The 288,358-nt window shown below is 36.6% G+C and overlaps 2 protein-coding genes across 6 annotated transcripts in view; both read left to right on the top strand.

The window, feature by feature from the left end:
• The first annotated feature begins 60,716 nt into the window (after nucleotides 1–60,716).
• Nucleotides 60,717–181,748, top strand: LOC149808204 (tyrosine-protein kinase yes-like). Of its 4 annotated transcripts, XM_089974645.1 has the most exons (12): nucleotides 60,717–60,836; nucleotides 83,882–84,167; nucleotides 106,729–106,828; nucleotides 111,166–111,180; nucleotides 132,025–132,138; nucleotides 141,937–142,040; nucleotides 147,654–147,803; nucleotides 151,043–151,207; nucleotides 156,418–156,677; nucleotides 159,740–159,893; nucleotides 165,119–165,250; nucleotides 171,905–181,748. In XM_089974645.1, the coding sequence occupies exons 2-12, from the start codon at nucleotides 83,990–83,992 to the stop codon at nucleotides 172,111–172,113; spliced, it is 1,581 nt and encodes a 526-aa protein (XP_089830771.1). In that variant the 5' UTR covers nucleotides 60,717–60,836; nucleotides 83,882–83,989; the 3' UTR covers nucleotides 172,114–181,748. The 4 variants fall into 4 exon arrangements, with proteins under 4 accessions (XP_089830771.1, XP_089830788.1, XP_089830780.1 ...); XM_089974662.1 differs by lacking the exon at nucleotides 111,166–111,180; XM_089974654.1 differs by lacking the exons at nucleotides 60,717–60,836; nucleotides 83,882–84,167 and adding an exon at nucleotides 93,610–94,022.
• A 43,061-nt stretch (nucleotides 181,749–224,809) lies between these two features.
• Nucleotides 224,810–288,358, top strand: part of LOC149808203 (tyrosine-protein kinase Yes-like) — a 103,906-nt gene continuing 40,357 nt past the window's right edge. The window contains exons 1-7 of one of the 2 annotated variants that reach the window (XM_089974636.1): nucleotides 224,810–225,061; nucleotides 225,371–225,572; nucleotides 232,952–233,051; nucleotides 243,045–243,164; nucleotides 244,896–244,999; nucleotides 247,821–247,970; nucleotides 254,771–254,935. In XM_089974636.1, the coding sequence (XP_089830762.1) occupies nucleotides 225,398–225,572; nucleotides 232,952–233,051; nucleotides 243,045–243,164; nucleotides 244,896–244,999; nucleotides 247,821–247,970; nucleotides 254,771–254,935 (814 nt within the window). In that variant the 5' untranslated portion in view covers nucleotides 224,810–225,061; nucleotides 225,371–225,397. Of the gene's footprint in view, nucleotides 225,062–225,187; nucleotides 225,573–232,951; nucleotides 233,052–243,044; nucleotides 243,165–244,895; nucleotides 245,000–247,820; nucleotides 247,971–254,770; nucleotides 254,936–288,358 lie in introns of those variants that run through there. The other variant, XM_089974627.1, reaches the window with a different exon arrangement.

The following is a 288,358-nucleotide window of genomic DNA, read 5'->3' as shown; positions in this document are numbered from 1 at the left end:
AACTTGTGACTCCCGAGGAGCTTGTAGCTTTTCTCTGACAGAATCACGGACTGGAATATATTTTTTTAATTGCTTCTAGTCGCTCTCGAGCTAATCTAGCTGTATGAGATTCCAACGTTGGGGCCATTATTTGATATAATTTGATTTAATTATAGCAGTATGAGATTCCAACGCTGGGGCCATTATTTGATATAATTTGATTTAATTATAGCAGCAGAGGGGGTGCGACCTCAGATAAGCGTCAAGGCAGTAAAACGCGCGCGTATACTTTTAAAAAACACTAACGCGAAAAAGTAACCCCCAGAACTACACTCTTGGATAAACTCTCGGAAAGTTAGAGGCTTCGGTTTCACGTTATCGGCGTAATTTTTTCATTTTCGTAAAAGCCTTAGTTTTCCAAAATGGACCTTCTAAAATGAGGTGGGTACACCCTCTCTGCTGCTGAAATTCTTAGCGTCAATATATACAATACACAACATTTATAACTAATAGTATTTTTAAAAATCCTTTTGCAATGCAAATTAACACAGTTTACAGTCTCATGAAATATATACGTTTCCGCATTCGAATTAATTTTTTTTTACAAAGACTGGGATAACTCTGCTTTGATCAAATACCATCAAAATGTGTGTATCCATTTCACAAACGAAAAAGATTAACCTTACTATTACCTAGTGCTTCGCGTAAACAAATTTAGTCAAATTTATGACAGTACTGCATAAAAGTAAAGTAATGTTTTTATTTCTTCAAACCTTCAATACTTCATGTTTAACTTTCTCCAGATCGATCATGATCATTTAGTTTACCTACCGCCATTGTCTCGTGGGTCGGTGGTTCTTTCTAGGGTTTTCCCGGGTTCTTCCTCCACCATTAATACTGGCCGCCATGTATAGCCTATCGTGTGCTGAAAAATGGCGTTAAACCCTACAACAACAACAACAACAACAACAACCTACCGCCATTGCATAATCAGATTGTCTGGCGTTACCATTGTCGTGCCAATGACCTCTGCCACGGGAAAACCAAGTGTACTTTGTTTATCAAGATGTACAATATGGTAAGTGTCCTAATCGTTGGCGTACATTGTACGATCAATAATAAGTTTGTCATTTGTTTTCAGGAATTAAGTGTGAGTGCCCTCCGTAACCTCATTAGGAAAGAAAATCAAGATATTTCTTTTCTTGCACACTATCTGTTAAGTCTTCGGAAACCCCCTATAAATGACGGATGATCAATTGCTTCACTGGCTAGACCGATAAATCTGTCGCAAAGATACTTTTATTGTGATAAACACCATCAGAATAAACAGATCGTTATCGGGACATATTTGTTGGTTTATTCACATGTTTAGTGGGCATACAGTTAGTATCCTTATAGCGACTGACTTTAACAATTATATCTAGACAAGATTGCTTGTCATCAGATGGAAATCTATTGGCACGCCCTATATCTATTGTGTTGGTATGCGGAAGTATGAGTGTCTCATTGACGAATGACCTGATAATGTGCTCTCTTTTTCTCGCTTCCCAATGTTTATTGGAAGGGCTTTTAAGGCCACAAGAACAATAGTGTTTCGTCGAGATTCCGCTTCAGGCTTATCTAATATTTTTCTCCAACAAATCTGCCTTTTACTTCAATGAATCATTTTAACAATAAAATTTTCAAGTTTTCAATCACCGTTTACAAATTTGAAATTTTCAATATCTTTAAGTTTTCAATCACCGTTTTTAAGCTTAACAATAAACATTAGCAGGTCACTGCATTTTGCATACATCTGGTAGACATCGGCTCTAAGACACAAAGTGATGCAAAGTTTAAATTATTGTTCAGTTCTTCGAATATAGTTGCACGTTACTGATATATACAGTTGCATGTGTCTCAATGACATTTATTGTTTATTATTTTGTGATTATTGTGACATATGTTATTTTATGACATGTTTCAAATGGACCATAATTTCCAAACATATTCTCTGGTTTATATCAGTCCCGTCATCTACCTCTAAATGACCTTATATTAACATTATACCCTTGTCTGTTCCTAACTGTTAACGAATGAATCCTAATTAAAACTCAATTCATGCCCCAAGCAGAACAGATTCTACCCCAGTCAACAACTTGTTGCGGAACCAGTCAATACATCAGTTTTAATGTTTATGTGTCACGCATACCGTGAATGAAAGCAATTTGACTACATACTACAGACAGATTACTCTTCAAACGTTTGCATCATTACCGTCCGGCAACAGTATGCCGGTATTCAAATTTACAAATGATGACCATGACACCTACACAAAATCCGTTTCGCATACGTTGTTCTTATCCATGTATACATGTTAAAACATTTCCTCGTTTTTCATGGACATGCATAATGCATAATCAAAAATACGTCATCAGCAACACTGTGAAATAAACTCTGATACACCGACGAAAGTGCTTTTTTATCAGTTGAGCTTATGGAAAGAAACTTTGACTGGCTTATTCAAGAAGCATGGCAATTGATGCAGGGTCAGTTTTTATGAGAAACTTTTACTCGGGTTAGCAACGATTCGTTAAGCATGTTTTTACATGTTTTGTAGAAACAATAAATTCGTATTGCAGGCAGACATGGCTGAAAAGTAACTTTGCTGATATTCGCTAGTTGCTTGCGACGATGGTTACAATCACACGATTTTACTACACCAGTCTTTAAGTCATAAAAGAGCAATAACTCCAACAAAAATCACAGGAGGACAGTGTTTGGTAGCTAAAGCATTCTGTTATACTCCACACTGAGATGCAAGTAAGAAGGAGAATGACTCTTACGAAAATGTTGTATCAGATTTATTCGGCAATACACCCACTTTCAGGTGATGACCCTAACATTTACCAAATTTCACGTTGATCCATTAAATATGTGCGTTTATAAGATTGTGTCAGACACTGCACTGAGCTACAAATAAAAAGGGTAATAACTCTTACAAAAAGTATTATATCAAAGTGATTTGATAATATACCTCTCTTCAGGTGGAGATCATGAAACTGACCAAGTTTTGTAGCAACCCTTGCTGCAGGACTAGTTGAGCACGGACTTAATTAGGTTACGATAAAAGGGCAATAACTCTTTAAAAAAATGCAGGAGCAACTCCATTTGTCGAGATGTAGGAATTCAGACGATAATCACAGCATTTACCAAATTTCATGGCGGCTATGAAAACATGATAATAGTTGCATTCAGAAGATTTTAAGATTTAAAAAAAATTATTCAGTGAATTAGCCTAAAAAACAATAGGGCCATAACACGACCATTTACTACGTTTGATGTTAATCCAAACAAACCAACATACTAGTTACACCAACATTAGATAATTATTTTATTCCTCATATGTAAAAAATAATTTCAAAAAAATTAACATATGCAAATTATTTTCTTATATTTATTTTATGTATGTTAAAGATAGGAATACATGCTCAAATTGCTTGCTACGTCTCTTGGCTGTGTACGTCCGTTCGTCCCGAGAAACCTGTTAGCAATATTTTACACAAACCAATCAGTGAAGAGGAATGGAATTTCGTTAGCGTATTTCTGTCCATATGTAGAAAATCCGGATACATATTTGGACCATTAACTGAGTTTTCTATATTCTACACATTTTTTTTAACTGTTTGAATTTATACAGTTTCGAACGAAAACGTTGTTATCAGGATGAAAGGAGAACTAATTGACATAGATATATATACAGTTTGGTGGACATGTTATATGTAAATTACCGGGTACATTTTTCAGCCATTATATGACTTCTGTATTTTATTTTACAGATTTGTGTACTTTAAACTTTCTGACAATAATTTGGATCAATACATGGTCCTAGTCCAGTCTTAGTTCATGGAGAAACATCTAAAACTGAGATGGTTATTTGTAGTGTCCCATAGGGTACAGTCCTGGGCCTATAATTGTTCTTACTTAAAATTACTGACATAGCTGACAACGTTACATATAGTATCCATTTATAATTGAAGATAGTTAGCATTCATGCAGATGTGTAATAATTCCTCATGACTCAATTCAATTTTTAAAAAGATCTTGACACTCTAAGCGAGCCCAGAAACCACAATAATTTGCAAAATGTTTGGATCGCATTCAACATAAAATTAGGGAATTAAATCCGTGTAAGTACATCATCAAAATTAAATTTAGAAAAAAGAACGTTTAGATTCTGTTATTTTTTTAAATTTTAGCTTTTGTTTTTTACATTTGGAAAATACCAAAGACATCAATAAGTAACGGACAGGGAATAACATCAAAAGCCTTTTGTATTGATAGGGCGGGGGAGTGGTGGCATCCTTAAAGCTCTAGACAGTGTCTATATCCACAAATAAAGTGATGCATATAAATGTGCCATAATTGATCAAACACTACTCAAAGATATTAGATTTGAGAGAGAACGTACATCAGAAATCTCTCTCTCTCTCTCTCACACACACACAAACACACACACACACACACACACACACTTAAAACATGGCACGTACTGCAAACCATCTGTCGAATATCCATATAGTCCACAATACCGCACCGTCGAGGTCATCATAAAGCCTACCATTTAACACATAAGCACCAAACTCACAATACACGTCTGCATATGATTTACCCTTATTATATTTCCAGTTTTTACTGGGTTTAGGTAATGAATATGATTCACCAAAGTCTATACCATCTATTAAAAGATCCACAATAATCTAAAGGATACACTCGATAGAACCTTTAACCCTTGTTTTGAAATCACCTGACAGAAAGAAAGTCCATTCCCTTCAGTGATCGAATACCCAGTAGGTATGATTCTACATTTTAACGCCGGGATTTTTTTCTCTCTGTAGTTTATAGGAAAAAACTGAAGTGAAATGTATGCAAAACATATAATATTTTGATCTTTTAAAAACATTTCCCTCAAAATACAAAGCAGCACAGTTCTTAAACTCATAAAATATGTGCCTTGCCGCATTCAAGTTAAACATAATGTATTAAAAGAAAAAGAAACTGATACTTCAGCTATATTTACTTCTTCTCAAAAGTTTTGTTCTTACGCTATTAAAATGTATTTATCCATTTAATACATAACACAATTTCACGTCAATACTCTTCATGTTTAGCAACCAATAATGTCAAATTTAAAACAATTCTAAAGACAAGCAATGAAATGTTTATTTTTTTCTTCAAACTTTGAATTCTCCAGTCGATCATAGAATGTTTATATTTTTCAAATAATTGTTTCGTTTTGAGTGACCGATGTGCTTCGAACATCCTCCTGTTTATAGCGCTAACTCACTCTCGTTTCCGCTCTGTCCACCGTTACCAGACCTGACTTAATCAGAATCATCCAGTTTACCAAAGGCGCTTGCATAAAATCAGATTGCTTTGGATTGTCGCTGCCATACAGACAACGTCATCCTTAATCTCTATCGCGGATAAAACCCTGTGCAAAGCCACGCGTTCAGTGCCTGCCAAGGGGTAGACTATACGTCGTGTCCTCACCACGGACGTACGCTACATAATTCAACGAGATTCTCTTGATTCTCATTAAGTGAGAATCGAAGTAATTAATTTTCTTTCTTGTTCCTTGTGTAAAGTCCCCCGAAGCCCCTGTTTTTGACTTATGATTAAGCACTTTATGGACTGTACCCATAAATCTGTTCTGATAACGATACTTTTAATGTGATGAACGACCATCTGAACAAAAATATTGTTGTCGGGACAGATTTGTCGGGCTAATCACCAGTACAAACAAATTGTTATGGGGGTATATTTATCTGTCTAATCATCAGTATAAACATATTGTTATCGGGACAGATTTATAGGTCTAATTATCAGTATAAACATAATGTTATCGGGACAGATTTATAGGTCTAATCAGATATTTCCTCGAGCACATTCCACTTGACCTTGCAGTGATTAAATTTAACTATCAGACAGCACTATGTGGCCACACTCTTTATCAAATGTGTCAGTCAGCATGCGGTTGATCTAGTGTGTCCTGGACACTTGACCTGACCTTGCACAAACTCTCAGCGTTCATTGGAATGGCCTTGGAGGCAATAAAACTAGATTGTTTCGTCGATATTGTGCATACAGTTTATATAATTGGTCTTCCAAGCTCTTAGTATCGTCATTTAGCTCTAACTAGTCTCAGTGTGCTTGGTCAGGGCTGTAATGTGTCCACCATGTCGGTTGGGGCTGTCATGTTCCCACCATGGTCGGGCTGTAATGTGTCCACCATGTCAGTCGGGGCTGAAATGTGTTCACCATGTCGGTCGGGGATGTAATGTGTCCACTACATCGGTTGGGGCTGTAATGTGTCCACCATGTCGGTCGGGCTGTAACGTGTCCACCATGTCGGCATGGGTTGTAATGTGCCCATCATGTCGGTCGGGCTGTAATGTGTCACCATGTCGGTCGGGGCTGTAATGTGTCCACCAATAAAGTGTCCGTTTCAGTACTGCATTTAAGGTAGACGAAGACAATTGTATCGGGTTACTTGTATTCATGTGGAAAGGAGATGAATCACTTTTACCGCCATTATTATATCATTTTTTCATGTTTTATTTCTTCATAATTTTGTTAAAACATTATTTTACTTCTTTTGACGAAAATCTTGTTCGCACGATTAAAGAAAACTCAACTGAGATATATGAAACTAGGTAAGCAAATATTTATGCATATGACCAGGATAGATATAATGCTATTACATACATAGTTTTTCAAATGTATTCATTTGAAACGTTTTGGAATTTGAATTATTTGAAACATTTAATATACATGCACTCACTCACACACACACACACACACACACACACACACACACACACACACACACACTGTCACGTTGCTCAGCTCCAGTTCGTAAGTCGTGCATAAACTAAGGTATTATTACAAACCATGTTTTGATGTCTAAACACAGCCGCAGGCTAGAGTTATTCTCTTACGCAAAGGCTACCGTGACCAGAGAGAAAGAGAATACCCGACATCTTGAATAATAATAATAATAATAATAATAAAGAGGACTTTGTATAGCGCCTAATCTTTAGAAGCTCTTAGCGCTTTACAACATTAGACAACACCTAAAACATAAAAAACATATATAATGATATGATTACAAGAAACAAACACCATGAAATTAGAAAACATACAAAAACATGCTGAAAATATTTAACGTAGGAGACGTTATTAGGTCTTTAAGTTTGTTCTTGCAGTCGAAATAAGTGAGTTTTAAGAGAACTCATGAATAGGATCACTGTGTCTTTGTGTCTAAGTTCAGTGGGCAATTCATTCCACGTTGTTGGGCCCTAATATGCAAAAGAACGTTGTCCATATGACTTCGTTTCATAGTGGGAATAATGAGTATACGATTGTCAGAAGAGGAGCGTAAGTATCTTGCTGGTGTGTACACATGGGTGAGGTCGGATAGGTATGTTGGACTGGAGTCCGTCAGTGAAACGTAGCACAGAGAACAAATGTGTTTGATTCTGGATCGAATGGATAGACAGTGTATGGTACAGAGCAGCGGGGAGGTGTGCTCTGATCGTGGTACTCTAAGTATGATCCGAGCAGCTGTGTTTTGAACTTTTTGAAGTTTCTGGAGTAGATATTGAGATGAACCAGACAGAATTGAGTTACAATAGTCCAGTCTTGAAAGTACTAATGAACACACAAGTGTTTTAGTGGCATCAACTGAAAGATATTTGCGAACTGAGCTGATGCGTCTCAGCTCAAGATATGCAACCTTGCATATGTTCATGACATGTTGGTGCAATGTGAGAGTACTGTCCAGAGTAACACCTAGGTTTCGTACTGATTGTGTGAATTTAATGTTGGTGTTGCTGATATTTATTGTTTGAGGTAAAGGATATGAATGGGAAAGTCTTTATGTTGTGATCAGAATGGCCTCAGTTTTATCATCATTCATCTGCAGTATGTTACATGTCATCCATGATTTCACATCAGAAATGCACCTCTCGGCACAGGCGTTGGATCGCGCTACTTCCCACCTATGTTTTACAGCTTAGTCCGAAGAAGCCACTCGTAATTTGGCGGTAAAACTTAGAGAGGAGATTCAAGGAAAGACAAAACTTCGTCAAGGAATCTTTTTGGGAGACAGAACTTCCGGTTCATTTAAGTTTCATGTCTCTAATAGGGTAGATACGGAAGTCAGACTAGCAGAGCAGTCGGAGTCGACAAGTCTATTCGGTGGAGAGAGTCGAGGAGGAGGAGGAAAGGAGTCGAGGAGAAGAAAGTAGGGAAGGAAGAGTATAGAGAAGTCGAGGAAAAGAAAGAATTTGGAGAAAGTGTGGAGGAAGAGGTGAAGGAATTGGAGGATTAGGAGAGAAGAATACATAGATGAGTAGAATACAAGGACCGGTGGAAAGCTATCTCACACTACTAATCAAATGAAACAATAGGCTGTCAGAGGGTTGAGCAGAAGGAGAGTACTGGGGAAATTTTAATCATTTTGACTATTGAATTCTCATTAAATTGTTATTCATTGAATTTCACGTTTTTGTATATTCAATCATTTATTCGTCCGCATTGCTGACTGGGGGCTCTGAGCTTTATATCTGTCTTTCATTAATTTAACTTCCAACCAAATTCGAGCCTGGGTGTGACTTCTATAATAATTTAAATATAATATTGGGAGCAACCCACTCCAACAATAACAAACCTACCACAGTGGCGGCATAACAACCCCTCACGTCACGCACAAACTTTATTTTGTTATATATTTTTTGGTATTTCTTGACATAGCCTTCGTCTATGACAAAAACGTTGTTAGCACGATAAAACAAGAACTACTTACTGAAAAAATGAAAAATTATTGATATGCATATTTATATGGATGTTATGGTAGACAGTTAGCACTTTTTATTTTTTGGGACTGGGATCTTTAGGATCAGTAGATCGGCCTACTGAGGGCCAACAGTCATGGATGGGTTGAGCGGGTGGCATACGTGTTGTACAAAACTTAATTTATAGTTCGCAACTTATTTTACGTTATATTCTGAATACTTTATGGTCCTAAGCTAAGTAATACAAAGAAGCAAAACCAAGAACTTTTATAAAATTTAGCAAAAAATTTAATTCTCTAAGTTATAAAATTAAAATTTAAGAGGAACTTACGTGATTATAAATTAAATCCGAAATAAGTCTAAAAGTTTTATCACAAATCCAAAAGAATAGAGTGTTCCAAAAGAATTCAGGGTCCTGTCTGTGCTGATGTACCAACATCCTCGAGGTATCACATCGGTATTGACCAGAACTCCTTCGAATAAATTCACAATAGTCTCGAAATGTTACTTTAGTCCAGTCTTATGAGCACTTTGCTTTGTTATTCCAATGAATAATGCAATGAAACGAATCCTCTCAAATTATATCAAAAGATAACATTAAATGCATCTGCAGAACGATTTTAAACATGAACATTGGAAATGTGAATTAATTGTCCACATCTCTGTCCTTATACACACCCTACGACTGTACGGTGAAATATTTTCCTACTCGATGTATGTCGCACTACCTCCCATGTGACATATATCACAATACGTCCCGACATGGCAACAGAACCCATCTGACTTAATCGTCCAGTGAGAAATTACCCCAAGCTTGTACACAAATTCATTATTAAGACTGAAATTAAGACTTATAAACACCTATTTATAACTCATTGCAATCTACACTCATGCAGCAAACGTTAAAGACTCATTATAGATATACATAACACCTCCCCGTGTAAAGAAAAATAAATATGTATACAATAAAGCTTTCTTTACATATTAGTAGAACATACATATGCATATATAATACAAACTTATTCAGGAAGATGTCTTATGAATGAAGCAAAATATATACAACATATTATAGCAATACAGTACGTGAAAGTGCATCTGCATTCATGCTATCTTTTCCCTTTATGTGTCTGCAAGATAAAGCTCTGTCTTAGCAATCTCTGATTTTTGCTTTCCATTTTGTTGATGAAAATAAACGGGGTTCGATCACTGAATACAATAATTGGCGATTCAGCTGAAATGAATACACTGCGAAATGTTGCATAGCCAATGTCAAATCTAAACATTCCTTCTCGATTGTGGAATAATTTCTTATATTTTATTTTTAGAAAAATAGCACACTGGATGATCTACGCTACCAACTCTCAAATCACTTGCATCAACAGATAATTTAAATGATTGGTCGAAGTCTTTAGCTGAATGAACTGATGACACTCTTAAGTATGGCCTTTAACTTATCACAAGCGCGTTAAAAATGTTCAGACCAATGCAGCATTCTTTTCTTAATGAATACACTGGTTAGGTGTTCAGCTATTATGTACAAATGTGTGAAACGTAGAAATCCTATCAGTCACTAAGAAAGTACGCCTTCGGCGCATTTTAAGTCTTATCATTATGATTACTATTACTAATTGTCAACACATACGTAAACATATATTTATCACATAGTCGGTACACTTTGCATATAGTGTGTGCAGTTTCATATTTTTGATATTATAACATGTGAACATATCACTTTATGTGATTCTATTTGGTCCAAACAAGCCCATGACATTATTGTGCAGTATTTTCTTTACTGATTGGCTGTGATCGTGCGAATTTTTTTAAACCCCACCTTCTGGAATGAGTCAATGAACATTTGGGCTGCCAGTTGTTTTTTTTTTGTTCGATTCGCAAAAGGAATTGGGGAAAACATGGTCTCATCTGTCTTAATATGGCCAAATTACCACCGCAGGGTTTGTATGTCATGTATAACAAATCATAACATGAAAAATGGCTAAAACTCCAAGACAACAACACCAACGACAAGTAAAACTAAGGGTATTGCTCAGCTCATAGCGAACGTATAACTTGGGGTTGGAGGTGGGGGGTGGGTGGGTGGGTAAACCTGAAACAGAATCCACCCTATGTACAAGATTGGATTAAATGTTAATAAACGGAAGTAAATAAACTGACGTCTATTCACAGAAAAACGTGGACATAAACTGATCCCCAAACTGATAGAAATTTGTCCAAACACTGCATATTTACGCGGTAAATATGTGATGCAGTTCCGACTCAAAATTAAATTTGTTTACATATTCTGTAGTCTGCTGTTCCAAAGTCAAATACTGCAAATATCTGGTCACAAATACATTACAGTAACAATGGGGACTTCTGCATCCAGGAAACCTTCTTTCAAATGAATATTGCAACAATATAATGTTTGGTTGTGAAAGTGACAGGTTACGTAAACATTGACCGTCTACTGCATTCTAACAGGTACTGAATACAAATATGTGACATCACGAGCAGTGTTGAAAATTATTTTGTCTGTGTAAAATGTCATGTTTATTCGGAAGGACGCTTGTTCTTTGACTTTTATACATTGTAAGAAAAAATATGATCTACTTATAAACGTTAATACTCTTTCAACTTTGTTTGGGACTATTTTTTACTCACAAGAAATGAAAGGTGCAACGTCGGTCAGAATGAACGAAATTATTCGTTCTTTCTATCTAAATAATTTCCACTGAAATAAAAACTATGTGATAAAAAGAATCTCAAATGAGAAAGGATTTAATATTAAATTTATGAAACTCGTTGAATAATGTCCAGGCTAGCAAAAGCTGGACATTATACAACTCGTTTCATCAATTCAATATTAAATCATTACGCATTTGAGGTCCTATATTTATTAATCCTGTGTCATAATATACTCAAGTCACGTAGCCCAGACTGAACTAAAGATATTCTGTACACATTACAGCCATGAATAACAATTATAAAAGTTAGATAAAATCATGTACCAGGAGTTACAAAACTATATAAATATACATAAGTCAAAACGTTCCTTGCGTAGTCGTTCAAGTGCTTATAGAACAAGTGACGTCACAGTACAACTAAACACGTGGTCAGAAAGTCATAGTTACAAGGTAATTGATAAAGAATACAGAACTTTACGGTGTAATGCAGATTTTCAATATAAAAATTGCAGAATGCATTAAAATGAAGCTTTAATTAATGTTTTCATCAGCCAAAGAACCATCATCATGCATTCGACAAATAACCATCATCATGCATTCGACAAATAACCATCACCATGCATTCGACTATCCATCATCATGCATTCGACAAATAACCATCATCATGCATTCGACTATCCATCACCATGCATTCGACAAATAACCATCATCATGCATTCGACAAATAACCGTCATCATGCATTCGACAAATAACCATCATCATGCATTCGACAAATAACCATCATCATGCATTCGACTATCCATCATCATGCATTCGACAAATAACCATCATCATGCATTCGACTATCCATCACCATGCATTAGACAAATAACAATCATCATGCATTCCACAAATAACCATCATCATGCATTCGACAAATAACCGTAATGTAATTATCTGTTTTTCTGCCCACTACTTACACATCGAGATCACCAGTCATGTGACCGGGTGATTTAGTTCTCCATGTTATATAAATTAAGTTATTGTATTGTTCCTATTGTTTTAGTACCGCAGGAAGCTTATCCAGTTCTAAACTACATTTAACATTGTTTTCTTACTGTGACAAGTATTTCCAGTAACTGATAGTACGTCTTGTTAAAAGAGAGGTGCATTTTGTTTTATTATTTTTTCTTCTAATGAAATTCCAAGTGAAACTGAACTTTCTACAGCATATGAACTAGTACGCCAAAGCACCACACACACCCCCACCATGTTCTTCATCTAAAGCGGCTGTACATGTTGTACTGATATGCAACAACAACACAGGAAGGAACATGGTCGAGATGATAGTAACAACCGCGATTACTGAAATACTGTTTTCAACTCCAAGAAAGCAAATCCTCAAAATACCGCAAAATTAAAACAGCAAGAAACGCTCTATGTATTAGTGTTAAAAGAAATACAAATTACGAGCAAGCTTTTGCGAGGCCAGGGGTGGCCGAGTGGTCTTCTAAAGGGCTTGCCTCTACCAATCATTGCCATCTCACTTCTGTCCACGTGGGTTCGAGTATCAGGCTTGGTCAGTGTGGGTATGTGAGAGCTTGCCAGTAGTTTCCCGTGGGTTGCTAGTTTTTTTGGGGGATTTTCCCGGGTTCTTTCTCCACCAGCTATACAGGCAGCCATATATAGCCTATCGTTAAACGCCAAACAAAACAACAACAACAACAACAGCAAAGATGTTGTGCTGATTCTTAAATCATTCGTCAAAACGAGCATCAGTTAAAGTTCTATTCTCATCTAATTCCCCGTAAATGTGAATGTTTTTGACCTCAAAAACTCCAGCTCAAAACATCGACCTACTTTAAGTTTGATGAAAGTAACCATAAAATCACAGAATCATCCAGCTCGTGGTCACTAGTGTATTAAAGTTAAATTTAAATTATGTTTGTTTTCCTGTGATTTTTTGGGGTACTTTTTTGTTGCTGAATTTAGCTTGCGTAGGAGTTTCTTGTTCAAAACCTGATATCATGTGTGTGTGCGTGTGTTGGTAATAGTTTGTGAAAATTGCTGAAGATAAATCAATTAATTTAATTTATTTCCTTCATATAAGATGCTTATGCATAGATCAGCAATCTCAATGAAATTCTCAACGTAACATTCGTACCTTGGTTGCTAGTTAGATGTTTGTAGCATACTGTCGGTATTAGGAAACCTTTAAAACCAATAATACAAAATATTTTAAATAAAATTATAGTCAAATTATCAAAATTAATTTTAGGTCATCGCTGCTGGCAAGGTAAGTAATGGAAGATATAATTATTAGTTGATGTTTATTTCTGTGTTTTACCATTATAGTTGATTTTCCCCAAACCATCTTAACCGTGCAAACGTTCTTGAACTAGTCTCACCATATCGGGGAGATAAATAAAATTGGGCTATTTTAATGTTCATCCCTTTTCAATTTGAAAACATATATGATTGTACTATTATGGCAGAAATTTTGTATTTCTTCATTAACGTCATATATTTCTCATCAACCCTTTCATTCTTGTTGCGAACTGTTTTACTAAATTAGGAGCTTATTTTAGGCGAAGCGTCTCTACGACGGGGTAAGCAGTTCCACGTAGGGTATGAAAGAGATTTTGAAGACTCTATATCTTCAGGGTATATTTTGGGAATATATGTTAGATTCATTTCCTCAAAACGAATCGCAATTTATCTCGGCATTAGAACCACAGTGCCCGTCGTCCGTGCGCAGTGTCATCTGAGATTATTATTAATATATCCCTACATCATATCTGTATAATGTTGAATACTTCTATTCTTGTATTAACTGGCTTTCCTCAAGCTGGCTTCATTGGGTTTTTTTTCTGGCTCGGCTTGCTTGCTCTGGGTGGGTTAGCTGGCTTTCCTCAAGCTGGCTTCATTGTTTTTTTCTTCTTTCTGGCTCGGCTGGCTTGCTCTGGGTGGGTTAGCTGGCTTTCCTCAAGCTGGCTTCATTGTTTTTTTTTCTGGCTCGGCTTTCTTGCTCTGAGTGGGTTAGCTGGGTTTCCTCAAGCTGGCTTCATTGTTTGTTTGTTTTTTTCTGGCTTGGTTGGCTTGCTCTGGGTGGGTTAGCTGGTTTTACTCAAGCTGGCTTCATTGTTGATTTTTTTCTGACTTAGCTGGCTTGCTCTGGGTGGGTTAGCTGGCTTTACTCTAGCTGGCTTTATTGGTTGTTTTTTTTTCTGGCTTGGCTGGCTTGCTTTTTGTGGGTTAGCTGGCTTTCCTCAAGCTGGCTTCATTGTTTGCTTTCTTCTGGCTTGGCTGGCTTGCTCTGGGTGGGTTTGCTGGCTTTACTCTAGCTGGCTTCGTTGTTTGTTTTTTTTCTGGCTCGGCTGGCTTGCTCTGGGTGGGTTAGCTGGCTTTACTCTAGCTGGCTCAGATGGAATAGCTGGCTTAATTTGCTTTACCCTGGTTGGCTCATATACATGTAAGACTAGAAAAAGACAACCATGCACAAACACAATTATCTCTTGCAGCCGACACATTTGCTTTTAAATTCTCTAAATTTATTTAAAGCATATGACTACGATAACAATGAAATATCCGGGATATGATTTTCTCTTACACAGATTTACATAATATAACAGATGTCGTTACGGCTCATCATTTTCTAGGTCAATACAAATATCTTTCAGTATCATCAACAAGCTGAAATAAACTAGTTGAAACATAATAAAGTTAAAGGGTTGAGTTTCTTTAGAAACAGCCATGTAAAGTTTCGCAAACATAACCGTTTTACTGTTGTATATGTTTGTCTTGTCTATGTTTGTTATTTGCCTTTGATAAAGAAGCATTAAAGCGCTCAGACTAGCTAGATACTAGTTTCGCGCTGTTCGTTGTCAGTTTATTGCATTCATATATATATATATATATATATATATATATATATATATGATTTGCACTGTTTGTTAGTTTGTTATATTTATTATATGCATTGGGTTATGTAAGAATGTAATTTGTAGCAGACCTTGTCGAAAATCAAGTTCATTGTCCACCTGACCAGAATCTTTTTTTCTTCTAAAAACAAGTAATATGTAGCTAACAATTTCTCTGTGAATTGGGTTTATTATTAGTATCATTATCAATAGAAGTAAATATATTTATTTTGGCTTGAGTCAAAGACATTGTATTTACTACGTTCTTTATTAAAATTTTAGCAACAGACCTTCTGATTATGGCAAAGATATTTATAGAAATTAACTTTTGGCCCTCATCCGGGTTATTTTTTTCTTAGTTTTTTATGTAATGTTGTTCACTGGAACATTATTTATTCCTGTGATAACATCTGGACAGAAATTGTTTATACTGTTGTATTCAGATTTTGATTTTGGGTGAAATTATTTATTATTTTCTTAAGATACAAAGTGCTCAATAAAATTCTTGGAAAGAGATTTCAACTGGGAATTATGATGAAATCAAACAAGGAAACCTTGAATTATATTACTGTGATTCAACAAAAGACTGTTGGCACATCGGTACAAATCAGGTCATTGGTAGATTAATACATTAGAGAATGACATGCCACTACAGGCACATCAACACCTTTAGCGTTAGAAATTATTTGGAAAACCACTAATATTTATTCAGAACTTTATTCATTAGGACTTGTACTAGTAATTCTAGGATTATATGGGATTTATTTTGCAATACTGTAAGTTTTTTGTTTTAATTTTTCACTTTGTATTCCAGGGAAATATTTATATGTTCAATTCTACAAAGCTTGCTGCTTCTCACTCATTTTTATTACTTATTTTAAGACCATAGAGTAGTAATATCAGCAATTCCAATGTTTTGGGTAATATTGAGTAGTATAACTGTAATATCAAGTGCAGTATTAATGAGTAGTATAACTGTAATATCAATACCAGTAGTAATTAGTAGTATTACTGTAATATCAATACCATTATAATGAGTAGTATTACTGTAATATCAATACCAGTAGTAATTAGTAGTATTACTGTAATATCAATACCATTATAATGAGTAGTATTACTGTAATATCAATACCATTATAATGAGTAGTATTACTGTAATATCAATACCATTATAATGAGTAGCACTACTGTAATATCAGTACCATTATAATGAGTAGTATTACTGTAATATCAATACCAGTATATTGAGTAGTATTACTGTAATATCAATTGCAGTATTAATGAGCAGTATAACTGTAATATCAATTCCAGTAGTAATTAGTAGTATATAATGAGTAGTATTACTGTAATATCAATGCCATTATAATGAATAGTATTACTGTAATATCAGTACCATTATATTGAGTAGTATAACTGTAATATAAATACCAGTAATAATGAGTAGTATAACTGTAATATCAATGTCATTATAATCAGTAGTATTACTGTAATATCGATGTCATTATAATGTGTAGTATTACTGTAATATCAATACCATTATAATGAGTAGTATTACTGTAATATCAGTACCATTATAATGAGTAGTATTACTGTAATATCAATACCATTATAATGAGTAGCACTACTGTAATATCAGTACCATTATAATGAGTAGTATTACTGTAATATCAATACCAGTAGTAATTAGTAGTATTACTGTAATATCAATACCATTATAACGAGTAGTATTACTGTAATATCAATACCAGTAGTAATTAGTAGTATTACTGTAATATCAATACCATTATAATGAGTAGTATTACTGTAATATCAATACCATTATAATGAGTAGTATTACTGTAATATCAATACCATTATAATGAGTAGCACTACTGTAATATCAGTACCATTATAATGAGTAGTATTACTGTAATATCAATACCAGTAGTAATTAGTAGTATTACTGTAATATCAATACCATTATAATGAGTAGTATTACTGTAATATCAATACCATTATAATGAGTAGTATTACTGTAATATCAATACCATTATAATGAGTAGTATTACTGTAATATCAATACCATTATAATGAGTAGCACTACTGCAATATCAGTACCATTATAATGAGTAGTATTACTGTAATATCAATACCAGTATATTGAGTAGTATTACTGTAATATCAATTCCAGTAGTAATTAGTAGTATATAATGAGTAGTATTACTGTAATATCAATGCCATTATAATGAATAGTATTACTGTAATATCAGTACCATTATATTGAGTAGTATAACTGTAATATGAATACCAGTATATTGAGTAGTATAACTGTAATATCAATACCAGTAGTAATTAGTAGTATTACTGTAATATCAATACCATTATAATGAGTAGTATTACTGTAATATCAGTACCATTATAATGAGTAGTATTACTGTAATATCAATACCATTATAATGAGTAGCACTACTGTAATATCAGTACCATTATAATGAGTAGTATTACTGTAATATCAATACCAGTAGTAATTAGTAGTATTACTGTAATATCAATACCATTATAACGAGTAGTATAACTGTAAAATCAATTGCAGTATTAATGAGTAGTATAACTGTAATATCAATACCAGTAGTAATTAGTAGTATTACTGTAATATCAATACCATTATAATCAGTAGTATTACTGTAATATCAGTACCATTATATTGAGTAGTATAACTGTAATGTCAATTGCAGTATTAACGAGTAGTATAACTGTAATATCAATACCATTATAATGAGTAGTATTACTGTAATATCAGTACCATTATAACGAGTAGTAATACTGTAATATCAATACCATTATAATGAGTAGTATTACTGTAATATCAAAACCATTATAATGAGTAGTATTACTGTAATATCAATGCCAGTAGTAATTAGTAGTATATAATGAGTAGTATTACTGTAATATCAGTACCATTATGATGAGTAGTATTACTGTAATATCAATACCATTATGATGAGTAGTATTACTGTAATATCAGTACCATTATGATGAGTAGTATTACTGTAATATCAGTACCATTATAATGAGTGGTATTACTGTAATATCAGTACCATTATAATGAGTAGTATTACTGTAATATCAATACCATTATAATGAGAAGTATTACTGTAATATCAATACCATTATAATGAGTAGTATTACTGTAATATCAATACCATTATAATGAGTAGTATTACTGTAATATCAGTACCATTATAATGAGTTGTATTACTGTAATATCAGTACCATTAGAATGAGTAGTATTACTGTAATATCAATACCATTATAATGAGTAGTATTACTGTAATATCAATACCATTATAATGAGTAGTATTACTGTAATATCAGTACCATTATAATGAGTTGTATTACTGTAATATCAGTACCATTAGAATGAGTAGTATTACTGTAATATCAATACCATTATAATGAGTAGTATTACTGTAATATCAATACCATTATAATGAGTAGTATTACTGTAATATCAATACCATTATAATGAGTAGTATTACTGTAATATCAATACCATTATAACGAGTAGTAATACTGTAATATCAATACCATTATAATGAGTAGTATTACTGTAATATCAAAACCATTATAATGAGTAGTATTACTGTAATATCAATGCCAGTAGTAATTAGTAGTATATAATGAGTAGTATTACTGTAATATCAGTACCATTATGATGAGTAGTATTACTGTAATATCAATACCATTATGATGAGTAGTATTACTGTAATATCAGTACCATTATGATGAGTAGTATTACTGTAATATCAGTACCATTATAATGAGTGGTATTACTGTAATATCAGTACCATTATAATGAGTAGTATTACTGTAATATCAATACCATTATAATGAGAAGTATTACTGTAATATCAATACCATTATAATGAGTAGTATTACTGTAATATCAATACCATTATAATGAGTAGTATTACTGTAATATCAGTACCATTATAATGAGTTGTATTACTGTAATATCAGTACCATTAGAATGAGTAGTATTACTGTAATATCAATACCATTATAATGAGTAGTATTACTGTAATATCAATACCATTATAATGAGTAGTATTACTGTAATATCAGTACCATTATAATGAGTTGTATTACTGTAATATCAGTACCATTAGAATGAGTAGTATTACTGTAATATCAATACCATTATAATGAGTAGTATTACTGTAATATCAATACCATTATAATGAGTAGTATTACTGTAATATCAATACCATTATAATGAGTAGTATTACTGTAATATCAGTACCATTATAATGAGTAGTATTACTGTAATATCAATACCATTATAATGAGTAGTATTACTGTAATATCAGTACCATTATAACGAGCAGTATAACTGTAATATCAATGTCATTATAATGAGTAGTATTACTGTAATATCAATACCAGTAGTAATGAGTAGTATAACTGTAATATCAATGTCATTATAATCAGTAGTATTACTGTAATAGCAATGTCATTATAATGAGTAGTATTACTGTAATAACAATGTCATTATGATGAGTAGTATTACTGTAATATCAGTACCATTATGATGAGTAGTATTACTGTAATATCAGTACCATTATAATGAGTAGTATTACTGTTATATCAGTACCATTACACTGAGTAGTATTACTGTAACATCAGTACCATTATAATGAGTAGTATTACTGTAATATCAATACCATTACAATGAGTAGTATTACTGTAATATCAGTACCATTATAATGAGTAGTATTACTGTAATATCAATACCATTATAATGAGTAGTATTACTGTAATAGCAATGTCATTATAATGAGTAGTATTACTGTAATAACAATGTCATTATAATGAGTAGTATTACTGTAATAACAATGTCATTATAATGAGTAGTATTACTGTAATATCAGTACCATTATAATGAGTAGTATAACTGTAATATCAATGTCATTATAATCAGTAGTATTACTGTAATAGCAATGTCATTATAATGAGTAGTATTACTGTAATAACAATGTCATTATAATGAGTAGTATTACTGTAATATCAGTACCATTATAATGAGTAGTATTACTGTAATATCAGTACCATTACAATGAGTAGTATTACTGTAATATCAATACCATTACAATGAGCAGTATTACTGTATTATCAGTACCATTATAATGAGTAGTATAACTGTAATATCAATTGCAGTATTAATGAGTTGTATAACTGTAATATCAATACCAGTAGTAATTAGTAGTATTACTGTAATATCAATACCATTATAATCAGTAGTATTACTGTAATATCAGTACCATTATATTGAGTAGTATAACTGTAATGTCAATTGCAGTATTAACGAGTAGTATAACTGTAATATCAATACCATTATAATGAGTAGTATTACTGTAATATCAGTACCATTATAACGAGTATTAATACTGTAATATCAATACCATTATAATGAGTAGTATTACTGTAATATCAGTACCATTATGATGAGTAGTATTACTGTAAGATCAGTACCATTATAATGAGTTGTATTACTGTAATATCAGTACCATTAGAATGAGTAGTATTACTGTAATATCAATACCATTATAATGAGTAGTATTACTGTAATATCAATACCATTATAATGAGTAGTATTACTGTAATATCAATACCATTATAATGAGTAGTATTACTGTAATATCAATACCATTATAATGAGTAGTATTACTGTAATATCAATACCATTATAATGAGTAGTATTACTGTAATATCAGTACCATTATAATGAGTAGTATTACTGTAATATCAATACCATTATAATGAGTAGTATTACTGTAATATCAGTACCATTATAACGAGCAGTATAACTGTAATATCAATGTCATTATAATGAGTAGTATTACTGTAATATCAATACCAGTAGTAATGAGTAGTATAACTGTAATATCAATGTCATTATAATCAGTAGTATTACTGTAATAGCAATGTCATTATAATGAGTAGTATTACTGTAATAACAATGTCATTATGATGAGTAGTATTACTGTAATATCGGTACCATTATGATGAGTAGTATTACTGTAATATCAGTACCATTATAATGAGTAGTATTACTGTTATATCAGTACCATTACACTGAGTAGTATTACTGTAACATCAGTACCATTATAATGAGTAGTATTACTTTTATATCAGTACCATTACAATGAGTAGTATTACTGTAATATCAATACCATTACAATGAGCAGTATTACTGTATTATCAGTACCATTATAATGAGTAGTATTACTGTTATATCAGTACCATTACACTGAGTAGTATTACTGTAACATCAGTACCATTATAATGAGCAGTATTACTGTAATATCAGTACCATTATAATGAGTAGCATTACTCTAATATCAGTACCATTATAATGAGTTGTATTACTGTAATATCAGTACCGTTAGAATGAGTAGTATTACTGTAATATCAATACCATTATAATGAGTAGTATTACTGTAATATCAGTATCATTATAATGAGTAGTATTACTGTAATATCAATACCATTATAATGAGTAGTATTACTGTAATATCAGTACCATTATAACGAGCAGTATAACTGTAATATCAATGTCATTATAATGAGTAGTATTACTGTAATATCAATACCAGTAGTAATGAGTAGTATAACTGTAATATCAATGTCATTATAATCAGTAGTATTACTGTAATAGCAATGTCATTATAATGAGTAGTATTACTGTAATAACAATGTCATTATAATGAGTAGTATTACTGTAATATCAATGTCATTATAATGAGTAGTATTATTGTAATATCAGTACCATTATAATGAGTAGTATAACTGTAATATCAACATCAATAAATAGTGCCGTAAAAGTGAAGGATAAATAATAAAAAATAATTTTCAATCACCAACTTTGAAGGGATTATTGATATATGTAAAATGCAGGTTCGATAGTGAATAAAAAACAACAACATAAAATTGTTTGAAGAAACAAAAAGATTCAAGATATGATACAGCTATATAGAACCTTAGCAATTTTGTACAAGCTTAATGGCTATGAGTAAAATCGGACTTTGTTTTATATATCATGGTATTATAATGGAAGTGTTTTATATATCATGGCATTATAATGGAAGTGTTATATATATCATGGTATTATAATGGAAGTGTTTTATGTATCATGGTATTATAATGGAACTGTTTTATGTATCATGGTATTAGAATGGAAGTGTTTTATGTATCATGGTATTATAATGGAAGTGTTATATATATCATGGTATTATAATGGAAGTGTTATATATATCATGGTATTATAATGGAAGTGTTTTATATATTATGGTATTATAATGGAAGTGTTATATATATCATGTTATTATAATGGAAGACTTTTATATATCATGGTATTATAATGCAAGTAATCAATTTTGATGTTAGACGATTAATGATAATCAAGCGAGACATGCCATGTTGTAAGAACTATTTCATAGTATAGAAGAGGAAACAGATCAAGAACTCCTCCTATAATTATCGCAAAGAAGATGTTATTTCTATAGAAGTATTTGATGGCAAAGCAAACAAAAAAAATCAAGTTTGTTAATATAAAAATGGACAATACTAATGTGAATAGCATTAAAGAATACTTTATCTGAGTGACAATACATTTTGTAATTACATATATTTAACTATCTCAGTCTTAGTATGATTGGCTGAAACTCGATGTTTTGTACTTTTGACTGGATTGGGTAACAAAGACATACGCCATATTTCCGACAAGCATTGTTTTGGTGATATTGACAACAATGCTTTATTAAATAGATACAAGGAAGCAACACAAATTAACACATTGCGAGATGCGATTCAAGTTGAGTAATAAGAAAAACACATGCGGTACAATTTTGGGGCAAATTACAGAAACGGTTTCAAAACCAAAACAAAATGAGATAAAAGAAACTATAAAGAAATGTTTGATTGCAACAATAAGATAAAATAAATGTTTGGAAGATAACTTCAAGAACAGCTATTGAAACAAAAATCAAAACAAATACTATCAAATTCAACTGATGGAAGTGGGATCAAAATTATATATTTTTATATTAAATATTAAAATATCCACAATGAGAAATTATTTAATCATATTTAGGTTTATTATATAGTTGCCACAAGTTAAACCCAATATAAAAATAAAAGCTGATAAACAAGTTGGCTATGCAAAACCATTATACTAGGATCAAATGCACGTGTACCGACAACACCTTACTGCAAACGAGATCTCACTAACATGGAGAATCAGGGGCCCCGAGTGGCCTAGAGTGCTCACCGTTACGGTTCATTGCCATCTCACCTCTGTCTGCGTGGGTTCCATTCTCAGGTTCGGCCAGTGTGGGTATGTGAGAAAGTTTGCCAGTAGCTTCACGTGGGTCGGTGGTTCTTTTCTGGGGTTTGGGGTTCTTCCTCCACCATTTACCCTGGTCGCTATGTAAAGCATATATTGTGCGGAAAAATGGCGTTAAACCCCACAACAACAACAACAACGTGTAGAGTCATAACAAATGTGACCGAGCAAATTGGCTTCCAATTCATATCTTTGTTGCATTTTAAGTATTTGTTGAAATCAAAAACAAGTTATTTACAGTGTATGTATGTATGTATGTATGTATGATATTAAGTAGAAACGATATATGGATTACAAATAATTATATTTAATATACAAATATAAGACGCCATACATTTAACTTAGATCGAGATTTACACAACATCACAAAGAAAGTCTGTAAACCCCCCCCCCCCAAACAAAACATCAGCAAGTTGTTCTTAGACTTGAGGTGCCATAATTAGATGGCAGTGATATATTGAGGTTAACAGAAACACAAATAAAACATTTTATGAAAGAAACAACAACAATAACAACAACTATTATTTGTTGTTGTTGTTATTGTTGTTGTTATTATTATTATTATTATTATTATTATAACAACAAAATTACTGTCTTGATTTAAATTATTCACGTGCAGTTAAAAGAAGATGACCGTATTAGTCCATTGTTTGCCTGTTTAGCATGGGGATTGTTTCATATACTTGTTTTGTAGAAAATTAACATTACCAGGGACTCGTAGTGAATGTATTAAAATCGCTTCTGTTTCCCATTTGTAATGATCCCAAAAATGATACTATTGAATAGATGTATTCATGGCATGCATCTATGTGATTTTATTATAACATATGTGATACAAAGCTAAATACCAAATCATTTTAGAAGAAAAATAACGGTTGTTTTAACAAGCTGTTCAACTGTGGGGCTTATTATGGACACATTTACAATTATTAGGTACATTTGGAGTAATGTCTAATGCGAATATAAAAACTGAACGGACCTAGGTCATACTGGTAATATAACATACAGGAAATAATTATGAGTTTTCCATCTTTTTATCACGAAAAGAAGACACATGTTTTTTCATATGCAAATGATATAAATGAATATAACGACTCCACGTGTATACAATATACATGTCCAAATAAAATGAAGAAAACACGTCAATGTACGTCCAGGCATAATTGCTGCCTGTCATTGAACTGACAATGAGTGCATTTATGGGTATCCCTCAGACGAGAAAGTATCATCAAACCAGGGCAATCACACCAAACAGCTCTCCTCGCCCAAAGCAAGAATTAATTAACCCTACCATCGACTGTAGCAGATATGTATCCTATCAAGGTCATATCAATGTCTGGACGATCACAGTTATAGTCAATGCGATGATTTTAAAAACAGTATTACTCGCAGATCCCCAGCCAAGATACAAATTCGCAGATTAATAATAAACCTAACGTCATGTAAAACAGTTATAAATTGATAAATTTACAAATCTCTCAAATGAAAAGGAGAACTTAGTGTCCTTGTACGAATCTGTTTTACCCGTCAGAGTTAGCAGTCTCATCCAACCCAAATAAAAGACTTGTCGTAAAGAAATCTACAAAACAAGGTAAAAGTGCTAAAACATGCGTCAAACATTGTTATGCCCTATATTTATTTGTGAACGGAGATATTTTGAAATAGAAGACATTTTGTTATTATATAGATTTGCATTAGTAAGAACACCAGTGACTCCGACGTGTAAAGATATTGGGGAGTCCACTTCAAACTAACTTAAATTTGCAGAATGTAAAACTGACAAGAATAACATAATCACAATGAATTAAAAGGAGCTATTACAACTCTATGGCCTTAAGCTAAGGAATAGATAAGAGCAAAAAGCAACAAGTTTCGTAAAATTCAATAAATAACTGATTTTCTTAGAATACAATGTGAAAATTTTAAAGAACTCACATTATTGTGAACTAAATCCAAAATAGTACTCAAAGTTTTATTACAAGTTCCAATTGAATTCCTGTGGTATTCCAAATAAGTTCCAATATTTGAAAGTGTGGGTGTGCCTATAGTCTCAAATGTTCTAATGCGCAAGTAGCCTGGATTGTGACGATGTGCTAAGAATCTTTTGATGTATCACAATAATATAATCCAAATCTGAATTCACTATAATTCCAAATCAATGTTTCTGTAAAATAATTTTATCTGAGCACTCTGAATTTCCAGTGAATAATAATTTGAATAAATATTTCCACCCAAATGAAATACTAAACACAACAATAATACTGATTCTGATAAAGATGCTGATGCAAGAATGAGTAGTTTCTCAAGTAAACAGCATCATATAAAATCTGAAACACAAAAGTAGAATCAGGATGATGGTCTAAAAATCATTTCTAGAAGATTCTAAGTTGTCAACAGATAAAATTTGTTGCTAAAAGTATAATAAAAAATGGTTAACATCGGGTAGGCCAGGTTTTTCATGGGGGAATTCCAATATCCTAGACTTAGATTTAAGATAAACATGTTTACATTAGTAATGATCTGAATATTTAGTCAGCACTCATAGAGGAAAGTTTAGCTTGTATCATGTTGTTTATAAAATCAATGTCCCTATTCCAGTACAGAGTAAACTTAATTTTGGACTAAGGTCAATTACAAATTAGAAATATTCATAACATATTATCATAAATACTAGCCAACCAATAATACAAATTAAACATACATAACAATGAAAATAGATGAAGCTTACAGACTTATTTCAGTTGAGAAATGAGAAAAACTATAAACTAGAAATGAAAAGCACTACCTTCAAATCTTCTCTTGAAAAACTACGGTGCTCGTAGTTAGGACTATAATCACGATGATCATGGCCAAGACTGCAACCATGATGATCATGCATGCTCAAAACTGCAACCAGGATGATCATGGCCAAGACCACAACCAGGATGATCATGACCAAGACTGCAACCAGGATAATCATGGCCAAGACTGCAACCATGATGATCATGCATGGTCAAAACTGCAACCATGATGATCATGGGCAAGACTGCAACCACGATGTCATGACCAAGACTGCAACAACGATGATCATGGTCAAGACTGCAACCACGATGTCATGGCCAAGAATGCAACCACGATGTCATGACCAAGACTGCAACAACGATGATCATGGCTAGGACTGCAACCAGGATGATCATGGCCAAGACTGCAACCAGGATGATCATGGTCAAGACTGCAACCACGATGATCATGGCCAAGACTACAACCACGATGTCATGGCCAAGAATGCAACCACGATGTCATGGCCAAGAATGCAACCACGATGTCATGACCAAGACTGCAACAACGATGATCATGGCTAGGACTGCAACCAGGATGATCATGGCCAAGACTGCAACCAGGATGATCATGGTCAAGACTGCAACCACGATGATCATGGCCAAGACTACAACCACGATGTCATGGCCAAGAATGCAACCACGATGTCATGGCCAAGAATGCAACCACGATGTCATGACCAAGACTGCAACAACGATGATCATGGCTAGGACTGCAACCAGGATGATCATGGCCAAGACTGCAACCAGGATGATCATGGTCAAGAATGCAACCACGATGATCATGGCCAAGACTACAACCACGATGTCATGGCCAAGAATGCAACCACGATGTAATGGCCAAGACTGCAACCACGATGTCATGGCCAAGACTACAACCAGGATGATCATGGCCACGAATGCAACCACGATGTCATGGCCAAGACTACAACCAGGATGATCACGGCCAAGACTGCAACCACGATGATCATAATTAAGATGATAGGCATGATAGCTTTGGCATCTGTGACTCAAAAAGAAATCACAGAGAATGGTAATCAGCTGTAACCATTGTACGGGTAGTGCATACTGATTAGAAATTATGCTAGGTCAAATATCACTGATGACTATTGAAATATTAGTGGAGTATACGTTTGCTTGCTTACTGATGCCTATATAAATATTACTGGAGTATATATGTGCTTGATTACTTATGACTATTTCGATGGTACTGGATTATACGTTCACTTGCTTGCTGATGACTGTTGAAATATTAGTGGTGTATACGTTCACTTACTGATGACTATTTCAATATTACTGGAGTATATATGTGCTTGATTACTTATGACTTTTTCGATGGTACTGGAGTATATGTTCACTTACTTACTGATGACTGTTGCAATATTACTGGAGTATACGTTTACTTGCTTACTTATGACTATTTCAATATTACTGGAGTATATATGTGCTTGATTACTTATGACTATTTCAATATTACTGGAGTATACGTTTACTTGTTTACTGATGACTGTTGGAATATTAGTGGAGTATAAAATAGTTTTCCCATTCTTACGTGGAATATCAGAGGAATCATGTCCTTTGCATTGTGTGACAGTAATTTACTTGATCCATTACAGTATAATATGGCCGTGAAATGTCAACTGCGGATGAGATATATCATGTATTTGCTAGACATTTGTCAAATATGTGCATTCACTTTAGAGGCATTTTTGTATATCATATACAAACTGACGAGTTTTGTATTGATAAACATTTTAAGCAAAATGTAATTATCGAACAATAGGCTATGTCATAAAGTATATAAAGAACATGAACGCCCCGGGCGTTAATGGTATTCAAATGAATATTTACGTTACAGTGGGAAAAATATTGACATTTTTTTCTAAGATCAGACTCACCATAAAACATGTCATATCCTATATGTACGCGTTGAAGGTTTCATGGGTTTGTTAATTTCATCTTCAACAGAAGCAGTCGCTGTTACGCTCAGTACAAAACGATCGATAACTATATTTCGTTATTATAATGGTTTTTAATCATGGATACTTCTTTGAAGTTGATCTATAACACCCTGAACATTTACATAACGCACACAACAATTATTCGCTGACCCCAGAAGCGATGTCGGTGCCTCGCACGCAGTTGTCTTCGTATAAGTGCTCGCTGATGACTCCGAACGTAATCACACTTTATCTGCCAAGAACCAAGTCGTAGGACCAAACTCACCTACGTATTACACGTGCGAAGCTTCCAGCTGTATCTGCGATTGTGTATGCGTGGAACGAAGATTCATCAAATGCTTGAATTTCGCCAGTACGTTCGGATGGCACCCTATATTCAGATGAACATGATTCTGAGAACTTAGGCTACCAACGATTCTGAGGACTACTTTTTCAAGCTCATAAACAATTCTGTATTTGGAAAACCACAGAGAACCTGTAAAAAAAAATCGTCCGTGATAGCTAACAAGACAAACTGCGAAGGCTCACTGCTGAAGCAGACTTTGAATCTCAAAAGATCTTTTATGGTGGGCTTGATGCTGTTAACAGAAGAAAAAACCCATCACAAAACCAATCTGTGTTGGTTCGTCCGTGTTGAACTTCTAGAAGCTAATCATGTACGAACTGTACTATGACAAGATCAACCCGTTTTAACAGGATCGGGTCAAGATGTTTTAGACAGACACTGACTCACTGCTGATGTACATCACAATCAAAGATGCGGATATGGCATAACTATGGTTGGTCAATGAATTTGATACCAGCGATTATCCGAAAGACCATCCGTTGTTTAGTAACGCCAATAAAAGATTGCTGGAAAATTAATAAAACAAATGCTCGGGTAAACCAGTCGAGGAGTATGTGATACTGTGGCCTAAAATATACTCGATTGTACTAGAACCACACGCATCTGGAAGTAAAAGGAGCGCAAAAGTAGTCTCATGAGATATTGTGCAGAAATATCTAAAACACGAAATGTACTTGGAATGTCTTCGAGACCGACGTGAATTCTTGCATACGGCAAATATGAAATGTCACAAACATCACATGGTTACTTACCGATGCAATAAAGTTTGTCCCAGGTTGATACCAAGCCATAGTTACTCCTCGACGAAATTACCACTAACGCTTTTGGCCATCATACTGCTGTGAATCAACTTACGGCTGCCATGTCCACTGGTGCATCCACGTGATAAAACAGATCTTGGTGGCAGTTCCGCATTTGCTAGACAACTTGCAATTCCTCTCACACAAATGTTTGGCTGGGAAGCATTGCTGCTTGCTCACTGATAGGTCCCAATCGATAACGTTTTGGTTATTCTGGAGTACCATTGAGTTCAGAAATCGTAAAGGCATCGACGGACCTTATCTTGTCAGTAACACGACGTTGTCCACCTTCTAACTCTCCAGGTGCGTACAAATACCGGACAAACTTGTCTCCGAGTGGTTGTAACGGTGCTGTCACTGTGATCATTTTCTGAGTAAATGTACTAGTCTTTGTCAAACCACATTCGCTGGTTTTAATCCAATCGTGCATGTGACCTCATTGTTTAGTGCTGCTATGACTAATGGAAGAGGGGCCCCGAGTGGCCGAGTGGTCTAAAGCGCTCTCCGTTACGGATCACTGCCATCTCACTTCTGTCTGCGTGGGTTCGAGTTCAAGGCTCGGCTAACGTTGGTACGTGGGAAAGTCTGCCAGTAGCTTCTCGTGGGTCGGTGGTTCTTCCCTGGCTTTTCCAGGTTTCTTCCTCCACCAGTTTTACTGGCCGCCATGTATAGCCTATCTTGTGCTGAAAAATGGCGTTAAACCCTAGAACAACAAAGAACAACTAATGGAAGATGCTGTACCCATTCATATGATCGATCTGCAATCCTAGATCGCTTAGGGTTCATTAACAATTCCTACGTTTACCTCGAATAACCATTCCGCGAGTGTGCGATTACATCGTTCCAGAAAAGCTTGGTCACGATGAATGTTGACATGTCAAACACGAACTGTCACACAGTGTTTGGTCAACAACGCAGGAACAGATCCAAGATATTATTTACCGGGATTGACTTGTTATAATCCTGACTTTAGCTGCACATGATATTTGTATCTGCATGCAACATCAACAATGGTTAATGCATATATGTAGGTGCGCAATAGCCCTTGTTGATCCCTGACACAGTATGTATCCATATTTATTGTTATCAATATAATTTACTTTTAATTTTAGTGACAGCCCCGAGTGCAATTCTGGCCTCCATGCCTCCTTTGACGACCCACCTTGCGATTCGTTCTCTAGCACAAGATCAAGCATCACATTCAAGTCACGAATTAGATCTACGTAGGCACGTTGTCGTGCACGGATATCGTGTGATGCCTTTAAAGGAACGTTATGTCAGTATTACGCAGCGTCTACATCATTAACTGGTGTTTCCATGGTTAGTTGTTAGAATCGATTCGTATGTGAAGCCAGCAGTACTTGTATCCAGGTATATGTTTTTCACCGATATATTTATTCCATGGTGTCCCGGTAATTTTAATAATGCATCCACGATTTCGCCGCCGACTTTTTTTTTGTTGCCGAAACTTTCACCGATAAAGCTGGAATGTTTAATAAACGTGAACTTCTTTGCCACACATCCAGCACAAGTTTCAGCAATCGATGCTTCTACATAAAGTGTTTGAACTCGAGTTGGATTTGCCGTTTATGTTTTAGGGCAAGATTGCACACAATATGAAGACATGATTGTATTATATACTGTATTATTCGATGGCATCACGAAATGAAATTCGCAGACTCTTTCGAGAGAATTTTTCGGTCATTGACTTCTCCGTTCAGGCAAAACCCAAATCTTCAAAATATGTTGATGGAATTGGATATCCCGTACTTCCAATCTCAGTTCGTTAACTGATCAATGGTCCTGCTGGATCAGGAAAAAATCAATTGTTGTAAAATATGATTTTACGATGGCTGATGTTAAATCGATTGTACGTGATTGCGCCATCGCCTGATGACCAGCCGTGTTATGTTTAAAAGATTTTAAGAAAATACTGAGCGACAGAGCGTCATCTTCCACCATCGATTTCTTTTCCACCTTCGATTACGTGCCTACCATTGACGATTTGGATGCAAAAGATTACAATCTTGTTGTGTACGACGATATGATGCTTGAGTATCAAGTCAGTCCAACACAAATATTTTCACGAGTCCGGTACAAAAGAAAGACGTGATTTATTTGACTCAACAATATATCTACCTAAACTGATTCGTGTCACCTGTAAAGTACGGATAAGATTTTGTGTCATTGACGCGCATGGTCTTGAGAGTATTCATTGGACTTGGTTGCCACCGACCACGCGAGGGATGAATTTCGTGAAATGTTTGAACGGATCACTAAGGATACATATAGTTTTCACACCATTGGGTTAATGGAACTTGCAGGAGTAAATATGGTGCGGGTTTGGACACTGATGCATCAATTTAACGATCATAAATCTTATATGAAATATCTGTCAGCGATGTCGTATAAGAGTATGAGAAAGTACGCCGTAAAGCCGCTTCAGAACACAACAGGAACTGATTCGTAATGTTATTGCAGGTCGAAAAGGTGTCAAACGTACTTTATAGTCTTGAAAGACTGCACAAAATGACCCCCCCCCCCAGGGGTTTTTGAACAAACCGTTGAAAGACAAATTAATCTAATGAGGAAATAGATGATAGAAGATATTAAAAAGGCAACAACAGCGCAAACGGGAACCAAAAGAAAGGTCCAGCTTGCTAGACGCACCAAGAAGCAACTGCAGCGACTATTACGCACTTTCCAATGGTGATAGCTGAAGTCCAAGAAGATGTTGCAGACGGTGATAGATGAAGTCCAAGAAGATGTTGAAGAGGGTGATAGCTAAAGTCCAAGAAGATGCTGTAGAGGCGCTTATGCATCTTCCACAAGAAAAACCACCTAAATAAAAATCGAGGTTAAAAGAACCAAAAGAATTTTTTTTAAAGGACCAACACAGCAGATAATGTTTGACGATCCAAAACGGTTTGTTTCTTTGGTACCCAACGAAAAGCAACGAACTTAGCATATGTTGGTAAATTTAAAAAAAAACGAATATATATAAGTAAATCAACTAACAGAGTATATGTTGGATTTTGTGTTTTTGGATTTTTAACGTAGCTTTAGCAATTTTTCGGTCACATGGCTATGATGTCTGCAATGTGGCAGCTTGTAGTGATGTCTATCACGGGGCATCATGCCGCAGACATGTAGCATGATGTCCCACACAGTCACATTATCCTGACACCAGGCCGACCAGTCTTAACACTAACCTCTTAATGCTGAGAGCCAAGCGAGTCAGCTGTTAGTACCATTTTTGTAAGTCTTTTGGCATGACTCGGCCGGGAATCGAACCCACGACCCCCGCATCTGAGGCGGACACTCTAACCACTAGGCGTAGTATATGTTGGTAAGTTAACCAACCGAGTGTATGTTGGTAAATCAACTAACCGGGTATACATTGGTACATAAACCAATCGAGTATGTATTGATAAATCAGCTAACCGAGTAAATGTTGATAACTCAATTAACCGGGTATATTTTGGTAAATCATCTAACCGAGTATATGTTGGTAAATCAACTAACCGAGCATATGTTGGTAAATCAACTACCAGCGAATAAGGAATCGTGTTTACATTTAAATGAACTGCCCTATGTGGGTATACAATGAGTGGACTGGACAATACACATTAAACAGCAGCGATCTTGTGCGGCCTGATTTTAAAAAGCTTGTTAACCTCAATCGAATCATTTCCGAGGGAAAGACTGAGCTATATGTAAATAAGTTTCTACAAAACATTTGGAAGTGATATAACCGAAATTTATGGTCGAAAACCTGAAACAAATAGATGTGCCAGCTGAGGAAGCATATCTGTTGCATTCAGAAGAGAAATAGCCCAAATACACTCTCATGCGAATATCATGCTGTAGTATATAATACGATTAAAGAAATATAAAACAAGGTGATGGCCTTGGTAGATTTGTGACCCAAACGACCTCGCCGATCGATTGGAAACTCTCATGGGATCAATTCGTGCTGGCAACAACGTACCAGAAGTCACCAATGAGGCTACATCGATTTGTCAGCGACTGGTTACCATTGACATCATGGAAAGAAAACATATCGCGTGTTGATGAATTAACATACTGAAGATATCAGTAACGTATATTGCTTTAATGTATATCTATATTTTTTGTAACTCCCAATACATAATTTGTATATAGTTTTTGTAATTTGTATTTATGGCGGTAGATTGTTCAAATTATCTTTAGTTAGATTTTTCCTCAGCGACGGTCTGTTAAGAGCGTGAAATTACATTGGATCCATTAATAAAAGCTTATCAATGTGTTGACAAATACGAACAATAATATTAATCATAAAATTTAATGACAACTTGGGTTATTTATTTTTTTATTGGATGATTTGGTTTGGACAGTTGGTTGGGCTAGGTCACGTGAATAGGCAAGTTCGAGATAAACTGGGTCGACGCTTTTTTGACAACGCCGCGATTCTTGGCGGACCAGTACATTTCCGGTTTTGAAATTTATCAGAACTTTTCATTCATTTGGAGTTTCATAGAACTTTATCTTGATTATTTTGGATTCACTTCATAATACTGTAAATTCCTGTCACATTTTCATTTAATAACTTTGATAATTACATTATTTGTGAAGTTTGACAAAACTGTTAGATTTTTCTTCTTTCTGTTAATTACTTTATGACCATAGATTCGTAACAATCACTACGACACCGATGATGAGTTCTGAAATGATGGAGATGGTGCGTGTGCTTCGCAAAATATATGATGTGATGCAACAGGTTCTTGTAAATACAACCCAGAGCGTTAGCTCAATGATCACAATCTCATCAATTAAACCAGAAATCGGTGTGACGTTTACAGCACGTTACCGCTGGTAAATCCCGCACATTCTAGGTCGGACTTGCGACGCTGCTAGTACAAGTGTCCTAATATCCGACCACAACTTTCCGATGGTCTGCTGCAAAGAATACATTTGTGGTTTCAGTATGGCTCCAGATTGAATACTCTCGAACTTTCTGCTGTTGCGTACGAGTTTAGAATCAATCATTAAAGAGATTTGTTGAAGAATCACATTGGTGACCGGCAAACACTCTAAAATTTCTATACGTGTAAACTTCTACACATGCAAATGAGTCCACACTCAACTTTGTCATTTCAATCGAGTTAGCACCATACGCGGTTGACATTGCGCGGTCGTCCATAAAATAAATTTTAGGTTGGCGTGACAACATTTAAGATGATAAACAATTTTTACATGTGGGATATCATATCGCCCTTGACATTGTAAAAAATTACCTCAACAACGCAGGTCAGTTTGACCTGTGAAGCTGTCTCTGCTAGTTATGAAAGCAGGTCTGAGACGACAGGTTGAGTTGTCCAGGGTTATATGATGTTTGGTTTTTTACTAACCTTGGAATCAGGTAATTTGATATCTATTGCGCCCGCGGAACAGGTGCATCTTTCGTGTCATATTAATTGTTTGAGAGATTTTCGTTTTACCCTTGTCGACCAGGAAGGGGACGATGTTGATATTCGAGGTGAAACACTTTAACGTTACAACTGTACATAGAGATCGATCTGACATTTAATATCATGATAGTCACAAATAGGCATGTAAGACCTGTGCGTGTTGTTAGCGAGAGAAACCCGTTTCGCGACATTACGGAATTGGCCCAGGTGATGTTGTTCGGGGATAATTTACAGGCGCACCAAAGGTACTCAGGGCTTTGCGTCGCACACTTTACTATTCGCTAAACAAATTGCAAGGAGAGTTGCCGATAATCAAAAAGTGATGCTGTGGATCGGATGAAACATTTTGGATCGCAGGCGGTTTAATCGATTCGAAATGGATTACGTCGATTAGTGACTCGAGCATCAAAGGCTCCAGTTGCATTACCATCAACAGAGATAAAGCCAACTGTGATTGGTAACATTATTCATAATGTCACTAGGTAACAATTATAAGCTATTTGGCAATGAGAAGTAGATTTGGACGGCAAACCTTCACGCAAGGGTATTAGCCAAGATGAATAATGCATAAACAATGTCACAGTTCAAAGATATCTTGAATTTTAATCGGCACGCATATGTTGGTGAATCGAAGCAAAATAGACTTTCAGTATTACTCATGCCCAGTCAGAGACTCCAATCAATTAAAAAAAGAATTACAAGTACAGGACACGTCTATGTTTTTCCTTCAATGTGAGGCATTCTTGTAAATTGATGAAAACCTTATACAGACTGACGATAGCAAGTATCCTGCCAATATCACAGCTGCAGTTGTACACATCGGAATCATGTTGTTGACAGTGCACGTTATTCCATTAATGGAAAGGAAATCGAATCAAGTCTTGACAACATCGACGCAGAAATAACTATTCATGGACTCGCAGATACAGCGATTATTACTCGAGAACAGCTGGCCAAACAATGATGTTTGTCAAATATATCTCTGATAATGCGGATCCTCAACGGTGTACAATTTAGGCGACCTAAATCACACACCAACCCTACTAATTGATGCAGATGTACAAGCTGTATTTGTAGGCGTTAACGACACTCTTAATGATGGCTTTTCTCAGTGTCAGGCATATAGCTTGGTGGAGATCATTACGACTTTCGTTTGCAATTTCCCTCATTCACATATCTGAGTTTTATGGAGATGTTTGCAAGGTTATTTATGGAGCTAAACGCACAGTCACATTAATACGTAAGAACTACCCCGACGGTGCAGTTTGGTCTGATGGAGGTGCCGCTGATGATAAAGTTGTATTAGAACCATTAACATTGTGGATGCTTATGATAACCCCTTTACTGACTACAGAATCACTTATGTTATCGTTTATGCAGTCGGGAACCACGTCAACGCTGTCGTTTTCCGCTCATACCGCAGACGCTAAACCACCATCCACTATACAGGGGCAGTTTACATGGGAGATAAGTATTCACCATGGTCTTAATGCACCAAAACACGTGTTGGTAGCGTTTCAACTGAGAAATCTAGGTGATAGGCAAACCCATATTAAAATGATATTTGACAGTTTAGAAAGGACCGAGGTTTCATTACAGCTAGATGGTCATCAGGAACCTTTTGAAGAAATTAACATGTATATCACAGTTTATGTTTGTATATGGATCGGCAGCAAAACATTGACACTGGTTTGCAGATTTATCAACATTTCTGACTCTGTCCGATATATTGCTTTTCACAGGAATACATGGAGTTATTTAGTCAATTCGTTGTTGACATGTATTTTCATATACATGTCGGTGATGCTGGTGGTGGTTATCGGTGTTAAGCTGTGTAACAGAAAGAATTTTGAAAGATGATTTCTGCACCATAACTGAGGACATATTGTCGGTAGCCTGCGAAGGGAGTAATGCTCTTGTAGGGGGCAGGCATAATTGATTTTTAATAAGAATCCTTTGGGATAACGGTCGGACCGATGGAGAGGCGATGTGAATTGGGGGCGTGGGTAAGTAGCGGGGAAACGACAACGTGGAGACAATCCAGAGATAATTTTTGCCATTTGAAATAAGTGTCACAATAAAGGTTTGTCCAGAACTAATTATTCATAAAAGCGGAATAGGCAAGAGTATTCTAATTTCGATGGGCGTGTTCATATTTTGCGGTTAAGTAATGTTAATCCCGATTGGCTAAGCTAAACGAAGGACGTGTGTTTCCCAGAAGAAATTCAATGTTTTAAATAATTTCCCTCTCGAAATCAAAGTTTCTATGGGAAGCCAGGAAGTAGACTCCGGGAAATAACAAGTATGTCTCGTTATAAATTTTCCAAGGGACGGGTGTCTGGATGATTGAGGGACACTGACCTTAAAGTTACAAAGAGAGAGTCAGCTTCATAGAAAAGGGAGCCAGTCTCAGACGACAAAAGGTACTGTCTCAGTCGCATATACTAAAAATGCATTGATATAAAGTTGCTATGTTTTGTTGCATTTACTCGTTTTAAATTCATACATCAATTTTCCTTGAGTTCGGAAGTTAACTGTTTGCATTCATTTGTCTTGAAGGTTATATGACTCAGGTATCCCAAAAATGACATACAATATTTCCTTGACATGAATTTGTGCGAATTCACTTGTTTATATGTAATACGAATCGCTTATTCTAGGAATTTCATACGTTACTTTAATACTAACTGAGCAAATTGTGTGGATTCATCTGTCTTCAGTGAAGTGAATCATGTAGGCTGGAACTGATATTACTATGCCTGGAAATGTTATGCCAGTGAATTACTGGTTAGCAAATATTGTAATTAAGACAAGAAGTGAATTTTATTAATCTGTGTAATTAAGCTGTGATTGTTTTTAATTGAGAAATCAATGCATGCCGACCTACTTACTCCAGTTAGTGATTTGTACCCCACAGTAGGGCGTAGTAAGGTTTATTGTGTCCAGGTTATGTCATAGTCCCGTTAGGAATGTGACCAGCTGCTAGAAAAAGATATTAATTTTATGATGATAGGGTCGTATGTATCAGCTGTCAGGTTGCAAACTGGACACTATTAGCCTTAGTTTATGCTGAATTACGATAAGACTATGTCAGACGTAACAACAGATGGAATAATGTTCGATCCCAGAAGTAAGAAATTCTGACAAAAAATATTTAGGTTGCGAATTTATGTATTTATTTAAAGAGGAAATAGCTCATTATATGTGCACAATGCAGTGGGAAAAGAGAGCAGACAACCAAGTTACGGTTGATGACCCCAATGATACTGAAGAGATAGCGAGAAGAGGAAAAGGAACACTGCGACTCTGACCTGTCACCAACGCTGAATTTGGAAGGACCGGAAGCATCCAGGTTGTGCAGGCATTCTGAGCAAACTAGCTCACGCATTCACTCGATTTCATGATGAAATTTTTTATCGGTTTAACAGAACGGTTGATTGCATTTCTTATATATTTTGCAGATTTATTTCTAAGAGAACGTTTATCATTCAGATGTCATGTTCAATTTCGTTTTGTTTAAGTAATTGCTTTAATTGTTATATTTTTCATACGGGGGCTTACTTTGTTCTGTTCCATATCTCAGCTCAGATCTCTGTTACTCCATCCCTTGATTTCATATTCATGTTATTATTGACTCGATCCGTTAAATAACACCGTGGTCGGCCATGTCCTGCCTAATAACAATAAGCAAACCAAACTACCACCACGTAACAAATAGACTCTAACATGCTTTGATACTTTTTGAAAAGTCTGTTGCTGAAGGGTGCTGGTAGCCAAATGAGGGTCATTGATGCACCTTTAGGAAATACATAACACTCATAATTAAACATAGTACGTATCTAAATAGTGAAAGTCAACCTGTGAAGATAAAAAACTCAGTTAAAACAAATTGTGGGGGTCACATTAAAACTTTCTTCGCCAAAACTGACTGGATACGTCTCTGTGTGGTTGACCATAACACAACTCATTCAGCTTATTGCGATCAGACAAAACAATACCTCAGTGACATTAAAATTATTCGTGTTAGAGGTGATATAGATGCAAAAGACTGGTGGAATATTTCCATTCCTTGCAGCGATTCAAGCTTTGTTAGCAGCAGCGTCTGTATCAGTTGAAAAAGCTGTGGCGTTAGGGGATATCGGAACTGTATCAGTAATGGCGCCGAAAAGGTGGGAGGAGGCCGTATAAAAAGGAAGAGGCCTTCGATTACCAGGAAAAGGTCTTCGAACACCATCGGGCAGAGGTTTTGGATTACCCGGTTGCAGAAGACCACTGACCAATCTTGATTTACTCGCAATGGCAAAATCAGTCAACAGATGAAGTTATTAATTACAAACCAGGCAGGGTAAACAAGCTCTGTTGGATGGTTCATATGCGGTTATCTTGTTGTTGAAGCTTTGCGTGTTCTTGAGCGTTCAACAACAACGCAAACAATTATTGATTTCACATCAACGCATGTTAAATACCATGCAAATGTTATCAACGTTCACGGATGCTACTCAGTTCGACGTGGTGTTGATGTGGATCTAAACAGATTTGCCACTAAAGCAGATTTGTCTGAGTTTACCAGTCGTGTTGGTGCTGGTGTTGATGCAGGTGAGCTTGTGATTTTTGAAGATCAAAATAGAAAACTTAAAATATCTAATACTGACATTCAAGATATTATTGCCAGTCTCAAAGGCAACTTCGTAGTAAAGAACCTGGCTGAGCTCACTGACAACGGTGAAATCAGAGACTCTGGTTGTCGGTTGCGCTTATCAAAAAGCTGTGTAGATATAGCTAATAATGCAATAAGACAACAGTTGGATGAACAGATTGCTAAAGTGTCCGCAGCACCACGTGTAGTAACTTCGTGGACCTAAATTGTGGGAAAATTAATCAAAGAAGGAGAGGAAAAAGCGGACTCCTTGATCTAAGAAAATGGATGACTTATTTTAGGTTCTACGGATGATGGCTTTAAGCGAAAAGTCACCTCTTAAAGGCGAGCGAGTCTGGATCATATTTGTTTATCATTACTGGAAGAAAAGGTTCTTGGGGTCGAATGGCAGTGTTGATAAATGATAAGCGGCATCTTGGCTTGAATTTTGTACCACCAATATCACGTATTACAAAACAAAACGACGGAAAATTATCAGCATCATCAGTTCCAGGAGATGAAATTCAGTTCGAAGCATTCAACATCTATTCTGAAGGATTTTTAATCGTCTTTGGTGTTTGTATTTAAAATAAAATTATCCTTTTATTTAAGTAATAGATTCTGACTGTGGTGATAACTTTGCAGAATTTTCTGACGGGATGTTTGATCCGATGACAGAGGATGCCCCCACACTTTTCAATGAATATTTGCTTCAAAACGGTGTTACCAGACCCTCGTATAAACTGAGATGTAATCTTGTTAGGGGTCAAATAGAAATTGACTGTTTGGGCCACTAATATGTACCACTACCAACTCGAGGCCAGCTTGGAGTATTCGCATTAGCTCGTGAAAATACCCGGTCTCTGACTGCGCCACCAGGTGCTAAATCACTGCGGCTTGTTTCAACAATAGCGAAGTGGTATTCACCGATGTGTACAGCCCGGTTACGTTAACCAATAAATATGTTGCATAAAAACTGACTCGATTAGGATAAAAATGCCTCAACTGTTATTCAACAAGGACGCACTTGTTCGGGTAACAGTAATTGGACAAAGACGATCGTTAGATGCAATAGATGCATGGGTAATCAGTTCGTTTTTAAATGAAAAGGGTGTAAACCACCAGAACGCACAATCACCGGATATGTAAGTGTTCTCCAACATGTTTTCTATAATTGTATGATAATTGTACCAGTGAAAAGGGGCCTTGCGCCTGGACGTGACGGGTTCTGCATGTCTTGTAATTGTACTACGCGACTGTATTATTAATAAAATAAATATGATAGACCGTCAATGTTACCAAAGTGTAAAAATAATTGAAGCGGAAAAATAGCTAAGAGATAAATTTACCGAGAGAACCGCGTTAATAGCAAAATACAAACGCGCGTATTTGGTGGTAAACGCTATCTGTAGTCTTGTCACAGTAACAACTATTGGTCTAGGTGTGGATGGGATCATGGCTACGACAGCCATCGTAAGTGTACCAATCGGAATTATTGTCGGGGCTATATTGATAGTAACTAGCAAATTAATTTCGATGCGATTGCAATCAGGAGTACGTGTCTATTCAGAACTGCTTCCAGCGGCACAAAGCAGTCTCACCACGATCAGTAAGCTGTATTCAGTAGCAATTGAAGATAAAATAATTAGCTTCACCGAGTTCGAGATTGTGCTCGCGGAGACGGAAAATCACCGACAACTCAGAGTACAAATAAACAATCGCGTGGTTGCGGATTTACAGATAAGAAAAGTCGAGTGAAACAATCTTCACTTTCATGGATGCTTAAGCATCCACTGGTTGCGTATTGTATGTCGCTTGCTTGCCAGATCAAGAGGGATTGAGGCTGTGCCTGAGATTCAGGACCCAAAGGGGAAAGAGACAAAAAAGCTCAATCTGACTCTACTTCATGAAACAGCAAGTTATGTCAGAAAATAATTAAAGGTGGCGGAGAACGATTCATTGTTCTAGTAGAAAGGTAGAGGTAGGTAGTCGGTTAGATGGGTGGTTGGGTAGATAAATAGGTAGGTAGGTTGGGATGAAGGGTGGAGGAACTGCAAATAGGTAGCACATCTGTCACTTATATACAGCAAACTAAATATTCGAAAAACTTGATGTATCCTAACCCATATAATGTTTCTTGCAAGCTTTTTTAAGACACATCGTAAACTTTATAGAATTTTACAAGATAGCTTATAAATTTTACACGATAGCTGATACAGTTTGTAAGCTCTCTTACGTAGTTCAGCTATCGTATCTTGTTCATAAAATATCTTAAACGTTTTAGACGGTCAGTAGTAAGGTGGGCCACTATACGTACAATGGAAATTAGCATTACGGAGACCCCTGGGCCACTATACGTACAATGGAAATTTAACATGGCGAAAAATCGTGGGTCAATATACGTACAAGGGGATTTAACATGGCGAAAAATCGTGGGTTAATATACGTACAAGGGGAATTAACATGGGAAAAAAATTGTGGGCCGATATACGTACAAGGGGAATTTAACATGGGGGAATAGAGTTTGGGGATTGTTTAGGGACAAAGGGGAATTGAATATGGGATTTTTTTTTTAAAACTTTTTTAAAAAAAAAGGGGTAGGCAATGGAAAGGCTATCTCTTTTCGAGAAATATGGCTGGCCCTGAAAAGGGCCTTTGGGTTTATGTTAATGTATTCATTAACATAAATGGTACCGCATTGGTCTTCTTCTTGTCCTTAGGCTACGTCTCACTGTTGGTCCGTAAATCAGCACTCTTTTCAGGCATCCTTGTCTTTCAACGTAGATCCTACGTATCCACAGGCTGGTGTTTGTCCTGTGGACAACGGTCCACTTGGATCGGACATACATGAGCATGTCCGTCCGGAACATCATGGAAGACACAAGCGTAGAAGATTGCACATCGGTCCACATCTTGAAGCGACGAGAACAAGTGAATCAATGCAGTGAACTGCGCTTATTTATAGGTACAGGAAGGATTGAAACGGATTGAATTCATTCACCAATCCGAACACGCGTTACAAAATTCAGTCAGCTCGCATCCAATCCGAAGAGAGCAGTCTGTGACGTCACGTGGTCTATATAGATTCGTTAGCGCTTGTGTGCAGTCAATCTATGCGACAGTGATTCAACATGACGGAAACTCAGAAAACGATCCATTGGGGTGCACCAGCAGGGGAGACTGCCCAAGGGAACCCGGACTTACTTTCAGAAGAGGTACATTGGGATTTTGTGGATTTTCTTACCTCGCAAGAATTTGTTCCGGAACCTTCGTTACCTTCTTTATTACCGCAAGTGGAGAATTTTAGACAGAGACAGAAAGAAGAATTGGAGAAATTTATGCAACGACAAAAGGAAGCGGAACAAGCTTTTCTCCTACAGCAACAGCAACAGCAACAAGAAGAGGTAAGAAAAAAACAACAGCAACAACAGCAAGAAGAAGTAGCAGCAAAGAAACAAGAGGGTGAAAATCAAACGGCTACGGTACTGTTGGACATTTTAGCGGAGTTAAGAAGTCTGAAACAAATGTATCAGACTTCTTTATCACGACCGAAGAGAATACGACCTTCCCGAGCTAAACAAGCCAACCCTGTGACCAAGCCTGTCGTACCACCCTTAGTGATTTCAACCCAATCATCAGAAGTAGGCCTTGGCCGTGGCAAAGGCTTAGGGCAGTTAAAGTTGATTGGTTAAACTCACCCCTACACCAAAATAAAAAGGCCCTTTTCAGGGCCACCCACATTTCTCGAAAAGAAATACAATTTCAATTTGCCAATAACTCAAAAATAAACCCCACCCATTTTACCCTTATAGTACGTGTCTGTGTATGAGTGCGTGAGTGTAGCTTCTTATTTGAAAATCAAAACTCAAAGACACTTACCTTATATCATTCATGTATTCTTTCATCCATTTTTTTACAATCCAATTCACAATTCACCACAGAACACTTTAATTAAAAGTTCATTGACTTCTTCTTTCTCCTTGTTTAGTCTCTCTGTTTTTTGAATTTCTTCACCGTTTTTTCCTCATTTTCCTCCCTTCTTCTTTTCTTCTCCTGTTTCTTTGCTTCTTTTAAATAGAATTGTCTTCTTTCTTCCTCTTCTTCCTCTGAAGAATCCCTCTCTTCTTCCGAAGAATCCCTCTCTTCTTCTGAAGAATCCTTCTTTTCTTCTGACTCCTCTTGTTTCTTTTTTGGGCAATCTGGAGACCAATGTCCTTTTTCTTTACAATAATAACAGCTATCTTGACTTTTGTCTCTTTTAGTCCCTGTTTTTGTTCTTTTTTGACGGTCTGGACACTCTGAAGACCAATGCCCTTTCTCCTGACAGATATAGCAAGTATCTTGACTTTTATCTCGAAAGGAAGGAGAGTAGTCCGTCGGCTGGTCTGAAGAGAATTTTCTAATGATCCCTCGCAAAACTCTGACGAAACGTTCCATCTGGGTAGTCTCTTCCATCGTTGTGCTCGGCTTGAGAGTGAAATGAATAGTGAAAGGACAAGACACACACCCTTTTTATATACGCTGGTTTGCCAAGACTATAAATTAGTCTGTGGTGTTTAAACTTGAGTCATTTGACGTTTTGCACTCAAGATGAAACGATCCCATTCATTCGAGAAGAAAGAAGAAGAAGAAAGTAAGAGGCAGAAACGTGATCTATCGACTCGTACCAGGGCTGAAATCTTGGCACAAATTCATGCCAGTGATTTTGAAGAGGACATGAGTGAACCAGAATCCGAACCCTCTAAACCAAGTTCACCACCCTTAGTCAACCCTGAAAAGTACTATTCCATTCGAGAGACGGAAAAGCGCTCCTCTAGAAAATTTAGAACCACGGCTTACACCTACACGGTGAAGTTTAAAGATTTCAAGGCCGACGTACCCTTGGAGAAAGCAGAAGGGTTTATGACCGAGATGTGGGATTCTTTGCTCACCGCTCTCAAGCGACAATGTCAACCCAAAGAAGACGATCGCTTGACACTATCCATAGATCACGACGGTTTGAAATCCCCTGTTTGGATCGAGTTTAGCAGACCTGCAGAACTAACCCCTTCCAAAATCATGGACAAGATTCAACACGTACAACAATCTAATGACCAGTTTGACATCACCGATGGTAAAGCCACACTGAAAATGGCCCACGTCTCTCTTCCTCAAGGGACAGGACGCAAAAAGATGTTATTGGTGAACGAGCTTCGCAGCATTAAGCGTAGTCTTGTCCAAATTCACAATCCTCATGACCAGATGTGTTTAGCCCGTGCCATCGTGGTGGGACGAACCTATGCCAACAAGAACGACACGACAGAATGGAAAAGAACCTGGAACACTATTCAACGATCCGATCGAGCCAAACAACGAAACGAAGCAGAACTCCTGTTGCAACAAGCTGGCCTGTCCAAAGACACACCCTGTGGCATTCCTGAGATGCAAAAATTGCAAGATGCCCTTGCTCCACGCTACACCTTGAAAGTGCACCCTCAAGAAATGCGCGGGTCTCTGTTGTTTCGAGGCCAAGACTTTAAGGACGGAAAATACATTCATGTTTATCATCACGATGACCATTTCGATACCATTACCAGTATCACTGGATTCCTGGGATACAGATATTACTGTGAGAAATGTGACTATGGTTATAATAATCGAGAGTAACACAAGCATTGTGGATGGAAATGCCCAGGATGTTTGGCCTCTCCACCCTGTCTGAGCGAAGAACCAGTGCCTTGTTCGACTTGTCTGCGCACGTTTGTCAGCCCTACCTGTTACCAACAACATTTGAAAACACAAGGTTCACAGAAGAAATGTGCTTGTCAACTCCTGAGATTGTGCCCTACGTGTAGACAAGGCATACGTACCAACAATGCCAAGGCACACGTATGTCGAGGAAAGAAAAAATGTCACATTTGTCACCATATCGTGGACTTGGAACACGAATGTTACGTGCAAATATACCAACCCCCACCAGAGAAAGAGGACGGTCACAAGAAGAAAGGCAATTTCATCTTTTTCGATTTCGAATGCATGCAAGAGACCGGCATTCACATTCCTAATTTCTGCGTGGCTCATCGAGCGTGCGAGAAGTGCATTCAAGAACCTATCTTCAGTCATTGCCCTCACTGCAGCAAGATTCCTGGAGGACGTGAAAAAATCTTTCGGGGACCAAACACGTTAGCCGATTTTGCCCAATGGGTCTTAGACCCCGTCGACAAGACGTGGAGCCAAGAGGACATCGAACGTTACGGAGATTGTCATCGTCATGCCACGGTGATGGCTCACAATTTCTCCGGATACGATGGACAGTTTCTTTTGAGGTACTATGCGGAACAAGGCACCGAACGTCCTAAAGTGACTTTGAACGGAGCCAAAATCATTTTCATGCAAGTGGGACAAGTACAGTTTAAAGATTCGATGAGTTACTTGGCCATGCCTTTGAGCCGAATGCCTACAACGTTTGGAATGACAGAAATGGCTAAAGGGTACTTTCCACACTTTTTCAATACGGAAGCCAATCCACATGCTGTTCTACCCCATTTGCCTGAGGCTCACTATTACGACCCGGACAACATGCGTACCGAACAACGAGAAGCTTTCTACGCTTGGTACCAAGCTCACGCCTCGGACCCTTTCGACTTTCAGGAAGAAATGCTAAAGTACTGTCGTTCCGACGTGGACATTTTACGACGTTGCTGTGGAAAATTTCGAGAACTGTTCATGGAACACGGAGGGGTCGATCCTTTGAAAGAAGCTTGCACCATTGCCAAAGCGTGTTCCTTAGTGTACCGCCAACGATTCATGCCTGAAAACACCGTGGCTGTCATCAGTCCTCAAACGACCCACTATGTCAAGCGTCAATACTCGGTCAAAGCCCTACGTTGGTTACATTACTTGTGCGACAAGGAAGACAAATGGATTCAGCATGCCCGCAACGGAGGAGGCGAAAAGACCATCGGAACGTATTCGGTAGATGGCTGGGACTTAGAAAACCCCAAGATCGTGTACGAGTTTAACGGTTGCTTATTTCACGGATGTCCCGTCTGCTACCCTGACCGTGACAGTAAAAATCAGTTTTTACAACGGACCATGGAAGACCTGTACCAGGACACTTGTCAGCGACGCCTAAAGCTAGAACAGCAAGGATACCAAGTGGTGGAAATGTGGGAACACGAGTACGATCACCGTATGAAAACCGATCCCGAGTTTAAACGCCTCGTGGAAAGTTACCAGTTCATGGACCCGCTGAACCCGAGGGATAGTTTGTACGGAGGAAGGACCAATGCCACCTGTTTGCTGTACCAAGCCGACGAAGAGAAAGGAGAAGAAATCAAATACTTGGACGTGTGTTCGCTGTATCATTACGTGTGCAAATATTGTCGCTTTCCTGTAGGGCACCCGCAATTGTTCACGGAACACATCGACCTGAAAAACATTCGACAATACGAAGGCTTGATCAAGTGTAAAGTTTTGCCTCCCACGAACCTATACCATCCCGTCTTACCTCACCATTGTCAAGGCAAACTGATGTTTCCCTTGTGCCGTACTTGTGCCGAAACGTGCAACCAGGACCAACCTTGCCATCACAGCCAGGAAGAACGTGCCTTGACGGGAACCTGGGTCAGCGTGGAATTGTTCAAAGCTCTGGACATGGGATACCAACTGTTAGAAGTGTACGAAATTTGCCACTTTCCCAAGACACAACAGTACCACAAGGGTGACCCTACTCAGAAAGGCATTTTCGCCGACTACGTGGATGCCTTTTTGAAACTGAAACAAGAAGCCAGCGGCTATCCTTCCTGGTGTCACACTCCCGAAGACCAAATACAATTCAAAGAGAAATACTATGCACAAGAAGGCATCTCTTTAGACCACATCGAAAAAAACGAAGGCAGGCGATCGTTTGCCAAAGTGATGTTAAATTGCTTGTGGGGTAAAATGGCACAACGACCGTGTTTACCCAAGACGGAATATTTGACAGAACCTTCCCGCTACTTCCAGATGATTCACGACAAAACCAAATACATGAAACACGTGGACGTCGTTCGAGAGGATTTGATCTTGGTCAATTACGAAGAAGATCTGGACTTTGTACAAGACGACCCTTTTGGAAATGTCATCATTGCGGCTTACGTGACAGCTCATGCTCGCTTAAAATTGTACGAAGCTTTAGAACTGTTAGAAGAACGCGTCCTGTACTTTGACACGGACAGTTGCATTTACATCCATCACCCGATTCAACAGCACCCTGACATCGAAGGAGACCGTTTAGGAGCCTGGACAGCCGAGCATCCCGACGACAAGATTCTAAGTTTCGTCAGTGGTGGTCCCAAAAATTACGGCTACGAATACCGGGACAAACAAGGAGAAGTGCACACGACGTGCAAAGTGAAAGGACTGACTCTGAATCATCGTACCAGTCGAGTGGTCAACTTTGGGGTATTGAAAGAAGCCTTGCAATCGGGAGAGGATGGAAACTTTAAAGTGACCACCTATCAACCGAACAAGATTGTACGTTTACCCACTCACCACATCGTCAGTCGACCCTTTGAAAAAGTCTATCAAATTGTATACCAGAAGCGAGTGCGACTTCCCAATCACTTCACCTTACCGTACGGTCACGTCGGTATTGGTCTGTATATAAAAAGGAACCCTAGGCAAGATCGATAGTTCATTGTTCATTGAAGTAACTTACCATGTCGTTGACGAAGAAGAAACCAGATTGGTTAGGAGTCAAATGTTGGACATCACCGAGACCAGGGTTTTGAGGCTTGGACACAAGAGGTGGCCCAGTATCCACGAGAGTTATTCAAGGAAAAAAGTTACTTTTCAAACTGTGTTAGTGACGGTGCCAGAAGAACCCGTCACCCAGGACAGGACTGTCGTGGACATCCCTGAAAGACCCTTTCGGGAGGACACTTGTGTGACCTTACCCCTACTATAGAACTGGTTAGAACTTTACCCAAAACATGTTGTACAGACACTTGTGTTTATTCCACGTTCATGGTTATCATGTGCCTTTTATTCTTGTACTTAAGCCTTTGGCTTTTATGTATTTTTTGTCTTTCGTATTCATGTTTGAAAAAAACATTCAATAAACGTGTTCTGAAAAAGTATATAAACTCTTGTCTTGTTTGTTTTTCGTGTCACAAGTGACATTTCTCACACCATGGCTACCTCTGCTGTCTCTGCTCCCTCTTCCTCTACTGTCAAAGTCATCGACGAACACTTAGATCGTGCCAGTTGGGAGGCTTTGTATCTTCGCCATCCCTTTAACATGCTCATTGCTGGACCTAGCGGTTCAGGCAAAACCGAATTCGTCAAACGTTTGATCGAACATAAACATCATTTGATCGATCGACCCCCTCAACGAATCGTGTGGTGTTACAAAGAGTGGCAATCTTGCGAGAAAGTCAAGGCGATTCCATCGTGTTTGTGGAAGGCATTCCTAAAGAAGACGACGGCATCGTCTCTGACTCCCGTCTAACCCATTTGGTCATTTTTGACGACATGTTAGGAGAAGACGAAGAAGAAATTAAACTGTGGTTCACGCGCAAAGGGCATCACCGTAATGCCAGTGTCGTTTACATCACCCAAAATTTGTTTCAACAAAGTAAAGCCCATCGCACCATCAGTCTCAATGCGCATTACGTGGTCTTGTTTAAAAGCCCTCGAGATAAATCGCAAGTGCAAGTCTTAGCCAAACAGTTAGGAACGCCTTGGCTGACTCAGGCGTACGACGATGCCACTCAAACGCCACACGCCTATTTACTCGTCGATTTGAAACCTACGACTCCCGAGGATTTGCGATTTCGTACCCACTTGTTTCACCACTGGTGCCAAGACGGAGGGCCTGTCCTGTACACGTCTCCGTCCTCGACTTCATCTCACTCCCCATAAAAAATCTATAAAAACCTCAGACACTTTTTCGTCTGTCTCACTCTCAGTGCGAACATGACGTCCCTTCAGTCGCATCTTCCCGTCAAATTGATTCGTGCCTTGTATGGCATCAGTCGAGATAAAGATCCACAAACACGAGCTCGTGTCTTAGAAGCTAGTCTCAAAGAAGTCTTACGATGGTTCACGGTGACAGCACGTCAATTATTCCAAGGAATCATTCAGATTCCTCATCAAACCAAACGCTTTTTCGATCGAAACAAAGTCGCTTTGGTCCAACTGACCGATCCCCGCATCGACACTCAAACCAAAAAACAAATCATTTTGAAACCTGGAGGGAGCGGTACTCTAGGAGGGGTCATCATTCGCTCACTCTTAAGATGGGATCCTAATGCCCCCAAAGTTATCCCCAAGACAAAAGTCCAAGGAAGCCCCAAGAAGAAAAAGACCAGGTCCCCAAGGAGAACTTCTCCAGTGGCAGGACCCTCCTCTGACCAGACACCACCACCACCCCGGAAAAAGAAAAGAAGCCCCCAGAAAAAGAAAAGTCCACAGAAAACTAGTCGCAAGAGAGGCACTTCGGCCAGGACGCAACCTTACACTCGCAAACCACGACCTGCCACGGCGGTGACTGCGTCTCCGGCAGCTTCACGTTTGTCCACTTCTCCGTTAATGACACCCAGAACTGAAGAGTACTTGGAGACGTTGATCACACCAAGAACTTCTCCGTTGATGACCCCCAAAAGAACTTCCCCAGTGGCAGGACCTTCCAATTTAGTGGCAGTGGCTGCTGCTCACAAAGTACCTTCTCCCAAAATCAAAGTTCAAGAAAGATCGGGCATGTTACAAAGTTTGCTGGATTTGTCCAAGCAAGAACTGGCTCGATTTAGTCCGTTACGTACCCCTGCACGACGTGTCATGCCTGTGCTCAAACTAATACGACGTAAAGACAATCAGTGGCGACGCGTTCCAGTATAAAAAAGGCCTGTGACCAAGTCGGGTATCAGTGTTTTTTTGGTGCTCCTGAAGACTCAAAGATGTCACCCTCCAGAAAACCCCAAGGAAAGAAAAGGAAAGGACTGCCACCACGTTTAGCCAAACATGGGGACATGTTATCTGTCCTGTCCAAAGCTTCTCCACCCCTACGAAAAAAACTCATTCAAACAGCCTCCAAAGAGGTCATCGATACCGTGTGCGAATGTTGTTTGAACGTTTTGAAAGGCACGATCCCTTTGTCCAAACACCAGAAACAATGCTTAGGCAAACATCGTCACGTTCTTCGCCAAATGGTTCAAAAGAAAATTCCCATTCGTCAAAAAAAGAAGATGTTAGTGCAACGTGGAGGTATTTTACCTCTCTTGTTAGGCCCCATACTGAAAGGAGTCTTGGGAACCATGTTGGGAGGACTGGTGGGAGCAAGATAAAAAGGCCTCGAAAGTTCCAAGATCTCAGAATCGACCCCTGACAACCCCATGGAAGGACGAAAACTAGCTTTAGTACCTTACAAACGATGGATGGAATACCATCGGTGGCAAGAACAACACACCCCGCATTTACCTCCCAATCCCCATTTGAGCGAGATGTCCCAGTTACAACACGAATTGCAGTCCTTGATGGATCGCCAAGATTTGTCCGAAACAGAAAAATCGCAAAAGTACGGTCAACTCTTGCAACGACTGCAACTCTTTCACCAGAAAGCTTTAGACGAAACACCTCTACCCACTCTGAAAGATTTTAAGACCTTGATGAAAAGTCCAGCACCATCACCATCACCAGTACCAGTACCAGTACCACCAGTACCCGTGACCAAGACAGAAAAAGGAGAAGAAGAGGAAGGGTTTCAAACTCCACCAGAAAAAGTACGCAAGTTAACAACACCACCTACCTCCAGAATTGGATGGATTAAAAAGATGATGGCCACCCCTTCTTCCTCACAAGAGAAAAAGAAAGTGAAGACAGAAGTGAAGACAGAAGTGAAACAAGAACAGATATCCCCCGCTCAGACATCCTTCTCCTCTTCGACACCTATTGCTGGCCGCACACGCAAAGCATTGCAATCCAAGAAAATACCTCAAGAGAAAAAGAGTAGCATCCTTCAAGAGTGGGTGTCTTATTAACACACCAACCAACACAAAAAAAATGGAAAAAGTCTTAGCCAGCATTTACTACGATCCCTCCCATCCTGCAGGTTACGCAGGAGTTCAGAAATTGTATCGTGCTGCCAAAACGCGACTGAAAAGTCTCCGTTTACCTCAAGTGCAACGATGGTTACAAGAACAAGCTACCTACACTTTACACAAACCCATTCGACGCAAGTTTGCCAGAAGTCGCACCCGAGTGGAAGGCATCGATCATCAATGGCAAGCCGATTTAGCCGATGTCTCTCATTTGGCCAGCTACAATCGTGGCTACAAATATTTGTTTTGTGTCATCGACGTCTTTTCCAAATTTGCCTGGGTCGTGCCCTTGACTTCCAAATCGAGCAGCGAGTTAGTGCGAGCCCTGCAACGGGTGTTGAAACAAAGCGGTCGTCACCCTCTTCGATGGCAAACGGACAAAGGCACCGAATTTCTGAACCAAGCTTTCCAAAAAGAATTAAAGAAACGTGACATTCATTTTTTTACCACCGAGAATCCCGAAACCAAAGCCAACATCGTGGAACGTTTTCAACGCACTTTGAAAGAACGCATGTGGAAATATTTTACGCATCACCACACTCTGAAGTACATCGACATCTTACCGCACCTGGTGCAAGCGTACAACCAATCTTACCATCGAAGCATCGGACGTGCCCCGCAAGACCTGACTCCCGACAACGAAGTGTTGGTGTTTGAGCGTCTGTTTGGTACGTCCCCGACGAGGGCTGTCCCCGAGAAAAGTGGAATGTTGGCCGTAGGAGATTGGGTGCGCATTGGCAAAACCAAACGCACTTTCGACAAAGGTTACTTACCTAACTGGACGACCGAATTGTTTCACGTCACTGGACGAGTGCATGGCCGTCATCCTGCCGTCTATAAATTGGAAGACATGAACGGAGAAGTGCTCAAAGGAACGTTTTATTTGCCCGAGTTACAACGTGTCACCAAAAAAGAAGACGACGTGTACGACATCGAAAGCATTCTCGAACGGAGAACCCGTAAAGTGGGAAAACGACGTGTCAAAGAAGTCAAAGTACGTTGGAAAGGATATCCACCCAGTTTCGATTCTTGGATCGACGCTTCGCAAGTCATCGACTATAAAAAGAAGTGACCATCATGCCCTTTCACACAGCAGACGCAGCTACGTCCACCACTCCTCCTTCACCTAGTTCTTCTGTGCAAGATTTACAAAAACAACCCTTGTGGGTGTGGTGTGGAGAACGTGTGCCTAAAACGCAAATCGTCTTTTTCTGCCAAATCTTCGTGGTGTATTGTGTCATCGGGGCAGCCATCGCCAATTTGAGTTTGCAACAAGGAGACAAACAATTGTGGACCATTTTAATGAGCAGTTGCATCGGTTACCTGCTTCCTAATCCCTCCCTGAAATTCACCTCGAACGGGAACCCCGGGAACCTTGTGTCCAGTGCCAGTGCCAGTCACCACTTCAACCACAACCAGAACCCCATTTTAGACGGAGACACGCCTCTGACGTCCAGTAATATCCCCTCGGACAGCCACAGAACTCTGGAATTATGAGTCACCAAAACCAATTTTACTTAACCTTACCCAGTGACAGTTCCATGGAGGTGTTTCCCAAGAAGACGTTGTGCTGTTACACGGCCAAATTACCTCAAGCCATCCAGTTAGATCACGAAGCCCATTGGGAAGTGGCTTTAGTAGAAATGATTCACCCGACCCAAGTCCTCAATGTCCTTCCCAATCAAAATTTTTTTGATGTGGAAGTTCATGACGAGCAAATGCAACAGTGGATGGATAGCAATGTCAAATATGACAAGAAAACCCGTACACAAAATCAAAAGTACACCACCTATCACTTGTTCATTCCACCAGGCTATTATTTTAGTGGTCAACATTTGGTCAGCACCATAACCTCCAGGTTTAATGTCGTGTTTCTGAAAGCTTTGGAGCATGTCAACAAAAGTGTCACCATGGAGTACCACAAAGCAGCTCGTCGCTTCTTGATGAAATTTGAACGGAGTAAAATCATGTCCATTTTATTTTGTCCTGAATTGTTTGACATGTTGGGCGGAGACATGGACATGAGAAAGACCATGATCAAGAAAAACGAATTACCCATCGTTTACGACAACGAGTCTTTTAGCAAGTTATTTCGTGCCCCGGTAGAACTGAACCAAGGACTGAATTTGATGTTTGTGTACTCCGATGTGGTGGAGTATAACGTGGTGGGACACACCTCCGTACCGTTACTGCGTGTCATTCCTTTCAAAGTAGATTCTGCCACGGGCGCTGACGAGGAAGGTGGAAACACTTACCACGTCCACCGCGAATTTGTACATCCTCACTATTTGCCTGTCAGTAAGTCGTATTTGGACACGGTCAACATTGCTATAAAAGGAGATCTGGGACAAAATATTCCATTCACCAAAGGAAAAGTCACGGTGAAACTCCATTTTCGAAAACGGTTCTCTCACGACTCGTAAGTAAGTCATGTATCCAGTGTACCGAGGGGTTGCTCGACAGCGAGGACACGGCTTAGGAGATATGTTAAAATCGGCCTTTCGTTCGGTGGCCGCGGTGTTGAAACCGATGGTGACACGTGGATTGCACGCCTTGAAAGATGCGGCACTGACGCAAGGCAAAGAATTTCTCCAAAATGTCATCATCGACAAACAAAACCCTAAAGAAGCCTTCATGAGGGCAGGCAAAAATGTCTTGCTGCAAACGGGCAAAGACATTTTAGGCCAACGAGAAACACTTATAAATGCCCTGCACGCTACCGAGTCAGGCATTCAGCAAGGACAAGGCAGAAAGAGACGACGAAGAAAACACCCTTTCACCAGACTTCAAGCGAGAAAGGCCAAGAAAAGAAGAACCGTTCGAGACTTAGACGTTTTCGATTATTGAGAAAAGAGACAAAAAAATGATGCACCGAGAATCTTGCGCTTGTTCCAAGACGGAACTGGACCTGTTTGCCATGCCCCCCACGATGATGACGATGCAAGAATCCCAGTGGGTGGAATTTCACCCCGTCTCCTCACTGACCGATTCCGCTCCCATCGAGTTTGAAATCAAAGGACAGCCCGAAGATTACATCGATCTGAATAGCAGTTACTTGTACCTGAAAGTCAAAATTCTAGATAAGACTGGAGGTGCTATAGACGATGAAGCAGTAGCTCCCGTCAACAATTTCATGCATTCCTTGTTCAGTGGAGTGGACTTGTACTTGAATAACAAACTGGTCAGTAGCAGCATGGATACTTACCCTTATCGTGCCTACCTGGAAAATCTCTTGACGTACGGAATAGATGCCAAGAACACTCATCTCAATGCCTGTGTGGTATGGGAAGCTGACGAACCTACCAAGTTTGAAATATTGGAAACTGATGAAAAGAAAGACAACAATGATGGATTTGTAGAACGAAGAAAGAGAATCACGGGAGCCGACACAAGTTTAGAACTGATGGATCGTTTGCATTTGGACATGTGGTTGCAAGAAAAGTATTTGCTGAACGGGGTGGATGTCCGTCTGAGACTGAATCGTAGCAGTGCCGCTTTCCATTTGATGGCTGATAGTGACGGTTACAAAACCAAAATCCTAGAAGCCAGACTCTACGTACGCCGTGTGGAAGTGTTACCTAAAGTGGGAAACGACATCAGTCAGACGTTGAGCAGAACGACCGCCAAGTATCCCATACGACGCGTGGAAGTGAAAACCTTCACCATTCCCAAGGGACAGCGATCCATGATCGAAGATCATCTGTTCCAAGGACAGTTACCCAAACGTTTGATCGTTGGTATCGTCGAGAATACAGCCTTCAACGGAGCTGCCGAAAAAAATCCTTTCTACTTTCAACACTTTGGCGTGTCCAAAATCGAAGTCAGTCGCGATGGCAAGACCTTGTGTACCCGACCTTTCGAACCTGACTTTACCAAGAAGAATTACTTGAGATCGTACTTGTCCCTGTACGAAGCCACGGGACAGTTAGGAACCAATACCAGTCACGGTATTACGTACGAGGATTATGCAGGAGGCTACGCTTTGTGGGCTTTCGATTTCACTCCAGACCAAGGCAGCGACGAGGGACATTTCCACCCTATAAAATCCGGCCAGATTCGTGTGGAAATTCAGTTTAAAGACCGAGACCCTGATGAAACGGTGAACGTCATCCTGTATGCAGAATTCGATAATACCATAGAAATCAACAGTTTGAGAGAAGTCATCCTAGATTACTAGAAACCATGGAAGACTGTTTTCCCTCTTTACCTAGTGGAGAAACTTTTAGTGTTGCATTGTTGTTAAAAAATGTTAGAGTCGTTGTTGTTTAGTGTTAAGTGATTTTTGAATAAAAAATGTTGTGTTTTGAAAAAATTGTTTGATGTTATATTGTTGGATTATTGTTAAAAATGTTAGAGTTGTTGTTTAGTGTTAAGTGGTTTTTGAATAAAAAATGTTGTGTTTTGAAAAAAATGCCTTTGTCTTTTGTTTAGCTATAAGAATGTTGGATTGATGCTCTTTCATTTCTTACTATCCCTCTCATGACACTCACTAAACGTTGCGACTCAAAAACCGTGTGGGGATGTTTTCCTTCATGTCCGCGCTTTGACTTTAAGAACCGGGTTGTTTCCAGTCTAACCATCCATTGTCGACTCATCCTCCTAAGAAGATGTGCTCCAAACTAGCTAAACTCAACGAAGCCTACGTGAATTTGCATAGGGTCAGACACAGTCTGATACCGAAGCCAGAAGAAATAGAGAATGTGAGAATGTTAAAAATCACTGAAGACCTGATAGAAGAGCTCTTCAGAGAAGAAATGAACAGGGAAAAAGAAGAATGGACAGAGAAGTACAGACTTCAGAGACAGCAGCAACAGCAGCAACAACAACAACAACAACAGCATCAGCAACCTGAAGCTGACAGAGGCTTTGTCGATTGTCGTATCGACACCAAAGAGTTCTTCTTCTCTTTCCGAAGAAGCAGACCTATCGCCAGAAAGTCTATCCTCAGAGGACATCGCATTCTTAGAAACTAAAAAATGCCATAGCAAACAAAAAAACAGCCCTTTTCAGGGCTACCCCCCAATACTCTAGAAAAGAAATAACGATCGATTTGCCAATGTGTGTAGGTAGAGTAGTGTGAAAATAAACACTAACTCTTTTTAAAAAATGTGAGGGTATGTGTTTGTGAGTTTGTGTGTTTGTAAGTGATCAAGTACATTGGTGTGGATAGTAGATTAAAATGATGTCTTTATTTGGTGTTTGAGGTGTAGATTTGAGGTTAGATTGGATTGCTTTGCGTATGTGGATAGTCTATTGAAGTGATTTATAAAAAATTTTAAAATAGTGATGGGTAGCATAAAAAAGTGAGTGAGTGTTTCTTTTAGGTCCGCGCGTTGTTGTTTTTGGTCATGATGTAGGTAACATCAATTTTGTTTTTTAGGGGGATGTTTTCCTTCACGTCCGCGCTTTCACTATAAATTGAAACTCGCTGGGAAGTCTAGCTACCCTTGTTGATTGATCAACACCAAAAATGAACACGAGACTGTCTAAACTGTTGGAACTTCATGTGCATCTGGAATATGCCAGGCGCCTGTTGAATGAACTGGCCGCGGAAGCCATTGTGGAGGAGGGAAGGATAAGAGAGGAGGAGGAAAGAAGAAAAAAAGAAGAGGAGGAGAGAAGATATAAAGAAGAAGAAGAAGAGGAAAGAAGATACAAAGAGGAGGAGAGAAGAAACAAAGAAGAGGAGGAGGAGAAGGAAAAGAAGAGAAGAAGAATAAATTTCAGAATCCCAGAGAGCGAAAATTGGGATTCTGAAGCGACATATCCTGCCTCTGCTCTCTCCCCCCAAAAAGTAAAAAGTAACTGGGGGATAAGATGTGTATGTGGCGCCAGGCCTGGAAGGTGCCACCATTAACCAGGTGTCCATGAAGTTCAAAAAAAAAAACAGCCCTTTTCAGGGCTACCCAATACTCTAGAAAAGAAATAACCATCAATTTGCCAATGCGTAGGTAGAGTAGTGTGAATATAAACACTAACTCTTTTTTAAGATAGTGTGAGGGTATGTGTTTGTGTGTTTGTGTTTGTACCCGCTCACGTACGATTGTGTGAATAGTAGATTATGGATTTGTTTATTGTTCTTAGCGTATGTGAAGAGTATAGTTTGGGTTTTGTAAGCGCTCACGTACGATTGTGTGGATAGTAGATTATGGATTTGTTTATTGTTTCTTAGCGTATGTGTTTGTGTGTTTGTGTTTGTGTGTTTGTGTTTGTACCCGCTCACGTACGATTGTGTGGATAGTAGATTATGGATTTGTTTATTGTTTCTTAGCGTATGTGTTTGTGTGTTTGTGTTTGTGTGTTTGTGTTTGTACCCGCTCACGTACGATTGTGTGGATAGTAGATTATGGATTTGTTTATTGTTTCTTAGCGTATGTGGAGAGTATAGTTTGGGTTTTGTAAGCGCTCACGTACGATTGCGAGGATAGTAGATTATGGATTTTGTTTATTGTTTCTTAGCGTATGTGTTTGTGTGTTTGTGTTTGTACCCGCTCACGTACGATTGTGTGGATAGTAGATTATGGATTTGTTTATTGTTTCTTAGCGTATGTGGAGAGTATAGTTTGGGTTTTATTATATGAAATGAAAAAGTAGGGGATGTTTTCCTTCACGTCCGCGCGTTGTTTGGTCATGATCTAGGTAAGATCAATTTTACGTTTTAGGGGGATGTTTTCCTTCACGTACGCGCCTTAAGTATAAGAACCCACAGTATTCGTCGTTCAAACCATTCTGCAAAGAATAAAAAAAGAAGATGGCTTCTAACCAAATGGACAAAATACAAACATTACAAGACGTTTTAGACAACTTAGGAATGATGGAGCAGATGTTGATAAGACTGGTTGAAGACCATTATTCCTATAGTCCCCATCGTGTAAAGATGGAAATTAATAACTTAAAAAAGGTAAAGGACAGGATTAGTGGTGTCATGAAAGAGATAAAGGAGGAGAAGGAGGATGAAGAGGAAAGAATAAGAATAAGCAAATGGAACGAAAAGATTGAAAAAGAAGAAGAAAATGAGAAGAGGAAGAAAGAAGATGAGGAAGAGAAGAAGAAAGAAGAGCAGGAGAAAAAAAAGAAAGAAAAGAAGAGAAAGAGTGTTGGAGATAAAATAAGAACTTGGTGGAGAAAAAGAAGAAACTAGAAGCAGAAGAAAACCCAAAGGCCCTTTTCAGGGCCAGCCATATTTCTCGAAAAGAGATAGCCTTTCCATTGCCTACCCCTTTTTTAAAAAAAAATTAAAAAAAAAAATCCCATATTCAATTCCCCTTTGTCCCTAAACAATCCCCAAACTCTATTCCCCCATGTTAAATTCCCCTTGTACGTATATCGGCCCACAATTTTTTTCCCATGTTAATTCCCCTTGTACGTATATTAACCCACGATTTTTCGCCATGTTAAATCCCCTTGTACGTATATTGACCCACGATTTTTCGCCATGTTAAATTTCCATTGTACGTATAGTGGCCCAGGGGTCTCCGTAATGCTAATTTCCATTGTACGTATAGTGGCCCACCTTACTACTACGGTCTTTAAAAATAAATAATATATACTGTTAACAGAGTTTATATTTCAGACATTTTAAAGTTATCTCATTAACTGTATGGTATGTTGCAATTAACCCCATGTAATCAATGGGGTGAAGGGCAGGATGGTATTCTTTCCCCATTGTTATTTAATACATATAATAAACGAGTTAAATCGTAAGCTCGGTCAGTGTTATGTGGGTTAGTCTACCACCAAATGCGTTGTTTCTTAACAATTTTAGTTTTGCTGATGACATGTCATTGATAAGTCCTTGTATCACAGGTTTAAGGAAATTATTAAAGATACGTGAACAATACGCATTTGAGAACGATATCATCTATAATACGAAAAAATCAGTATGCATGGTCTTTCAGCCAACATCTTTCAAATTACCATCTCCTCCCCCCCACCCCCGTACCTCTCAACGGCAATGCTCTTACATATGTCAACAGTTATACGAATTTGGGTCATATTTTGAAATCCAATCGGTCGGATAATGAAGATATGATGAGATATTACCGATTTTTGTGTACTCGAACAAACATACTTCTACGTAAATTTAACAATTGTTCATTGAATATCAAAATTAGATCATTCAAATCTTATTGCTGCACTATGTATTGTGCTCCTCTGTGGACAAACTTTAGTGAATGTATGAAAAGAAAACTAGTTATTGGTTATAATAATAGTCTTCGTTTTCTAATAGGTCTTCCTAGGTGGAACAGTGCCTCCAGCATGTTTGTAAATTATAATGTATTCAGTTTTGATGAAGTAATGAGAAAGTATGTTTTCTCAATAATGACAAGAATATCTAATAGTAAACACTGTATATTCAAATCTCTTTGGAACTATGACATTCATTTAAATTCTCATATTATTAGTAGATGGAACAAATTACCCTTTAAATGTACCATTTCATTTCATTCTTAACAATGCATGGCACAGTTAATTGTTGTAGATGTATCTGTGTCCTTGTATGTATGATATATATGTTTTTTATGTTACAATGTTTTTACTTTATACTTATATTTTAATTTAGAGTTATGGACCTTGTAGTCTGAAATAAGAATTCTTATCTTATCTTAATTATACAATATATCTTTTTACGCAGTTTATACGGTATCTAATTAAGTATACGAGATAGCTTATTAAGCATTAAGGGTGTGTTATATAATGCAAGATTATTATGTAGGTATCTTATAAAATGCATAAGCTGTACTGTAAATTTCAACGATATCTGTGTTATATTTTGTGTGAGATCTAACTAATCAGGCTCGCCATACTTAAGCATATTGAATACAAGGGACCTAAGTAACTATTTTGTCCAAAGTTATCTACCTTCAAGAGGGAGGGCGCTGTTAATGTTCAAGTGGTTCAACTTGTGAGGGTTAAATTTACTTCCTCGAAGCCCATCAGTAAGTTAGTTTCCTAAACCAGAAGACGAAGCAGGAGATGCGTTACTTAGTAAGTACAAAACTTTCCAGATTGTCATTGAAACTTCTTGTTACAGCTGTCATTGGAATTTGTCATTGATCTTTGCCCGGAATTTTGGGAAGCAGTGAATAATACAGCGCTCCTTTTCATTCAGTGTACTTACCTTGGTTTTATCGGGGATATCAAATAGGCCTTGCATCTAACTTCCTGGTAAGTCTGCAGTACCAGTGAGAGCAATTCATTGGGTTTTTTGTTGTTTTTTGTTGTTGTTGTTTAAAATCTGTTGTATTGTAATGGAGAACAATGAAATATCTAAACATAGACGTGATCAATATCTTTTGGTTTCTTCTTTTATTTGTTTTTGTTTTCATATGTGGTATTATTATTATTATTATTATTATTTTACATGCCTTAAGTAACTTGTAGATTATCTGGCTTTATGGGTGGGGGTGGGGTGGAGTGGGGACAGATTTAGCCCGGGTAATCGGTCGTCCGGATGATCTGGAAGTACAGTCATATCAATGGAAGCATATGGATTGAGTAATATTTAAATAAACAGTAACGTTTTGTATTCATTTGAAAGGAGCAGAAAAAGAAGGAACAATAAATATATTGAGCAACAGTGAATGTGATAATAACGGATCATTTTCACGTTTGTTGTCTACTTTTCTTGACAGTTACATAATTAAGCAGGAAACTTATTATGCAGTCCTTTACCAGAATCAGTTATCTAATTCAAAAAAAACTTTGACTCATGATGACACTTCAGTCTAAGTAGGTTGTTCGATCAAAAGTGCATTGTTGTGAGTGGAGTGGAATTTTTGCATTGATCTGAAACATACTTACAATACATGGATTGCTGAAAAATCTAGATATTTGCCCATCAGGTATTATTTAATAAATAAATAACAATTCATGGACTGAGGTACATCATTGTTTATATAAAAAGCTGATAAAGTGCCTACAAATTGACACATGACATACAGTTAAGACGACAGTAGAATAGTCTTGTTACAGCAGCTGATGAATAAAGTGAAATGTCAGTTATTTTCTGCTGGCAACCTTTTAAATAATGGTAACTATGGTACAAAGGAGGACAATGTAGATACCAGTATTTGAACAGCTGTGAAAAATATTTTCTCAGCCTGTATTTTTACTTAAGAAATGTGTTATTTAGTTGTTTTACTTTACTTCCAGTCCTGGTTGAAAATGAGATTTGATTGAAGCAAACATTTTCAGTCCTGTGTGGTGAAGTAAAGCTGTTTTTTGTTGCTGACGTGCCTAAAACTCGACCCACTTGCCCCCTTTGGCTTAAATGATCTCAACACACTCAATCCCTTTAGCTTAATGAACTTAATGAACTCTATCTACACACTCCATTTAACTAAAATTAACAGTTTTGAGATGACCATCAAGTGTGCACAGTGATCTGGTTGGTCTAGTGTGTTCCATTATTGTGTTAAAAACAGTACTGATTAAAATCAATATTGCTTTCTTAATACTTTTTAATTACAATATAGTAATACATCAAAAGGTTAGAGATCTTTTTCATTCCAATCATTGACAGTATTTTCAAAAAGTGATTTGTTGGTGTCTTAACAACTGTACGTGAAGTAAATACTAAACACCTATCGGAGATATCTCTATCCATGCTACAATGATAACATAGGTGTTAATTTTATGTTGTCTTATGAATACAGATATTAAAGGCCTTTGATCAAGGTAAGCTTTTATTATTGATCAGTGGTCAGTCACCTTTGTTGTCTTTAATCATACTTGATCAACTTGGTATTTTTATATCATCACAACGTCAGATATTTAGAAAGAATAAACTTTCTTTCTTTGTATCATATTCTCTTCCTCCCACTCTTCACAAATTTCTACTTGAAAAATATCATTATAATTATAACTATATGAGATACTTTCCATTTGTGTTTTTTTCTTCTTCTGATTTCTGTTAATTCTTTTCATGTGGGTTTTTGTTATCTGGAACTTAGTTTTTGTTACAAAATATACATTGTGAAATGTACAAAATTCAAGGACACAGTAGATAATTTGCTTCCAGATAATTGATGTTTTTGCTGTATCTAGACTATTCATTTATTTATAAATAAAATGTAGTAATCTATCTGTCACATCAGCCATTTTATTGGGGTTAATGTGGTTCATTGAAAGCATCCTGTTAAAGTTACGGGCAATTTGTTCTGTGTAAAAAATCGGAAAGTGAACCATACACTGCTAGAAATCAAACACACTAGCTAGCAATTCAAGATCGTTTTAGGCCAAAATATAATGTCTTTCCTATTGTACTGGTTGTAAAATTTGGGTGGGCTGGTCATTTTTTAAAAATAAAACATATATTTAATGTGATTTTTTTAAAACTGTATTTTATTTTTTTATGCCATGGGGGGAAAAAGTTCTAGGGTCAGGAGTGAGAAACAGGAATGATTTGCTGACTTGAAACACATCTTTTTTTGCCGTATGGAAAATTAGCCTGGTTTTTCAACTCGGATCTTATTTTGTCAGTTAATTTCCTCTTTTAGCTCAGTAGTTTCATTTTAATTATTTTAATCTGCGTTAATCTTCTGTCTGTTCCTTGTTTTGAATTCTGTAATTTCATACATGTCTCTTTTCTTTTATCTCCATGAGACAAAATCAACATTCCTAAAAGCTACATTTTTAAGAATAATTCTTAGACCACTCGGGAGCCGAGTGGTCTAAAGCGCTCTCCGTTATGGATCACTGCCATATCACCTCTGTCTGCGTAGGTTCGAGTCTCGGATTCAGCCAATTTGGGTATGTGAGAAAGCTTGCCAGTAGCTTCTTGAGGGTCAGTGATTCTTTCCGGGGATTTCCCGGGTTCTTCCTCCACCATTAATACTGGCCGCCATGTATAGTCTATCTTGTGCTGAAAAATGGTGTTAAACCCTACAACAACAACAACAATAGACCACTCAACCACCCTGGGCCCCAAGGACCTACCTAAACAGTAAATGAAAAAAAAGCAGTGGTAATGTCTGTGGAACCTAGAACAATTTAAAATCTCCACTGATCTCAGAAATGGGGCTAGATTGGGAAGACGCTGCTGATTACATGCATATCGTTGCCATCATCCTTAAATATACAGGAGAACTCTAGAATGGAAAGTATGTATCTTTTTTAAAAAGATGATGCAGAGTTGGAAATAGAAGATTTTGGCAAATTGCATAAAATTATAATATTTATTTATTTATTTATTTGTATATACATATAAAATATATCAGAAGAAAATCCCCAAAACAAATCTTGACCATAAAAAATTTAAACTTGACATTGTTTATGTTCATTTATTTTATTCTTTTAAATGGCTCCATTAGAGGCAACCAAAATGGACACTCTCTACTCTTTTCTTGTCAGGTCAAGCACAAACAAAACTTAACACACATTTGGATTACAAAACAAAAATTTAGGAATATTGTTGTAATTTTGGTCATTACTAGTGCTGTTGCACTGGCACATCTTGCTGGTGGTGATGGTTGCAACGCTTTTATTTGAGTCTACGTTCCTTAGAATGCCTCTTCATGCATATTTTTGCATTTAATACATTTTTGCACACTAAACTAGTTTTGACTGAATACGTTGTCCAAGTTTTTCCCTCCAAGTCCCCATTGATTACATTATAAACATTGTCCCATATTTTCCCTTTCAGTCCCCATATTAAGTTATGGTTGAATTTTCACTTGATATGTATTAGTTTTAGTTTGTTACATGTATCTTATAAGGATGTGACAAATTTACCACTGTTTACATGCATGATAGGAAGTTATTATGCAATTTATAATATCCAGTAAGTCAGGTTTCGTGTGTATCTTATGCAATTTATAATATCCAGTAAGTCACAAGTTTCATGTGTATCTTATGCAATTTATAATATTCAGTAAGTCAAGTTTCGTGTACATCTTCCAACACATTCACGCTGAAATTACTGTAGTAATCGTGTGATTAAGATGGTGGCCAGTTTTTGCATGGGATAAACCCCAGTAGTGGGGTGGGGTGGGGGGACTGGTTTGCATGGCATAAACCTCTGGGGTGGGGTGGGTGATGGGGTTTACTTAATAATGGGTATAAAAGAAAAACCTATTGAATTAAATTTTGGAGTAGGACATTCAATTTGTTACTTTTGTATCTATACTGGTATATTGTATACCATAATATACTCCCCTCAACAACAAAAAACATCCCTCAGAAAGTAATGAATGGCATTGGTCTTTTAACATTAAATTAATGCTTTTTATTTTCTTATTTTAAAAAATCTAATAGCTTCAAAAATTTATTGTGAATTGCAATTTTTTCTGAAAGATCTTTTTTGCCTTGGAGAACTAGCAGGTCATTCTAGCATAGAAAACTATTTGAAGAGATTAGTTTTGGCAGGATTTCCAAAATGATACATTTTCTTTGGTAAGTATATATTTATGATTGGAAGAATAAAATATATAAAACATTTGTTTTATTATAATGAATCAAATTTGCTGCTTGGTGATTTTGCAATGAATACAATTTGCTGAGTGTCATTATTGTAATGAATAAAATTTGCTGATTGGCATGATTGTAATTAATCAGGAATAATAAAAAAAAATCTGACACATGTGGGTGAACATTTGCATATCAAGGGCAGCTATTCATAAGGCCAACATCTCCTACATTTTTATATTTAATCTGTGTGAGGACACTTGTCCAGTGTTGCATCTTGAGTTTAGGATTGAGTTTCTGACGGCTTTTGACCACATGTTATGCAAATCATGACCTCCCTGGGCATCCATGTATGATCATTATATCTAATGCAGTCAATTATGTGTCCCTATTTAATTGTGTATTGGGGATTGGGGAAATATTGTAATTATGTGTCCCTATTTAATTGTGTATTGGGGATTGGGAGCATTTGGGCTAATATCAATCCAGAAACAACGCAAGGAAAATTTAGCTGGTAGGTTAAAAATATTACCTATTAAAGACCGAATCTGTTGGAGAAAAGCCAAATTAATGTACAGGATATCCCATAATAGTGCTTCTGAATATTTACAATCACTATTCCAGTATAGGCTACTTAGTAATACTCCCCACCTGCGATCCATGTCTACTGAACAGTATAAAATTCCCAAACCAAATAAGGAGTTATTTTTAAAAAAAGTTTCCAATACTCTGGAACTCTGCTCTGGAATATTATTCCAGTTGAGATTAGAAATGCCCACTATTTTCTTCTTCCAAACCCAATATATCCAGTGGCTTCAGAGATGCAGCTAAAATTAATAAATTCTTTGTATGAGGGCTTCAAGGTAGATTAGTTCTTAGCTGATTGTTTTATCCTCTTTAAATAAGGTCATTATTATTATTATAACAACTACATGTATCATCTTTGTGTATATCTGATGGAGATACAAAATTAGATAGGGAAAAAGTGTACAGTGCAAATGATCAAAGTGTTGATGCCAATTGTTACAATATAAAGTAAACATGGTGGCTGGATTCTGACAATAGAAACACATTGATGGCACTTTGCTTTGTTCCAACCCTGTTGATTCATTGTCTTTGAGCGGCTCCGAAACTCTTCACCTTTGGTTCTTCAACCTCTATTCCAGTAATTTGAATAACAGTAGATTGGGAATACTCTCATTAAAATGTGGAATGCCTGTGATATCAGCATTACTGCCAATAATTCAAGATCATTTGAACAGAATCATCAACAAACACCATCCGGATATCTGGTACCTTCTTCAGTGCATTAAAGATGAGGAATCATCTGTGGGAGTAGCTCTGCAACATATATCAGCTGGTCAGCAAGGAAGAAGATCTGTTAAGAAGTACAAGAAGCCAAATTTTTAAGTGGCCACTCTTTGCCAATGATACCAGAGACGAGATATTGATGTCATAGCCTTGATTAGTGCTGTTTCACATCCTTTGCATTTAACATGCAATAACTTAAAATTGCTCAGTTTATTATGTCACATGATCATTTTCTTTCTTTCATTATTTGTAATTGCTTTTGAAATCTCATTTTTGATTGACTTCACATGCCAGTTTTGTATCTATCCTAATAGAAAGTCTGTTTCTGTGAATATAGGTTTGATCTTTAATTAAGTCCAAATTTTATGTTATTTCTCTTTCGGTTTCAGTTCTGAGTTGTTCTTATTGCCCTTGTTATTGCCTTTTTAAGATCTAATTCTTTTTTAAAATTTCTAATAGATTTTTATTATTTATCGCCCATTTGTCTGTCATGGAAATGACAAGTAGTGGAAATGCCAGATGCAGAAATGCATGTCTCTGATCCCATGAGAAACCTTTATCATCAGGTTTCTCTGTAATTGATTATAAATCATAGTTTTGCTAATTTAATTTGCTTTTAAAATTTTCTGCAGTTTGATGCAGGCTAAAAGTATGTGCTATGCCTAGTATTTGCGTTGAATGTTGATAAAATACATGTCTAGTTATGAAATACATGTCTAGTTATGAAATACATCTCTAGTTATTTAAACTTAGAATTTGTCACCTTTAAAACTTGTTAAATCTGCATGCATGTTGATTTTCATTAGAGAAGCTTTCTCGGCATTGTCTTAACACCTCAAAAACACAGAGACGTTGCCTTCCAATGGGCCAGTAACTGCAAAGTTGAGAAATAATGCAAAATAAAAATGTATTAGCATTTTAACATCATTATAGTAGCAAACTACTCCGTTCGCCTAGTGGTTAGAGCGTCCGCCTCGGAAGCGGGAGGTCATGGGTTTGAACCCCGGCTGAGTCATACCAAAGACTTATAAAAATGATACTAACAGCTGCCTCGCTAGGCACTCAGCATTAAGAGGTTAGTATTAGGACTTGTCAGCCTGGTGTCAGGATCATGTGACTGGGTGGGACATCATGCTACATGTCTGCAGCATGATGCCCCAGTGCTTGACATCACTTATAATAAACTGGTACACTGCAGATATTGTAGCGATATGACTGAAAAATTGTTAAAGCTACGTTAAAAATCCTAATCACACACACACTCATTATAGTAGCACAGTGGTTCCCAACCTGTAGGCAGTGGGCCTTGGGTGAGGGAGCCTTGGGTTTGTTCCAAGGAAGCCTAAAAGTACAACTATTAGCATGCAGGGGTCTGTACATGTTTTTTGAAGTTAAGAAAGGGTCCTCATACTTGTAAAGGTTGTGAATCACTCGATTAACGCTTTGTTTTTATGGCCTCATTGACTGCTGCAAGGGCATCTTGATTTGATCTTGTCTTGTTCATTCACCTTTCCATTCCATTCGAGTCTAAGATTCAGCCAATGTGGGCATGTGAGAAAGCTTGCCAGTAGCTTCTTGTGGGTCGGTGGTTCTTTCCGGGGTTTTCCGGGTTCTTCCTCCACCATTAATACTGGCCGCCATGTATAGCCTATCATGCTGAAAAATGGCGTTAAACCCCACAACAACAACAACAACAACCATTCCCAAAACAGGGATTTCCATTGATTTTGAAGTTGAGTCAAGGTCTCATGGCTTGAAATATAGGGAGTCCCATGGAATATCTAGGATGTTCCGAGTAAATTAAATATGTTAAGAGCTTTACTTTAAGTAATACAACAACTGAACACATTTTGTTTTGTACATTTTTGTGCAAGGGATGGTCTTGTCTATTGTGTTCCCTTTCCATCTGTTAGCACAAGTTTGTTATCACTACATCCCCTAAACTACTTGGAGGATTGCCTTGAAACTTTATTTGCATATTCATCCCATGGTCTGCTTGGTTCTGAGTATAAATGGTGCAGCTTGGACATCCAATATCACCACCAGTGTCCATTTTGAAAATTTTGTTATAGCTACATCTCCTGAAAGGATGGTCTTATCATCATGTGGTTTTAAAGACAGATTCTCATGATATTAAGTTGAGCATAAAAGAATGGTGCTTATATGATGTCCAATATGGTCACCACAGTGGTTATCTTGAAATCTTGTTGTCTTTAACACTGGGTTTTTGTAAAAGACTTTATGATGTTTATCTGGTCTTAAATGAAAATTGTGCTGATCTGACCATCCACTCTGGTTGCCAGGGCAGCCATCTTAAAAAAGTGCTATTATTACTTCTCCAGAATGGATGGTCATATCAACATTGGAAGACATTATGATGTCTAGTTGATCCCAAATAAAAATGATACCAATCTGATATCCAATATGGCTACCATTACAGGCATCTTAAAATTCTTGTTATCATAACTAGATTTGAACAGAAAGTTATACTGATGTGCAATTTTCACCAGAAGACTTCTTGTGATGTCCAATTCGTCTTAAATGAAAACGGCGCCAACATGAAATCTATATCTGCCACAGCAGCCATCTTGAAAATCTTGTTTTTTATACTCCTGAATTGAAAGTCATTTCTTTCAGATATTGTTTCTACTTTGGAAATGGATGGCTATATCAGCATGTGGTATTCACCAGTAGACTTCTTATGAGACCTAGTTGGTCCTAAATGAAAATGTTACTTTGCTAATTAGCAATTCATTGGCATACATTTCCAGGCATTGAAAAATCAGTTCTCAGCATATATGATAGAGAGCATTTAAGATAGATAATTTACTTCTCACAATTCCTTTAAATCAGGGGTGTCAAACTCAATCGCTCAGCGGGCCAAAACTCAAATCACACGTAAGGTTGCGGGCCGAACAGGATAAACATTCAATAAGCGGAAAATTAAACCTTTTTTAAACATTTAAAACAGAAAAAAGTTTTAATAATAAAAAATCATTGGCATACCCATTTTCGCTCTTATGCCAATTTGTCAGAGCTGGATGTTTGGCAAGGCTGCTAATTAGGGAATTTGATTTGCACTTTATATCACAGGGCCATTAAAAAATATTTTTGCCTAAAATTCTCTCTCGGGTCGGATATAATTGTACGCCGGGCCTGATATGGCCTGCGGGCCTTGAGTTTGACACATGTGCTTTAAATAATATAAAACCTTTTTTGCAGTATATTATATGTTAGATGCTAAAATAAATCCAGCAAAGAAATCCTATATAATAAATATGCTGGAAACATGAGGTGTCAAAATGTGTGCACCAGATAGTTTTTCTTCACCTCAGTTTTTTGTGTGACATGGCTGAAAACAACGCTAAAGAGAAGAGTAGACAGAAGTCAGAAGAAAAGGATAGCGAACAAAGTTTTGCTTTAGGCAGATGAGTGCTGTGTCCGGATCCAGGTCCTTGGATCCAATAAAAAATCCTCCAAGAAGCTTGTTAGTGCAGTTGAGCAAAAACTACTTGATATAGGTGATTTCAAGTACAGTTTGTCTGGCCTTATTTGTAAGCCTATGTAAATGTATGTGACCTGACTAGAGTTTCACACTACAAAAGTGAGATACTCCCCCCCCCCCTTTATTTTCATGTGTGGACATTATTGGACTTCTTTTCTTGAGTGAAAACCTTGTAAGCACGATAACCCACAAACATCTTGACTTGATAGGCATGCCTGTATGCGTATGTAGATTACCTAATTACCTAATTGATTTTTTTAAAAACATTACACTTGCTTGATGCAGATACCTTTGGCTGTGGTTGGGGCATACATTTTTTACAAACACAAACAAAAATCTGTTCTTTGTAATTTAGGTCAAAATAGAATTTTCATATATAAAGCCACCATGCGATAAATCGTCTTTTAACTTGACCCATTTAGTATCTTTAAAGGGTGACACTTCGAGATTTATAGCCTAATAACCACATGAACTTACATGGAAGTGGCAAGATATTACACAGTAGCTTTTAAGGTATGATAATTAATCCAAATAATTGATTACTCAGCATTTTCATGAGTAGACTTACAAATATGAATGATAGCTTTTAGTTGATAAGGCCTTCCAGTTGTGTATGCAACACAAGCACCAACAACATAGAAAATAGCAGATGTGCTGGTAAACTGTTCAGCTTTATGGGATGCAAGATATAGCATTTTAGCCCTTGACATGTGTGCTACTGAATGACATTATCCATGAAAAAATAAAGAAAATATCTACAAACTGATTAAAATCGATAGCTGATTGTTTATGATGACCAATCATCAGACTTAAATACATTTCAGTCGATTCTCAACTCTAGTAGCTGTTAAAGCATGAAGATCCTTATGGGATTTTATTGATGTCTTCTTTTGAAAGTTTGATTATGCTGATATTGGGAGTCCAAATTTTTATCAACATACCTAAATATCTAATAAAAGTAGTCATAATTGCAAACAATGTTGTCACAGTGCCTCATGTTGTGTCAATAACAGCACACAAACAACAATGATGAATGATGCTAAAAATTATGCAGATAATGAAAATATTTGATAATAATAATAATAATAATAATGAGGACTTTGTATGGCGCCTAATCTTTAGAAGCTCTAAGCACTTTACAACATTAGACAACACCTATAAGATAAAAAACATATAATTACATGACTACAAAACAAACACCATGAAATTAGAAAACATGATAGTCATCACTGATTTGTAAGAAAGAAAAACTAGTAATTATTTCTGTAATCAACACTGTTGTCTTGTGTTTCTGCCCACCATTTAAATATCTGACTCCCGTAGTGGTGTTTAATCAAGTGTCATTTGTCTGCCCTGAATTTTTGTGATCTGTCCAATAAATCTGAATAGTTACGGTAAGAAACATGTAAATAACTTCTTATCAAACTTCCTTGTTGAGTTAAGTTTATCATTTAGAGACCATGTGAATAACACAGGACTTTGAATGGCATTTACATAGATAGCTTGCAGGGAAATCTTAAAATGTGGAGGATAGTCTTCAACTGTAGACTTCCTTCATTGTTATCATTGGTTTTAATAATGACACCATGCACAGTCACACCCCACTACAAAATTAAATCAGCAGTAACAAATACTTAACAAAGTCTGTTTCTACAAGTTCTAACACAACCACTCCTTTTTCTCCACTTCCTTTAGAGGGTTTGCTTACATGCATTCAGCACACATTGTCATTGCTTCAGTAGACTATTTTATATTGGCCAGTACCATCGCTAGCTCATAGGGTGAACTTTTTGGTTTATTTGGTCACAAATGCCAGGAAATGAATGCTCTGATTACTTTTCTGACACAATATTCTTTTCTCTGAACTGAAAAATTGCATGGCTTTGAATTTAATACACACAAGTAGATGTTAACAAAATCCCTGGTCATGTACAAGTGAATTTTGACCAGACTTTGTATTGGCAGCATCCAGTAAACTTGTTGATAGTTAGCACTCTGAAATTGAAAGTTAGATGTCTTGACTCATTGTTTGTTTTAGCTGTGCTTGTTTGTAGGCACAAGACCACTCCGGTGGCCTAGTAGTTAGAGCATCTGCCTCCAATGTGGGAGGTCATGGGTTTGATCCCCAGTAGAGTTATACCAAAGACTTATTTAAATGGTACTAACAGCTGTCTCGCTTGTTGCTCCGCATTAGGAGGTTACTGTTAGGACTAGTTGGCCTGGTGTCAGGATAATGTGACTGGGTGGGACATCATGCTACATGTCTGTGGCATGATGACCAAGCGCTAGACACCACTATAAACTGCCACACTGCAGACATCGTAGCAATATGACTGAAATTTTTTTAAAGCTACATTAAAAATCCAAATCACACACACACATGTAGGCGTGATATCCATATGAATGGATTCTTGTGAAACCTATTATGTACAGAGGTCAGTACAGGTATAACAAAAGAATACCTTAAATGATGCCAGTTCAGATTTTTTCAAGAAAGATATAATTAGTGTAGATTTAACCCAAATTCCCAAATTAGCATCGCTGGATATTGGGTCTGAAGACACATGGTATTTTATCTATGATAACAGGTTCAGGGTCAGTTGTCAGTTAACAAGGAATTTTTTTCTTCTTCTGCATTTGAAGATGAAAAAAGAATAATTGTTTTACCAACTTTTTGTAAGTTGGAGTTTCTTGGGAATATGAGAAATGGTTTTAAGTACTTTGCAGTTAAAAAGAATAAAAGGGCATGAGAAATGGTACTTGTTTTAGATACCTAAAAACTGCCCCAAGGTTTGAATTTTCTGGAAAATTTATATTAATTTGGGCTAAGCTTTTATTATGTTTTAGCATGTGCCCTGGAATTCTGCTGGGCTTCAGGCTTTCACAAGTGAAATGACTTCTTGGTCCTAGGCAACCTTTCCCCATCCCTTAATTGACTATTATACACCATGCAAGCAAAGTTGTGGAAGAGAGACATACATGTACTGGAATCATAATAAATTCATCTTTGAATGTTTTCTTTACTTAACATTTCCTGAAACTAAGATTAATCTTGACACATTAACCCCTGGTGATGAGTTTATGTGGCAAGAGGTAGTAGCCTACTGCTGAGCTCTGTAGCATCAAGGTCATGTATGATACACTAAAGTGGGTGGTATTATAGAAAGGTAGACAGATGTAGCTCTACAATTTTACCAAATAATATGGAAGTTCTAGTTGCATTACAAAATAAAGAGGAAAAACCTTAATTTCTTTACTTGATTTTTTTCCACCCGAAATTTGCCCGTGGTCGGAATCCGATTTTGTGTCTGGATTTGAGACTTTTTGGTCTCGTATCTAAGGCAGACCGGTATGAACTGCAAACAGATGAACCTTTGCAAAAAGTAGGATAAGATAGGTATTTGGAATAAAGAGTGGTCTCGATACGAAAATAATGGGTTCATTAAGCAAAAAAGAAAAGAAAAAAAGAACTTCAACTTTTATCCTTCTGCTCATGTGGGAGCCAAATAGCCAATGAAAAATGAAGTTTCTAACACAACTAGGCATTATGTGATTGGAAGAACACCTGGAAGTTATGTATAAGGATGTATTCAGAAATAGTTTTTAAAATGTGTTTCCTACTCAAATTTTGGTGAAAACAACAAAAACCTCCAGGGGTTAATGTGTTAATGAAACTTGTTTATGTGTTTGCATCGTGATTGAATATATATAGTGTCCTGTAAAAGATGGAGTATTGTTTGATCTGCATTTTAAGAGTTATCCCCATTTATTTTAAAATTGTGTCCATCCATCTATTTATCACACTCTTTTATGGGTAATGTCATCAGAACTGCTTAAACATCATCATGCCATGTGCATAAATTTGCAATGCTCTTTTATCACCTGTGCCTGCCTGTGTTGAAATTTTCTTGTTTTTCATGAGTACACATAAACAAGAATATGTCATCAACAACACAAAGTAAGAATCTGTGTCATATTGACAAAAAGTGCCAGCTTTATCAATCAGCAAATGACTTTTTAGGAAGTGAACCTTGATTGGCTCATGCAAACAGTGTAAAAGGTCATGTTGAGTCAAATTGGTTAAACTTTTTGACCCACACTCAACAGTGATTGGTTAAGCTGCTTTTGCATATTCATGAGAAAATCTCAGTGATGGGTGATAAAAGAGCATAGTGGATTGTCTTTCATGGCTTGTAATGATGTCATTTAAGACATTTTCATGAAACTTGGGATGCATTTGTATTATGACAAGATTCAGCTTTTTAAGATTTTAGAGTTATCTCCTTATTTTTTTAAATTTTATTTACAGATTATATCTTGCAGGGTGGTAATTCCATAATCACTCATTGTTAGATCTTATTTTCTTTGATTTTACAAAAAATTATTTTATTCAACACTAAACTTTATAGTCTGTATATTTTTCATTACAAATTGACATATATACAGTACATTAACTTTTAAAAAATTGGTGTGGGTGGGGGGTGGCACAAATAATTCAAGGGACTGCAGGAGTTGCTGCACTGAACCAGTTACCACATGATTCATAATTGTTATTAGTTTTATGAAGTATTTGTATTGCAGACTCAAAATATACCTTGAGCGAGTGTTTAAATCTGATACTTAATTCAAACCATACTGCACAGAGAGGAGATACGATGAAGAATTAACTGGTTCCATGCAGCAATTTGCATAGACCCTGTCACTGTTGTTGCATGTACATTACATAAGTAATAATAGTTTTTCATTTTTGGTATTTGAACACTCAGTTCTAACATTCATGCACTCATTTAAATTTAGAAAGATAGTTTCATTCATTCTAGTTAATTCTGTAAAGTATGTGACTGGTTCTTTTCTGTACAAATAATTTCTTTTTAAAGCAGCATTCGTTTTCTAGAAGTTTGAATTTGAGATAATACCAGAACACGATTTAGTGTTTCCCAAAAATTAAATCATTCAGATTGGATGGTCTGAGTAGATTTTGGTGGTAAGACCATTATTTTAATGATTTTAATATGAATTAAAAATTAGTTCTCGAAGAGAATAAAGCTTTAAGATGCTGTATCAGACTAAGTAGGTGATGTGTTCAATATTAAGAATGAAGAAGGGACAAGGAAGTTGCTTTTAAAATGTAATTAAGATCCTAACCAAACTTGAAGAAAAAACATTAATTTCCTCCTTGAGACATTGTAAATCTGAAACTATTGGAACAGAGCCAAAATGATTATTGGTGACCATTAGAGTGAAGCATATATAAACAGTGTCTATCATTGCAGTCTTGTGTTTGAAATCCAGGGTCTACCTGTATATTTTGTCTGGGCTACACTATATATGTTGAATCCTGGTAGCTCTGTTCGAATCCGATATGATTTTCCATTTTAACAAAAAAAGTTTTACCAAAGAGAATAATCACTGTTGTTTCAGAAGTCACAAGGAAAGTCGGGGCCTTACGACTTCACATTAAAAGTGCCCTCTTGGGGCTACTTAATTTAAACTGGGCTACCAGGGTTATTTCATAGTAGCCTGCTGGGCTACTTGGGGATTTTGAAATTTGCTAAACTCTGGTAAATAAACCACAGTAAATGTCAATTTTTGCAAACCTTTAATTTGTTAATGTTGTCTTTGGTTTAATACCATTTTTCAATGTATAATAGGTCATTCATGGCTATACATGTCAACCAGTATAGCTAGCTAGTGGGGCAAAAACCTGGAAGAAACCCAGTAAGAACCACCTACCCATAGGAAGCTGTTAGCAAGCTTTTTCAGAAAACTACATTGGCCCAGATGGCAGTGGTTGGTAAAGGCAAGTACTTTAGACCACTCAGCCACCTCGGGCCACATACTTATAATTTGTGTAACATGATCAAGTATCATATTCATTTTATTTTCAGGATATTTGTACAATCATACTAATACATCAGTTATATTTATAATCATGCTAATACATCAGTTATATTTGTACAATCATACTAATACATCAGTTATATTTATAATCATACTAATACATCAGTTATATTTGTAATCATACTAATACATCAGTTGTTATATTTATAATCATACTAATACATCAGTTATATTTGTACAGTCATACTAATACATCAGTTATATTTATAATCATACTAATACATCAGTTATATTTGTACAATCATACTAATACATCAGTTATATTTGTAATCATACTAATACATCAGTTATATTTATAATCATACTAATACATCAGTTATATTTGTAATCATACTAATACATCAGTTGTTATATTTATAATCATACTAATACATTAGTTATATTTGTACAATCATACTAATACATCAGTTATATTTATAATCATACTAATACATTAGTTATATTTGTAATCATACTAATACATCAGTTGTTATATTTATAATCATACTAATACATCAGTTATATTTGTACAATCATACTAATACATCAGTTATATTTGTAATCATACTAATACATCAGTTGTTATAGTTATAACCATACTAATACATCAGTTATATTTGTACAATCATCAGTTGTTATATTTATAATCATACTAATACATCAGTTATATTTGTACAATCATACTAATACATCAGTTATATTTGTAATCATACTAATACATCAGTTATATTTGTAATCATACTAATACATCAGTTGTTATATTTATAATCATACTAATACATCAGTTATATTTGTACAATCATACTAATACATCAGTTATATTTGTAATCATACTAATACATCAGCTGTTATATTTATAATCATGCTAATACATCAGTTATATTTGTACAATCATACTAATACATCAGTTATATTTGTAATTATACTAATACATCAGTTATATTTGTAATCATACTAATACATCAGTTATATTTGTACAATCATACTAATATATCAGTTGTTATATTTGTACAGGCATACTAATATATCAGTTATATTTGTACAGTCATACTAATGCATCAGTTTAAACTAGACATTGCAAATAATGGACACGGACAACAAAGTTGTTTGTGAAATAGACTATTCCAGAAATAAGAAATGGACAGTGAGCAGTCTGTTTGCTTGATTACATCAGGGGCTTCCATTTGAGCAGTCTGTTTGCTTGATTACATCAGGGGCTTCCATTTGAGCAGTCTGTTTGCTTGATTACATCAGGGGCTTCCATTTGCATTGAAAGACCAATAATTTGATAGTATTAGGGATCCCTCTGCAACAGTCAGGTTAGAAATTATAAATCGGTGAATGAAATGGCTTATGTATTGTGCATTTTTTAAATATTTTTAATGCTTTTTGTTGTTAAAATCAATAGGGGGGTACCAGCAAACGGAAGGGTATGCAAATACCATGAAACATTTGTCATGCACAATCATATTAATACATCAGTTGTTTTATTTGTATAGTCATGCTAATACATCAATTGTTTGAAACTATTTTTCTAAACAAATCTTGTCACTGGACGGTTGATATCTGGCACATTTAAATTGGTTCTGTTAATTAGAATCTACAAGATTTGTATGATGATTGGAAAAAAAGAAACTTGGCTTTGATTCCTGGAGATTGAATATCCATCCTTTTAGTACTGTATAAAACATTTTTTAGCTGACTGAAAAATAGTGCTATAAACATTATATGAAGCCATTGACCCACAAGGTATTTTGCCTTTGGCCATATAGATGATGTAGCTTTTAGTAAACCTTATTGTTGTTTTCATCTTTTTTAAGTGATAACTTTTGTGTTTTGTCCACTTGGGACATTGGACTGACTGTGTTTGCCTCTATGCATTGTTTGACCCTGCAAAGATATATGAGGATAGTAATAATAATAATAATAATAATAATAATTTGATCTTTCTGTAATTTAGTTGTAAATAATAAAAACTGTTTTACTGTGATGATTTGGATAGAGTAGATGAAAACTAACCCTTTCAAATTTGATCTTAAAAACCCCCACACCCCTTGGAAAAATCCACTGATTTAAGCTGACAATAAAAACTGCTTTCCCGATGTTGAAGCACAAGCCTCTTTCATCATTTAATTTTCATTACTTTACAGAAATGATACAAGGACTCGAGGAGCCTGGACTGATAAAAAAGACTCAATTCAATGATAATTTTTTTAAATTATGCACTTGAAAAATAAAATGATCATTATGTTATGATGTAATGAACTGGAATTTGTTTGTGGGGGAAGTCAAAACAGTGCACGTCATTTTGCAACTTGGATGCTTTGTACCAAGTATTTCTGCAAATGCTATTGTACATTTAAGACATAACTTATAAAGACTCACTCTTCCATACTTTCTTTGTAATCTGGCCAATTAGCAGTCTTGTTACCAGCATCCTTTGGAGAGTACTTGGGAAACATGATGGCTGTTGATTGACAAGATATTTTGATGAAAATAACAGTTGTTGAGATGCAATATGAATGCCATGATGGCAGAAGAAAGACTCGAGTGCTGCCATTTTGTATTAGCTAGCAGCTCCTAAGAGCCGTATGCATCTTTTACGACTGACTGGGCATGGGCATGAGTGACCACTTAGAATTGAATCTCAGATGGCTTGTAGTGATATGTGGTCTAGATTATTTGATATAAAAATGAAACAACTTTGAGCGAATCATTGAATAGCAGAGTGTACCTTTAATTATTGCAGTTTTATTATTAAAAATGAAATGAAGTCAAATTTTAAAAAAAAATTGAAAGTACAATAAAATAATAAATTTAAAAAAATATATAACGAGTCAAAATAGATCTTACAATAACAGTTTGGACAGACAAGTATTACAATGCGTTAAATTACAAGAATAAATTTATAGTGTTTAAGACATGTACCAGTAGAACAGAAACAGCCTTATGTGTAGGGAAGATATTTACAAAGCGATTCAATAAAAACTAAAACATTACCAAAGAATGTGTGAAATTAATACATGTATATGTATAAAAACATCTTTTGAAGTTGCTGGTTTGAATCCACATTATGAAACAACCAGGTAACGAAACAACTGACATTTTTCCAGCATTGCCTTTGATTTTCAATAGAAGGGAAATTTATTACTAAACTTAGAAGAGGTAATTTATTTCCTTTTTCTGTTGATGTTGTTGGGTTCCGTATTATGTAGACATTATGTATAATCAATGTTGCAGCTTCATTTTGGTTGAGTTCCATTTGTTTTAAGATCTCTATACTCTAACCATTGTTTCAACTGCACGAGAGAGTGTTTTTTTTTTATACCAAAGCACAAGACGTTTCATAACTGCATCTAGCAATTTCATAAGATTCTATGTTGTTGTTTTAACAAGAGCATATACTACATAAGTATCAGTTAATTTTTATTGTTATTACTGTTTCATTACTGAAGGCAATTTGGCTTTATTCTTTTTCTCCAAGTATAGTATTTTATAATTTAAATAATGGTACTGGCCTATGTATGATAATCATTTTGTCATGATCTGTGACATTGCACAAGGGCAACACACTGTAAAGTGAGTTCATGCAGACAAAGGCTACACACTGTAAAGTGAGTTCATGCAGACAAGGGCTACACACTGTAAAGTGAGTTCATGCAGACAAGGGCTACACACTGTAAAGTGAGTTCATGCAGACAAGGGCTACACACTGTAAAGTGAGTTCATGCAGACAAGGGCTACACACTGTAAAGTGAGTTCATGCAGTCATCAGGGCATTTGCATGTACATCTTCATCTCACAATGTTGAAAGTATTTTTTGGGGCAAGTTCATGTTTTTATATCATGGGTGGGTGGGTGGCTCTTGGTAGGAATATTGCTCAGTATACACTGTTTCAATGTTTTACGCAAGAATGTATCACATTTTGAACCAATGTGTGTTTAGAGTCTTAAATGCATTCACAGTGACTGTTTCAGGCTGGTTTTCTGGTAATTCTAATTTACACCTATAAGACCATTCATCCCATGGTCGTTGAACTCTATACATGGAAGTATTCAGACAAGTATTACACTACCATTTTAAAAAGTATCTAGACAAGTTAGTATTACACTACCGTTTTAAAAAGTATCTAGACAAGTTAGTATTACACAACTGTATTAAAAACTCTCTAGACAAGTTAGTATTACACTACTGTATTAAAAGGTATCTAGACAAGTTAGTATTACACTACCGTTTTAAAAAGTATCTAGACAAGTTAGTATTACACAACTGTATTAAAAAGTATCTCTTCAAGTTAGTATTACACTACCGTATTAAAAAGTATCTAGACAAGTTAGTATTACACTACCATTTTAAAAAGTATCTCTTCAAGTTAGTATTACACTACCGTATTAAAAAGTATCTAGACAAGTTAGTATTACACTACATTATTAAAAAGTGTCTAGACAAGTTAATATTACACTACCGTATTAAAGGGTATCTAGACAAGTTAGTATTACACAACTGTATTAAAAGGTATCTAGACAAGTTAGTATTACACTACCATATTAAAAAGTATCTAGACATGTTAGTATTACACAACTGTTTTAAAAACTGTCTAGACAAGGTAGTATTACACTACTGTATTAAAAAGTATCTGGACAAGTTAGTATTACACTACTGTATTAAAAAGTATCTAGACAAGTTAGTATTACACTACCATATTAAAAAGTATCTAGACAAGTTAGTATTACACAACTGTATTAAAAACTGTCTTGACAAGTTAGTATTACACTACTGTATTAAAAAGTATCTAGACAAGTTAGTATTACACTACCATATTAAAAAGTATCTAGACAAGTTAGTATTACACTACCGTATTAAAAAGTATCTAGACAAGTTAGTATTACACAACTGTATTAAAAACTGCCTGGACAAGTTATTATTACACTACTGTATTAAAAAGCATCTAGACATGTTAGTATTACACAACTGAATTAAAAACTGTCTAGACAAGTTAGTATTACACTACTATATTAAAAAGTATCTAGACAAGTTAGTATTACACTACCGTATTAAAAAGTATCCAGACAAGTTAGTATTACACTACCGTATTAAAAGTATCTAGGCAAGTTAGTATTACACTACTGTATTAAAAAGTATCTAGACAAGTTAGTATTACACTACCGTATTAAAAGTATCTAGGCAAGTTAGTATTACACTACTGTATTAAAAAGTATCTAGACAAGTTAGTATTACACTACCATATTAAAAAGTATCTAGACAAGTTAGTATTACACAATTGTATTAAAAAGTATCTAGACAAGTTAGTATTACACTACCATATTAAAAAGTATCTAGACAAGTAGTATTACACTACCATATTAAAAAGTATCTAGACAAGTTAGTATTTCACTACTGTATTAAAAAGTATCTAGACAAGTTAGTATTTCACTGCTGTATTAAAAAGGAGTGTTTAGACAAGTATTCAACTACTATCAGGGCTTTCCTTATCAGCCGGGAGCCAGGTGGTCTACCTTGCTACTTTTAATTTACAACTGGGCACTTCTAAAAAAAATATTATCCCCTTTGGAGGAGGTCCCACCACGATCCTTGCTTACTTTACCAACTCACCTCCAAGTTTAAATTTAATGGAAGTCCCTGGTTCCTATTAACAAGATTCCTTTGACCATTATTTTATGATTGAATGACTTTCGGCAGGAGTGTAGAAACTGTTGGCTCTTTAGTCATTAAATATACACTATGATATTTATTGTTTGTACATGTGTTTTTGATCAGTTGTATTTATGCATATATGGAATCTTTGATACATTACCTATGGTGTAAGGCTGTGTATCATCTGCTTGGAAGATATTTTATGCATATCACTGTACTTGGGTGATACACTATTGTACAGATGACTTTATTTGTCATACATTTATTGGGTGATTCACTAGAGTATGGGAGTGATGATACATATCATGATGTTGACTCCAACCTTGTTCATATGTTTTTTGCACGTGGTGACTTTATCACTGTGTTGGTGTTGATCATGCAGTAAGGTTACAATGACCATTGTGCAGAATCTACATGTGATTTTTGTTACTAATGGCTTTGTAATTATTTGACCCTTGAAACCCCAAATATTTCCAGACTGCAGGTGCTTTAAATGCAGTTGAAGAGTTTACGTTTGAGATTTCTTCTGCCATTTAGTCCTCAGCTATGTGATTGGAAGTGTTTTTATATATTGATATTAAATCCACAAACTATTGTACATACCTTAATTTGTTTAAAAAATTTAAATTTTCAACATATGACTGATGTATCATATTATTTAGCCATGGCAGTGTTTGGTTCTGACAGGACTGAAATGGGAGCAGATCAGTTTTGAAGTCTGTAATAATGGAGTGATTATTGGAAGTAACTATTTTTGTTGTTGTTCCCCTCATCTTGAATATTTGCTAATGAATGTATTCTCGAGTAACTCCAAACATGTTTTCAGTGCAAAAGGATTTAAATTAAGAATTTCTTGTAGCTTTTTTGTACCATAATGTTTTGAATTACTAATGGATGTGGCACCAATAAACAGCAGCTGTAAGCTTAACTGACCTTCAGTCCTTCAAATAATTTTTGTGGAATGTTGGGTGTAATGGCCAGGAGTAAAAAAAGTTACATTTTTGAAGAAAATTCTTGTAAGTGTTTGAAAGGAGTGAAATCACATGGTGTACAAGTTTCTTTCAGTGCATAATCAGTATCTGACATCTTAAGAATGTAATTTTTGTTTGAAGTGGAGCTGATTCCACCAGAAATAAGTTTGGTTTGACAAAAGAGCGACAACAGATGTAGCTTCTGAACTGAGACCCACTATGAAAACAAAGTCATTTGGACAATGTTCTTTTGCATACCAGGGCCCAGCAACATGGAATGAATCGTCCACTGAACTTAGACACAAAGACACAGTGAATCCATTCAAGAGAGCTCTTAAAACTCACTTATTTCGACTGGAAGAACAAACTTAAAGACCTAATAATGTTTCCTACCTTAAATATTTTCAGCATGTTTTATGTTTTCTAATTTCATGGTGTTTGTTTTTGTTCAATCATATCATTATATATGTTTTTTATGTTTTAGGTGTTGTTTAATGTTGTAAAGTGCTTAGAGCTTCTAAAGATTAGGCGCTATAGAAAGAAGTCCTTATTATTATTATTATTATTATTATTATTATTATTGTTATATAAAAAAATGTAATATTATTATTAGGTTAAAGGATATGTGTCATTAAAATAGATTACTCCTGCACATTTATTAACATTTTTAACTCTTGAGCAAAGATATAATTGTATAACAAACAAAAATTAAAATGTACTCTTCGTAACCAATTATAATGGACTATTAGTTGGTTAAGTGTAGCTGATAATAGATTATGAAATTCTGACTGATTCCCATGACTAATATTGACTGTCATTACTGATACATTACTTCCTCCTCTTTTTTGTTATGAAATGTCCGTATCCAGTTGATTAGTTCAGGGTACATATTTATTTATATTATTACACCAATTTCGTTTTAATTAGAACTGTCTGTTACAAAAAAGTCATACGACAAGTCCAGATACAGAAGAGGAGGGAACAAAGGAACTTAAGTTCAAATCCCATCCTGACATCTTTGTTGATTCTTTAAGTTCTAAGAACATACAAAATGTAAAAATGTATAATAATGTTTTGTTCTGAATTATGTCAGTCAGGTCTCTATTAAGTCTGTGAGCAGTCAGGTCTCTATTAAGTCTGTGAGCTTGACAAATGTTTGTATTTCTTAGTCATTCTATATTCAGCTCAATTCACAAGGCAAAAGTTAATTGACTGCACTTACTGTCTAATGATTGCACATACTATGAAGAAAATAAGTCTGAATTTGTTTATTTATTATTATTTTTTATTCATTTACCTACAGTCTGGAAGCATTGGATAAGAACCTCACTCCACTACATCATTATGTAAAAGGATTGTTTGTGTACATGAATGACTTTTTGTTTGGATGAAAAACAAGTGATTAACAAACATGGGAAATTGTTGTGTATCTGGACAGAAAAATGATGTAGATCAGAAGTTTTCTGATATTGCAAATAAAGAAGTAACAAGCAATGCTACCACCAAACCTAACAGCATAGATCGCTATTCGGAAGATCCGACGAGAAATGTAAACAGGCAGCCACAGAACGAAGCTTCAACACCACAAGGTAATTTAATCATGTCATTAATTGAATGTCAAGTTTTGATTTGCCCACTTAGTTGTTTTTTCCATGAAGCATGATGTTGTGGCACAGGTCTCACTTCTTTTTTTTTATTTAAAAATACATCAGTGTGCATATTGTGAAGTCTTTATGACCAGATTAAGCTTTCCAGAGTTCAGTTTCTTGCTTAGTTAGTGAGGACTTACAAATCAAAGATTTTATTAAAGAAAAAAGAAGGTCTTGCTTAACAGTTCTCATAAAATTTTGCTTTTCCACACATTGTGGTAAAACTCAATGTATACTGGGATTTAAAAAAATAAAATCTCTTTTGATTGAAAACAAAATGCTATGTTTGCTTTAATCATGGTTTTATCAAAAGTCAGAATAATTCTGCACCAGTTCTAATCCAGCCTTTCTTTTTACAGACAAAGCTTAGACACAATTCCGTAATTTTGCCATGGTCCTGTCTTGACAAATTGTCCTTAAAAAAAACTGATAAGAACATTTAATTACATTCCCTAATTTGCCTTTCTCAAAACAGATTGCAAGAAAATCTTACCATCAAAAGTTTTACATTTTATTTCAAACATTTGAGACATGTATCTGCTTTTTAAAACGAGGCAATCGCTCTGAGCGCATCATTGCAATTTACACCCAATAGTAGTACTACTGCTCTAGATATCTGCAATGTCTGGTATATACATGTATTTATCTGCAGTGTCTGCTACTGTATATACATGTATTTATCTGCAGTGTCTGGTACTGTATATACATGAATTTATCTGCAGTGTCTGGTACTGTATATACATGTATTTATCTGCAGTGTCTGGTACTGTACATACATGAATTTATCAGCAGTGTCTGGTACTGTATATATACACATATTTATCTGCAGTGTCTCGGTACTGTATATACATGAATTTATCTGCAGTGTCTGGTACTGTATATACATGAAATGTATCTGCAGTGTCTGGTATATACATGTATTTATCTGCAGTGTGTGTACTGTATATACATGTATTTATCTGCTGTGTCTGGTTTATACGTATTTATCTGCAGTGTCTGGTACTGTATAATCATGTATTTATCTGCAGCGTCTGGTACTATATAATCATGTATTTATCTGCAGTGTGTGTACTGTATATACATGTATTTATCTGCATTGTGTGTACTGTATATACATGTATTTATCTGCAGTGTGTGTACTGTATATACATGTATTTATCTGCAGCATCTGGTACTGTATATACATGTATATACCTGCAGTGTCAGGTACTGTATATACATGTATTTATCTGCTGTGTCTGGTATATACATGTATTTTATCTGCAGTGTGTGTACTGTATATACATTGTATTTATCTGCAGCATCTGGTACTGTATATACATGTATATATCTGCAGTGTCTGGTACTGCATATACATGTATTTATCTGCAGCCAAACTCATAAATACTCTGTTTTATCTTTAGCGATTTTCAGATTGGTTCCCTTTTTTCCATACAGTTAATACCATGTGTCCTAAAGCTGATAGTACAGTATACTACCACAGTGTACTACCTTTCCATGTAACCACAGTCTGGAAGCAAGTCAGATTCCCAGTTCTTGGAAAACTGCCAAAGTAATACCACTATACAAAGCTGAATCAAAAGAGGATGTAAAATAAAATACAGACCAATATCAATTCTTCCATCTCTTCCTAAATAACTAGAAAAGCCTTTGAAAAGATCATTATTGCAAAATTTCACATGTTTTGATGATTGGCAAATGGTTGAATGTCTCTGATGAAGGAAAGTTAGAAGATATTATACTGATGTATTTTCAAGAAGCCTTTGATAAAGTCAATGAAATTCTTCTTGCAAAGTTAAAATTCTGTCAATGTTGTAATGATACTATTGAGTGGTTCACATCATTCTTGTGCAATAGATCCCAATCGGTAACATTAAATGGAAAATATCTGAAAATAAAACCATAAGTTATGGAGTACAACAAGGTTCTATCTTTGGATCCTTGTTACTTGTTCTGTTCACATATTACCCATGGAGACAGGAGATGCAGTCTCATCAACTTGCATGTATGCTGATGAAACTACGCATACCTTGTTTGTTGCCCAGAATAAACAGGCTGAAACCTTCCAACTGCTCTCAACAGAATTATGGTGCAAGAAAACATGATCCTCAGTAGAAATAAAACAGTAGTCCAACTTATAACCACATGGCTGAAAGAACAAGACAGCAAAAAAGAAAAGCATGGCCTTGACATTCCATTATGGTAGAGTTACATTTCACAAACATTGCATTCAAACCCATCTTGACCACTGTAATATAATTTTTGGGAAATCCAGCTGCTACAAATATGAGAAACAATTCCTGACTCCAGGAAAAGGCATGTAAAATAATTGATAATTTTTCAAAATGCAATGCATGTTACCAAAGCATTAACAATGCATGAAAAAATACCCCAATTTATGATATCAACAGGTTATAATTTCAGAGTACCCATGCCAGAAAAAGAAGTCATTCAAAAATAGTTTTCAATTTCATGTGAACTTATTTGGAATAATACTCCTCATGGTATTAAGTCAACTCAAGTATCTCTTCCATATTTTTCTGATTTTCTTAAATAAAGCTCAAATACTTAAATGTTGCCTGAAATGCACAGTTGCTTTATTGTTGAACATGAACTTGCAGTACAATTTAATATTCCCTAATGCAGTCTTTGACAAGCAAAACTATGCACAGTGCTTACCTATGCATTCATCTACTATTCCTAGCTCTGTCAAGAAATTCAAGGGTGGAAATAGGACACCTGGTATTAATTGTATGTAAAAATGCGAGCCAGAGGTGAAGATAAAATAGAATATATATGGGTTTGGCTGGCCAAGATTGGTTGATAATGAACGTTAGATTTTAGTAAAAGAATCTTTTGAGATCTTATCCTAGTTGTAACTGAAAAAATAGAGACATTGTTTTATTGATGGAATTTCAGTTCTTAAACAGTATTGAGTTTTGAACACTCATTTAACTGAAATTTGCACCTGACTCTTTGGTGCAGAATTGAAAGCGCGTTTCAGACATATGTAGGTCCAGAAAATGCCATTGTACATATCATTTTCTCTACACAGAAGCCATTATCCAGGATGCATCTATACTGATATCATTAGCACTCAAAAATTTAAAGGTATTACATTTTTAATATCTTGGAGTTTGCATAGATTTGGAAACATCCATATATCTTTAAGCAATTCAAAACAAACTCAGAACTCATTTCCATAGTTTCAATTTCAGCATTGTTTGGAACTTTTATGAACAGAAACTTGTTAGTACCAAATACTAATTGTCCAACTTAATATATATCTCTCATATACTTGCACTTCTGGCACCAGATTCCTTTAAAAAAATCCAATGATATTTTGGTTGTCTTTTGTATCATCAATAAACACAGTCATATTGTTCAAATGTTGGGATTTGCTTTTTTATCTAGAAAATGCTAAATGTGAACCTGGATTGGAGACTAAGTCTTTATGAGCATATAGTTTTTCAGGTTTCTTTGTACTGTAGAGGAGGGTTTTAAATCAAGAAGATTGCCATGAACAAAACCCACGAACAGATCATTTCTTCTGACTTGTATCATCAACCCCCCAAAAATGTACATAAGACCAACTTCAACCTGATCAATGGAAGAATGGTTTATACAAAATTAATTTCCATTAATAGGCAGAATTACTTTAGCAGTCTAAATTTAATTGGGATTCATGTTAGCCCCATTGGTAGAGTGTCAGACTTGTAATCTAAGGGTCATGGGTTGAATACCTGTCCAAGAGAGCCCTGATCAGCTGCCTTATTGTGTCCTTGGGAAAAGACACCTAACTTTAATTTCATCTGCATGATTTAGCCATTATTTTTATTAAAAGTCCTGTTAAACAAACAAAAATCCCAAACAAGAAGAATTTAGCTGGTAATCACAACATAGTTCTTGTTTTACAATATGCAGAAGGAAGAAGAAAAAAAAGCAGTATCCAAAAGCCAGCAAGGAAAAATATTTGCAAATAGCTATTTTGGTTACAATTAATGGTAACATGTGGAAGTGGATGCTTAAAATAAAGGTTCAGTCTGTGCACCAATTTGGATTAAGGGGCCTGAAGAACAGTGGCTGTTTCAGACAGATGAATGCATGCTGGAAATGACTCTGTTTTTATAAATAATGTTCTGTCTGAACCTGGGCCCCGAGTGGCCGAGTGGTCTTAAGCGCTCACCGTTACGGATCACTGCCATCTCACCATGTCTACGTGAGTTTGAGTCTCAGGCTTGGCTTACATGGGTACGTGAGAAAGCCTGCCAGTAGTTTCTCGTGGGTCGGTGGTTCTTCCCGGGGTTTTCCAGGGTTCTTCCTCCACCAATTATACTGGCCGCCATGTATAGCCTATCTTGTGCTGAAAAATGGCATTAAACCTTACAACAACAACTGTCTGAACCTGGAACAATTAGATTTGGAGTACCACAAGGCTCAATTCTAGGTCTATTACTATTTATTTTATTTATTAATGACCTATCATTTTTATTAAGGGACTCAATATCATCTACAGATCTCTATGCAGATGATGCAACATTGTTAGACATGCAAAACACAAAACATGAACTCGAAATTTCTTTACAGAATGCCCTAAAAAACTGGGGCATATGCAAGGGCATGGTGGTAAATACTGGTAAAACTAAAATATTACTTATCTCAACTTGGCAAAAAAGGACAAATCTTGATAGTGATGAACTATGTCTAACATGGAAGGATAAAAATCTGCAAATGGTTTGTCATGATAGACTACTTGGTGTTTTGGTAAATAATAACCTATCATCGATTGAACATATAAAAGATATCAGTTAAAAAAAGCCAATTCAAGTTTATGGCTTCTCAGTAGGATAAGATATCTTCTCCCTGAAAGGTACAGAAAACTATTTTATAACAGTTACATACAACCCTATTTAGACTATTGTAATACAGTATGGGGTAATTCAAATGATAAAAACATAGCAAAACTGGCACATCTTCAAACAAAAAAGAGCATTTGGGTTAATATCAATCCAGAAACAAAGCAAGGAGAATTTAGCTGGTAGGTTAAAAATATTATCTATTAAAGACCAAATCTGTTTGAGAAAAGCCAAATTAATGTACAGGATATCTCATAATAGTGCTTCTGAATATTTACAATCACTATTCCAGTATAGGCTACCTGGCAATACTCCCCACCTGCGATCCATGTCTACCAAACAGTATTCAATTCCCAAACCAAATGAGGAATTATTTTTTAAAGTTTTCAATACTCTGGAACTCTGCTCTGGAATAGTATTCCAGTTGAGATTATAAATTTCCTTTTATCAAACCCAATATATCCAGTGGCTTCAGAGATGCAGCTTAAATAAATAAATTCCTTTGTATGAGGGTCTCAAGGTAGATTAGTTCTTAGCTAATTGTTTTACCCTCTTTAAATAAAGTCATTATTATTATTACTCTACTCTATTTTTCTTCCAGACATTAAAATTTGACATTTTTTTCATGCTATGTTTATGCATTTTAAGGATTAAAAAACAAAAATATCCTCCTCCTGGCTTGGTTATTTATAGGTGTTATTTAATCTGATATGAAATTAGAGCAATTTTCCATGATATATGGAGGGGCCCCCGAGTGGCTGAGTGGTCTAAAGCACTCACCATTACAGATCACTGCCATCTGACCTCTGTCTGCATTGGTTTGAGTCTCGGGGTTTGGCCAATGTGGGTATGTGAGAAAGCTTGATAGTAGCTTCTTGTGGGTCGGTGCTTCTTTCCAGGATTTTCCCAGGTTCTTCCTCCACCATTTATACTGGCCGCCATGTATAACCCATCTTGTGCTGAAAAATGGCATTAAACCCTACAACAACAAAAACAAAATAATATATGGTATATGATTTAATCCTTGCTTTGCTGAAGAATTTCTTTGATATTGCAATAATTTCCTCGAGCCAGGAAATTTGCCTGATGATAAATGGCTGCTTGCATGTAAGAAGCAGTATAAAATGGGAAAATTGACCACTGATAATTGTAGGGGTGCTGGGTGACAAAGTGGTTTAAGGTGGTAGTCTTTACAGATGACCGACATCTCGCCCATATCAGTATGGGTTCGAGTAATTTGAAAATTGAAGGGACCAGCATTCAAGTATATAGGCCAAGGAACTCTTAATGTTATGTTTGGAGCAAGAAAAACAACAAGAAAAGTTGACACACCGGTAAATGGTAAACCGCTATGCAAAAGGGTTGCCACACCAAAACTGCCTACCCTTCTGCATGAGATTCTCAAAAGGGTTTCCCACACCAAAACTGCCTACCCTTCTGCATGAGATTCTCAAAAGGGTTTCACACACCAAAACTGCCTACCCTTCTGCATGAGATTCTCAAAAGGGTTTCCCACACCAAAACTGCCTACCCTTCTGCATGAGATTCTCACGTGAGATTTAAGTCAGGTTAGTCTCATGTGCAATTTAACATGCAAATTAGGTAGAACTCATGTGAGGAAGTAGTTTCTAATAAGAAAATCACATGTTCGGGAATTGTTAACAAGAGCAAGTCTGCTCATCTGAAAATGGCATGCTTATGAGCAAGATCTGCTCATGTGAGCAAGTCTGCTTATGTGAGCAACATCTTGCTCACATGAGCAAAAGCAACAAAAAATGACTATAGTATTTAGTTTTTATTGAATACATACATCTTTTACAAGAATTAAACAGTCAGATCAATATTCAAATCTAGTAATCATAAGCATATTATTTGAGTTTGATTAGTGATCTTCTAATAAGATAAGACAACTAGAGTATGTATGTATGTATGTATGTATGTATGTACCTGTTATATTTAATACATCACATTCATTCTACAAACGTTAAGGTCATAATGAAAGATACTGCTGTGAATTTGCTTCACATGAAGACCATTCTTCACTGTTCCAGAAAATTCAAAGCAAACAAAATGTGTAATTGACATTCCTGCTTCTGAATTTCATCATTTGCCAGTCTGCAACATTTTCACTTGGAGTTTGTTCTCTTTGAATCATTGCGCTTCCTGCTGTCCACTGAATTTAAGTTAGCAGGCTCAGTTTTGAACTGTTGAAAAATGAAACTTGAAATGGAAATAAAAAAGTTGGTACAAGTTTTTTTTCTGATCACAGCATATGAGACATTCTGTAAGGTGGATTTTTGAAGATTTGTTTGACAAGGTAAAGGCAAACTACATAATTGTAGTTTGGATTAGATGGCACTTTAACACAGTGTCTATCTCACACTGTGAAAATAGGAACCAACTGTTTTCCCAAGGACACACTTATGCAGCCAACCCAGTCTGAAAATTCATCCTTTGGACTATGAGTCAAATTGCTCTACCAATAGAATTACCATAGTTCAGTAGCAAACATATAAACTGCACTATTGAGGAGATACCTGCAAGTCACATCGCATATTCCAAATTTGACTACTTCTGGGTAAAGATGCCAATGGATAACCAGGTACTCTCCCATTGATAATAACCTGGTTAATAAAACGAACAATTGGGTACCCGTTAAAAAAAGTGTTCCAAGCTCAGATCAAGACAGACTAATAATTACAATTCGAGGCTTGTGTCATGTATGCATTTATTCATCACAGGGGCTTGTATGGTTGCTCACAATTTACTTGTCATATGTGTTCTATATAATAATACATTCCTTTCTCAAGTGACCTATTTAATAATCAGTGCTGATATTTCAAGCTTGACCATCCTAACTTCATGCCTGTCCATGGTTCGTGTGCCAATTTTCTCATGACTTAAAACACTCTTGTTTTCAGATCCTGACGACATTAACTGGGTCAAATAAAAGAAAGCACATTATGAATGTCTGGTTTAACTTGGCTACCTTAACATGCACTTCTCATACCATGTTAGGAAAAAAAAAATTAACGAAACGGACAACTATACAGACTGAAATCTTTAAACATAAAGAATAAAAAAAGTTTGCTACTTAATAACAGTTTAAAAAAAATTGAATAAAAATTCACGCATTGGTAAATTCTGCATGAATTTTACATCAAACAGTTCCAACAAAACAGACAGGTTTTTGAATGTGAAACCATTTGCCCTAGATTCATTCTATTATGATACTACACACATAGCAGTCCAGCTTAAATTGAAAATAAATGGTGCCAGATATCATAAAAAAAAAATTTTATAGAAAAAAACAACAACAAAAAACCTCGGGATGTATCAATGTGACTGATGGATGTTATGTGACTGAAAAATGTTAGAGAAGAGGGATTTTGTTAAACTTAAAAACATGTTGCACCGTACCGTCGTTATGGAATGAACCATGGCAGGTTGAGGATAATACAACAGTCATCATTTATGGACTTTATGACAATTCGCAAAAGTTATTCTAGACATGTACACTGGTTGAAGTGAGTGCTATGTACAAATAATTTATCAATTTCTTTTGTGTCTATTTTCATCTTTACTACTAATCCACATGAATTCAGCTGATTTGTGACAAACTTTTTAACTGCTTATACATTTTTCATACAGTTTTCTGTAATAATGGCATGTAATATATACTCTTTTTAGCTACGATGTTGTAGCCTCAACTTGATTTGATGTGGCTGAGACTGTTGGGTCAGAATAAGACTAAAACTCAGAGTGAGAAAATAAGTTGACATGTTTTAAAATTTTAAAAAAAACAACAAAGCAGCAGCATGTGCAAAATAGAAATAATGTCTATTTGACAATAATCTGGATGCTCGACATTTAACATTTACACAAAATATTTAAGTCCAAATTGCTCATGTGATAACTCGCATGAGAAAATCCAACTTTGAATAAATTTGAAATAAGTGTTTAATCAAAATGGTTGTATGTAATGGAAAAGAATGTTTTCTAAGTTCTACTTTCTCGTGTGAAAATTTGGATTCTCACGTGAGCAAAATCTGCACATGTGAGAATCCGGTTAATTTTTCCTTGGCTCACAAGATCTAACAAACTGCACACATGAGCCTGCAAAATATACCCCGTTTCCTTACATTTCTAACAAGGTTCTCATGTGCAGCTTATGAGCAGCTCATGTCAATTGGTGAGATTCCAAAAGAAATATACATAATTGTCCTTGAATTCCAATAAATATTTCCTTTAATATATTGACTTTGTGTAGCAGGCATTGATTTTTCAACCTTGTATCTGTTTGTTTTGACAGCCAAGCACTGACCTGTTTACCTGTGCAACCACTGAAATTTCAAAACCAATTCCTTTAAGTGCACGAATTTTAGTTAGGTTCTTTTGGGTGGTTTTCTGTGTACTCTACAATATAATTAACAAACACGCAGAGCCTTTTGTATGGCTGCTCCACTAGAAATGTCTGGGGTGTTTGTGTTCATTACAGTGTGACCAGACAAGTCACCTGCGTACTCAGTCATGTATATTGAACCAGTGCACTTGTTCATTTATGTTGACAGTGTGTATACCAGGACTGTGTCGACCATTTATTAGTCACCGGTAGTTTTAAAAGCAGCAGGGATTTTGTGTTGAGAGGAAGAGAAACAATGTGAATTTAGGGCATCTGTTGAATAATCACTTGGCTTCATCATTGTTTGGTTTGAGTGCCCTCCATTTTGTTTCACTTTTTGCTAAATATGGTGACTTTTCCTCATGGGGGGCAAGCATTCCTTATCCTTCCACAAGGGAGGTAGTGGCGGTCTTAAAGGAAAGGATAAGAACAACACACATTCGACAGCAGACGGATTAGTAGATGAAAATTCATCAAAAGTTAAATCAAATTCGTATCCACCAGGTCCACATGTATCAGGAAGTGTTTCTTTTTCAGGTTTGTATTGCATGTTCGTGATAATAAATGGACACTATTGTAGGTACATGAACCTGAATAATGTAGAGGGTATCATTTAAAACATGAATAATATTGTAGGTATAGCATATAGAAGTCACAGTAGAGCCTGCTGAGTTGTATAGAACAGGAATGCTATGATCAGCAACTTCCGATTGAAATTCAAAAATGACAAATTACATTGCTTTTGAAATGCTGTTTCTGGGTAGCTGATACTGAAAACTTAAGTTGGAGCTCAAATGTTTATTATCTCAAGGGTATATATTATACAGTACTAATCCCCCACATCTGGTACAGATGTACTCAAAAGTTAGGCATCATATGTAGCCCTTAATTTTTGTAATCTTTACAGGATACTGACTTCATGAAACAACACAATTTTTTAAAGGTATTACTGTCTTTGTACATGGAAAAAATAAGAAAATCTGTTGTTATCAACCCCATTCCACACCGCAGGCAGCAAGGGGGGTGGAGTGGATACAGGGATGATTGGTTGACATACCATTTTTCTGCAGAGTTTTACTAAAATTCCATTAACAAATAAACATATTGCATTTGGTACCATTGTGAACAGCTTTTATATTTCACTTGATTTACAGAACAAAGAAACCATGACAAACGTGTATCTTGAAGGAAGTGTTTTTGTTTAAAATTGAGTTTTGTTGGCTCTTTTGGTGGAGTTGGATTCATAATTCTAGGGTCATAATTTCAATGCATCTAGGTCAGCTTTTGTTAGCTGAACTGGTGTGTTTGGAAATGCATTTAGCACTTATGTCCCATTTTTATGGCATCATATACCCAATAATATGTTGAAAGTGCCATTACAAACCAAACAAGCAATTTTATTTTTTCCTGCTTTATCGTTGATCTATTTCCTCTTGACTTTCTTTCTTAAGTTCCCATGATTTTGAGAGAAGACAGAGGAATTCTGAAATATCCTTGCCTTTAAATCTACAGGTTAACCTTGTTAATCCAGTTTCAGTTTTAACTGAACATTATACATGTAATAATGTTTTACTTTATTGGCAGGAATTTAGTTTGGGTTCTTTCAGCCTAGGACATAAAAGTATTGTTCGCAGGTAAATCATTGTTCAGTGCGCAGAGTTTACTCTAGATTTTATGGATTGTGTGTATATATATATATATACACACATACATACCACCATGTTGGCAAATTATGTGTGTTGGGTAATTCTGTGCAATGATATGTCATTTCTGTAAACATTGGATCATGTGTTATTTGGGGTCAAAAATCCATTTTGTATCAAGAAAGAACAATCGTACTTTAATTAAGAAAAGTTATATTCATAAAGTGTACAAAAATATCCCACATTTCGACTCGAAATGCACGTAAAATTGTGATTTCTAAATGGCAACGTGAAGACCCACTCCATGACCTTCTTGAACCTGTAAACCAGAAAATCCTATTTTTATTATGTATCTTTTAGAATCATACAAATAAATACATAACATTAATGATGGAAATGTATACCTTAAAAAATTCTGCATCTTAATCCAAGTTTCCAATTTTGCAAGATGTCCCATATGTACAAAATCATCAGCTACACAAAGTGTCAACTTGCCGCTAGAACAGGATTCTTAAGAAATTCCCCAGAGTATAGGCTGTTTCTAAATTCTTTAGTAAGTTGTCCCTATAAACAAGACATTGTAAATGTATTACATCCTATTCAGTGTTGTTTCTTTTTCACATAATAGTTTAGTTTTTGATAAAATGTTTACCTTTACAAATTTTTTTTACATCAGTTTAGTTTGCTTAATATCTTTTGCCATTTATTGGCATTGCTAAGTTGAATTTTGTAAAAGTAGCTATAAACCTGACCTATTTACTGAGCTAAACTGCTGACAGAAACAGTCCAAAGTAATAAATTTCATGTCTATAGTCTGATAGATAAACATTGCATCTTTTCAGAGCTGTGGACAGAATAGGCAGACATATCATGAGTTATGAAAACGGGTGGGGGTGGGGGGTGGTATCCCATGTGTCTAGCAATATTATTTTGAGCAGAATATTTCGGTGACAATTGCCTCATTTCAAATGGTTAGCATTGCAGTATTTTATTATTGTCAATCAGTTGAATTCAGTATGCCTTTGCTTCAGTATTGGAGACAGAAACCTTAAGTGCGCAGAAATGCCTGACAGCATTATATATATATATATATATATATATATATATATATATATATATATATATATATATATATATATATATATGAGTATATTGCTTTGTTTTTAGCACTTGGCTCTCATTTTTATGTATAATGTTGGCCAGTTCCTTTTATATATGATTTTGTTCATATATATGTAGTACATGATTATAACACTCAGAGTGGAAATAGAGGATTGGTGGAATAATTGGGAAAACTGAGACTGGAAATCTGCTGAATCAAAGATGTCTTTTCAATCTACAACTCATTTTTATATACATGTCCTTATATAACACAATGGCACACAAGATTGATGTTTTTTTTCAGGAAATGACAAATTAGAGTGATAGCTTGAAAACACAGTTACAACATACATCAAGTTTCATACAGCGTAGACTCTTGTATAATGCAAGCCGGAGTCTATGCAGATAGCATTAAGACAAGTAAAAACAAATACATCAACAGGAAGTATATTCAGCTCGTCAGTTGCATTCATAGTGTTAGAGCTGCATCTATGCAGCATTTACAGTTGGCCGTGCGTTATACATTAATGTGTTATAACTCATCTATGCAGCATTTACAGTTGGCCATGCGTTATACATTAATGTGTTATAACTCATCTTTGCAGCATTTACAGTTGGCCGTGCGTTATACATTAATGTGTTATAACTCATCTTTGCAGCATTTACAGTTGGCCATGCGTTATACATTAATGTGTTATAACTCCTCTCTGCAGCATTTACAGTTGGTCATGCGTTATACATTAATGTGTTATAACTCATCTATGCAGCATTTACAGTTGGCCATGCGTTATACATTAATGTGTTATAACTCATCTTTGCAGCATTTACAGTTGGCCATGCGTTATACATTAATGTGTTATAACTCCTCTCTGCAGCATTTACAGTTGGCCATGCGTTATACATTAATGTGTTATAACTCATCTATGCAGCATTTACAGTTGGTCATGCGTTATACATTAATGTGTTATAACTCATCTTTGCAGCATTTACAGTTGGCCATGCGTTATACATTAATGTGTTATAACTCATCTTTGCAGCATTTACAATTGGTATATGTTATACATTAATGTGTTATAACTCCTCTCTGCAGCATTTACAGTTGGCCATGCATTATACATTAATGTGTTATAACTCATCTTTGCAGAATTTTTGCAGTTGGCTCTGCATTATAAGTTAACATATGGTATAGCTCAGTTTATGCAACTTTTGCAGTTGACTGTGCATAATTATAAATGAAGATGTATGGTGTGAGAGCTGTTTCTATGTAGCATTTGCATTTGGCTATGCATAAAACATTAACACCTATGGTGTTATAGCTGGGTCTATGCAGCATTTGCAGTTGTTGTTTTTGTAGGGTTTAACGCCATTTTTCAGTACACAATAGGCTATGCATGGCGGCCAGTATTAATGGTGGAGGAAGAACCCGGGAAGACCCACCGACCCATGAGAAGCTACTGGCAAGTTTTCTCACATAACCACATTGGCCGAATCCTAGACTTGAACCCACGCAGACAGAGGTCATTTTGCAGTTGACTGCATTATACATGAGCACATATGATGACATGTCAACCTTTATGATTTGACCCCAAGTCTTATTGAAAAGACCCTTAAATTATGGATTTCTGGATTAAAAGCAAAAAGGTGGAAAATCATTACATTAAAATCTGGATACTGGCCTATCTGTGTTGAATTTGGATTTGGTTTTAATATTAGATTCAGTGAAGTTCATCAAGAAACAGGTCTAACTTTACAGGAGTACCTCTGACGCTTTAAACTGCCCGTATCTTTCTTACAATTTGTCTGCATTGAAAAGCTGTTTTTTATATATAGGAGTGACAGATTAATCAATATATTGATGTGTTAACAGTTTTTTCTACTCGATACCCATATTAATGCAAGATATAAAAAATCAATACAAAATGATAATTACCCTATACAGGTTACTTTAATCTTCATCAGTTGTGAATACTTATTTAATTGTTTGACTTTTTATTCTTTAAATTGAAAATTCGTCATTGACAGTCATTACAGGCACATGCACTAATTTCTGTCAATGCAAAAAGAAAAACTATTTGCAACACTCATTCACCTTCTACAAATTAACACATGGTGACTAATCTGCGTGGTGCGAATTTATTTATCAGCATGTTCATCCCCTGATCACATATACCATGATAAATAAGACATTCCTGATTTGTTATCCAGATATGATTTAAGTATTTTACTGATCATTTAATAAAGTTCTACTTTTATGTGAAGTTTATCTGTTGCTTTGCATCTTGTCAGCTTTGAATTTGAAGGCTACACTTAAAAATTACTGACAAATTACAGGTCGTCTTATTGGAAATAATTTTTTTTACCTTATTAATGATTAGAATTTACATGAACAAATGATAAGTCTCTGACAGTAATCTGCATATTAGAAATACAACCAGTATGTCAACCCATCAAATTGCACTGCCCTACCACTGACCGACCTTCCAATGACAAAAAGACCATCAAGCTGATATACTGTGTTGTAGTTGCTTATACAAGTTAAGCTCTACTGTTTTGTGGTTTGCAATTGGATTGATTTATAATAATAATTTCCCACACTGGTAGTCCTGACTATTTTGGAAAAAAACTTGTATATCTTAGGTATTGTAAAATTCTCTTTATTCTGGCATGTTGGGTAATTTGAGTTTGAGAGTAAACTGCTTGACCTTGTACACCCTTCAAAAACCATTAGCTCCGTTTGTTCATTTTCAGTTCCTCAGTTAGATGTAAAGACAGTCAGCTTATGTAAGAGACCATGATGAATAGGGAATCAAAAGAAACCATATATGGATATTCTTTGTGACCAAAATTTCCAAAATGTTGCCTGCCTTTGCAGACAACTTTTAAATGCTATCTTGCTTTTGAATCCAATCTAGTGTATTAGCACCTTTAATCTAGTGTGACTGGAACATGGGGAGTGCAAGCAGATGTGAAATGTTAACAGATCAGTTCACATAATATGCCAGTTATATAATGCCTTGTTTATCAAATAAACGTGATCACTGTCAATATTCTCCAGTAAATGCTCAAGGCAGACAAAAGGCAGGTGGTTGTGTCGCATAGAAGATTTATATAGAAAATTTGCCCAGGGTGGGGTTGGGGAGAAGTAAGAATTGCCATTGTGTCCAAGTGAAGGCTACTATATTTACAGATACCTGTTTGGATATGTGTTTGATTCTTGATTGGTTGCACAGTTTTGGAGATGGTTTTCAGACTGCACTGTTCATTACTATTTTGTTTGTTCTAGTCATTTTCGTATCAATTTTCCTACATTATCGGTTTGTACAAAATCATCAAAAAATTTCTTTTCCTTTCAATGAATGTGGCAAATGCATTATACCATTAACTGTGATTCATCTCTGCATCCATATAGTTGTCAGTTTCATCTAGTTCACAGGGCTTGTATCGTTGCTTAAAAGTGACCTGTCATACTAGTTATTATATAGTACATGTATGACAGGTCAATTTTATACGAGCCCCTGTGATCTAGTTTACAGTTAGGCCACTTTTCAGTCACAGCGGACGGGTATTCGTACTTCATGAACTTTATACTTTCTCATTTATTTCTTTCTTTACGTAACTCGACATTATTAAAGTTTGTATCAGTATGGGAATATAGCTGTACAACTACTCCCAGTACTTTCCAGATCAGGACTTAAAACTTTGATCATGGGTAGAGATCAGTTTGTACACATAGATGTGCATAAGTATATAAGTTTCAGAAATTAGATTTCCCCCCCCCCCACTCCTTGTATCATTTTGTATCCCTGTTCTTTTTGACAGAAGGGTTAGAATCTAGAACAGTTCATTAAATATTGTGGTTATAGACCTGAAACTTGGCCTTATCTATCAAACCAGGGCTATAAAAAATGTAACACTCATTTCGATTACATCATGGATCTTGCCCCAGGGGAATTGTTTGAACTTGTTCATACATACACGCACACTTTCCGGTTATAATTTCTGGATAATGCTGTATCAAGGTTAAAGTGATTCAAATAATAAGAAAATAAGTTGCCAGAATAATGATTCAATTTAATTTGCACTGAAAGCCAGTGCATCATGATGTTAAAAGCTTAAATCTTTTTTAATTAAGAACACACCGGTGCATATTTATCCCGTTTACACCAATTTTGCAATTTAATGGATGAACAAATGCATCAAGTAATGTCAAGTTATTTTTATCAGTAAAATATCTCGTCTTTAGTTGAAATTATTTAACATGATTCATTAATCATGAACATCTGAGTGACATCCCGTGATGCGCATTTAGCAATTCAAAAACACAGAATTCCAGAAAAAACACCAAATAACAGACTTACATGTATTTAATTCACTTCAAATCGATGACTGAAATAAACGCACTTGTTCTCAAAAGTATTAATCCCAACTAGATTTTAAAAAAAACAAACCACTTCACTCGCATGATGTATATTCCCTTCTGGAAGTATTTCATGGGATCGCTTTTTTGTTATTTTTTCCCCTTCTTTTTTTTCGAGCTTATTATATTTCGCTCTGCATATTTTTTAAAGGGCTCAATGTCCCGGCGTCCAAATCACACAAGTCCTTTATCGCATGCAACTATGGCTTAGGTAAACTGTACGGGATATTTCCTGCGGGTCCACTTGATCACTATAAATTATAGATCCTAAAATTTTTCTCTTTTGGCACCTGTAAAGAACTGACCCTGTCTTCATCAGTCTGGTGAAACCCGTAAAATCACAATCCTATTCACAGCATAAACTTTCCTTTTCCTGTACTTGTCCATTGCGAGATCATTTGTTTTTTTTTTCTTTCGCTCGTAAATACCGGTAATACTGAACTTACTTTGGAATCTAACTGTTGTTAATATAATGTGACGCTAAAATTGTCTGACTGGACCATATATGTAGCTACAGTTATGCAAAATAAGCGCCTATTTATTCTGGGCTGCACTGCAACAGATTACACAAAGTGGAGCAAGTACAAAAGACCGCCACTAATTTCTGTGATCTGTTGCCGTCCAGTTGTCGATGGCTGGTCTGTATAATCAGCGAGCTGTATTTAAAGAGATTAAATCACTGATCAGCTGGGGCTGAAGGCAGACTTGACAGCTTGTGAAAAATTGCGACAACTACAATCGACACAGACGGCTCTCTAGAGATTGCGTAATTTCGGGTATGCAATAAGCCCGTCATGAATACATTGTCTTTGCAATGCCTGAATACAGTAGTGGTTTATGAAGAGTTTTAATCTGTGACTGTATAAACGCGTTCTGGCAAGGTCCGAATAAAGTTCAGTAGGTTTGATGTAAAGTTTTCAGCTGATGATTAAAATTATGACAGGGTTAGTAAATCTATAACCTTAGCCCGTATATACACGTAAACTTTAGGAACGTTTTCGAAGATCAACAGTGTAAATCTGTCATGTTCTACATATTTGTAAATGAATTCTCCTTATGGAGGAAATTAGGATTGATTTGATTGATTTGATTTGATTGTTTGATTGACTAGAAGAGACTTGTACGAGTTTGGTATATAAAATGTGTAGTAAATTCCGGATTTGTATGATGTCATGCGACTTCCACTGTGCTATATAAAATGGAGAACTTGGGGATATATTTTAAGGCAGTCTGTAAATGTGCACAGTGGTTTTGTAATTTTCGTCAACCCTAGGTGGTGTAGCAGTTAATACATATAATTTGGTAGGACAAAAAAATGCCATAAATGTACTTGGGTAGGAAATTTCAAATTATTAAAGTTAATCATTGGTGAAACACTTGAAACAGCAGTTTGGCCCAGTTGTTCTTTTTACATGCATGCAGTCCGCCAGCCATTTTCCTCTAAAGCAGACTTGGTGGTATGATACATACATCTTTTCAAGAATATGAATCAGATTGTCTGGTAAATAAACCTAAATTATGACATGGCCTAGATGGTGTTGTTTTGCAGCTGATTTCATGAGACCTGGGCCAGTTTAGGTTGTTATGATTCTGCAAGTGGAATTGTAACCCACTTTTTTTATACACATTTCCCCATATTTTGTATTGAATTTCAGCCAATGGTTTTAGGCAATTTGGTACTGATATCTTGACATATTAATTGTCAGCATTTGACATATTTAGCAGAGTAGAAGGTCTTGTTTCATGAACCCACATACTTTCATTTCGGCATATCAACTCCTTTATTTATGATTGGATTTCAACAAATTTGGTAGACTCTCAATGTTGATAGTACACTGGCAGAAGTTGATGATCAGCATTCTGCATCATTTAGCAGAGTTATATCCCTTGATTGCCAGAACCACCCACTTCTGGTGTCTACATTGACTTCTGTTTTGGATTTTAAACAGATTTAGTTGGAACTAAATAGTACATGTATTGAGACCTAAGCTGAATTTGATTGTCACAGTAGCATATTTAAAAGAAGTTATGGCCTCTGATTGTTCTTTTTGTGCATTAACTTCCTTTGTATAGAATTTTATTTTGATAGCTTGGGTAGAAGTGAAATTTCATATGACTGGCCATTGGTTGAATTTAAATGCTAAAGGTATGGATATGTTGTCTTATACAGCTGTATCACCATCATTTTTAGCAAAGGTGTTTTGAATGTTTGACAACCTATCATAGGCTTTGAGGAACATCAGTTTTGAATGTTTGACAACTTACCATAGGCTTTGAGGAGAATGTTGTGGATTTTAGGTTTGAGATCAAAGTCAATGTCATGGGTGGTTGTCCACGTATAATGAACGCCAAATGGGTACATGCTCAGCAATTCTTCAAGAAATTTGCAGAAAACAGCCCATTCATGGTCCGTATTTCTGTTGCTTTTTTTACATGCTTGTGTCTTGCTTGACAAGCTTTAACTTATGTCATTTCAGTGGTCTTATTTGGAAATGATTTATAATAAGTTGAGTAGTTATACTGATTTTCACTCACTTTTGGCTGGTGAGTGGGTGTCAAAATGAATGGATGAAAGAACCAGAGAAAATGTTTTATCATGTAAATATTTTATTCTTTAAGATTTTTGTGTCCGCTTATGAAGATCAAAGTACATGATAATGATATTGTTTTGCATTTTGACCTTGACTTAAAATTTGCTATGGTGTATGCAGACATTTGGACCCTGACTAGTCTGCCATGGTGCATGCAGGCATTTGGACCTTAACTAATCTACCATGGTGCATGCAGGCATTTGGACCTTGACTAATCTGACATGGTGTATGCAGGCATTTGGACCTTGACTAATCTGACATGGTGTATGCAGGCATTTGGATCTTGACTAATTTGACATGGTGCATGCAGGCATTTGGACCTTGACTAATCTGCCATGGTGCATGCAGGCATTTGGACCTTGACTAATCCAACATGGTGCATCCAGGCTCTTGGACCTTGACTTGTGCTACTTAGTGCATAGTGCTACATGGGCATAGTTTGATTTTCAGTGTTTCAGCTGCATCATCAATAATATAGTTGTGGCCTTTAATTTTTTTTTACACACCCACAAGTAGACTTGTCTAATTTTTAAGCAAGCTTGAAAAATATCACCTACTAACAGGGCCTGAATTGGCCCTTACAGCAAGTCATCCATCACTGCATTTCGAAATGGCCCTTACAGTCCACCACCCTAAATTGCATTGTTACATGTATTTGTAATATTATAATATGAGGATTTAAAATACACATTTATTGTAGATCTGATGATATTGTTTTGGGATGGGAGAGATTAAGAAAGAACAGGAAATAGACAAAGTTTACTTCATGCAGATTGCTTATTATTCTTGTACTTTGGTGTCATTGTTATTATAATACTATTATCTCACTCTATCCAGTTGTCTCTGTACATTTCTCTCCTCTCTTCCACATTCCCCTTTTAAAAAATAAAATATTCTTTGGTGGAAATTTACCAGCTTTGGTACAAAATATGTCCACAAGGTATTCAAGTGCAAGAATGTTATTTCTATTGGTTGTTTCCCATGGATCCATTGGAGTGTGTCAGAGGTTAGATATATTAATATTTCATTTTCTGGTAAATGAAAACAGAAATATCTGCAGTCTTGGCAGAAATACACATATTATTTTTGTGGGATACATTTACATGGTTTTGGTAAAAAAAATAATTGACATTTTTGGTGGTATTTAAATTCAAGGGTTCCGGGGGAAAATGGTTCTGTTGTTTCCATAGGAGAATAATGAATCATCAGGTCTTTAAATGTGTGGTTTGAGGCAAGCACAAAATACATGTACTTCATGAATAATGAGGAAATAAACACTTCTATATTAACTTGGTACTGCATGAAAAATTAGGAAATTCACACTACATGTATTTATAATGCAAGTCAGATTCTGGGCCTTTTAGTCACTTTTTATGGCAATGAAGTTGGGAGTAAATCTGGGTACAAAAGCATGGGGATATGTGCTAGCCATATGTCAGCTAGCTTAAGGTTGGTTTGCTTGTGTTCAGCAATGACCTAAGAGAGAATAGAAAGGTGTTTTTTTCTTCAGAATATAAAGAAAATGATACAGATTCATTACTTAAGTAAATGACTTGAATCAAAAACAGTTGATTGCTTAAGGCTGCTGAAGGAATTCAGCCAGAAATGTACTGATATTCCATCATACTTCATATCGATCAGAATTTGCTTAGAGGTATATTACATATTTAACAGGAATCTACTCCCATTAATGCTGATATTATTTTGTGAAGGACATGATTTGCATATCAGTAATAGAGCACCTTGATTGACAGGTTATATGTTGGTCATTGGAGGCTGGTAAAATCAAAAAGAATCTTTTGCTTGTCTGGGGTCATGTAATGGCATAAAGATCCATTTTTGTTCCCTCTAAATTTTATTTTTAAAAATCTGAGCATGAAGCACAATTTTATTCAGTTGGCAATTTTTTTTAATGCTGGTCAAAATTTTGTTCTTGCTTTCCCACACAGTCAAACAAACATTACTAGTCTCTGAGTGCGTCAAATTTGATTTGTTGAGGATTGCTTCTTTTATTAGTGTATTTTTTGAATTTAGATCTCTCCTAACTTTGATGAAAAGTAGACATGAAATAATGTTCCAATAAAACCTTCCTAGAATGACACAATATGAGCCTTAAAATGTTTCCCTGAGTGCAGATATCCCTTGTCTATAAGGACATTTCTGTGACCTAAAATTTTTGTCCTTGTGTGCAAGTGCACTCTATTTGTTAGGACACTCCAGGGGCTTTACAACATTGTACTTTTGTGTAAGTGTCCACTGCCTATAAAGGACACTTGTCTAGAGACAGAACAATTTTGTCTTTGTACACAAGTATCCCTACTTGTAGGGACACTCCAGGGACCTTACAACTTGATCGTTGTGTGCAAGTGTCAGTTGCCTCTAAGGACCACATACAATATTCCATTCATAATTCTCTTTGTACTTGTGATTATTAATTTTGTTTGTGTATGTCGTGGTTTTTATCACAGATTTAAAACATTGGCTATATCATGCCCATGAAATGGGAGCTAAGTGCCTTTATAGTGGATACACCATAGTCCAGTCTGGCCTGAGTTGACATTGAATAAATAATTAGACTTTGTTGCTCTTCCTGCTGAGGTACTTCATGAATCTCCCTGACAACTCTTTATTGTTAACTCTCTTTTGACCTTGATTTCTTTGCAAAAGGTTTCAGATAATTTAAGCTTCTTGTCAGATTTGTTGTATCATGTACTGCAAATACAATAAATTTGTACCATTTATTAGTACAGTATAAAATATAACACATTTGTACCAGTTATTAGTACAGTATAAAATATAACACATTTGTATCAGGTATCAATACATTAGCTAATATAACACATTTGTATCAGGTATCAATACAGTAGCTAGTATAATACATTTGTATCAGGTATCAATATAGTAGCTAATATAATACATTTGTATCAGGTATCAGTACAGTAGCTAATATAATACATTTGTATCAGGTATCAATACAGTAGCTAATATAATACATTTGTATCAGGAATCAATACAGTAGCTAATATAACACATTTGTATCAGGTATCAGTACAGTAGCTAATATAACACATAACACATTTGTATCAGGTATCAGTACAGTAGCTAATATAATACATTTGTATCAGGTATCAATAAAGTAGCAAATATAACACATTTGTATCAGGTATCAGTACAGTAGCTAATATAACACATTTGTAGCAGGTATCAATACAGTAGCTAATATAATACATTTGTATCAGGAATCAATACAGTAGCTAATACAACACATTTGTACTAGTTGTCATTTCATTAGCAAAGATTATTGTTTTTTGTAACACTTGTGTTTCAGAAAGGAAGTGGATTGTATACATATGTAGAAAATGGTCTTTATGATTTCACTTAATACTTGTATTTCCAGCCCATCAGAATCACAGAATCATCTCAGAATATTGTTAACCTATTATGGCTGAAAGTTTCACCTCATGATTCAAATTTAATTTTTTTCCCTCCAGCATCCAAGGGTTGCCTCCGTGCTCTGTATGACTATGATGCCAGGACAGATGATGACCTGAGTTTCAAGAAGGGAGATATACTTCAGCTGATCGATAACAGGTACAAGCAGTCCTTATTTCAGTATACTTCATTTGATCGATGACTGGTGAAAGCAGCCCTTATTTCAGTATAATTTTCATTTTTCAGGGCTTTAATTTAAGATGATTGTTTTGTGAATAGGAGGGCTAGTTGATTTGACAGTTAACTATTCCCCTAAATTATAACTACTCTCCATGATGTTTTCCAGAATCAGTTTCAGTGATATGGTAACTGATTTGCATCAGTCAGTCTGTGTTTTTAATGCCAGTTTTCAGCACATATAGGTTGTACATGGTGGCAAGTCTATCTAGTGGAGGAAGAACCTGGGAAGTATCACTGACCCACGGGAAGCTATTGTCAAGCTTTCTCACATACCCATGTTAGCCGAGCCCAAGATTTGAACCCATTCATACATAAGTGAGATGTCAGTGACCTGTAACCCTTGCAAACAGAAGTGAGATGTCAGTGATCTATATCCCATGCAGACAGAAGTGAGATGTCAGTGATCTGTAACCCATGTAGACAGAATTGAGATGTCAGTGATCTGTCACCCATGCAGACAGAAGTGAGATGTCAGTGATCTATAATCCATGCAGACAGAAGTGAGATGTCAGTGATCTGTAACCCATGCAGACAGATGTGAGATGTCAGTGATCTGTAACCCATGCAGACAGAAGTGAGATGTCAGTGATCTGTCACCCATGCAGACAGAAGTGAGATGTCAGTGATCTGTAACCCATGCAGACAGAAGTGAGATGTCAGTGATCTGTCACTCATGCAAACAGAAGTGAGATGTCAGTGATCTGTAACCCATGCAGACAGAAGTGAGATGTCAGTGATCTGTCACCCATGCAGACAGAAGTGAGATGTCAGTGATCTGTAAAGGCTAGAGCCTTAGACCACATGGCCACCCAGGGTCCCCCGTTATTTGGTTATAACTAGTATTTCTTTTGACACTAGACAGATCATTCATACATTTCATAACATTATATCAGATGTCTTTGAATTTTGTTTCAGAAATTGAGATCATAAAGTATTTTGTTGGATATACATGCACTTCTTATACAAAGTTTTAGCTGTACTGGTCACAGACAAGAAAAGTTTATGGGATGGCCTGTTGCCCAACATCCAGTTTCCTTATGTCTAATATCACAAATTTGTTATCACAATTAGTTTGAGGATTGCCATGAAACTTTACACACACATTCATCCCAGAGTTTTCTTGGTCTTTAATGAAACTGGCATGTGTTCTGAATGGATGGTAATATTAACATGGAGTTTTCACTAAAACACTTTTTATGATGTCTAGTTTGTTTGAAATAAAAATGGTGCTGCTCTGGTGTCCAGCATGGCTACCACAGCAGCGGTCTTGAAATCTTGCAGTAGCTACTTCCTGATATCCAATATAACCCTCAAAACAACCATCTTGAAAATCTTGTTACTGCCTGGATGGAAAGTCATTTCAGTATTGGGTTTTCACAGAAAGACATGATATCTAGTTGGTCCTGGTGAAATTAATTCTGATTGTTATGGCCAATATCTTGTTTGTTATTGCTACTGTTTCTGAACAGAAAGACATATCGACATGGGGTTTTCACTAGAAGATTTCTTATGATGTATTGTTGTTTCTTGTTAAAAATGGTTCTGCTTGGACATCCACTATGGGGTTTCTCTTAAAGGCTTCCTTTGATGTCTGGTTGGTCCTAAATGGAAATGGTATCAATCAGGCATCACATTTTTTTTGCCACTGTGGCAGTCATCTTGAAAAGTATTGTTATCAGTGCTTCTTCAAAACAGTGATATTGAAATGGAGTTTTCAGTAGAACACCATCTTGTGATATCTAGTTGGTCCTAAATGAAAAGGTGTTGTCATCTAGGAAATCTTGCTATTGCTGTGACATACAATATGTCCTCTACAATGGCCAATATGTCCACTACAGTGGCCGTCTCGGAAATCTTGTTATTGTTGCTTTTCCTGAACAGAAAGTCATTAGCATGGGGCTTTTATAAGAAGATTTATTATGGTGTCCTAAATACAAATTATGCTGATGTGATATTGAATTAAATATGACCTCCACAGTAGCCATCTTTTAAGTCTTATTGCTGCTAGATGGAAAGTCCTATCAGCAGTGGCTTTTCAACAGAAGTCTTCTTGTGGTATCTAGTTGGCACTAAAGAAAATGGTACTGATTTGACGTCATGTATGGCCACCAAAGCAGTCATCTTAAAAATCTTGTTTTTGCTATTCCATCTAAATGGATAGTCATATTGTCATGGGGTTTTTACTAGAAGACTCCCTATGAAATGTGGTTGGTTCTAAATGGAAAGTCCTATTATCAAGGTTTTTTTAAAACCAGAAGACTCATTATAATACATAGTTGGTTCTAAATGGAAAGTCCTATTGTCATGGGGAACACACTGAAATTTTGTCACTAGTTCTCCGGAATGGGTGGGCATATCAACGTAGGGGTCTGTTTCACCAAATGTTTTCAAATGGTGTCTGGATTTGTTCTAAATGAAAATGGTGAGAGTCTTACAACCAATATGGCTGCCACAGTGGTGAATTTAAAAATCATATCACTGAAGAATAATAGAGATATATGTAGTTTCTGTGACATTCTTACAACCAATATGGCTGCAACATTGGTGAATTTAAAAATCATATCACTCAAGAATAATAGAGATATATGTAATTTCTGTGACATTCTTACAACAAATATGGCTGCAACATTGGTGAATTTAAAAATCATATCACTCAAGAATATTAGAGATAGTTTCAACAATCTTCATTTTAAAAAAAATGAAATGGTCTTGCCTTGAATTACTTGAAATTCTTTCCGGGCAGTAGGATGATAGTCCAGGAGGGCATGTACATTTCAAATAAACAAATAATACTTTCCAGGTCGATCTGATGTTACCATTTGTATCTATGTACATTATTTAAGAAATAAATGTTGCTAACAAATATCCACAGTCCATTGTTGTAATTTTTGTTCTGTAACTTAAATGGGAATAGACATAGTCCATTGTTGTAATTTTTGTTCTGTAACTTAAATGGGAATAGACACAGTCCATTGTTGTAATTTTTGTTCTGTAACTTAAATGGAAATAGACACAGTCCATTGTTGTAATTTTTGTTCTGTAACTTAAATGGGAATAGACACAGTCCATTGTTGTAATTTTTGTTCTGTAACTTAAATGGGAATAGACACAGTCCATTGTTGTAATTTTTGTTCTGTAACTTAAATGGGAATAGACACAGTCCATTGTTGTAATTTTTGTTCTGTAACTTAAATGGGAATAGACACAGTCCATTGTTGTAATTTTTGTTCTGTAACTTAAATGGAAGTAGACACAGGAGGGGCTGATGACCTTTTCGTTTAACTCTATTAGGGTTAATTTCATGCTGAGCAAAATATCACATTGCAGCAGAATAAATCTGACGACCAGAGACCTTATGTTCAATATCCAGTAGCTGTTGACCCAACAAATTTCTTTTTAGCAATTAAAAATTTCTCTATTCAGTGTTGGGCTGAAATGTATTTCATAAAATTCAAGCAGTGTTAATTTTCTCACTGCTTGCTTATGGATGACTTCTTTTTGATGACAATGGATTATCAGTTACCTTTACACTGACGGGGCCCTGAGTGGCCGAGTGGTCTAAAGCGCTCTCCGCTACGGACCACTGCCATCTCACCTCTGTCTGCGTGGGTTCAAGTCTCGGATTCGGCTAATGTGGGTATGTGAGAAAGCTTGTCAGTAGTTTCTCGTGGGTCAGTGGTTCTTTCTGGGGTTTTCCCGGGTTCTTCCTCCACCAATAATACTGGCCGCCATGTATAGCCTATCGTGTGCTGAAAAATGGTGTTAAACCCTACAACAACAACAACAACAACAACACTGACTGACACAATGTGTAACAAAATAGTTAATTTATCATATCTGCATTTTGTTTACTTTTCTTTGGAAAATGATCTTTCCTAAATTACCATATTTGATACTTTGTGAGTGTATTGTGTCTCATTGTCTCAGCATGGTGTTTTTAATGTTATAGGTGGTAGATAAAGCTTTGATATGCTGTCAGTTACAATGCATTGTCTCGGAGGCATATTTAAGTATAGTTACCAAGATATTTAAAATTAATACTGAAGTACTGTTTGAATCGCTCCAAAGAATGATATTTTCAGATATTTATAGCACTGACAGAAAACATGGGATTGTTAAATAAGCACGAACTCAATCAAATGTTGTATAACAAATGAGGATCAGAATGCTATAAAAAATGGCAAACTAACTGTTTTGCAATGGAACTGTAGCATGGAGGGACTACGTTTTTTTTATTGTATATTATTATTTTCCAGCTTTGATAAACTAGGGTATGTATGATTTTCTTTGTCAGTCCATCCAACCGTTGATCCATATAGCCATCCACCTTTCCTGTTAGCACAGAACTTCAAGTATTACAACATCAGTTGACATACAACCTGCATTGTTGGTTCATTTGTGTATTAATGTGTATCACACACCAAGACTAGGTCGCTGTTACATATATTCAAGGATTTAGTAAAGATTGCTTTAAACCTGTATCCAGATTTTAATTTTTATATCTTTTATCACTAAGTGTGATTGATAGAATCTGGAAAGTGATTCCGAATGACCAGACTTGGAGACTAAAGTATATGATGTGTAAATGTGTTAAACATATTAATTTAACTTTAGTTTGATGCATCTAGACCCTTACGACAGTGAAAACAAAGACCTAGTTTGATGCATCTAGACCCTTATGACAGTGACAACAAAGACCTAGTCTGATGCATCTAGACCCTTATGACAGTGACAACAAAGACCTAGTCTGATGCATCTAGACCCTTAGGTGGCGCTCTACAGTTTCATATTTTGCATAGGGTTAGGATTTTAAAGAAAAAGAATTTCCCCAGCTTTCCTCACTGGTTATACTGGCTATTTAAAAAAGACCTTGTATATCTTAGGTATAATTAAAAGAACATTTAATTCACTTTATTTTGGTGTATGATTGATGGGTGTACTATGGGTTATAGAGTATACAGCTTGGCCTTACTTCAAATGTGCACCTTTCAAAAAAGTGCTAGCTCTACTTGGTCATTTTCACTTCCTCAACTTCAGAAGTAAATTGTATAAAAAAGAGCCGATAACTTTTTTTACATTTTATATATTTGGTAATTCATTCATTGCACTTTCAGAAGCTGGTATTGTCTAGTCTGGCAAAATTCATTTTCCCTATTTTAATAGCTGCTGTGTATAGTGTACTTTAGACTAATTCAGGCTGATTTTTTAACACAAGGGAGCAGTCATTTTAGTTAGCAGTGTGCTTAAATCATGTAAAATTTCCAAAAGTACAATATCCAAAGAAATATCATTCACATTACATTACTGTAGCATATAGGTATGCCAACATTCTCTCAATTGTGCATGTTTGAAATGCAAACTACTTCACCTTACATACGTCACTCTCTCTAAAGTACATATTAATTGGTGAGCGCCCCCTAGACCCTTATGACAGTGACAACAGAGACCTAGTTTGATGCATCTAGACCCTTATGACAGTGAAAACAAAGACCATTTAAGACTACTGGACATTTTATTCAGATCAGTAAAGAAAGGAAATTGCATTGTTTAAAATAACTACTTTATTAATTTATTATAGCTGATACATGTAGCCATGCTATTGTGTTGAATTAATTTGATGTTCCTCACAAAAGCTCAAGTAACTCAGATTTGTTTATACACATGTCAGACCATGGAGGCTGACAGCATTAAAAGCCCTGATCATAACCTGTACTATATTTCTAAGTCAATTGCCTACTCTAGATATGTTTTCCTTCATTGTAAGTGACAGAAACTGTACATTATGTTGATGTGTTTAAATACTTCTGTAGGTACATACAGTTGTATGTGATTCTAGAAATACTGATAAAACATCCTTCACCATAAATAACAAACTTTTCACAGCCAAATTAATCTCCATCTACTTTTCAGGCTATATCTATTTGTGTGTGCAAACATAAAACTGTTACACTTTGCTCAATACATCTCCTTCCAAGCACCGCAATCAGTCTGTTTGACACTGAGCACATGTTGAACTGTTAACAACAACTTTTGTTTTACATGTCAACTGTAACTGCCACCATACACTTTGGATCTGGATAGAGGTCAATGAAAGAGGGAAAAAAATAGAAGACTGTTTGAACTGCACAGAGACTTAATTAAGTAGACGCAGATAAACAGCCAAAGCTGACTTGCAGTTACTCATTTCTCAGTGGAAAATATGTTATTCTGACCTCAATTTAAAAAGAAAATCAGCATTTGTTTTATACTTGGCAAAATATATGGAATGAAACTTCCAAAAACAAGCTTCAGAACATCAGATTCCATAAACAAGTTTCAGAACATCAACTTTACAAACATGCTTCAGAACACCAAACTCCACAAACATGCTTCAGAACACCAAACTCCACAAAGTTCAGTACATTAAACTCCACAAAGTTCAGTACATTAAACTCCACAAAGTTCAGAACGTCATACTCCAAAACAAGCTTCAGAACACCAAACTTTACAAACAAGCTTCAGAGCCCGAAATTCCACAAGCAAGCTTAAGAAACATCAAACTCCACAAGCAAGCTTATGAAACATCAAACTCCACAAGCAAGCTTAAAAAACATCAAACTCCACAAGCAAGCTTAAGAAACATCAAACTCCACAAACAAGCTTCAGAGCACGAAATTCCACAAGCAAGCTTCAGAGCACGTAATTCCACAAGCAAGCTTAAGAACATCAAACTCCACACACAAGCTTCAGAATACCAAACTCCACAAGCAGGCTTCAGAACATCAAACTCCACAATCAAGCTTAAGAACATCAAACTTCACAAACAAGCTTCAGAATGCCAAACTCTACAAACAAGCTTAAGAACACCAGGCTCCACACACAAGCTTCAGAATACCAAACTCCACAAGCAAACTTAAGAAACATCAAACTCCACAAGCGAGCTTCAGAACATCAAACTCCACAATCAAGCTTAAGAACATCAAACGTCACAAACAAGATTCAGAATACCAAACCGTACAGGGGGCCCTGAGTGGCCGAGTGGTCTAAAGTGTTCTCTGTTACGGATCACTGCCATCTCACCTCTGTCTGCATGGGTTCGAGTCTCGGATTCAGCCAATGTGGGTATGTGAGAAAGCTTGCCAGTAGCTTCTCGTGGGTCGGTGGTTCTTTCTGGGGTTTTCCCGGGTTCTTTCTCCACCATTAATACTGGCCGCCATGTATAGCCTATCGTGTGCTGAAAAATGGCGTTAAACCCTACAACAACAACAACCAAACTCCAGAAGCAAGCTTCAGAACACCAAAGTCCATAAACAAGGTTCAGAACATCAAATTCCACACACAAGCTTCAGAACACCAAGCTCACAAAGCTTCAGAACATCGAACTCCACAATCAAGCTTAAGAAAACCAGATTCCACACACAATCTTCAGAACACCAAACTTCACAACTAAGCTTCAGAACACCAAACTCCACAAACAAGCTTCAGAACATCAAACTCCACAAAGCTTCAGAACATCAAACTCCACAAACAAACTTCAGAACACCAAACTCCACACACACATTTCAGAACACAAGAGAAAAGTTTTGACTTCATGATAGAAGTTTGATACTTATTAAAAGTTTTGACTTTATATTTTAAAGATTTTATTTATGTATATTTTTGGCCTTTGTATTATTTTAGGAGATACATTTACATAATTTTAAAATCTTTACCATTTATCTTTTATATTGTGTTACTTTAATGTTCACTTTTCATTGGAAGAGTTTATCTTCCTAAAGTTTTTGTGCAATTCTTCATTTTTAAATTTATAAATCTTTACTTTTAATTGGCACCATGGAGATATTTTGATGTACCATTAAACACTAATTCATACATGTATACTAGATGATTTTATATATATATATATATATATATATATATATATATATATATATATATATATATATATATACAGTAATGTGTATAGGAATCTAAGGATAGTAATGCACATATGTAATTTATTAAAGTTGATAAAGGACATGCTTTATTCAAATATCTGTTATCCAGACTTTCTGTCAGACATGAATTCTGTCAGGATAATAACAAATTGTATGTTCAGAGGATTGACATTGAACAAGTATGGATGAGGGACGAGTCTAGACTGAAATTGGTGCACAGGATAAAAAAAAAATTGTACTGACATTGAATAGGTCTGGCTGAGGAAGAGTCTGGACACAGGATAAAGAAAAAATTGTAATGACATTGAATAGGTCTGGATTAGGAAGAGTCTGGACACAGGATAAAGAAAAAAATTGTAATGACATTGAATAGGTCTGGATGAGGAAGAGTCTGGACACAGGATAAAGAAAAATTGGTACTGACATTGAATAGGTCTGGATGAGGAAGAGTCTGGACACAGGATAAAGAAAAATTTGTACTGACAATGAATAGGTCTGGATGAGGAAGAGTCTGGACACAGGATAAAGAAATATTTGTACAATTTTGAATAGGTCTGGATGAGGAAGAGTCTGGACACAGGATAAAGAAAAATTTGTACTGACATTGAATAGGTCAGAATGAGGAAGAGTCTGGATAGATAATCAACATTGTGTAATTTACTGCTATACTGTTTTTTCATAAGCCCATCATATGATGAATCATGTCATACTAAAGTGTTGTCTGTACATCCATCCTGTTTCATTTTTACACAGTGACTTTTGTCTTCTGCTGTTTGTCATTACCAAACATTATAAGTAGCTTGAATTTGCACTAAGGAGAAGAAACTGTTTTGGATTCAAAAGGTCAAAGGGACTGAAAGGAGGAAAACTAATCCACACAATCACCTGCATTGATTTAACATGGTAAATGGCTTGCATTTTAGATGAGGATGATGCCTTTGATTTGGAATTTAAATCATCAGAGGTCAAGGTCAGGGAGACTTGGAGAAAAAAGTCAGTTTCCACACTATAAAATGTGAGATGTATGGCACAGTCAAATGATCAAACTTTGTTGTTGGCTTGCATTTGAGACAAGGACATTTTTGATTTCAGGGTCAATAGTACAAAGGCTATGTTCACTGAGACCAAAGAAGAAAAATAATTTCCACAAATAACAAGATGCCACAAAACTCAAAATCACACACCAGTTTTTTTGCAGGTTCACTGACTGGTGGGTGCCTCAGTGCCCCCTAAACCCTTTATCACAACCCAGATTTCAAAATCATGCACCATATATAGGTTCATTATCAGCATGGTCAGGTCTTTCACTTAACACCATGTCCTTCAGGTCTTTCATTTAACTCCATGACCTTCAGGTCTTTTAAATGTGCCAATGTACTTTATCGATTATCATTGTCAAGAATTTAACGAATGTCCAGAAGTGGCCCCAAATTTAATAATTCTTAAAAGTAGCTTGAAGATAGTGAAAATTCAGACTGATACTTGAAAGTTAGAAATTCTAAAAGTCTTTGGCGGCCAAGCCTGAAGTAGTTCAGAAAATTCCCATTTACTCTTCCTTGCTCAAAAGTGATTTTTCCCTTGTCATAATTATCCACAGGGGGAAATACTGGTAAGTGTGACTGTACTTACTGGACAGTTAATTACCAAGGCATTTTGTTCTTGTCAATTGTGCAGTGAGTGTTTACGAGTGGGCACATCTTGCATTGAATGGCATATAACAAACGAGTTATGAATTGCGTGTAAAGGATGAGTAAGGATTTTATTCATAGCATCACTGCAAGCCGCATAGTGGATTTATTTATGTGGCTTGTGACAGTGATATAATGGAGACCTTTTCACAACTGGGGTCACAGAGTAGATTGTGAGGATAGAACCATGGTCTTTTTTAAAATATTCATTTTCAGAATAATACTTTGGAATTACTTACACTGATAGTCCAGTAATAGACATGTGTAGGCGTTGAGCAACAAGTCAAAGGGGATATTTAAAAATAGCTCAAGAAGGAAGAAGAATATTCTTCTATTGGTACTATATTAAGATTATTTCTCAGTCATTTTGTCTCAAGTTACAAGTAAACAAGTATTTTGCACATGAAACTGCCTGATCACAAACAAAATTGTACTTGTGCTAAAAATGTAAAACTTATTTTTGATTTTCAATAACTTTGTTCTGTTTGAGGTTCAGGACAATACATTTATGGATTTCATCTTATTATAAGGATCTTGATGCAAAATTTTAAAAATTTCTAAAGACCGTTTTGAATTTTGGAGTTTTGAATTTTGAGTTTCAGTTTTTGTGCTCCCATGTTTCATGACTTTAGGGCCATTGTGTGACAGAACACGTTTGTGGTCTGGATCTGGTCTGTGGGCTGTGCACCCCAGTTGTATAGGTATTCTAAGTATGAATAATACAAGCAATGAAAAATTTGCATGTCTATGAAATTTTATTCAGATCAAATTTACTGATGACTTATCCATATAGGTCAAGGGTGCACAACCCCTGGCCTGCCAACTTGTTCTGTCTGGCCCCCAGGGCAAATTAAAACAACACAAAAATCTGGCCTGTGAACAGTAATTATATTAAAGAAATTAGTGTTTGTGGCCCTCAAGTGGTCTTAGAAAATGCAATCTGGTCCTTGGCCGATAAAGGTTGTGCACCCCTGATATATAGGTCCATTGGAATGACCTAGCTTGTCATTTTACTTCAGTATAATATTGTTGGTGACCTGGTGGTCCACTCTTGAAATGGGCATAGGCATGCATGAATCTTGCTTACATGGTCTGCATAAATTGTCTCATTAAATTCAACATGCACAGTGCATGCTTACAGCAATAATAATAATAATAATAATGCTTTTATTTATAGAAGGCAACTCATTTAGTACAAGACTATTTATCCTTCAGGACTTCTCTACAATCTTATGTACAGTATGTAAATTATATAACATAGGTTGAAAAAAATATTTATTTTTATATTTAAGATGCAGTTAAAGCATTTATTTTTAAAAGTATTTAGAGAATTTGTTTTTTATTTAAAGGCAAGCCATTTGAAAAGTGAACCCCTGAATACCACAACACAGGAGAGTTCGTCATTACTGACAAAATATCACTTGGACTGCAAAATGTTGCTGTTTAAACTGACTAAATGATAAAATGTAATTGAGTCATAAACTTGTAATCAATATTCATTCAGTGTTTGGTACTTTCACCATCTACATTACATGCATTCCAAACACATTGACAAATGTTCGTAACTAGGTTTAGTTTAGTAGAATGCTGATAACTTCCAAATTGACTGGTACTCCTATGTCAGCATTTTACTTTTTGTTAGCTTGGTCAAACGTACAGCCCCCAAAAAATCCACAACTTACTGGACTGAATATCCTGCCGAAGTTTAATGTTTAATTTACAAGATATTTTCATCATGCTTTGCAAATAGTTTCAAAAATTTAAAGTGGGTATTCACACAAAATTGAAATGATACTGAATATGATACCATTATGAAATGTAATCTAAGACTAATAAACATGGGTTCAGGAGAAAAGGGAGGAGATACCTGAGACGGATGTGTTTTGGGAAAAGAAGCATGCAGATGGATGTAGATGACAGCCATGTGTCATTTAGGTTTGAGTCAGCATTAGTATCAGTATGCTGGTAGATTATGTATGACTTTATACCAGGAAGTTAGAACTGCAATAGGATGTACATGTAGAAAAGTATAGAGGTTCCCCACAGGCAGTTTTACTACACTCTAGCAGCAAACCATAATGATGTACCATAGACATATTTATAAGCGGAGTCTAACTGCAAACAACACAAACCCTGATCTGCTGTTACATAATGTGCTGTTAGATCAGGATTTATGATGCTTATTACTCCTAACAAACTGTATGGACCTATATCTGCTGGAACATGTATGTGAAGTTTGTAGTCTTGACCTGTAAGCAGTTACATCATGACGTATGGCATCCTTCATCACTATCTTGTAATGGGGCCCTAAGTGGCTGAGTGGTCTAAAGCGCTGTCCATTACGGATCACTGCCATCTCACCTCTGTCTGTGTGGGTTCGAGTCTCGGATTTGGCCAGTGTGGGTATGTGAGAAAGCTTGCCAGTAGCTTCTCGTGGGTCGGTGGTTCTTTCTGGGGTTTTCCCGGGTTCTTCCTTCACTATTAATACTGGCCGCCATGTATAGCCTATCGTGTGCTGAAATGGCATTAAACTACATTACAACAACAACAACTATCTTGTATGTATTGGTGGTCACTAGCATGACAATGGAAAGGTTTTATTACATTACCCCTTAAAAAGGTGATGTCCATTGGCATAGATGGTTGAACTGGTGCAATATATAATACAGAAGTTCAAAAATATGAAATTGGTGTACATCGTAATGAGATATAGAAATATGTCATTGGGTACAGGAATGATATCGCCACAGTGGTGATATCATTATTGGAACTACTTTCATTTCCCATTTAGAAAATACATCTGCCCTTTTGTTTGTGATTAAAAAAAATCTCTATTTTCATATTTTGGCCTGTTTTTTAAAAAAATTATTTTTCTGCTCTCTCTCTCCTGTAGACTAGGGGTGTCCAAATATTTTTGGCTGCAGGCCAAAACAGATATACATTTCGACCCAACTATAACACAGTAGTTGGGGTCCATAGAACCCAACTGTGTTATAGACCGAACTGTGTTATGACCAACCAAGTCAGTTAGCTGAAGAAAATCATACATTTACCTAACGTATGGGCAGGATTGTTGTTGTTGTTTTTGTTGTAATTAAAGTGGGTGCCAAAATATGTGATTTTTTTGTTGTTGTGGGTTTTATATATGGCATTTCTGGTGGTGGAGTGATGCTGCCTTCCACGCATGCATCAGAATCTATACAAAAAAAAAGCCAAAAGCAGTGTTGGAGAAGTTGAACTAAATGCTAAAGTAACGTTGATGTCTTTGCCAACAGCAACAATGACAATTGCATTTGAAAAGTCATACCAGTGTCTCACATACGCTTTGCAGATAAGACAAAAACTAGCCTAAAAAATGCATTCTCTCCCTTTTCACACTCTCTTCTCAGTCAGCTAACTGAGATAGGTTATCCTCAGGTTTCTCTGATATTTTTTGCTGCTTTTTATGTCTGTTTACACCACTATATGGATGGATTTATTAGTGTTTGTCTCTTGTCCTGTTTTAGTCCTATAATTGCATGTGCCATAGGAGCATAATGAGAAGTCCTGTGTAACTGCATATCTGTACAGCCTTACAGCAGTACAAATGAGTGCATGTCTGTACATCCTTACAGCAGTACAAATAAGTACATATCTGTACAGCCTTAAAGCAGTACAAATGAGTGCATGTCTGTACATCGTGTACAGCCTTACAGCAGTACAAATGAGTGCATGTCTGTACAGCCTTAAAGCAGTACAAATGAGTGCATGTCTGTACATCCTTACAGCAGTACAAATGAGTGCATGTCTGTACAGCCTTACAGCAGTACAAATGAGTGTATGTCTGTACAGCCTTAAAGCAGTACAAATGAGTGCATGTCTGTACAGCCTTACAGCAGTACAAATGAGTGCATGTCTGTACAGCCTTACAGCAGTACAAATGAGTGCATGTCTGTACAGCCTTACAGCAGTACAAATGAGTGTATGTCTGTACAGCCTTACAGCAGTACAAATGAGTGCATGTCTATTTCAGACTGATTCATTATTACCATTAATCACTAACTATATTTCCATGCATTTAGAGCAGACCTGATTAGATTTTCCTCACTGCTTTTTGCAATATACCTGTTATAAGGTATATTATATAATGATGTTGGTTCATTCCTTCCTCCTATTTGTCTGTCATTTTTGGGTTATACACAGTAACTTTTATTTTGTCGTTGTGCTTTGATCAGACTCATTAACTCATAAACTCTGAGTGCCATGTTTAAGTATCCTGAGGTTGTACTCAACTTCCATTCAGTCTCTTTATTGTCGAGATCATTTATGAAAACCAAAGTGGTTGATATTGAAAGTATGAAAATTACTAGTCTGTCTGGAAATGTATTGCCCTTAGGATAGTGGGCTACTTTATAATTATTAATACTCTCCTCCCTTGTACAAGGAGGTCACCTTTTAGTGAAGTATTTTCCAACAAGGATGTGTAATAACAGTTCATTAAAAAAGGAAAAAGTGGTGCATTTAATTACATATTTAATAATGTGAAATAACAGTGATTGGGTATCATTAAACAAGGATTAAAATTAGATGAAATACTTGTTGCTGAAACTGCTGTAGTAAAGCAGAATTTGACTAATTGAATGGAATCCATGATCATGTCAACATTATATGGGGAGCAGTAGTATGTTGAAGGGCTTTATTGTGAAGGATCTCTGTGACACGCCAGATTTCTAGAATTGCAGTTCATTTTATATTTTGACTAATAACACTTTGTCTTTAACTTTTTTTTCTGTGTGGTTTTAAATTAGTTCCCTTTTAGAATCAATGAAATAAGGAAGTCGTTCACAATTTTATGTTAACAGGATGTGTAAACAAACACTTAATGTTGGTGAAGATTTCTACAAAATCCACTTCTAACTTTATGGATAATCAAGGAAAAAGTGGTTTTAGTTGGCACTTTAATTGTAATGAAACATCATTTTGGGTTAGAAATTCATTTCCACTGTAGGTGTTGTCAATCTGGTATAAATGGTTGGTGATTTTCAGTGGGCATTACATGTGTCTTCATCTGAAACTTATAGCAATACATGTATGTCTAAAATTTAGTGTGTGTGTGTGTGTGTGAATAAGATTTTTAAATGTAGCTATTACTATTTTAGTTGTATCGCTATGATGTATGCAATGTGGATTATATAATGATGTCTAGCACAGGGGCATCTTGCTGCAGACATGTAGCATCATGTCCCACCCAGTCACATTATTCTGACACCAGGCCGTCCAGTTCTAACACTAACCTCTTAATGCTGAGTGCCTAGTGAGGCAGCTGCTTTTACCAGTTTTACGATTCTTTGGTATGACTTAGCGAGGGTTCAAACCTGTGACCTCTTGCATCTGAGGCGGATGCTCTAACCATTGAGGCTGTTGGAGTGGTCTTTAAACTTTAGACTGTATTTTTTGTATGTCAGATGGACTAAGTCATTGTTGTAAGGTAGTACAGTGCAACCCCGCTATAACGCGCCCCGCTATGACGCAAATTCAGAAATAACACGGTAGTATTTTAGTGGGGTTGGTTGCTTGGTGTTTAACAGCATATCATAACATGAAAGGCTATAATATGCCAAGGTGATTTGAGTAAAGTGCCTTTGCATGAAACACACCACAGATAATAATTTATCATGGAATCATATGGACAAGATTAAAATCCTCAACGTATTAACTCATCTCTGACACATATGTTGAGTGTTCTGTTCAGTATTGTTACATCTAAGCTGTAGAATCAGGCTGAATGATGAAATAAGGTAAAAGTTGTGATTTTTACTGTACAGTCACTGATATACTTCTGTTGCAAAATGTTTTGGTACCCAAGATTATCTGAATTGTAAATTTTCTTATGCTGCCCCATATGATGTTCATAGTCTTATTTCAAGGGAAAGAATCAAGATTTGTAACACCATCCATCCATTCATCCATCCATCCGTCCACCCACACTATCTGAACCGACTGCTCCAGTGGCCTAGTGGTTTTAGTGTCCACTTCGGAAGCAGGAGGTAGTGGGTTCGATCTCTGGACAAGTCATACCAAAGACTTATAAAAATGGTATTAACAGTTGCCTCGCTTGGCGCTCAGCATTAAGAGGTTAGTGTTAGGACTGGTCGGCCTGGTGTCAGGATAATGTGACTTTGTGAGACATTATGCTATACATGACTGTGGAATGATGCCCCAGTGCTAGACATCACTATAAACTGTCACACTGCAGACATCGTTGTGATATAACTGAAAAATTGTTAAAGCTACATTAAAAATCCAAATCACACACTCACACACAGTATCTGAACCATTGCACCTAGATATCTTCTTTTTCTGGTAGACCATCTCTATGACTTTTTCTAGTTTTAAATATGATCTTTAATTAAAGAAAAATGAAAAAAAGTCACAAAATTAGTAGAAATAGAAACCAACTAGACGCATATTTTATGGAAGTTAGACAAAATCGGATGCAGAAAAATGACATTTGTTTACAGGTTCAGATTCTGTGTTGAAGTTTTAGTGCTATCAGTGGTATTGCCTAGGATCAACAAAAAGTGAGGGAATCCATTAGCAAGAAGGCAAAAGTGGTGTTTAAACTTTTTCTTGCGCTGCTTTTGATGATGATAATGGTCCGAGGTAACATACAGATGTCCCTATGACATTTCAGTCATGGTGCAACACTAAACTTGTACATGCTGAGTTATATCATTTGCTGACAATTCAACCTCTCATCAGCATTATTAGAAAGTGTGAGGAGTTGGGGTGGGTACAATGAACCTTTTGCATTTAGAATTATACTCATAAGCAGACTCACAAAACATCTCAAAATGTCTTCTTCGGTTTGAAACTTTGGATATCTTTTTTATTGTTTGATTGGTAGCAACAAATTTTTCACAGAACATTCAGCAGGCATTCAGCAGGCATCAGTAATTAAAATACGGGTCATTAAACCGTGAATTGCTCTTATGGAAGAATTGTAATTGTCTCGTCTCACAGGAATTAAAAATAGTTATAAAAAACTTTCAAAGTTTAATTGTCCTAACTCTTATGTAAGTTTAAGGATTTCCTCCAGTTCTGTTGTTTCGATAAAAAGCATGACCAGTTGTTAAATTTTAAAATCTAAAAGTGCTTTTGCATCCTTCCCACTGTCTCCACATCAAATTATCAATATTTTCTGAAGTATCGTGAGCAAGATAATGTAAAGTCTCAATTTTCAGATGAATGCCATTTTGATACATGAACGTTTCTTACCACGAACAAATTCAGGCAAGTTGTAAATTTATCTACTGATTAATTTTTAAAATACGGTTGATCATTGGATACTTGGTAAAATTAAGAAAATATTTCAACATTTTGTCTTGGTGTCTCCATTACTTTCATTATGCACATACTTTTATTTGCTTTTTATTTAACATTTTGTAAGGTTTGTTTCAAGTATGGTGACCTGTAAGCCTTATTCCATCATTTTCAAAGCTGAAATGTCATTCAGGATACGCCTGCAAAGTATTTGAAAAATCAAGATGTTAGAAATAGATACAATATTGCAATAATGTCTTATTCAGGGTAAAGTCCCATTGAACCCTATGTAAAATTCAATTGAGATGACCATGTTACAAGAATATCCATTAAAATCTCATTTACATTTATGGCAAAGTCCCATTGGACTTTTATGTAAAATCAAATAGGGACAGCCATGTTACAAGAATGCCCATTAAGGTGTCATTAGGGCAGAGTCCCATTGGACTCTATGTACAATCCAATTGAGATGGCCATGTTACAAGAATGCCCATTAAAGTCTCATTTGGGGCAAAGTCCCATTGAACCCTTATGTAAAATTTGAACGTTGAACATCTTACCATCTTGTAATGTTGACAAGCTTACTTTGATCCAGTCTTCAGTTATTGTCAGTATAAATATTTTTTGGGGATCTAAATAATTTGAGTAGTCTGTTACCATAACACATTAATATGGGGAAAAACTAACATAGGAGGCAAGATGCTGTACATGACAATCAAATCCACACATTGACTATTGAGCATGCTGCACAGTTCAAGTTTTTATAAGAAAGAAAAGATGGAAACAGAATTATTTTTTTCCAGATATTCTCAAATTTAATAGTACCGATCTTCATGAATTCTTTTGTCATCTGTCATGTAAGTAATATGGCAAAAGTCCTGACATGTACATATGTATGTAGTTATTCCCTCGTTAGGTGTACAGGTTGACTGTTATCATACAGTGTATTGCTAGGTACAGGTAGACTATTATCATACAGTGTATTGCAGCCTAAAATTAAATTTTTACCTGTTTATAAAACTTGGCAAAGAGCCCCATCACTTCCTTGTTCATGGATTTTATCATTTTGTTACTCAAGGTCTAAGACTGTATCAGTAATTTGACAGAGATATTATTTAGGTTCAGGTTATAAATTATAGGTTCTTTTGATCTTGACAATATTAGACAAATTATTTTCGTATTCTTATAGGTATAGAAAGTTCCATGACAATGAAATAGCTTTAAATAATCATTAATCAACAGCTTTTGTACTGCAGAATATTTTTAAAGCCCTTTTCATCTCCTTTACTGAGAAAAATGCTAGAAATGGTGAGATTGATATTTTCTGGCAACAGCAGTGATGCAATATTAAAGTGTTGTTTTTTTGTCAATGCCAGAAATGGTAAGACACCTTTCTGCTGATCTCTTCTTGTACAATACATGTGGTTTTGTATTACTGTAGAAGTCTTGGTTGCTTTCCCGTCATGTCTGTCCTTGAGTATGAAAATTATTTGAATTGACATCACTAATTAATTAAATTTGTCTTTTTTTCCACATTTGACTAAAAACCTAAATGCAAAGAGGCTGAATTCAAATTTAAACCTGTGTTGGTCTTGTTTTCAATTCAAAATGGTTTCACTATTCTTCTGCTATCAAAACACAAAAATGCTGGATTTTAAGTCAATATTAATTAAAATGGTTTAATGTCATGTGGAACAAAGCAAGCCTATAATGGGTATGCCAGTATGAATTGGTGTACTAAATCTAGGGTAGATAAATATGAATCAGTATACTAAATCTAGTGTAGAAAAATAGGTATCAGTGTACTAAATCTAGTGTAGAAAATAGGTATCAGTGTACTAAAATCTATTGTAGAAAAATAGGAATCAGTGTACTAAATCTAGTGTAGAAAAATAGGTATCAATGTACTAAATCTGTTGTAGAAAAATAGGAATCAGTGTACTAAATCTATTGTAGAAAAATAGGAATCAGTGTACTAATAAATCTGTTGTAGAAAAATAGGAATCACTATACTAAATCTAGTGTAGAAAAATAGGAATCAGTGTACTAAATCTAGTGTAGAAAAATAGGAATCAGTGTACTAAATCTAGTGTAGAAAAATAGGAATCAGTGTACTAAATCTAGTGTAGAAAAATAGGAATCAGTATACTAAATCTAGTGTAGAAAAATGTGAATCAATGTACTAAATCTAGGGTAGACAAATGTGAATCAACGTAGGGTAGAAAAGTGCTGCATAATCTTATATTTCATTTCTTTCAAAAGGAATAGAAACATTGTGCATTTCACAGACAGAAAATTTATTTCTTAAGAAGTACAAAGCACTCCATGTAAGATGTAAATCTTTGATGTACTTCATTTCTGTTTTTTTTTTACTTGAACAGAAGACATTACAACCTTGAAGTTAATATTTAGCTTCACACCAAATTCTGACTTGGTTTAAAAATGTGGCAAATTTAACTCTGGTCACTACAGCTTCTTGGTCACATTTCATTCATTGTACAATAAGTAGAAAAACTATTTTTAATGAAGTGAACTGACCATGGGTAAAGTTTGTTAACGTACTAAGAACTAAATCTGTCTTACATGACATTCGATATTTTTTTTGTAGAAAAACCTTTTTACTTGTAGGTTGGTAAAATGAACAACAGTAATACAAATTCTGCAACCATGCATGGCTACAACACAGGATTTACAAAAACAGATATGTTTGAGTTTTGAATTTTAAAAGTAAACTAATGCCTGTTTTTATGTTCTCTCCATATTGTCAAATGTCTGTAGAAGGCTATGTTCATGTATATGTATAAGCATTCCTACTTTTTTCTCTTCTTTCATTCCATATATGATATGATATGATATATAAGTTTATTTACATATATACATATAGTGTGTATATATTTTTTCTCCATGCACTTCCATGGCAGGTTTATAGGGCCAATTAGGGTGGTATGGATAGTGGTTTTGTTTAGAAGGTAATGACTTGGAAGTTATATGTGGATAAGGGTTTTATTTTGTTTATAAGGGGATAATAGGCATGTTATCAGGGATAGAGAAAGTAGTTTTGATAAGGGATTTAAATTTTATTCTACGTGCCACCTTCTACAGCTTACCATGTGTGGCCAGTAGATGAGTAGGTGTTGGTCACTCCAAATGGTGTGTTGAATAGTAAATGTGGGGTATTGGTCACTTCCAACAGTGTGTTGAATGATAAATGTGTTTCATTGGATAGTAAATAACTGGTTGTTGGATAGTATATGTAAATCTTTTTAAAATTACACTTCTGTTTGACCATATAGTCTCACTCATGGTAAACCTATGGACATTTTTTAACATAGAATTTCCCATCTTGTCACCAGAATGCCCTCCACTTTTTAAACCCATGCACATTTGTTTTTAAAGATAGGATTTTCCAATGTTCCTATATATGCTGAAACTGGTGGCCTAATGTTAAGTTCCTATTGTTTCTGTAACTACTCATGGTAAATCTATGAACATTTTAACATATTTTACCTTGACCCATTGATTCCTTAGAATGGCAGTTGGATTCTTAAGGCAAGCTAACGCCAGTCCTTAAGTGTGTCTTTGTTCTTGTCTCTATTTTTTTTAAATGTCTGTAGAAGGTTATGTTTGTTTATGTGTGTGAGTACTGCTACCTATTTCTCTTCTTTCACTCTGTGTATGATAATTTTGTTAGCATTGTGGGGATTATGAGTTTAATAAATGATGATAGTTTTGTTTAAAAGAGGAGTATAGGGAAGATATATGGAAATAGGGGGGTTTCCTATTTTTATAAGGGGATAATTGGGAAAGTATACGAGGATAGCAGGATTTAATTATATTTTATACCCCTTCTTTTACATGTTACCCTGTCTGGTTGGTAGATATGTGGGTGTTGGTCACTCCAAATGATGTGCTGGATAGTAAATATGGGATCTTGATAGTAAATGTGGTGTTGGTGGTTAGTATATTGACTAGGTATTGGGTAGTAGATCACTGGGTATTGGCCACTACAGTGGTGTTGTATAAAAGTAAGCTAACATACTGATGGATTGTAAATGTGGGATAATGGATAATAGATAACTGGGTTTTGGTCAGTCAGAGTGCGTACATATTAAACCAGTGGGCATTTTTAACATTACATTTTCCATAGACCTCATAAATCCTAAAAATGGCTGCCTAACCTTAATTTTTGTAGCCTCCATATATGTGTAGCCCCGTGCATGTTATACATTTTTAACACTTCATTTCTCAGACCCCATAAATCCTCAGATTGGTGGCCTAATCTACATCACATATATCCCATATTGACCCATTTGAGAATGTCCAATGATTTAACATTAGCTAATGCTTATTCCCATTCGAGACCATATCCGTCTATTTCAAAATGGGGGCATAATGTTAAATTCCTATTAGATGCCATACAGTCCCACAAATTAAATATGTGTCATAAAATGAATTCCAGTATGATGTCAATGTATCTCCTTATTCTACTGCTCTTTCTTTGGTAACAATTTGACTTCTCACATTATGGAAAAGAGTAGGGAATGCATTGTGCTTTCTGCATCTTTCCTGGCTTAAGATTACAAGTAATTGTTGACCAGACCCAGTTTCTTTCTGGTTGCCTGATTGGAAACAATGTATTTTTCAAGGAAGAATTAACATAGCATGCACCATGGATTTAATTACAGTCGTAAAACCTTGAACTTTTGCCAGAGAAGTTTTCAGATATGCGGAATTTACAACCCTTTTTCAAGAATGTAAAGATTTTCATGTGTTAAATTTTTAAGACTGAAAAGTGATTTTGCATCCTTCCACTATCTCTGCAACAGAAATGTTCATTTTTTTCCAAAACATGATAAGCAAGATAATGTAAAATTTACATTTTCAGACTAACATATGATTCTGACACAAACACCTGTCTGTAACACAAATAAATCCAGGCAAGTTGTTAATTTATCTACAAAGTTTTAAAATACAATTACTTAATACTTAGACAGTGTGGGTATGTGAGAAAGCTTGATGGTAGCTTCTCGTGGGTCAGTGGTTCTTTCTGCAGTTTTCCTGGGTTCCTCCTCCACCAATAATACTGGCCACCATGTATAGCCTATCTTGTGATGAAAAATGGCATTAAACCATACAACATCAACAACTTAATACTTAGACCACTCTAGTGGTTGGAGTGTCCACCTTGGATGTGGGAGGTCACATTTTCTAACTCTGGCCGAGTCATACCAGAGACTTCTAAAAATGGTACTTAAAGGTGCCTCGCTAGGCATTCAGCATTAAGAAGTTAGTGGTAGGACTAGTCGGCCTGGTGTCAGGATAATGTGACTGGGTGGGACATATGCTACATGTCTGTTTTATGATGCCCCATTGCTAGACATCACTCTAAACTGCCACACTGCAGATATCATAGCGATATGACTGAAAAATTGTTAAAGCTACGTTAAAAATCCAAATCACACACACACACACACACACACACACACACACACATTACAGTACCTGGAGAAATCAAGAAATTATTTCCAGCTTTATTTTGGTACCATTATTACTCTCTGTATGCATGTATGTTCATTTGCTTCTGCTATCAAACATATTTTAGGTTTGTTTCGAACATGGTGCCCTATGAACTTGATTCCGTTTTTTACAAAATGATATATCACTCAGTATATTCTGCAGAGCATCTGAAAACTAGGGGTGTAAGAAAAAGATACAGTATTGTAATAACATCTGTTTGTTGTAAAGTCCCATTAAACCCAATGTGAAATCCGATCAATACTGCCATATTCAAGAACACCCATAAATAAAAAAACTATTTAAGTGTCTTACCACTTCTGTAATGTTGATGTCCATACTTTGATCTAATCGAGTTTGTTTCAGTGTAAACAGTTTCATGGATATAAATAATCTTAGCACTCTGGTACTTGTACTATGGGAAATATAGAAGATAAGACACTGTACGCTACAGTAAAATGTACATATTAACTAAGACTCTACACTATAATAAAATGCACATATCAACTAAGACACTGTACACTATAATAAAATGCACATATTAACAGTTGTGCATATTGGACTGTTCAAATTGTACATAAGAAATAAATATTGATACTGTGCATCGATCTTTATGATCACAGTAATCATTTGACACATAAGTAATATGGTGAAACAAAAAATTTCTGGACATGTACATACTTGACGCATATAGTTATTCCCTTATCTTGTTAGCTACATGTAAACTGAATCATGCAGTGTATTGCTGCATAACATTACATTTTATCTGGTTCTAAAATTAGGCCAAGTGAGTTGTAGTAACTTCCTTGTTCAATAGATATACTGTTCATTATTCAAATGTAGACTACCTCAGTTTATTATGGGAAAATATTTATTATTCTAAGGTAGAATGTATATCAGGTTGTTGGGGGAATAATTATAGGCCGGTGCAGAAAAGTTTTCTTCTTTTTCCCTTTTGTGGGCAATTAAACAAACTATCTTCACCAGTCTTATTGGCACAGAAATTGCCTTGATATTTAAGTAATCTGTATAATCATCAACAAAACACTTTAAAACATTAAACACTTTAAAACATTAAACACTTTAAAACATTACTTTAAAACATTAAACACTTTAAAACATTAAACACTTTAAAACATTGTTTTATCTCTGATTTTACAGAGAAAAATGCTAGACATTATGAGAATGACATTGTCTGGCAGCAGCATTGATTGGATATTCAAGTTTTTTTGGCAACTCTGGAAATGGCAAGACATCTTTCTGCTGATCTCTTCTTGTACAATACATGGGGTTTTATTTTACTATAAAAGTCCTGGCTATTTTACCCTGATGTTTTACTGTAAAAGTCCTGGCTATTTTACCCTGATGTCAATCCTTGAGTTTTACTGTAAAAGGCCTGGCTATTTTACCCTGATGTCAATCCTTGAGTTTTACTGTAAAAGTCCTGGCTGTTTTACCCTGATGTCAGTCCTTGAGTTTTACTGTAAAAGTCCTGGCAATTTTGAGTTTGAAAATTACTTTGAATGTTCTGATTTATTAAACTTGTGTCTCTTTTAGTCTAAAAATATTGATGTAAAGAGGCTGAGCTCAAAACCTGTGTGTTTTCTTTAGAGAAAGGTTTAATTATTAATCTCCTGTTATAAAAGTAACATGCTGAATTTCAGTCAATATTAATTACAAAATTATCAGATCTATTGTAAAAGAGGCTGTGTATATACATGTTGTCTGTGTGAATGTTTGCATACCTATATGTACACATGTTTGTGTGTGGCAGACTACCGATACTATTGAATGTGAAGATGAGGTTGTAGATTACATATTTATCACAGTGCAAGGTGAGCTGCATAGGTACTGTATTGTTCCCTACAATGCTTTTAGACTTGACATATTTTGTGATTTATCTCTTGTAAAAATGAAAATACAGTATCATATCTTGTAGGATCAGAAGCTTGAAGAAGTTTCAAACATAATTTTTATACCCAAACATAAATAAAAGGAGGGGCATATAACCGTGTGTTGACCTTGTGTTGTATATTCATCCATTGATTTCTCTGGTAAAGGTTTTGAACTAGGGTGAGTTTTCAGGAACAATGGTGGGCTTTTGGTTGGCTTTTGCTTTATGGTACAGTAACACAAGTACTGGTAGGTTGTTTCAAGCCAAGGCAATTGGATTAAAGTGTCTTGCCCATGGATACATTATGGTTGCCAGCACTATTCTGATGGTAGGATTTGAACCTGCACCTATTTTGACTGCAAGTTTGACATGCTAACCGCAGAGCCACTGTGGCTTCTTTGTGGTGGGTCATTCATGTAGCGTGAACTTATTTCTAATTTGTTACTAATTTCTTGTTGGCAAGACTTGGTGGATTTTTTGTCTCACCTGTTTTAATAATTATAAACATTGGTATGACTTTACATTGATTATAACCTTTTCATCATCAACATTGTCATTACAATGTTATGATATTGTGTTAAGGTAGCTATTTGTTAACACTTCTAGTTGATAAAATGTACATTGTACATTGTAGCATATTTTCTACCTATATTATATTCTATGGACACAAAGTCCATTTTTTCCCGGGTAAATAAACAATATTTGTGTACAGTTAGTCTTGATATTTCAGTGCCATTGATAAAACAAAATTTCTCTCATTCAAACATCTTTCACAGCATCATTTTTTCCTTCCATTTTTAGTGACGCTGACTGGTGGCTTGCCAGACACACAGATCCCAGATATACCAACACACGTACTGAGGGATACGTTCCACGCAATTATGTAGCTGTGGAAGACAGCCTGGAAGCACAGGAGTAAGTTCATTTAAACAAACCTTAGAATCTTGGAGATATCTATCATGTTGGGTGAACCAAAATATCTGCCAGCATTCATTATTCTTTGTAATTTAGCACCTGTGAATTAACAAAAATAATTTTCTTTAATATTAATCGTCCCTATGATATGAAAAGCATTACTGATTCAAGCAGTCATTTAAGAAAAGAAACATTAAAGTGTCATTAAGTGGTTACATTAAAATCATTTATTTTAAAGCCTCATTTTGAAACTATTTTCTGCATGGAATTTCTTAAAGGTGAATAAAATGTGTACATGTCACTCATGTTTAGCACAGAACAGTAAAGCACTGTGATTTTTTAAGGCCTTCTGTAAGTTGATAGCTGCCAAAAGATCACTTCCAGTTCATGGGCATTTAAAGAAACATTAATCATAGTGATTAGATAATATCTGCTTGATTCAATGAATACTCAGAAATCTCTTTTCTTAACTTGTACAACAAATTCATCACACAAATGACTAGAAGTTGTCATGACTATACCTTGCTTCTGTATCTGGGTTGCTATCAGACAACACCTTACTTCTTTGTTTAACATGCTGTCCTATTCGTCAGACAGCACCTTACTTCTTTGTTTAACATGATGTCCTATTCGTCAGACAACACCTTACTTGTTTGTTTAACATGCTGTCCTATTCGTCAGACAACACCTTACTTCTTTGTTTAACATGCTGTCCTATTCGTTAGACAACACCTTACTTCTTTGTTTAACATGCTATCCTATTCTGGTTAGGTCAGAATCTTTCTATCCTAATGTATCAATCCTAGTTTATGAAGTCGTTATCATATCAAATGCACACAAATTGATTTCTATCCTAATGTATCAATCCTAGTTTATGAAGTCGTTATCATATCAAATGCGCACAAATTGATTTCTATCCTAATGTAGCAATCCTAGTTTATGAAGTCGTTATCATATCAAATGCGCACAAATTGATTTCTATCCTAATGTATCCTAGTTTATGAAGTCGTTATCATATCAAATGCGCACAAATTGATTTCTATCCTAATGTATCAATCCTAGTTTATGAAGTCGTTATCATATCAAATGCGCACAAATTGATTTCTATCCTAATGTATCCTAGTTTATGAAGTCGTTATCATATCAAATGCGCACAAATTGATTTCTATTCTAATGTATCAATCCTAGTTTATGAAGTCGTTATCATATCAAATGCGCACAAATTGATTTCTATCCTAATGTATCCTAGTTTATGAAGTCGTTATCATATCAAATGCGCACAGATTGATTTCTATCCTAATGTATCAATCCTAGTTTATGAAGTCGTTATCATATCAAATGCGCACAAATTGATTTCTATCCTAATGCAGGGATGGTCCTGGCTTTTAAAAAGCTGTCGCCAAAAAAATCGCCAACCTCAATATTTTGTCGCCAATTTTCAAAAAGTGTCGCCAGAACAAGTAGTGTACATTTTTTCAAGTGTTAATTTAGTCTATTAATGTAACAGGCAATGAAAATTACAAAAGATGGGTTAGTTAATACTCTAATTACAACAAGCATTAACAAAATGTTACAAAGTGTTACATGAAGATACGTCGCGATTTAAGGGCTGCCCACTTGTTGAACGCAGTTTCAAAGTCTAATTTTTCACATCTGTACATGCTGATTCTCATTAAATTCTCGAGAGATGAGATGCAGAGTTTATTTCTGATGTCAGTTTTTATGAGGTTCATCTTACTGAATCCACATTCACAGTCTACAGTGCTGACAGGTGACACCAGTAGTCTCTCAGCAGCCCCCCCCCACACCCTTATGGCTAACTTCACAAAGCTTGTAGTGAATTGCTTCCTAAATCCCAAGAATGATCACTGAATGCTGTATAAATTTTCTCGACAAACAAAATAGGATCTCCATTCCCACGAATGAAACTTACATGAGTCAACACTTGGCAATATTGGACCGTATATATAAGCATAAATTCACACCCTATTTAGGTATTCTTTCACTCCTGTATTTTGGGAAATAAATAATTATTATTAATTATGCAAAACTGTTTTCTTTTTTGCTATTTTTTGTTGCGGAGTTTAAGTCTCTGCAGCCGTAACACGGGATTGATGGCAAAAGGAAAAGATCAATGAGTAAAATGCTGCACTGGCGACAGATATAATTGTGATTGAGATTTTTTCCATTTGCTTTGTATATATACGCAGTAGTCGGTACTTCAAAGGTTATCAGTTTTCTATGAAGGTTCAACAAAACTATTGTATTGGTATATGTAAAAAAAAAAAAAAAAAAAAAAAAATAACAGAAGGATTAGCCATTCAATTAATTGTATCTGTTCTATTCGCGTCTTCAGAAGTCGGTCAGTTGTAGGTATAGTGCGATAGCATGATTGACTGTATCACAGCATACAGTACTCAGCCCAGATGTCAGCATAAGCAGATTATGATGTAACAATGCACTGTAAAGATGGGGTTGTCAATAAGAACAAAGGATTGTTTGTGTAACAGATTGATTCCAATGCATTGCTTAGTCAAGTTTGTGGCTTCCTTTCGTTCTGGCTTTAAATTTATTCAGTCCAAATCCATGATTGTATGTACAAATTAAATAACCAAAAAGTCTGTCGCCAAAAAAATCGCCAGATGGGATACTTTTGTCGCCAATAAGGAAAAAAAATCGCAATTTGCGACATTGGCGAAGCCCAGGACGATCCCTGTAATGTAGCAATCCTAGTTTATGAAGTCGTTATCATATCAAATGCGCACAAATTGATTTCTATCCTAATGTATCAATCCTAGTTTATGAAGTCGTTATCATATCAAATGTGCACAAATTGATTTCTATCCTAATGTATCAATCCTAGTTTATGAAGTCGTTATCATATCAAATGTGCACAAATTGATTTCTATCCTAATGTATCCTAGTTTATGAAGTCGTTATCATATCAAATGCGCACAAATTGATTTCTATCCTAACGTATCAATCCTAGTTTATGAAGTCGTTATCATATCAAATGCGCACAAATTGATTTCTATCCTAACGTATCAATCCTAGTTTATGAAGTCGTTATCATATCAAATGCGCACAAATTGATTTCTATCCTAATGTTTCAGTCCTAGTTTATGAAGTCGTTATCATATCAAATGCGCACAAATTGATTTCTATCCTAATGTATCAATCCTAGTTTATGAAGTCATTATCATATCAAATGTGTACAAATTGATTTCTATCCTAATGTTTCAATCCTAGTTTATGAAGTCGTTATCATATCAGATGTGCACAAATTGATTTCTATCCTAATGTATCAATCCTAGTTTATGAGTTCTTTATCATATCAAATGCGCACAAATTGATTTCTATCCTAATGTATCAATCCTAGTTTATGAAGTCGTTGTCATATCAAATGCGCACAAATTGATTTCTATCCTAATGTATCAATTCTAGTTTATGAAGTCGTTATCATATCAGATGTGCACAAATTGATTTCTATGCTAATGTATCAATCCTAGTTTATGAGTTCTTTATCATATCAAATGCGCACAAATTGATTTCTGTCCTAATGTATCAATCCTAGTTTATGAAGTCATTATCATATCAAATGCGCACAAATTGATTTATATCCTAATGTAGCAATCCTAGTTTATGAAGTCGTTATCATATCAAATGTGCACAAATTGATTTCTATCCTAATGTATCAATCCTAGTTTATGAAGTCGTTATCATATCAAATGCGCACAAATTGATTTCTATCCTAATGTAGCAATCCTAGTTTATGAAGTCGTTATCATATCAAATGCGCACAAATTGATTTCTATCCTAATGTATCCTAGTTTATGAAGTCGTTATCATATCAAATGCGCACAAATTGATTTCTATCCTAATGTATCAATCCTAGTTTATGAAGTCGTTATCATATCAAATGCGCACAAATTGATTTCTATCCTAATGTATTCTAGTTTATGAAGTCGTTATCATATCAAATGCGCACAAATTGATTTCTATCCTAATGTATCAATCCTAGTTTATGAAGTCGTTATCATATCAAATGCGCACAAATTGATTTCTATCCTAATGTATCCTAGTTTATGAAGTCGTTATCATATCAAATGCGCACAAATTGATTTCTATCCTAATGTATCAATCCTAGTTTATGAAGTCGTTATCATATCAAATGCGCACAGATTGATTTCTATCCTAATGCAGGGATGGTCCTGGCTTTTAAAAAGCTGTCGCCAAAAAAATCGCCAACCTCAATATTTTGTCGCCAATTTTCAAAAAGTGTCGCCAGAACAAGTAGTGTACATTTTTTCAAGTGTTAATTTAGTCTATTAATGTAACAGGCAATGAAAATTACAAAAGATGGGTTAGTTAATACTCTAATTACAACAAGCATTAACAAAATGTTACAAAGTGTTACATGAAGATACGTCGCGATTTAAGGGTTGCCCACTTGTTGAACGCAGTTTCAAAGTCTAATTTTTCACATCTGTACATGCTGATTCTCATTAAATTCTCGAGAGATGAGATGCAGAATTTATTTCTGATGTCAGTTTTTATGAGGTTCATCTTACTGAATCCACATTCACAGTCTACAGTGCTGACAGGTGACACCAGTAGTCTCTCAGCAGCCCCCCCCCCCCCCTTATGGCTAACTTCACAAAGCTTGTAGTGAATTGCTTCCTAAATCCCAAGAATGATCACTGAATGCTGTATAAATTTTCTTGACAAACAAAATAGGATCTCCATTCCCACGAATGAAACTTACATGAGTCAACACTTGGCAATATTGGACCGTATATATAAGCATAAATTCACACCCTATTTAGGTATTCTTTCACTCCTGTATTTTGAGAAATAAATAATTATTATTAATTATGCAAAACTGTTTTCTTTTTTGCTATTTTTTGTTGCGGAGTTTAAGTCTCTGCAGCCGTAACATGGGATTGATGGCAAAAGGAAAAGATCAATGAGTAAAATGCTGCACTGGCGACAGATATAATTGTGATTGAGATTTTTTCCATTTGCTTTGTATATATACGCAGTAGTCGGTACTTCAAAGGTTATCAGTTTTCTATGAAGGTTCAACAAAACTATTGTATTGGTATATGTAAAAAAAAAAAAAAAAAAGAAGGATTAGCCATTCAATTAATTGTATCTGTTCTATTCGCGTCTTCAGAAGTCGGTCAGTTGTAGGTATAGTGCGATAGCATGATTGACTGTATCACAGCATACAGTACTCAGCCCAGATGTCAGCATAAGCAGATTATGATGTAACAATGCACTGTAAAGATGGGGTTGTCAATAAGAACAAAGGATTGTTTGTGTAACAGATTGATTCCAATGCATTGCTTAGTCAAGTTTGTGGCTTCCTTTCGTTCTGGCTTTAAATTTATTCAGTCCAAATCCATGATTGTATGTACAAATTAAATAACCAAAAAGTCTGTCGCCAAAAAAAATCGCCAGATGGGATATTTTTGTCGCCAATAAGGAAAAAAAATCGCAATTTGCGACATTGGCGAAGCCCAGGACGATCCCTGTAATGTAGCAATCCTAGTTTATGAAGTCGTTATCATATCAAATGCGCACAAATTGATTTCTATCCTAATGTATCAATCCTAGTTTATGAAGTCGTTATCATATCAAATGTGCACAAATTGATTTCTATCCTAATGTATCAATCCTAGTTTATGAAGTCGTTATCATATCAAATGTGCACAAATTGATTTCTATCCTAATGTATCCTAGTTTATGAAGTCGTTATCATATCAAATGCGCACAAATTGATTTCTATCCTAACATATCAATCCTAGTTTATGAAGTCGTTATCATATCAAATGCGCACAAATTGATTTCTATCCTAACGTATCAATCCTAGTTTATGAAGTCGTTATCATATCAAATGCGCACAAATTGATTTCTATCCTAATGTTTCAGTCCTAGTTTATGAAGTCGTTATCATATCAAATGCGCACAAATTGATTTCTATCCTAATGTATCAATCCTAGTTTATGAAGTCATTATCATATCAGATGTGCACAAATTGATTTCTATCCTAATGTTTCAATCCTAGTTTATGAAGTCGTTATCATATCAGATGTGCACAAATTGATTTCTATCCTAATGTATCAATCCTAGTTTATGAGTTCTTTATCATATCAAATGCGCACAAATTGATTTCTATCCTAATGTATCAATCCTAGTTTATGAAGTCGTTGTCATATCAAATGCGCACAAATTGATTTCTATCCTAATGTATCAATTCTAGTTTATGAAGTCGTTATCATATCAGATGTGCACAAATTGATTTCTATCCTAATGTATCAATCCTAGTTTATGAGTTCTTTATCATATCAAATGCGCACAAATTGATTTCTATCCTAATGTATCAATCCTAGTTTATGAAGTCGTTATCATATCAAATGCGCACAAATTGATTTATATCCTAATGTAGCAATCCTAGTTTATGAAGTCGTTATCATATCAAATGTGCACAAATTGATTTCTATCCTAATGTATCAATCCTAGTTTATGAAGTCGTTATCATATCAAATGTGCACAAATTGATTTCTATCCTAATGTATCAATTCTAGTTTATGAAGTCGTTATCATATCAAATGTGCACAAATTGATTTCTATCCTAATGTATCAATCCTAGTTTATGAAGTCGTTATCATATCAAATGCGCACAAATTGATTTCTATCCTAATGTTTCAATCCTAGTTTATGAAATCTTTATCATATCAAATGTGTACAAATTGATTTCTATCCTAATGTATCAATCCTAGTTTATGAATTCGTTATCATATCAAATGTGCACAAATTGATTTCTATCCTAATGTATCAATCCTAGTTTATGAAGTCGTTATCATATCAAATGCACACAAATTGATTTCTATCCTAATGTATCCTAGTTTATGAAGTCGTTATCATATCAAATGCGCACAAATTAATTTCTATCCTAATGTATCAATCCTAGTTTATGAAGTCGTTATCATATTAAATGCACACAAATTGATTTCTATCCTAATGTAGCAATCCTAGTTTATGAAGTCGTTATCATAACAAATGCGCACAAATTGATTTATATCCTAATGTAGCAGTCCTAGTTTATGAAGTCGTTATCATATCAAATGCGCACAAATTGATTTCTATCCTAATGTATCAATCCTAGTTTATGAAGTCGTTATCATATCAAATGCGCACAAATTGATTTCTATCCTAATGTTTCAATCCTAGTTTATGAAGTCTTTATCATATCAAATGCGCACAAATTGATTTTTATCCTAATGTATCAATCCTAGTTTATGAAGTCGTTATCATATCAAATGCGCACAAATTGACTTCTATCCTAATGTAGCAATCCTAGTTTATGAAGTCGTTATCATATCAAATACGCACAAATTGATTTCTATCCTAATGTATCAATCCTAGTTTATGAAGTCGTTATCATATCAAATGTGCACAAATTGATTTCTATCCTGATGTATCAATCCTAGTTTATGAAGTCGTTATCATATCAAATGCGCACAAATTGATTTCTATCTTAATGTGTCAATCCTAGTTTATGAAGTCGTTATCATATCAAATGCTCACAAATTGATTTCTATCCTAATGTTTCAATCCTAGTTTATGAAGTCTTTATCATATCAAATGTGTACAAATTGATTTCTATCCTAATGTATCAATCCTAGTTTATGAAGTCATTATCATATCAAATGCGCACAAATTGATTTCTATCCTAATGTATCAATCCTAGTTTATGAAGTTGTTATCATATCAAATGTGTACAAATTGATTTCTATCCTAATGTATCAATCCTAGTTTATGAAGTCGTTATCATATCAAATGCACACAAATTGATTTCTGTCCTAATGTATCAATCCTAGTTTATGAAGTCGTTATCATATCAAATGCACACAAATTGATTTCTATCCTAATGTAGCAATCCTAGTTTATGAAGTCATTATGATATCAAATGCGCACAAATTGATTTCTATCCTAATGTTTCAATCTTAGTTTATGAAGTCGTTATCATATCAAATGCGCACAAATTGATTTCTATCCTAATGTATCAATCCTAGTTTATGAAGTCGTTGTCATATCAAATGCGCACAAATTGATTTCTATCCTAATGTATCAATTCTAGTTTATGAAGTCGTTATCATATCAGATGTGCACAAATTGATTTCTATGCTAATGTATCAATCCTAGTTTATGAGTTCTTTATCATATCAAATGCGCACAAATTGATTTCTATCCTAATGTATCAATCCTAGTTTATGAAGTCGTTATCATATCAAATGCGCACAAATTGATTTCTATCCTAATGTATCAATTCTAGTTTATGAAGTCGTTATCATATCAAATGCGCACAAATTGATTTCTGTCCTAATGTATTAGTCCTAGTTTATGAAGTCATATCATGTACACACATATTTCATGCTGGGTTATTACTTAAAATAAATACTCCCAAGTGAAATGGAATCAGTTGGTTGCACATGAGCATCTATTGATTTTAGTGCTGCACACAATGGATGATCAGAAATAACTTCCTGATGGATGGCCAAGGCACTTGAGAAGGATTCCTTTTAATGAAAAGTAATTTGTTCTTTGAATGTTATGAAATGAACATGTTTCCTGGAAAAAGTAAATGAGTTGGTATGAAGGAAGGGGTATAACATTACTATCATTGCCTGATCTAGATGGAAGCATGCTATAGTAAACCTAGTTTTTGTTAGGACATAATTTCCTATGAAATAAATATCATAGTCCTTGTCTTATATTGCAGGACTAAACTACACTACAATTTTGGATGGTTTGACTGTAATATGACATGGTTATATCATTTATTCAGTCTACCCTCACATCTTAAAAAATGTATTAGGCTAGTCCCATAGTTTTTTCATGGACTTACTATAGGCAGAGCTCAGGTGTAGGTGAACATACATTTATATTAGTTATGGTATTTTATGTTAGTCATTTGTGCTTTAACTTCTTCTGTGCTTTAATTTTAACAATGACATAGTGGATAGCATAGACTAACTTGTGCCCAAAATAACTTTGCTGCATATATGTGCTACAGTTGAGGCTTATTCATCCATTGCAAACCGTTCTGATGAAAAATGTAAACTGACTTCGAGATAAATGAATTTGATTTTGAATTAGCTGTATAATATTTGTGTACCTGGTCCTCGAATATGGAAGTGGCATTTAGTGTTACCCTGGTTCAACTGTGCTTCAGTCTATCCATTTGTCACATGTCATTACAATTCAGTAAAGTAAAACTTGACTGGAAATAACAATCTTTTTAAAGACCAACTGTAAGGAAAGACTAGTATTTTAATGTACAGATCAACAGTTTTTAGATATAGGATGATGTTTAACTATTAGTGATCCATTTTGAGAGACCACTCTTGGTTGGGAACAAGGTTCATACTTACAGTAGCAATCACCTGTTCATTGTGGTCAGTTTATGCATTTCATCCAATGCAATAACATGATGGTTCATTAATACTTGTACATTTAGGGCATTATATGTATTCACTGCACATGGAAACACAACTTACTTTGCTTTTTTCAACTATTTAACAGATAGGTGCAAATGAATGTGTCTCATACTATATTTGATAGAATGCTGTTTGCATCATAATAATCTTGGAATATTTCATGGATGCCAAAGATCAGGGAACTTGCACATTTATGACATGCAGCCACTGAGTTCCTTGATCATTGGTACTTGTCAGTTATTAAACATAATTACTCTGCAAAGATGTATTGTCATCTATATCTTTTCTACAGATGGTTCATGGGCAAGATAACCCGAAAAGAGGCAGAACGGTTACTGTTGGCTCCCGGGCAACAACCAGGCATCTTTCTAGTCAGAGAGAGTGAAACTTGTCCAGGTATTATGCAAATTTTGCCTAGCCTGGAAAGTATAGGCAAGACAGACACTTGTTAGGCTAATGTCCAGTGTGTAAATGTACCATTTAGAAGCTACAGGCGTTTCAGAAGAAAACCACCAGAATGGAATGTTGTTACTATTTAGGTAGTGCATTTCCAGACAGATCCTCTGTTTAGTACAGTGCCTCAGACAGCCAAAATCAGTTGCTCAGTGCAGACTCTCTGGTTACTTTTAGATTAGGCTCATGTCATGTTTCACCAAAAAATTTGGCATTACAAACTCCAAGATTCCATTCATATCTAAATATAAACTCCTGAATTCCATCCTACATCTAAATACAAACTCCAAAATTCCATCCTACATCTAAATACAGGCTCCAAGATTCCATTCTACATCTAAATACAGATGGTAAAATTCCAGCCTTCTTCTAAATATAAACTCCAAAATTCCATCCTACATCTAAATACAGACTCCAAAATTCCATCCCACATCTAAATACAGACTCCAAGATTCCATCTTACGTTTAAACATAGACTCCAAAATTCCATCCTAAATCTAAATACAGACTCCAGAATTCCATCTAACATCTATATACAGACTCCAAGATTCCATCTTACATCTGAATACAGACTTCAAAATTCCACCCCACATCTAAATACTGACTCCCAAATTCCATCCTACATCTAAATATAGACTCCCAAGATTACATTCTACATCTAAATACAGATGCTAAAATTCCATCCTTCTTCTAAATATAAACTCCAAGATTCCATCCTACATCTAAATACAGACTGAGATTCCATCCTACATCTAGATACAGACTCCAAACAGTATCTTGCACCTAAATGATATATATGAAGAAGTGCCACTTAAGATTTTAATTTCCCTGCAGAAAGAACATGTATCTTTATTTCATCAATGATTGGGTCTTCTATTACTTCCCTTTTTCTTGTCAGCACAACAACTTTAGTTTTACACTGTCAACTTTTACCAGACTTTGTGGATTGCTTGTACTTGGGGTAAGGAAGAAACCGGTTGATTTTATTGTCAAAAGGCTGCAGTTAAGATAGGTTGTGCACAATAACGTTTGTTCCACACTAAGTTCCTTTATCAAACATTGAGAATGGGTTGAGTGAGGACAAGAAAGAAACATTAACTAAAGGTCATGGTCATGGTGAGTCTATTAAGGAAATAATGGTTTCTAAGTTTTGTTTAAAGATCTAGATCACTGTGTTCCATTGGTCAGTGATCATGCATCAGCAGAGCAGTAAGATGTAACATATGTAGTAATATATTTTTACAAAAAATTTATTTCTAGTTTGTGTATTTTACATGCTGAAATCGTGTATTAGGTAAAATAAATCACTGGTCATATTTTTCAGATTTTGTTCTGAGAGATGCTTATTGGAAAATAATAGATAACCAAGTTTCTTATTCAAATACATTACCCAATCATAATATCTTTGGAGAACTACTACTATCTCGCAAATCCAGCCCTCCCAGGTACTATTTTTTAGCTAAAGGGAGCTAAAACTTGTCTGCCAACATGTTGTGGTTATGCAGTGATCTCCCCTTAATTATTAGACTTGGCAGCAAAGTGTAAGAGTACATCAGTCACTACTTCTGCTCATGCCAAGAAGCATGCTCTTGTCATGAGAGACCTTGCAAAAGTCAGAATTTACATGGAAGATATACCATCACAAATTGGAGGAGTTCTTCACTTTGAAGGAAAGTATACTCCATCAGTATTTCCAACTTTTTCTCTTCCTATCATGGAAAAGTTCTGCCTCATCAAGTTGCAAACACTTTGTCTTCATCGCACGTTTAAGCGCTTACATAGGGAGCCTAAGTGACTTTGTATTCAGTTCAGGCTATAAATATTTTATATGTTCAAGTCTCTAGCACCTATAAAACTCCAGTTTATGTGCAATTCCATTGTGAATGGGTACATATCAGTGAGTTTCTGCACCAAGGCATTCATAGCATCTGGGTGCCAACTTCAATGTTTTTACTGGCATGGGTGGTCTCTGGGCCTCTATAATGGTGCCTCAGTTCATTTTACTGTGTAGATTTTTGTGTGTGTGTAATGTATACACTCGTGTACATTTCTGCATTTCTTCATCTCTCATCAGGCAAGTACAGGTCAGCGCTCTATACATGGTTTATTCTGTTGCGTCCTGCTCATCCATGTTTCTGTATGCAACACTTGAGTTACGCTTATCTGCATAAACATTCAATCATATTTAATGAGGACTTGGTTGCTCACATGAGCCTCTTTACTCAGCAACTGTCTTGAAGTCATGGTTGTCACTCTTTGCCATCTAAGTCTCAAGTGATACAGTGGACTTCACCTCACACAACCAATATGTTTTTGCTTGTTCTCCTGCACTGTCATCTTTTCTGCATTATCCAAAGGCATAGGAAGATTCGGCCTTCTGAGTTTCCGTTCAGAACGTTTTTTGCCCCCAGAGTTTTGTAGTCCTCCTTCTACTCCAACAACTAGGACCAGAGCTCTAGCTTCTGTTGATCTTGTGACAGAATGGAAGAGTCCAATTTCAGTCACTTCTGCAGCCTGGGAGAGTTACAGATATTCTGACCCAGCTTCATCATCAGTTTGTAGACGGTTCATCCTTTGCTTTCCACAGTCTTTTATTCAGAATCTCCAGCAGTTGACAGTGATACTGCCACTTTGAGGATGAGACAGCCACACTCCGTACAAATGGACCAGATGGCCTTTGATGACACTTGGCAGTTAGTGAGCAATATCGTTGCTATGATTTTGTTGTTGGACTTTGTTCTCTCGGACTAACTTCCAACAGACAGAACATAGCTTCTCTTTTCCCTCTCCAAATACCTCAGGGTATACATGGGAGTCAGTCTTGAGAATGGTCCTAGTACTGAACGAGTCACTTATCACACTGGCCAATGCTGTTACTGCAGCTGTATGTACAATTGGTAGAATGCAACTCATTGCCCTCTGGCTGTACTTTCCCGAAGGACCACCATACAGCCAAGCTAAGAGTACATCCTTCATCTTCTAACCTTCTGTTTAACGTCCAGATGGATGAAGTTAGCAAACAAGCAATCAAGGAGACATATTTCCTTCTGTCCAACAACCACTGCATCTTTACAGGGATAGTATGGGAAATCGGCAACATGACCCAAGGGCCACTCATATTACACAAACCTCTGATAACCATTCTGTCATTCATTCCAGACTTTTCTTGGTCCCAAAGGCCAACACCACTCTACATCTGGTCATTAGACTAAGTGCCCTCAATCCATTCATCCACACCCCTCGGTTCCCACTGGAAACACCACAGTACATTTTGAAAACCATCAGTGTGAGAGAGTTTAACATTACTGTGAACTTGAAAATGGCACAGACCTTCATGTCTCTATTCCCAAGGGTTCCAGGATGTTCCTGCGATTTGCTTACAACATTGTACCATTAAAGGGCACTTCCATTAAGGATCAACACCAGCCTCTGGGTCTTCACTCATCTAATGAATCAAGTAATGGCATATGTCTGGACCATTTCTATGGAAGCAACATCAGAATATCTGGACGACATCTTGCAGCAACATCTGTCAGTTACAGCCAACAAGCCATGATCACCCTTGTTACCAAACTGGGTTTCTCATCAACAAGGAAAAAATCTGACCTTGTACCATCTCAACAATTTGTTCACCTGCGTATGGAGCTCAGTATGCAGGGAATATATTTCATCTACCTTAGGATCGAGTATTGCAATATGATACATTGTAGCACCTTAATTGTGAGGAAAATTCTGTCTGACTGGGAATTACATGCTCAATACAGCAGAGGACATCATGCTGCTAGGTCACCTTCTTATGCGCCCATTGCAGCTGTTTCTTCAGCACAAATGGAGTCCTAAGGCTTGTCTACTTAACTTTCCTCTCACCATTGCACCCAGCTGAGGCACCATCTGCAGAATTGGGGCAACCTGACTTGGTTCATGACTGGTATACATCCTCAAGTACAACTGCCTGAGATTACTGTCTGTACCAATGCAAGTACGGTAGGCTGGGGAGCCCACTACTTCCATCCTTTTGGGAATGACATCTTCATATTAATATTTCATGAGATGATTGCCATTGTGAAAGCCTTTCACTGGTGGCAGGACTAATTGCATATCAAGGGAGTTCTCATTCTGTCCAACAACTCTACGGTGCTGACTTAACTCAAATGACAAGGAGGAATCAAATCCAAAAGTGATGACTTTTCTCCAGTGATAATGAGGGTGCATGTCCCCAGACCTTTTTGTCATGGTGTGGGACTTTCTAAAGTGGTGTTGTTAATAGAACAGAGACATTGCATCAAGGGAGATCATGCCTCTTTCTACTTTTTATAAAAGGACAGGAAGATCTCTCAGAACAGACTATCGCATCCTGGAGTATGGAGGTTATTTACTCATCATTTAGGGAAATAACTTAATATGCATTTTGGCTCACAAGGAAGGTTCAAGTGGTTGCCACCAATCTAGCATCAGACTGGAACTGTTTGCAAACTGACCTCATTCAGGCTGTGGGATGGAGGTTGGAGTCCACATTTTATAACTTTTATCTTTGACGTTGTCATCCCAATTCGATCTGTTGGATCTATATCCTCAGTTCAACAGGTCACCCTTTGAGATCGATTGACAGCTCCTTAAGCTGCAGGTTCATGACTTCCACTGGATTTGCTGGGGGTGGGTGGGGATTTTTCCCTTTTGAAGCTGCAACCCTCCAGTTGGGTTACCTGTTAGCTGTCTCTCACATACCCTAGTGGACTGGAGATGGTAAGGGGATGTAAATCCTTCCACCTCTTACCTATTCTCCTAAGGTATATGATTGGGAAACATATTTGATGAAGAAACCAATTTTTCTAGTTGAATATGTTTCTTCAAGAATACTTACCCAAGTATAATACACATACATCCTCCCAGCCACCCCGCAGTTACATTCATAGAGTATGCCTTTCGCTTCAGTAGTAACTGATGTATTCTTACACTTTGCTTCAAAGTCTTATATATAAGGGGAAATTACTGTGACTGCCACATAGGTTGGCAGAAAACTTTAAGCTCCCTTTAGCTAAAAGTAGTATTGGGGATGGCTGGATTTGCGAGGTAGTAGTATTTCTCCCAAGGTATTATGATTGGTTAAATATTCTTGGAAAAACATTTTTAAAGAAAAATTGGTATCTGCATTACAAGAATGGTCATTTGTTTTTTTATTAATTTAGGTTACTAACTACTAGTTTATTTTGACAGTTGATTTAGAACTTTTGACAAAATGTCTTAAACACTTTTATTTACTTATGCAAGTAATACTATGAAGTATCCTTTCATAAGCTTTGCATTTTCTAAAATATTTCATATCAGAATTTTATCAACGAATTAACAGGTCAAAAATTTTAGTTGATCTGTAATAATGCTTTTTTTTTTCTTGGAAAGGACCTTACTTATTTGAAACATGGTTATTTGATGAAGAAAATGTCATGTATATTTCTTTTTAAGAAAATGCCTGAATTCTCATTTGAAATTTGAAATTACCTAATCATCTTCATCATATTAATCAGAAATTTTCTGCATTGTTGTATTTAACTTTTCTAGGAAATTATGTCCTGTCAATCAGAGACCATGATCCGAACAAAGGAGACTGTACCAAGCACTATAAGTTACGCAACATGGATAATGGTGGCTATTACATAGCAGCCAGGCGAACATTTGACCGGCTGGTAGCACTGGTGGATCATTACAAAGGTATGTAAATATTTATGTTTCCAAACTTAATATTTGTTCCTTGTCTACTTGGTACATGTAGTGTTTGACCAGTTGGTTAAAATTTCCTTGCTTGTGATAATCAGTGCAAACATTTAAGATAGTTAGTTGCCTTTTTATACATTTTCTGTCTTTCACTGAGGTTCATTGGCAATCCCAGCTTTGACAATCATGATCATGGTCTTGGATGTATCATGCATTTATTTGCCATCTTTCATATGTCAGCATATGCTGTTTTAAACTCTTCAAGAACCACTTGTACGTTTCAGTAAAGTTATACAGAGAACTTACTGACATGTGGTGGGGGGCTTTCAGATATATTCAGTTGATTCCAATCAGCCCTTATAATATTGTTGCTGTTATAAAAGTATAAAAACCTGCAATGAACTGTAAAAACTGTTACAGAATTGGACTAAATTTGACATCATTTTGGTATATAAGGCTTTCAGACTTTGACTAATGATGCCTACATATCATTAATTATGGCTACCATTACTAAAAATAGAACATGTTAAACATCTTCTCCAAAACCTGCCCAGCAGAATTTAACTAAATTTGATAGCATCCTGGCATGAAGGGCTTTCGGATTTTGTACAAATGATGTAGATCTCTGATGAGCTATGGTTGCCAATAGTGAAAATTCTTATTCTTCTGATGAAAAATTGCAGCCCAGAATTTGACTGTTTCACAGACAGCATCATAGCATGACAGGCTTTCAGTTTTATATCCAACTGATACACCATCAGGTATAGCCACCACAGACAGCATCATAGCTTGACAGGCTTTCAGTTTTATACCCTACTGATACTGACAGGCTTTCCGTTTTATATCCTACTGATAAACCATCAGGTATAGCCATCATAGCATGACAGGCTTTCAGTTTTATACCCTACTGATACACCATCAGGTATAGCTACCACAGACAGCATCATGTCATGACAGGCTTTCAGTTTTATACCCTACTGATACTGACAGGCTTTCAGTTTTATACCCTACTGATACTGACAGGCTTTCAGTTTTATACCCTACTGATACACCAACAGGTATAGCCACCACAGACAGCATCATGTCATGACAGGCTTTCAGTTTTATAACCTACTGATACACCAACAGGTATAGCCACCATTAAAATAGAAGGTCTTTGAATAACTTCTTTTGAAAAAAGTACTCAGTAGAATTTAACAAGATTTGACAGAAAGTCTCCTTGCATTAAGAGCTAGCAATATGATAAAAATGTAGCTGCTTTTATTAAATATAGAATACTTTTTAATAACTTCTCAGAAAACACTGAAAAGAATCTTATCAAATTTGACAGGAAGCATCCTGGCCTGAAGTGCTTTCAAGTATATAAAAGTGATGCTGATTGATGAACAGATATGGCTGTTGTTAATAATAATAAAAAAATGTTTAAATGAATTATTTTATGTAAAGTCATTAAAGAGAACTTGACACAGAAAGCTTTATGGCATAAAGGGCTTTTAAATTTATGCAAGTGATGCTGTTGACCCTCATATCCACCATTACTAAAATATAAAAAACTTGAGAGGACATCTCAAAAATTGTTAAATTGATTTTTTATCAAATCTGATTGAAAACTCACTGGCATATAGGGCTTTCAGTTTTATACAGTTGGTACTGATCGGCATTTACAGACCTGCCAACTCTTAAGATTTTGCTGTAAGTCTTAGGAAATTTACCCATAAAATATGGACTTAACGGTATGCAAGCAAAAACTACAGAAAAATGATCATTGCCGATAAATCTGTGAAATTTGTTCATCCGTGTTTGATTTGGATCCGGTTTTCATATTAGAAGTAGTGAAATTGGTCAGGGAACTAGACTAAGTTTACAGCATCACATTAGATGATTTAAACTGCACACATTTGTTCATGTGAAGTGTCTGCATGATCAGACTGTTGATCATAGCATTTTTTTAAAAATGGCATCCAGCAGGCGATGCATGTTTAAGACAAAAAGGGGAAATAAGTCTCTTGAAACGTGTTAATAATCAACGCAGAAAAATAAAAAGGAATAGTCAGATTCTTGTGAATATAAGCTGAAAGGGACACAATTATGTTTATTGGAAATCACGTGCCAATTTGAAAACGGCTCATTGTGGGAAATATAATTGCCATTGTCATGTGAAATGGAAAAAAGAATTTCCAAGAATTAAAAGTTTAGAAATAGCAACAAGCCATTGAGCTTCATAGGGTTTGGAACTAAAATTTGTGCAACTGTACTAGTGGTAAATAAAGTCTATGCATACTTTACAAACTTTTCAGGGGGCCCCGAGTGGCCGAGTGGTCTAAAGCGCTCTTCGTTACGGATCACTGCCATCTCACCTCTGTCTGCGGCGGTTCGAGTCTAAGATTCAGCCAATGTGGGCATGTGAGAAAGCTTGCCAGTAGCTTCTCGTGGGTCGGTGGTTCTTTCCGGGGTTTTCCGGGTTCTTCCTCCACCATTAATATTGGCCGCCATGTATAGCCTATCGTGCTGAAAAATGGCGTTAAACCCCACAACAACAACAACAACAACAAACTTTTCAGTTGAACATAATGTTTATTGTCACTGCATGTTCCAAATACCAAACTTTTAATTGTTTTCCAGCTTTACGATAACAGTTTTTGGTGTTTTGTTACACCTTACTAAAAACTGGTCAAACTTAGGAAAAAAATCAACTGCCTTACTGAGACAGACTCGTCAGGGTTGGCAGGTCTGCATTTAGATACAGCCACCAGTAATAAAAATAGAAAACATATAACATTAATTTCCAATAAAAATAACCACTTACACTTTATCAGATTTGTCAGAAAGGGTTCCAGGGCAAGGAAAATTCAGATTTATAACAATGAAACTGATCTGTGTCAAATATGGCCACAAGTACTAAACATAGAAAAAAATCATTTAATCATTTAAACAAATTTCTCAAAGTAAATCCATTGAGTAGAATTTGACCAGATTGGGATGAAAGCATCCTGATATAAAGTTCTTTCAACACTGGACGTATGACGTTGATGTGCTGTCAAATGTTTGAAAAGTTTACTAAGAAAATTCTTCTGTCTCTTGGATAAATCTTCATGCTTTCTCTACTCTCCAGGGAAACTGATAAAAAGATAATGAAATAATAACCAAAAGTCCCAAGCCCATGTCTTTGAAGTGTTGCATTTGACCAGAACAAAGTTTGATATTCCAGCCAATATCATCTGTTCCTTTGCTTACAGCACAAGCAGATGGACTCTGCAAGGTCTTGACCAATCCATGTCCCAAACCAAAGCCTGTAATGGATGATTTGTCCCGGGAAACAAAAGATGCATGGGAGATTCCACGAGATTCTTTGGAGTTTGTTGTAAAACTTGGTGCTGGCCAGTTTGGTGAGGTTTGGAAAGGTAGGTACTGAATCAGAGCAAGTGATATTGTAGTTTAGAACTTTCATGTTGAAGAAATGTTGCTCATGAATCTATAAATTTCTATTCATTAATATATATATTTGGGCATTAAAACAAGTGGCGCTTGGATTCACATTCATTTGGTGAAGGGGGTGGGTAAGAGTGGAATGAGCATGCATGAATATATCAGCATGATTCGATTCATATTTTGTTGTGACTTTAAGTTCATAGCCTAGCTTGCTCATGAGAAATATGAAAATTTGTATCATATTAATTTAAAGTGTTACTTTGGATCTCTCTTGTCAGTCATGGGTGTATGTATTAATTGGCCAGTTGGAGTTGATCATAGGTGTATGGATTATTTGGCCATTTGGAGTCAATCATGGTTGATTGGATTATTTGGCCAGTTGGAGTCGATCATGGGTGTATGGATTTATGGTTGCCATAAAGTAAAAATGTCACATATTAGCCATCATGACTTTCTTTCTCTAGTACATAATTTTTATATACATATAATGTGTGCTTAATTTTTTTCTGTGACTGAGGACAATGTCTACCTGATTTTTGTCATGATTCTAAGAAGTAAGCAAGACTTGTTTGAAATTAAGACTTGGCTTTTTCCCTTGGAAATGCTATTGTGTCTTGGGATAAGTGAACTAGTATATATAGGATTTGGTAAACAGTTAATCTTTCCTTTTTCATTTCAGTCTTTTGGAATCTATGATCCGAGTTTGTAGTTGTGTTCAGATATAGTCTAGAATTATTCATTTAAATTATTCATTGGAATTACAAAGTACTCATAGCCTTTTGGGACATGAATGCTACTTTGGGAATAGTAGGAAATTGTTCAAAGACATAATGGAGCATTCTGTACGTTTGGACTTGTGATAGTAAATTTAGGATTATTTGAGATTTAATCACAATTATGTGTCTTAAATTTTCACTGCGTAAGTTAGAGAATAAATTATTTGTTGATTTTAATAATCATAACAGCATGATCCCTATTTGGGTTAGATTACAGTGAAGAGACTAAATCGTGTTGGAAATGAGATGCTTATTTATAATGTGATTGAAAAATGATTAAATCTGACATAAAATGCTTGTACATAAAACTGAAAAATGGATTTAACAAAATGATATGCACGAATTAAACAACAGATGTAAGGAAAAATAATGTTGCTCCTAACTGGTATGAATCATAACATGCAACAACGCTCCAGTGGCCTAGTGGTTAGACCGTCCGCCTCAGATGTGGTAGGTTGTGGGTTCAATCCCCGGCAGAGTCATACCATAGACTAAAAAAAATGGTACTAACAGCTGCCTCGCTCAGCATTAAGAGGTTAGTGTTAGGACTGGTTGGCCTGATGCAAGGATAATGTGACTGGGTGGGACATCATGCTACATGTCTGCGGCATGATGCCTCATTGCTAGACATCACTATAAACTGTCGCACTGCAGACATCATAGCAGTATGACTGAAAAATTGTTAAAGCTACATTAAAATTCCAGAGCACACACACACACATAACATGCCACTTAAAGAAGTAATCAACAAGACTTAACGAATAGAAATTATAAACAAAAATTATTGACTTACTGATCTGTCACCATGGAGGATCAGTGTTTAGAAAGTAACACAAAGTTGAACACTGTTGCATCTACCACCAGTATCATTAAGACAGATGGTAACACCTCCAAACTCCAACACACGGTAACATGCAGGCATCCAGATCCAGAGAAAATATAATAATTAAAGCTGTGTAGTACATGAGAGATGATCATGTACAGATACAATGATATATATTACGCATGCACACAGGTGAAGTTACTTCGTACATATTAAATCATTTCACTGGCACTATGGTACACTATTATTATTATAATAAACAAGATCGCATATGAATCTGTACCTAACAAGAATAATCCTGCAAAACTAGTAGAACTCGAACATTTTTTTATTCTTTAATACATACAACATTTAAATGGATTCAGTTTGTCTGTTCAGTTATAAAATGGCTAACTTCAGAACAGATATGGCGTTATATGATATAGCCCTGACTATCTGTAAAAATTAGAATTGAGGTCTGAGCACACCCATTCATACAATTCTGCAACTGATAAGTGAGATCATGTGGGACAGTATTGTCCGACTGTGCTCCTAAGATCTTACAGTCAGTTGTTTGAAGGATGGGATTTGATGCATGTTATTTTATTGTGTGATGATGATTCTTAGGGAGTTTTTTACACTGGAGTTATGCCCCATCCTCTGTCATCATCATCATCATCATCAGTCTCATGACCTAGTGTGGTCGTTGAGGCACTGTGCTGCTGAACATCTGACCAGTTCCCTCCACTTGTCTCGATCATGTGCCAATGCCATCCTGTGTAAAATCAGCTATTCTGTCAAGCCATAGAAGAAATGCAACTGAAAAACTGACAGAGGTCTCAAAACATTAATTTCGAAAATTGCAATTGCAGTTATAAGCAGGTCTGTCATACAAGACAAGGACCATGAGTTATAAGTAGGTCTGTCGTACAAGACAAGGACCATGAGTTATAAGTAGGACTGTCGTACAAGACAAGGACCATGAGTTATAAGCAGGTCTGTCATACAAGACAAGGACCATGAGTTATAAGTAGGTCTGTCATACAGGACAAGGACCATGAGTTATAAGCAGGTCTGTCATACAAGACAAGGACCATGAGTTATAAGTAGGTCTGTCATACAAGACAAGGACCATGAGTTATAAGCAGGTCTGTCATACAAGACAAGGACCATGAGTTATAAGTAGGTCTGTCATACAAGACAAGGACCATGAGTTATAAGCAGGACTGTCATACAGGACAAGGACCATGAGTTATAAGCAGGTCTGTCATACAAAACAAGGACCATGAGTTATAAGTAGGACTGTCGTACAAGACAAGGACCATGAGTTATAAGCAGGTCTGTCATGACCATGAGTTATAAGCAGGTCTGTCATACAAGACAAGGACCATGAGTTATTAGCAGGTCTGTCATACAGGACAAGGACCATGAGTTATAAGCAGGTCTGTCATACAAGACAAGGACCATGAGTTATTAGCAGGGTCGTCTTACAGTATGAGGACCATGAGTTCTTGGCAGGCTGTTATAGAAGACGAGGACCAGCAGGGCCATCTTAAAAGATGAGGACTGACCTGTTATCAGGTCTGTCTTACAAGATGAGGACTGATTTGTTATCAGGTCTGTCTTACAAGATGAGGACTGACTTGCTATCAGGGCTGTTTTACAAGATGAGGACTGACTTTTTAGCATGACTGTCTTACAAAATGAGGACTGACCTGTTATCAGGCCTGTCTTAAAAGATGAGGACTGACTTATCAGGACTGTCTTACAAGATGAGGACTGACTTGTTATCAGGGCTGTCTTACAAAATGAGGACTGAGCTGTTAGCAGGGCTGTCTTACAAGAGAAAGACCACAAGTTGTAAGCAGGCCTATTTTGCAGAAAAGGGACATGAGTTGTCTGCAGGGCTGTTTAATGAGACAATGACCATGAGTTATTAGCAGGACTATATTACAAGAAACAGTCCATGAGTTGTTAGCAGGACTGTCTTACAAGAAACTGTCCATGAGTTGTTAGCAGGACTGTCTTACAAGAAACTGTCCATGAGTTGTTAGCAGGACCGTCTTACAAGAACTGTCCATAAGTTGTTAGCAGGACTGTCTTACAAGAAACTGTCCATGAGTTGTTTGCAGGACTGTTTCAGAACAAAGATGGTGAGTTGTTAGCAGGGATGTCTTACATGACATGGTTTTGAAAGTCATCAGGTACCAAACATTGACTCCTTGATGTTAATTTTTTACTGTTATGCGTATGACTGAAACAAAAGAGACAATGGTAACTGTTGTTCTTTAGGTTTAGCAGAATTTTATTGACAATGTTAACTGTTGTTCTTTATGTCCAGCTGTATTGTATAAACAATGGTAACAGTTGTTCTTTAGGTCCGGTTGTTCTTTAGGTCCAGCTACATTGTATAAACAATGGTAACTGTTGTTCTTTAGGTCCAGCTGTATTGTATAAACAATGGTAACGGTTGTTCTTTAGGTCCGGTTGTTCTTTAGGTCCAGCTACATTGTATAAACAATGGTAACTGTTGTTCTTTAGGTCCAGCTGTATTGTATAAACAATGGTAACGGTTGTTCTTTAGGTCCAGCTATATTGTATAAATATTGGTAACGGTTGTTCTTTAGGTCCAGCTGTATTGTATGAGCAATGGTAACAGTTGTTTTTTTAGGTCCAGCTGTATTGTATAAACAATGGTAACTGTTGTTATTTAGGTCCAGCTGTATTGTATAAACAATGGTAACTGTTGTTCTTTAGGTCCAGCTGTATTGTATAAACAATGGTAACAGTTGTTTTTTTTAGGTCCAGCTGTATTGTATAAACAGTGGTAACTGTTGTTATTTAGGTCCAGTTGTATTGTATAAACAATGGTAACTGTTGTTCTTTAGGTCCAGCTGTATTGTATAAACAATGGTAACTGTTGTTCTTTAGGTCCAGGCACATTGTATAAACAATGGTAACTTGTTCTTATGGTCCAGCTGTATTGTATAAGCAATGGTAATGGTTGTTCTTTAGGTCCAGCTGTATTGTATGAGCAATGGTAATGGTTGTTCTTTAGGTCCAGTTGTATTGTATAAACAATGGTAATGGTTGTTCTTTAGGTCCAGCTGTATTGTATAAACTATGGTAACTGTTGTTTTTTAGGTCCAGCTGTGTTGTATAAACTATGGTAACTGTTGTTCTTTAGGTCCAGCTGTATTGTATGAACAATGGTAACGGTTGTTCTTTAGGTCCAGCTACATTGTATAAACAATGGTAACTTGTTCTTATGGTCCAGCTGTGTTGTATAAACTATGGTAGCTGTTGTTCTTTATGTCCAGCTGTATTGTATAAACTATGGTAGCTGTTGTTCTTTAGGTCTTGCTGCATTGTATAAACTATGGTAACTGTTGTTCTTTATGTCTGGCAAAATTGTGTAGACAGTTGCTGTTTTGCATTCAGTTGTATGAACACAAATGAATGCAAATAATAGGCTTTTAAGATACTGACCGAAAGCAAGGCATTTTGTCTAGTCAGTCTTTGCTGTAGATTGTTTTAGGATTCTTGGATTGAAATTTTCTATGACAAATTTGCACTTTCTACTTCATGAAATGTACTTTTTCAGGCAAGTGGAACAAGACAACAGATGTAGCTATTAAGACACTTAAAGCCGGGACGATGTCCCCAAAAGCTTTCCTTGATGAAGCCATGATTATGAAGCAATGTAGGCATGATAAGCTGGTCCGTCTGTATGCCGTCTGCTCCCAGGAAGAACCAATTTACATCGTCACAGAACTTATGTCTAAAGGAAGTCTTCTTAGTTACCTGAGAGAGGGTGAGGGGAGAATCATTACTCTTGTGGTTATGGTGGACATGGCTGCCCAGGTAAATTTTAGGAGTTGTGCCTAATCTTAGATCAGATCCCTCTGACATTAAACTTGATGAAATGATGGATGCTAGTCTAACATGTAAAACATACCCAGAATCAACAACTATACCCATTTGAGTGGTTGGAGTATTTTCCAGTTAGATTTTAGAGTCTTGTAAAGTATTACAGTCATAATTCTTGATTATGGCAAATCATATGCAGAGAAAACTTTTCTATCCACCTGCCTTTTGGCAGAGTGTATTTTATTATGACCCAATCTGTTCATCTTTCCGTCCTTGTGTTTATTTTTTTCACTTCTACTTGATAAAGTCAGTTTTACAACACATACCTCTGCCAGATTTTTTTGATAGCTTGCATTTGGGACAAGGACAAAGCCTCTCAATTTTGAGTCAAAAGGTCAAAGGTGTAGGTCACATCAAGTGAAGAAGTTAAATGATTTGTTTATGATAATATTAGGGTCATTGTGAATGAAAGAAAAGAAAAAGACTTTTGCATAATAACTAGTTTCAGACCCGTACCTGGTCCAAACTTTGTAGGGAGTTATTTATTTAGGATAAAAAAGTCATAGGTTAGAGTCAAGTCTGGCTATTTATTTTTGCAGAAAACTTTTATTATTGAGAATTTTCTTGATCAAGTTTCTGAATTCAAGATGTCAGCAATCACAGTCATGACAATTTAATAAGGGGCCCCGAGTGGCCGAGTGGTCTAAAGCGCTCTTCGTTACGGATCACTGCCATCTCACCTCTGTCTGCGGCGGTTCGAGTCAAAGATTCAGCCAATGTGGGCATGTGAGAAAGCTTGCCAGTAGCTTCTCGTGGGTCGGTGGTTCTTTCCGGGGTTTTCCGGGTTCTTCCTCCACCATTAATACTGGCCGCCATGTATAGCCTATCGTGCTGAAAAATGGCGTTAAACCCCACAACAACAACAACAACAACAATTTAATAAGAAAATAATGCAAAGTAACTTTTGTTCACAACTGCATACAGTCAAACCCATTTATCTTGACCTTGGGTAGCTTGAGAACCCATGTATGTTGAGCATTTTGGTCCGGTTCTGAAAAAATTCTTTGTTATGCTAAATTTTTCCCACTTATCTCGACCCCTGTTAATTCGATAACCCCATTATATTAACATGTGGACCTCCTTAATTCGATGAAATGCAACTTTTAATGTTCATCTCAGAGAAAATTTACGAGAAAATGATCTGGTGTTTCCGCTTTTACTGGTATCTCATACTGGCAAGGATTGAAAAAGTCGGTACAAGACCAAATTTTACTGATACAAATGCTAATCAACTAATTTCATCAGTGCATGCTTTATCACTTGCATAGAATGGAATCACCTTATAGACAATACTTTAGAGTAAGGATATTGAATGAATGCCTTTCTGACCTTTACAGAAGCTGCATTCAAAATGGACATTATCACATGTCAACACCACAACAATATAGTTCATCCCACGCAGCATCGCAAATTTGATCTTGTCTGAGAGTTGGAAAATTATCAGGTTAACATAAATAAATGTAGCTAAAAATACATAATTTGTTTTTCACAATATATTTAAAATGAATTCTGCAGTAGTGCTTTCATGCTTGGTGCAAGTGTAAGCCTTCAGCTTTGGCATGGCTAGATCATGTGACTCACAATAATCTATAAATGGAAACCTGCAAAATTCCAAATCAAGCTGGTCACCCCCATTTTAAACAAACCCAACAAGCACTTAGTTCCTAAATTGTTTTGAACAAGAGTGAATAAAAACACCAATGGTACTGTAAAAAAATCCATAGCACCCAGTATTTTTTAAAATGCATTTGTTTGCTGTGCACTGATTACACATTCTTCAACACAAATGGAATGAAGCAGAAAGTGACCAGTAAGATTAACGTCAGTGAAAGAGGAGTGCTTTCATTTGTATTGTTTTTGTCTTGAATATCAAAGTCTTGTAATCATTAAAGCGATTAGCCGACACTTCTGTTGCTGTGTTCTTGCCAACGGTCACTCATCAGAGTTGGGATTGATATGGGATTACAACTGTATGAATGGAATAAGTCGACTTCTTACAGAATTTGATGTTGAGACAGTTAATTTTAAAGTCTTGAAACACATATTACAGTTTGTCAGTACATGAATACTGATAGCCTCGTCTTTTTCTGGTACAAAGGCAAATTTTATTGGTAAAAAATGGCTGTACTGGTGTAAAGAAACCTATGACGATCAACAAAAATGATTGCATTCTAACATTAAACTTTAGATTCCAAATGTGACAGAACATATCCTGGAATAAAGGGCTTTCAGAATGTTACAAATATGAGTTTCACCATCAGATATGGCTGTTGTTACTAATAATAGAACAACTTCAAATAAATTGCTTACAGAAATTCTACTAGAAAGCTTCCCACCATAGAGGCCGCTGAATACTGGACCATGTAGCATGAAATAAAGATGATGATGCATACATTTTGAAAAATCCTGAAAAAGTTGTTTTTGTAACATATGCAATGACTGTTATTTGAAAACAATTATGGAGAAAGCATCCTACTTACTCAGAATTCTTGGCTAACTGCCCAGTTATTTTGGCCATTATGAATAGGTCTACCAGATCAGTTATTTTAAATCCACGTGATTTGCTTGCTTAATAATGACTCTCTAATTGTAGCACATTTAAAAGCAGACAGTTTGGTCATGCTAATATGATGACCTTTTATTCAGCCATTGCATTTATAAAAAGCCCTGATGACAAGAAATTACTGCAGTTTATTTTAAGTTCTTTTAATTTTTGTGAGTGTCAGTTTTTGTTTATTTTAAGTATGACATGTAATTGATACTTTGTGGATACGTCTCTGGTGCGGAAGGAAACTTCACAGACAAATCAATCTTTGTTGGGTCTGAAAGCAACCACATCATCATGAAAATTGGAATCCTATGAATAATAGTGATTCATTGTATTAAAATTTGTATCTGGTTATTAGACAGTTGGATAAATCCAGCAGCTTGAAATGAAATAGTTTGCACTGGATAGAGGAGACAAGACTATTTTAAGTTAATTGTAAATGTTACAGATTGCCAGTGGAATGGCCTATCTGGAACAGCACAAGTTGATCCACCGAGACTTGGCTGCAAGGAATATTTTGGTTGGGGAGAACAATATCGTCAAAGTGGCTGACTTTGGTTTGGCCAAAGTAATTGAGGATGATGAATATAATCCAAAACAAGGTAAGCAGATATTTATGGCATTTTTTCCATACTAAAAGAGAGGCAGATATCGATGTAATGTATTCTGCAATTTGGACAATATGGAAAAATTCTTGATTTTTAAAGATTGCCGTGAACACACTTAAATTTTGTTTCAAGATTGGTTTTATGCTTGAAAAATGTTTTAATTTGTTTTTAAAACTCTATGAATTTTGTCAGCTTTTTAAATTATACAGATTGTTAATACTAAATAAAATTTATTTCACTTTTTAATTTCAGAAACTTTCGTATTGAGATATTTTCCAAAAATAATAAATAATTTAGTAAAGAAGTGAAATGGGATAAATTTGGTGGACCAATGGGTGGTTACCGGGTGCAGTTGCATCCCTTTGTTGACTTATCCGATCCAGCTACCTGTTGATCATGCTAAAATAATTGACTAGTTATCAGATAGTCTATTGCATGCATAGGTAACTTGGACTGCATGACAGTCAGTCATTCTATTACATGCAGAGTCGTACGGTGATTCACTGAATCAGTCCATCTTTTGGCTGTTGACAAATTTTACATAATTTTATTACTGGTAATGTGGTAGTGTCCATTGCCACTGACTGCAAAATGGACCTATAAGTTAGATCAGGGCTAGTGTCTGTGATAGTCTTTTTGGTTAAGATCCAGGACTTAACGTGGATTCGTACAGTGCTGACATACTACACTTGGATACAAGCTTTGCAGAGGTGAATAACTGAATGGACCAATGACAATTATGGTTTATTAGAGACATGGGTAATTTCTCGTGCATTTGCCAGTTAGAACAATGTATTGCTTGAATACAAAAGTGGCTGATTAGATTTAAACTGTGACCATAATATAACATTCTGGCAGTGGTCAAATCAAGTACAGTAATTTTAATGTAAAGTTTTTAGCTGATACTGATAGGTCTTGAATTTTTTAAAAAATTAGAATTTTCATAATTTAGATTATGGGGTCCATAGCTTTACCGCATTATATCCAGATATGCATTATGACAGGGTAGAGCTATAAATGGAAGTAGGAGTACAAGAGCTGCCTCCCCAACTTTCCTTACTACCTTCTGTGGCATTTAAGCCTTCTCTGGTGTTCAGGCTGCATCTGTCTCAGCTACATCAGAATGATGTGGCCTCAACACCAGAGGTGTGTAGAAGAAGGCAGAACATCACTGAAGAGCAGCAGTTTCAACAGTCTAATTTCATGTAACAGCAGGCTTTGCAGTTTAAGAAGATTTTTTCAATGGGAATATGAAACAAGGTCTCTTTGCAAGTTTAACTTTTTGGGAATTTTATTCCAGACTTTTTCTGATTTCCAAAGCTAATAGGAAGCACAGGTTGGTCATAGTTCTCAGCCTGCTCAACAAAAGTACTTAGATTCAAAATGGAAATGGCATGGTCAGTCATGCTTCTTTTGCAGTCGATCGAGATCTGACCAATGCATATTTTTTCACAATGTTATTGATCTGAATTTGTGTACAGTCCTTTGCATTGGTTACCAAGGAATTATGTCTTGTGCTTTCCTATTCAATCTCAACTTCAGCCCATGGAAATATTCACAATCATCTGTGTTGTCACCCTGTTCATGTTAGCTTTGTCAAAAGCAGCTGTGGCATATTTTGATGACAATCTTCAAAAACACTGTAAATTTATCTTTGTTGAGGGGTAGGAATGGTCTTCTTTCAATTTCTTTTGACTGGATTTTCTAATGAATAAGAAAGTTCAGATGTTGCCCCATCCCAGCATTTTGTTCTAGTGAATAAGACAGGTCAGATGTTACCCCATCCAGCATTTAGTTCTAGTGAATAAAACAGGTCAGATATTACCCCATCCCAGCATTTTGTTCTAGTGAATAAGACAGGTCAGATGTTACCCCATCCCAACATGTTGTTCTAGTGAATAAGGCAGGTCAGATGTTACCCCATCCCAGCATTTTGTTCTAGTGAATAAGACAGGTCAGATGTTACCCCATCCCAGCATTTTGTTCTAGTGAATAAGACAGGTCAGATGTTAACCCCATCCAGCATTTAGTTCTAGTGAATAAGACAGGTCAGATGTTACCCCATCCCAGCATTTTGTTCTAGTGAATAAGACAGGTCAGATGTTACCCCATCTCAACATGTTGTTCTAGTGAATAAGACAGGTCAGATGTTACCCCATCCCATGTTGTTCTAGTGAATAAGGCAGGTCAGATGTTACCCCATTCCAGCATTTTGTTCTAGTGAATAAGACAGGTCACATGTTACCCCATCCCAGCATTTAGTTCTAGTGAATAAGACAGGTCAGATGTTACCCCATCCCAGCATTTTGTTCTAGTGAATAAGACAGGTCAGATGTTACCCCATCTCAACATGTTGTTCTAGTGAATAAGACAGGTCAGATGTTACCCCATCCCAACATGTTGTTCTAGTGAATAAGGCAGGTCAGATGTTACCCCATTCCAGCATTTTGTTCTAGTGAATAAGACAGGTCACATGTTACCCCATCCCAGCATTTTGTTCTAGTGAATAAGACAGGTCAGATGTTAACCCCATCCAGCATTTAGTTCTAGTGAATAAGACAGGTCAGATGTTACCCCATCCCAGCATTTTGTTCTAGTGAATAAGACAGGTCAGATGTTACCCCATCTCAACATGTTGTTCTAGTGAATAAGACAGGTCAGATGTTACCCCATCCCATGTTGTTCTAGTGAATAAGGCAGGTCAGATGTTACCCCATTCCAGCATTTTGTTCTAGTGAATAAGACAGGTCACATGTTACCCCATCCCAGCATTTAGTTCTAGTGAATAAGACAGGTCAGATGTTACCCCATCCCAGCATTTTGTTCTAGTGAATAAGACAGGTCAGATGTTACCCCATCTCAACATGTTGTTCTAGTGAATAAGACAGGTCAGATGTTACCCCATCCCAACATGTTGTTCTAGTGAATAAGGCAGGTCAGATGTTACCCCATTCCAGCATTTTGTTCTAGTGAATAAGACAGGTCACATGTTACCCCATCCCAGCATTTTGTTCTAGTGAATAAGACAGGTCAGATGTTAACCCCATCCAGCATTTAGTTCTAGTGAATAAGACAGGTCACATGTTACCCCATCCCAGCATTTTGTTCTAGTGAATAAGACAGGTCAGATGTTAACCCCATCCAGCATTTAGTTCTAGTGAATAAGACAGGTCAGATGTTACCCCATCCCAGCATTTTGTTCTAGTGAGTAAGACAGGTCAGATGTTACCCCATCCCAGAATTTTGCTCTAGTGAATAAGACAGGTCAGATGTTACCCCATCCCAACATGTTGTTCTAGTGAATAAGACAGGTCAGATGTTACCCCATCCCAGCATTTTGTTCTAGTGAATAAGACAGGTCAGATGTTAACCCATCCCAGCATTTTATTCTATTGAATAAGACAGGTCATATCTTACCTCATCCAGCATTTTGTTCTGATTGGGAGTGGTTTTGGGGCTACATCTAACCCCTGTTGTTCTGGTGCTAAGGATAATGCAGAAAATGAAAGGACAGATTGGCAAGGTGATTCTGATAGCCTTCTTAAGGGGGACAGGTCTTGGGTGAATGGTAAATTCAGTTCATGAAGAGGGGTGGTGGTCATATAAGCATGACAAAAAATGTTATTTTTTTAATCAATCTTGGAGTAGTATTTGCAAGATACTGTCAGTTCAAATAGTTTTAAGTTTCCAAATAGAATTGTATATTCAGTTAACTGAGGGTGCTTATTTTGACAACCTGTGATCATGTCACACAATCAGCATCTATTTTAGTTGTGTTGATCCTTTACCGAGATTTCACAAACTATATGATCTGCTTAGTCTTGACATAAATTTCGGTCTAAGTTTCTGATCTATCATTTACTGAGTTTGTTGTTACTTGGATATTGTACATCATGACTTGTTAAACTTTGGTAGGTAATTTTACCAATATGGGTTTAACTTTGGTAGGTAATTTTACGAATATGGGTTTAACTTTGGTAGGTAATTTTACCAATATGGGGAAAAGAAAATGTTTATGATGGAGCAAACAAGTTAAAAGCTACAGACTTTGCATAGAAACATAACTGTGCTACAGAGCGTGAATATGGTGTGACAGAAAAAGGTGTGTGACTGGCAAGGGAAGACCAAGACCGAAGCCTCTGCAGGTGACAGTAAAGTCGGACATTGTTAATGAAAGCCAGACAATGGTGAAGAATTTTAGAACTTTATTTTGTGACTCAAATTTTCATGATGACTGTCTTTGTTTTGAACCAGATGAAATTAGGACTGATATTTATAGGATACTGTGAATCGCAAAAGTGTTGACTTAATTTTCATTGTTGATTTGTAAGATGTTCTGGAATTAACATATTACAGGATATTTTGAATTGGATCATTCTAGATGTCTATCTTTATATGTGACCTATAATCAGATTTATGGATTTATCACATAAATTAATTTAAAAGATTTTCGGGCATCTGTAGAGTTTATAAAAGAAAGATGGACAAAAATTTAAGTTGCCCATTTGTTTGTGACATATTCTTAATAATATATTTGCATATGTTTCACACTAGTTTGTCTTAATTTTCTTGCCTATAATTTATTTTTTCCAAATTAAAACTTGTACTCATTGACATTAACAGATGGATTTGATTCTATTGGTACACCAAGCTATAGGTGGATCAAGAGACATTTTTTCAGCTCTAAAATGGGGTAGGGGGATGTGTGTGTGCGACTTTGTTTTCTTATAATTGAGTATATATGGTAAGTTTAGGTAATGGGTAAGAGTTTCTTCCCTTTGTCTATCTAGTGCAATGGACAGGAGAGTCAAAAGTTTTATATTTCTGGGATTGCTAGATTCAAGAACTAGTGGAGCTTATTTCTGTATTTAAATGTGATTTGGTAAGTATTCTTGGAAAATGAAATTTGGTCAAAGATTTACTTTATTTCTGTAGTTTGCAGTTTAAATTTCAAAATGATTTTCCCAACTGATCGATAAATTTTGTCAAGGTATAAGGCTTACTGGATATTAAATATGCAGAGCAGTATGACAAGTGCTTGAAGAAGAGACCTTTGTCTTGTATACTCAAAACAAACTCGATGTTCAGATAGCACCTGTTACTCAAACATTTTACTGGCTGATGTTGGAAATGTACATGACACTAGTGAAAATCTGTTTGATTGTATGAGTACTTAATTTACCAAAATAAGCATTTCTTGACATTTTTTCTTCTTACAGGTGCCAAATTCCCAATCAAGTGGACTGCTCCTGAGGCAGCTTTGTTTGGCAAATTCACCATAAAGTCTGATGTTTGGTCCTATGGCATATTACTGATGGAAATCATCACAAAGGGAGTTGTGCCATATCCAGGTTTGAATTTTATGAACAAAAATAAAAATAGTTTCTTACCATGTATTAAATTTAGGACAGCTTTGGTATACCTCTCACTAGAGAACTCGTACATAACGGGGTTCAAAAACAAAATCTAAGCAGATGTGAATGCATGGCGGACCTCAAAAAAATAAAAAATAGATTGCCATCACAGCTTGACATTGATAGCAAGAAGACAAGGAGGGTGAACATTTAATGGTTTAATATTCATTATATAATCACTTTGGGAATAATTGTGATAAATATTTTTTCTAACAAGGTTGTTCCCTTTTCTCTAAATTACCATTATTTTTAAGATAACTAGCCTCTGAAGATTGGTAAAATCATTACTCCAAGAGGTTTCAGTACACATGACCTGTGAAAACACCCTGTATAATGTCATGTGAATGTGGATCTATTATCGTTGATTTACAGTTAAACAAAATTTCCTCTTCTCAAAAACAAGGGAGATTTATTTTGTGAAACAATAACTATCAATGTTGAAACTTAATTTTAAAAACATTTAATGTTCTGTTTGTGGAAGATTGATGCTGCAATTTCAATGCATTAATTAAACCTCAGAGTGCCAATTCAGGAATTTTAAGTTTGCTACAATGTTTATAACTCTCTTCTTCATAATGAACCATAACTGTAAAACTAAGCATTTCATTTACTGAACATTCCTTTCACTTGCTTCTTTTGCTGTCTTGGAACACATTTTTGAATGATTATGATTCTTTTAAATATTTCAGTGATGTTATTTGTGCAATAATATTTATAACAGTTCGATTGGTCAATTTTGTTTCATTCCACCCACTGTTTTTGATTTGATAAAAAAAGATATAATTCATATGATAAATCATACAAGGCAGGTCTACTTTTAATTAATTGTAACAATGCAGCAGACACTCCAACAATTGAAGATCAAAACACAGCCGTGATGGTAGACTGACACTTTTCAAATTTGAATACAAGACGATATATCACATTTGTGTTCATTATGCTGAAACCAATTTAAAAGATAGAACTTAAAGAGGAATTTCACTTGACAAAACTTAATTGGTATTTATTTCTTAAACGTGCTGTCTACAGTAGGCATTACAGACATTATCATGGCTTAAAATTTCATAAAATATTGTTATTTACAGTGTGCTGAGAATTTTGTTTTTAAAAGAAAATTTAACAAAATTTGACTTATTAAAGTTCCAGATTTCATGATGTTCATTCAAATTTTCAGTCACTAACTGCCATTTTTAATGATAACAGGTGCTAGATGTCATGGTTTCATATACCAGTAATAAAAGGTGCCAGATATCAAGGTTTCATATACCAGTAATAATAGTTGCCAGATATCAAGGTTTCATATACCAGTAATAAAAGGTGCTAGATAGATATCAAGGTTTCAAATACCAGTAATAAAAGGTGCTGGATAGATATCAAGGTTTCGTTTACCAGTAATAAAAGGTGCTAGATAGATATCAAGGTTTCATATACCAGTAATAAAAGGTGCCAGATATCAAGGTTTCATATACCAGTAATTAAAGGTGTTAGATAGATATCAAGGTTTCATATACCAGTAATTAAAGGTGCTAGATATCAAGGTTTCATATACCAGTAATTAAAGGTGCTAGATATCAAGGTTTCATATACCAGTAATTAAAGGTGCTAGACATCAAGGTTTCATATACCAGTAATAAAAGGTGCTAGATATCAAGGTTTCATATACTAGTTTTTGATAGCGATTATCTTTACATTCAGCAAATAAGGGCCAGTTCTGTGGGTATTTTCTTCTATACAAACATGGGAGCCATGCCTGAAACTGCATTATAAGCAGGCTTGTGAGTTATCCGGGTGTTCCAGGGAGAGGTGTAACTCATTTTTGTAAATCACTTGAAGGACATCAGTCTTACTCAGAAAGCATTCTCGACTGCAGCCACAAAAATCACTACAGCAGAAAACGTGAACCAAAAGTTGAAGCCCCAAGCACTTTGAGCGTTTTTCAAATTATGCAGTAAATATGACTTCAGTATCTGTGTGAGCAACAAAAATGAATATAAAAAATTGCTAGTTTTAAAAAATAAAATTAATCTCTGACAGGTAAATTTTTTACCCTTTTTTTGCAAGCCCATATTAGTGGGAAGAAAGACATAACAGTCGCTTTTGCTTTGTCATTATCAGAAGTTATGGTTTTGGTTAAAGTTGTTAATTTCCGACTGTTTTGTTAACCCCTTCTAGTACTTACTTGCCATGAATCGTTATGAAGTGAAGATTATTATTTTTTCTTCGAAACACTCAGTTTGAACTTTGGGTTAATGTTAGAGTTGTAAAAATCTTTCATTAAGGTTTTCGTGCATTGTTTTCATTTGCTTATAATTTTTTTAGACTTCACAACATATTTTGTGTTTGCTTGAGATGAATCCTGAAAACCTTAGTTTATTCTGATACTTGCTTACTTGTTGCACCTTGGATCTTGGGATAAAATTATTTTTAACAAAATTTATTCATTGGCATATATTTCCAAACTTTCTCGATGGGTTTTGTTATTGCTTTCGATGAATAATCATTAAGCAAGAATATTCATTCTGCAGCATACTTGCTCAACCTTTAGACACTTGGGTGAAGGTCACATGATTTAAAGCAGTGCTTGTATCAAGGCTCAACATGCAGGCAGACCTTGGCATTGTAATCTATATTGATGGTAATCATTGATATGATTGAAGATAGCAAGAGGAATTGACATAAAAACTACTAAATTAAAAGCAACGTTTAATAAACAGAATTCAGATGCTGTCAGGAGTGTACATGGCCTGAAATTGGGGAGGGGTCCTGTTTCATCATTTCATCTCACTAGCTTTCAGTAAAACAAGAAGAAAAAAATCTAGCTTGGAGCTGGCAACTGTTTAGAAACCTATGAAATAATCCTTTCCCGCATACAAGCCCACCTGGACACCCTTACTCCATTACAGTGTAATACCAGTATGATGCCTCTTCTGTGTTTTTATTCAGTGTATGTGCATTTGAAGGCCCTTACCATATTTGCATACAGTTGGAATTCCTCTGCTAAACAGCTGCCATTTATTTACATAGTTGATTCATAGCACAACCAGACCGGAGTATCCCTCAAGTTAAACACGCATTCAGGAAGTTTCTTTGATGTAGTATGTGCTGGTTTATTAAATAAATTCTAAATAGCCAATCAGGAATACAATTTCCTCGGAAATTACTACATTTGAAAGCTTTAAGTATGCATATGTCAATGTGTATTTCTTCTGAGTCAGTGGTGATACTGTCAGATTGAGTCATCCTGTTCTGTTGATAACACATTGTACAATGTAGCAACAGACATGTATACTGAACTGTAGTTCTGTGTTAGGTGCTGTGAGGGAAAGGGATAATTGGTGATTCTGTCTATACTAAAAAGATCATGATGGTGAGGATCATGATGAATATGGTAATGATAAAAGATAATAAAAGTATTTCGCTTATATAAAATTTGTCCAGATGTATTTTGTGTGTATATGTAAAATTGATTCAGTAATATTGAAATCCTTTTGATGAAAATGTTTCTTTTATCAATTGATCGTGCCACTTGATTAAAATTGATTTAGACCTAAGAGCATGAATCATTCATTCTGTCATATAATGGAAAGTTTCTGGATTTAAATTACGAATTTCAAATTTTAACCTTTGCATTAAATTGTAAGAGCCTAATTTTTACAAGTCATAGACAGAGCAGTTGAGCTTATGTTGTTGTTGTTGTTGTGGGGTTTAATGCCATTTTTCAGCACAAGATAGGCTATGCATGGTGGCCAGTATTAATGGTGGAGGAAGAACCCAGGAAAACCCCGGGAAGAACCACTGACCCACGAAGTTGAGTTTACAGAGTGACCTGTTGTCCATTGCCCATCCATTAGCACATTGCTACTAAAGTTATGAACCACTCTGTTGGCCGAATGGTTAGAGCGTCCGCCTCTGATGTGGGAGGTTGTGGGTTCGATCCCCAGCCGAGTTATACCAAAGACTTACAAAAATGGTACTAATAGCTGCCTCGCTTGGCACTCAGCATTAAGAGGTTAGTGTTAGGACTGGTTGGCCTGGTGTCAGGAAAATGTGATGGGGTGGGACATGATGTTACATGTCTTTGCCATGATGCCCCACTGCTAGACATCACTATAAATTGCCACACTGCAGACATCATAGCAGTATGACTGAAAAATTGTTAAAGCTACATTAAAATTCCTAATCACACACACACACACACACACACATACACTCTCTCTCTAATGTTATGATTACTGTGAAACACTACACACACATTCCTCTCATGGTCTAGTTAGTCCTACATGAAAATTGTACCACTGATACATACAATATGGCTGCTACAGTGGCTATCTGAAAGATCTTGTTATCACTACTCCTTAATGGATGGCCGTATCAATATGGTTTTTTTCACTAACAGTCTTGTCATGATGTCTAGTGATCCTAAATAAAAATGGCTGGTGTCTGGACCCAGATCACAGATATTTTTTCTATATACTATTGTCTCTACATTTGTTTCTTGGTACTGAACTTTCCACTGTCCAAATCTTAATAAATCATATCTTATAAAATACTTTCAAAGATGAATTCACTATGAAGTTTTTGTCCTAGGTTATCCACTATTTGTTTTTATTGTTGAGAGGCTGGACTGTAAACAAAGCACCATGCAATGGGTCACAGAATTCACTTCTGGATCAGCATTAGTGCCTCATTGCTCACTGTACACTGTTACTGATATAAACACAGACAGTCACACCATAGAGCTCAAATCCATCCTAAAGAATAAACAATTAAATAACACTAAGGATGCCTGAATCCTACTTATCTATCACAAGCAAAATGAGAGATGATAAAAATATTCTAAATATAGACTGGACTACATTTGTGGGTAATGAACTGGAACTAATAATTGTGACTTGAATCTTTTTGGCCACAATAGTGACCAACTTGAAAATCTTGTCATTGTTCATTCACCTGAACAGAATGTAAGAGTGACATGGCATTTCCACTAGAAGACTGTTATAATGTCGAGGTGGTCTGTAATGAAAATGGCTTTCATTAAAATGGTGCTAAAGTATTACCTCAAAGCAGCTATCTTGAAAATCATTTTAATTTTGCTCCTTGAGAATGGAAAGTGACATTTACATTAACCTGACATTTTCAGTAAAAGATTTTTTTGTGATGTATACTTGATCCCAAATGAAAATTGTGCCAATTTGACATCCAGTATGCGGTTCGAGTCTCGGATTCAACCAATGTGGGTATGTGAGAAAGCTTGCCAGTAGCTTCTCGTGGGTCGGTAGTTCTTTCCAGGGTTTTCCCGGGTTTTTCCTCCACCATTAATAATGGCCGCCATGTATAGCCTATCGTATGCTGAAAAATGGCATTAAACCCCACAATAACAACAACAACAACAACAACATCCAGTATGGTCACCATTGCAGCCATCTTGAAAATCTTGTGATTGCCACTCCTCAATAATAGAAAATCATATTTGGTATTAGAATGTTCACTGAAAGACTTGGTCCCATATGAAAATGGTGCTGATCTGACCTCCAGTATTTCCTCCACATTGGCCGTCTTTAAATCTTGTTATCACTACACCTTTTAGATGGACGGTCATATTGATAGTTGGTTTTCATCAAAATACTTCTTAAATGCCTGTTTGGACCTAAGTGAAAATTGTGCCAATCTGACTTTAAAAATGTCACTGTGTCATCCATCATGAAAATCTTGCTATCACTATTTCTCCAGAATTGAAATTCACAATTGATGTGGGCTTTTCTTGAAAGACTTTGTCTGATGCCCAGTTGGTCCCATATGAAATTGCTACCAATCCAACTTTTAATATTTCAACCACAGTGTCTATCTTGAAAATCTTGTAATCATTACTCCTCTTAGATACATCATCATATCAACACTGGGTTTTAAAAAAATAAATAAAAAAATCCTGATTATGTCTATCACTTCTGATACTAAATGGAAAGTCTTATTGACATTGGGTTTTCACCAAAAGACTTACTTTGATCTCTGGTTGGCCTAAATGAAAATGATTTTGATCTGACATTTTGAAAATCTCATCACTACTCATCCTGAATGTTTTTTTCATAAAATATATCTAATGGTGCTTTGTGATAAAATGAAAATTGTGTCAGTTTTACAGCTGTACATTCCTTATAGCCAGCATAGAGGTTAATTTTTGAAAGCTCAGTTATATCAGACATTGTGTCAACAGTCGACAGTTAAGATGAAGAAATTGTCTTAACTTGAAGGTCAGCAGAGTATAAGTGTCTTATATGTTTGTACAAGATGAAAATGCCCAGGTAAAAGGAATCCTAAAAATCTTTCCAAACAGTTCTCATTAGATGAGATATAGATATCACTGGTTATTACCACCTGTGGTAGACATGGCAAGATAGATATCACTGGTTATTACCACCTGTGGTAGACATGACAAGACATAGGAATCAACAATATCTGATACAGCATTGATACAAAATCTAGACACAGATGAGAGATTCTTGATTCTACAGTACGTTTTTTGCATATTCAAAGTGTTTTGTGACACAAGATTTTTTCATCAGGCTGAAACATAATTATCTGTTCTTCTTTTAGGCATGGCAAACAGAGAAGTCCTAGAACAAGTAGATCGTGGTTACAGGATTCCAAAGCCTGTAAATTGTCCAGATTCCATGTATGAAATGATGCTGAAATGCTGGGACAAAAAAGCAGAGAACAGACCAACATTTGAATTCTTATTTGGCTTTTTTGATGACTATTTTATCTCTACAGAGCCAAACTATAAAGACTCGGATGAATCTTGATTGGAAAGTTATCACAGTAAAAAATGTCAAAAGAACGTGAGAACCATTCCCAACATACCAATTTGTTGCAGGAAATAATGTAATAAATGGCAGATTGAAGGTACACAAAGAAATTATTTTTTAATCATGAACAAAGTTTCTCAGTTCTGATCAACAAATAAAGCAAAACAAAAGGATTATAATGGAAAAGAATGAGGAACAGAAATAATATAATAAATGATATGCAAACAAATTGTTTTTGGAATAAACATTTTCATATTTGATGAACAAATAAAAACCCCAAAAGAGATCAAAAATGGAAGAAACTGATGATGAAATGAATACATTTTGTAACTGCATGCTTAGTCCTAACCACAAGGAACTATAGCTTTTTTATTGTCTATTTATTCCAGATGCTTTCTATGCTGGGAATTAACCTGTTTTGTGTATTTTCCTTTTTTCACATTCTCAATCATCTCATTGTAGCAGCTTGGTCAAAATAAAAAAATAAAGGTTATGTCTCTTTAATGAGTGTTAATGTTCATTTTTAAAAGTACAAGTATTTTGAGCAAGCTACAAGCATATAATGAGAACTATTGATTATATAAAAGAAGACCCTTAGGAAAGAATTAGGACGGAAAGAAAAGAGTTTAAGTAATAATTAGGTATTATACATCTTACTATTAAAGTTTGGCAAATATTTAATTGCAGCATATTAACAGCATACAATTTTTGCAATTATCAGTGTGCAGAAGTATATATTATATCTGTTAAAAGTTTTAATCTGTCTTTGCGAATAAGCATGTTCTGTGCTTGCGTGCTATGCCATACCTTTATTACAACACAAGTAAACTTTCAAACTGCAAATTAAATAAACTGTATCATACAGTTAGGGTGCTGAAAATAAAAATCTAGACAAATCATGTCACAGTATACAAATCATGTCACAGTATACAAAATCATGTCACAGTATATCTTGAAAATCCACAGGTCCATATCCACAGGTGCTTGTACTCACTTGTTTGCATGACATGGTTCTTATAAGATGGTTGCTACAAATGCACAACCCTAGTTCTGGAACTCTGCATCAGGATAGTTAGTGATGTATTTATAGCATACCCATTAGGACCTTTTCATAATGTTCACATTAATAAAAATTTAGCGAAAATTAGAGCAGTTCCAGTAAAACTTTCTTGGGACCAAGGGAAGGCACTATTGATGTTGAGTAGTTACACTTAGATGCAGTTTAATATTTTGTACTGTGTTCAGATAAACTCTTTGAATAATCAGAGTAAAAATGCATATATTGTTTTAAAAACTTTGTTCCCTGGGTACCATACATGTTAAAATGAAACAAACCTTAGTTGTTAACTTTGCTACAATATGCATGTATTTGTGGTTGACAGTATATGGTTTAAAATGAGTTTTCTCCAACTTACAATGCTTGACTGTTAAGCAGTGTGTGAAAACCCTTCATAGCAGCTGTTTTCTTAATTGGATTTATTATTGAAAGCTAGATTTGGAATATCTTGGTCTTTTTTGTGAAGAAACTGACTTGAATGTTTGTCATGAGGCTACATTCCCATTTCAGCATTTTGTTGGTTATGTCCAATACTTGACATGCAAAGTAGTAAATCCTTGGAACCTAACATGATAAATAAACAAAGGTATTTCATTCAAAAAACAATGCACAATTGTTTCAAGTGCCATCAATGCAGCTTTTTATAAGAATATTAAAGAGTGAGTCAAACCAAACAACCACCAGATAGGTCTACATTTATGTCAAATTATTGAGTCATCTTAAGATTGAAATATGGAGATGCCATCCATTTCTTTATGGAATTATTACAACATTGTAGTGAGAAGTTGGCATTCCCAATTATATTGGTATTCTTGAAAATCAAATTTTTGGGGATGAAGTTTGGAACATGAGGATTCTTTGTGGACATGGGAAGGCAAGTGCTTCAGTACCAATAAAATAGACTGATACTTGGAATATAAGTTTAAAAATATGAAAATCAAAATGCATATAACAAGAAACCTGGCAGGTTACCTGTAAATAGGTTAAAAATGGTGGTGGAGATAAAGAGAAAAAGATGCATTGATATTTTAAGGAAAACTAATGTTGATGGTTATTGCCAAGAAATTCAGTAATTGGAAGAATGGAAGCACAATTTATTATCATTGGATCTTAAATGTTACTGACTGTAAGCAGGTATGTATAGGCTGATAGGAAGATGTAATATGATTGTATAAAGTATATGAATTCCACCAAACAGGCTGTCTAGATTCCCAATAAGCATGTTCATGGGTTGGCATCACTGTGAATATTTTTTTTAAGCATTCACAAGATGATGAATACAGCAGCACATGTGCACATGCAGTGATTTGCTTCTGGGTAAAGTTTGGTACCTTGGCCTTGTTTTTAAGCCAAATGAGATACGGGTGATGTAAATAGTGTTTTCAGACTAGTGCTTGAACCAAATGGTATGTGCCTCACTACATTCAGCAATAAATGTATAACAACTTTATTTTTTATAGCATGTAAGGAAAATGATAATTAAACATAAATATGTTCAGAGCTAGAATTAAACATTATTTGCTGCTTTCATTTATTTTCCCCAAAGTGAATGAAATGTTTGGGCATATAGAAGAGATATTCTTGAAACTTGAATGCAAAATGATTGTAACCTGGAACACTGCACCTTATTAGCCTGGTAATGACCACAGTAAAGAGCTATACAAGAAATAGTCTCACAGAAAAATGGCAAGTTTTGTTTTATTCTTTAGAAATTATGTATCTGATTTTGCAGAAATTATCCATGTAGGAGTTTTACCAATGAATGACAGAAGATGATTGGAAAATTTATCATTCTGCATTAAGAAGAGCTTAAATTTCAACTCATACTTTTCAATTTACTTGCATTTTGTGAAAATGTATGTTTTAAATTTGAAGCCTGTTTATGGCACTATAACAAAACCATTTTATGATTACAGTGTTACTAATTCTCTGATCCTTGAATAGCCGCTATTAGTCAGTTATGATTTCTGTGGTAAATTTTTTATATCAGAATCCAGTTTTGTAGAAGTGATTCTGTTTTGTACTTAAGACATGTGAAAAATAGCCTTTCTTTTGGTGAGATATCATGTGGAAGTTGAATTGATTAATTGTCGATTATCAGCAAGATTGGAGGAAATGATTATGGACCATATATTTTTGTTTGCTTCCAGAAGTTTTTGCTAGCTAAGCATAACATCCTGGGGACTAGTACCCTTCATGCAATAACATCCTAGGGACTAGTACCCTTCATGCAGTAACATCCTAGGGACTAGTACCCTTCATGTGATAACATCCTAGGGACTAGTACCCTTCATGCAATAACATCCTCGGGACTAGTACCCTTCATGCAGTAACATCCTGGGGACTAGTACCCTTCATGCAATAACATCCTAGGGACTAGTACCCTTCATGCAATAACATCCTAGGGACTAGTACCCTTCATGCAGTAACATCCTAGGGACTAGTACTCTTCATGCAATAACATCCTAGGGACTAGTACCCTTCATGCAATAACATCCTAGGGACTAGTACCCTTCATGTGATAACATGAGAAATTAATAGAAATTGTTACTTTGACCTTTAGAAGATAAAAAGTGACTAAACTCTGTACATACTTAATTATTAATAATTCTTCTCATTTTTATTTTAACTGTTTGGTTGATAGTTTAAAATATTTGAGACTGAATTAGTTATTTAAGTTTAACAGACAAAAGATAGAGTGGATAAATCAGCAATTGAATAAACCATGTTCAGGATAAAATACGAGAGGATCAATTGAAATAGAATGGAGTCGTTATCCTTTATCTTAAGAATTTTTGTTGTAGTTTGCATTGTCATAACTACATGACTATTGTGGTATTGTTAACCTCTAAGGTTTGTATTTTGCATACTTGATACAGTATCATTATACTTAATATGTTTACTGTCATTATACTGTGATTTGTATATTAGTATTTCACACTTCTGTCACGAACATGCAGCTCGCAAAATGTACTAGTACATGAATAAAATGACAAGGTAATAAATACTAGAGTTAAATCAATATTTGGTAGCTCATGGAAAATTGACTAAGTATTACTTCTAAAGAAGGATTTTTAGAGCAGTTTGAACTGTAAATAACTTGGACTAATAGATTGTTATTTAAATTGACATGTTTAGATCATCAGCCAGTAAAATTTCGTTACCTATAAGTATAAATTTGTTGAAATTTATGTATTTGAAGTTGCTACTTCATTAAATTTGTGTATTGAGTGATGTGTACTTTTAAAAGAATTTTGAAATTTTGTGTAAATAGTTCTTGTTTTTTTAGTTTTGTCATTTAAATATTGATGTAGATCACTGGCTTAATTTACTCTTAGTATGATTATTGGGATTTGTTTCCAACACTAGAAAACAATGTCAGCACTCTTTTCTGGTTGATCCTGACCAGAATTGATTATTTACAAAAATATTGTTCATCTAAAGTGGAACACATGCCTTTAAAAAATAAACTAGCACATACATTGAATTGGACCAGCTTGTCAGTGATGTTCAAAGACATTCCATTTGTTGAGACAGCTTTGGTCCAGTACTTTGCATATGGATAAAAGAAAAATCCAGTTTAATGAATGTTTTCAAAGAATAATCAGAGAAATCGGTTACCATGATATTTTAATAAATTAAATTTGATTAATGAGACATTGTTTATTTTGTTGCCTTGCTCATGGCTATTGATATAAAATTTACCAGGGATGCAAAGGACAGAACCATTAAAAAAGTGTAAAAATGTTTTTTTTTGTCAGGTTTTTGGTTACCTTAGCAACCAAATCACCAAGAAACTATTTCATTCCTCTCTGTTTGCATACAAATTTCAGCAGAACAGTGTAAAATTTGGCAAAGATCTTTTTCAAAAAAGTTATTGAATAATGAATTGTGAATTTTACACATCTAAATTTTATATAGATGTCAGAGCCCACACAGTGAGGGTGCTGAAAATTATAATCGGCTAATACACTGACTAGTCAGCAATCTATGTTCTTTACTTGCCTGGTCAATGGTCCATAGGGTTCACTTGACTGGTCAGCAGCCCACATTGATCACACTATTAATAGTGGAGATACTGATGGTTGTAAATAGGTCCATGCAAAAATAATTCACATATGGTTTACATCTTAATGGTAAATTGCAATGGAATGGCCCACTGTAGGGCCATTGTACCATGTTTACTTGTGCATGGATTATACCTAACCATGAACAGTGTAAACCATGATTTGCTGATTCAGTATGCATCCACAGATGTGGGTCTATGCTTTTCAGAAGGGGTATTTTATTCATGGGTATATATGATCATACATTAGCTAAATATAAATTCCTTTTTTTAACCTGAATCTTTTTAAACTTCAGAGTTCCTATCAAATAGTGAGAGATAACAATTTATTGTTTCATTATTTCCAGTATTATATATAATTGTATGGATATATTATTTTTCTGTGCTACTTGTAGGAAGAAAGTCATTTGTTTCAGAGTCATTTCTACTTTTTTCCTTCACTGATAAATGTTTACAAACAGATAAATTTATGTATAACATATATATATATATATATATATATATATATATATATATATATATATATATATATATATATATATATATTTTTACCATAATTTGTAGATTCCTGTACATATTGTACATGTAATAATTCAAGAACACATTTGATATCACATTTTAGTGTTGAATTTTCCAATAAATCATGTATCAGATTGCTTCCTTATATTATATGTAGAATATAAGTTCTGTTTTAAATAGGTACTTTCAATTTACCTGCAATTGTTACTTCTTACTCAGTCCACTGTCTTTTTGAAAACAAATCATTCCAGAGCCATACTGTAAAATGCAAGTGTGACAATAATAGTATATGAGAAATTAGTGGACACTGGACCAAATTTACTGTCTTTACCCTACGTTATCAAATGGAAAATTTGTTTTTTAACATTAAAATTTTGCTGATGAAAGAAAGAATTCTTAATAAAACTCCCAAAGCAGGGTAGGGACATGGTGGGGCAACATCAGCTTCTTTCTCTGTTTCTTGAATCAGCTGATTAATGATTGTACTTGCTATGTAGATACAACAAAATCAGAATCTTTTACTCTATATCAACTGACCTTTTGCCAGAGTTGGGAAAATCATGCCTACTTGTGTAGCATAATACATGATATACCCTGTGTGCATCATTTGAATCAGTTGACCTGTTGCCACAGTAAGAAAGACCCATGCCTACTAATTGAGCATAACACATGATATACCCTGTGTGCATCATTTGAATCAGTTGACCTGTTGCCACAGTAAAAAGGACCCATGCCTACTAATTGAGCATAACACATAAAATACCCTGTGTGTATTATGTTAATTTTTTTTATATACTGAAAACTTCATGATGACTGTTTGAGAAATAAGGTATGATGACTTAAATTTGAGTATCTGAAAGAGTTGGATGATATTCAGGCTTGAATGTCTGATATCTGGATGAGTTGGACATTATTCAGGCTTGAATGTCTGATATCTGGATGAGTTGGACATTATTCAGGCTTGAATGAATGATATCTGAAAGAGTTGGATGATATTCAGGCTTGAATGTCTGATATCTGAATTAGTCAGACGTTATTCAGGCTTGAATATCTGATATCTGAATGAGTCAGATGTTATTCAGGCTTGAATGTCTGATACTTGAATGAGTAATATGATATTCAGACTTGAATGTCTGATATCTGAATGAGTTGGATGATATTCAGACTTGAATGTCTGATATCTGAATGAGTTGGATGATATTCAGGCTTAAATGTCTGATATCTGAATGAGTTGGATGATATTCAGACTTGAATGTCCGATATCTGAATGAGTTGGATGATATTCAGACTTGAATGTCTGATATCTGAATGAGTCAGATGTTATTCAGACTTGAATGTCTGATATCTGAATGAGTTGAATGATATTCAGGCTTGAATGTCTGATATCTGAATGACTTGGATGATATTCAGCAAGACAGTCTGACTGAAATCAGATATCCAATGTTATACCTAAAGATTTGACAGCAACCACTTAGAGTCATGTACTGCTAACCTATGTTATTACCATAGGTGCTGATTTTATCAGCCAATCAGATGAAGTCTTATATCTTTGCATTTGGAGACTGAGCAGTGTTGTGTGGATAAAGAGAATGAATGTTAACTGAATGAGTTGATTCACTTTAAAAAGTTTTAAAGCTGCATTTCCATTGGCTAATTCAAAGGTCACCAGAACATGACCCCTAAAAGGTCATTGTGAAATCTTCACATAGATCTGATTTTAAGCAGATTGTTCAGCAAGAACATTAATCAAGTTTTAAGCATTGTGGCCTGCAGCTAGCTATCTCAATTTCTCTCATGAGTGTCAAAGAAAATTTTTTCAGTTATAAATGTTATTTTTAATTAAATGATATTTATAATTAAACTCTTTACCCATTGCCTAAATTTTTTGGTTCATTTTAATAGATTGGGAAATGATTAAATGTCACAACATAACTTGTTACTACACTCAATACAGATATGTAATTGATAACGTCCATTGATTGATATTAACTTCAGAGTAATATCTCTCTATAAAACTTAAGAAATCATACACATTTCCAGAAATTATACTTGTAAAATGTGCTGAAAATAATAAAATGGCAACAGTTGACAGTCCTTTATTCTGCATTGTACATTGTTATGGTTTAAATGTTTCTAATACTGGGGGCACTGTATTAAATAGTACAGGTTTTATTGTGTCCACTAACTCGGGGTATCTACACACTTAGGGTAAAGATGGTAATACACGTGCAAAAGAAGAAAGACATGGCATAAGATGTGTCTTAAAATAAGTCTCTATATTCCATTTTTAGAGCTCTGCATAACCATTTTATCCCTTAACCTTATGTTGGTTTAGCCTTGTCTTTTTTCCTATTTCTGTTACAGATATAGATATATTTATAGGACATGGTCAGTGATAATCGCTGTGCTTTGAATTGTGAAGAAACAACATAGATCCTGGTATACTGGCATGTTATTTGATTGAAGATCCAGGGTCTGGAAATCATGTAACTCGTCAGCTTGAGCTTCTGTTTTTTACCAATCATAAACAATGTTACATTTGAAAGGTTGTTTCTGATTGACTGATAGTGGAAACTGTATGATTTTCAAGCCTTGCAGTTGGCTGTGTGCTTTACAAAAAAATGATTCAGAATCAGTATATGAAGAGTCTTTCATATAGATGAGTTGTACAGAAGTGGCCTTGTTGATTTATATATAGATATTTGGTTGGTTTTGATCAGCACAGGGCAGAGGATTGTAAATTCTTATGGATGTAAATATAACATTTACAGTTAGAAAATTCTTTCATGCATAGATTATGGAAGACCTTTTTGAAGATAAAATGACAGCAATATCAGCCAAGTGTTAATCTGTATCTTTACATGATTCTTTGATGTTACCGACTGTGTCTTAACATGACATGATTCTTTGATGTTACCGACTGTGTCTTAATATGACAGGATTCTTTGATGATGGAGACATTATTTTTATATTTTTCTTTACACAAAGCAGATATAACATGTTTGTAATTCTTGATGTTTATTTTTGTTTCTTTTTTTCCTATGTTCATTAAATTATTATAAAATAAATGCTATGGCATGTAGTTTTCCATTGCGATGTTAAGCATTATTGTAAAATATAATGCTGAGGAATGCCCTTTGTTCCCTTCAACTTACTTTGTCTTTGTTACCCTGGCCATTGTTTTAAAACTGCAGAAATGAAATTTATATGATCTAAGAGATGGTTCTTTTTTGGGAGGACATCTACTATCCTGTTTGAGTGGGGAAAAAAAGAAAAGGAAAACAAGTTGGAAAATTTGATGTAATCATGAATTCTTCAGTACAAAATGAAGCAAAGAGCAAGCATACAACCAAGAAGCAGGTAAACAGACAAATTCAAGTAGCAGCTGTCCGTATGTGCAGTGTTTGTGTTCTTGCAAATTGAGAGCAGCCTGAACAATTAGTCATGATTACAGATCATGGTACCAGAGTACTGAAAACGTATTTTGAATAATTATGTAAGTGGTTTTGCAATGTAAATTTTTGGAATTTGAACACATGTGTTCTTAATATGACTTTGAGACAGTATGTGTAAATTTGCAGATTTCCATTATTTCCATAGACATGCAAGAATATAGGAAATATGAAAATATTTGATGCGTAATAGGTTTAAGAAAATATACTAATGCATGACAAATTAATTTCACTGATTTGTACTTGATGACGTTTCCTTGCTTAATGGGATAATAATTGTAGATGAATTAATGCTGTACTATTGTATGTCCTTGTCCTAATTAGGACCTGGTTAACTGATCTGGAAAAATCGTTTATGGCGAACTTTAATTTCATCGATGATGATGATGATGATAGTGATGATGAAAATGGTGCTTACATTTTTATAAGCATTTAATTTTATACATTTCTTTTTTTTGCCCCTTGATTAGTTGACAATCATATATAGATAGACATCCATGTAAGTAAGGAAAATAAATTTTGATTGCAAAATTAAGAATTTGAGGAATTGTTTTCTTTCTTACTGATATTTTCCCGTTTTTGTTATTGAGTTATTTCTTCTGCATCACTCAGTTGTTTAAAATGCACTTTATACATTCAGTAAGCATGTATGTATGGAAAATAGTGGTCATATGGATCACAAGTGTACAACACAAGTGTTCAGATGGAAAGACTTGGAGTTGATAACTTATAACAAATGTACAACACAAGTGTTCAATTGGAAAGACTTGGAGTTGATAACTGATAACACGTTCAATTGTGAAAGCTGTAGAACATGTCCTTAAATCTTTTGAAAATGGGATTCACAAATTTTATGTGTTATTGTGCTGTCAGGGACATAACTTTTTTCCACAAAAAACGTGTGACGATATTGCAAAATTCTAATTCCAAATAATTACTTTATTATATTATTCTTCCCATACTCCACTGATATATGCCATTACAAAAGCTTTTCTACCAGTCCCCTAATTTTTCCGAGTAGATTTAATGAAATCAAAGCCTGCTATCATGGTCATACATCTCTGTATAAACACATTTGGAAAGATGGAGACAAGGTTACAAGTGTCAACATCACATCACCACTTGAGCCAGTTACTGATCAAGCTATCATTTCTGTGGCAGAAATTACAGCCATACTTGGATCTCTTTTACATTGATCGCTCGCAAAAAACAATTTTCAACTTTTCCAAATTCATTCCACACCACACTGATGGCCTTGTAGAACCATATATTTGACAACCCATATGCTGCAGAAACATTTGCTCATAAAATCTGGAAAGTATAAATTGTTGGTTGCCAGGTCACAGCAGCCAATAAAATTGATGAAGCAGCAAAACCTACAATGTGTTGACTGTTAACCAGTGGTTATTCTATATAATAACTTCAAATATTGTATAAATTGGCACATTCTATATAACGACTTCAAATAGTGTATAAATTGGTACCTTCTGTATAATGACACTGGAAAATTGCTTATTTATCAGTTCATTCAAGTTGTGTGCACCCATTGTCTCAATCACGTAGGACAGTGTTAAAATTTGAACAATTTAATTTTGATTGGATGCAGTGGCTTGCCGCCGCATCCAATGAAATTCACGGACCTGAAGCTCGGAAATTTCTGCTCGATATGCCAAGTTGTAAATAGTATTATCGAAACCTTGGCTAGAAAAGATGCGCGCAGCGACGCCCTGAGCGACCTTTCATTCTGTTACTTCTGTCCATATAGGGAACAGACATAGAGTTATGAAAATCCTCGTATAAAGGGAAGGGATGGCTAATTCACCTTGACAGACGCGCACAGCATCCTCTATGTTGAAGTTTCTGCCAACCATCACTACATCACTGGTAATAGATTTTTGAGAAGTCCTGATTTTTCGGTGTTATACTTGTCAGAGGTTCTTCCTCCCCACCCATCAGAAATAAATGTAACAACACCTTAAGGGGCAATGCCTATTAGATATTTCACAGTCTGGTTATGTTTGTAATTGGAATATGTGTGCACTGTATTCAGAGCACCGCTCGGCCTCCGTGCAAATAATTCAAAACAGTCTAGCACAACAACACCTTTCTCACGAAACTCATTTCTGAAACACATGGGTATTGGTTTCCTCAAATATTCTTGATTTGACCATTACACTAGAAAGCCAGGTCTAATGTAGAGTACATTTAGAGTATTGTGAAAACTTCTTTGCACAGTAGGTAAGGAAACCTGTCAAGATGACGAGGAAGAAGAAACATACGGAACATCAATCAGCAGAAGAGCAAGAGGCGATTGATTCTCTTGTCGAAGACGCCGCGATGAGCGCTGTATTTGCGCATGATACGGATAGTTTCTTCAGCCCTCTTTTCAACAAGGTGTCGATGATGGTGTCCCAAACCGGATCTATGCCCAAGGGTAGCTGATGCACCAGCTCTGAGAAAAGACCATAAAGATAATGGCAGGGAAATTTATCACGGACACAGAGGTACCGTTGCTTGAGTCTGGCACCTTCTACCCTTGTCCTTGACCTGTTATTTAATTCCATTTATTTTGGTGTATGATTGATCTGTGTAATATTGGTTATAGAATATACAGCTTGGCCTTACAGCAGATGTGCATTTTTCCCAAAACTGTTAGCTCCGCTTGGTCATTTTCACTTCCTGGACTAAAATTGTAAAATTGTAAAAATAGGGTCGATAACGTTTTTCTTCTTCTTCTTCACATTTTATATCTATGGTAATTCATTCATTACACTTTCAGAAGCAGGTATTGTCTAGCCTGGCAAAATTAATTTACCCTATTTTCATAACTGCTAAAGATAATGTACTTTGCACTAATTCAGTTTGATCATTTGAGTACAAGGGAGCAGTTATTTTATTTAGCTGTGTGCTTAGATGATGTACAAGAAGTACAATATCCAAAGACATTTCAGCCACGGCGCATGAAGTAACATGGAGGTATACCAATATTCTTTCCGTTGTGCATATTGTAAATGTAAACAACTTCACCTTAACCCACCATTCTCTCAGAAGTTCATAATATCTGAAGAGCACCTCTATAAAACATGTAGGTACATGTATTATTATTGTATGATTTAATTTTGGTTGCATGGCTGAAATATTTAAGTCGCAGGCATCAAAACAATCCTTTTGAATAATTATCCTGTATTTACCCCCCCGGGAACAGTACTTATTAATTTCAAAGTCCCACACAAGACCAGACACCCCTCTTCCCAACTACTATGATGAAAAGTGATTTATTTTAAAAATTTACATTACATTTTGTAAACATAGGAACCATTGTGATGCTGAAATACAGGAACACGAAACTTGACACAACTATTCCCAAAATGTCAACAAGAAAACTTATTGTTTGAAAATGGGATGGAACAGATGAGGTTCAAAGAGGTCAACGGTCAAAGGTTAAAATAATGTCTTTTTTTCTAACACCAGAATTTAGAAGAAAGCGATTTTACTTTGTCATCATTTATTTCTTAAATTCATTGCAAATGAACGAAAAGAAACATTTTCACTATATAATTCTTTCACATAAATGCAACAGTTTTAAATTTAAGTTGTCTTCACTCCTGTATTCTGAAACTTCTGATTTCCACATAATTAAGGTCATTACACGCGCACGCAATATTGTCTCAAGGCATGTTGTGTAAACATCAGAAAAATAAGCATAAGTAGCTTATTTTCATACATTACACCAATGTTGATGTACCATTTTATTCAGAACAACACGCATGATTATACGAAAATAAGAAAACTACTTGCAAAATTGTTCATATTTGTTTTTTAAGGTGGCGCTCTACAGTTTTTTATTTGGCATAGTGTTAGATTTTTAAAAAAAAAATTCTCCAGGTTTCCTCACTGGTGTTACTGGCTATTTAAAAAAAGGTATTGTATATCTTTCACACTGTTCAAAGCACTTTTAATTCTCTTTATTAATTTAGTGTATGATTGATGTGTGTATTATGTGTTACAGAGTATACAGCGTGACCTTTCTTCAGATATGCACGTTTCAAAAAAGCTGTTAGTTCTGCTTGGTCATTTTCACTTCCTGGACTTCAGAAATAAATTGTAAAAAAGCAGATAACGTTTTTTTTCAATATATATATATATATATATATATATATATATATATATATATATATATATATATATATATATATATAATTCATTCATTGCACTTTCAGAAGCAGGCATTGAGTCTGAAAACATTCCTTTTCTCTATTTTAATAATTGCTAAAGATAGTATACTTTTACACTAATTCAGTTTGATCTTTTGAGCACAAGGGAGCAGTCATTTTAGATAGCGGTGTGCTTAGATTATGTACAATCACCATAAGTACAATATCCAAAGAAATTTCAGCCACGGTGCATGAAGTAACATAGAGGTATACCAATATTCTATTTATTTTTCATTTTGCAAAGGTAAACTGCGTCACCTTACACCCACCACTCTTTTAGAAGTTCATAATATCTGTAGAGCACTCCCATAACTATTAACAAGTATGCAAAATGACAACGGTCATGAAAAAAGAGCATGTCTTTTGTAAAAATCGATGGCTGATCATTGATTATGACCAATCATCAGTTTTAAAAAACTTCAATCGATTCTCAACTCCAGTAGCTGTTAAAGCATGAAGATCCTTATGGGATTTTATTGATGTCTTCTTTTGAATGTTTGATTATACTGATATTGGGAGTCCAAAATTTTATCAACAATAAACCTAGTTATCTAATAAAAGTAGTTGTAATTGCAAACAAACGATGTCACAGTGACCCATTTGGTGCCGATACGCTAATGGTCACGAATATTTGATGAAGAATACTTAAAATAATGCAAATAAGGAAAATATTTGATCGTCATCGCCGATTTAAATAAACAAAAATCCGTAATTATTTCTGTAATCAACACTATTGTCTTGCATTTCTGCCCACCATTTAAATATCTGACTCCCGTAGTGGTGTTTATTCAAACGTCATTCGTCTGCCTTGAATTTTTGTGTCATGTTCAATAAAACTGAATAGTTACGGTAAGAAACATGTGAACAACTTCTTGTTAAACTTCCTTGTTGAGTTAAGTTTATTATTTAGAGACCTTGTGGATAAGACAGGACTTTGAATGTGTTTTGCATAGATAGGATGCAGGGAAGTCTTAAAACGTGCAGGATAATCTTTAAGTGTAGACTTCCTTCCTTGATAGAATTGATCATAATGCTGACACCATACGGAATCACTCCCTACCATTAAATCAAAACAGCAGTGATACTGAAAGGAACATGACAAATTTTGCTGCTGTTGCCACAACCATTCCTTCTCCTCCACTTCCTTTAGAGGGTTTGCTTACAGGTATTCATCACATAATGCATGCATCTGTAGACTGTTTTCTATTGGCCAATACTATTTGTAGACTGTTTTCTATTGGCCAGTAAAGCAGCTTACCCATAGGGTGAACGTCATAGTTTATTGTTCACTGGTCTGTTTTGGTCCTGTAACACTCGCTGACCACAGGGTGAGGGTCATGGTTTATTGTTCACTTGGCCAGTTTTGTTCCTGAATGTCAGTAATCAAATATTGTTATTACCTTTCTGACACAATCTTTTTGTCTGAACTAAAAAAATTGCACAGCTTTGAAATTAATACATACAAGTGGACCTTAGCAAATTCCATTATTACATACAAATGAATTTTGACCAGATTTTGTATTTAGTAGCTTTCCAATAAACAAGTTGATAGTCAGCACTCGGAAATAGTCAGCACTCGGAAATAGATTGTCAGCAGTCTTGACTCGGGATTTTAGCTGGACTGGATAATAAGCACAGTAACAAGTGTTAATGCTTATAAAATAAGTATCAGAAAAGAGGGAGAAGCAACAAGCTTTGCAAATTTCGACAATTAGTTTATTTCCCTACAATACAAAATAAAATTGTAATAAAAAGAAACTTACGCTATTACGAATCAAATCCCAAATAATCATAGGATTACAAACACAAGTCCTAATAATTTTAAGTCTTGACTAAAATTCAGTAGAAGTCCAAAATAAATCCAAAGCTGAAGGCCATGATGTGCATATGGTAGCTTGTAGAGTGCTGATGTGTTAACAGTATTTTTGTTAAATCACAGTAATATAATTCCAGGTTTGAATTCACTATAAGTTTCAATAAATGTCTCTGTCCAAGAATTTTATCAGAGCACATTCCAGAGAAAATAATCACTTGAATTAAATAATTCGAAGAAATAAATTCCAGCCCAACTGGACACAACATATTGTAATAGATTTGGAGTATGCGCATTTGGATATAGCGTCCCGTTTTAAGGAATTATTAGATTTTTCTTGATTACTTGTCTGATTATTCAAATTAGGTGGAATGGAAATATTCTTTAACCCGAAATACTTAGCCAAATACTATTTGCAAAGGTCACGGAGTGAAGTGTTAATGAGTTTCCATGATGCCATGGTTCACTAGTAGTGAATTCAGGTCAAAACCGAATGAGTGTCCCTGGAATACCTTAGTCCCTATTAAAATCTAGTGGTGTACATTGATGGTGTGCCTGCAGTGGCACTTTTTACTGTAGGAAACCGGTAAATTATACAAAGGAATAAATAAGAAGGGAATCGGGTCACAGTCAACATTTTAAAAAAACTAACCTATTACCTAATGGAAAATAATCTTCTAGAATGATCCGATGTTTACAAATTAAAACATATTAGTTATTATTAGAAACCAGGGCCTAGACCATGTCAAATGCAATAAAGAAATTCCAAAACACAGACTTAGATCCAAATAAACTTATTTACTTCTATTAATAATAATTCTGATTTTAAGCCCATACACATAGGTAATATTTTAGTTATATTTTAGTTATTTACAGAATAAAATGTCAATTCAGGTCAAGCAGAAATGAACTCAATTTTGGACAAGTTTATGTCGATCATACAATGTTACATTACAATACCATGTAATGGAATATAAAAATAAAAAGAAACTAATTAACAAACTACACACACACACACACACACACACACACACACACACATACACACACACATACACACACACACACACACACACAAATATATATATATATATATATATATATATATATATATATATATATATATATATATATATATATATATATATATATATATATATATAAATGCATATATTCAAAAGATGAATTCATGTTAAATTGAATTATGTCATTTCAATAACTTGTTTGTTTTGCAGATATATTAATTACAGATTTAACCAAATTTAGGATGTAATATATTTGGACACTGTGTGTGACTAAAATTAAGTTTAAGAACCTTCTGTCCTTGATATCAGGTTCAAGGTTAAATGTCAGTTCAGAAACAAAGTTGGTACTGCACTTACAGACATCTTGTGAACATATTATATCAGACTTATAAGCAAATAATTTTGCTACCAAATTTGGTGTGTTAGAGTTTTTACAAACTAGAAGAGATGGTTTAATACTCTGCAGGTAAAATAATAAAAGGGCAGAAGAAATGAAATTCTCATTGATACATATGAATTCCTTTCGGCCTTAGCAGCACAGGAGGTCAACCGACCTAAGAGGCACCAGACATGGGTGAAAAAATGACGCAAAATAAAATACATGGAACCGTTGGAATGTCCATCGAACAGTAACAAACTTCATGTGACATATCGTGATGTTTTATTATGTGCTATACAATGTGAATATTTTTATTTGATACGAACAACAAGGGGTGGGTGGTGGTGTGTAGGGTGAAATTAACGCAAAGGCTCTATTTCAGTAACCAATTATTGTTTATAGTTAATTATTATATTATTTTAAGTAGCAAAAAAGCAAAAATAGACTGTAGAGGCTGAGCGTTTTGTCTATGTTAGCTTAGTTAACAATTTATTGCCAGTTTCTTTTTTTTTTTTTGGTGCCAGTTTATATCCATTCATCGGGTACCTTAATGGGGCACCCTTGAATTAGGTTTTCTTACTTTTCTGTTTTCCAATTTCCGTCTTCATGGGGTCCATATTCCATATGTATTTCTGGGTATATTTTTCATATATTTCTGGGTGAATCTTTCTTGTATTTATGGCTATATTTATCTCTGACTGTTTTGGGGATCTTTATCTCTACGGTCTATTTTTACCATAAAGGGGTGGGGGAAAGGAGTCTCTCCTTTATGGTCACATGGACATACCCCCGGTGAATTCCTAGAAACGAAATGAAATTCTAGAAATTCACGTGTTCATAAATTTATCGCAGCTATGGTTCTATGTTTAACAGGATGCGCACAGATTTCTGACAATTTTTTGCATACCCGCCCCCCCCCCTCCCCCGGCCGAACATGAGGCGGTGCAAACCACACCATAACCAGTTTCGACTGGTGATGGATATGCGCAAATTGTCAGCAGTCAGTACGCTTTCTGGTTGACTTTCGAACGCTTCGTCTGCGGCTACCCACCAAATAACTTCAGTTTCAAACCCGCCAGCAACATGCCGATTCCGGTACTTGAATTCACGAAGTATACCAGTAATGGTTTGGAAATCCAACGACGTTACCACTATACAACAGCAGATTCGAAATATATCTGTTAAACCTAATATAAATATCTGCAGCTGACGATAAATCAAAAACGTTTCAGTTAATGTTTGTATAATTATCACGTACTAAGTAATATTCAGTTGAAATAAAATAATAAAGTGTTATTTACAAAAAATAAATAATATATCTAAATTCGTACTACGTAAATTGACGAGTGTGGGAGAAATCAGTATATGTACATTGATAATGGAAAAAGTCATAAATCAATGCAAAGGCAGTCCACAGGCAGAGGTAGTCAAGCGAGATAGGTCTTTTATCACAATACTCAAAAATGTTTCTAAACAGACTTTGACCGGTTTTCACGGAGAATATGTCAGCATAAACAGTGTTATTTACACAAACAAATTACGTAATATATCTAAATTCTTACTCCATCTGTTGTTCACAGGTAGAGTTTGTCAAGCGAAATAGGTCTGATATCAACATAATCCTAAATGGCCTGTGGAAAATACGTCTCGAGTGTACAATATTCAATTTTACATGTAAATTTCAGCCGATTAGCGAACTGAATCAAGTTACCTCAATTGGGAATGCCTACGTGTTATTAATAGCGCAAAACACGTGATCAGAGCAATGTCTAAATTGTTGAGTCAAACAGAGATCTCAGTAATTATCTGTATTTGGAAAAATTACGTTATGTTACTGGATAAACAGTAAAACCTTGTATATCTGCTGACTTAGTGATCTGTAATTAAATCATTGCGTAATAATAATAATGAGTGATTCTGCGCTTACTATGGCAACATTAGTTCGACAAAATGTTTGTGTGTTTGTGAATTGGATTTTTAACGTAGCTTTAACAATTTTTCTGCAGTGTGGCAGTTTATAGTGATGTCTAGCACTCTGGCATCATGCCGCAGACATGTAGCATGATGTCCCACCCAGTCACATTATCCTGACACCAGGTCGACCAGTCCTAACACTAACCTCTTAATGCCGAGCACCAAGCGAGGTAGCTGTTAGTGCCATCTTTGTAAGTCTTTGGTAGGACTCGGCCGGGGATCGAACCCACGACCTTCCGCATCTGAGGCAGACACTCTAACGACTAGGCCACAGGAGCGGTTAGCTCGACAAATACTGCATGCCATTAAGAAGTACAGAACAGTTATTTAAACCAGTCACAAAGGCCACTAAACATCTTTTTCCGTTGGTGGAACAAACATCAAAATCAACCAAAAAAATTGTAAAACAAACTAAACAAACCAAAAAGATTCTCAAAGATCTTCCAGCTGCGATAGTTACTGCTCAACCACAATTACGGCAAGAAATACGGGAGGCAATCGAGGGCATAAAACAAGCCCATGCTGAGATTTGTGATATAAGGGATATTTTTGGATCAGAACTAGAACCGGAACCTTCTAGAAAACCGCCTTACTAATTTACAGAAGAAGGTCGTAAAATACTTCGAGAAAACCCTGAAGCGGTTGCTGTAGCATGACATCAAATTCGCAGTAAACTATTAGAGTCCGAGACCACTGATGTCACCAAAAAGACCCCCCAAAATCCTGGATTCATTTCGCGTTTAGAAAGCACCATGGTATGACTCAGATTAGTGGCGAATATTAGCCTTTATTTGAAAAATTTGAGAAAGAGGTCAAAGAAGCTAGATAATCTCGATTACTTGGAGATATATTATCACCCAAAAGTTTACAATTTGGACCGCCTCGTATAGAAGAGGAGGAACCACCTGAAGGAGAACCGGAAGTGGCATTGCCACTCGCGATCGACGTCGTAGGAAACAAGGTCGTACTATGATCTCTGGATAGCCGGTGATTCAGGATAAACTATGTCCCAATAATATCCTCGCCGATGTTGATCGACTGGAAATTCTGATTTGTGGAAGACGAGCCGGCAATAATTCCTACGAAATCATTAATGAAGCAGCTGATATTTGTCAGCGTTTATTTATTGGTGGTGTCATAGATAGTGGTGTCTATCGGGCGCTGATCGATGAAATTATCGACGATTACTACAGTGAGCGATAAATTAGATCAGCGATAACAAAATAACATGATTATAGACAAATGCCCAACGTAGACCTGAAAGTGTCAGGGTGATAAATTCACTATTACCGCTTTATAAAATGATCTACGGAGGTGGACTCGGCGATGCTTTACAAGGTTTATTCAGAAAGATAGCCCACAAAGCTATTTAATTTGGAAAATAATTAGGTATGAAAGCCATCGAGTTTGTTCGTGATAAGGCTATTGACAGTGTTGGTAATCTTGCTGGTAAAGCATTCTCTGCGGTCAAAGACAAACTCGCTAGATTAGTACAACGAAAACCACAGCAGAATGTGAATTATTCCAGAGCAAGCATTCCAGTAAAAGTGCCAAGCACAGAAGTTAAGCATTCTAGTAAAACTGTCCAGCATCGAAATGATGCCTGCAAGAGCCAGGACAATAACAAATCAAGCTGCAAATGAAAGAATTAGCCGGAGCACCATCACCGACAAAACGAGCCTCAACTGAGATAGAAAAAACATAACCGTAAACCTGATAGCGGCTAGTGGTCTGGCCCGTCATCGTTGGCGATATTGATCAGTGTTGGAACATTGTTTTAGGTATATCAGCGAATATAACAAAAATGGTCAAACGTGTAAGGTTGTGCGGCGGATATTTTAGTTGGAAGTTCCTGTAAAATTTGTTCTGTTTGTTTTATTACTGGAAGAAGACCTTCCTCATTAGCTGTTGAGACTTTCTGTAACTTTTGTAACTGGTTTAAATAATTGTTCTGTACCGTCTGCGTACTCATCTTGAGATTCCTGTCTTGCTTGTAGTTTTTCCTTCACAGCATCACTTAGTGGTATATACTTTTTTACTGCCTCTTGCCGTTCTCGAGCTAGTCTGGTGGTATACGCGTCGCCGATGTTGGCCATTATTTGATATAACAATGATTTTAATTGATAGCAGCAGAGAGGGCGAAGTCTCCTACCCGGCACCCAGCAGTTGACATAGAATGCACCAGTCCTCAAAGATGAATCAGTGCGTGATTATCAGTATTATTCTTACAATGCATGTGTACCTGACGCACGTGGACGACTCGATCTACAAGTGCAGAATACAACATATATTTTCTGCTCGCCGAGGCATTCATTAAGATCGAAGGAAGACTTCTGAGAATAGATCATACACCATATGCAGCTGAAGTTCGAGTTAGTTTTGTTAATAATGGTGTCATGGCATTATTTAACAGTGCCACGTATACGATCAATTGAAAAACATTGAATCATGTCTGGAAAATGTTGATGTAGCCACGACAATACTAGGTCTGGCAAAAGATTCCAATGATTATTTACGGTACGCCGGTCCATCAATGATGTTCGTCAAGGACGTTGCTGACCACCTAGATGATAGGCACCATCTCATCGTACAATTGACATAGGCTAGCTTTGTTGATCCGCAATCAGCTGGATTGATACCTCGACTCATCGGTGCCTTTGCTACACTACAGAGCGCCAATCCGGAATTCAACCTTGGATTTGCAACAAGGCGATCAATGTTAAAGGGCAATAACATAGAATTTTCATGTGTAATTCCACTATCTCACCTCTTTAGATTATGGCGCCCTGTTGGGGATGCTGGAAAGGTAATACTAACAAAACTTTCATTGTGGATGCCAACAATTACACAATCACTCGTTGAAGAACAAAGGCTACTATCCTTCATGGACAACGGCGGCAAGTCAACGCTGTCATAGTTGACGATGACCACAGACAGTGTCCAGAGTACCATTGCTTGGTCATTTACATGGCATTTAGCATCACAGCAAGGAGGTTCAGCGCCACGACATATATTTATGGCGTTTCAGAATAACACAAGAGTATGCTCGCAGGTGCGAAACCCAATGGTGTTTGACCCGCTTAGAGTTTTTGAAGTCTCTCTGAGAATAAATGGTCATCAAGAACCATCTGAGGAAGTGTTATTGAAATTTGAGAATAATTAAATTGCACGTGTATATCATCGTTGGATGACTTGTATGGGTCGTGATCAGAAAATTGATTCTGGTTTGCAGATATCTCTGCAACAATTTACGCCGTTGTATCCGATCTATTATTTCTCGCTCGAGCACCTATATTTGCTTAGGCAGTCAGTCATTGATATACATTTTCCGGCTCTCGTAACACTAGGTGCGATTGCTAATTACAGAGTAATCGCTGTCATACTTTCAGACAAAACAATTTTGCTTGAAGGTGTTGGTGGACGAATGAGAGTCATTGATGCACCCGTAGAAAATATGTAATGTTAATTAGCTCATTCATTGTTATAATGTCATATCATCAAGTCATGTTAATCAGACACCTGGTCAGATTAAAAACCATCCATCTGCATCGAAGAAGAAATCTGGGGCAAACGTAACTATGAAATCAACGGCGTTGCGAGGCCCAAATAAATTATCATTTACTGAACGTAAACTCAAATGCTACAATAAGGCCAAGAAATCAAGAACTGGTACGAGAATTAATCTTTCTGCGAAATCGATTGGCGACACAACCAAAACCGGCGGTATATTTCCGTTTCTAGCGGTTTTATCAGTGTTAATTGCAGTAGCTGCTCCAGCTGTTGCAAAAGCAGCTGAACTTGGTGCCGTTGGAACAGCTGCCGGTATGGCACTGAAAAAGCAACAAGACACGGTATAAACACCTAAAAAAGGAAATCGGTCTAAGATTACCAGGAACTCTATATGGTCAAGATCTGAGACTGCCGGGGCCGTTTCGCTAAAACTCCCCATGTCCAATTTTGAACTACCTGATGATGCTCGGCGATTAAACATAAAAACTTCAGAGGTGTTTTCATGCGGGACCAGCTACCGCAAAAACCAAATCGTGTTGAAACCGCTATCATAAATCTCGATGGAAATTCGCACCCTGGTACTTATTGGGTTCCATAAGCGGTTGATCACGCGGAGTTGTTTATTTTGGTTCGATGGATGGACACAACCGAGAGAATTTTCACGGTATAGTGGCATAGCCAGTGACATACCAATCTGTACAATAACGGATCCACCAATGTGCGGTCCAGAAGTGCTTGCGGTTCTCAAAATCATGTCAAGGTCATCAGTACCGCCGCATAAAATAGTGCACGAATACACGTGTGGTTGTTTTAAACAGGTTAATGGTTGTAATGGTAGATATTTGCAATCTGCTATACGTAAGTGTCCAGATGAAATAGATCTGTTTGCGTATGTAACTTGAGGTGAACTTGATTTTCTTATATTGTCTCACCGTTGTTGATCTGAGTGAGGTCGTTATGTTTCAGGATCATCAGGCACAGTTGTAGACGAGCAATATTAAGTTGGTTGATATTATCCTGCAAGTTTTAGGTGCAACCAACGATAACATCATGGTATTTACTGGCGACGGAAAAATAAAAAAAACAAACCTCGAATATATCAATTGCAGAGTTTCGTAGATAGGTTTCTCTGTCAGGTGGCTTAGTGACTGATTGGCTCGTCATGACTGGAAATATAATTGCTGGTTTGGGAGAACCAAAATTAGCCGATAACGCTGTAGCGAAAATGTACGTGGAATACGGTAATGTCGCGATAAGGACTCGTCAAGGAGTGTACGCTCTCCATTGTGTTTTCCAGCCATAGGGGTAAGTGTTAAATTTATATTTCATTTGATATGCAAAGCTTATTCAGTTTGTAATGTCATATCGTGTAATGATACATTTATTACAACGCAGATTTGAAACGATATTAACTTTGAATTACAAGTTGATATTAGAGTTTAATGTATTAGCATTTATCTATGGATTTTTCAGAACCCATTATTATGGCCAGTTTGGTTTTATTGTAGCTGACTAGAGTTGACTAGAGCTGACTAGAGCTGTCTAGAGCTGTCTGAAGCTGTTTAGAACTGTCTGGAGTTTCCAGAGTATTTAGGGTTGCGTGCTGTCGATACGTATGTACGTATGTCTGTACATGTGGTGGAGCCACGAATGTAGACGTAGCTAATTCAAGGGTGCCGTATGCTGTCTGTACATGTGTATACGTATGACTGACTGTACATGTGGTGGATCCGTGAAGGGTGCGAGCGGTCGATTAAAGTGTGGGCCAACCAAAGGACTCGGTGAAACTGTGAGTCTCATCAGTTTATGAATCGTACGACTGTACAAGGGTCAAGAAGCATGTTTGTTCCAATTGTTGTTTCAATTTGGTACACTTTCATGTTCGTGAGATTATTTTGAATCTTTTAGTTGTATTCCAGGAGATTATGTGAATCTCACTTACAGTGCATAACATTATTTGAAACACATTTGAATACCTTAAGATTATTTGAATCTTAATCGTAGTCCATACGTGAGATTATGTGAATCTCTCTTACAGTGTATAATATTATTTGAAACGTATCTGCAGTCCATAAGGTTTCTTGGATCTGCATTTCATACTGAATTTATATTGTTGGTTTATTTTCAATGTGTGAATGTTTGTGTAGAGTGATTGGATCAATCGTATGTTGAGAGCGTGAGAGAATCATTGTATTTATACACCATATATTTTTCTTTATTAATTCATCTCATAAAATTCCATCGTTCACACATTGTGTTTGTGTTATTCATTTAATCTAAAACCCACTCGGTTTCTATTCTGCAACAATGGTCTTAGAATGATTTTCATGCAACCGCGTTCACGATACGTCTCATAAATCATCAGATTCTTCATCAGATCGGCCGTGATTTTTTTTGAAACCCAATGGTTGTCAGCACTAAGCTTGATGGCATTTGCACGCAACTCAATGATGCAGTCAGAGTTCAAACCTCAATCGAATTGTTTTTCATATAGCTCTATGAAATATCAAAATTGGTTAGAGAACTTCGAAAAGATATCACAAGGATAAATGATAATATTACAAATAGATACTGATATTGATAACATGAACACTAGAATAAATGATGTGCGAGACATTATGAAGAGGACCATTTATATTCTATTCATTTACCGTCATTCCCAGGGAAGGCAACGTTAATTTGTTGAGAACCACATACAATGGGAATTTGTTACACTGGTCAACAGTGAAATCATTACTGACTTGAAAAGGCCCTAATCTGTAGTATTTTGGTGTGCCGAACACGAATATAACCGTGAAAAATTTGTATTGGCTCTCGTTTTGAAGATATTCATATACCTCATTTTCTATGTTTCACTGTGTAAATTTCTCCAGTAGGACTGCAGCAACATCCGGAATAATGATGTAACATTGCATAATGCCATCATGCTCACATCATCCACAGTTGATTGCATCATTTTCTGATGCAATGCAATACTAATGCCATGCGGCTGCTGAAGTAAGTTGACGTCAGCAGTGTACTATACATGTGTAGGCCTATTATACTAATGCCAGGCGGCTGCTGAAGCTGACGTAAGCAGTGTACTATATAAAGCCCAATCAGATAGGTTCAGCATTTAAAATATTTTAGACGTTGTGCGAGACAGTTCAAGCTACTGTTACATAAAACTTATTATTTTATCCATTTACGTACAATAAAGAACAGTAATGCCTCGAAAGTGTGTTAATACCGCGGACAATTTTTGCTATATTTGTGGGGAAGTGACATTTGCCAACCAGAAGAAAAGTATCAATTCTCAAGTGAAGAAGGCATATCATCTTTACTTCGGATGCAAGGTTGGTGACCAAGACAAGCCTTGGGCTCCGCATATATGCTGTGCTACATGTACAACACAGCTTTCACAGTGGTTGAATTGCAAAAGGTCATCAATGCCGTTTGCAGTCCCAATGGTGTGGAGAGAGCCAAGCAACCACCTAAATGACTGTTACTTCTGCTTGGTTCCTCCTCTTTCCGGCGGAATAACGAAGCGAAAGAAGTCGAGAATAGTCTACCCAAACATTCCGTCTGCATTGAGACCAGTTCCACATGGTGAGGGACTTCCTATTCCAGAACCTCCAGCAGAATATTCTCTTGATTCATCTGACGAAGACAAAGGTGAGTCGACCTGTTCTTCTCCTGGTCCATCAGCATGCAGTGATCCAGATTTTCACTGTGGTGCATCATCAACCCCACACAGAATAACACAGGAAGAACTAAATGACCTGATTCGTGATTTGGACTTATCAAAGAACAAGGCAGAATTGCTAGGATCAAGACTCCAACAATGGAATCTTCTAGAAGAAGATGTCACAATTACTGCATATCGAAAGCGCCACCAGCAATTGGAGCCTTTCTTCAGAAAGGAAAGTAATCTGATATTCTGTTCCGATATTGAGGGCCTCATGAATGCTTTAAAAATCACTCATGACCCACAAGAATGGAGACTATTTGTGGACTCTTCGAAACTGAGTCTCAAGGCTGTGCTTTTGCACAATGGAAACATTCTTCCATCTATTCCAGTAGCGTATGCTGTCCACATGAAAGAGACATACGATAACTTAAGGCAGCTACTGAATTCCATTGAGTATAACAAGTACAGCTGGCACCTCTGTGGTGATTTGAAGGTAGTTGCCCTTTTAATGGGACTGCAGCAAGGATATACAAAATACATGTGTTTCTTATGCGAGTGGGATAGCCGAGCAAGGGAAATGCACTACATGAGGAAGGAATGGACTCACAGGCAGAATGTAGCCATTGGAGAGAAGAATATCCAACACCCAGCTCTGGTTGAGGCTCAGAAAATCTTGCTACCACCCCTTCACATCAAACTAGGTTTGATGAAGAACTTCGTGAAAGCCATTGACCGGACTTTGCCAGCATTCCGATACCTGCATGAAAAATTCCCTCGACTCAGCGAAGCAAAGATTAAAGAGGGAGTTTTTGTGGGTCCTCAGATTCGAGAGCTTTTCAAAGATGACCGGTTCAACAACTTGCTGGAAGGTGACGCGAAACAAGCATGGAATGCTTTTCGCCTAGTTTCTACAAACTTCCTCGGAAATGTTAGGGCAGAAAACTATAAGGAACTAGTAGAAGACATGTTGATGAAGTATAAGAAACTTGGCTGCAATATGTCTCTAAAGATTCACTTCCTTCATTCCCATTTGGATTTCTTTCCTAGCAACTGTGGTATTGTTAGTGATGAACACGGCGAACGTTTTCATCAAGATATCGCAACAATGGAACAAAGATACCAGGGAAAATGGTCCACTACAATGCTGGCTGACTACTGCTGGACACTCCTCAGAGATGCTCCCGAACAGCTGTACAAGAGACAGGCGAAGAAATCTAAGATGTAGTCAATGACTTGATTTTTTATAGGTAGGCTATTACAGTTGACCTTTTACTATTGGAATGCATTTCGTTATGTAAACATTAATTTCTTGCAGATTACAAAAAAACTAGAGCCAATTTTGCAATTTGACTGTCATATTCGTGTTCAGCACATAAAAATTGATAAGAATTGACTAATTTTATTTCAGTAACATGACTTTTGTAAAAATTTGTTGTCCAGTGTTATCAAAAGAATATTTCGGAATAGCTGTCGCACATATTTCTCGCAAAGAAGAGGATTGTTATGACATTATTAGAGCAGATATAAAGGGCATCGAAGTAAATTTTATACAGGGTAACCATAGGGTGATTATCTTATCTCCCAAAGACTCATTTTCAAGATAAATAATCCGAGTGAGATCAGCATAATGTACAGAGCATTACTAGAATTTACAAAGAGATATGAAACTAGTAAAGTTATTGTATTTGCTGAGAAACTGTTATTGATTGGGCCACACTGGGTCACACACAACGGTCATTTTAAACAGGTTAATGGTTTATAATGGTATATATTTACGGAAGATCTGCTACGTGCAAAGGTCCCAGTGACATTGATTATCCAAATATGCAACACGAGATGAACTTGCCGATGTAATGCATCTCTGCGATGTTGACCCAAATGAAGTTGTTGTTTTTCAAGACCGTCAAGGACCGTTAAAGATGAGCAATATCCCGTTGACATGCTGTTAGTTCTAGACGCGACCGAAGAAAACCTAGTGGTGTTTACTAAAGCCGGTAAAATTAAAGATCGAGGGATTCAATGATAACAATCATGGGAGAAATTGCTGGACGTATTAGAGGAATTGGAGACATAATGTATGGCGATTTCAACACGAGCAGATACAAAATTAACGATGAAAGAGAACCAAAATAAGACAATGACTTGGCAACAAAAAATACGCAGACAACAATAACACCACGATCAGAAATGACATCAGTAAGTAGGTTGCTAAAACCGGCTATGCAATGCCTGGCGATCTCAGCATGAGCCGAAATAGCGTTTCTAATTTGAGAGAACCAGCATCAAACGACGACGCTGTAACGAAGAAATACGTTGACGACAGCAACATCCGGATGATGACCTCGTTAATGACGATGAATGATGGATTGACCACGTTCAGATCTGAATAAACAAACCATGTAACTGTGTTTGTAAATTGTCGTAGAAACATAAATAGGAACATATATATTTTCTTTGGAAATCCACTGGTTGTCGATATTAATCTCGCTGAAATTCACACACTCCTTGTTGACAACGGCGAAAAAAGCAAAGCGATTCAAGATCGTGTTGTTTATACAACTCCGCTCATCAAATCGTTATACATAGTAGCGTCTGGATCAGCAACATGGTGAAAAGAAAACAACTCAAGGAGACATACCGCTCATGTTACAGAGCTATACATCAGCTCCATGTTTAGCGCCGCTAAATTTAGGATATTTACGATATATCTTTGGTGTCATTCCACAGATAGATTTTCTGAAACCGTAATGTTAAATCAAAATGCCGAGGAAATATTCATATTAGATGCAGAAGACAAAACCTTAACCGCAACGACATATTGGTTGTGTCTGGAATTCGTCGCGAAAACACCTCAGTTGGTAAATTAGTATATACTATATTGAATCCCACACAACCCTTTTTGAATAATCAAGCGTGTGAGTGAAAGACATCGCAGGAAGAAATTGTCGACGAGCACATACTAAAACAAAAACATGGCGGTGACGTATCATCATCATCGACAATATTGTATACGTGGCTTCCTCGCTGGTCGCTGAAACAACGACTTTAATCGGCACGTTAAAGGCGACGCACGTGATGCAACCCATGGTTGAAATCGGCTTGTTTGTTGTTATCTGTGTAGCTGGTATATTCAATATTATAGCGTAAAACATCTACACGTGCTGGTAAAAATTGCACGAGCACATGGAAATAACTTGCGCTGAGACACATGCGTGCATAGATATATCATATATTGTCAGCGGGGTTAAACGACGGTGCAATATCAGACAATGAATTTGATGCAATTAGGGATATTTATTATCGATATCACAGGAATGCCAACATACCATTGCCAACGTTGCCGACGCCATATTTAGAGTCCGCCGTTAAGATAATAATGACCGCAGAAGTAACCACACGACTAGAACATATCTAACACAACACCGCCGACTACCACAATGATATCAGCAACATCAACACAGTCGGAATTCGATATTTGTTTTCCAACTCCGATAACAGCCCCTAATGGTCAGTCACTTGAGATCGCACTGGCACTATTACGACTTTTTATAATTGGCCAAAACTCAGAGAAAAATCATTTGGTAGCTTAGACGCTAACAACTCACTGGTATTCTCGCATAAAACCGCATTGATGCAACTGATGGGCAAGCTCCGAACTGGGAGATCGTTACCATTCCAACAGGATCATATCAATCGAACAAGTCAACATAGAATTAAAAAGTATCGAAGATCGCTATCAAGGTACACAAGCCAACGCCTAGTGCCGCCATTGAAATATCGCGTTCTGCGGCATCCATTTACGCCGTTGACATATATAAGTCATCGATCAGAACCGTGCTGAGATGCCCGTGCTGGGATGCCCGCTATCAGCGCCGATTCATACTGGATCACCACAACCAATGCGATCTGATTATTCACCGGAATATTTTGCTTATACGAGAGAAACAGAGTACAATAGACTCTTCCCTGGATGGTCAAGTCGGGATAATATAATACCAGTCTCTTAAATATGAACAATAGAAAATATGATTACACAGGAAATTGAAAATTCACATCACAGTCCACGAACGCTATTTGATTGAATATCCGAATATTGATCTTAAAAAGTCATCAGCACAATAATTCATCTGATTATGGCGAGAAATCAGGGTTTAACAGGTATGGTTGCCAGGGCAGCCCGTAGTGATCCAGATCATAAAAAGTTATTTCTTGATTATTTTAAGATCATCGAAGACCAATTGCGTACGTTCAAACTTACCGGAGGGGCCCCGAGTGGCCGAGTGGTCTAAAGCACTCTCCGTTACGGATCACTGCCATCTCACCTCTGTCTGCGTGGGTTCGAGTCTAGGATTCGGCCAATGGGGATATGTGATAAAGCTTGCCAGTAGCTTCTCGTGGGTCGGTAGTTCTTCCCGTAGTTTTCCCGGGTTCTTCCTCCACCATTAATACTGGCCGCCATACATAGCCTATCGTGTGCTGAAAAATGGTGTTAAACCCCACAACAACAACAACAACAGCAACAAATTTTCCTGGTTTGATGCCGTTAAATGAAGCAAGATCTCCATGACATAATTGACGAATATCTTCCAAAGACCTATGCCGCATGGCTGAAGTTACGGGGCCCTCCAGGTATTCTCCGTATCGACAACGAACCCACTGGTGGTGGTGGTCGTCATGTATCGCCGGGTATGGTCAGTATCCCATCGATGGTTTCTGTAAATCTAGTCTGTGACGTAGTTGACGTTAGATATACCGCGTCTGGGCAAGCTTTACAAGGCAGGCCCAGCAGGGATATGTTCTTTACAGCTTTTCTCCGGACGTCTAGCCGGATCATTTGTCGGTACCCGTTAATCCTGTTTATCTACGATTTCATAATCCATCGCTGTCACGAACACGTTTTTGTCTAACCGACCAAGAAGGTAATTTATTGGACACACTCTGTGAAGGATTGACTGTTAGTTTGTATGTGCGTGTGCAGACCCTGACAACTCTCTCGGCCAGTGAATATGTTTGCTGTTGTTATATGTTTTTTGCCGTTAATTTTTGTTCTTGTTTGGGATATTCTTTTAATTCCGTGGGAATCTTAATAGGTTCAGATACAAGTTTATTTTAGCTGTCTCGCACGTGCATTTACAGCCGCTCGAGTTTCATAATGTGGAGACAACTCTGATTGTATTTTCTCAATGGCGCTTGCCAAAGGAACATATTTAGCTATATCATGCTGTTCGTGTAAATACGCAAATGGCAATTACATTTCGCGTTGGAGTAATTCTGACTGAGCTCTTAATTGGAATATTGTACCCAACATTTATTATCAGGGTGAATCTAAAGATACATATATCACACAGTTTTGGAAAGCACAAAGGTGAACACATCTAGAAACTGCCGTGAGGTTGGAATATTCATGGAAACGGTTAGTAGTATGGGCTAAATCCTTACAATGTTAAAGCACCTGCTTTGGAATACTACTGTATTTCACCATTTGCCCACTGAAATGGCATATTGTCTCAGTTAATGTTTCGCCATATAATAATAAACTATTACAATCCCTGCAAAGAAGTTGGAGGAGGGTCAGACTGAAATAAGCTTGTCTATCTGCCTGGCACGCTTTTGTTTACTTAATTCTTTAACCTCTTGAGATTTTTGTCATTTTCGCCTTCATTGGATTAGGAAACGCCTTTTTTCGAGTTACTTCTGAATACATCCAGAAATACACATGCTTCCAAGATATTGTCGTTTAGCCGGATGCCTAGCTTTGTTAAAAACATCGTTTCTATTGGCTATTTTGCTCGCGCATGTGCAGATGGGTAAAAGGTGGAGTTATTTTTTCTTTTGTTGTTTTGCTTATTGGACCCATCATTTTCGTGCCCTGGCCACCTTTCACTCCAAATCACAAACTTATCCTACCTTTTTTAAAAAGGTTCACCTGTCCGTGTGCAGTTCACACCGGTCTGACTTAGATCTCAGGCTAAAATGTTTAAAATCCGGACACAAAATCTGGCTCTGTGAATATTTGGTGCAAACAATCGGGTATCAAACATTACGTTTTTCCATCTGTATATTGTAATGTGAGTAGAACTCCAGATTATTTGATATCATTGTAGGGCTACATCTGTCTACTTGTCTGTAATAGCAGTCATTTTAGTGTATCTTAAAGGACTTGGACAGCAGCAGAGAGGGTGAACAGACCATAGAATTCCGACAAAATAAATAAAACAAACAAATAAATCATCTCGTAGAAAGGTCCAGATTTTACAAATGAACTTTCCTTGAGATGTTTATTTTTGCAATGACCGATTGTGCTAATAAAACCTCAGTTCGAAATAGTAGCTGAAAAAATAAAGTACTCTACGTGTTTATTTATTTCTTGTTTATTTTTTTGACGACCAACGTTGGTAGGTACCCTCTCTGCTGCTCCTCTTCTGCTGATATTAATTAAATTATTATGTTATAATAAAAATGGTACATCCAGAATCTCATACTGCAAGAACAGCTCGAGAACGATTAGAAACAATTAAAAAATTTCTTCCTGTCAGAGACTCATTTAGAAAAAATCTGCAAGCGCAACAAGAAGCAAAAGTTGAGTATGAAGAAGACACTAAAAAACTGTTTAAGCCCGTCACTGCAGCTACTGAACAAGTTGCAACTGTCATCAAAGAAGATCTTCTTCCGGTATCAAAACAAACTGTGGTACAGGCTGAAAAAATAGCAAGAAGAACTAAACAGACAAAGAAGATTTTACGAGACCTTCCACCTGGCATAGCCAGGGAAATAGCTGCAGCTCAGCCTCCACCTGTTGATGAGGAAATACTTGAAGGCATTGAAGAACTTCGTACTGAAGTCGCCGATGTGAGAAAAAAACTTGCATCTGAACCCAAATCAGCAGAAGAAAGCTTAAGATTAATTGCAAGATTTAAAGAAGGAGTTGTTGAGGAAATTAGAAAAACTGAAAGAGAGAGATTACCTGAAGCAATATTAAATAGTATATCTAATAAATCTAGTATTTTAAAACCCGGTCATGAAAAAACAAATGATGATAATTTCATTAAATGGATATATCGCGTATATTACAACAAAAAACAAGCTAGAGGTCAAGAATTTAAAAGACTTAAAGAAGAAGTAGAAAGACTTAGAGGGAGACGGGAACAACCAGAACAAGGAGAGTCCTCCCAGTATCAGCTTCCTCCACCTCTGCAACAAATAGAACAACAACAATCTTCTTCGCCACAACAAAGGTTGATGTCGGAAATTAAAAAGGCTAAAAAGTCACTTAAATCACCCTTCTCGAAGAAAATTCCTGCACCGGTTGTAACATTTACACCGACAGGTTCACCACATGGATTTCGAGAAGGTGACTCACCCCCGGCCACCACTGAAGTACTTGCTCCGGTAATGCAACCACCAGTATTTAAAACACCTCAAGATGAACCTAAAACAGGATCTGGTTTATGTCCTGATAATATCATCAATGACGTGTCACGGTTAGAAGTTCTCATAGGAGGAAAACGTGCTGGAAATAATTCACCAGAAATAACCAATGAAGCAGCTGATATTTGTCGGCGACTATTTCAAGGTGGTATCATGGATATCGGCGTTTACCGAGAACTTATTGATGAGCTCGTTGATGACTAGTTGTTAGATAAATGGTAAATAAAATAAGATGATTGTGCATGATAATCATCGTAAACCCACACAGGTTAGAGCGGTAAACTCACGATTACCAATCTATGAAGCAATTTACGGAAATGGACTTGGTGATGTCATTCGAGGATTATTCACGAGGATAGCTCCCAAAGTAGCACCTGTTGCAAAACAATTATCGATGAAGGCTATTGATATTGTTCGTGATAAAGCTCCTGGTGCAATTGTCAATGTTGCTGGTAAGGCGTTCTCGGCGATCAAAGAAAGACTAGCACGATTATTGCGACGAAAACAACAACCACCGGTGAAATTGGCAAGTACTGAGGTGATGCCTGCAGATGTCAGTAAAATAATAAATCAGGCTGCAAATCAAAAACTAGCGGCGATATCTGAAGAAGCAGAAAAAAATATAACATCAAATTTAATAGCAGGAAGTGGTCTTCGTCGACGATGATCATCATTTGGAAAAATGGTAACTATAATAAAAATGTTCAGGCGCGAATCGGACCCAGCATTTGATATGGAGGCACCTGTCCTTAAGTACGAGTCAGTACGTGATTATCAATTTTATTCCTATGACGCAAGACTACCAAATCAGCGGGGGAGAATCGAATTACAGGTTCATGATACAAGTAGATATTTCTTGCCCGCTGAAGCGTTTATTGAAGTAGAAGGTAAACTTGTAACGAATGTTGTAGCTAATACGGCATATGCTGCTAATTTGCGTGTTGGTTTTGTCAACAACGGAATTATGGCACTGTTTGATAGCGCCACATACATGATTGATGGAAAAAATATTGAATCAATTCAGAAGGATGTTGATGTTGCTACAACAATAATTGGTCTGGCGAGATATTCTGACGACTTTACAAGATCAGCTGGTCCAACAATGATGTTTGCTAAGGATATTACCAACAACGCTGATCATGTTCAGTATACCAAAGTACTGGCAACACGAGCTACTTCAGTTGATCCACAACCAGCTGATTTTGAGCACGCAGACAGACCAGGTGCTGATTATGATATTATAAAAAGCGTTAATGCGACTTACAACCTGGGATTTGCAACACGCCGATCAGCGCTGTCGGGAGGTGATAGAAATTTTTCGTGTGCAATTCCATTATCTCACATCTTTGGGTTTTGCAGAAATGTTAGAAAGTCATCTTTGGAGCTAAACACACAATTGTGCTCGTAAGAAAAGGTGATGATAATGATGCAATCTGGCGAGGTGCTGGTGTTGCTGATGGTAAAGTAAATATATCAAAACTTTCATTATGGATGCCAGTAATGACTCCATCTATTACTGAGGAACAAAAATTACTATCTTTTATGGATCAAGGCGGTAAATCATTGCTATCATGGTTAACAGTAACCACAGATGCTGCTCAAAGCAATATTAATGGTTTATTTACATGGCATATAGCATCACAACAGGGTGTTTCTGCACCACGACATATTTTTATTGCACTGCAAAATATTAACCGGATAAATGATCAAGAACAATCACATATGGTATTTGATAACCTTGGAGTTAGTGAAGTTTCTTTACGGATAAATAGACATCAAGAACCATCCGAGGATATATTGTTAAATTATGCACAAAATCATGTAGCGCGCGCATATCATCGTTTAATGTCATTCATGGGACGTGATCAAAATATAGATACCGGGTTGCAAATATCACAACTAGATTTTACAGGTCTATATCCGATTTATTATTTTTCACTAGAACATCTTGATTTATCCAAACAATCTGTTGTTGATATACACTTTCGAGCTCATGTTACTAACCCACCAGCTGGTGGTGCCTTTTACAGAGCGATCGCGGTCATACTTAGCGACAAGGCCATGTTACTTGAAGGTGGCAGTGGTCGAATGAGGGTCGTTGATGCACCGGTGGAAAATCTTTAATCGTGTTATTTAGAAAAATATATTTTATATAAAAATGTCGTATGGTCATGTTAATGTTACTCTGACTCCTGGTCAGGTAAAAAAGCTTCAATCAAAAACCGCCAACAAATGCGGAACTAAAATATCACTAAAACGAGATCAGATTAGTGGTGGTCCAAACAAATTATCGTTGACAAATAATCAGATTAAACATTTCAATAAAGCCCTGGAATCAAAAACTGGAGTTCAATTCCATCTCTCCCCGAGCGCCATCAAAGACATGGTTAAAACGGGTGGTATATTCCCATTTCTTGCGGCCATTCCGGCATTACTAGCTGCGGCTGCTCCAGCCTTAGCAAAAGCGGCCGCGTTAGGTGTTGCTGGAGGTGTTGCTGGAGCGGCGGGTAAAAAAATTTTCGAAAAAGCTACTGGTGGACGATATAACAAAAAAAAGGGACGCGGTCTAAGATTACCGGGATCTCGTTGGGGGAGAGGCCTAAGGCTTCCAGGGTCATTTCGTTAAACGTTTCATGATCAAATTTTGATTTACTTGATGCTGCTAAAAAATTAAAAATATCTGCCTTTAGAGATGTTTTTATGCGAGATCAATTACCGAAACAACCAAACAAACTAGAAACAGGTATTATTAATCTTGACAAACGTTCCGGACCTGGTACTCATTGGGTATCATACGCGATTGATCCGCGTGGAATTGTTTATTTTGACTCGTACGGGTTAGCTCCACCTGTTGAATTTATCAAGTATGTCGCACCACTCCACGCAACAACTAGCGGTTATAAAGTTTGGTATTCAACGCTACCCACACAAACAATGACAGATCCGCCAATATGCGGCCGTGAAGTAATTAATGTACTCGACGCCATATCAAAATCATCCAAGCCGCCACATAAAGTCGTGCACGATTATACAAGCAACCGATATGTTGCGCGTAAAGCATTTTAAACAACGGATCTTATATAATGGTTGATATTTACGGAAGATCTTCTACTGGTAAGAAAATAAAATCCGACGTTGATCTGTCAAAGTATGCGACTAAAGATGACCTCGCTGATGTTATGAACCTTGCTGGAGTTGACCCAGATGAAGTTGTTATTTTTCAAGATCGATATGGTAAACTAAAAACCAGCAATATCAAATGGAATGATATAGTTCGACGAGTACTTGGTGCAGTTACGGATAATATTCCCGTGTTTACTGATAGCGGCAAAATCAGAGATTCAAGTATATCGTTTGCAACAATTAGAGATGAAATTGCAAAAAGTGTTGCTAATCGCGTGAGAAACACCGGTGACACGATGACAGGTGAACTTAGCATGAACGGGAACAAAATAGTAGTTTTAAGAGATCCAACATCTGACGAAGACGCAGCAACAAAAAAATACGTTGACAACGTGGATGGTAAACTATCCACGCTACGGGCCGAGTATGACGTTCACGCGGGCGCTTTTGCAAGATTTCGCAGAAACCATCAAAAAAACACAGAAGAATTCTTCGGCGCTCCGCCTGTCGTCAACATAAAACTCGTTGATATCAAAAGTAACCTAGACACGATCAAACGAACACAACTAGACATCGTAGCGGGAATTCCTGAGATTATCAGTAAAACCAATCTGATTAAAATTTCAGCTGAAATAACTCCCGGGCATATCACAAACATCGTATGCACGGTATCATCGGGATTTGCAACATGGTCAACGCAGAATAAAAATATCAAATATACCGCAACAGTCACTGGCGTGTACAGGCTATCTGTGTTTAGTGCTGCAAAATTTGAAATATTTACAACGTTTCCATGGCGTTATTCCACCGACAGGTTTTCCGGGGTTGTATCTGTTGTATTAAATATCGGAACCGAAGAAATATTTATTCTGGAAGCAGATGATAAGAAATTAACCGCAACATCTTACTGGTGGTGTTTGGAATTTGTAGCTGAAACACCTCAATTGTTTGTATAAAAATATATATGGACGGTGCGCAATACAGATACAATCAAGCGCGTGAATGGCAGGCTGCGCTAAAAGATCAAGTCGATCAATATACAGTAAAAGTAAAAAAATATCGACGACGATTGGTTATCGTTGATGTGATTGTTTATTCAGTATCCGCTGTTGTTGCTGGAACCGGTGTAATATTATCAGCGTTGACAACGATGGCACCAGTAGCTGTAACTATTTGTATTTCAGCAGCAACAACTATTGCAGGTGTGCTTGGTATCATCACAAAAAAAATATGTACTTGTACGAACGAAAAATTATCCGATTACAAAATAAAATTACATACAGCGACGGTAGCATACTCGAAATTATCCTCGTTGTTATCAGCGAGTCTCAGTGATGGAATTATATCTGATTTCGAATTTTCAATGATGACCAAAATATACGATGAAGGTATTAAAGATACAAGTATCAATAATGACAGAATTACTCCAGCAGATCGTGACCAACACAACTCCGCCAAAGATAACGATGATCTCGGTAAGTTCAATTAATCCTGAATTTAGTGTTAATTTTCCTACTGCAATTCCAGTAAAAGAAATAGCACTAGCTCAATTACTGGTATATTACAGCTGGCCAAATATCAGATCAAAATCATTTAATGGTACACCAACAAATAATTCGCTTGTATTTACTAACAAGAACAAATCCGATGGAACACCTGACTGGGTTGTTGTTGGAATACCAACTGGCAGTTACCAGATTGAAGAGATCAGTGAGGAATTTGCGCGTAGAATAAAATCAATAACGGGAAAGGAATCAAAAATATCAATAAACGTTCATGAGCCGACGTTGTCCTCGACGGTTGAAATAAACTCGCCTGATTATGCCGTTGATATTTATCAATCTTCAATCAGATCCGTGCTAGGTTGGCCTGAAATTCCCCCGGTGCATAAAGGACCACCAGAACCAACTCGGGATGATTTTACGTCAAAGACCAGTCTTCGTCATGATATTTAAATGAATTCAGAATGGCTAGATTACATAGAAGTAAAACCAGGATGGAGGGGGGGAACACCTGTATATGATCCTAGAGCTCTTTTGCATAATCTTAATGAACGTGTTATTGCTTTGAATATTGATTCTATATTTGCTTCAATAAACTTAGACCATGAAATACAGGTAAATAATTTACGTGATAGTTTTCAAGAGTATTTATTTGATTCAACATCTGCGCGCGATAATATTATTAGGTACATAGAAGTTTTAAATTATATAGTTAATTCTTCTGAAGTTATCTATAACAGAATTAGAGATATGGTTCTTAAGTCATCAAGCGATTATAAAAAATCCTTCGCAGCCAAGTACAAAATACCCGAAGCTGACATTGTAACGTTTAAGTTTCCTGATTATAATCCGGATAAATTAAGAAAATCTGTCAATGATGTCATTGATGAGTTTTTTCCTAAAATACTCGATGCGTGGAAAAAACTAGCACCACCAGCAACCGTTCTCAGACATGATAATGATCCACACGGCGGCGGAAGACACGTATCCCCGCGGATCGTTAATATAACATCGACGGTCGCGGTCAATCTGGTTTGTGACGTAATCGATGGCAGCTATCAAATAGATCTCGGAAGATCAAATCAGGCTCAACAAGGATACATCCTGTACACGTTCACACCACAAGTTCCCCCTGGAAATTTAATCGTGCAAGAACCAACTAATCCTGTGTATTTACGGTGTCACAATAATATGTTAACACGAATCAATTTTAAACTCACAGACCACCTTAATCGTTTGATTGACATACGTGAAGAAGAGCTTGTAATAAATCTGTATGTAAAGTCGTAAAGACTTTTGTCTTAAGGATTTCTGTCGTAAGGACTTTTGTTGTAGATCTTCATGTGAAGGAGGGTTTTACACGCGAGGATTTCTTAACAGTTAGAAGAACATTTGTAACAGAGATCAGAATCAAATTCGATCAACTTAAAAAAAATAATATTTATTAATTTTACTGAAATTGTACAAATTACTTGATTTTGACTACCAACTACCCCGTCAGAAACATAAAAATGCACGAACTACTTGATTTTGACTACCAACTACCCCGTCAGAAACATAAAAATGCACGAACTACTTGATTTTGACTACCAACTACCCCGTCAAAATCAAGAAAGTTCTAACCTTGTCAAATTGTTCCTAACAAATTTTATTTATTATAAATTAATTTTATTTATTTATTTACTGAGATTTTTATTTTTTTTTTACTAAAATACAACGAAATTGCTCAATTTTCCTGATTTTGACTACCAACTACCCCGTCAGAAATCAAGTAGTTCGTGCATTTTTCTTTGATTTTGACTACCAACTACCCCGTCAGAATCAAGTAATTTGTGCATTTTTCTTGATTTTAGTAAAAAAAAAATAAATCCTCAGTAAAAATAAAATTTATAATAAATAAAATTTATTAGGAACAAATTTGACAAGGTTAGAACTTTCTTGATTTTGACTACCAATACACGTGGTCAGCGTTGACATGGACCCCAGTTACCAAAACTTTCATTTTCATTATCATCAGTAACGAAGTTACCTTGGATCGTTTCACCAGTAACGAGGTTACTCTGGATCGTTTCATCAGTAACGAAGTTACCTTGGATCGTTTCACCAGTAACGAGGTTACCTTGGATCGTTTCACCAGTAACGAGGTTACTCTGGATCGTTTCACGATCTGACATTATTTTTCTTAATAGTCTTATGCGAGTACTAATCGTTTTCTTCGCCTCATACTCGTGGGATAATAACGACTTAATTCTTTCTACGGCGGTAGAAAGAGGAACGAACTCCTTCACATGATCATCTTCTACGGTAGCTAGCGACTGAAACATTGCCGATTGAATCCGTTTCATGAGACTGTATTCAGATGATAGTGTGTGTGTCCCCATGGTTTTACGTTCTTGTAAAATCTCAAAGTCAGAAACTATTTTTTCAGGATTAAGTTCATCAGATATATTAATTCCATCTTTTTTTAATTTTTTAATAGCGACAATTACATCATTGATATTTTCATGGTTCATTATATAATATATAAATCTTTAAAATAAAAAAAATATCCCTAGAACACCTATCGAGTGTTTAGCGAGTTCGTCGGGATGTTTCAGGGACAGCACAGCCAAGAACTCGTAGCTTGCCACCGCAATCTACCAAGTTCATTAGGCAAATATTCCCTCTACGAGAGCCCCTAACCCGCCAAACAACGGTCTAGAGGCCCAAGAGGGAGGACAGCACAACCCTCATAAACTCGTAGCTTGCCACCGCAATCTACAAAGTTTAGAGGTATACACATAACATATAACTAACTAAGGACAGCACAGTCCTCATTAAACTCGTAGCTTGCCACCGCAATCTACCAAGCTTAGAGGATATACATATAACATATATACAATGAATGAAGAGCCCCTATCGAGTGTATTAGCGAGCTCAGATTATGAATACGGCACTAACTAAGGACAGCACAAGGACAGCACAGTCCTCATTAAACTCGTAGCTTGCCACCGCAATCTACCAAGTTTAGAGGATATACATATAACATATATACAATGAAATGGTTATATACAATGAAATGGTTATATACAATGAATGAAGAGCCCCTATCGAGTGTATTAGCGAGCTCAGATTATGAATGAAACGGTACTAACTAAGAACAGTACAAACATGTACGCTCAGCAAAATCACACCCACAATAATTAATCCAGTGGGTGATACGAAAATATGTATCAACCACAAGTCAATATTGTGGTTTGTGAATTTGCTGAGCGGAGGGGTTCTTGCAGTTCCCCCCACTATTATAAAAATCGCAATTATGCGCACCACCGACAAATTGTCAGCCATGGGGATTCGATCCTGGACCGCGAGCGTCACAGTCCAATACCATACTGATCGAGCTATCAAACATTGTTACGAACATATGTTTCGGAAGTTAATATATAGCTAGCTATATAGCTAAGGAACCAATATTTACAGTAAACAGCGGTTTCTGAATAATAACGGTTTCTGTATTTAACAGTTTCTGTATTTGTAGCGGTTTCTGTATTTATAACAGTTTCTGAATAATAACAGTTTCTGTATTTATAACAGTTTCTGAATAATAGTTTCTGTATTTATAACAGTTTCTGAATAATAGTTTCTGTATTTGTAGCTGGTTTCCTAAGCAGACCGAAAATCAATAATAACAGTAGCATTAATGCACCAGTCAAAGAACTTTCCAGAATTGTAAGTTCAGTGAACACACAACTGCAGGTCAATTACAATGAGTAACGGTTTCTGTTTCACAGACAACTTCCTACGGATCAATAATATTATCATGTGTTGTATGATGGGAAAATATTTAAAAACCATAAATAATACTTATGAGTCTAATGAGTTAGGTTCGTCGGCACTATACGATGTAATTAGTTAAACTGACTAATTACGATCATAAAAAACCAACCATCTACGAAGAAAACTATATATTACAAAGTAATCTCCCCTTAAATCAAAAATTCAGTAGTGTATGGAGGACCTACTGTGACATAAATTAAAAAAATTAATTCAATGTGGTGATGATAGTTAATAATGTGGTGATGATAGTTATTGATACTGAAAGATGATTTTCTGCTTATATTTTTTCGAGAGAGCAGATCTGGTTATATTATCTGCTACATTTTGTACTGAACGCGAGTTAATATCAAAATATGTCGCAGCCGCGTTCATAGACTGAAACATAATTACTTTACCGGTTTCTATGTTTGTAGAAATTACCCCCCTCTTTCCGATTGTCTTATATCTTCCTGTATTACCACATGCAGAGTTCACGCTTCGAGTGACAACACGAAGGTTGGATAAATTATTGTTTTGAGGATTTCCATCAATATGATCAATAACAAGACCGTCATTGATCAAACCCTTGTGACACTCGTATGTAAATCTATGACATAGATATCTTCTCTTTCCAACTGTAAATCTAAGATAGCCAGTATTAGAAACATTACCAACTTGTCTCTTCAACTTGCGGTGTCTGATGATACCATTAATATTTGATTCATAGTTTGTTATGACAGGATGTGGGACAAATATATTTTGCTCCATTATAATAATATTATATGTTTAAATCATTGTTTGTCTGAAATCTTGATATATAATCCTCCACGGATTTTATAGCGTTTTCACCGCTATTATTTTTTTTGTCATAATATCTTTTGAGCTCTCTGAACCGTTTCCCGCCGCACTTCCCACATAATTTTGTCTTTCCACGTACTCCAATACCACACCGTAGACATGGTATTGGTCCTAGACTTCCTCGTCGCATGTTTTGTGAGTGCATCCAACAAAATTCCTTTCTACAGGATTTGTTGCATCGATTTACTGAGCCGATCATCAACCATCTACATTGGGACATTGTATATATATATATAATTTTCTTTATTTAAATATTTGTTTTAATTATATGAACGAGTTTGAGAGATTATCCCAAACTAGGCCTGTTAAGTATAAATTCAACCTTGACAGATTATCTTCTGACTTGCCAGTACGAGATCTGGTTGATCCGAAAAATAAAAGTTTGATCTCGAAAATTCATGACGCTAAGAAAGAATTTTACACGGATGGTGCATCTCATACATGGTCAACGTTCAAGATTATACGAAACACTGACTTTGTCACGGACACCACAATGAACGACAAGCGAGCGGCAACTATCATTAACTACATCGCTGAATACGAGGGCAATCAAAAATATTTCTTCAGAGTAAAATTTATTGTATTAACAGAAACAGATAGTTGGATTATCCGTGACAAATATGATCCTGTCCTTGGTAATAATAAAACTATCATATTAAGTAAAAATTCCAGACCGGGTCTATTGACTGGTATTGATAAACCGTATTATGAGCGAGCGTATCCTGTAACAGCAGTTATTTATGGAATTTATGAGATAAATAAAAAACCCAACGTTGATAAACTAGCGCCGATGAAATTATCATCCTTGACCTTGTCAAGGTTAAATTGTGTGGCTGAACGAGTAATAGAACACTTTACAAACGCGATGCGTGGAAATGGATTAACCGATTTAAGGCGTGAAAAAATAAACTCGTGGGCTGATTCAGTTAGGGATACTGGTGCTACAATAAAAGATGTTGCTGAGTTAGGAAAAATATTAAAATTTCCAATAACCGTAGCAACAATAACGGGAGAAGTACTGTACCAGTCGAAATATAAATCGAAGGGAGCTCCAATAAATATTATCGATCATAACGCGCACGCATGGACTAACGCAGTAACAATATTTCCACGTGATCGAACTGTTAGATTTTACTCCCCAGATAATTCTGGGGCAGATAATTCTGTGGCAGATATGAGTATGTTTGATTTTATCAACGAAATAAGTAAAACCGATCCTGTATCGGTATGGTTATTCAAAAGTAATGAGGAGGGTGAATTTGATCAGTTTGTCAAACCGAACGGTGAAATATATCGCACAGAATCCCTCCATGACGAGATGAAAAATCTTGCGACGTTTTTACAGTGCAAACACGCGGAAAATACTGACAAATTACTAACTAATTGTTTTACCGTTCCATCTGTTGCGGCTCATTTCGCCAGAGAACGAAATTCATGGAAACCAACACGATTTGATTTACTCGAGAACGTACGTGCAAGTTGCGTCGAATATGGACATGGCGGATTATGGAATACCAAATACAATTACAATGATGTTATTTCGGTTGATATGGTTGCATGTTATCCAGGAAGTTTTCTGGAATACGGAGATTGTTCTACGTACTTTGAAAGATTTGGTCACCCTACAAACGAGATGACGCGAGTGGCAATCAATGGACCATTACCTGATTTTGATCTGACTGGATTCGCCTGTATTGAGTCGTTCGAGTTTAACGAAAATCTTCACAAGATTTGTTATGTTTGGTTTGGCAGACATTTTTGTGAAAAACGTTGGGCACCTATAGTTTTGTTGCGATATATGCTAGATTGTATGATACTGACATCGTTGGTGGTCAGTGAGGCAATTATATCATATCATGCACAGACCAAAGTTTGGTTGCCCATGTCAGATTCTGAAGTTATCAGCGAGTTTAAGGATGATATTCCTAATAAACTCAAAACCGCAAAAGATCTCGGTAGAAAAATTATAGGTAAATTTACTCAAGGTGGTGCATATGATTATAAAAGACATCACGCACGATTAATTTTAGATGATGCCGAGTACGATTTTATAATCGCTGATACAACGGCGAAAAATACATTTGTAAATCGAGAGAGTGTTTATTTATCCGACGGAACAAAATTGGGTACGATCGTTAGTTACATAAATGACGTATCCCCGCAATATACTCATCTAAGATCTTCCATGTTGGCTTATGTTTCTATAAATTTATTATCGATGATTAATAGATTTCCTGAGACCGCAGTCAGAGTCGCAACGGACTCGTTTTATATTTCAAGTAAATATTTAGAACCTGTTATGAAATTTACAAGTAATGATGAACGATGGGGTTCATGGAGAATAAAAAAGGAACTATTACACAATTACACAGAATCAGCAGATGTTCCAGTGAGAGATGTTTATCGTGAGGGTAATAAAATATCAGAAATGTCGAAAGCACCATCGTTGAGTGATCCAATAACTAGATATAAGACAGTATATCTCAATGGACCTGGTGGATGCGGCAAAACAACTCGAACGATTAATGTTTTTAGAAATTCAGATATAATCGTGCTGACACCCACACATAGACTTGCACGTGAGATGAAACAGCGGCAAGTACAATCGTGCACGTATCATAGTTTCTTTCGGTGGCGCGGGGATACATGGACTCCTCAACGGATGGGGGAAAAATATATACCTAAAATAATTATTTGGGATGAGATATGCACGGTGTCATTGGATACATTAAAAATGTTTCTTGATTGGTTGTTGACGAAAAATACCGCTATAATAATGTGTGGCGATCATGGTCAACCTCCGCCCTTTGTTGGACCATCTCCACATGATTGGTTAAAAAATTTCGTTAATTATTACGAAGAAATAGATGATGATCATAGAGCTCTTGATGCAAATTTGAAGGAGTTTAAAAAATTAATCAGATTACAATCAAACAAAATTCAGTGTGAAATAATACGTGGAGTGATCTCAGAGACATCAATGAGTGATTTTTTGAACTCATGGAGACCCACCGATTTGATCGTAGCAAGTAGAAAAATAATCAGAGACGCTTTACAACAACAGTTATTTCAGCTACATAAAGAACAATATTCAGAACTACCCGTACCGTTGTGTTATAGACCATCAGATACACGAAAACAGAATATTAATGTTGATATTCCAGGACCCTTGACAGAGTCAAGGAAACAGAATCTCGTATTAAATGATATTGTCGCCGTTGATATCAGTGTGGTCGAAGATGCATTACGCGCTGACAAATCTCCATGGGTGTTGGGATACGCTATGACGATCCACTCGTCTCAGGGATTAACTATTTCTGATACACGAGTCTGGATTATAGACGATCGCATCGAGTGGTCAAATTTAGTTTATTTAGCGGTATCGAGGGTCAGAAATATATCTCAATTACGTAGAATTATAATTCCTGAAATCGTTGATAAATTTAACATCATCAATGATGATATAATAAGAAAAAAATTAATCGGATACAAACAATCTGACAAAAAAAATAAACGTGACTTTGATCTTGATGTTGAATTTATTATTGAGTTAAAACAGCAGCAGAACAATCATTGCGCAAGTTGTAATTGTATAATGTTATGGCGGTATTCGAGTAATGATTCAAGACAATTTACCGTAGATAGGAAAGATAATAGTCGCGGTCATACACGAGAAAATACCATGTTAACCTGTCTTGAGTGTAATCGACGTAGAGGCGCTAGTTAAGTGATCGAAATCACTGGAGTGATCGCGGTGGTAGTTGTGTATCCGCGGGAATTATTTGTAGTTGTTCACGTGTAAATCCACGTTGAGGAGCAGCAGAATCTAATCTGTAGATTGCAGGTCTGGAAACGCCTACATTTCTTCCAGTGGATCTTGTCACGGTAGATATTTTGTGTGTGGTAACACTCCAAATAGGATCAGTTGCTCTCGCGCTACCACCTTCAAGTTCACCAGGCTCATATAAATATCTGACTGTGACATCACCTAATATTTTTTGTTTTCCAGCATCTTTCCGTTGTGTTGGTATATTTTTTTTTGTGACCGCGCTAATGGGTTTCATGTTGGTTGTTCGTGTGATTTCATTATTTAATGCAGCTATCACGATTGGTAATCTTGCAACCCATTCACGAGATCTCTTATCCTGAATAAATTCCCTCGCGTATTGATATCCAAATAACCGTTCAGCAAGTGTTCGATTAAATCGCTCAACAATTGCTTGATCACGGTGAATTGCAGTATGACCTCGTCGTATTTTGGTATTATGTTGTTTCATCAACGATGATACTGGACCAAGAAATTCCTTACCAGGATCAACCTGTAGTAGCTGTGGCCATCGTAGACCACCTTGTGGTCCGAGTCCTCGTTGATAAATTCGTTCAAACGCATCGGCTACTTCAGATGATGTTTTCGCCGATAGCGGCTCTGCTTCTTTATATCTACTTGCAACATCAACTACGGTTAGCGCGTATTTGTACGTTTTTCCACGTACAGTATCATGCGGTAAAAACAGAATATCAGCTTGATGAACTTCATTAGGAACACTGACATCGAAATACGAGTACTGAATGTGTTTAGGACGTGGTAGATAAATTTGCCATATTGCTTGTTTAGATAACCACGTTTTAGCAGTAGAATGTTTAACCGATGCTGCATCAGCGAGTTTACCAATTGCTGCTTTGCCTCTCCAGTATCCTCTCGGTGAATAATAAATTGATTCCATTATTAATTACCAGCCCCAATCGCTAATTTACCTTTCATCGAGGATCTTACTAACCAATTAGCTAATGATTCTCTAATATTTTTAATTTTTATAGAATTTAATGAATGAATTAATTTTACATCTGCAATATGCCTATCTTGTAGATTTTGACTTTTATAAGCTACATCATGAGCATGACAAGCTCGATCAATAGCATTTATTGGTTCCTCGCCTGGTTTTGGTTGATCTTGATTATCGAGCCTGATATCGAGTCGAGTACCAGGACCGCAATAATTATATCCTGGTAGATGTTTTTCTCCGCTGTATTTAGCCCATGGAGCACCTGGAAACTTTGACATCAAATTAGCAATATCACCACCGCGCTTATTAGGTAAAAACGAAAATTTCTTTCTACAGCATACAGAACATTTTCCACCGTACGCTATTTTTTTATTTTTTGTTGTAACCGTAGCTAAATCAATAGTTGGAGTTTTAACTTTACAGCGTAAACAATATAAATTCATGTTATAATATATATGGATATAATTGATTTCTCAGCAACTCGGCAGCGAGAGCCAGTTAAGCATCATCCTGCGCTACCGAACTCCATCAGAATGATTATCATAGGACCATCTGGATCGGGTAAGACGCAATTATTACTTAATCTGATAATGAGATGGTTGAAATGGGATAAGTTGTATTTAGTAGCACCATCCGTTGATGATCAACGATGTTATGATGTACTTAAAGATTTCAATGAAAACGCACGATTACTGGATGAAGATAATGATGTTATAGAGTTTATAACCGATATTGATGAAGCACCATCCGTAGATTCCATAGACGGATTTATTAATAATTTAGTTGTATACGACGATGTGATGCTAGATAAACAATCAAATCCAGCCAGAATATTTTCCCGAGGTAGACATAAAAATACAGACGTGATCTATGTTACTCAACGATATACACAAATTCCGAAGGTGATCAGAGACAACTGCAACATTTTAGTTGTGTTTAATGGCGTAGACACACACACGTTGCGAAATATTCATCAAACCTGGTGGGGTGGTGACATGGATATAATTAAATTCAAAAATTTCTTCTCACGAGCGCAAGCTACCCCGCATGGATTTATAACAATAAATTTACATGATCCAAGAACAAGATATCGTGTGGGTATTGATAAAATATTTGGGTAACAGGGGGAGCAGCAGAGAGGGTACCTACCAACGTTGGTCGTCAAAAAAATAAACAAGAAATAAATAAACACGTAGAGTACTTTATTTTTTCAGCTACTATTTCGAACTGAGGTTTTATTAGCACAATCGGTCATTGCAAAAATAAACATCTCAAGGAAAGTTCATTTGTAAAATCTGGACCTTTCTACGAGATGATTTATTTGTTTGTTTTATTTATTTTGTCGGAATTCTATGGTCTGTTCACCCTCTCTGCTGCTTGGACACTACAGAGCTCGGAAAAAGGGTCCAACCTCATGACGCATAAATGTGGCACAGTGCCAAATTATCCATAGGAAAGTGGGCAACGTGCCCAGGGTCCCCGAGATTCAAAGGACCCTGTATATTATCGTCTGATTTCACAGGCAGGGCCCCCGAGGTTCAACAGGTCCCGTGTATTATCGTCTGATTTCACAGGCAGTGTTGTTAATAGTACTGTAACCATATAGTGATGCTAATAGTACTGTAACTATATCTATGGACAAGGCAGCATAGCTATAGGCCCCTATCTTGGCTGTGTCCACGGTCCCAAAAGGCCTTAATCCGGCCATGACGCGACGCTATCGGTTAATGAGTTAATATATGTTGCACCATTTGCGCTATCTTCATGAAAGTTAGTATGCATCTGCATCATGACTAGACGTCATTGCTTCCAGTTAGAAAACATAGGTCCTGTTCGGAACGGTATCTTTAGAGGTATCCTCATGTTGAGTACAACTTGTGTCCATCCATTCAAACTGGTTAACATCATCGCAAGCATTATTGGTATGTCAAGAAATGTTGAAGGACAGATGATGTAGCAATTAATTTCTTAGATAAGAAGTTGTTTCGACATGATCTTTGCTGCCAGGCACATGCAAGAAAGTGTCTTGAACACAATGTCCAGCTATACACCACACTGTCAGCCGGGAAGGCCTCTGGTAGATCATGGCCAAATTTGGATGTCCAGAAGTCTTCATTGAAATGGTGAGGCATTTTCATGATGGCAAGCTTGCCAGAGTCAAGGACCAGGGTAACTATTCCGAACACTTTGCAGTTACGAATTGGGTGAAACAAGGATGCGTCTTAGCCTCCACTCTCTTCAGTCTCATGTTCTTCGCCATGTTGATGGATGCTTTCAAGGACAGCGATGTGGGAGTAGGTCTCCGATACCGTCTGGATGGGAAGTTGTTCAAACTGATGAGGCTTCAAGCCAAAACCAAAGTCCAAGTTGAGAACATTCGCGACCTCCTGTTTGCATATGACTGTGCACTCAACGTCAACTTGGAGGCAGGTATGGAAACTTTTTTCCACAGCGTGCACTAACGTCGGACTCACCATTTCTACCAGCAAGATCGAGGTTCTGCATCAGCCAGCTCCTGGAGAAGATTACCTGGAACCATCCATCACCATCGATGGCCAAAAGCTCAAAACTGTAGAAAGGTTCACATACCTCGGCAGCACCCTCTCACAAGCAGTCCACATAGACGATGAGGTCAACACAAGGATTGCCAAAGCCAGCGTAGCGTTTGGAAGACTCGGTTCATAATGTCTGAGAGTGGAGAGGCATCAAGCTTGCCACCAAACTCAAAATCTACTCAGCGGTTGTTCTCCCCACCTTCCTCTATGCTTGCGAGACATGGACTGTATACAGCCGCCATGTTAAAAAATCTGAACCACTTCCATATAAGCTCCCTGAGAAAACTACTGAAAATTAGACGACAAGACAAGGTACCGAACACAGAAGTGCTCACTAAGGCCGGCATGACAAGCATCCACACGATGCTGTGCAAGGCACAACCCCGATGGGCTGGCCAAGTTGTCCGCATGCCGATAGAACGCCTACCCAAGACTGGTGGACGGGGCTGCGAAACGTGATCTGCACAAATCCAGGAACAGCAGTTCCACAACTTTCAGTCAGCAACCTGTACATCCATGTCCCCACTGCAACAGACTCTTCCGGGCACGGATCGAACTGATCAGCCATCCCGGACCCACCCCCAGTGAATTGATGATATTAAATGGTCCTCATCGACACCGATGGACGCACATCACCAAAATACCAACCACTGAAATGCACCCTTACTACACTGATAGATTTTTAACATTTCAAAAGAAACCTTTTGATCTGCTAGGTCGAAAGCAATTAAACGTTAACCGTTACGGTGCGTGTAAACGTTGCTTCATCGTCGGTTTTCGGCCACTTGTCAGTCATACTTGTAGTTTCATAAGAATGATTTGTTTTGAAAGCCAGAATGATTTCTTGAAGTAGATTGTGATTATGGAGAGAATTCATATAAGTGTGTTCAATCCTTAGTAGTAATGTAGAAACAGATGTTAGAAATGATAATTGTCTATATATATTTACATCCTCTATTGGTTTAGATTTGTGTAGTGATGTTACTTTGGCAGGTTTTTAAGACTGGGGAAAGTTGCTCTCAGATTGGAATTAAACAGAAAAGTAGTTGTATCAGTAACATCAGCTGTAGCTTCCTTAATAATCATGGGTCTGTCTTGTCAAATCAGGTAAATTTAGATACATCCATGTTTCTTAAGTAATTTAAAACAAACTTGGAACTCATTTCCGGAAGTTCAAATTTTTTATCATTTGGAAGTTTTGTGGAACATGAACTTTTAGTTTCAAACGAACGATAAGAGTTTAACTTATGTTCTTTACTTTGCGAGACAATGTTTTGTTTGAAAATATTAACAGTATCATCCGGATCATAAACGTGGTTACCATCATTAATATCAAATAACAACATCTCTGTTTTATTCTTGCACTTCCCTATTCCAAATTCCTTATAAAGTTTCCGATAGCTTTGTGTTGTGTTGGATTTTTTAACATCAAGAACTTCTGATTCTATTGTTCCATTGTAAGGCTTGGTTTTTTATTTAGAAACTAGGTAAGTTGCCCTTTCTTAGACGGGAAAAAGTATTAAAAAAATACCAAAAATTGAGATGAACGAGTTTAAAAGAAAGTTTGAATATATAAAAAAGGAAAAAAAAAGTATAAAAGAATTTGAATGACATATCGAGTTTCGAACTCGCGACCTCTTGTTTGGTAAGTTTTACACATAGAAAAATGTGGGATTTTTGTATCAAGTATCTTTTATCAAAATAGAAAACTAAGAAGTGGAACCAAAGGTGTAGATGGGAGCTTTTAAATCAACATGACTGTAATTGAAAAGCAAGAACCAAATACTCTTCTGACTTGTATCATCAGAAAGAAAAATATGCACAAGGCCAGTATGAATCCGATATTCTTCATGATATTCATGATGATAAAGAGGTAAATGTTTTTATTAACAATAGTTACAATGATATTACCATGTTAATTTTAACAATGTTTACAACCATATTATCCGAATATATCCAAACCAGCCTTAATCAGCCATACCTGGGAAGTGAAGTACCCAGAAAAAATTTCTAAGTAATAGTCAAAGTTACTCCAGCTGTAGAGCGATGGACTAGTAATACAAGGGTAGAGCGATGGACTAGTAATACAAGGGTCGCGGGTTTGATATCTGCCAAGGCTACCCGGCCGGCTGCAGCTGTGTTTTTAGAAAAGGCACATACATTTCCATTGGCATTATAAAGCCCATACTGTATTAAAATCGAAATTGAAACCATAAACAAACAAAAAGCAAAAAAGTGATTTTAGTTGGTGATCACAAAAATAATTCTCATTTTTACAATGGACGAAATAGAGAAAAGAAAGCAGCATCCAAAATGCATGTACATAATTTCATAAAATTAAAAAACTGTCAGAATTTTTTTCTACTAACAAATAGCAATTCGGGCTATAACTGATGGGAACACAGAGGAACTGGACATGTGGATTCCTAATTATGGTTCCTTTTGTATAATACTATGCTTTACGAGGCCTGGAAAACCTTAGACGTGTCCTATTGTTTGTTTGCACACATTAAAAATTTTAATTTGTGCTTGTTATTGATCAAATTAAAAAACTCCCGTCCATAACTATGCATTTTATAGGAGTTATTTCATCTAGCATTGAAAAAGAGTAATGTACCATAATAAGTATAATCTACCATTGTCTTCAAGGAAACTCTTAATGTTTTACCTGGAGCAGTAACAACAAAATAAGAAAGAAAGAAAACCAGAATGCGCCTTGCACCTAAATTGCTAAGCTACTATGCAGTTTGAATGTAAAAGGTTTGTTGCAAACAAAATATCAGATACAACTGTTCTCTAAAATAAATACAAATGTTTCCTTTCAATAAAATTACTTTACATTCAGTCATTTAAAAACAGGTATGAAGCTGATTGATCAGTTATGTATCAATGATCAGTTATGTACCAATGATTGGGGGCCCCGAGTGGCCGAGTGGTCTAAAGCGCTCTTCGTTACGGATCACTGCCATCTCACCTCTGTCTGCGGCGGTTCGAGTCTAAGATTCAGCCAATGTGGGCATGTGAGAAAGCTTGCCAGTAGCTTCTCGTGGGTCGGTGGTTCTTTCCGGGCTTTTCCGGGTTCTTCCTCCACCATTAATACTGGCCGCCATGTATAGCCTATCGTGTGCTGAAAAATGGCGTTAAACCCCACAACAACAACAACAACAACAATAACCAATGATCAGTTATGTACCAGTGATCAGTTATGTACCAAATTGATCGTACGTACAAGTCTGACTTTTTCCTTTACATGTGCAACCACCTATATTCAATTCGTTTCGTGGTAATTGGTATCAGGTTCAGTATTTTTTTTTTATAAACAATTGGAGAAAATGTTCAGCAGCGTATCGGGCTATTCCACTTTAATTGTGTGTGCTCACAAGGGTGTAACCAAACTGAGAAGTCACATGATTGAGCCTATAATAAGTCTGTCCATTATCAGTCATGGTTACTTAAAAGGACGAGAACTTTTGTGAACAATCGTTTCCTTACAGCATTGTTCCGTTTGAGTGCCCTCCATTTTATTTCAGGTTTGCTAAATATGGTGACTTTTCCTCATGGGCGGCAAGCATTCCCTTTGCTTCTTCAAGGGAGGTAGTGGTAGCCCTAAAGAAAGGGATAAGACGAACAGAAGTTATGCAGCACAAGTATCAGTCGATAACAATTCATCAAAAGTTAAATCAAATTCAAAGTTACAAGGTGAAGCTCTACCAGGAAGTGTTTCGCATGCAGGTTTGTATTGCATAATGTTAGCAGTGATCGTATACAATAGTACGTGGAGTGTAGAACATGACTAATATTGTAGATATAGTCTATAACATTAATACTCGTGTAGATGTAGTCTTTAACACGAATAATAAGTACAGGCATATAACATGAATGCTATTGTGAATAATTTAAACTTCAGTTTGAGTTTAAGCTTGAGATTTTGTTTCAAAACTCACGATTGACGTTAATTTTGAAAGGCCTATTTTCACTGGCTGATATTGAAAACTAGACTTCATCTTGAATTGAAATTTTGTTATCTCCAGGATATATATTAGATAATACTAATCCACTGTGTGTGGTACAGATGTACTCGAAAGCTATGTAGGGCATGTAGCCCTTAACTTATTGAAGATACTCACTTGATTCAATGACAGACATTTGTATTACGAATTTACGGTATTACTATCGTTGTTTATGTCAAAAATGAAATTTTAGTATTGTTATTCATCCTCACCCCCATTCCATTAAATGCAAACAGCAGACAACCATTTTGGAGGTGGGGGTGGGGGCTGGCAGAGGGATGCGATCTATGTAAAGTAGGTGGATGTTTCCAGCTTTCTGCAGAGTTCTACTTAAATTTCCATTAAATGTAATACTCATATTCAGTACTGGATTAAGGCCTTCCAGACCCTAAGCACTGAAAATATGCTCAAAATAAAAATACCAGTGTTGCCATAGTTCGAAATCAAAATACTCGTACATGCAGATCGAAATGGCCATATACATTTCATTCCATTTTATTATCACCAGTTAATTTGATTATTTTTGGTGCCCCTGTTGTACTGGTGCCATAATCCCTTGCTTTGTGTGCTTAATAGGTAATCCGACACTGAACATATTTTTTGTCACCATTATGAACGTGTTTAATGTTTCACCTTATTTGCAGGACAAATGAAACCATTGAAGTTCATTGTACTAGTACAATGGTGTCTTTTTGTGAAGGGAGTAGTCAGCTACTTTAGTGTGTTAGGAATGGGACTTACCTCCCATTTTCATGTCCTAAAGCCGATAGTGTATTGAAAGTGCATTTAAAAACCAACCAAACAATACTCCTCCTCCCGTATCATTAATCTAATCCTTAGAACTGTTTTTAAAATCCTATGATTTGGAGAGAAAACATATTAATTCTTAAATGTATTTGTCCATAAATATACAGGTTAAAACCTGTTAATCCACTAATCAAACGCTATAGTAGAAGCATTTTATTTTCGGATCTTTCAGCCTGGTTCATGCTAATTTTGCAGTCACGATAATCAGACATTGTTCAGTGCAAAGAGTTTAAAAGGATGAGGATTACATAATATGAAGAAAAAATATTCCAGAAAACTCTAGGACTTGTAGTCCCTTTAGAAAACATAATTTTTGACTTATAAAGTACCTTAAAAAATCTGGGTTTTCATAAATAATCGAAGTGAAACGTCAGATCTTACAAGAATCGATGGCGGTTTTTAGTTCTTTTTTTTAAATAAATGGTGTATATGAATAATGCATACATACTCAAACTGTGGCTGTTACCTTATAAACTGATGATTCCCATGTAAACATTATCGCGCAGGGTAGGTGTGGTGCGGCAATTGTTCCCCCCCCCCTACGCCAGGCGAAGTGGGACGTCGTCGAGAGCCTTAGGTTGTGGGTTTGCCCCTGGGTCATAGGTCAGAAGCAGTTGAACTCCCAACAGTTTATCCATTTATTGGTTGACGGTTATACTAATACATTGCAATATATATATATATATATATATATATATATATATATATATATATATATATATATATATATATATATAGACCGGATATGAAAAGAGAAAATAAACATTTACAGTAATGAAACATCTGCCATTTACCTAATTATAGGTTATTTTATGTATCTAACTTGTGATTCAAATGAATTGTTATGTTGACACAAGCAATCATCCAGTGTGAAAACTGCAGGTGACACTGTCCACATGCTTTGTGAAGAAATCAGTGTGTATGGATACGTTTGTATTTTTGTATGTTTACTGAAACTAGCCTATTAGATTTATAAATTGTATCAAAGCTAGAGAGCATACTTTTATTGTTCCTTGAAGGTCAAGGTCACATATCAAGGTAACCCTTATTTTAAGTGTTCTGTTATTTTACTTTGAATTTGAAATAGAAGAAGTGGTTTGAACACTGGTAAACCTTTGTGCATATGGAAGACAAGAGTGTCAAATTTGCCACTTTTATGATTTCCATTTGAAGGTCAAAGGTTAACATTACTATCTTTGTTTGGAGGTGTCAGTTTAAAACTTTTAGATGCAGTAATAGACATAAAACGTGATATAGCAGTAACTTTAAAACGTTTAGATGCAGTAATAGACATAAAACGTGATATAGCAGTAACTTTAAAACTTTTAGATGCAGTAATAGACATAAAACGTGATATAGCAGTAACTTTAAAACTTTTAGATGCAGTAATAGACATAAAACTTGATATAGCAGTAACTTTAAAACTTTTAGATGCAGTAATAGACATAAAACGTGCTATAGCAGTACATCATAACCTGATATTGGCACTTGGCATTTTCGTGGATATATGTTAGGCCAGGTTTCTGGTCAATATAATTATTTGTGTCTTCAAACTGTCACCCTGAAGCTGTTGTAAAGGTAATGGAATGACAGTTTTACCCTGCATAGCTTGATGTTTTATGTATGTATGTATCATGTGCATCAATAGCATGATCCCATTGGCAAAGTCAAACACATCTGAAGCTTACTCACTTTAAGTTCAATAGTTCAGTAGTTTATTATAATAAACACAAGCATGCTTGGATAATGCACGTTACAAATATTAGCAGTGCTGCGTGGTTATCAAATGTTATATATCACTTTAAACAAAACGAAACTGAAAGTATTGAACTATTGACACCATCAACTCATTATGTACTGCTGTACCAAGTTATTTGTCTATTACTGCGTTTAAAGGTAATCGCCAAGAGCTGGAAAGGAAATGATGGACAAGTACGCACAATCTTTGCAATAAATTATTCTATAAATCATAATCTATCTTTTTATTTTACACAGATTTTTCTAGTGGACAGTTTTTGTTTGTTTATTAATATGTTAACAATTCAATGTACTAGTGCATGGATGGTTTAGTCCTGAGATACGTTTGAAAGTACTAAGAAGGACTTATGCGTGCTGATACAGGAAGAGTCTTGCATGTCATGTTTGATGTCATTCCTCAAGGTCACGGTCAGTTCTTACACTAATATGTCATGTTAAATTATGCTATGACTATTCATGCATTTTACACCCATTTTAAGTTGGGAAACGTTTTAGTTACCCTTTGTGAATGTAGCACTTAATGCACATATTCGTGCAGGACTTACAATGTGTATAATTGTATAGGACTTAATTCAACACACACACACACTACGTATGATAAGATGGTGAGTCTGAAGCTCTTCATGCTGTGTTACTGCATCTCCCTGATGAAGATAACTAACGCATTCAGCAACATGTTAATTAAACCAGATGACTTTGAAGGTCAATATCATACAGTTAAAAAAAAAATGGTTTTATCTGACTTAAAATGTGGGGATAAGCTGACATAATTTGGTTTTAGTTGAGTTCAGTAATCTTATGTCCTTCATATATCACATTAAGGTCTAATGTCATGACAGAGGTTTTTGTACTGCATTTTCCTCCGACCATGTTAATTCATTCATACGGGAAAATATTTTTATTTCCAAAAGATTTATGTTGGAGGTTTTCAAGAATATCTGATATGGTTTCAGTATCCAGCAACTGAAAAGTATAAAAGGAAGTAGAAACATATTTTCATGAAATCCTGCAAACCTTTTCCTGGTAGTAGAGTAGAAAGTTCCTTGTTAATACTTAATCACATTTAATGTGGTGGGAATGTCTGTGGTCGTTTCACAATTTACGGTCACCTAGTACTTAATTCTTTGATTTTGTTTCAAATATATTCAATTATTTTGTTACTGATAAGATCTTCTCCAACCTGGAATGGCGGTTCATTTTATCCCCATTAAACGTTACTCAACAGTCTGTGGATTAAAAGTGAAGATAAAGGTAACTATAATTGCACTGATTGTAGGGACTGGTCTTAGTCATAGACAATCATTACAGGAACCACATTGCATCATAAAGGCTCATTGCAGGGCTTTTCTTCCTTTTCTAAATTTTTCAGGTATCTTATGCTAGTAGTTAGCTTAAAGGGGGTTCTAAGCCAAAACCATTTTTTTTTTATTACGACGACAGCATGATTACCCTCTCCCAGACACCCATGTCAGTCTAAACAAAATACAAAAATAACTTTGTTGGGGCAATATCGTCGATTTCATTATTGATTACCTGTCAAGGACCCATCACTGAATCATCATCCCCGTCACACAAAACAAGGTTGGTTTAGATACGCCTCCTTTAAGCTAACTACTGCCGTTTTTGCTTGAAATCGCTAGCGATTTATGCTTCATAGAAAATTACTATTTCAGACATTCACATAAAATTTCAATCCGCTATTAATAAATCACTGGGATTTATAGATCACGCGTCTGATTGTTAAATGTATGTGAGTTATTGATAACTGGCTGGGATTTTACCAAACAAATCGATAATTTACACAGCCAATTTCCGAGATATTTGTGATATTTAAAGAAAATTTATATGAAATCGCTAGAAATTTACCGTACTACCCAATCTAAAAAGTCCACCTCGCTAAGCTTAATACTATCAGACTTTTTATATTCTAACGCAGATGTATTTATCCCATCAGAGCAGTATCTTTTATCATTAAAATGTATTTATCCCATTAGAGCAGTATCTTTTATCATTAAAATGTATTTATCCCATCAGAGCAGTATCTTTTATCATTAAAATGTATTTATCCCATCAGAGCAGTATATTTTATCATTAAAATGTATTTATCCCATCAGAGCAGTATCTTTTATCATTAAAATTACAAAGACCAGACTTTGTAATAACATCAGTCTCAATTTGTTGACAATTCTATCTTATTGTCATCATCTCGACATAACTGGAAAATCCGTCTAACACAGCTTTATAATTATCGAATCCTATCATCCCACGTGCCACATTTGTTTTTAATCCCTTAGCTCGTTTCTTAACTTCATTATCAGCTAATTTTAGACAGCACATTTTATTTTGCAATCCGATAAACTCTACGATAGGAACCAACATTGTCTCATCCTTAAATTTTCCTGTGACTATTTTATTATCACCACAGTAAAATCTGCTGTTCTTTTTGATAATCTGAAAGATCCAACATTTCTCTATTATCATAAAATTCTTGATAAGGATCATCAGATTTTATCTTGTGCATAAGTGAGTCAATATCTGTAAATAACAGTTCTGCATCAGGTCACTTAACCTTAACAAATCTGTAATGAAATTAGTACATTAGCAATTTTGATATTTCAAGTACTGCCATACCGACATAAAATGGCTTGTTCAACTTCAGATTTGTCTTTCATCGTTGGATAGCTACTAGATTTTCATTCAATATTTTCATACTGACAAAATCGTCAGATGCTACAAGTTTATTACGACGTTCCACGTTATTGACGATCTCAATATTGACTCGCTTTCTAATGTTTTCTATTGTCTTACTAAGACAGTGTTGCCCATAAGCTTGAAAAAGTTTTTCGACTTCTGTTTTCGCAGCTGCTCGTTGTGCTGTCTTTGAGTCTATATAACTCTTCACTGACGGCGATTGATTAAATTTTTGCACACGATGAACATTTCTTAATTTTACCCCATGATCAGCTGCTTGTTTTCAAATTTATAATGACAAACGTATCTCCGTTTGTCAAGCAGATTAGGAACTAATATTTTAACAACAGATTTATCTCTAGTGCTAGCACTAGATGAATAAATTTACTGCTATTAAACTGTAATCGATCAGCATTGATTCTCGACAAAATGGATAGTCGTTATGCTTATCATGAAGCTCAACAGGATAGTCAATATCAACTTCTATGAGATAACTAATATCTTCCGGTATAGTTTTATCAGTTTCATAAAAAAAAACTGTTTTCGCTAATCCATCTAAACCGACCATATGGCATATACTCTGACATGGTGTAACCCTATAAATTATTGGGATATAGATATGTTATAAAACTTGATGGTACTCTACTATCATAGTCGGGTAGATATTTATTATCAGCTTTGGCATATTTTTATGTTTTGATGCTAATCTCGTCTATAGAGTTGAACATATCAGGATCTGTTAATATTTCAAGTTTTATTTTACGGTACTTGAGTAATGAATTCAAACGTAATCCGGGCGCCGAATAATGCCAAGCTGGGTAGAGTCCGTAGTTATCAGAGCTGACATTTCTGTAATTTTGAAATATATCTGCAAGCAACCGAGCGTCTGTGATAATATACAAAAAAGTCATGATAATCCCCTAAGTTTTTACAGTAGAACGAATTCCATGTCGATCTAGCATAAGCATAATTATCATCACTAACTCTTTTAAGATTTAACCTATAATAAAACTTATCTTTATTAAGTAGACACGTCGTGTTAGGAATAGTAATTTTGTATTAAATATAATATAAATCACTAGCGATTTCAAGTACAAATCGGAGTAGTTGTGTATAAGGGGATGGTTTCTAAGCCAACCCTATTTTGTCTGATGACTATGATGATTCTTTGATATGTACTCACGTAGTAACTCGGTGATGAAATCGACGTTGTTGCCTCAGCTAAGTTATTTTCATATCTATTTTGCTAGCTTGAGTGCTGTGGGTAGAATTTTCTGGTCGTCCAAGTACAAATTAGGGGGTTTGGCTAAGAAACTACATTGTATACAACTAATATGCTTCCTGTCATATTTGTGGTATCATGTACTGCAAATATATCACATCTGTACCAGTTACCAGAACAGTAGCTAATATAACACATTTGAACAAATTATTAGCACTATATCAAATATAACACATTTGTACCAGTTATTAGTACAGTAACTAATATAATATATTTGTACCAGTTATTAGTACTATATCAAATTTAACACATTTGTACCAGTTACTAGTACATTAACTAATATAATATATTTGTACCAGTTATTAGTACAGTAACTAATATAATATATTTGTACTATTTATCAGTGCAGTAGCTCCGATTATTGTCGTGTAGGACACTTGTGTTTCAGAAAGGATGTTGACTGTGTAAGTAAAATTTGGCATTAAGATTTCACAATTAAACATATACTTCATTTCCAGGCCATCAAAATCTCCAGAGCTCTTTCTGAATATTTTAAAACTATAATGGTTAAAATGATTCAGAATAGGAGCTTTTCATGCTGATTGTTTATTTTTCCCCTCCAGAATCAAAGGGTTTCCTCCGTGCTCTGTACGACTATGATGCCAGGACAGATGATGACCTAAGTTTCAAGAAGGGAGATATTCTTGATCTCATTGATAACAGGTACAAGTAGTCCTTATTTTAGAATACGCCAGTTGATCGATGAAAGATATAAGCAGTCCCTTTTCAGCATACATACGCTGATTGATAATATGTAAAAACATTCCATTCAGTCTACTTTATCTAATTGATATCAAGTAAACGAAGCCCTTATTTCAGTACACGTCAGCTGATCGATAGCTGGTAAACGTAACCCAAATTTCCTTCCACTTCAGCTGATGGATAACAAATAAAAGTAGCCCTTATTTCCGTACATTTCAGCTGATGGATAGCAAATAAAACAAATAAAAGTATCCATTTTTTCAGTATACTTAGTTGATGGATAGCAGGTATGATAAGTCCTCATTTCAGTATTCTTTATGTTCTTGGCTTTGATTTAAGATGATTGATTTGAAAGCAGATGGTTAACCTATTCTTCAGTTGACTTGCCCACCGAATTACAATTAGTCCCAAGAAAATGATTTCCATTTTGGTAACTGATTATAATCAGTCTCTTAGTTACATCTAGTGATGGTTCTTTGAGACTAAATGGAACATTCACGAAAGCTTATTAAATGTCTTTGAAGTTTGTTGCCGAGGTTCGGATACTACCATATTTTGTTGCGTATTGCATGCATTTACACCTATATTATCTCTACTGGTCGAACATAAGAAAAGTTTATGGTATGGCCCGTCCCACATCAGCAGACATGACAGCAACAATGAACATTGAAAATCTTGAAGCTAATTCTCCTGAATGGATGGTAGTATCAACATGAGATCTTTTCCAAATGTCTTCAAATGGTGACTTGTTTGTCATAAAAGAAAATGGTGTTATTTTTACATCCAATAGAATTGCCACAGTGGTTAAGTTTAAAATGTTATCACTCAAGAACATCAGAGATGATTTCAACACTCAGCAGTTAAAAACTGAAATGGTTATTTTGAATTCCTGGAAATTGTTATACATAATTGAGTGATAGAAACTTTAAAGGACATTGGTCTTTTTTTAAGGAGGGTGTGCATATTACATCAGAATGAAAAATATAATTATTTCCCGGTTGTTCTAGTTTGACCAATTTATATCTACTCCAAGACCAGATGTCAGGTATTCTTTTCATTTTCATCAGGCTTCTGTTTGTTTATATAGTTTGCTGTATATTTTGGTTGAAAAGGTAACTATCTGGACATGATGTAACAAACTGTACACAACAATACATATGCAAACAATTTGCTGGAAACACTTTAAGCGCCCCAAACATCATGTCTCAGATTAGAGACATTAAGATGTGACAAAAAGATATTGACATTAAAGAAGCAACACAAGTCATATTCACTCTTTGCAAAATACTAAATGTGTTGCATTGTAACTACATTATTTACTAGTACTATGTAGGATATTAATAATGCTAACAAAGTTCTATTGTTCATCTTTGTAGTTTTTGTCATGTAACTCTCCAGGAAATAGACACATGGGAGGCTGGTGACTTGTTCATCCTACCCTAACACTTATCTTCTAGCTGTGTAAATACCCCATCGCAACGGTATAAATACAATGACCATACACGTAAATGATCAATATTTAATAAAAGGTGATGCAGTGATTTCTTTCATTTAATAATTTCTTTATTTATGGGAGAATTAAATGTAATTAATACAATTGTAGCTCTGTTAATTTTCTCATTTCGCACTTCTTGATGACATCTTTTTTGTGTCTTCGGATTGGCTGTTAATGGTAACACAGATACCCTATGAAATAAAGAATAACCCCTTAATGTGACAAATTTGCAATTTATTTACTTTTGTTTTGAAAATAATCGCTCTGAAATCACCGTTGTTATGCAAGAATTGAGCACTGTTAGAGTAGAAAAGATTAATATTTTTGCATTATATACTTGTAAACCAATCAACGTTGTGTTAGAAATGATAATCAATGAGCATTAAAAAGTGGCAGATTAACATTGTTCGAATGTTTTCAGCCCATTTTTATGCCACATACGTGTTGTGCACATTATACATTAGTGCGTATTATACATGACAACATATTGTAAATTTGGATCCAAGCTATTAAAATATCAAGAAACCAAGAGGGCTGCTTCAAACATGACATTTGCCTGTTTACATTTGCTAGCTTTCGGCTAACAATACTGCTGATATCGTCTGGGTTATAGCTCTACTGGTCCTAGGCCAGGATAATTTGTTTGATGGTTCGGTGTCCTTTATCTATCTGTTCATTAGCACCAGTTTGTTATTACTGATACCCCAGAACTACATGGATCTTTGCCATGCACTTTACAAAACTTTTCCCCCATAGTTACTCCTCAAAAAAGGAAAGGCATATCAACATGGAGTTTCCACCAGAAGAAAGTTTTATATATCTTGATTTAAAAAAAAAATTAAATTGTTGCCAATCTGACATCCAGTATATCAGTAAGAGCAGCTAATTTGAAAATATTGTTATCTCTGAACAATATCTGGGATGGTTTTAACACTCAAAGTTAAAAGAAAGAAATGGACTTATCTTGAGATACTGAAAATTCTTTTTGGCTAGTAGACTGTCATCCCCTGGGATGAACCATCGTGTATTATTATGTCCCACCTGTAATGAACTGTGGTATATATGATTTTTTTTGTCAGTCCATCCATCATTTTATCCATATATCCATCCATCTTTACCTGTCAATACTATATCTCCAGTATTACTATATACAACCTGCATTGTTGGTTCATTTGCAAACGAGATTTCACAAACTGCTTGAACATGAGAGATATTATTTTTATTTGCATGTGTCAATGCTCTGCTTGAATTTATGTCCTTAAATGAATTTTGCATGTTTTATTTGGAATTTGGAAATTTTATTTTAACTATATCTGGCTGCAGTACGGGTATACACGTTCCAAAGAGCACGGTGAGAACAGGCTGGAAAGGACTTTGTATCTTGACCGATAGTATTTATTGGAGACCTAATACATCTTGATTGTACTTGGCATGACAATAGATAGGTCTTTGCACTTTGATCCGTTAGAATTGATAGAAAACCAATATACTTTGATTATATTTGAAAAACTTATAAAATTACTTTTGATACTTTAATATCATCCACAATTTGTATTTGAAAAACTTATAATGTATTGGACATATATTTAGACCTTTTCTTTATTCTGTTGAAAGCGATTGCATATTTATTCTGCATATCTTTCATCTGCGTCATCCTTGCTGTTACTGGATTGTCTCTTCTTAGTTCCACCTTTCTACCAAAATGCTAATGCAAAATCACTTAATCAGACTTCTCATTAGCTGCCAACTTTTTACGTTTACAAGTTTTAACACTGTAGCCATCTGCTTCTGCATCAGTGTACCATCTTTTGTTATATTGTGGCATATATTTAGCACTGTACAATTAATTTTTGGGGGCCCCGAGTGGCCGAGTGGTCTAAAGCGCTCTGCGTTACGGATCACTGCCATCTCATCTCTGTCTGAGTGGGTTCGAGTCTAGGATTCGGCTAACGTGGGTATGTGAGAAAGCTCGCCAGTAGCTTCTCGTGGGTCGGTGGTTCTTCCCGGGGTTTTCCCGGGTTATTCCTCCAACATTAATACATGCCGCCATGCATAGCCTATCGTGTGCTGAAATATGGCGTTAAACCCCACAACAACAATATTAATTTTTGACCTCCTTGCTATGACATATAATGAGGAAGTTGCTTGATATTTAGCATAAAAGATATGACATGAATTTCATAGAAATGCCGAATGTTATGTCAATCATATTCATTAATGCTCATTTCCCAGACAATCATATTAAATAGGATCTTTCTTATATGACCATGGCATGTGTAAGCGCAGCACGTTCACTTTTATCATGTTTGCTTGGAGTCATCTGGTCACTGCTACATAGGAGCTTGAGAAATCGCTAGTTCTGTTTAATCTTCATTAGTCCTTTGTTACCTGATTGGCGACAACTGAAAGTTAATTAGCAATCAGACAATGGTATTAACAACATGAAAACTACCAGTCTAACTGAAATTTAATTAGCAATCAGACAATGGTATTAACAGCATGAAAACTACCAGTCTAACTAAAATTTAATTAGCAATCAGACAATGGTATTAACAGCATGAAAACTACCAGTCTAACTGAAAATTTTGAGCCCTAATCTTGGTGCATTTGTGAATACATTATTTCCGTTTTCTAATGCTGTACATTGGAGCCATCAATGTGACCCTTGCTATAAAATAGGTCATTATATGTTGATGCTTTTTCCAACAAAGATGCGTAATAACAATTCATTAAAGGAAAATGTAGTATATTTAATTATGTGAAATTACATTATATTTGGTTGTCATTACAAAGAACAAAAAGTATGTGAAATACGAGTAACTTAAGCAGTTGTAATAAAACAGACGGTTATCAGTTGAATGGAATCCATGCTCATTTAGGAACAACGGTATGCTGAGATACTGTATCATAACTACATGTATCTGCTTGAAACTTTAGACGTTATTTCTTGTATATCACTTGCTATTCTTGTAAGTTGGTTTTGTGGTGGTGTTGGTCTGTAGGTCTTTAATATCATATTATCACCGGAAAGGGTATATTATACCGAGACAATGAGCGTCTTTGCATGCGACACAACTTCATATGGGCAGAATTAAAATCCTCAACCTTCTCACCTTCTGTATCTGCAACACTAAATATTAATCCACCAGAGTTACCGAGATGTCTCTTGTAAATCTTCATCCTTAAGCTTGAAATGCAAATTTACAAAGATTTTGGTGTAGATGGTTACAATACTTACATTCATTTGCACCTTACACATTTTCCGCCCCAGACTGCCAGTGTCCCCTTAAATTAGGAAAAATCAGGACTAAAAATTTAAGTTTGTAAACTGGCATTTTGCTGATTTTAATTCTAAACCGCTAGTAATTATTTAGCCAAGAATAATGAAACTATTAAAAGTTTGCTAATACTGAGAAAATTTAAATTCTTGCACTAATTTTGATCACGATAGTGGTCAGAGGTATATGAAATGTCCATATGACAGTTCAATCAAGGTGCAATACTAAACATGTGCATATTGAGTTAAATCTTTGCTAACAATTTAGTTTCTCATCAACATGTTACATAGTGTGCGAGATGTTGGGGTTGGTGCAATGGACCTTTTGTATCATGTTAGATAGTGTGCGAGGTGTTGGGGTTGGTGCAGTGGACCTTTTGTATCATCCCCCGGCTTAAAGTTAGAAATATACTCATAACCAGACCGAGTTTACTGAACATCTCAAAATGTCTTACTTGATTTGAGACATTTTGACAGTTTTCGTTTCGCTTGATTGATAGCAATGAATTTTGCATAAAACATTCAGCAGGCACCAGGGCTGAAATACGGTCATTAAACCAAGAACTGTTTTTAAAACTGAACTATAAAGGTCTCATCTCACAGGAACTAATAACATACAGCCGTAAAACAATGGCTTGATCTTAAAGAAGCCAAATTGCCTTATCTCTCAGGAAAGATTCAGGATTTCCTCAAATTCTTTTGTTTTGAAAACACTAAAAATGTTTCCATTGGTGAACTTTTAAAATCTAAAAGTGCTTTTGCATCATTTCTACGGTCTCTGACAAAAATATTGATAATGTATTATAAGATTGATAATGAATAATTTTAATTTTCAGACAAGGGTGTCATTTTGATATAGAAGGCTATCTCTCCACAAACAAATTTCTTCAAGTTGTAAATGTATTTTGATTAATTTTTACAATATATTTACTCACTCATAGATTTCTGTCGAAATTCCGATTTTTTTAAAAACCTTTGTCTAAGTATCTCTATTACTTTCAATACGCAAGTAGCTTTATTTGCTCATTGTATTAGTGTTTTAAAGATTTATTTCAAGTCTTGTGACCTATAAGCTCATTGTATTAGTGTTTAAAGATTTCTTTCAAGTCATAAAGATTTATTTCAAGTCTTATGGCCTATAAGCTCATTGTATTAGTGTTTTAAAGATTTATTTCAAGTCTTGTGACCTATAAAGATTTATTTCAAGTCTTTTGACCTATAAAGATTTATTTCAAGTCTTGTGACCTATAAGCTCATTGTATTAGTGTTTTAAAGATTTGTTTCAAGTCTTGTGACCTATAAAGATTTATTTCAAGTCTTGTGACCTGTAAGCTCATTGTATTAGTGTTTTAAAGATTTATTTCAAGTCTTGTGACCTATAAAGATTTATTTCAAGTCTTGTGACCTATAAAGATTTATTTAAAGTCATGTGACCTATAAGCTAACTAACTTTTATTTATTCAGGATACTTCTGCAAAGTATTTGAAAAAAATCTGGATTTAAGAAATAGATGCAATATTTCAATATTGATTCATTTTGGGCAAAGTCCCATTGAATCCTATGTAAAATCCAATTGAGATGGTCATGTTACAAGAATGCCCATTAAAGTCTCATTTACGTTTATGGCAAAGTCCCATTGGACTCTTATGTAAAATCTAAAAGGGACAGCCATGTTACAAGAATATCCATTAAAGTCTCATTTACATTTATGGCAAACTCCCATTGGACTCTTACGTAAAATCAAATAGGGAGAGCCATGTTACAAAAATGCCCATTAAAGTGTCATTAGGGCAAAGTCCCATTGAATCCCTATGTAACATCCAATTGGGAAGTCATGTTACAAGAATGCCCATTAAAGTGTCATTAGGGTAAAGTCCCATTGAACCTTATGTAAAACTGAATTGAGATGGCCATGTTACAAGAATGCCCATTAAAGTCTCATTAGGGTAAAGTCCCATTGAACCCCTATGTAAAATCCAACTGGGACAGCCATGTTACAAGAATGCCTATTAAAGTGTCATTAGGGTAAAGTCCCATTGAACCTTATGTAAAACTGAATTGAGATGGCCATGTTACAAGAATGCCCATTAAAGTCTCATTAGGGTAAAGTCCCATTGAACCCTATGTAAAATGTAACTGCGATGGCCATGTTACAAGCCATTAAAGTCTCCCTCAGAGGCATGTCCTACTGAACCTTAGACCAAATCCAACCGAGATGGCTACGTCACACGAATACCCATTAAAGTCTCATTCAGGGCAAAATCCAATTGAAATATAATAGAGACGGCCATATCACAAGAAAATGTCATAACAATAAACATAGTTCCAGGTCATACCACTTTCGCAATGTTAAAATATTTACGTTGATATAATCAAATACTGTGAATATGAATACTTTCCTGGATGTAAATAATCTGTCTGCCACCATAACTCATGAAATCGGGGAAAAGGAACGTGGAATGAGAGACACTCTGCATCATAATCAAATACACACATTGACAGTTGTGTATGATACACAGTTCAAGTTTTATAAGAAAGAAAATATGGGGACAAAATTGTTTATTCGTCAGATATTCTCAAATTAAAAGTGCTGATTTTCATGATTGCATTTGTTTTATGTCGCATAAAAAGATCCTGACATGTACATACTTAACTTATATAGTTACTTCCTTATTGTAGCTGCTAAACTGTTAACGTACAATGTATTGCTGCCTAAAACGACATTTTTGCATGTTCATAAAACTGGATGAAGAGCTCTGGTCACTTCCTTATTCAAGGGTTTAATTTTTTATTATTCGAAGGTAAACTATCTCAGATTATTAAGTGATTATATTGTTTTTTATCCTGAGGTAGACTGTATCTCAAATTTTACTAATATATGTTAGGGACATTAATTGGGATATTTGTGAACATAATAGGTTAGTGCAGAAAACGTTTCCTTAATTTCTATTGACTGCAGTTTTAATCCTATTATTTTCCCATTGTCAACCAAGACAATTATTTTAAATTGAATGTGCTACTGATTTAAACATGCGTCTTTTTAATATATTAGAGTAAACATATAGATCTGAAAATGGTCGTACTCTAATTAGATCTTGTTTTCAATACAGAAAGGTTTAATTATAAATCTCCATTCTATAAAACCTAATATGCTTGAGTTTAGTCAGTATTAAGTAAGTAAATCAGATCTACTATACAAAGAAACCGTCTGTTCATACTAGCTGTGTTCGATCCACGGCCTAGTCATACCAAAGACTTACAAAAATGGTACTAATAGCTGCCTCGCTATGCGCTCAGCATTAAGAGGTTAGCGTTAGGACTGGTAGGCCTTGTGTCAGGATAATGTGACTGGGTGGGACATCACACCACATGTCTGAGGCAATATGCCCCAGTGCTAGACATCACTATAAACTGCCACACTGCAGAGATCGTAGCGATATGACTGAAAAATTGTTAAAGCTACGCTAAAATTCCTAATCACACACACACACACATTTACACTGTGTGAACGTATGCATATATAATACATACACATGCTTGTGTGTGAGGAATACTACTATTGAGTGTGAAATCTTTTATTTCTGTGGATTAAATATTTATCACAGTGGAAAGTGAATTACACGGGTACGTTTTGTTATCCACAATGTTTTTAGCCTCGATACACGTTATGATGCATTTCGTTTGATGTTAGGCTGACAAAATTAGATGTTGTAACTACAGTATTGTAGCGAGTAGAATCGGAAACTTGAATGAGTTTCAAATATAATATGTACGCACAATCACAAATATTATAGGGGCATATAACCTTTCCAGTGGACTTCTTCTTTATGCATCTTTCTGTCCAGTTTAGACGAGTTTTTCAGGTACTGCGGTGGGATTTTGGCATGGTGTTGTGTTTTACGGTACAGTAGTACAAGTAGGTTGTTTAGTATCGAGGCAACTGTATTAAAGTATCTTTCCCCAGGATAAAACATTGGAACCGGCTAGGATTGAACTGATGATATGATTTGAACTCGTACCCTTTTGACTGAAAGTTTGACACACTAACTCCTGACCACTGAATCTCCTTTGTGGTGGACGATGCTTGTACCACAATCACGTTTTTACTTGAAGAGTTTCTACTTTCTTGCTGGCAAGGCTGGGTGGATTTTTTTTTATATCTCGCCAGCTTTAAGATAAGATATTGGTATGACTAGTGTTATGCATATGTAGTTTGCATTGTTCCTTGGTTTTTGTTTGTTCATTATATTATGTTAGATATGGGCACTTATATTTTATAGCTGACCTTGTCCAACAGCAAGATTATTGTCTATATGACTGGAATGATTGATCATTTCTATTCTACAAACAAATAATACATAGGTTATATTTCTCGTTAGTGTCGGTAAATATTAAGATCATTAATATTTAGTAACAGACCTTTTAATTATAACTTAGATTGTTCTAAAATGAACATTTGGTCCTCATCCGGATACTTATTTTGTGCCTTAGGTTTAATATAATCTTGTTTACTGGAAACATTATTTATTCCTTTGATGACATCTGGGCAGAAATCAATCATTGTTGTGTTCAATATTTTGAAATGGGTGAAATTATTGAATTCAGATTATTATTCTCTGGCTATACAGAGTTCTCCATAATGTTATTGGAAAGAGACATTAACTTGGAATTATAGTGAATTCAGACAAGGAAACATTGGATTATATTATTGTGATTCAGAGTAAGATTGTTGGAACATTATTATTCAGTCATTGCTACATTATTACATTATTATTCGGGTCATTGCTACATTATTACATTAGGGACTACTGGCCACTACAGAGACACCATCACCTTCAGCACTGGGAATTATTTAGAATACCACTAATGTTTATTCAGAACGTTATTCAATTAGGACTTGTTTGAGTAATTCTATGATTATTGTTGATTTAATTGGCAATACCGAATTTTAATTTTACATTTTTACTTTGACTCTTGGGAAACAACTCAGCCGTTGAAGTCCACAAAGCTTGTTGTTTAACACTCTTTTTAGTACTTACTTTCCGACCAAGGCGTCGTAATACAGTAGATACAATCTATTCGTCATCAGCCATGTCATCGGAACATCAGTAGCATTTATAAAATATAAATTGGATTATTTCCAACGTCTGTTGTTCACTATATCATTATTGTCTCTTTCCAGTTACATTGACAATGACTGGTGGCTTGTCAGACACACAGCTCCCAGGTATTCCAACATGCGCATGGAGGGATATATTCCACGGAACTATGTTGCTCTGGAAGACAGTTTGGAAGCACAGGAGTAAGTTTATTTAATTAAACTTTAGAATCATGTATATATATATATATATATATATATATATATATATATATATATATATATATATATATATATATATATATATATAAGTGAACATAAATAAGTTTCGTTAATTTTATTATTTTTTGTCCCATTGACATGAGAAGCATTATTGATTCAAACAGTTCTTATAAAAGGAAAATGTTATTAATAGAGTATTTATTTCTTGAAGTGACAGAAAACACAATGCTTCCTTATATAACATGTTGTTCTTGTTGTTGTTCTAGGGTTTAACGCCATTTTTCAGCACAAGATAGGCCATATATGGCGGCCAGTATAACTGGTGGAGGAAGAACCCTGGAAAACCCAGGAAAGAACCACCGACCCACGAGAAGCTACTGGCAGGCTTTCCCACGTACCCACGCTAGCCAAGCCTTTATATAACATGTCATTCTCTGTATTTAGTTAGCTCCCTTGGTTTATCATAAGAGAATTATTTTTTTGTAGGTGGAGTTTAGGTAAAGTTCAATGAATATTTATATTCAAACGTTAATCTTGTTTTATGATACCGAGTCATTTGTGTTTTAAAACATTGTGTTGTAATTATTTTAATAAATACAAAGCGGAGAGCAAAGACATGATGTTTCACCAAAATATTGCTACATTGATGTGCTAGAATTTGGCCTAATTTATCCATCGAAAACTATTCTGATGACAAATCTAAAAGAAATATAATTCTTGCCCGCCATACGATAGGTGGCAGCTAGGTGATCGATAGGTGGCAGCTAGGTGAATGACACTACTGTTGTAGAATCAGAACAGTACACTAAGTCAAACTTGACTGGAAAATCCAATAGCTTTAAAGACCAACTGAATAATAGACTGGTAGTTTAATGTAATGATCAACACTTTTATGTAATTGTTTGACTTTTAGTGAGAAACCACCCATTTGCAGAGACAATGTTTGGTTAGGAGAAAGGATGCTCTCTTCAGACATAGTTTACTGCAGCTAGAACATATATTTTGGAAGTTATCATAATAAAACTCACCTGTTCATAAGTGTCTTAATCACTATTCTGTTTTAACTTATATATGTACGTACTACATACTGTTTAGGTTTGGGCCCCGAGTGGCCGAGTGGTCTAAAGCGCTCTCCGTTACGGATCACTGCCATCTCACCTCTATCTGCGTGGGTTCGAGTCTAGGATTCGGCCAATGTGGGTACGTGAGAAAGCTCGCCAGTAGCTTCTCGTGGGTCGGTGGTTCTTCCCGGGGTTTTTCCCGGGTTCTTCCTCCACCATTAATACATGCCGCCATGCATAGTCTATCGTGTGCTGAGAAATGGCGTTAAAGCCCACAACAACAACTGTATAGGTCACCTACTCATTGTGGTAAGTTTAGACATTTCATCCAACAAAATAAGATCATGGTTCAATAATACGTGAACTGACACATTTAGGGCATTAAATTCGTTCACTGTACATGGAAACACATAACTTTGTTTGGTTCTTCAACTATAAAACAGATAGGTGTAAATACATGTCTCATTAATATATATGATAGAATGTCACATGTTTGCAGAAGGAGTATGTTGAATATTTCATGAATGACAAAGATCAATGAACTCGCTCATTTGCGTAAATCAGACAATGAGTTCAGTTATAACAGGCAATCGTGAATTATTAAACATAATTACTTTGCACACATGTATTATTTCATGCAATTATTCTGCAGATGGTTCATGGGCAAGATACACCGAAAAGAGGCAGCACGATTACTGTTAGCTCCCGGGCAACAACCAGGCATCTTTCTAGTCAGAGAGAGCGAAACATGTCCAGGTATTATGCGGAACTGGTGACTGAACAATGAACTTTGCATCTTTCTCTCGACAAAACACAAGCAAAGGTTGCCTAGTTAACAAAGTATATGCTAGATACAGATGCACCTATTGTTCGGAAAATGCCCATTTGTGCAAACGGCCCATTTAGAAGCTACTATCGTTTCAGAAGAAAACCACCTGAATGGAACCTTAGGTTAACGGACAGGTAGCCTCAGGCTTGTACGATGCTTCAGACAGTTAACATTAAACACTCAATGCCGACTCTTTTGTCAATTATGCTTCACCAGTGAAGTTGCCATTACAAAACTCCAAACTTCCATCCTACATATAAATGATGTTCATGCAAGACAAGCCATTACAAATGTTATATGCCCATTACAAGGTACAGCATAAATCATCATTACATCCATCATTGTATCCATCTCTTACATTGTTCATGTATGCACAAGAACTTTAGTTTTACACCATCAACCTTTCCCAAACTTTCTGGATGGCTTGGACTGAAAGAAAATTTGGATTTATACGATGACTTTTGTACTAGTATACGTTCCTTGACCAAACTTTGCATGCTAACTATTGTACTAGTAGTATACGTTCCTTGACCAAACTTTGCATGCTAACTATTGTACTAGTATACGTTCCTTGACCAAACTTTGCATGCTAACTATTGTACTAGTATACGTTCCTTGACCAAACTTTGCATGCTAACTATTGAACTGGGGCCCCGAGTGGCCGAGTGGTCTAAAGCGCTGTCCGTTACGGATCACTGCCATCTCACCTCTGTCTGCGTGGGTTCGAGTCTCGGATTCGGCCAATGTGGGTATGTGAGAAAGCTTGCCAGTAGCTTCTCGTGGGTCGGTGGTTCTTTCCGGGGTTTTCCCGGGTTCTTCCTCCACCATTAATACTGGCCGCCATGTATGGCCTATCGTGTGCTGAAAAGTGGCGTTAAACCCAACAACAACAACAACAACTATTGAACTGGTATACGTTCCTTGACCAAACTTTGCATGCCAACTATTGTACTAGTGGTATACGTTCCTTGACCAAACTTTGCAAGCTAACTATTGTAATAGTATACGTTCCTTGACCAAACTTTGCATGCTAATTATTGTACTAGTAGTATACGCTCCTTGACCAACCTTTGCATGCTAACTATTGAACTAGTATACGTTCCTTGACCAAACTTTGCATGCTAACTATTGTACTAGTAGTATACATTCCTTGACCAGACGTTGCATGCTAACTATTGTACTAGTATACGTTCCTTGACCAAACTTTGCATGCTAACTATTGTACTAGTATACGTTCATGGAACAAAATTTGTGGATGGTTTGAATTAGGGAAAGAACGAAACCTATGATTTTGGGGGATCGAAAGGTCATGTTTACAAACCAGTTGATGGATAATGTCCAGCGTGAACCAATCCTACTAGTGTCAAATTAGATGTCTGTTAAAGAAAGGGCAGGCATATAATATACCGTTCATAGATGCTATTTGGATGGAGAATTTCCTGTTACTTGTAGATAAGCCTTTTAACGGTTAAGTCGTTTAAGGTCCAATTGTAACGCTCCGGTGGCCTAGTGGCTATAGCGTCTGCCTCGGATGCGGGAGGTCGTGGGTTCGATCCCAGCCGAGTCATGCCAAAGACTTATAAAAAAGGTACTAACAGCTGCCTCGCTTGGCGCTCAGCATTAAAAGGTCAGTGTTAGGTCTGGTCCACTTGGTGTCAGGATATTGTGACTGGGTGGGACATAATACTACATGTCTGCGGCATGATACCCCAGTGCTAGAGATCACTATAAACTGCCACACTGCAGACATCGTAGCGATATGGGTGAAACATTGTTAAAGCTACGTTAAAAACCAAATCACTCACACACACACTCAGGTCCAATTTTGATGGGGTTGTCTTTTTTCGATCAATTTAAAACTCAGACCTCACCAGATCCTCGAAAAAAGCAGAGTTAAGGAACCATTTAGCATATTCTGATGCAGTTCGATGTCCTTTATCTCGTGGACCTAGATTTGCCTTTATATGTTTTGTCTTGTCAACTCATTTTCTCTCGAGTTATGACCATTGACGTTCAAATCTTAACATGGGATCTTGCCTGTTACAAACATAACGCAAAAGTCATTTAAGATAGTAATGATCGAGTTGTGTATAAACATTGTCTCATACACTAGGGTGTGCTTTTTATGGGCTTTATATCATGTACGCCATGTTTTGATAGAATTATGGCCCTTTGACTATTAACATTATTTCCTGACATGGGATATTGCTTATAACTGGCATAGTCCAAGCACCATTTAACATATTCTTATACAATATAGTATAAACATTGTCTCGTAGACCTATATCCTTTAGCTGGTTTAGCCTCATCAACTCATTTTTAAAAAAATGGAATTAAGTCCATTGACAATTATCTACATGTTTTCATATATAATGTTGCTGGTACGTTAGAGATAGCCAAGTATTTTAATTACAAGACAGGTTTTGGTTTTTTTTTTTACATGAAAGTTGACTGATTACTGAACACGAACAAGAGAACAAATTTAGGTATCCAAATGCTAGGAGATTTGTCAATTGTTTTAAATTATCAAAGTGTTACCTGGTTATACATTTTAGTTGATCTGTCATAGAACATATTTTTATTCTCAGAATGGAACATACCTTGTTTGAAAGATTGTTTGATGAAAAAAAATGTTTTGTATATTTCTATTTAAGAAAATGCTTGAATTCCTATTTGAAGTGTATATTCATCTTAATGCTTCTCAAAATAATCAGGAAAGTCATGAATTCTTATTTTCAACTTTTCTAGGAAGTTATGTCTTGTCAATCAGAGACCAGGATCCAGACAAGGACGATTGTATCAAGCACTACAAGATACGCAACTTTGAAAATGGCCATTTTTACATAGCAGCCAGGCAAATATTTTCCAGTCTGACAGAACTGGTGGATCATTACAAAGGTATGTAAAAATTTGTTTCCAAACTTGACAGTTGTTCTTTATTTTGCATGTTATAGCGGTGGTCTGCTTGGAACATAGTACATGTATTTTTATCACCTTTTGGTGAAATTGAAATTTCATTTCCTGTGACAGTTATTACACACATTTAGGATGGCTGCCTTTTCATATCTTTTCCGTCTTCCACCGAAGTTCATTTGCAAATCCTATTTTGGACAAATCATGATCATAATAATAGATGCTATTATTATTATTATTATTATTATTTTTAGATCCAGGGGAGTTTATGGTATTGTTTTGCATCCAGCGTTTGCGTTGGTAACATCCATCATTTGTCAATATTTGCTATTTCAAACTCTTTTTAAAAATCCCAGACCAATTTCAGCATTGAACAACCTGGCATAAAGCGGTTTCAAATTCGTGGAAATAAAGCCAGTCTGCCATCAAATGTGGTTGATGTTACAAAAAAGCAAAACAAACAAATCTTTAAGCGACTCAACAGTAAAACCGAGTAGCAGAATGTGATGCTGATAACGATCATGGCGACCATTACTGAAATATAAAACTCTAAATGACATCTCAAGAACTACTGAACAGATGTCTGACCAAATTTGACAGAAAACACGCTGGCATAAATGGATTTAATAAATGTATACAAGTAGTTCTGATCAACATTCAGATGTGGCCACCGCTATTAAAAACAGAAAATATTTTAAGATCAACTTTTCAAAAACCATTTGACAGTTTACCAAATGGGACAGAATGAGTCCTGACTAACAACCTTTCAAATTCATGCAAACAATATTGATCAGATATGGACAAAATTGAAAACAAATAGAAACATGTTTGAATAAATTTCTGAAAAAGCCCACACTTAACAGAATTTGACCATCTTTGAAAGAAAGCACACATGGATAAAGGCCTTTCAACACTCGAATAATGATTCTGATGTACCATCAGCTGTTTAAAAGACTGGCTGTTAGGGATGTGTGACCTGAATGAGTTATCTCGAGTCCGTTTGGGCATCTTGTAATGTTATCTTTCAGTTCAGTCATCGGATTGCGTACTCAGATCCCTCAACACATAATGTCACAGTTAAGGGCAAAGATATTGAAGATAGAATGATCTTTAATAATTTTTATTAGAATTTAAGTTTAATATGAGTAGTATGGCACCTGTAACTATTTGTTATAGTTTCTCCTTCGGCAGTGGAAAAACCTCATCCGAACTAGATACACCAGAGATTTAGAAATTCAAACGGCACGTTCATTATCCCAGTCGACTTGCCGTAATCGACCGACGTGTCATTGGCGCGTCATTCGTTTTTTCTTCTTCTTCGGACGACATATTAGGTCAAACGTGGAGAAATGCTCGCTTAAAGAAAAAAGTACCTGCAGTGATGATTATGTTGTATCAGGTCATGATATTCATATTTGTTCTTAGCTTTTGAGCGCCCCGGGTAGCAATTAGTCTAAGGCACTCGCCTTTACAGATCAATGCCATTTCATCGTTGTCCAGGTGAGTTAGAGTCTCGCCTTGGCCAATGAAGGTATGTGAGAAAACTGGCTCTGTAACTTCCCGTGGGTCAGTGGTTCTTTATGAGGTCGGCCGGGTTCATCCTCGACCAAATATACTGGCCGTAATGTATTGAATATCATGTGCTAAGAAATGGCGTTAAAAAAGACTTTAGGGAAAAATAATCATTCATTCCATAATTATCAAGAGTATCTTTTGATAGCCCAGTGATAATGTATTGAGTGAGTTTTGCACAACGAGCCAACTACTCTCCTACTTCTTTTGTATTTGAAAATTGGTTGTAGGAAAATGTATAATTACTAACTGGACGTCAAAATTATCCATGCAGTGTTTACATTTTGTACGGGTGGGCTGAGCTTATCAATTAGTCTCATTAGTATGGTTCATAATACAGTGATGCAATGAGTGTTATTAACATTAATTAACAACACTTAGTAGAGATTACACATACCCCAAATTTAATACTTAGAGATTACACATACCCCATATTTAATACTTAGAGATTACACATACCCCATATTTAATACTTAGAGATCACATATAACCCATATTTAATATTTAGAGATTACACATACCCCATTTTTAATACTTAGAGATTACACATACCCCATATTTAATACTTAGAGATTACACATACCCCATATTTAATACTTAGAGATTACATATAACCCATTTTTAATACTTAGAGATTACACATACCCCATATTTAATACTTAGAGATTACACATACCCCATATTTAATACTTAGAGATTACATATAACCCATTTTTAATACTTAGAGATTACACATACCCCATATTTAATACTTAGAGATTACACATACCCCATATTTAATATTTAGAGATTACACATACCCCATATTTAATACTTAGAGATTACACATACCCCATATTTAATACTTAGAGATTACACATACCCCATATTTAATACTTAGAGATTACATATAACCCATTTTTAATACTTAGAGATTACACATACCCAATATTTAATACTTAGAGATTACACATACCCCATATTTAATACTTAGAGATTACATATAACCCATTTTTAATACTTAGAGATTACACATGCCCATATTTAATTTATGCTTTTGCATTAATATTAATCCTACAAGGTGCTCTGTTTAGTGAAATACGAATAGACTGATGTTTTTGCATTTTGCATTTGAAGAACAGTAAGTAGTAGGGATAACAACGATACAATCCTTGTTGTTACCATATAGCATCTGTAGTTTTGGTATCAAAAAGGTCTCGTTTAAGAAATTCCTTTTCAGATATCACACGTGTGGTTTAGTATTGGCATAATAAAAGTCATATATAACACGCATATCACATGTATTTTGTGTACATATTTACATGAATGGACAGATGCCCATTTTTGGCATGTTCCAACAATGGAATTGAACAAAATAAAGGAGAAATGAAGTGTTATTTTTCCTTTCCTTATGTGAGGGTACATACCATAACTGGAATCGAATGCGTCATTGCGTCTCCCGTCTCCACGAGAGAGAGAGAGAGAGAGAGATCGAGATCGAGATCGAGATCAACCTCCATGATAGAATTACTTTACCACCTTAAAGGAGGCAGTAACTATTTCTCAAACGACTGCATGCACTCCCCTGAATAAAAGAAGGATGAACAGCATCATCCCCGATAAGATAATGTGTCTTCTGGGAAGAGGGCATCCTCTATCATTTAAGGCTATAAGCATGGTGGAATTGTAAGGGAAACGCCATCTAGAGCACAAGGATAATCTAGTCACTGGTAGAGTAGAACTGAGCCCTATTACCAGTGTGATTGCAGTCCTTCCCCTTTCAAGGGAGGGTCAAAATTGTCCAGGTACCTGAGGTCAGGTTATTAGAAGTTCTTGTAACCCCAAGAGCGCAATGCATCGTTCTCGTTCTTTTCGTTCTGAAGAAGCTATTTTGCACATATCTAGATCGCTCTTGACGTTAGGTGGACGGTCATTGACCGGTCATCAATCAACGAATACAGATCACTTATCACCAGTCACTGGTTACCAATCATAATATTGGTCACCGGGAACTGAATATGATGAACACTTCCAGAATATAGGCATAGGGTCAAGGATTGGCTCGAACTCCTCTCCTGTTCCATTTTAGCTAATTACCCAACTACTTAGACCAAGCCCGCATATATTCGCGTTATAGAGGATAGGGATGGACTGATCTCCCCTCGGTCACAATATTTCCTCTCAATAGTTTTCGGAATGTGGAGTTTTTTCTTTCAGTGGAGCGAGTATCCTATAACACCATGGATTTCTTTTATATGACCCCTCGCAAGTACCGGTGCTGAAGGTTTACCAGATGTTAATCAGGAGATGACTCAGAAGGAGGGGGCTAGTGGTTTTCTATTACGTACCATGCATCTACACCTAGGGTCATCACCAGAGTTTTGAAGTAGAGTAGTGTTAAACTACACCAGTAGTGTTAGGACTGGTCAGCCTGGTGTCAGGATAATGTGACTGGGTGGGATTTCATACTACATGTCTGCGGCATGATGCCCCAGTGCTAGACATCACTATAAACTGTCACACTGCAGACATCTTAGCGATATGATTGAAAAATTGTTAAAGCTACGTTAAAAATCCAAATCACACATATACTCACCAGAGATTTAGGAATAGTAACTGGACACCTGTCGTGTCTGGTGATTCATATAATCCATTACTTCGAATACTTGCTGCTGCAGAATAGCAGTAAATAGTCCTTGTTACGTCATATAGCCAGCTGTTGGTCCGTAGTGACTCACTGAGGACTTTTTCCCAGCCTAGGAAAGTCAGATCGCATTCTATCTCAGTATTCGTGTATATTGGAATGAATTTCTTTACATTTCTAGGTCAGGTTTGTGTTACACCGAACAAAATACACAGAATCTTGGTTGAGGACTTTTTTTTTACAGAGCAAGACTTCGACTTCATCTACCTCATCTGGGAACTTTGAACCTTGAGTTCCGCAGCAGATATGGTATCCAGGGGCGTGCCTAAATTGTTTGGCACCCGGGGTGGATCCAACCTTTGGCATTCCCACAAATAATTTAAAATGTAAAGACAGAAAAGTATATTATATTTGCAAGTAGATTTCTAAACAGTACAGTAATCTCATATGCAAGCTGTAAATAATTTTCACTTTTGCGGTTTGGTTGGAAAACATGCACTGGTTTTTCAACTCTCCAAATGGCAACCACATCCCATCTGGCTGTCACAAAGGGCGGACAGCCCCTCACCTTCCCCTTAGTACACCATTGTTGATATCCCCAGACAGATTCCATTTACGTTATTTTAAATTTCCCATGTTGGCAATCTGGAAACCGCACATGGATTCACGGTCAGAATACATTTATATTGTGTAGACTTTTCAGCACCACCTTATGTGTTGATCCAGTGAAGACAAGATTCTGATGGGATTTCCTCTGCATGCCCTAAACTACACTACAACATGGACACTGATGAGCCAGATTTATATTGTAGAGGAATTTACTTAGGGTCAAAAGGTCCAGAATGAGAGTCTCCTACACACAAACGATTTTGAATATGTTTTTTTTTTTGCCCTGAAAGGGTGCATGTATCATGTCAAGAGTCATCGCCTCCTGAGACAACAAATTTGTGTTTGAATACCTCAGATGGCAAGGAGGTATTCACGCTCCTTGTCTTTGCGTGCAGGTCTGGAAACTTTCACTCTGGGCAAAGTCAGAAGGGTTTACACGCTGATTTCGTCACATTCAAGGATGAAAATTTCCTTGCAGACATATTCTCCAGAACAGAGAATGTAGTTCTAACAGAATGGTTTCTACATCAATACATATGCAGAGTCTCTGTTCATTCTGTGGAAGAAATTTTAGTGAACATATCTTCAAGCAAGTTACCGACTGCATTGGTCAGACCCTGATAGTTATACATCTAAGATATGTAACGCAAAGTGGAGACTCCTTTGTGATTGTTGCACGAGGAAAAGCATTATTCCCAGTTCCCCCTCTATTGATGCAGTAGCGGATTTTCTGCCCTTCCTTTTTGAGCAGAGATCTTGTTAGGTTTCCACAAAATCGATTCTACGGCTGCGCTTCAAACGGTCTTAAATTCTCTAAATATCAGCCCATTGGCCCAGATCCTCATTTGGCATGTCTTATTAGCTACCTCGAACTTTAGACGCAGGTGTCTCTCTCGTTGGTATCACCATTGAATCTCTCGTGTGTTTTGTAGGTGTTGACAAAAGTCCTTATTAACCTTTGAGAGAGATTTTCGAAAATCTTACTCTTAAAACTACTTTTCTCTAAATGAGAAGAAGCAAACTGCATCATGTCTTATCAGTAGAGGCATGTTATTGTTCAGTGGGAATAATTATTCGGTTTCCACGGTTATGCCAACCAGGCTTCCTTGCAAGATACGGCTTCCATCAGCACTTCACCTCTGATAGAAATCCAAAGTCTCTGTCGCATCTGTGATAGGGATAATCAAGATAGACCCCTTTGCCCAGCTGGGGCACTGAAGTTCTATTTACTAGTTGCTAAGGTAGAAAAAAGGTAGGATAAGGTTTCTTTTCTCCCCTTAAGGGGCTCAGCTGATATTTCAGCATCCACCATCAATATATAGAATTCGTTCAAACCATCAAGCAAATGCTTTGGTCACTCATGGGGAGAGATCTCTCATTCATGAGGATAAAATATTATGAAGTTAAGGCTATCGCTTCTTCTTGATCGCATCGCAATCACTCATCTTTAAAGGATATCTTAATGCTGCATTTTGGAGATCACAGATGGCCTTCACACTTTACCTTCGATCCTTATCAAACTAGAGCCGAAATATTTTTTCTCTGGATCCAACTTTTGCTATACAAACAGTGAGCCATACTGCTGTTTATAACATAATTTGAGTGGCTGGTTGTAGCAAATAATGACGATGTCCGATTGTACATGGGACGATTACGGCTAGTCAGAACGGGTCAGTGCACTAGTTCTAAGAATTTCTAGGTCAAGAGGATGGTGCATTGCGGAAACGGAAAGTTTGTCAGTAATGACAGGTAATTACTGAATAAACTTACTTTAACCCAACTGCCCCCGTCCCACATCTCTGCTATAAAGTTTCTGTTTCTTGGATACATCTTCATGTTTTCTCAGCTTTTGTACGATCAAATAAAATAATAATGAAATAATAACAAAAAGGCTCAAGTTCGCATGCCTTTGCAGCGTTGCATTAGACCAGAAACAAAGTTTTATGTTCCAGCCAGTATCATCTGTTCTTTCTGCTTACAGTACATTCAGATGGTCTCTGCAGAGTATTGACTAATCCATGTCCAAAACCAAAACCTGTAATGGATAATTTGTCTCGACGAACAAAGGATTTCTGGGAGATCCCGAGAGATTCTCTAGAGTTTGTTGTAAAACTTGGTGCTGGCCAGTTTGGAGAGGTTTGGAAAGGTAGGTAGACTTGTCCGCCATATACAGTCACAGTTTCTCGAGCATTAACTATTTACAAACTTGATGAGAAAAAGGAATTTTGGAAAAGTTTGGTCACGATCAACAGTATGTTATTACCATAATGACGGTAAATCTGAAGACTTGTAACACCCTTAATTATTTTCAAAAATAATATTGCATGACCTATAAAGGTGGGACACAAAAATAACGGAATTCTTCATGTACTGTAAGTCTTGGGATACCTTAAACATTTTCTACTTAGAGTTAGGCATATTTGTCCGATAGTTACTTCATAGATATAAAGACTTCTGGTATTTGTCCGATAGTTGCTTCATAGATATAAAGACTTCTGGTATTTGTCCGATAGTTACTTCATAGATATAAAGACTTCTGGTATTTGTCCGATAGTTACTTCATAGATATAAAGACTTCTGGTATTTGTCCGATAGTTGCTTCATAGATATAAAGACTTCTGGTATTTGTCCGATAGTTACTTTATATAATATAAAGACTTCTGGTTGTTAATGGACCTTTATTATGAATTATTAGATGGAACTTTTATATCTTAAGATAATTTGTTTGAAAAAATAAAAACATATATTTATTTTTTCGTTTTCTTATAATTTCCGAGTATTTGAAATATGAATTATTATATCGGATGATATAACCATATTACTAGTGACTTCTTCCGTTTTTGCTCTAGTTTATTATTGCCAGTTTATACATTACTGCATTAAAATTGTCATAAGTTACCAGTAAATAAGTTTCTACCTTGAAAATTTAAATACCTGACTCATTTAAATCTGGTAGGAGTATAATAACAAACGAAAATAAAGTTTGCTTAATCGTTCGCGGTTTTAGTGTACTTGTTTTAGTCATAGCGTCGTCACTGACTATTTTAACTTGAGCTGAATGAAGCACATCTTTTGGTTTCGGATGATTCGAACCACCGTAATTAACGTCACAAATGTCTCAAAATATGATAAAGAAGTCACGTAAATAATTGCAATAATAAAGCAGTGGTAGATTGCTTTGATGTAAGCGGCCTTAAATGGGTACATATTTACTCAATTACGGTAATTGTGCTAATATTATGCAGTAAAATGGGATAAAGTGAGTAATGTTTTTAAAAAGGGGGTACAGGCATTACCTTTTGGACAAAAATAACTATTTATCCAAGCTAATTTCAGGTTATATACAATTAACTTGCTTGGATTTCTGTCAGAAAACAGAAGACACATTCACGAATTTTATAATGAAAAGGGGCTGCTGAAACTACCATCATGCCAAAATCAAAAGTGAAATGAAAATACAAAACTAAAATGAATCGATGAAAAATAAGAAGTTTAACATTCAGAATTTTAACCTATCTTATAGTCATACTTTAATGCCTTTATGACAGTAATGTGAATATATGCTGGCTATGTGCTGTACATTTAAAGTACATCACTTCATATGATCGCTTATATCACTCAGAAACGCTAACGGGCGCGTGACATAAAGGATATAAAACAGCAATGGAAGTAGACTTTGTTTTCACGTGACGTCATCAAAAGTGTGCACTTCCATGTCCACCATTTTGATTCCCTAGTACGCAAAACGGCACCTAACACCAGTGTTCTCCCAAGAACATTATGAAGGCTCGTCTCATTTTGTGTGTAAGGATATCCTAAAATATCACATTCGGTTAAGTATGTCGACCGCCTGAGACCAATTTCGTGACTTTTCCCCTTTCTTCTTCAGTGAAGCAGCATTGAAATTTAAACAGTCTTTGGTATTATTTCACAATGAAATAGATCCATCAATAAAAAGATGCATAAATAAATGGATACACACATAAGTAGAGAAACGTATAATGATTTTAAATTTTCATAAGCTGAAATCAATCATTTGATTGTCATTCAAGTTAAAACGCCAATCGCTAATATATAATTTCATATTTTATTAAATCATTTCAAGAATACCCTGCTTTGACATTCGACTCAAAGTCATATTCCGTTAGGCACACATTTCATTTTAATACACTGAAGATGAACAACATCCTTCAACGGTTTTTTTCTATCAAACAGTAACATCTTTGATGTCATACAATATCATCTTTGCTGTCATACAATATCATCCTTGCTGTCAAACAATATCATCCTTGCTGTCATACAGTATCATCCTTGCTGTCATACAATATCATCCTCACTGACATACAATATCACCCTTGCTGTCATACAATATCATTTCTGTCAAACAATATCATCCTTGCTGTCATACAGTATCATCCTTTCTGTCATACAATATCATCCTCACTGACATACAATATCATCCTTGCTGTCATACAGTATCATCCTCACTGACATACAACATCATCCTTGTTGTCATACAGTATCATCCTTGCTGTCATACAATATCATTCTCACTGACATACAGTATCATCCTTGCTGTCATACAGTATCATCCTTGCTGTCATACAATATCATCCTCACTGACATACAATATCACCCTTGCTGTCATACAATATCATCATTACTGTCAAACAATATTTAAAAGTTCTGGCATATTACACGTTAAGAAATTTTAATTCCGTTACTGATACTGAATCCAGAAGCTCATTGTCCAGAAATATTCTTTCAAGATGGCAATTTTAGGGAAAAATTCAAAATAACAATTCTTTAAAAAAAATCACAGTATGGTCTGTTTGTCAGAAAAGCTGCATTTCAATTTGGTAGTAATATGCATGGATATATTTCAGCTTTACTATTCCGTCTTGCGATACAAGTCAGGGAACTTCTAGCTTTATTTACTCTTTCATGCTATATGGACATTTAATGTCAAGCATAATCTGTGTATCACGTCAATAAAGTAAATATCATTATCGACGACTAAATCAGATTTTTGTATTGAATATGCGTGTTATTGATAAAGGTTTAGGGAATCAATATGGAGACGCAATGTATGCACGCGTTGCATTGTTGGTATTTGCGTAAACAACCGTGACTTTGTGAAAACAACTCGTTGCTAATCTGGAAAAAAAAAAGAGATTTGGTAAAACGACGAATAAACCAAAATCTGCATCTAATATTTATTTTAGGAATAAGCAAGAATATAAGAGATGAGAAGCACGATATCCACTTTGTAAGTACTGTACGCTATAATGCAGGTCTCACTGTAAACTCTACGCGGCATGTGTATTCGCATTTTTATTGTATTTCACGTTGAATAAAAAAGAAAATACGTACATGCAAAAAAAAAACAAAAAAAAAAAAAACAACAAAAAAACAAAAAACAAAAACAAACGAACACATTAGTTTAAAACAGTTTATTGATATACTCATTGAAAAAGTACTGGTCACTTTTGTGTGACGCAAAGATATCTTGCCAATTTTGTCTTGATATTTATGTGCCTGTAAGTGTTGGGGCATAGAAAATGTTGCATTCGTTACGTGCAGACAAGACTGGTAACGTCTTTTTCTGTGCCAAAACTTAAAGTCACCATAGTAGATATATGGAGCCAAGGTGTACAATAACTATTTTTTCCTGTCCCAAGACTTAAAGTCATCATAATATATACATTGAGACAAGGTGTACAATAACTATTTTTTCCTGTCCCAAGACTTAAAGTCATCATACTGTATACATTGAGCCAAGGTGTACAATAATTATTTTTTCCTGTTCCAAGACATAAAGTCATCATAGTATATACATTGAGCCAAGGTTTTCAATAATTATTTTTTCCTGTCCCAAGACATAAAGTCATCATAGTATATACATTGAGCCAAGGTGTACAATAACTATTTTTTCCTGTCCCAGGACATAAGGTTATTACGGTATATACACTGAGCCAAGCTGTAATTCAGAACTGTTTGCAAATTGACCATGCTTAGTGAATTGATTTTTTTTGTTAACCTATATTAATCCAATATCTTGGTATCAATGGTTTATTTTTTTGTGGAGGGAAGAGGAGTGTAATGTTTATTATTGTTCGGTGTTACTTACTAAAAAATCAAACCCATAGCTGACAGTTACAGCAACTCTGTGGTCCACATCCCTGCGGCAAAATATTTTTTTTATATCTGCGGCATCCTTGTAGCACAGTTACACTAATGTTTATCTTTTTAAAAGAATCAATTTTTTTCTTGTTTTAATAACGATGCAAATTGACTACACAAACCTGAAGGAAGTGACATGATAAGTGCCGTGTTTCGCAATAAAAATGTAACTCCCGTGAAGAAAACAGCGAATAATCCATAATTTTACTAAATGACTAGTGTACAAAGAACCAGCATACAAAAATGTATTTTCAGAATATTTAGTCTAAAGTAAACAAACAGTCAAAGTGCTTCACAAGTTACCTACCGCTCCGGTGGTCTAGTGGTTCGAACGCCCGCCTCGGATGCCAGTCTATTTGTATATGCAAAGTTAGTAATAATCTTGCTGTTAGTGTACTTGCATATGCATATTTATTCATGGTCATGCGACCGCTTCGGTGGTCTAGTGGTTAGAACGTCCGCCTCGGATGCGGGAGGGCGCGGGTTCGAACCCCGGCCGAGTCATACCAAAGACTTACAACAATGGTACTAACAGCTGCCTCACTTGGCTCTCAGCATTAAGATGTTAGTGTTAGGACTGGTTGGCCTGATATCAGGATAATGTGACTGGGTGGGACATCATGCTACATGTTTGCGACATGATGCCCCAGTGCTAGACATCACTATAAACTGTCAAACTGCAGACATCGTAGCGATATGGCTGAAAAATTGTTAAAGCTACGTTAAAAATCCAAACACACACACACACACACACACACACGTTACCGGTCTATCAAACAAGCATGCAGCAAATTTGTATTCTGCAGAATCTGATGTAAACCTTCTTTCCTGCAGGCAAAAATCTGTTTTGAATGTTGATATTATATGTGAGAATATTAGTTGAACACATTTATTATCACAAGGTAAACTTAGACTGTTTGAGCGTTATTTTACTTCGTTCGAGAAACGTAAACTTACTGGTTTCCATATATTTGACTGAACACGTTGAATCACTTTAAAGCATGGGTATCAAATTTCATTTTTTAAAATGCATATTGATAGGTACATACTTTTGCAAATTTGTAAGCAAATGATAAACATTAAGCGACGATGCATAAAACCCTCTATAAAGTATACCATTATTCATCTTCACAGAGATAAGAGTGCTATGAATTTTGCAGTAATTAGATTGATTAGGTAAGTTGTAAATGCTAAAATATAAATCAAGGATGATGACGACAGTTTTTACATTTATTTACAATTGAATAGGCTCTTTTAGTTAGTGTGAACAGAAACTTGTATCAGAGAGGCGCGTGTCAATTTTAGAATTCAGTGGTATCATATCTTTGTGCTAGCTGCATGCGTGGAACCCTCTGATGGAAGTTAAGAGATTTTCAAAGGAGGAACTCAATTCACGCCTTCATTGATGGCATTTGTCCCAGCAAAATGTTCATTTAAGTGAATGGGAGGTCAGTGAGGGTGTTTTGTCAAGTAAGGTGTCAATTGACCTGGTAAACATCCTCCCTTAAGTTAATTAAAGCAAAGTGGATTATCTCAACATTTAACAAAGTATTACTTCGATTGATGTGATTGAAATCAGGTTTGAGAACGCAAGTCTGATTTACTTACTGTTTCATTCAGCAGTTATTTATATCAACAAAATTTAATTACATGTGGTAATAACACTTTGCTCTTATGTTATATTTACTCAGTAGAATAATTAATATTGTCATTAGTGTAATAAAATTGGAGCGAAAGCGTTTTTCATTTATGAAACGATCAGTATTTGAACAAGACAAAGTAACACCTTAAATTAATTTAACAATTGTTACGAGTCCGAGGTTTCAAACTTAGTAACAGAAAAGGGAGAAAACCATCGGTTTTGTAAAATTTCAAAAGTAATATATTTCCCTAAAATAGAAAGTGAAAGCAGAAAAAACTTGAAGCATTGTGAATTAAAACTCAGATAGACCTACAAATGTTATCACAAGTCCAAAAGTTTTATCACAAGTCCAAAAGTTTAGAGTACTCTTAATGAATTCGAGTGGCGTTCCGAATGAAGTCCAATGTAATGTGGTTATGTGCAGGTAGGTAACCTTAAATAGTGTTGACATGCTAAAAGTCTTGAAGTATCACAACGATATAATCAAAAATGTATTTAATTGAATTCACAAGGATTCCAAAATAATTATTTCATCATAAGGTCAATGATCACTTTACAATTCAAATGAATGATTGAAATAAATCAATTATCTCAAATAATAATTGAATACAACTAAAATGCCAATTCTTCTTCAGATCTTATGTTATAATTATATTCCTCACTACGCTATATAAACAACTAAATCACAATAACAGAACCAGGATGAGGATCAAAGGCTCATTCCAGAATATTCTAACTTGTTAATAAGGCTAGGTCCTGAAATAGCTAACCAATCATAAATTAGGTGGACCAGTATTTCCAAGAAGAAATTCCATGACCTGAACTCAGATCCCATCAAATTCGAAAATAAGATCAAAAGGTCACATAACGTGTTTACTAAATTTAGAGTGCCCTTTCGTTTTGCTATATCTGATACAATTGTGTATCACCAATTAGCAAAACATACTTGAGACTTGCCCTTTCTACTCAGTATCTCTGATACTACTGTGTATCACAAAGGACCAAATGCACACGGAACTTGGCCTTTTCACCCTCTTATATCTAATACCACTGATGACGATGACCTTCACCAAAAATATCTGGGACTTGCCCATTCCACTGTCTGTATCTGAGACCACAGATGAGGATCAACTTCACAAGATAAAACAACAACAAACAGTAGACATTTAATCTAATACCCATTTGATATCCGTGTATTCGGGTGTGATTCCAGCAAAACAATTTTGGGACCCCACCGCTAGAATTGGGAATTGAGAGTTTTGTATCACGTGATGTAACGAACACTATACCACAGTAGCAATAAAAGTGCCTGAGGAAAATGTCAGAAAAAACTAAAACAATAAGAACAACAACAGCAACAAAAACGTGGCTGTGTTCAATTGCAGCAAAGTCATTACTAAAGCCATTTAGCGTGAATGGTTGGACCACGTGACTCCCGGTGTGACAGAAGTATCACATGCCCTTTTTTTGAATCTAAACAAGTCAGCACACATGCTGTGTTCGTCGGTATATACCAGCACTTATCGACAACAATCCACACTTCTATTTGAAAATTGTCTAATTAAGGAAGTAATATATACGTGTTGCTACCGGAATCAGATCACAATCAATTTTACTATATATTCTCTACATTTGGTTCTCTGTACGGTATATTCCGTTGTGTACGAATTACAATAAATCATATCTTATTCTAAAGCACATTCAAAGATATCCGGCCTTTTCTGAGAGGCTGGATTGTAAACAAAGCACCGTACATCGGGTCACAGATTTCAGTAACGGAAAACCATCAATATCTCATTACTTACAGTGCACTGTCGCATAAATAAATATGTACAATCACAACATAATGCTCAAATTCTAATGAATAAACAATTACCTTTAAACTAACACCAAGAATGCCTATATCTAACTCTTGTATCAGCACCAAAAGGAGATAGGAAAAAATGCTCTAAAATTAGACTTGGACTACATTTGTGTACTAGACCGGAACTAATAATTGTGATAATTCCTAACAGGCCAAAATTATTTATGGCAATTTTTAGTCAAACTTTTTTTTCGGCATACCACACCTATTTCAAAATTATACATGAACTCTATTTGAACTTTTTAGCAAACAAGACATGTGACAGCTGTCAAAAAGTGTGTGGTACAGGTGTTTCACGGAGTGTAAGTTTTGGCCGAAGTGCTCTTGAGAAACTAAATTTGCTATATTTTCCTTAATTATTTAAATGCATAAAAACCTAATTTTATTACAAGACGAAGCCTATCTGAAAATATGTTTGACATTTAAATAGATTGATAAGATAAATTTCAAGGAAAAGTTCAATAAACATTCTAATTTTGAAGACTACATTTTAAAGAAAAAATTTTCATACAAGTTTTAAAATTTAAACTGACAAATTGTAGACAGCAAAGGTGACTAATGAAAGGTATTTAAAACAAATTGTATTTTGGGTCTGTACAACTGAAAACATTTTTCCGAGGGGTAGTGAAGCAGATAGCTCAGTGATTGTTTTAGCGAATTGTAATATGCCTGTTCAAATGCATGTAGATGGTGATACAAAAGTTAGATTTAGACATTCTTGGTATGCATTTAAAGGTAAGTGTTTATTCTTTAGAATATGTGCTTATGATGCGGTTGTCTAAGTATTTTTTGGCGACAATAAACAGTGCGTAATAAGGTCTTGGTGATGATCCGGAAGTGAAATCTGTGCTCCATTGCACGTTGGTTTGTAAACAGTCCAGCCTCACACAAACATGCTGGTGAACGTATGATAAGAACGTCACCGTTAAGTCATCTTTGAAGGTATCTGAGATTAACATATGATTTGTATTGATCGTCATACAGTAGAAAAGTTCAGTACTGAGAAACAAATGTGGAGAATATATAGTAAAATTAATTGTGTTCTGGCTCCAGCAAGCTACCTGGTCTTCAATAATGCAATCGCAAGCATTAAAATTATCAAGATGACTTCCGGTGAGGATTATAAAGTACATTTACCATGTCGATTTTAAATGCCTGAAGACCATTACTACTAACTTGCGATTGGGATATATTAAAAAATAAAACTGACTAATCAGCTAACGAAAATTGATTATAGTAGAATCGTCCTTGGTGTTTATTGTGTTGGAATCTAACAAAATATGCCATCGTAATTATTTAGCTTTGTTGATATGGTTTAAACCTATTAACTACCTCTTTGAAGTAGAGGAAAGATATTGTACTACTGCTAGCACGTACTAAGGAACACACACACACACTTTTATTCCTAGGTCCTAAACAACAGTTTGAAGTAGATTTCGTAGCATTTTACCAATGGGGAGAGGGCTGAGAAAGATAACTTCAAAACAGAATGTACATTTTTGTACATTCTTGTCTAGGATTTTGCATCTAGCTTACATTTTGGGGCACTCTACGCATACGGTTATACCTGTAATCATCAACGCATACGGTTATACCTGTAATCATCAACGCATACGGTTATACCTGTAATCATCAACGCATACGGTTATACCTGTAATCATCAACGCATACGGTTATACCTGTAATCATCAACGCATACGGTTATACCTGTAATCATCAACGCATACGGTTATACCTGTAATCATCAACGCATACGATTATACCTGTAATCATCAACTATGGCAAGGGAATGCGTCTTGATAAATACTACACCCGCATCACAACAGTGTCCACATTCCATGATTGTTTTTCTAGCAAACGTTTGTGTTTTAAATTTACTTATCAAATTTTGTTTATGTTATAAAAAATAACACAATAAAACTAGAAAATTATATATAGCACTATTAGTACCCCTCACTTAAAAAGATATAAAGTCACTGTGACGTACATTTAAAATGTTATTGTCTTTGCTTATAATTTTGTTTTATAGAATCTGAATCCCTTGGTAACAGCTAGTTTGCGTGCAAAAGTACAATTCTAATTCATCCACTCTTCTAATGGTGCCTGGAGCCTGTATATTAGTCCAAAACATTTAAACAATACCCACACAGCTAGCTACCTAATGCGGACGACAGGTGGAAATCTCAAAATTATTTGTTGATTTCTAAGTTGAACTGATTAACGTTTGTTCCAACATGTCGATAAAGTTTACAATAAATTATTAGCTATTATTACGTCCAGTAATAATCAAGACGACAAAATACAACAGCTGTGAAGCAAAATATTGTTCAGTGCAAGTACGCATAGCGTCCGGTTGCCATAAAGAAATAAATCTGGCATATTAGACGTGATGGTTTCTCTCTCCTAGATTACAAATGTATTTGAAGGAGAGCCCGCCTAAAATCAGTTAATCACGTGAAAAGAACATTTAGTTAAGTAGGTACAAATTAGTTTGACAGTGGCATGGTTGCCAGTGAAGAAATAAATTGTTAGAAAAGTTCAAATCCTCACCAGATAGAGCAGTATATCTGCAGCAGTCACTAAACCATTCTCGTTCATGTTGCCCCTTCCGTGAGAGGCAAGACAGGTGGACCAGGCCTCGTGGTCAGCTCCTACTCTAGCACTGAAGTTTCCTAGTAGGTAGAGGCCTTCATTGTTGGGGATACTAGATATTGCTTGATCCGGAGTCTCGTATAACTTGTCTTTCTCCTCGTGGATGGATTAAAGGGTTGGGGCGTAGACACTGACTATGTTGGTTGGGCCTGAGGATATTGACAGCCGAAGGGCATGGATCCTCTCAGTTCGTGATGACGGAGGCTCAATGAAGGCGACTGGCGTGTTCTTTACAGCAAAGTCGACACTTTGCTGCCTAGGTCATCCGAGGGCGTGCCTGCCAAAAGAAGGTGAAGTTGACTTCCCTGATGGTTCCGCAGTCCGGTCTCCTGAAGGCAGGCAATTTTGACGTTCAGTTGGGAGAGTTCTCTGTCAATGACGGCAGTCTTCTGCAGGTCAGCGGTGAATCCAGGACACTTGGTCCTATTGATCTAGCCTGAGAAACGAAGAACTGGAGTCTTCTTATTTCATATTTGAGTCTTGCCTGGTGCGGAGTTTGTAGCTCACTTCTCAAGATGGTTCTCTAAGCTCCATGCACCAAGTGAAGCAGGCAGGCCAGGGCGGGGCAGCATCTTAATGAATGGGGTCTGCCCAGCTTGAGTCGGGCGGTAGCGGTCCAGTGTGACATGGTGATCTCTCCCACCGTCGGAAGCAACCCCTGGCGCCAAGCTCTACGCCAATCGAGCATTTACATAGTACCTGTAACTGCTTATTCCCGTGTTGTGCCGACACTTTACGATGATTCTGGAGTGTCCTGTCCAGTGGAGCTACGAAGCCTTGGCAGTGTGGTATGGAGAATCAGATGTTGGACGTGCGGCAGATTCCCCCTCTCTACGCAGCTGGTGGACCCAAGGAAACGACGAATGCCGATACAACTTGGCACCAACGGCGTCGTAGGAGTTGCCGGAATGACGAAGAAGTCAATGTCAGACCTCCTTAGAGGAGACTCCGTCTCCGAATTGTCTGTCGGGGTTTACACCCTTAGCCTTTCCCGTGAGTGGGTATAGCCGCAAGGAAGCAGAGGTTTGGAATCGGAGTTTTCCTTCACTTAGCTACCATCCATGGTTTATGAGTCCCATCTACCCGAAGCGACTGGTTTTAAGACGAGCCAATGACCCACCTTCACTCCTTCTCCTGTTAGTGGAAACATTATCCGCTGGACTTAGAAGCTAAGCCACTTGCGTAGGTCAGGAGCCAGATTTTAGTTGGCAGAGGCGATCAGAGACGCAAGCCGTTTGGGGCATTTCTGGAAGAATGGGGCGCTTGTCTCCCACTCCCACCCCGGCAATGTCAACCTTGGACCACTTATAGATATAACTATATTTTAATTCTTGAAGTTGACCTTTGGAGGATTTTTATGCCCGTTCAAGGCAAACATCTGACGTTTTCGTTTCTCGACACTCTTTGTAAGCGTTGGATAATTATTTCAGAAGTTACTACTGGTTGTATGCTTAATGCTTCAAATTACACAAGCATATGGATGATTGTTTTACGTCACTAGCATAACCAAGTTTGAGTAATTGAAATATATATTTCTTTTCCTAAAACACAAACTGAACAAATTGAAAATAACTTACAGCATGGTGAATGAGTTCCTAAATTCCTAACTGTTCTGTTAATTCTAATTATATTAAGCAATCCGAATGAATTCCAAGGGTATTCTGAATGGTAGTCAGTAATGTACGTATGTGTCAACATTACTGACAAAATCACTATGATATAATCCCAAAATGTCTTTCAGTGAATTTCTGGTAATTTCCATACATCATTAAATCCAAATGTTTCTTAATTAATTCACAGCAATCCCATACAGCTGTTATATATCAGAATAATATTTAAATGAATATTTGAATACTATAATTCCAACGAATGATTAAATTAAATAAATAAATTCCTCTAATGAATAACTCTTCCAAGATTAATAGTACTAACAGGAATGCCTAATTCTTTCTTTTATATAGAATGCTACACAATCGCGAGGATGCAATATGAGACTTCGAATAAAGCATCTTGGCATTTCAAAATTACTTTAGAAGTAAAAAGATCAACTATTTTGTTTCTGGCAGATCAGAAATTAGGTCAGCCTGGGGTCCTCTGTCAGAACACATGTACTTTTCAGATTATGTTTATCTGACTTTACTACATCTCAGACTTGGATCTTTGTGCATGAAACAATTGACGAACTATACATGACTCATCTTTAAAGTGCAGACTACGATCATAGGGTATTAGCATTACAAATGTCATTAACTACAAAAATAATATACATAATATAGGTATACATAACAATGATTTTGATGATTATCCTGCGATCATTCCACATATATGTAAATCAGGAAGAGATGCTTTGAAACATCTATCAAACATGTGTATTTCGATCAACCTTGATGATAGCACACATATTATCACTCGCTTCCGAGACAATGTGAAGAATGTTTTAGGTGCTGAATTACCATTCCTGGTCCTGTAACCAATGAATACTTTGCACCATTTCTGACCCCACGCAGGTGATGTTGGAGTGATGCGCTTATAATATGATTTGCGATGACACCGAGGTCATCAATGTTGAAATTCATAACAGTTTTACATCAACCCTCCAAAGCTTTGAAAAATAACCAAGAGGAGGTTTAGAATAGATACTTTCCAGCTGCATAAATGTTCAAACTAAGGTTTTCCCGTAAAAATGGATTCAAAAACAAATTTGGGACTGTACAACTGTAAATCAGTTTTGAAATGATTAAGCAAGTGGATTAGAAACAACACTAATTTTCTGCATGCCTTTTCACTTATAGGAATACTTGTCGATATGTTAGAACCACGTAATGTAATTAATGTTATGTTGGTGATATCTAAAAGATACATTTATAATATACCCCATGAAAGAAAACCTCCGTCCCTACCTTTGTTATTTTTTTAAAAAAAACAAGGATACTACACTTGTGAGGTGGAATTAGCCAAAAGAAACAATAAACTGGAATGTTTTGAAACTGAGTGGCACACATTTATTAATTTAGTTATATATTAGTCATTTTCTGTCTATTGTTTGAAATGTTTTAGATAAAATGTTTTATTTCTTCATGCTATCCTTATTTCTTGTTGCACGTATTCCCAATTGTAATAGTCCAAAATTTAGCCGTTTGAAGCCTTTTTAGAGAACAAGAAATAATTGTAAGGTAGTCTGGCATGACTCCGCAACCCATGACAACCTATAAACGAGGAATTATCAAAGAAAAGTTTACCCGCACAACCCATTCCGCCGGTCGAGTTATATTCCAACACCAGCGTATAGCCCCCACCATGGACACTAATGAACGTGGCCGCAACAAATCATGCATGTGATAATACAGAGAAGTCTCTGAAATACCGACGTTACCTGAGTGAACTTGAATTTAGCAACATAGAATTCCCTGAAGTCTTCTAAGATTTTTCTCGTGCACTTTAAATAACTCAAACCCACTAATATATCTGAGTGGAATAGAGGCTTTTATCCAAAACAACTATCCCAATGAGGTTGATCTATTATTTATTAGCGACAATGAGGGCCTAAAACGCTGAGTTATTACGCGTAGAAAAATATTTTCCGGTTGGTTTTTCGGCATAGAAAACACAATATATCCATGTCGATGCTGCCTATATGTATTTAGCACCCAAAAAATGCTTGACGGTAATGACATTTACTGCGGGGATGTCAGCGTACAGTCATACCGGAAAATGCAAGAACATTTGAAAATTTAAATGGAGAGAGAGAGAGAGAGACACAGACAGAGACAGACAGACAGACAGAGAGAGAATGTTCAGGTGAATTGTCATGAAACCCCGATGGTTTCAACAAAGACGACACAAGTTGCCAAATAAGTCCCATGCGGATTTTGTTACATTGTTGTCAGATGCGAAGGCGTGATCGAGCCGCCAATGTTGTATTGCGACAATCACACGATTGATGTATTTATTAAATCGCTCGAGTTTGCAGCGAAATCAATCTGGAAATAGTTTGTCTCCTCGCAGATTTGCTCATGATTTATGATGATACGCCTGAGTTTTCCGTGGCCACTCATTGCTGGATTTGTATTGGTCCCATTGGTACGGTTGAAAAAGATCATCATCAGTGTGTTATCAGTGGCCAGTATTGAGGAGCTGCTACGTTTCCCGGATAAAATAAGAAGTCCGGTTGTGATGCATAACCTGCGTTTGCATGATGGGCACCTGATCATGCACAGGGATGCGGCAACATCAAATACAGCAATACATGTCATAACAAATGATATGGAAAAATGTATGACGTTTAGGCTTTGACTACTCTAGCTTATTGATTCACTGAATTTCATGAAGTTCGGTCTGGAAAGTTCACCGCTAACCTTTCTGATAACGGTAAGGAAGGACTCACCAATATGGTGGTGTTTTCCATGCTAAACAGGAGAGGTTAAGCCTGCTTACGCGCACGGGGGCTTACCTGTACGAGGGAATGGGGGCCAATTTGATGAACCTCAATCGCCTACAGTTCATGTCCTTTATTTGTCACTGTCACATGATGTATATAGATTTCCAAAACCTCTATTAATAGCCCATGATGCAGCCTATGCCTGTTGGTGGATTTTACTGGGTTGATCTTAATCAATTTGTGTTGAAAAAGTTTAAAAGTATATATCAGCAGTAGGGACTTTGGGTGGGTTCTAGGAGTCGATCTGGAATACCCATATGGGCTTCACAGTAACTGCAATGATTGCCCAATGGCCATACTGGCTGCAGGTTTGGTTGTCATCGTATCAGTGCTGGTTAATTACTTACATCTTCCACAATTATTCAGAATTCATAAAACGGGTACAAAACCTGCGCCAAAACAAAATTACGTAACTCGTGTGCGTTATTTAGTTATTTTTCATGTCATGTTATAAACGGTTGCTGTTTTTTGAACAATCCGTTGGATGGCTCCTTCTATACAAATATGGACCTGGGGACGGGTGTGCCTAATGAGTTTGATAAAAACTTCTACAAACCCACGAATAATTCCATATTCAACAAGACGATGAAAAACCTGCCGGTGAGAATTAGCATAGATTTTGTCTGGGACAGCGAGCAAGATAAACTGCGCAAACCCAATGCGAAAACAGCATTCGAGTCCTGAAAACCATTTGACGGTGGTCCATAACAAAAAATCTAAGTTTAAGCTGAAAAAGTTGACGCGACAGTTTTTCACTTCTCTAGATTGCTAATGTATGAATTTTATTATTGCTGTATCAAGTCATGGTACGGTGGCAATAACAAAATGTTTTACATGGATACAGACACGCTGATCATACATATTACCACCGATGACGTATACGCGGACATGGCTGAAGCATCACTCATCAATGAATTCTACACGATGGAATATATGAAGAAGGGCCATCCGTTGTGCAATAACACCAACAAGAAAGTAGGGGGAACACTGAAAGACGAATGCGCGGGCAAGTCCATTGTAAGGTATGTAAAACTGCACGCCAAAATATATTCAGTAAAGAAATCAAAAAAGCCAAAAAGGAGTCCAACGCGTGGTTGTGCGAAACAATTTCTGGCACGAAATATATGTGGAGTGCTTGTGCGAGCGGCGTGAATTTATGCAAACAGCAAATCTTATTCGCTGTAAGAGCTATCGAGTGTTCTTATAACGATACACCAAGGTGAATTTATTTAAGCTGTATAACAAGTGGTGGATTTTCCCTTATGGATTCAAAACTTACTCAAGTGGGCATCATGCGAGTCACATCTAGGAACGTTCGCTACAAATATACTTGTATGGGAAAAATATTGTGCTGGTTTGAAAACAAACGAGTCTGACACGAACGCATCAGATAAAATAAAGTAAGTATCGCGCGATGCATATAACGACGAAACCTGTCAACTGGATGTCCCACTTCGTGTCAAAGATATGTTTCTGTCGCGGTAGACCGTACGGAAAGACATCACAGTGGACATCGAACAAACGTTTAAAACGCTGATGAATCATAAGGGCGAAACCAGGGAAGAGGTAAGGAAGTTGTGAGTATTTCCGCCGCTGTGATGGCCGATTAGAAACTGGGTCGGATTGTTAGCAAAGCCAAAGCCACGGACGATGCCGCAGAAACGTTTGGACTATTGACAGAGGCGATTACTTGCATCCAAGAAGGCATCAGGGAAATCATAATGAGCTTGGTGCGATGGCAATAGTCACCTGTCTACTCGACAAAGACGCCAGAAAGGAACAGGATGATCTTCCATCTCTACAACCACCTATCTACAAGTCAATGATTGGGTCACCTCAGCAGTTAGTTACTGATCCTTGAAAATCACATACCTATGCGTGAACCAAACGGTCAGCGGGGCCACGCACGTGAGAAAGTGCACAACCAAAAGTTACATTTTTGAAAAGGCCTTGGTGGACCAGTTCCTTGCCCTTGCAACCAGCGATAGGTTCATGAATTTGAGGACCGACAAGGGTCAGTTCGTGCGGGCAACATTGCGCCAGAAGTCATCAATGAAGTCACGTCGATTTGTTAAAGGTTGGTCTCCGATCACATCATGGACGCAAGAACATTCCGCGTGTTGCTGAATGAACTCACAGAAGACAACATCGATCGTTGTGCGTTTATCGCAGTTTGCCAAACATTTGATCACAATAGATTTGCTGTCTCCCCGCGAATAACCCCTTTATTTTATCGGCATATGATGATGCAGTGTGGAACACCGTTAGACCTCCAATGGGCCCTTACGAGATAGACACGATCAATGATGGAATCGGACGGAGGGAACGCATTGATGACCGGATAAGATATAAAATTTTCATGCGAGTACACAATTCACATGCAGCACTATCAGCTAAACTGAATCTCCAGATTACGCGGTTGATATTACGATATTCGTCATTATGAACGGTTAGTGTTTGATCTAAAGATATTATTTTGATTTCCCCAAACCAAAGGACCCACCGGTAGTAATTACAATATCTCACTATATATTGACAGGATCACCGCTACTTTCGCATGTGACGCCATTAGCGGCCGCAGGAAGTGTAGCTACTGAAGGTTGCATATTATTGGTTTCGCCCCAAACGTACCCCCCGGGTTATTGATTTCTTCCGCTTGGCCCGTGCATCTTCCGTTCAGCTATCTCTTCCTTGCAAGCCTTCATTTCAATCCCGTGGATCAGGACGGGCACCTGTTGAATCTTCGTCAGAAAACTCCGATGTTAGAAAAGTACATTGGATATCGATTTGACTTTAATCTATACAATGTCGGTTACACGTGGACGAGTGAGAACTGGGTCAGTCGTCAACGCAAGAAAATCCGTTAGACATGTTCAGGGGAGATCCAAAGGTTCCTACGGCTGTGGCTTCGTGTGCAGAACCAGTCACGAAACAAGTTTCAATTCGAGTAGTTGACATTGTTACAAGGGCTGCCGTGGAATGTTTGTAAAATTTCAGACATTTCAATCCCTTCGTGATCAATTGTGTATATTGGTGACACTTGGGACTCATAAGGAAAGGCGTTTCTTTCAACGTTAATAACGACTGCTTCGATCAAATAAGATCATCATTAATGCTGCTCAACAATGGCTGAATTGGCGCAAAGCGGTACCGATTAGGGGTGGATTACGGTTGTGGATTGATACTGCACAACAAATCTATATTAGATGAACTCTGTAATGTTCAAGCAATGCTACAATTGGATGAAATATCCGATTCCACGTTTGAGATGGACACGCCTATAAGGATAGATCAAAACTTTTGTGATTTTTGGTATTTGTCGTACATGGATATGGGGCCTTATAATAAAAGTCAAAAGTGAAGTATAAGTGCATGACAAGTTTCAAAATTCCTATCCGTTTAAGGTCTTCTTTGTTATTAGTCAGAGCTGACAATACCAATTATGCCTACGACGCCCAGATAGATTTGTCAACAACGGCATGATGACCTTGTTCGGCATTGAGCGTTATCTCACCGACGGAAAGGAAATCAAAACATATTTGAGAAACGTTGACAATGTCTTTTATTATTGGGCTCGCCATATATACTAGACAATGACGGCAAATCTCCTCGCCCGTCTATGTTTTACAAGGATACATGCATATCATACCCAATATACCATTGGAAACGTCTGAGTGAGGCAGGAGCTGCTGAACACCAGCTCAAACTGTCATCGCCCCGAATTTTAACTCTGGATTAGTTCACTGTCGAGGACACCTTCATGGGCCCTCATGGTCGCTTTCGTGTGCGAATACTTTGAGTTACATATGTGGGTTTTGGAATCATGTGCCCAAGGTTATGCTCGGAAGCACACACGAAGTAATGTTTACCAAACGAATAATGTCGATTGGCTGTTGATGATTGCATGGTTGTGTTGTCAACATTAATAATGTAGATGCCTTTGAGTACCCCTTAACGGCCTGTAGAAACACGTTGGTTGTCGTTAGGATCCAGCGATACCTTAGCTCTCCTTTCACACTCAGCACAGACTTGATAGAACAATGCGTTCAACAGTTTTGATGTTGTATAGATATCCAACAAGTTGTCTGCACACCAAGATACGTTATTTTAAAGCTCGGGGGACAGCTGACTAGCAAGATGATATTTGACCGGTTAAGAGTTTCTGAATTTTCTCGGCAGTTAGACGATTTAGTTCTGGGAGCGAATACTAATATAAACAACAATCATGGTGCTACTGGTCAACGAATGTCTGCGTAAGAACTGGATTAACAGACCCTAATTTAAAATCAAATATATATTTATGGCAGGAATTGCACTAATGTCCCAGTACCAGCTTTAGGTCAGCTAGGAATCATTGCATTAGCACGTAAAAAAATGCCCTGTCGCTACCTATACCGGCGGGAGTAAAAACATTCAGGGTACAATGCACAAATGTGATTTACAGGTAGTAAAAACAAGTAAACTGTTGGAAAGCAAACGCACCCATGGGGATTTCTCACATGGGGGTAATGTCAGGGAATATAGAAAGAGGTAACACTTTTATCGGTAACCAAACTCGAAAACCTTCATTACTACACTATTTGCAATGTTCAGTCATATCGAGATTTTAAATATAACTGAAATGTGATACAGGTTTGAAAACTTAATTTGGAATTTTGCGACATACACACGGGTCTTGTGTGATGTTGAAGATATAATTTACATAGGACTGTTACAATTGCACAAATATTAAAAAACCTTTTGCCAGAATAAGTTTACACTTTACTCTGGGGAACTGAACTGAAATACTTGAAGGGAGAAAAACAGTTGTTAGCAGTGTTGTCTTACAAGACCATAGGGCCTTGTTCTTGAATGTCAACAGGTACCAAAAGTTGTCTCGCATATATTAATTGTTCACCTGCATATGCAACAGAAAATTTGAACATTTTATTGCATCAAAAGACAATTAATTCCCTCTTTCTTTATATGCAAAATGATAAAGTCCAATATGCAACCAAGTTTTAACTAATTAAGTGACAAACTGACCTATCATTGTCAATCTCACAATACTCAGAAGTGTGCAGAAAATAAGAGAAATATAAGTAGTAAATGGGGGCACCCTAGCGTCAAGGGGAATTAGCATTACAAGACCCCGTGGGCAACTCTAGCGTCAAGGGAAAATTAACATGGAGAAAAATCGTGGGTCAGATTAGCGTCAAGGGAAATTAACATGGAGAAAAATCGTGGGTCACTCTAGCGACAAGGGGAATTTAACATGGAACTATAGTGTGGGTCTGTCTAGCGACAAGGGGAAATTAACATGGGAATAGAGTTTGGGTTTGTCTAGGGACAAGGGGAATTGAATATGGGATTTTTTTTTTTAAAATTTAAATTTAAATTTAAATTTAAAAAAGGGGTAGGCAATGGAAAGGCTATCTCTTTTCGATAAATATGGCTGGCCCTGAAAAGGGCCTTTGGGTTTATGTTAATATTAATATTAACATAGATGGCATCTGTCACATCTTCTTCTTCTTCTTCTTAAACTCCTTCTAACTGCCGGTCCATACACAAGTACCCTCTTGAGACATCCTTGTCTTTCTATGTAAACTCTCCTCATCCATTGACTAGTATCTGTCCTATCAACAACAGTCCACTTGGACCTGACATACATGAGCATGTCCGTCCTAAACATCATGGAAGACACAAGGGTGGATGACTCAACTGTGGTCCACATCTTGAAGCGACGAGAATAGGTGAATCAATGCAGTGAACTGCGCTTATTTATAGGTACAGGAAGGATTGAAACGGATTGAATTCATTCACCAATCCGAACACGCGTTACAAAATTCAGTCAGCTCGCATCCAATCCGAAGAGAGCAGTCTGTGACGTCACGTGGTCTATATAGATTCGTTAGCGCTTGTGTGCAGTCAATCTATGCGACAGTGATTCAACATGACGGAAACTCAGAAAACGATCCATTGGGGTGCACCAGCAGGGGAGACTGCCCAAGGGAACCCAGACTTACTTTCAGAAGAGGTACATTGGGATTTTGTGGATTTTCTTACCTCGCAAGAATTTGTTCCGGAACCTTCGTTACCTTCTTCATTACCGCAAGTGGAGAATTTTAGACAGAGACAGAAAGAAGAATTGGAGAAATTTATGCAACGACAAAAGGAAGCGGAACAAGCTTTTCTCCTACAGCAACAGCAACAGCAACAAGAAGAGGTAAGAAAAAAACAACAGCAACAACAGCAAGAAGAAGTAGCAGCAAAGAAACAAGAGGGTGAAAATCAAACGGCTACGGTACTGTTGGACATTTTAGCGGAGTTAAGAAGTCTGAAACAAATGTATCAGACTTCTTTATTACGACCGAAGAGAACACGACCTTCCCGAGCTAAACACGCCAACCCTGTGACTAAGCCTATCGTACCACCCTTAGTGATTTCAACCCAATCATCAGAAGTAGGCCTTGGCCGTGGCAAAGGCTTAAGGCAGTTAAAGTTGATTGGTTAAACTCACCCCTACACCAAAATAAAAAGGCCCTTTTCAGGGCCACCCACATTTCTCGAAAAGAAATACAATTTCAATTTGCCAATAACTCAAAAATAAACCCCACCCATTTTACCCTTATAGTACGTGTCTGTGTATGAGTGCGTGAGTGTAGCTTCTTATTTTAAAATCAAAACTCAAAGACACTTACCTTATATCATTCATGTATTCTTTTATCCATTTTTTACAATCCAATTCACAGCACAACACTTTAATTAAAAGTTCATTGACTTCTTCTTTCTCCTTGTTTAGTCTCTCTGTTTTTTGAATTTCTTCACCGTTTTTTCCTCATTTTCTTCCCTTCTTCTTTTCTTCTCCTGTTTCTTTGCTTCTTTTAAATAGAATTGTCTTCTTTCTTCCTCTGAAGAATCCCTCTCTTCTTTCGAAGAATCCCTCTCTTCTTCCGAAGAATCCCTCTCTTCTTCTGAAGAATCCTTCTTTTCTTCTGACTCTTGTTTCTTTTTTGGGCAATCTGGAGACCAATGTCCTTTTTCTTTACAATAATAACAGGTATCTTGACTTTTGTCTTTTTTAGCCCCTGTTTTTTTTCTTTTTTGACGGTCTGGACACTCTGAAGACCAATGCCCTTTCTTCTGACAGATATAGCAAGTATCCTGACTCTTATCTCGAAAGGAAGGAGAGTAGTCTGTCGGCTGGTCTGAAGAGAATTTTCTAATGACCCCTCGCAAAGCTCTGACGAAACGTTCGATTTGGCTAGTCTCTTCCATCGTTCTCCTCGGTTTGAGAGTGAAATGAATAGTGAAAGGACAAGACACACCCTTTTTATATACGCTGGTTTGCCGTGACTATAAATTAGTCTATGGTGTTTGAACTTGAGTCATTTGACGTTTTGCACTCAAGATGAAACGATCCTATTCATTCGAGAAGAAAGAAGAAGAAGAAAGTAAGAGGCAGAAACGTGATCTATCGCCTCGTACCAGGGCTGAAATCTTGACACAAATTCATGCCAGTGATTTTGAAGAGGACATGAGTGAACCAGAATCCGAACCCTCTAAACCAAGTTCACCACCCTTAGTCAACCCTGAAAAGTACTATTCCATTCGAGAGACGGAAAAGCGCTCCTCTAGAAAATTTAGAACCACGGCTTACACCTAAACGGTGAAGTTTAAAGATTTCAAGGCCGACGTACCCTTGGAGAAAGCAGAAGGGTTTATCACCGAGATGTGGGATTCTTTGCTCACCGCACTCAAGCGACAATGTCAACCCAAAGAAGACGATCGCTTGACACTATCCATAGATCACGACGGTTTGAAATCCCCTGTTTGGATCGAGTTTAGCAGACCCGCAGAACTAACCCCTTCCAAAATCATGGACAAGATTCAACACGTACAACAATCTAATGACCAGTTTGACATCACCGATGGTAAAGCCACACTGAAAATGGCCCACGTCTCTCTTCCTCAAGGGACAGGACGCAAAAAGATGTTATTGGTGGACAACCTTCGCAACACCAAAACAAGTCTCGTCCGAATTCACAACCCTCAAGACCAGATGTGTTTAGCCCGTGCCATCGTGGTGGGACGAACCTATGCCAACAAGAACGACACGGTAGAATGGAAAAGAACCTGGAAAACTATTCAACAATCCGATCGAGCCAAACAACGAAATGAAGCAGAACTCCTGTTACAACAAGCCGGACTGTCCAAAGACACACCCTGTGGCATTCCTGAGATGCAAAAATTGCAAGATGCCCTAGCTCCACGCTACACCTTGAAAGTGCACCCTCAAGAAATGCGTGGAACTCTGTTGTTTCGAGGCCAAGATTTTAAGGACGGAAAATACATTCATGTCTATTATCACGATGAACATTTCGATACCATTACCAGTATCACTGGATTCCTGGGATACAGTTATTATTGTGAGAAATGTGATTATGGTTATAACAATCGAGAGCAACACAAGTCTTGTGGATGGAAATGCCCAGGATGTTTGGCCTCTCCACCCTGTCTGAGCGAAGAACCAGTGCCTTGTTCAACTTGTCTGCGCACGTTTGTCAGCCCTACCTGTTACCAGCAACATTTGAAAACACAAGGTTCACAGAAGAAATGTGCTTGTCAACTCCTGAGATTGTGCCCTACGTGTGGACAAGGCATACGTACCAATAGTACCAAGGCACACGTATGTCGAGGAAAGAAAAAATGTCACATTTGTCACCACATCGTGGACTTGGAACACGAATGTTACGTGCAAAAATACCAACCCCCACCAGAGGAAGAGGACGGTCACAAGAAGAAAGGGAATTTCATCTTTTTCGATTTCGAATGCATGCAAGAGACCGGCATTCACATTCCTAATTTCTGCGTGGCTCATCGAGCGTGCGAGAAGTGCATTCAAGAACCAATCTTCAGTCATTGCCCTCACTGCAGCAAGATTCCTGGAGGACGTGAAAAAATCTTTCGAGGACCAAACACGTTAGCCGATTTTGCCCAATGGGTCTTAGACCCTATCGACAAGACATGGAGCAAAGAGGACATCGAACGTAACGGAGATTGTCATCGTCATGCCACGGTGATGGCTCACAATTTCTCCGGATACGATGGACAGTTTCTTCTCAGATACTATACGGAACAAGGCACCGAACGTCCTAAAGTCACTTTGAACGGAGCCAAAATCATTTTCATGCAAGTGGGACAAGTACAGTGTAAAGATTCGATGAGTTACTTGGCCATGCCTTTGAGTCGAATGCCTAAAACGTTTGGAATGACAGAAATGGCTAAAGGGTACTTTCCACACTTTTTCAATACGGAAGCCAACCAACATGCCGTTCTACCCCATTTACCTGAGGCTCACTATTACGACCCCGACAACATGCGTACCGAACAACGAGAAGATTTCTACGCTTGGTACCAGGCTCATGCCTCTGACCCCTTCGACTTTCAGGAAGAAATGTTAAGGTATTGTCGTTCCGACGTGGACATTTTACGGCGTTGCTGTGGAAAATTTCGAGAACTGTTCATGGAATACGGAGGGGTCGATCCTTTGAAAGAAGCTTGCACCATTGCCAAAGCGTGTTCCTTAGTGTACCGCCAACGATTCATGCCTGAAAACACCGTGGCTGTCATCAGTCCTCAAACGACCCACTATGTCAAGCGTCAATACTCGGTCAAAGCCCTACGTTGGTTACATTACTTGTGCGACAAGGAAGACAAATGGATTCAGCATGCCCGCAACGGAGGAGGCGAAAAGACCATCGGAACGTATTCGGTAGATGGCTGGGACTTAGAAAACCCCAAGATCGTGTACGAGTTTAACGGTTGCTTATTTCACGGATGTCCCATCTGTTACCCTGACCGTGACACAAAAAATCAGTTTTTGCAACGCCTAAAGTTAGAACAGCAAGGATACCAAGTGGTGGAAATGTGGGAACACGAGTACGATCACCGTTTGAAAACCGATCCCGAGTTTAAACGCCTCGTGGAAAGTTACCAGTTCATGGACCCGCTGAACCCGAGGGATAGTTTGTACGGAGGAAGGACCAATGCCACCTGTTTGCTGTACCAAGCCGACGAAGAGAAAGGAGAAGAAATCAAATACTTGGACGTGTGTTCGCTGTATCCCTACGTGTGCAAATATTGTCTCTTTCCAGTAGGGCACCCGCAATTGTTCACGGAACACATCGACCTGAAAAACATTCGACAATACGAAGGCTTGATCAAGTGTAAAGTTTTGCCTCCCACGAACCTATACCATCCCGTCTTACCTCACCATTGTCAAGGCAAACTGATGTTTCCCTTGTGCCGTACTTGTGCCGAAACGTGCAACCAGGACCAACCTTGCCATCACAGCCAGGAAGAACGTGCCTTGACGGGAACCTGGGTCAGCGTGGAATTGTTCAAAGCTCTGGACATGGGATACCAACTGTTGGAAGTGTACGAAATTTGCCACTTTCCCAAGACACAACAGTACCACAAGGGTGACCCTACTCAGAAAGGCATTTTCGCCGACTACGTGGATGCCTTTTTGAAACTGAAACAAGAAGCCAGCGGCTATCCTTCCTGGTGTCACACTCCCGAAGACCAAATACAATTCAAAGAGAAATACTACGCACAAGAAGGCATCTCTTTAGACCACATCGAAAAAAACGAAGGCAGGCGATCGTTTGCCAAAGTGATATTAAATTGCTTGTGGGGTAAAATGGCACAACGACCGTGTTTACCCAAGACGGAATATTTGACAGAACCTTCCCGCTACTTCCAGATGATTCACGACAAAACCAAATACATGAAACACGTGGACGTCGTTCGAGAGGATTTGATCTTGGTCAATTACGAAGAAGATCTGGACTTTGTACAAGACGACCCTTTTGGAAATGTCATCATTGCGGCTTACGTGACAGCTCATGCTCGCTTAAAATTGTACGAAGCTTTAGAACTGTTAGAAGAACGCGTCCTGTACTTTGACACGGACAGTTGCATTTACATCCATCACCCGATTCAACAGCACCCTGACATCGAAGGAGACCGTTTAGGAGCCTGGACAGACGAGCATCCCGACGACAAGATTCTAAGTTCCGTCAGTGGTGGTCCCAAAAATTACGGCTACGAATACCGGGACAAACAAGGAGAAGTGCACACGACGTGCAAAGTGAAAGGACTGACTCTGAATCATCGTACCAGTCGAGTGGTCAACTTTGGGGTATTGAAAGAAGCCTTGCAATCGGGAGAGGATGGAAACTTTAAAGTGACCACTTATCAACCGAACAAGATTGCACGTGTACCCACTCACCACATCGTCAGTCGACCCCTGGAAAAAATATATCAAATCGTGTACCAGAAGCGAGTGAGACTTCCCAATCACTTTACGTTGCCGTACGGTCACATCGATATTGGTCAGCATATAAAAAGGGACAACGTCCAAGACCAATAGTTCATTGTTCATTGAAGTAACTTACCATGTCGTTGACGAAGAAGAAACCAGATTGGTTAGGAGTCAAATGTTGGACATCACCGAGACCAGGGTTTTGAGGCTTGGACACAAGAGGTGGCCCAGTATGCACGAGAGTTATTCAAGGAAAAAAGTTACTTTTCAACCTGTGTTAGTGACGGTGCCAGAAGAACCCGTCACCCAGGACAGGACTGTCGTGGACAGGCCTGAAAGACCCTTTCGGGAGGACACTTGTGTGACCTTACCCCCTACTATAGAACTGGTTAGAACTTTACCCAAAACATGTGGTTGTTGTACAGACACTTGTTTTTTATTCCACGTTCATGTGCCTTTTATTCTTGTACTTAAGCCTTTGGCTTTTATGTATTTTTGTCTTTCGTATCCATGTTTGAAAAAAACATTCAATAAACGTGTTCTGAAAAAGTATATAAACTCTTGTCTTGTTTGTTTTTTCGTGTCACAAGTGAATTCCTCACACCATGGCTACCTCTACTGTCTCTGCTCCCTCTTCCTCTACTGTCAAAGTCATCGACGAACACTTAGATCGTGCCAGTTGGGAGGCTTTGTATCTTCGCCATCCCTTTAACATGCTCATTGCTGGACCTAGCGGTTCTGGCAAAACTGAATTCGTCAAACGTTTGATCGAACATAAACATCATTTGATCGATCGACCCCCTCAACGGATCGTGTGGTGTTACAAAGAGTGGCAATCGGCGTACAGCCTCTTGCGAGAAAGTCAAGGCGATTCCATCGTGTTTGTGGAAGGCATTCCTAAAGAAGACGACGGCATCGTCTCTGACTCCCGTCAAACCCATTTGGTCATTTTCGACGACATGTTAGGAGAAGACGAAGAAGAAATTAAACTGTGGTTCACGCGCAAAGGGCATCACCGTAATGCCAGTGTCGTTTACATCACCCAAAATTTGTTTCAACAAAGTAAAGCCCATCGCACCATCAGTCTCAATGCGCATTACGTGGTCTTGTTTAAAAGCCCCCGAGATAAATCGCAAGTGCAAGTCTTAGCCAAACAGTTAGGAACGCCTTGGCTGACTTAGGCGTACGACGATGCCACTCAAACGCCACACGCCTATTTACTCGTCGATTTGAAGCCTACGACTCCCGAGGATTTGCGATTTCGTACCCACTTGTTTCACCACTGGTGCCAAGACGGAGGGCCTGTCCTGTACACGTCTCCGTCCTCGACTTCATTTCACTCCCCATAAAAAAATCTATAAAAACCTCAGACCCTTTTTCGTCTGTCTCACACAGTGCGAACATGACGTCCCTTCAGTCGCATCTTCCCGTCAAATTGATTCGTGCCTTGTATGGCATCAGTCGAGAAAAAAATCCACAAACACGAGCTCGTGTCTTAGAAGCTAGCCTCAAAGAAGTCTTACGATGGTTCGCGGTGACGGCACGTCAATTACTCCAAGGAATCATTCAGATTCCTCATCAAACCAAACGCTTTTTCGATCGAAACAAAGTCGCTTTAGTCCAACCGGCCGATCCCCGCATCGACACTCAAACCAAAAAACAAATCATTTTGAAACCTGGAGGGAGCGGTACTCTAGGAGGGGTCATCATTCGCTCACTCTTAAGATGGGATCCTATTGCCCCCAAAGTTATACCCAAGACAAAAGTCCAACGAAGCCCCAAGAAGAAAAAGACCAGGTCCCCAAGGAGAACTTCTCCAGTGGCAGGACCCTCCTCTGACCAGACACCACCACCACCCCGGAAAAAGAAAAGAAGCCCCCAGAAAAAGAAAAGTCCACAGAAAACTAGTCGCAAGAGAGGCACTTCGGCCAGGACGCAACCTTACACTCGCAAACCACGACCTGCCACGGCGGTGTCTGCGTCTCCGGCAGCTTCACGTTTGTCCACTTCTCCGTTAATGACACCCAGAACTGAAGAGTACTTGGAGACGTTGATCACACCAAGAACTTCTCCGTTGATGACCCCCAAAAGAACTTCCCCAGTGGCAGGACCTTCCAATTTAGTGGCAGTGGCTGCTGCTCACAAAGTACCTTCTCCCAAAATCAAAGTTCAAGAAAGATCGGGCATGTTACAAAGTTTACTGGATTTGTCCAAGCAAGAACTGGCTCGATTTAGTCCGTTACGTACCCCTGCACGACGTGTCATGCCTGTCCTCAAACTAATACGACGTAAAGACAATCAGTGGCGACGCGTTCCAGTATAAAAAAGGCCTGTGACCAAGTCGGGTATCAGTGTTTTTTGGTGCTCCTGAAGACTCAAAGATGTCACCCTCCAGAAAACCCCAAGGAAAGAAAAGGAAAGGACTGCCACCACGTTTAGCCAAACATGGGGACATGTTATCTGTCCTGTCCAAAGCTTCTCCACCCCTACGAAAAAAACTCATTCAAACAGCCTCCAAAGAGGTCATCGATACCGTGTGCGAATGTTGTTTGAACGTTTTGAAAGGCACGATCCCTTTGTCCAAACACCAGAAACAATGCTTAAGCAAACATCGTCACGTTCTTCGCCAAATGGTTCAAAAGAAAATTCCCATTCGTCAAAAAAAGAAGATGTTAGTGCAACGTGGAGGTATTTTACCTCTCTTGTTAGGCCCCATACTGAAAGGAGTCTTGGGAACCATGTTGGGAGGACTGGTGGGAGCAAGATAAAAAGGCCTCGAAAGTTCCAAGATCTCAGAATCGACCCCTGACAACCCCATGGAAGGACGAAAACTAGCTTTAGTACCTTACAAACGATGGATGGAATACCATCGGTGGCAAGAACAACACACCCCGCATTTACATCCCAATCCCCATTTGAGCGAGATGTCCCAGTTACAACACGAATTGCAGTCCTTGATGGATCGCCAAGATTTGTCCGAAACAGAAAAATCGCAAAAGTACGGTCAACTCTTGCAACGACTGCAACTCTTTCACCAGAAAGCTTTAGACGAAACAGCTCTACCCACTCTGAAAGATTTTAAGACCTTGATGAAAAGTCCAGCACCATCACCAGTACCAGTACTAGTACCACCAGTACCCGTGACCAAGACAGAAAAAGGAGAAGAAGAGGAAGGGTTTCAAACTCCACCAGAAAAAGTACGCAAGTTAACAACACCACCTACCTCCAGAATTGGATGGATTAAAAAGATGATGGCCACCCCTTCTTTCTCACAAGAGAAAAAGAAAGTGAAGACAGAAGTGAAGACAGAAGTGAAACAAGAACCGATATCCCCCGCTCAGACATCCTTCTCCTCTTCGACACCTATTGCTGGCCGCACACGCAAAGCATTGCAATCCAAGAAAATACCCCAAGAGAAAAAGAGTAGCATCCTCCAAGAGTGGGTGTCTTATTAACACACCAACCAACACAAAAAAAAATGGATAAAGTCTTAGCCAGCATTTACTACGATCCCTCCCATCCTGCAGGTTACGCAGGAGTTCAAAAATTGTATCGTGCTGCCAAAACGCGACTGAAAAGTCTCCGTTTACCTCAAGTGCAACGATGGTTACAAGAACAAGCTACCTACACTTTACACAAACCCATTCGACGCAAGTTTGCCAGAAGTCGCACCCGAGTGGAAGACATCGATCATCAATGGCAAGCCGATTTAGCCGATGTCTCTCATTTGGCCAGCTACAATCGTGGCTACAAATATTTGTTTTGTGTCATCGACGTCTTTTCCAAATTTGCCTGGGTCGTGCCCTTGACTTCCAAATCGAGCAGCGAGTTAGTGCGAGCCCTGCAACGGGTGTTGAAACAAAGAGGTCGTCACCCTCTTCGATGGCAAACGGACAAAGGCACCGAATTTCTGAACCAAGCTTTCCAAAAAGAATTAAAGAAACGTGACATTCATTTTTTTACCACCGAGAATCCCGAAACCAAAGCCAGCATCGTGGAACGTTTTCAACGCACTTTGAAAGAACGCATGTGGAAATATTTTACGCATCACCACACTCTGAAGTACATCGACATCTTACCGCACCTGGTGCAAGCGTACAACCAATCTTACCATCGAAGCATCGGACGTGCCCCGCAAGACGTGACTCCCGACAACGAAGTGTTGGTGTTTGAGCGCCTGTTTGGTACGTCCCCGACGAGGGCTGTCCCCAAGAAAAGTGGAGAGTTGGCCGTAGGAGATTGGGTGCGCATTGGCAAAACCAAACGCACTTTCGACAAAGGTTACTTACCTAACTGGACGACCGAATTGTTTCGCGTCACTGGACGAGTGCATGGCCGTCATCCTGCCGTCTATAAATTGGAAGACATGAACGGAGAAGTGCTCAAAGGAACGTTTTATTTGCCCGAGTTACAACGTGTCACCAAAAAAGAAGACGACGTGTACGACATCGAAAGCATTCTCGAACGCAGAACCCGTAAAGTGGGCAAACGACGTGTCAAAGAAGTCAAAGTACGTTGGAAAGGATATCCACCCAGTTTTGATTCTTGGATCGACGCTTCGCAAGTCATCGACTATAAAAAGAAGTGACCATCATGCCCTTTCACACAGCAGACGCAGCTACGTCGACCACTCCTCCTTCACCTAGTTCTTCTGTGCAAGATTTACAAAAACAACCCTTGTGGGTGTGGTGTGGAGAACGTGTGCCTAAAACGCAAATCGTCTTTTTCTGCCAAATCTTCGTGGTGTATTGTGTCATCGGGGCAGCCATCGCCAATTTGAGTTTGCAACAAGGAGACAAACAATTGTGGACCATTTTATTGCGCAGTTGCATCGGTTACCTGCTTCCCAATACCTCCCTGAAATTCTCTTCCAACGGGAACCTTGTGTCCAGTGCCAGTGCCAGTCACCACTCCAATCACCACAATCAGAACCCCATTTTGGGCGGAGACACGCCTCTGACGTCCAGTAACCCCTCAGACAGCCACAGAACTCTGGAATTATGAGTCACCAAAACCAATTTTACTTAACTTTACCCAGTGACAGTTCCATGGAGGTGTTTCCCAAGAACACGTTGTGCTGTTACACGGCCAAATTACCTCAGGCCATCCCGTTAGATCACGAAGCCCATTGGGAAGTGGCTTTAGTAGAAATGATTCACCCGACCCAAGTCCTCAATGTCCTTCCCAATCAAAATTTTTTTGATGTGGAAGTTCATGACGAGCAAATGCAACAGTGGATGGATAGCAATGTCAAATATGACAAGAAAACCCGTACACAAAAGTACACCACCTATCACTTGTTCATTCCCCCAGGCTATTATTTTAGTGGTCAACATTTGGTCAGCACCATAGCCTCCAGGTTTAATGCCGTGTTTCTGAAAGCTTTGGAGCATGTCAACAAAAATGTCACCATGGAGTACCACAAAGCAGCTCGTCGCTTCTTGATGAAATTTGAACGGAGTAAAATCCTGTCCATTTTATTTTGTCCTGAATTGTATGACATGTTGGGCGGAGACATGAACCTGAGAATGAGCATGATGAAGAAAAGCGAATTACCCATCGTTTACGACAACGAGTCTTTTAGCAAGTTATTTCGTGCCCCGGTAGAACTGAACCAAGGACTGAATTTGATGTTTGTGTACTCCGATGTGGTGGAGTATAACGTGGTGGGACACACCTCCGTACCGTTACTGCGTGTCATTCCTTTCAAAGTGGATTCTGCCACGAACACTGACGAGGAAGGTGGAAACACTTACCACGTCCACCGCGAATTTGTACATCCTCACTATTTGCCTGTCAGTAAGTCGTATTTGGACACGGTCAACGTTACTCTAAAAGGAGATTTGGGACAAAATATTCCATTCACCAAAGGAAAAGTCACGGTGAAACTCCATAATCGAAAACGGTTTTCTCACGATTCGTAAGTCATGTATCCAGTGTACCGAGGGGTTGCTCGACAGCGAGGACACGGTTTAGGAGATATGTTAAAATCGGCCTTTCGTTCGGTTGCCCCGGTGTTGAAACCGATGGTGACACGCGGTTTGCACGCCTTGAAAGATGCGGCACTGACGCAAGGCAAAGAATTTCTCCAAAATGTCATCATCGACAAACAAAACCCTAAAGAAGCCTTCATGAGGGCAGGCAAAAATGTCTTGCTGCAAACGGGCAAAGACATTTTGGGTCACCGAGAAACACCTATAAATGCCCTGCACGCTACCGAGTCAGGCATTCAGCAAGGACAAGGCAGAAAGAGACGACGAAGAAAACACCCTTTCACCAGACTTCAAGCTAGAAAGGCCAAGAAAAGAAGAACCGTTCGAGACTTAGACGTTTTCGATTATTCAGAAAAGAGACAAAAAAATGATGCACCGAGAATCTTGCGCTTGTTCCAAGACGGAACTGGATCTGTTTGCCATGCCCCCCACGATGATGACGATGCAAGAATCCCAGTGGGTGGAATTTCACCCCGTCTCCTCACTGACCGATTCCGCTCCCATCGAGTTTGAAATCAAAGGACAGCCCGAAGATTACATCGATCTGAATAGCAGTTACTTGTACCTGAAAGTCAAAATTCTAGATAAGACTGGAGGTGCTATAGACGATGAAGCAGTAACTCCCGTCAACAATTTCATGCATTCCTTGTTCAGTGGAGTGGACTTGTACTTGAATAACAAACTGGTCAGTAGCAGCATGGATACTTACCCTTATCGTGCCTACCTGGAAAATCTCTTGACGTACGGAATAGATGCCAAGAACACTCATCTCAATGCCTGTGTGGTATGGGAAGCTGACGAACCTACCAAGTTTGAAATATTGGAAACTGATGAAAAGAAAGACAACAATGATGGATTTCTAGAACGAAGAAAGAGAATCACGGGAGCCGACACAAGTTTAGAACTGATGGATCGTTTGCATTTGGACATGTGGTTGCAAGAAAAGTATTTGCTGAACGGGGTGGATGTCCGCCTGAGACTGAATCGTAGCAGTGCCGCTTTCCATTTGATGGCTGATAGTGACGGTTACAAAACCAAAAATCCTAGAAGCCAGACTCTACGTACGCCGTGTGGAAGTGTTACCTAAAGTGGGAAACGACATCAGTCAGACGTTGAGCAGAACGACTGCCAAGTATCCCATACGACGCGTGGAAGTGAAAACCTTCACCATTCCCAAGGGACAGCGATCCATGATCGAAGATCATCTGTTCCAAGGACAGTTACCCAAACGTTTGATCGTTGGTATCGTGAGAATACAGCCTTCAACGGAGCTGCCGAAAAAAATCCTTTCTACTTTCAACACTTTGGCGTGCCCAAAATCGAAGTCAGTCGCGATGGCAAGACCTTGTGTACCCGACCTTTCGAACCTGACTTTACCAAGAAGAATTACTTGAGATCGTACTTGTCCCTGTACGAAGCCACAGGACAGTTAGGAACCAATACCAGTCACGGTATTACGTACGAGGATTATGCAGGAGGCTACGCTTTG

The sequence above is a fragment of the Sinohyriopsis cumingii genome, chromosome 1 (assembly GCF_028554795.1).
Source record: "Sinohyriopsis cumingii isolate HCF-2022 chromosome 1, ASM2855479v2, whole genome shotgun sequence".
In the NCBI taxonomy this organism is placed as follows: Eukaryota; Metazoa; Mollusca; class Bivalvia; order Unionida; family Unionidae; genus Sinohyriopsis; species Sinohyriopsis cumingii.
The sequence above is the reverse complement of the archived record's forward strand: the minus strand, read 5'-3'. Positions and strand labels throughout refer to the sequence as shown.

Coding starts and splice junctions, on each gene's coding strand:
- LOC149808204 (XM_089974645.1), top strand. CDS start 83,990: ATGGGAAATTGTTGTGTATCTGGACAGAAAAATGATGTAGATCAGAAG. Junction 147,804..151,042: donor ACTGGTGGATCATTACAAAG/GTATGTAAATAT, acceptor CTTTGCTTACAG/CACAAGCAGATGGACTCTGC. Junction 159,894..165,118: donor TGAATATAATCCAAAACAAG/GTAAGCAGATAT, acceptor TTCTTCTTACAG/GTGCCAAATTCCCAATCAAG.